The sequence below is a fragment of the Homarus americanus genome, unplaced genomic scaffold, assembly GCF_018991925.1.
Source record: "Homarus americanus isolate GMGI-L3 unplaced genomic scaffold, GMGI_Hamer_2.0 scaffold56009, whole genome shotgun sequence".
NCBI lineage: Eukaryota > Metazoa > Arthropoda > Malacostraca > Decapoda > Nephropidae > Homarus > Homarus americanus.
In genome coordinates, this window is record NW_024739542.1 from 3,704,021 (window position 1) to 3,992,378 (window position 288,358).

Genomic DNA, 288,358 nt, shown 5'->3' on the forward strand with positions numbered 1-288,358 from the left:
AGGAGAAGGTAACAGTCAGTCAGCACAACACCTCAACTTATGTTTTCCTGTTGGATATTATTCTGTTACCTTCTTCAGAATGCGATGATATTAGAAATGTGATGGAGGGTGTATTTATTTAGCAATGCATCAACCATAGTTCAAAATAGCGCAAAAACTACTGCACCCAAAGGCCCTACAGGTCTGGCGCTCTCAGGGGCCCTCCTAGGGGAAACGGCGCCAACAGGGGCCTTTGCAGGGGCGCCGACGCCTCATTGGACCTTCTTAGGGGTCGCGGCGCCTCCAGGGACCCTTCCACGAGCGGCGGCACCCCTAGCACCTTTCCACTGGTGTCGATGCAATCAGTGACCGATCCTTTGACGATGGGGCACCGAGGGACCCTCACAGGGGCAGCAGCCCCCCTAGATATCTTACGAGGAGCGACGACGTTCCCAGGAATCCACCCAGGGACGGCGGCGACCCCAGCAACCTCCAAGGGGCGCCGGCATCGCAAGGAGCCCTCTCTGGGGCCGGCGCTGCCCCAGGGACTCTGCCATGGGTGGTGGCGGTCTCAGGAACCCATTCAGGGGCTCCGGGGCCCCAAGGGGCAGTGGAGCCCCCAGGGACCTTCCCAGGGATAATGGTGCCCCCAGAGAGAACCCAGTGATAGAAACGTCCCCAGCGACCTTCCCAGGGACCCTTTCAAGTGCGGTGGGGCTCCCAGGGGATCTCCCATTGGTACTTATGGCCTCACGGCCCCTTACAGGGGCGGCGACGTCCCCAGGGACCCTCCCAAGGGCGGTTACGTCCTAGGGGCCCTCGTAAAGGCGACGACGCCCCCAGGGTCCTCTCAGGGGTGTCGTTCCCCCAGGGACTCTGCCAAGGGTCCCCAAAGGCCCAATGACATGCTTGTTTGCTGTCTCAAATATATTACATACTTCCAGCAGTCCCTTACTGAACTGTGATTGGTGAACTATTTTTTTAAGCCTCCAAATTACAGCCAATAGGAGAAGAGAACAGTCAGTCAGCACAACACCTCAACTTATGTTTTCCTGTTGGATATTATTCTCTGTTACCTTCTTCAGAATACGAGAATATTGGAAATGTGATGGAGGGTGTATTTATTTAGCGTTGCATCAACCATAGTTCAAAATAGCACAAATCTACTGCACCCAGGGGCCCTACAGGTCTGGCTCTCTCAGGGGACCTCCTAGGGGCAACAGCGCCAACAGGGGCCAATGCAGGGGCACCGACGCCTCACTGGACCTTCTCAGGGGTCGCGGCATCACCAGGGACCCTCCCAAGGGCGGTTACGTCCCAGGGGCCTTCATAACGGTGGCGGCGACCTCAGGGGTCCTCTCAGGGGTGTCGTTCCCCCAGGGACTCTGCCAAGGGTCCCCAAAGGCCCAATGACATGCTTGTTTGCTGTCTCAAATATATTACATACTTCCACCAGTTCCTTACTAAACTGTAATTGGTGGACTTTTCTTTTAACGCACCAAATTACAGCCAATAGGAGAAGAGAACAGTCAGTCAGCTCAACACCTCAACTTATGTTTTCCTGTTGAATATTATTTTCTGTTTCCTTCTTCAGAATGCAATGATATTGGAAAAGTGTTGGGGGGTGTATATATTTAACGTTGCATCTGGCAGCTTGTTTCGCTGTCTCATATATATTACATACTTACAGCAGTCCCTTACTGAACTGTGATTGGTGAACTATTTTTTTAAACCTCCAAATTACAGCCAATAGGAGAAGAGAACAGTCAGTCAGCTCAACACCTCAACTTATGTTTTCCTGTTGAATATTATTTTCTGTTTCCTTCTTCAGAATGCAATGATATTGGAAAAGTGTTGGGGCGTGTATGTATTTAACATTGCATCTGTCAGTTTGTTTCGCTGTCTCATATATATTACATACTTACAGCAGTCCCTTACTGAACTGTGATTGGTGAACTATTTTTTTAAACCTCCAAATTACAGCCAATAGGAGAAGAGAACAGTCAGTCAGCACAACACCTCAACTTATGTTTTCCTGTTGGATATTATTCTCTGTTACCTTCTTCAGATTGCGATGATATTGGAAATGTGATGGAGGATGTATTTATTTAGCGTTGCATCAACCATAGTTCAAAAATAGCGCAAAACTACCAGAACCCAGGGGCCCTACAGGTCTGCTCTCCCAGGAGCTTCCTAGGGGAACGGCGCTTGCCAGGGGCTAGCCACGAGGCTCTGACGCTCATTGGACCTTCTCAGCGTCATGCTCTCCGGGACCCTTCCAGGGCGCAACCCTAGCACCTTCCCAGGGTGTCACACTCAGTGACCAATCGCTGGATTCGTGGGGTGCCAAGGGATTCCTCACAGGCGGCACCGCCCCAGACATCTTACGAGAGGGCAACGACGGGTCCCATGGATTCACCCAGGGACGCAGCAATTCCGGGAGAGTCGCTGGTGCCCCATGAGCCCTCTCTGGGGTAGGAACAGCCCCTAGGACTCTCCTCCCATGGGTGGTGGCGTGGTCCCAAATACCCATTCAGGAGCTCTGGGGCCCCCAAGGGGCGGTGGAGCCCCTCACGGACCTTCCCAGGGATAATGACGCCCCCGCAGACACTCCCCAGTTATAGAAGCTTCCCAGGACCTTCCCAAGGACCCTTTCAAGTGATGTTGGGCTCCCAGGGGATCTCCCATTGGTACTTACGGCCACGGCCCTTCCCCTTAGGGCGCAGACGTCCCCAGGATCCTCCCAAGGGCGGCTACGCCCCAGGGGCCCTCGCAATATGGCGGCGCCCCCAGGACTTCGCCAAGTGGGTCCCTAAAGGCCCTATGACATGCGTGTTCGCTGTCTTAAATATATTTCATACTTCCACCAGTCCCTTACTGAACTGTGATTGGTGGACTTTTCTTCTTAACCACCAAATAACAAATCAAATAGGAGTGAAGAGAACAGTCAGGTCAGCACAACACCACAATTTATGTTTTCCTGTTGGATATTATTCTCAGTTACCTTCTTCAGAATACAATGATAATTGGAAAAGTGTTGGGGTACGTGATTAACGTTGCATCTACCAGCTTGTTTTACTGTTTCATATATTACATACTTCCAGCAGTCCCTTACTGAATTGTGATTGGTGGATTATTTTATACCACCAAATTACAGTTAATAGGAGTAGTTGCAACAGTCAGTCAGCACAACACCCTCAATCCTATGTTTTCCTGTTGATATTATTCTGTTACCTTCTTCCAGAATGCGAAGATATTAGAAATGTGATGGAGGGTGTATTTCGATGAAAATGCATCAACCTATAGTTCAAAATAGCAAAAACTACTGCACCCAGGCCCTACAGGTCTGGCGCTCTGTGGCCCTCTAGGGAAACGGCGCCAATAGGCCTTTGCAGGGCGCCGACGCCTCATTGGACCTTTCTCTAACGCGGGCTACCCAGGGACTTTTCCACGAGCGGCACCCCTAGCACCTTTCCACTGGTGTCGATGCAATCAGTGACCTATCCTTTTGACGATGGGGCAATCGGAGGGGACTTCACAGGGCAGCAGCCCCCTAGATATCTTCGAGGAGCGACGACGTTCCCAGGAATCCACCCAGGGACGGCGGCGACCCCAGCAACCTCCAAGGGCCAGCACGCTAAGGAGCCCCTCTCTGTAGCCGGCGCTGCCCCCAGGACTCTGCCATGGGTGGTGGCGGTCTCAGTAGTCCCATTCAGGCTCCGGGGCCCCAAGGGGCAGGAGCCCCCAGGACCTTCCCAGGATACAATGGTGCCCCAGAGAGAACCCAGTGATAGAAACGTCCCCAGCCACCCCAGGACCCTGCGCGTGTGGGCCCCAGGGATCTCCCATTGGTACTTATACCACGCCCCCAGGGGCGTGCGACGTCCCCAGGGACCCTCCCAAGGGCGAACATGTCCTAGGGGTTCGTAAAGGCGACGACGCCCCCCAGGGTCCTCTCTAGGTGCCGTTCCCCAGAGACTCTGCCAAGAGTCCCCAAAGCGCCCAATGACATGCTTGTTTGCTGTCTCAAATATATTACATACTTCCAGCAGTCCCTACTGAACTGTGATTGGTGAACTATTTTAAGCCTCCAAATTACAGCCAATAGAGAAGAGAACAGTCAGTCAGCACAACACCTAAACTTATGTTTTCCTGTTGATATTATTCTCTGTTACCTTCTTTCAGAATAATGGTGAATATTGGAAAATGTGATGGAGGGTGTATTTATTTAGCTGCCAGATCAACCACATAGTTCAAAATAGCACAAATCTACTGCACCCAGGGGCCCTACAGGTCTGGCTCCCAGGGACCTCCAGGGGCAACAGCCAACAGGGGCCAAATGCAGGGGCACCCCACGCCCTCACTGGACCTTCTCAGGGTCGCGGCATCACCAGGGACCCTCCCAGGCGGTTATCCCAGGGGCCTTTCATAACGGTGTGCGGCGACCAGGGTCCTCTCAGGGGTGTCGCCCCCAGGGACTCTGCCAAGGTCCCCAAAGGCCCAATGACATGCTTGTTTGCTGTCTCAAATATATTACATACTCCCACCAGTGTTCTTACTAAACTGTAATTGGTGGACTTTTCTTTAACGCACCAAATTGGCTGTACTAATAGGAGAAGGAATAGTCAGTCAGCTCAACACTTCAACTTATGTTTTCCCTGTTGAATAATATTATTTTCGTTTCCTTCAGAATGCAATGATATTGAAAAGTGTTGGGGTGTATATATTTAACGCTGCATCTTGGCAGCTTGTTTCATTGTTCCATATATATTACATACTTACAGCAGTCCCTTACTGAACTGTGATTGGTGAACTATTTTTTAAACCTCCCAAATTGCTTACAGGGAGAAGAGAACAGTCAGTCAGCCTAACGCCTCAACTTATGTTTTCCCTCTGTTGAATATATTTTCTGTTTCCTTCTTCAGAAATGCAATGATATTGAAAAGTGTTGGGGCGGTATGTATTTAACATTGCATCTGGCAGCTTGTTTCGCTGTCTCATATATATTACATACTTACAGCAGTCCCTTACTGAACTGTGATTGGTGAACTATTTTTTAAACCTCCAAATTACAGCCAATAGGAGAAGAGAACAGTCAGTCAGCACAACACCTCAACTTATGTTTTCCTGTTGATATTATTCTGTTACCTTTTTCAGATTATGGTATGATATTGGAAATGTGATGGAGGATGTATTTATTTAGCGCTGCATCAACCATATAGTCTAAAAATAGCGAAAAACTACTGCACCCAGGGGCCCTACAGGTCTGGCTCCTTCCCAGGAGCTCTCCTAGGGAACGCAGTCACAGGGCCAATGCAGGCTCTGACGCCCATTGACCTTCTCAGCGTCGCGTCTTCCGGGACTTTCCAGGGGGCGCAACCTAGCACCTTCCCAGGGGTGTCGGCGCATCAGTGACATATCGCTGGAGGTGGGGCGCCAAGGACCTCTGCTGGTGGGCGGCACTGCCCCAGACATCTTAATGAGGGGCGACGACGGTCCCATGGATTCACCCAGGATTTGGGCAGCACCTGGGAGAGTCGCTGGTGCCCTGCTGAGCCCCTCTGGGGTAGGAACAGCCCCCAGGGACCTCCCACGGGGTGGTGGCGGTCCCAAATACCCATTCAGGGAGCTCTGGGGCCCCAAGGGCGTGTGGAGCCCTAGGACTCCCAGGGATAACAATGACGCCCCCGCAGACACTCCCAGTTATAGAAGCTTCCCAGGACCCTCCCCAGGACCCTTCAAGTGATGTTGGGCCCCAGGGATCTCCCATTGGTACTTACGGCCTCACGGCCCTTCCAGGGGCGGCGACGTCCCCAGGGATCCTCCCAGGGCGTAGTTACGTCCCAGGGGCCCCGCAGTCAGCAGCGTGCTCCCCCAGGACTCTGCTGCCGCCAAGGGTCCCCAAAGGCCCTGGGTATGACATGCGGTTCGGGCTGTCTTAAATATATTTCATACTTCCACCAGTCCTTACTGAATTGTGATTGGTGGACTTTTCTCTAACCCACCAAATAACAACCAATAGGAGAAGAGAACAGTCAGTCAGCACAACACCACAATTTATGTTTTCCTGTTGATATTACTCTCAGTTACCTTCTTCAGAATACAATGATATTGGAAAAGTGTTGTGGGGTGTAATGATTTAACGCTAGATCTACCAGCTTGTTTTACTGTTTCATATATATTACATACTTCCAGCAGTCCCTTACTGTGATTGTACTATTTAAACTAACACATTACAGCCAATAGGAGAAGGTAACAGTCAGTCAGCACAACACCTCAACTTATGTTTTCCTGTTGGATATTATTCTGTTACCTTCTTCAGAATGCGATGATATTAGAAATGTGATGGAGGGTGTATTTATTTAGCAATGCATCAACCATAGTTCAAAATAGCGCAAAAACTACTGCACCCAAAGGCCCTACAGGTCTGGCGCTCTCAGGGGCCCTCCTAGGGGAAACGGCGCCAACAGGGGCCTTTGCAGGGGCGCCGACGCCTCATTGGACCTTCTTAGGGGTCGCGGCGCCTCCAGGGACCCTTCCACGAGCGGCGGCTCCCCTAGCACCTTTCCACTGGTGTCGATGCAATCAGTGACCGATCCTTTGACGATGGGGCACCGAGAGACCCTCACAGGGGCAGCAGCCCCCCTAGATATCTTTCGAGGAGCGACGATGTTCCCAGGAATCCACCCAGGGACGGCGGCGACCCCAGCAACCTCCAAGGGGCGCCGGCATCGCAAGGAGCCCTCTCTGGGGCCGGCGCTGCCCCAGGGACTCTGCCATGGGTGGTGGCGGTCTCAGGAACCCATTCAGGGGCTCCGGGGCCCCAAGGGGCAGTGGAGCCCCCAGGGACCTTCCCAGGGATAATGGTGCCCCCAGAGAGAACCCAGTGATAGAAACGTCCCCAGCGACCTTCCCAGGTACCCTTTCAAGTGCGGTGGGGCTCCCAGGGGATCTCCCATTGGTACTTATGGACTCACGGCCCCTTACAGGGGCGGCGACGTCCCCAGGGACCCTCCCAAGGGCGGTTACGTCCTAGGGGCCCTCGTAAAGGCGACGACGCCCCCAGGGACTTTGCCAAGGGTCCCCAAAGGCCCAATGACATGCTTGTTTGCTGTCTCAAATATATTACATACTTCCAGCAGTCCCTTACTGAACTGTGATTGGTGAACTATTTTTTTAAGCCTCCAAATTACAGCCAATAGGAGAAGAGAACAGTCAGTCAGCACAACACCTCAACTTATGTTTTCCTGTTGGATATTATTCTCTGTTACCTTCTTCAGAATACGAGAATATTGGAAATGTGATGGAGGGTGTATTTATTTAGCGTTGCATCAACCATAGTTCAAAATAGCACAAATCTACTGCACCCAGGGGCCCTACAGGTCTGGCTCTCTCAGGGGACCTCCTAGGGGCAACTGCGCCAACAGGGGCCAATGAAGGGGCACCGACGCCTCACTGGACCTTCTCAGGGGTCGCGGCATCACCAGGGACCCTCCCAAGGGCGGTTACGTCCCAGGGGCCTTCATAACGGTGGCGGCGACCTCAGGGGTCCTCTCAGGGGTGTCGTTCCCCCAGGGACTCTGCCAAGGGTCCCCAAAGGCCCAATGACATGCTTGTTTGCTGTCTCAAATATATTACATACTTCCACCAGTTCCTTACTAAACTGTAATTGGTGGACTTTTCTTTTAACGCACCAAATTACAGCCAATAGGAGAAGAGAACAGTCAGTCAGCTCAACACCTTAACTTATGTTTTCCTGTTGAATATTATTTTCTGTTTCCTTCTTCAGAATGCAATGATATTGGAAAAGTGTTGGGGGGTGTATGTATTTAACATTGCATCTGGCAGCTTGTTTCGCTGTCTCATATATATTACATACTTACAGCAGTCCCTTACTGAACTGTGATTGGTGAACTATTTTTTTAAACCTCCAAATTACAGCCAATAGGAGAAGAGAACAGTCAGTCAGCTCAACACCTCAACTTATGTTTTCCTGTTGAATATTATTTTCTGTTTCCTTCTTCAGAATGCAATGATATTGGAAAAGTGTTGGGGCGTGTATGTATTTAACATTGCATCTGGCAGCTTGTTTCGCTGTCTCATATATATTACATACTTACAGCAGTCCCTTACTGAACTGTGATTGGTGAACTATTTTTTTAAACCTCCAAATTACAGCCAATAGGAGAAGAGAACAGTCAGTCAGCACAACACCTCAACTTATGTTTTCCTGTTGGATATTATTCTCTGTTACCTTCTTCAGATTGCGATGATATTGGAAATGTGATGGAGGATGTATTTATTTAGCGTTGCATCAACCATAGTTCAAAATAGCGCAAAAACTACTGCACCCAGGGGCCCTACAGGTCTGGCTCTCCCAGGAGCTCTCCTAGGGGGAACGGCGCCTACAGGGGCCAATGCAGGGGCTCTGACGCCTCATTGGACCTTCTCAGCGGTCGCGGCGTCTCCGGGGACCCTTCCAGGGGGGGGCGGCAACCCTAGCACCTTCCCAGGGGTGTCGGCGCACTCAGTGACCAATCGTTGGACGGTGGGGCGCCAAGGGACCCTCACAGGGGCGGCACCGCCCCCAGACATCTTACGAGGGGCAACGACGGTCCCATGGATTCACCCAGGGACGGCAGCAATTCCGGGGAGAGTCGCTGGTGCCCCAAGGAGCCCTCTCTGGGGTAGGAACAGCCCCCAGGGACTCTCCCATGGGTGGTGGCGGTCCCAAATACCCATTCAGGAGCTCTGGGGCCCCAAGGGGCGGTGGAGCCCCTAGGGACCTTCCCAGGGATAATGACGCCCCCGCAGACACTCCCAGTTATAGAAGCTTCCCCAGGGACCTTCCCAGGGACCCTTTCAAGTGATGTTGGGCTCCCAGGGGATCTCCCATTGGTACTTACGGCCTCACGGCCCTTTCCAGGGGCGGCGACGTCCCCAGGGATCCTCCCAAGGGCGGTTACGTCCCAGGGGCCCTCGCAATGGCGGCGGCGCCCCCAGGACTCTGCCAAGGGTCCCCAAAGGCCCTATGACATGCGTGTTCGCTGTCTTAAATATATTTCATACTTCCACCAGTCCCTTACTGAATTGTGATTGGTGGACTTTTCTCTTAACCCACCAAATAACAACCAATAGGAGAAGAGAACAGTCAGTCAGCACAACACCACAATTTATGTTTTCCTGTTGGATATTATTCTCAGTTACCTTCTTCAGAATACAATGATATTGGAAAAGTGTTGGGGGGTGTACGTATTTAACGTTGCATCTACCAGCTTGTTTTACTGTTTCATATATATTACATACTTCCAGCAGTCCCTTACTGAACTGTGATTGGTGGATTATTTTTTTAAACCACCAAATTACAGCCAATAGGAGAAGGTAACAGTCAGTCAGCACAACACCTCAACTTATGTTTTCCTGTTGGATATTATTCTGTTACCTTCTTCAGATTGCGATGATATTAGAAATGTGATGGAGGGTGTATTTATTTAGCAATGCATCAACCATAGTTCAAAATAGCGCAAAAACTACTGCACCCAAAGGCCCTACAGGTCTGGCGCTCTCAGGGGCCCTCCTAGGGGAAACGGCGCCAACAGGGGCCTTTGCAGGGGCGCCGACGCCTCATTGGACCTTCTTAGGGGTCGCGGCGCCTCCAGGGACCCTTCCACGAGCGGCGGCACCCCTAGCACCTTTCCACTGGTGTCGATGCAATCAGTGACCGATCCTTTGACGATGGGGCACCGAGGGACCCTCACAGGGGCAGCAGCCCCCCTAGATATCTTTCGAGGAGCGACGACGTTCCCAGGAATCCACCCAGGGACGGCGGCGACCCCAGCAACCTCCAAGGGGCGCCGGCATCGCAAGGAGCCCTCTCTGGGGCCGGCGCTGCCCCAGGGACTCTGCCATGGGTGGTGGCGGTCTCAGGAACCCATTCAGGGGCTCCGGGGCCCCAAGGGGCAGTGGAGCCCCCAGGGACCTTCCCAGGGATAATGGTGCCCCCAGAGAGAACCCAGTGATAGAAACGTCCCCAGCGACCTTCCCAGGGACCCTTTCCAGTGCGGTGGGGCTCCCAGGGGATCTCCCATTGGTACTTATGGCCTCACGGCCCCTTACAGGGGCGGCGACGTCCCCAGGGACCCTCCCAAGGGTGGTTACGTCCTAGGGGCCCTCGTAAAGGCGACGACGCCCCCAGGGTCCTCTCAGGGGTGTCGTTCCCCCAGGGACTCTGACAAGGGTCCCCAAAGGCCCAATGACATGCTTGTTTGCTGTCTCAAATATATTACATACTTCCAGCAGTCCCTTACTGAACTGTGATTGGTGAACTATTTTTTTAAGCCTCCAAATTACAGCCAATAGGAGAAGAGAACAGTCAGTCAGCACAACACCTCAACTTATGTTTTCCTGTTGGATATTATTCTCTGTTACCTTCTTCAGAATACGAGAATATTGGAAATGTGATGGAGGGTGTATTTATTTAGCGTTGCATCAACCATAGTTCAAAATAGCACAAATCTACTGCACCCAGGGGCCCTACAGGTCTGGCTCTCTCAGGGGACCTCCTAGGGGCAACAGCGCCAACAGGGGCCAATGCAGGGGCACCGACGCCTCACTGGACCTTCTCAGGGGTCGCGGCATCACCAGGGACCCTCCCAAGGGCGGTTACGTCCCAGGGGCCTTCATAACGGTGGCGGCGACCTCAGGGGTCCTCTCAGGGGTGTCGTTCCCCCAGGGACTCTGCCAAGGGTCCCCAAAGGCCCAATGACATGCTTGTTTGCTGTCTCAAATATATTACATACTTCCACCAGTTCCTTACTAAACTGTAATTGGTGGACTTTTCTTTTAACGCACCAAATTACAGCCAATAGGAGAAGAGAACAGTCAGTCAGCTCAACACCTCAACTTATGTTTTCCTGTTGAATATTATTTTCTGTTTCCTTCTTCAGAATGCAATGATATTGGAAAAGTGTTGGGGGGTGTATATATTTAACGTTGCATCTGGCAGCTTGTTTCGCTGTCTCATATATATTACATACTTACAGCAGTCCCTTACTGAACTGTGATTGGTGAACTATTTTTTTAAACCTCCAAATTACAGCCAATAGGAGAAGAGAACAGTCAGTCAGCTCAACACCTCAACTTATGTTTTCCTGTTGAATATTATTTTCTGTTTCCTTCTTCAGAATGCAATGATATTGGAAAAGTGTTGGGGCGTGTATGTATTTAACATTGCATCTGGCAGCTTGTTTCGCTGTCTCATATATATTACATACTTACAGCAGTCCCTTACTGAACTGTGATTGGTGAACTATTTTTTTAAACCTCCAAATTACAGCCAATAGGAGAAGAGAACAGTCAGTCAGCACAACACCTCAACTTATGTTTTCCTGTTGGATATTATTCTCTGTTACCTTCTTCAGATTGCGATGATATTGGAAATGTGATAGAGGATGTATTTATTTAGCGTTGCATCAACCATAGTTCAAAATAGCACAAATCTACTGCACGCAGGGGCCCTACAGGTCTGACGCTCTCAGGGGCCCTCCTAGGGGCAACGGGGCCAACAGGGGCCAATGCAGGGGCACCGACGCCTCTTTGTACCTTCTCAGGTTCGCGGCGCCTCCAAGGACCCTTCCATGAGTGGCGGCACCACTAGCACCTTTCCAGGGGTGTCGATGCACTCAGTGACCGATCCTTGGACGGTGCGGCACCGAGGGACCCTCACAGAGGCGGCAGTATCCCCATATATCTTACGAGGGGCGTCGACGCTCCCAGGGATCCACCCAGGGACGGCGAAGACCCCAGCAACCCTCCAGGGGGCGCCGGCGTCGCAAGGAGCCCTCTCTGCGGGCGGCGCTGCCCCCAGGGACTTTCCCATCGGTGGTGGCGGTCCCAGGAACCCATTCAAGGGCTCCGGTGCCCCAAGGGGCGGTGGAACGCCCAAGGACCTTCCCAGGGATAACGGTGCCCCCAGGGGGAGACTCCCAGTGATAGAAACGTCCCCAGGGACCTTCCCAGGGACCCTTTCAAGTGCGGTGGGGCTCCCAGGGGATCTCCCATTGGTACTTACGGCCTCACGGCCCCTTCCAGGGTCGGCGACGTCCCCAGGGACCCTCCCAAGGAAGGTTATGTCCCAGGGGCCCTCGAAGCGGCGGTGACGAACCCCAGGGGTCCTCTCAGGGGTGTCGTTTCCCCAGGGACCCTGCCAAGGGTCCCTAACTGCCCTATGACATGCTTGTTCGCTGTCTCAAATATATTACATACTTCCAGCAGTCCTTTACGAAGCTGTGATTGGTGAACTATTTTTTTAAACCACCACATTACAGCCAATAGGAGATGAGAACAGTCAGTCAGCACAACACCTCTACTTATGTTTTCCTGTTGGATATTTTTCTCTGTTACCTTCTTCAGAATGCAATGATATTGGAAAAGTGTTGGGGGATGTATGTATTTAACGTTGCATCTACCAGCTTGTTTTTCTGTTTCATATATATTACATACTTCCACCAGTCCCTTACTGAACTGTGATTGGTGGATTATTTTTTTAAACCACCAAATTACAGCCAATAGGGGAAGGAAACAGTCAGTCAGCACAACACCTCAACTTATGTTTTCCTGTTGGGTATTATTCTCCATTACCTTCTTCAGAATGCGATGATGATACTGAAAATGTGATGGGGGGGGTATTTACTTAACGTTACATCTCCCAGAATTCTAAATAGTTAAAAAAACTACAGCACCCAGGGGACCTACAAGTCTGGCGCTCTTCCAGGAATGGTGGCATCCCCATGGACCCTCTTAGGGGTGGTGGCACCACCATGGTCCCTCCCAGGGGTGGTGGCACCCCCAGGGACCCCTCCCATTGGCGATGGGGCCTGCAGGGACCATCCCAGGGGTGGCCGGATCCCCAGAGTCCCTCCTAGGGGTAATAGCAGCCCCTGGGGCCCTCATAAGGTTGGTCTCATTCGCAGGATCTCACTTAGGAGCGATAGCGCCCCCTGGGACCCTCCCAGAAGCAGTGGCACCACCAGGGACACTCCCAGGCACAGACCCATCCCCTGGGACCTTCACTGAGACTCTTCCAGGTGCTGTGGTGCCCCTAGGGACCCTCGTAAGAGCGGTGGTGCCCCCAGGGATCTTTCAAGGGTGGTGGTGTCCCCATGGACTCTCCCAGGGACGGTGCCGCCTTCATGGACCCTCTCAGGTAAGGCGGCGCTCCCAGGGACCCTTCCAGGGTCACCGCCACCCAACAAGGACCCGACCTTGGGTCGCCAGGTGCCCTATGGGATGCTTGTTCATTGTCATATATATTACATACTTAGAGCAGTCCTTTACTGAACTGTGATTGGTGGACTATTCTTTTAACCCACCAAATTACAGCCAATAGGAGAAGAGAACAGTCAGTCAGCATAACGCCACAACTTATGTTTTCCTGTTTGGTATTATTCTCAGTTACCTTCTTCTGAATGCGATGATTCTGGAAATGTGATGGGGGTGTATTTATTTAACGTTGCACCTCCCTGACTTCAAAATAGCGCAAAAACTACTGTGCCCATGGGCCCCAGAGGTCTGCCGCTCCCAGAGTTCCTCCCAGGGTCTGCAGCGCCCCCAGGGATCCTCCCAGGGTATTGGAGCCCCCGGGGACCCTACCAGAGGCGGTGGTGCCCCCAGGGACACTCCCAAGGACAGCGGCGCCCCCAGGAACCTTCCCAGAGATGAAAATGCCCCCCAGCGACCCTCCCATGGGCTGCTGCACCCTCAGGGACCCTCCCAGAGGCGGTGGCGCTCTAAGGGACCCTCCTAAGTGCGGCGGCGTCTCCAGGGACCGTCCCATGGGCGCTGGCGTTTCTAGGGACTCTCCCACGAGCGGCCGGACCTCCAGGGACCCTTCCAGGGGTGGAGGCGCTCCCAGTGACGTTCCCAGGGATGGCGGTGCCCCCAGGGACCCTCCCAGGGGCGGCGACGGCGTCCCCAGAGACCTTCCCAGAGACTTTGACGCCCCAAGGGACTCTCCCAAGGGCGGCAGCGCCCCCAGGGAGCTCTCTCAGCGGCGGGGATGCCCCCCAGGGCCGTTCTCGGGGTGGTGGCCCTTCTAGAGGTGGTGGCATTCCCAGGGTCCCACTCAGAGGTAGAGGTAATAGCGCTCCCAAGGGCCCTCCCAGGGCTGGTGGCGCCCCCGGGACACTCCCAGGGACAGTGGCGTCCCATATAACTAATATTCTCCATCAATTCTTACAAACTTGAACTACAATGGCCTATCATATTATTTATTATAAATTAGATCAGATTTTGCCAACTAAATCATTAGAAGAGTTAGATCTAATATAACCTTATCAGATTAAAAAATTTATGGTTGTTTTGGATATTTTATCGTTTATCACCTCCTGAGAGACACGGTTAAGGCTAAAGTTACTCTGTAAAAACTAATGTGTCGCACTTAATTGAACCATCACCTGATTTTGAAATGCAAATGTAAATCTCAGCGGATACTAATTAATGTTGGATTTTTCTGCTGAAGACTTTACGATTTTCCATTTCTTTACAAAACGATTTTATTCGTTCCTTAGTTGTTATAGAAATATTCGTAAACAAGTCGTTTCTTAGGGTGTAGTATATTCATCATTAGTGACTCGTTTTATTTATTTATTTTTATTTTTTGCTTTAAAAGTTTGGTAAGTGGGACTTAGGTGTGTCTCACCATCGTATTACACAATTAAAAAAAAAAAAGCTAACGTCCCAAATTACGTATGACATTTCAATGCATGTAGACCACGATATCTATGACTAAAAATTTCCTTTAGATTTACTTTTTGTACATTATCCTGTGAACAGTGTTGTGAAGAATAAGTGACTTAAAGAAGTTTACAGTGAACAAGTGTGTTTCTGTGACCTGGTGGAAATTCACCTGCCTGTTGTTTGTCTGTACACTGATACCCATCGTCTGGAAATTACCAGAGACTGGCAGGACAGCCAGTGGTAATTCGAAGACACTTGTGGGATATCTACTGCTGCTGTACATACGACTCTGGCCGCTGGTAACCAGTGGTGGAGGCTAGGTAAGCGGTGAAAGTAGGGTCGTAACACTGGTGGGTGTCAGGAGTGGGATAGCCAGCAGTGAGATATTAGTCAAGATGGAAGGTGAAGGTGTCCAGACCAGAAGCAAGACCATGCAAAGGGAGATTTCCATGGCTGATCTGATGCAATTCTTACAAACACAACGAGAAGAGCAGAAACAGGAAAATGTGCAGCTGCAAGTAAAAATTCGGGAACTGCAGGAACACAGCAAAGAGCATAAACAGCTACTGCAAGAACAGAGAGAACAGAAGCAACAATTACAGCAACTGCAGGAAGAGATCGACAAGAAAATTCATGATAGGGGTGAGGCTCTGCAAGTGATGTGTAACAGATGGAATGATGCATTCCATGAGGTGCAAGTTGAAGTGGGTGAAAAATTGAAACAGCACAAAGAGTGAGTGGTGAGATCACAGAGGTACGAGAGGAGCTAACAGTGGTGAACAGTGAGCTACAGAAAGTCAGTAGCAGGATAGAAGCTCTGGAGAATTGTCTAACAGCAGGATATCAGCTAAGATCTAGTGACTCCTATAATTGTGATGGTGTGCGTAAACATCGTTTGTGCACACTCAGAATTGAATGAAGTGTTGAAAATTCTGGAAAATACGATGAACGTATGGAAAAGGGAAGTGCTGAGCTGAATTACAGAGCACCTGAGTTCAGACCCTGAGCTATGTCAAGTGAAGTGGTGAACTATCCAAGAGTGCCAGTGAAGAAGAAACCACAGGAATTCGATGGCAAGATCTCATGGGAAACATATCAAGTACAGTTTGAGTTACTAGCGAAACAAAGTGGGTGAGACAAAAAACAGTGGGCAGTGCAATTAGCCACGTTCTTAAGGGTGCAGCCATGGTGGTTCTCAGCCACTTAACAGGAGCAGAGCAAAGCAGTTACATGTCACTGGTAAAGGTATGGAACTAAGCACCAAAATGAGGTTTACTGAGCCAGATTCCGTACTCATAACCATAATCGAGGTTAAACACTGCAACAGCTTACTCAAGACCTGGAAAGTATGGCTCATAGGGGCATCACCTGATCTGTTAGCCGTGTTGTTGAGGGACCAGTTTGTGGATGCATTGGACAGAACGCAGCTCAAGAGTCAGGTGAAGCAGCCCCAACCGGTAACTCTCCAGGAAACTTTGGCTAGAGCTCTGGAGTTTGAATCTTATGTGAGGCCAAGTTTACCAAGCACGAAAGGGCCAAGTACAAGAGACGGAGAGATTTAAAGGAATCTGCTGGTATTGTGAGAAGATTGAGCACAAACAGGACGACTGTTACAAGTGGAAACGAGACCGAGAGAAGGGCAATACAGAGAAGAACATGGAGAAGAGATGTTGGACATGTGGAGAAGATGGACACTTCCAGACTAATTGCCCACAAAATTCCAAGAGAGGGAAAGAAGAGCAGCCCACTAAGATGAGGAAACCAGAGATGGCTGGTGCTGAAGGGTAATGACCAGCCTGTCTCACCAGAGCCCCACTGTTGACAAAATTCAAGCAAGCCACTGTAAGCAGTGTCCAGGTTGAAGGTGAGATCGATGGCATAAGATATCCATTGGTGATTGACACAGCCTTGGAGCGGACTTTTATGAGGCCAGACGTGGTTAGTCACTGAAAATTACTTGAGATGGCGCAGCAGCTGTGCAGGATAACTGACAAAGTGCAGTACTTAAGGGACCAGTGGATATCAGCATCAAGCTGGGAGGGGAAGAAGAAACCCACCAGATTTATGTAGCAGATATAGAAGACCCTTGCATCCTGTGCCTGGACTACCTCCTACCTCACAAGTGCAACTGGACCTTGGCTCCACGCACCTGAAAATAAAGGGAAAGTGGGTACCGCTGAGGACTGTGAAGCATGCAAGTGCTAAGATTACAGCTAGGAGGACAGTAGTTATTCCCCCAAGATTGGAGGTGCGGTTGCCACGCAAGGTTAGCAGTGCCTTACATACCCATCTGGGAGTGTTGGAGCCTGATTGTCAGCAGTGCTGCAGAAGAGAGGCAGTTCCCAAGAAGTGTAGTCGCACTACAGTGGAGGAGGATCCAGCCGTTGCTAGGGAAGGCTTTGAGAAGCTGCAGCTGGAAGATCAAGACCTGTGACCGGTGGTCGAGTGGATGAACTAGAGCTCAGTGCGGCCAGCATGGGAGACGATCTCTGGAGCAAGTTAGATTGACTAAAAACTAAAGGATGGTCTGCTGCACCACCAGTGGGTAACTACCAATGGCCTCAACAGGTACTGGCAGACAGTACTTCCCTGGAAGATAAGGTCAAAGATTCTGAGAGAGATGCACAACAATCCTACCAGTGGACATCTGGGAGTGAAGAATACCCTGAGCCACCTACAGCAAAGGTTTTACTGGGTTGGCATGAGTACAAATATGGAAGAATGGTGCCGTTCATGCGATGTCTGCTGCTCAAAAAAGGGGCCAAAGCTACACACGTGTGCCCCACTGCAGTTGTATCATGCAGGTGCAGCAATGAAGAGGGTCGCAGTGGATAGTGTGGGATCTCTGCCACTCACTGCAGATGGGAATAGGTACATCTGTGTGGCCATGGATTACTTCATTAAGTGGCCAGAAGCATATGCCATCCCAGATCAGGAAGCCACGATTGTTGTCAGGGTACTGGTTGACCATTCTTCTGTCGGTTGTTTGTTATGCCCCAAGATTTGCACTCTGATTAGGGCAGAAGCTTTGAGTCAGCTGTGTTCAGTGAGTGGTGTAAACTATTGGGCATAAGGAAGACTAGGACCACTCCACTTTGGCCACAGTCAGACGGCATGGTGGAAAAGTTTAATTGGACCTTGGGATAAAAACTAGCCAAGTACTGTGCTGAGGGGCAGACAGAATGGGACCAGAAGCTGCCTGCACCTGCTGATGGTATATCGGTCAGCTGCCCACGAGTCAATTGGCAAAACTGATGCTGGGTCATGAACTGTGGCTGCCAGTGGACCTGCTAACAAGAAGACCTCTTGATTAAGAACTTCCTGAAGAAACCACCAATTACATCAAAAGCCTCCAAGAAAGATTGACAGAGGTCTACCATCAAGTTCGAGGAGCTCGAGTTCTCGGGTGAAGTGATGGAGCTGAAAACATGATGTCAAAGCAAGCCAGGTCTGTTATAAGGACGGTGATAAGGTCTGGCTGTATAACCCTCTACGGAAGAAGGGTCAGTCACCAAAGTTGCAGAGTCCATGGGAAGGGCCATGTCCAGGTAGTGGAACGCTTTTTAGAGGTGACCTGCCGGATCAGGGAAAGAAAGTAGGATCAGCCGAAGGTAGTCCACGTCAATCGGCTGTGACAGTATCATGGGCCAGGGCAGTACACCTGGGAAGACTCTGAGGAGCAGTCACCTACCAATGACGAGGAGCACTGTTGCTTCTTCGTGGAATTGGACTTGACAGGAGAGGGGGTAACCAGTGGTGGAAGCTAGGTAAGCAGTGAAAGGAGGTTCGTAACATCAGGTTAGATATGGTTAGGTCAGGCTCTAATAGACTCTGTGCATTGCCATAACATTTTCTTACTAATATCATCCAAACGACTTCTGAAAATTTGGCGCAATTCCATAAAGTCCTTCTGGTGCTTACTGTCTCTGTAAGGGCCTGGGACTTAGGGATAGAAATCCCTTACCAGACTAATCAGGATCTTAATAAAGTAAAGTCAAGGACCATGGTTTTCTGAGGAATAACAAACAACCGTTTGAGATTGACATCTCTTTACTATAAAAAATATAACAAAAACTCTGACGCCACTCAACGAACATCAAGTAACAATTACGGGAGTCAAACAATTAATGCAGTCAACAGTTAATGGAGTCAAACAATTAATGGAAGGAAACAATTAATGGAAGCAAACAATTAATGGGAGCAAACAATTAATGGGAGTCAGCAATTAATAGAATCAAACAATTAATGGAATCAAACAATTAATGGGAGTCAACAACTGATAGAATCAAACAATAAAAGGGAGTCAGCAATTAAAGGAATCAAACAACAAAAGAATCAAACAATGAACAGATATTTCCTACAGCAGTGGCCCTGGGGAAGGTTCCAGAACACAGTGATCCACTCTCAGGGGGAAGCGTCCGTTCAACCTCACTCGAGCAACAGCGGCCGATGTCTTGATACAGCAGACGAAACACCGGGGGCACAGACGGTGGAGAGGAGCTGGCGGTCGTGGCAGCAGCGGTAGTGGTTGATGTCCAGAGAATTGACAGTTGATAGGTGAAGGTCTGGGAAAACAGCCCACGAGTCCAGGACCTATGATGAGATCACAGCCAGAATTTGACGAACAGCCGGGTAGCTAGATAGTGACTGTATGGCGGCTGGGGTGAATCTGCCCACGACACAGGTAGCAGCTGCCGTTCTCACCTCTGTCCAACCCCCCCAAGTGTTGGTCGCACCAGCAAACGAGCGAGAAAGCAGCGGTAACAAGCAGGAAGATCATTTCCGCCGTTACAGTCTCCTATAACATACCATATTGTGTACTTTTGAAAATGAGCCTTGGTTCATGAGTTTTACTCTCATCTCTGCTTGCTTTTGAAAATACGCTTTAAACTTGTGTCACGCTTACTAAATATATCTTCTTACCTTTTCTTGTCCTTTGAGAAGTAATGAAACCTCAGGTCTTTATTGTTGTTTTTATTTGTGCCGCACACAACACACCATGGAAAATTTCGAGTGATAGCTTTTGCAAGTCGTAAACTTATTGATGCTGAAACATGTTATTCGGTGACGCATTTGGAAACGTTAGCTGTTGTGTGGGCACTAAAGAAGTTTAAGGACATTACAGTATCTTTGGATATAAGATAACTGTATTTACGGATCATGCGGTAGTGACTGAGCTGTTCCATGGCAGAAACTTATCAGGCAGATTGGCACGCTGGTATCTGACAATTCAGGAATTTGACCCTGAGTTTAGGTATTTACCAGGAAGGGCAAATGTTGTCGCCAACGCTTTGTCAAGAAATATAGCACCAGTGATGCCTGCATCAACGTTCACTCTTTCACAACTGGAGGATGAGCAACGACGCGACCCATTATGGTCAGCAGTCATTTTTGCTCTAGAATCGGGAGAGGATGTTAAACTCCCCAAATTAATTCTTCCCTTAAGTCAGTTTGAATTACGACATAACATATTCCATCGGTCGAAAAAGACGCCAGAGGGTATTGTTTCTCAAATAGTCGTACCTGACACATTGTGTGAAACGATTATAACGTTGTTCCATGATGTTCCACAGGCGGGTCACCAGGGACGTGACAAATGCTTGGCAGAATTAAGAATGAAGTATTTCTGGAACACAATGAAGAAAGACATAGAATTACACATTGCTAAATGTTTGCATGTGCTCATGATAAAGGTTCTACAGGATCACCGGCACCGTTTCTACAATATCCTACACCAGATCGTCCGTTTGACACAGTCACTATTGACTTGTTACAACTTCCGAGGAGCCATCAGGGATCCTCGTACATCTTGTGTGTGTGGATCATTTTTCTAGATTCGTGATTTTGGTCCCACTAAAGGATAAAACAGCCGAGTCTGTGGCCTATTCCTCAGTGATGAATCTTATATGTCCATATACTCCGCCTAAAGTTCTTCTCTCTGACAATGGGACAGAGTTCAAGAATCAGCTAGTAGAGCAAATATGTATGCAATATGGAATAAAGCAAACTTTTGTGACAGATTATCATCCACAGGCTAATGGCCTTGTTGAGAGAACCAATCGCAAGATCCTGGAGATACTTCGCCTGATTGTGTGTGATTACACTTCTAGTGAGGGAAGGCCAAGGGTTTCTATCTCACGGAGTTTCATTCTTTGCCATAGAACAACGCGGTTAAATTAAAACTATAAAACAACAGAAATGAACTCAGGGTACAAAGACGTCTGATTGGTTGTCTCACTAACCATAGATGTGGAAATAATGTAGTGCAGGCGATCATATATTCATTTCGGTCAGTGTAACAGTAGTAATATGTGTTCATTTATGGAAATTTTATAAATACAGTAGTAACTTTCATTTTAAATTCCGTCTGATTGGTTGTCTCACTAACCATAGATGTGGAAATAATGTAGTGCAGGCGATCATATATTCATTTCGGTCAGTGTAACAGTAGTAATATGTGTTCATTTATGGAAATATTTCCATTCAAGTAATTCAACATTGTACAACAGTAAACCATTCTTACGGTAACATCTTTTTCATTGTTTTCGTCAATTCCCACTTTCCAGAATAAGTATATTACATTTCCGTGAATGTATATATCAAGCACAGTATGAATAGAATATCTAGAATTTTAACCGAAAACTATTAATAACATCTCAAGAACATCGGAAGCTTAGGTAAATTTGTATTTTATCCTATTTTACATTGGCACGCCGAGAATATATTCATTCAGGCGCAGTTTAGGTAAAATGTGATGTGCTGAAAAGTCGAAAAACAGAGCCCTGTTACAATTTTACTCCCATAAAAGTTTTTAATATATGATAATTATCACCAGACAAACAAATCTGCCATTAAACAGTACAAGTGTGTTCAGTATATGTAACCAGTTTACTCTGATGTTTTTTGTTTTGTCGTCATGCTCAACTACAACTATATATAAAAAAAAAAATAAAAAAAAAAATAAAAATTGTCCGTATCAGATGAATCTTGCCTCATTAACTCAACTCTGAGGTGCGCCGCGATAATCGACAATCGTCTTACTTTTCAGTCATTAATTTTTAACGAAGCCAATTCATAATTACATTTTCTAATAATGTGTCGATACCCCGAGTGTTGGGATATACAGTACGCTGTTACCTTATAATGAGTTTCCAAAATAATCATTTTTGTTTACATTTTCATTTCACTATTTAAGTGCTTTCGGTAGTCCTAAAGTAGTGATTGCTGATAATGGAAGGGAATTCACTGCCATACAGTTCAGGGAACACTGTCGGGTAACTAACAAGAAGATGTACTTTACCTTGCCCTACCATCCCAGAGGTAACAGTATCACTGAACCTTAAAGAACATTCTATCGACCATGTGCGAAGATAATCCTCGATGTTGGCCGAGATTCTTGGGCCCTACACACTATGCTTTGAACACTGCTGTGCATACCACGACCGGAGTACAACCTCATCAACAAATGCTGCCAAAAAATTTGCAAAATATGAAGAATAAATGATGCACAAAAGTTGCAAAAACACAATGAAATGTTGCAACAATTTTTGCCAAAATATTGCAATAGAATGTTACTTTTTTTTGCAAGAATATTGCAGAAAATATCTTAATTTATTACTAGATCCTGCTGCCAAGTCCCAGGTTGCTGATCTGACTTTCTGTTTCATTTACACACAATTGCAGGTTTCAATTTTTTTCTCTTACTATTGACAACACAACATACATATATCGTTTCTCAATTTTGATTATTTTCTTTTAATTTTTGTATTTCTTTATGGTTATTTATTATTATTATTATTTTTGTATCGCTATCATTATTTTTTTTTAATGTTATTTATCTGAATTATTATTATTATTATTATTATTATTATTACATTTTCAGCCCCCAGACCCCAATGCGGGTCAGTGACCTGTGCCCGGGTGGGCTAATCCCCGTGTAAAAAAAGAAAAAAAAAAGAAAAACCACTTCTACACCTAACTTTAACTTGGTATATGGTCAATGGACTCCAACCTGATCTTGGATACCTGTACAAGTCATGTGACCCAATTCCCATGTTCTGTCTTTCTCCCTTTATTTGTTTTGTTAGTTGGCTGAAGAGGGTCCTAGTATTTACACTGAAATATACCAACTCCAAGATTTCATCTTTTATTTCTCTAAATGTGGATTTCCCATCATTTACCAGTGTGACCATTACACTTTCATAATATCTACATAGTGTGAACTCACAATGTAAGTTACATTTATTTATCACTCTATTATTACTGTATGTACATTTTACACATATTTATGTTTACAGAGTACAGTAATTGGTTAATATCGACGACTGACCCGTGGATGAGTTGTTTTACTGTTTACTTTCTTACTTTATTTTCATCAGTGAGTTCTGATATGATAATCATTTCTTGTGCAAATGCTTTGCTTGATAGATAATTAGGCACTACTTTGTCTTTTCGGCGGTAACGTCTCAACCCAGGATGTAACAGCCAATCATAGTGACAGGCTTGATCAATGCCGATGCTCAGTGAATGCTTAAGAACTGTTCGGTATGGACGGCTGCTCTCACATCCACAAAAAAACGTAAAGTTATACCATATCATAGTAAGTTATTTCTATTTAATATACCGGAGGACGGAGCCCCCGGCTAGGAAGTTAGGAAAGTTTAGGGGGGTTTGTTTGGTAAGGTTGGCTAGTTCTTCAAACAACACTTCTGCTGCTTGTTTTCCATATCAACTAAGGTTGGGTTAAGTTTAATTTAGAAGAAACCACTTTTTAACACGTTTGCACAAACTATAACAATGTCCACTATCCAACACAGTGAAATTGCGGCATTTTTATAATCGCTTTCAATTAAAAATCGGCCGCAGGTCAGTCATTAATAATTACCCAGTAATTATAAATAGAATATTTTAAGTGCCATGGTAACTGAATATGTTTGCTGGTTGGAATAATGAGGAACAATCTTCAGAACGATCCAAATAAGGTGCAAAAACAACAGAAAACAAATGAGCTATACGTAAAACTAAAAAATTTGGAAATTGTCAAATAAAGTCAACATTTCCAAACATGGTTATTGTACGTAATTCGGATTTTTCGGTAATACGAGTGACCCAGATCCCCCTTTTCCCACATGCAAAAGTTACATCACTTTTGTTTTAGATAAAATGTGCCCCGGTTACTAAACCCAAGCTAGGTCGCAACCATAACCTGACCACCAGTTGGCTCATTGCTCAAGTTGTCCTACATTTTCCACTCATATCTGATCTGACATAACTGTAGGTCCACTCAGACTTCACTCCCATTCCCTCCATCATTCATCTTCCTCATCTAAAGGAGGGAAAGCTGAGGAGATTGCCAATTTCGAACTTTGAGGAGAAGAAGCAACTCTCAATCTTCTCCTTTTCCTACACAAAGAATGAAGCCATGTGAGATTGGAAATTACACCTCTGCCTTGGAGGATGTTGGATGAACATCTATTTTGTGCATGCATTAAACACTAGTCTTTCATTTATGTGTTTATACACAATTATACAGAACAAACATGAAAAAGTGTGGGGATCAGCATAGAATGTGTAGTAGTAGGACACCATTCTGTATACAAGTATCAGCAGCATGTGTCATCAAAAACATTGATATATTATTTATCTATGAACTACTAAAGCATTTTTATGTTTAATTTTGCATTTTAAATTACAACTGACATTACGTTAAGAGCTGTAATACTTTATATGGGACGTTAAATTTACAGTCATGGATGGTCCTGGTGGGTCCTAGATCTTAACCCTCATTTATCCATTACTATGGCTTTGTGATAACAAGATGACCTCTTTAAAAACACAATCGCACAAAAAATGAGGATTTACTGAACAGTAATGATACCGTAGTTTATTACATGTGAAGAGAATTAGATTTTAATAATTCTCATGTCTTACTACTGTAATACTGTATTCAAATACTGGATATTTAGTTTGTTCTCACCATCACAAAAAAAAAATTCTATGAGTTCATACATTGCTTTCAATTTTTCTCAAACAAGTTTGCAATGAACATTTAAGGAAAATGGAACAGTATATTTGTTACAGTAGATTACTGTACAACCATTTTCATTTTGTAGTTCACTCACAGCACTATGAAAGAAAATAGATGGTTATCATCTTGATCACTAAATAATTACTGTACACCTACAAATACAGAAGCATCTTCAAATCTTTTAAACAATCTGTCTGAAACCTTATATTTTGCACCCTCAAACACACACCTGCCAATATTATCATGCCTTACAAGTGTTGGATTGATCTTGGAAATCCCAACTTATGACCGAGTCTGAATAAAGGGACTCATAAATACTCGTAAGGCTAAGGAACTAAGGAAGGCATGACCTAACATTGGCTGGGGAAATAATTCAAAGCTTACCCTCCTTCCCATTAAACTCCAGCTCAGTGATAACCAAGATTGCAGGGTGGGGGAGGGGGGAGGGGGGAGGGGTGGAGTTAGCCTAGATTAAGGGAAAATGGTTTTCTCATGTACCCCTTATACAAACTAATGTGCAGTAGCCAGTTGCCAAGCAATCCCTTTTTCCATACAGCAGAAGAGGACTCTACTTACAGGCTTGACTAACTCCCCAATTACAATCACAAATTACCCAGCTAGATGGTTGCATATCCCACCACACACTCCAGACCACTTGATAATTCCATTTCAGGGCACAGAGAGGATAACCTCAAGCCTGAGACACAATGTATCAAAACTGATTAAATACAAGCAGCACTGTACTAGGAATGGTGGTTCATGAATATAATCTGCACCATGCTGAGATTAGTAGAAGATATCCTCATTGTCACACCTACTCCACCTGTTAAGGTTGTAAACACATGTAACACCTGCAAAATGTTGCAAAATGGAAGTTAAGATTCACTCTCATCTAAAAACAACATCTAGAACTGTGTATCCTCACCCAATAAAGCCCAAGGTGCACTAAATGTCCAGAAGTAATTTTTCTGAACAAAGAGAACAGTTTTTTTTCAGTGGTGGCCACAAGGGAAGTGAAGCTGTTTTGTTATCTTGGGTCTAGTTCAGCTGATGTTGAACAGATCATGCAAGTGCTGTGCCATATCAAATCAGTTTGTTCCTAGAACTGTTATTTCACTCTTACTGCTCCTTAAGGGCTAAAGCTGTTTCGAGAAGAGAAGGATAAGCCTTCAGATCATTGCCCCAGTTGCTATTAGGTCAGAACTTCCCTGGATCATAACTCACAGGGCTTCACCAAACATAAGCGTGAGTCCTTTTACACAGGTTTAGATTATGAAATTCCAAGGACTATTAAAGAATAAGAATAATACACATTTACAAAGATCATGACAGTTCAGAGATGTCATTAGCAGTGGAGTCATCTGTGTAATTCTCAGTCTTCATGTCATTTAACCCAAGATCTTCATTCTGTTCAAATGTGCGTTCATACTCCTCAACTGTCATTTCCGGGTCATCATCTGGGGCATAAATATTCTGGAGGTAGCTATTTCCTGCAGGGTCATCCATGATAAACGTAACCTGAAGACTTCCCCCGATTACCTGTGGGAATTAAAATTAATGAATAACCAAAATCATTACAACTACAGGTAACAAAAATATAGGCTTAATTTTCAACATGTGTACAGGATGCCCTCATGTATGCCAGGAATTATGTACATAGAAAAAGCCAGAACAAGTGAAACCAATATAAACAAAGAAAGTTTTCCATAACATAAGGGATGTGATGTTCCTAGCCATAGCATAAGTTCTCTTTTTGACATTTATTTTTTTAGTATTTATTATTTTATTAGTGGTCTAAGATATAACTCAAGTACTGCAAGTATTGTGGTCAAACTATGTGCAATTAATGTTTATATACTAAATGCAACAATAGAAATTGTAAAAATGCAGGACAAAACAGTAATAAGAACTGAGCGTTAAAGACATTGCTCTGGCATGACTCCTGGTTAGCAATGATGCCATGGTGGTCAGTTCTAGAAGCATATAATATCATTGCACTTCTTACAACATTTATAAATTTCCAGTACAATTATTTGCAAGTTTGTATTAAAATTATCACAAATATTTATAAATTATGAGCCAAACAAGTGAAAAAAACGACAAATTCTATCTCGAGTCTTTCCAACAGTAAGTAATTTCCTCAAAGAAATGCATCAACATCCTGTAATTAATGCAAGCTGAGTACAGTATAAATTATTAATGTTTTAAGATGTAAAACAACAACTGTTAACAAACTACAGAATGTTTATTTACTAATTACAAAATTTAAATTTGCAAAAATGTCATACAAAACAATTGTGCGAGATGGTTTCTCCAAGTCTAACCACGCGCGGAGCTTATTACGTGACATCGTTGGTGCGTAATGCATCCCGGGTGAGACCACCCCACTGTATTAAAAGATATTCTTGCCATCTATCCTGATTTTCTCATCCCCTAGCACACTATCTTTCAGTTAGCCACTTGAACTTCTCATATAATCATTATTTTTATGGTACTCCTATTCTTATTAAAAATTTTATTATTAACAATCCTCTTTTTCCTCTCTTTATTATTATTTATACTCTTATGATTTTGCTGCCAGTGTCTGTGTAAAAGCAATTAAGTAATCATAGGTATATGGGCTAGCTAGTGACTGGGGGTGTGGGGGACAGAAGGAATACAAGAATTAAATAAAATAATTAAAGAAAATAATAAAAAAAATTATAATTATAATTATCATCATTCTCTCTCCCCAAGCGATTACAATAAATCAGTGACTACAAGTGTATATGTGTAGAGGTTTTCAATTTATCAATATGGCCACTAGATATATTACAGATGACTAGACTGTACAACAGTTTCAAGCAACAAATAGGTACACTCAGAAACCATATTCTCTAGCCTAGCCCACCTGGGTGGGTGCTGGAGGTTAGTACAGTGTCCTTTCTGGACGGGGGTCCACTCTAACTATCATGAGGCAACACACGCACAAACACACACACTCATAGTACAGCTGTATAGATGATATGCATAAATATTGTATATTATGGCATTTTATACTCTGCATTATCTTCATTATATATGAACACGAAGAAATATTACCATAGGTTATACAAAAGTATGAATGGAAATAACACTTCCAAACCACCCAGTGAATCCACACAACATTTACAGTGTTTCCACCACACCTCATCTATATCTTTTATTTCCCATCATTCGCGTAACTATATGAAAAATCGTGTTTAATTTAACTACATATTTCAAAAACCTTAAATTTCATGTGGATCAGTCACTCCTCATTTGACACACTTATAGTGTAATACTTTGACCATCCCACCTGGGCACATGGAGGCCCACGGTAACTCTCACGGGGCAACATACACACAAACACACAAGTTGGACACGGTATTAACCTGTGGTCAAGAATTAAATCTCCGCCCCCGACGGTGCCTTGTAGGGGGTGGCGGGGGAGCTAGCTCTCTGGTGTAACCTCGTTGGGGCCACATTGACTTCGTTTCCTAACTCTCGGGAATTTGTCCAGGTATTTTACTATGTGGTTTTATGCCACTTCACATAAATATGCTTACAAAATCTATGCATTAATATGCATAACTCTTGGAAATCTGTCCAGACATTAAGTATATGTTATAAACTACAATAATCACATAGATATGTTTACAATGTTTATGCATAATAAATGTGTAAAATATTTTTGGGGTTTCAATTAACCAATAGTCATGCCTACAAAACATCTTGATGCTCTTAAGTGCATGTATGTGTTAAATAACGAGTAACTGATCCACATTATTTTGGTAAATAAAGAAATGAAAAGCAAGCACTTAGCCATATGGATATAGTTACACGGAAGAAGGGAAATAAGGATGAACCATGGTTTTGATGGAAACAATGTGCTCTGGGACGATGCTCACAATGACTAATGGGAGAAACCTCTTAATGAAACATCTTACCTCCTAAGGATGAAAAAAAAAAAAAAACACACACACACACACAGTGCAACTTTATGTGACGTGTTGTCTGACTTGGGGTGGCTTTGAGCGAACCATACATTTGATATTACAATGTATGTATCCTTCCTGTCCATGATTTACAACAATAACTGTAGGGCAAAAGTTACAATATTATACTAATAACACTGTCATGTATTGATACTATAACTAGTAACCAAGATACAGAGCACGATGAACATAACATGATAATGATAGTGAAGCCTGGAAGGGTTCATATCATAACTTGTGTGTTCGTGTTTATGTTGCCCCGTGAGAGTTACCGTGAGGCCTCCATGTGCCCAGGTGGGATGGTCAAAGTATTACACTATAAGTGTGTCAAATGAGGAGTGACTGATCCACATGTAATTTAAGGTTTTTGAAATATGTAGTTAAATTAAACATGATTTTTCATATAGTTACGCGAATGATGGGAAATAAGATATAGCTGGGGTGTGGTGGAAACACTGTAAGCGTTGTGTGGATTCACTGGGTGGTTTGGAAGTGTTTATTTTCATTCATACTTTCGTAATTACAACCTATGGTAATTTTTCTTCGTGTTCATAAATAATGAAGATAATGCAGAAAAATGCCATATGCAATATTTATACATAATATCTAAACAGCTGTACTATGACTGTGTGTTCGTGCGTGTGTTGCCTCGTGATAGTTAGAGTGGGCCCCCGTCCAGAAAGGACTCTGTACTAACCTTCAGCAACAACCCAGGTGGGCTAGAGAATATGGATTCCGAGTATACTTGTCTCTCCACATCCGGTTTCCTGGCTAAAGGTTAGACTTCAGGGAATTTAAATTTAAACCTGCCAATGGCTCAAGAATTGCCTTTCTTCCCGTTACACCCTATATATTTGCTGTATGCACAATAAAATCCACTTTTTTCTGTTTTTCATTCTTTGGAAATCGATGAAATCTCAAACTTTTATCAAGTAGTCTGTAATTTGATATGCATCCAAATACTGAGCATTTATCAGGCATTGTCCTAGACCTTCACACCATGACAGCCAGCTGGTAACTGAGGTCCCACCCCGGACCACCCCCCAGGCTGCCGGACAGATGACGTCATGTGCGGTGAAGGACGACTTTTTTACTTGAAGTGGGTAGTCTTGGTATAATTTGAACTTTGGTTTTCCCCTGATGCATTACATGTAGGAAAGATGAAGAAGGAAAGATGAAGAAGGCTAGGCACATCCACAAGTGTGAACCTTAGCCCACTACAAACAAACTCTGGGTACTATGTGTAAACTGTATCAGTTCTTTCAAAGTCTGCATAAATGTGGACAGTGTAAAAAATTAAAGCCTCTAACTTATAATATAGTATAACTGTCTAAATCTGCATAAGCTTACCATCTCCAAGTCTTCCAGAAGTTTGTAAATCAATCCCTTACGATCACCCTCAGTGGAGTCCCCCATAAGAAATGGATTAGTTTTCAAGTCCTCATGAATGTCATTTAAGAGTCCCTCCAGTGTGGTAAACCTGTAGAAGAAAAATGTCTCGCTGTATTTTTTCATACATTAATCTACTGGTATTTCTAAACTGTATAGAAATACCTGTGTCTGTCATGGTGGGTTAGATGCTTCTTCCAATGGCCTGTAGTCTCAAACTCTTGAGAGGAATCCAATATAAAAATTATCAAGCAACAAAAGAAAAAACTGAAGTGAAAGAAACAAACCATTTCATATAATGTAAAGCCTCTTAACTAAAGTTTGTGTACTGTACTAATATGAGACTAACAGTGGACCTTGGGACCATGAAGCCTAAGTATCAGAAGACAATAAACATATAGTAAACCCTTGATAACTTACAATTTACAGTATAGGGCTGTAACCATTCCAAGTTATACAATTTTCCAAAATATAAAGGCATTTTCCTTCCAGTCTTTCGTCCCAACCAAATTACCCAACTTTTTGGGCAAAAAACCTGCCATAATCAGAAAACTTGCACAAAAATGAACACTTACCAGGCACTGCAGGTAAGTGGTGCCATGTGGTAGGTGTTAGAGGTGATGGGGGACTCACTGCACTACAGTATACAGTAGTAGGCAGCTACCAAACAGGGAGGTACTACTGCCTGGGAAGATATTGGAAGCATAATGTGTTGTCTAATGGTAGACCCTGCTGCCATATGGCATCACGAAAAATGTGACCAAGTCCCAGGTTGCTGATCTGACTTTCTGCTTCATTTACACGCAATCGCAGGGTCTCAATTGATTCTCTTACCATTGACAACACAACACACATATATCGTTTCTCACTTTTGATCTTTTTTTCATTTTTGTATTTATAGTTCTTTATTATTAATATTATTATTATTACAGTTACTGTATTATTATCATCATTATTTTATTATTTAATTTGTGTTTGTTTTATCATAAATTTTATTTATTATGAATTATTATGACTATTATTTATTTTTATTATTATTATTATTATTATTATTATTATTATTATTATTATTATTACATTTTTGCCCCCCAGGCCCCGATGTGGGTCAGTGACCTGTGTCCGGGTGGGCTAATCCCCATTAAAAAAAAAAAAAAAAGAAGTTAAGTACAGTACAGGTTGACAACCCTTTATCCGAAATTCCGAAAACCGAAAAGTTCTAAAAACCTAAAGTTTTTTGTGGGGCATTGTATTTTTTCTTTGTTTTTTTTAAACAGGGATAAGCCCACCCGGGCATAAATCACTGACTCACATCGGAGCCTGGTGGGCGAAAATGTAAGAGTAATAATTATAATAATAATAATTATTCATAGTAAATAAAAATTTTAATTAAAATACTGTACACCGAAATCCGAAATGCCTCTGGCCCCAAGGATTTCGGATAAGGGATTGTCAACCTGTATATACAGTACAATTCTGTATTATTAGCGCTTACCAGCACCAACTTTACCAGCGAATGCCTGGGAGATGTTCACGGAACCAGTTTGAGACATTTTTATATACTGTTACATGCACATACTGTATAATCTTTCATACAGAAGGTGCCAAATAATTATTTAAGCTCAATAACATAAATGGAATAAACATTTCTTACAAGCACTAAAGTTATCACACTGAGCAGGGGAGAGGGAAGCAGAATAGGGGTAGAGCCTCCTACGCATCCTGCATGGATCGCAAGTGTTACTCCATTCCGAGATTGTGTCACCAATCTTGGAATATTGCAAATTATGTAAATAAAAAATTACATAAAATGTAATATTAAAATAATTTACAGTTGAATATTTTAATGCCATTCCGAGAAACAATCATGTATAGTATTGAATTACACGTTATCAAATTCCGAGATATCAAGGGTTTACTTATATAAATAAAACAATAAAAACAAGAAACCACTGCTCCAAGAACCCAAATTAAGCATAACAGTACATGATAAGGTTGTGAATATAACTAAATTACAGTACGTATTACAATATCTATAACACTGTTAGCTGATTCACAAAAAATTAAAGAAACAAGATTAATTACCAGTATATGAATAAAAACTTTACCACAAACTCACTTTCCTCCTATTAATCCCCCACCAACATGAAGGTCCAAGTCTGGGATCTTCAGTTCACACGTTTCACTCTTAAGTATGTCACGAGCCAGGTCACTGGGATCTGTAAGTCTCAGAGTGATCCGCTTCCCCATGTCTGAGACTCCAGTCCCACTCTTCACTTCATTGGTCCGGTGGCCACAGGCTTCACAATGCATTGCCATAATGATCACTTCCTGAAAATTGACATGTGATAATGACTCTTCACACAGATAAATTTAAACAGTTTTACTCTTAACACTGAAAAGTAAATCATTATCAACCCCTTGAGGTGAATAAAATTGCCTGTCATTAGCCAAATAAAATATCAAAAGTGGCATCTCCATAATGAAGGGATAAAAATTAAATCCCCCCCCCCCCCGATACAATGGCATGTAAAACGAACTTCAAAGCTTAAATTTTTCCAAAAACTAAACGTTGTCTTACACACCAAGTATAAAACGTACATCTTAAATCATGTTATTTTATTCAATACCCTGTACCTAAATGATACAAGACAGCAGGCAGGGTGAGAGCATCACCTAAAACCCACTATGTACCACTGGTGAAAAGTGAAAGTGGGCCCCATAGACATGACTGCCAGTTAGCGACAGTGTGGACACAGCACGCTGTATCCTAAGCCTTTGGTACACAAGGAGGCAGCATGACCAGTACTGCACTCGACCACCTTCACTTCCCCAAGTTGTAAGCTCAGGTACCCATTTACAGACGGGTGAACTGGGAATACCTGGGATCAAACCACCGACCCCTGGAACAGGAGGCAAACACTGTATCCACTCAACTGTCACACTCAAGTAAATCCATCCAAAAGTATTTCTTACTTAAACTCATGTTTGGTAAACTTAATTAATATAGAGACTATAATAAAATTACATAAAGGTTTGGTAGAGAACATAATGAGAATTAACACAAAATTATTAAGAGAAACTCTACACCACATGCCATTTCCAACAGCTCAGGTACAACCACCTGCACTTATACTGTACCTGCTACAGAAGCTGCCACATTCTCTGAGATGTGGCAATATGTGTTTGTATACACTGTAATATATCAATTGCTCATGAGATGCAACATATGTGTCTGTTACTACATAATTATACCCCTAAATGCATATGCTGTGTCATAAAGGAAAAGTAGTTTATATTGTTTTAGAAGCGAGTCAGAAGTTGACGCAGTTTAGCCTACGTGACATTTGTGTTTCCCACCAATCTTAGTGAATGACAGAGGGATGTTCAGTACACTTCTGTCACCTGTTGGGAAAACTAGCACGGTATATCTCTCTGCCACAACACATCTTATGTTGCCACCACCACCACATATGATGTTGCCATCATCACTCTCACTCCTAAACTGCATACAAGTTACACAAATACTAATTATATTGTAGCATTGCTTTCCTCACTTTTTCCATGTCACATGCATACATTGGGGTCGTAAAAACCATAATCTTAAGCTCATAAATTAACTGACACACTAACTTTTACCAATTAGTGCACCACCATTGCCAGAATTCTTGGCATGCAATATCTTAAACCTTAGATTTCGAAACCTCAGCTCTGAAAAGTAATCAGGCAGAATTTTGTATGTTTCTTCTGTGGTACTCTCTCTCTCTCTCTCTCTCTCTCTCTCTCTCTCTCTCTCTCTCTCTCTCTCAGATAGGCAAATAATATCCCCAGCATATAGTACGAGCACTATAGAGATTATAAGATTTTTAAAATAAATACTCAACCATAAATGTAGATACACTGTACAAATACGAATAGTAATTAACTAGTGATCTACTACAATCAAGCAGGAACACACTACATACCGTACAAATCCTTGACTATTTACCTTAAAGTATGGTATTTTTATAATTTTCATATTGGTCTCTGTTGGTCTTGAACATCTGTCACACAGTGTGGAAAATACGAGAACCTCATCTTGCACATTCTCAGGCACCCCTTCCTTGTTCTCGCTGGTTTTCTTCCCTATCGTTTTTTCAATGCTGTCTTCATCTTTTTTCTCAGTCTCTTCACTTAGAGAATTCAACTCATTCTCTAAATCCTCCTGTTCTGAAACTCCCAATTCAGCATTTTGTTCAGGGCTCCTCTTGTATACCTTCTTCTTCAGCTGTGGGTCAACCTGTGGTGCACAAAGGTTCTCCACAAAACTGTTTCCTGCTGGATCATCAACCTGCAAAGTAAGAAGATTAAAGGCACAGTCAAATTAAATATCAGAAGCAATACTGCACACGTGTCTCCTTCTAATAGTCCTGAAATTCGTATGACTTTATTTAAATCATGTACAGTATAGTCTTCATTAATGCGGTCAATTGAACCCGTGGAGGTACGCGTAAACGAAATAACAGAGCATATGGTATTAATTGAAATAGAGACTGGGCCGACCCCCAAACTACACTTTTTCCGGCACAATAGTACGTTACAGTATAGTAAAAATAACATCTTTCTTTTATGATGGTATGCACACACAATTAATATTTAAGAAAAATACAGTTGCCCGTTAATGTCCATTCAAATAATGGACTCAACTCCCCCTCTTCCCGTGCTCCTGAGAAATGTTTGGGTGAAAACACTAGGTTTCTAGGTTTAGTAATAAATAATACCTCAGACTATGTTTAGGATAATATAATTGACATTGCTGGATTCCTTGCAAGACTGCGAATAATTTGAATATAAACGTCATATATTTTGCACAAAAGATAAAATTTTTGCTCTCTTTAATAAAATTCTTAAATTAGATCTAAAATTTGTATGTCTAATGCAAATTTTAGCTTGTTTATATTCAAATTAATCACTATCTTATAAGAATTCCAGCAATATAAATTATATTCTGGCCGGGTAATTTCTATGAATTTTATGAGCTAAAAACAAATATCTTCGGTAAATAAACAAATTATACTTCACCCAGACACAATACGCTACGTACGTTGTAGTAAAAATAACATCTTAATTTTATGATGGTATGCACACACAATTAATATTTTAGAGAAATATCAATAATATTAGGTTTTTTAACACTTACTTAGTAGAAGATATGGCTGGGTACACAGGGATTGGGGTTGGTTCTGAGGCAGAGGGCAGATTATTGGCCCCCACCTGTATCACTTGTATCACCTGTATCACTATCCACCACAGAGGCTTGCAGGGCCTCTTTGTCAAACCCCTCAAAGTCCATATTCTCACTATCACTGACTTGGGCTGGTTGTGGTGGGTGAAGAACTCGGTAATGTTTTGTTGACTGGGTGACCTTGTGCGCACCCTGCCCGCACAACTTCCTGCGTAAATGATGGAATGAACAGCGTAAATAAAAATTGCCGGTCTGGCAAGGTGCCGCTTAAATGACCAAACGCGTAAACCAAATCTGCGTAAATCGAGACTATACTGTAACTGATTGCCAACAACTGTTTTCACCAAAGATGACGGTTATGTATTGTAAAGTGTTATACAGTATGTAAGTACCGCATTTTTCGGCTTGGATGACACTGCATCATGGAAGACGCACCCTGATTTTGGAAATGAAATTCCAGGATTTTTTTTTTCCGGGGATTAGCCCACCTAGGCACAGGTCACTGACCCACATCGGGGCCTGGGGGGTGAAAATGTAATAGTAATAGTAATAATAATTACAATAATAATAATAATAATGATAATACAGTAATAATAATAACTTCATAGAAAATAAAATTTTTAATAAAAATACACAAAAATAAAATAAGAATGATAAAAATAATAATAACAATAATACTGTAATAATAAAATAATAATAATAATAATAAAGAAATACAAGAATGAAAAAAAGATCAAAAGTGAGAAACACGACCTTGACCTATGAATTATTATTATTATTATTATTATAATTATTATTATATTTTAGCCCCCAGGCCCCAATGTGGGTCAGTGACCTGTGCCTGGGTGGGCTGATCCCTGTATATATATACAAAAAAAAAAAAAAAAAAACCTTAACCATTCCAAAAATCGAAATGCATCTGGTCCCAAGGATTTTGGATAAGGGATTGTCAACCTGTAATAACGAAAGTTCACAGCAAGATCAGTATAGGATAAGATAGCCAAACACAAACTAAGCGCTCCACTGAGTGAGTGTACCCACGCAGCGACCCAAGTCCGCCACGCTCTCGCCCGGGACAGAAACGTTTCGGTATAGAAAATGCGCGCGTCATTTGAAAATATTTTTGGTCACGACTGCCGTGGTCGTATGTCCCAACGGTCGTAAGGTCAGAGCAGGTCGTAAGTACCAATGGATATAAGTCCAAGCAGTCGTAAGTAGGGGAGCACCTGTATACAGGTTGTACCTCTCTAGTCCAGCAACCTCGGGACCTGACCGTTGCCGGACCATGGAAATTTCCGGACCATGGAAATTCAGCCTTTCCCTGGACAGATAGTGACTTGCGCTTACGTTAGCACCACTTTCACTGCTTTGTGGTATCTTTGAAGACATATTGAAGGGTTAAATGTCGTATACTAGCTTCTCAAATTTAGCGAGTTTGTAATTTAACATTTTTTATTTGGACACAAAAAAAACACTACTACATGATTTAAAATTTTGACAGCGGAAACTCAAATTTCGACGGGTTTGAGCGATCCGCCAATGTTTAGGCGTGCACAATCGTGTAAACAGCGTCATTTCTCTTATGTACAAAAGATTCATTATTGTTTATTACTGAATGTCTTTTTTATTTTATTAATGTTTATGTGTGCAAAATGAGCAATACAATTCATTAATAACACGTAGAATATTAAAACACACGAGGAAATGAGACAGCATTGTTTTTGTTGATTACAAAACCAGTGACTGAGTGGTTCTACATATAAAACAAGAAAATAAGACCCTGGTTGTGGTTGTGTTGTAGTAAAATTAATATGGTTGTTTTAAGTAATGTTATCTAATGTTAATAAATAGAACAATAAAAGTAGCAAACCACTAATGTTAAGGAAAAAAAGTGAGACTGCGCGTATGTAAGTGCGCACATGTGAAAAACATATCGTCATTACTCTACATAAGAATATGAAAGCAACACTTATTTACTGTTCATATATGTTTTAATTAATGTTTCTGATTTTTTTATTGAATTAATGTTTGTGTGTGCAAAATGAACAATACAATTCATTAATAATTCCTGGAATATTAAAACACAAGAAGACGAGACGGCTGCCGGCATTGTTTTCGTTAATGTTTACAAAACCAGTGACTGATTGGTTCTACATATAAAACAAGAAAATAAGACCCTGGTTGTAGCTGTAGTAAAATTAATGCAAAAATTAATATGGTAGTTTGAAGTAATGTTATTTAATGTTAATAAATGGAACAATATAAGTAACTAATCATTAATGTTTAAGAAAAAAGTGAGATCGCGTATGTAAGTGCGCACATGTGAAAACATATCGTCATTACTCTTCATAAGAATATGAAAGCAACACTTATTTACTGTTCATATATATTGAAGGGTTAAATGTTGTACTCTGTATAGACAAACGGAGAGAAAGAGAGAGAGAGAGCAGCCGAACTGCCAGATGTAAACAAACCTTAATTTCTCGTGGCTTTTTTGTTGTTGTTGTTTTTTTTACAGGGATTAGCCCACCCGGGCACAGGTCATTGACCCACATTGGAGCCTGAGGGGCGAAAATGTAATACTCCTGTAATAATAATAATAATTCAGATAAAAAAAAAAAAAAACTGCCTATCTACCTATTGGGCAAACTGAAATCGTTCCGGACCACAGAATGCCGGACTAGAGAGGTACAACCTGTATTATTGTCATAAAAAGTGCGTCTTTCAAGCCAAAAATACGGTAACCACAAAATTTGTCATATGAATAGAGTGTAAACTGTATACAGCAAGATAGGAAAGGAACTGGAAAGAGTTAGAGAAAGTAAGTGCAACACAGAACAAATCTTTACAATAAAAATCCACACAGTAAACTAAAAAAATACAAAAATCAAGATTTGTTCCAGAACATCAAAATTTGTGAGAGCCGTTCAGAATCTCATCAGTACTTTCTCCCAGATGAAGGGCTCAATTGACTATAAGAAAATAACACAAGGAGAAACGATTCCATCTACTTACAATCAAGGTGAAATTTTCATTGAGGGTCAACAGACCTAGTATTTTGTCAATGAAATCCTCTATCTGTTCAGCTACCTCTGGCTGCTCTAATCTTCTGGTTGCCTGGTCCTGGTTCAAGCCTTCTACTATACGTTTCAAAATCCCCTCAACAGTAGTCACCTCTGACAAAAACAAGAAAATTTACAAGTCACATCTCTCTTAGATCATACTAAAAGCTCCTCTCACCAGACTTAATACTTACTTAATATGTCTTGACATGGATATACTTTGCCTTGTCTCCTGTTGACACACAAGGGCATTTTGAAACTTTTAAAGATTGAATGTTTATATGAAAGGCTTACTGAATGGAAAGTAGAATCAAACAGCATGTATCCAGGGGGAGTTGCCATCTATTTTATCATTTACCACTTAGGCTTGAGCTCTTTGGCTACAATTCTTTCAAAATGTAAAAAAAAAAAAAAAAAAAAAAAAAAAAAAAAAAAAAAAAAAAAAAAAAAAAAATATACACAACTAACATGGTGAGCCCACTTTCAACCAATCTAAGAAAGATCATAAAATTCACAAAATCATAGAATGACATACTCATACCAGATGACGTGTACAATCAAAGACAAAAGTTGTGTCGCGGCTTTGTCCAAAGATTAAATATAACTCGTGAAACATTATGAGAGCCCCCTACCACAAGGCAGAGCGCACCAAAAGTTTAGCCCTTCGGCATATGTTTTCACCAAATTTCACAACACGACTTTTGTCTTTCACTGTACAGTACCAAGAAAAGACAGACAGTATACACCAAACTTGAACAGAGCAGACCATACACAGCTGGACTGTTGATGAAAAGGACAAATTGATACAGTACTACCTTCTAAGCATGAACAGTGATTGTTTTGCACTGACAGTCAGTGTGAGCCATGGTCAGATGGACAGGATTCATTGTATGGATGGATGGATTGTAGACACAAGAAAAGTAAACAAGTAAAGCATCAAATGTACAGACAAACCATCAACTGTGTAAAAGTGATGAAGTAAATGTGTAAAAGTAAAGCATTAAATGTATAGAAGTAAAACATCAATAATAAATAAAATAAAACATAAATGAAAAGCAACACACCTCCTTTCTCTACATTTCCTGGTATTTCTAGTTGCACTTCTGGCACAGAGACAGTGGCATGGTCTGATCTTACCACCTGACGGCTCAGATCATTTTGATTTTGGATGGAGACTTCAAAGCGCACACCTTGATCCTGCACCTGCCCTAACTGGAAACCAGTGTTCTTGCTGCCACAGTGATCACAATCAAAAGATGTAAGAATTACTTCCTTGTAGTGAGGAATACGAGTCATAAGCAAACGAGTTGTACCCTGAAAAGAAATCAATAAATATTTGAAACACAAGCAAAATAAAAATTTCCTCTTCATTTGTCCATACACAATTTCCAGCACATAAATGGAACATTGATCCTGAAATCTTTTTTTCTAAAAAAAGCCCATAGTCAGGCAGCTTCCAATAATCAAGCTTCCCAACTTGAGCAGTCATGTGTCCTCATAGAACACTCAATTGTTCAGCCCAGATGGTATTTCAATTTAGATGGATACAACAATCAGCCCAATCTTACCAATCAGCTCAACACTGAAGTGCCAAAAAAGTAAGATCAGTTACAACACTCTGGCAATACAATCCAAAACTGACACAGCATAAGAACCTAGGACTGAGTACAGTACCTGTAGTCACAACAATCTACTGTATATAAAGGTCTATTATCAAAAAGAAAACAATTATTGTAGCTGTCCACAAGGTCAGAACAAGAGCAGAAAGTCGGATTACAAAGGGTGAGCCCTTAGTAAATGATGTCAACAAATGAATGGTTCAGAGTAATAGGTACTCCTGAGTATGGTGATTTCAAATATGAGGTCCATGATTCGACTGAAGGGTAATTAGTGATTGTAATGATGCTTGGAAAATTTAATAAAATTTTTCAATGCTAATAAATCGCCAATTATGGGTTTCTTAAGCGCAATTTTGGTGTTACTGTGTTATTCATTAAGTACTTACCGGTAATTAGTTAAACCCCTTTAATTTTAATTCTGAGAGAAAAGTATATTTAGGTCGAAAAATTACTCAGGTGTAAGATTTACATTTTCGACAGTTTTGGCCCAAAATGAGATTTTGTTGAAAATCACATTATAGGTACTCCTGAGTACAGTGGTCCCTCGGTTAACGAGCACAATCAGTTCTAGAAGGTTGCTCGTTAACCGAAAAACTCATTAACCGAAACCATTGTTTCAATGGGTTTTGGGTAATTGGTTCCAGCTCACCAAAAATTGCCTAAATTCAACAAAAAAGGTAGAAAAGTACACTTACTTTGAGGTGTGTTTGTAGAAGGCTCCTGGATGATGATGATGATGGGAATTAGAATGAGGGTGAAGGAGAAGGGAGAAGAGAAGCCATTTCACCCATAAAATTTTAGTTCTCTTGGTGTAATTCAAGATTAATTTCTTTAAATCAACACTGCACTGCATTATATATTGTCAATATGTAAAAAAATTTCAAAATGACCAATAATTTGCTTGCAAACACAGAAAAAAAGCATTTAGTTGAAGAGTCTCTCAAACAAGATGCTACTTCCACTGAAAAGACAGAGACACTGGCACCTGTTTGGTGTGTTGCCAGGCGCGCATGAAACTAGTTTCCTTACCTTCAATTATGTTCAATAATTGTTAAAATGACTAAAAAATTTAATATTAAACTTTTAAAATTATTGAATAATATAAACTTCTTCATATTTACTAAAATAGTAAGGAATTTAAGCCCTAAAACCGATTACTGTATTGGCGGACTAATACTACAGCTGGTGGACCGCCAAATGCAAGCGAAAACATGTTGAGGTCAGCTCGTAAAAAACTCGTTAATCGAGGGATTGCTCGTTAACCGAAGTTAAGAATCTTATGGATGGTAACTTGTTAACCGAAATCTCATTAACCGAGGCGCTCGTTAAACGAGGGCTCACTGTATGGTGATTTAGAATATGAGGTCCACGATTCGACTGCGGGGTAATTAGTGGTTGTAATTACGCTTGGAAAATTTAATGACTTTTTTATATGCTAATTTATCTCCAATTATGGGTTTCGTAAGTGCAATTTTGGTGTTAATGTGTTATTCTGTAAGTACTTAATTAGTTAAACCCCTAAAATTGTAATTCTGAGAGAAAAGTATATTTTGGTCAAAAAATTACTAAGGTGTAAGACTTGCATTTTCGACAGTTTTGGCCCAAAATTAGATTTTGTTGAAAATCATTTTGCAGTAGGCTCTCGCCAATAACGACTTCCACAATACTGTTTTCGACAATAGCGGTAAGTTCCAATAGATACCCATTTTCGATAATAACGTCTGGATTCTCTTGAATAACGGAGATTTTGCGGGAAGCGTTCGTGCGCATCAATGATAGCGTTTGTTTGCCGCCATGTTGATGAAGTAGTTGTCCGCTCCGCCTCACTCACACACGCTACGTGGAATACAGCGCTGCGCCCACGTGTGAGATTTTCGCCTCTATAACCAGTGGTTGCTATGGTCGGTGATAACACTGGCTTCCGCATTTTTGCCTGTGGGGGTTAGGGGAGGTGGTGGAGGGAGTGATTTGCCGCCTGAACACCCGGGAACTTTTAAAATGAATGAGAAAAAAAGACCCCAAAGCTAAGAGACAAAGCCACAAGAAGCGTGCCTACTCGGTCAAGGATAAAGAACAGATTGTTGAGCTCATTGAAAGTGGTGCACGGAACATTGATATTGTGAGGAAATTGAACTGTCCTGAGTCTACAGTGTGAAATATTAAGAGGAACTTAGAGGAGACCAAGAAGGGTATTGCGCTGGCTAAGAAATATTTCAGTAGTGATGGAAATGCGAGGCGAGCTATGAATGATAAAAGTGATAGAAACAAGTTGTTAGTGATAACAGAGCATTTCTTGTGAAATGGTTAGCTTGTAGAATGAAAGACAGTGCAAGTCTTAGCGGCCCTCAGATACGGAACAATCCTCACACCAAGCACCTCAAAAACTCCCCCAAGCTAAGTGTTATATTACTCAAACTCTTTATTTTGATGATTGAATAACAATTCTTTTTATTTCAGCGATCAAAAAGTGTTAGGAGGGCTTCTAAGGGGAAAAATTGGGTGAAATTCTTGGGGCGACAGCACCAATAAACCCTTTTTACATGTATTTTAATGTCACACAAATAACGGCGTTTTACAGGCACCTATTAAACGTGATTGGCGAGAGCCTACTGTACTATATCTCAAATTATGCTCAAAGAAAATCTCTCAAACTTGCTCCCTTTTAACAGTACCTATTTACAAAGTGTATATCCTTCAGGACTTCAGTATGAAGTTACAGTGAAGGATATTTTAATTATGAAATTAATGACATTTGTGGCTGGTAAATTGGAGGTGTTACCAAATGAGAGTAGAGGTGTCTGTGTTTTGGTGGCACTGACTTTAATATACAGCTGGTCCTTGACTTACAACGGGATTAGGGACCAAAATTCAGGTCATAAGTCGAATTGGTTGTAAGTCGAAAATGCTTAAATAACACATAGAAAATCTAAAATGGGTGTCTCATTTTCTTCTCAGCACCACAAAACTCTCACTTTTAAGCTTGCCAGCCATTTTAAAGTGAACTCCAAACGAAAATTTTGTCAGTACACAGCGCAATCACTAATGTTGGGACTCGAAAATACGTAATTTGACAAAAATTTGGTACAACTGAGGCAGTCATATGTCCGGGTGGTCGTAGGTCGAGTATGTCGTAAGTCGAGGAGTAGCTGTATTGAACAGTACAGGCAACTCCCCCGATATAGAATCCGGTTTACGGATATTTGCCCTTAAGGAAATTTGAAAATACAGTACCGTATGACCGAAAAATTCATGATACAGACAAAAAATTCGCCCTTACGTATTTTTTTTTAATTAAAAAAAAAAAAAAAAAAATTCGCGATACTGTATATAAAAAGGAAATTCACCGTAATTATAAAATTTATTTTCTGTGGGGTTCTTGGTGGCAGCTACAAGATGGCTGGAGGGCACCTCACGTCCTCAGCAGCCACTACAACAATGGCGCCACTCAGTTTGAATTCTTAACCCCAGCTTGTATTCATTTATGTATCTGTGTTCAGGACTGTATTCACCCTTACGGAATTTTTAGTGAATTTATTAAGATTTTTTTAGTGATAAAATTGCAATACAGTACTGTAAAGAACAAAAAATTTCACTGAAATTATAAAAATTTATTTCATTTGGATTCTTGATGGTAGCTACATAACGTGGCAGGCAGCTCACCTGTCCAGCTGCCAATGGCAGCCACTCAGTTTGAATTCTTTCCCAGTTCATGTTCAGTTATGCATCTGTGGTACTGTGTACTGTACCTTAATTGAAGATGAGTGAAAAAAGACCATCAAGTTTAAGTGAAAGCAGTGGTGATAAAAGATTCCATAAAGGAATTATGTTGAACATTAAACATGATGTTTTAAGGAGGCAACTCCTAGTAACTCTGGTCACACCACCTCATCCAACACTCAATGTCATTTCTGGCGAGTTAAATTCAAGTGTGTGCATTTATTGCCATGTTACATCATGAATCAATCATTGTATGTATCTATTTTCATTCATATATGTGCTTGTGTTACATTTCTGGGCAGCAAAATATTTCCACAGGAACACATCTCAACTTATAAAATAGGAGTCAATGGGGAAAAAATGGTTTCGCGATACGGAAAGATTTTCTGGAATGGAACCCATCAGTAACCTGAGGGATGTCTGTATTAGGTTATTTGAATCATGCTTAGCTATGGACTGAGACTTGAATCACCCAAAGCTGCACAAATGTGACAGTTGGAAAGAAAGGAGGATATCCAGAAAAGCAATTATAATTACAAAAGTTTACACAACCTATGACTTCACTATACATACCATTTCTTCACAAGTCATACACAGGCTTTTGATAACGGTGACATGTGGATCATCACTTTCTGAAGCCAAGTCCACATATATCGGTTGTAAGTCCTCCCCCATGGTGAAGCAACACCTCACAACTACTGCTGATACTGGAGGTTCTGAAAACAGTACTGTATACTGGTACCAATATAAGACGGTATGCTAATATGGTCACAAAAGCACAATTGATACTGGGGTAAAAAGTGAAAGTGGGTCCCATAGGCATGACTGCCCGCTAGGGACGATATGAATACAGCACACTGTACTGTATACTAATCCTTCAGTACACAAGGAGGCAGCATGGATGGTACTGCATTCAACCACATTCACTTTCCTAAGTTGTAAACTTGGATACCCATTTACAGCTGGGTGTACTGGGAACACCCAGGAATCAAACTAACGTCCCCCAGAACAGGAGGCGAGCACTGTATCCACCCGACCGCCACGCACCTGGCTAAGACTAATGCCCAATACAGTATGAACTTAACTAAACAACTACAGGAGGCCCCCAACTTACGAACATCCAACTTATGAATGCCCACCAATAAGAATGGGGTTAAACTTTAAATTTACAGTATTTTATTTACATAATATCTGATTTTTTTACTTTCATTTACTGTATTTTGTCATTCTATATCTTATTTTCTCTTAAATTAAGTGATTTTTGATGTATATAAGGACTTAAGCCATGATATAGTGGATTTTAAACTATGGGCAAATTTCTTTATCCATTTCCCTCTGTCTATCCAGCAGTAATTGGGGATCTGAATGTTAATCGATTTGCGGATCGTATTCCGGGGTAATGGTTAGCCAGTGTAGATGGCGAGTTGCCCGGTCTTCTCGGACTATTCCTTGACACTGGGTCATGCAACTCATTAACTTAGGGTGTGATTGTTGTGTTGGTGACAGCTTCTGAACCTTTAACAAATTCACACCTAGGTGGACCTTTGGCCGGCCATCCTCGTTACATGAAGGGCAACCATTATTATTATTATTATAAGAAATATTACATAATGGAAGAAGCAAAGGTCAATTTATGACTGTAGCCAGGTTTCAAGTTCTCCATAAAAAAAATGCATTTTTCCTCTGGTTGTTGTTGTGATTTGAACGAATTTGACCTTCGTTTATGGTGCCAAGCGCCCTAACCTAACCGAAACCTGGCTACTATCCTAAATTGACAGAAGCAATAACACCTTGAAAAGGTTCTTGACAGTAAGAGAAACTTTTTTGTTTTAGATTTCAATTACATAATAAGGTCTGTACCATAACCAATTTGAACTTTCCTTTTCATTGTAAGTTAGTTGGGTAATAGCTGACCCCACCACATTATCGGTAAGTCACGTATCAACACTATAAATGGATAATACGTGCAGTATAATTCAGTAAAGTTGGTGTTGTCCAAGTTACAAGGAAACTGAACACACCAATCTAAATTTACACACAAAAAATAGTTATTCTTCACATATTTTAGTTATTTTCTATACACTTATCATTCTTCTTCAGTTTGTGTAGTTAAATTGACACTAACCTGAAGTAATCAGTTCACTGGAGAAAATCGACTAGTTCTTCCTTCTAAAGCTACAAAACGTTTACTGTTGCTTCAGCTATGGACTGTCAGCTGACCCGCTCGGGGAACGTCTGCCGATGGATCTGGAACACTAATGTCTCGAACCTTGGAGAATATTATTTTGATACCTTGTGCTCAAAATTTCTGTTAGATTCCTCTTATTTGTAGCATAAACAACAAGGAATGTCAAAAATAATTAAGAATCTTGAATAAATATGAGTAATGTACAAAGAGTATTATCACTTTTTTTTAATTATTCGCTACACCCAGCTGGTTCGAAACAACGGATCAACACTCAACATGCTCGGCAAATATGTCAATACGGGGAACTTTATTTACGGTTTATGTAACAGCAATATTTCTAATTAATTAAAGAAATAAATGCTTACATATTCCTTCATTTAAATTTCAAATAATTGCTTTTTGCACAATACTTGAAATACACCTTAGGGGTCTACATTTCTCATTATCATAACTCAATGGTGAGTATGTGTACAGAGGCCTTACGGGTGGTTTATTAACCATAATAGTCGCTTAACACACATTATGAAACACTGATGCTGTGGTATTTATTCAGTTTGCATTAAAATAAAAAAATGTAGAAATAAAAAATATTAAAGAATATGTCTGAAAATTATATTAGTCTTGATATAAAAATATTACACACGAATAATGTATTTAATTGCGAGCTATTTGAAATGATCTTTACTTGCATATATGATAATACGGTTGGGTTTCTACGCATGCTCAGAAAAACATTAAAAGTCATAAATCAACTAAATAAATCACGGATCTAAAATGGATGTTACATTGGACTTGCTTCCACTTATATGGGATATACTCAACAAATGACAAAAACAAACAGTAGCGTGAAGTTGATCCTTTCATAACCACAGGTAATATACTGTACATCATTACAAAACTAGACTCTGTATTACACCAAGACGCCTTTCCTGTGTACAATTCAAATTCAAAACATTTATTGACAATTACATCAAAAGGAGCTGGTTAGCATGCTAACTAGCCCGCCCAAAACTAGTCTTAACAAGAGCTCTTTAACATTCTACTCATCATAAATCAGATATGTATACAACAAATAGATATGCATAAAATCTACAATCTTATGTTAAACTTACAGAATTTTTTCATAATATTCTTAACCATATTTTTGTTTATTAAATAACAAACCATCTCTGTAATATCAGTAATACCATCACCCCTAAATTCTGATAAACAGTTACATTCCATAATGTAATGATATAATGTATGAGACTTTACATAGCCACACAGTTTACAAGGAATGCCATCAGTTCCTTCAATATATTGCCAATAATATTAGTACCGCTACAAGTAGGGCCGGGGCTGGTGTCTACATCTCCCGTCCTGATGCCCCTGAGCCTATCAAACTGTCTCTCAGAGTTTCTGACGGGGCATCCTCCACACAGGCTGAACTAATAGCCCTCCTTGCTGCCCTTCTCGCTGAGGAAGAAGCAGATGGTTTCTGCCCCTTGCTTGTCTGCTGCAATTCCAGGTCTGCTCTCGACGGGATCGCATTTGGATCAGGGGAAAATAAGGACCTCATCCTCCGAATACGAGGGTTAACATCCACACTTCAGGATGCAGGCCGTCCTGTGACATTCCTATGGATACCCAGTCATGTCGGTATCTTGGGGAATGAGGCAGCAGATGGCCTTGCCAAGACTGGCTGCAACAAGGCCACACCTGACTGCGTTGTTCCTCGAACACTTTTACAGATTAGGACCCAAATTCGCCGCAAACAGAGAGAAGCTCGGGAAGCAGCCATCCCCCTGGACTCCCCGCCCACTTGGTACGATGTCCTCCGTAAACTTCCTGACCTCTCGTACGTCTACGGGAAAGGGTCGCGAAAAGGGGACGTGATTGCTGCCCGTATCATCATTGGGTATGACTTTGCTTGGGAGATTGGTATCCCCGCATCCCCTGAGCAACGCTCTTGTGCATTAGGCAGAAGACCCGACAGCAGCACCCTTACCCACTACCTCCTAAGATGTCCCCACACACAACGCTTCCGTGACGCCTGCTGGACCACCACTCCACGACCCCCTGACGGAGACACGATGATCCTCCCCATACTGGCCAGATATTATGTAAAAAAACATTGATTATGTGTTAAAGGAATATCCTTCCTTCCTTAGGCTTTAGTAAGCCCCTTTATAATATTTATACTGTATATACTTGTCACACTTGCCAGATGCTTCTGGTGTCATTGTACAGGGGTACCTAGTGACAGCACTAGGACCCCGCTTCCTCTATCAAGGAAAAACAATTAAATAATATTTGTATCCAAAGAGTAGCATCACAAATGTATCATACTTAACCGAAGCCTTACCATAAGTAGAATTTGTAGAATTCAAAACTCGAACATAATGTTTCAAACTACTACTGCCGTTGTTCAAAATTTTCCGAATATTGTCTATTTCCCATTGCTGTCGGATTTCTACCATTCCAGATTTTATTCTTTTAATACCCAAAATACAACCATATTCTACAATTTCTTTGCCACACCCTTGCTTAGCCAAATCATCAGCAACCTCATTCATATAAATACCACAATGGGATGGAATCCACATAAAACTAACATCATATCCAAGTGATTTTATGTCCTGAATACACTTCTTACATTTTAAAACTAAATCACCATCAAGAGGCACTTTAGAATTTAGAGCAAATAGAGCGATTTGACTGTCAACAAACCCAAAAACTGTCTTTTTCCTCACAAAGGCATTCTTAAGTCCCACATATATAGCATAAAGTTCAGCAGTGGTGCTGGAACTTCTATCCCCAATTCTTTTGGATATTCTTTCTTCAACACTAATACCATATTCAAAAAATTCCCTAATAACAATGCCACATCCGGCCCGATTCCCATTAACAGAACCATCACAGTACATATGAATAACATTTTCCTTATGGTACTCAGATATTTTCTCAATGAATATTTGCCGTAACTCAAAAGGATTACTTTTTTTTAAACTCTAGCTTATCAATTCTCACAGAAACACTCTCCATGAACCAAGGTTTCAAATAAACTTTGTTTGGCAAAGGTACACACAAATCTACAATATTATATTCACATAACATCTGACAAAGTTTTTTAGTATAAGTATTCATCTTAAAATTACCAGCAATTGCATTAGTAAATTTATCAACAGCAGACTTCAGATACCCATCACCACGCCTAATAAGTCTTAGAGTAGAAATGACAGTCAACTCCCTAATTCTGTGTATTGTGCTCGGGACATTTAGCTCCATCCTCATAATCTCTATTCTTGTTGTCCTTGGACAACCAAGCACAATCCTCATTGCTTCATTCTGAATAAGTTCTAATGGCCTAAGATATTTTCCTGAGTAAGAAGCTAGAACTGGAGCTGAATAATCAATGATACTCCTAACTGTACTTAAGTGCATAGATTTTAAAACTGGTACACCAACACCATTTACTCTATTTGACAAAACTTTCAGAGGTTTTAGCCTCGCTCTACATATATTTTTGACATAAGTTATAATCAAGATATCAAATTTTGGTTAACAAATCCTTAAGCAGCACATTTAGGAGTACATATACTGAAATTTTGAACAAAATCCACTTTTTGGCCGAAATGACGAAAATTGTAAGTCTAAAGCCTTAAAGGATTTTTGGCCAAAAATACTTTTTCTCTCTGAACTAAAATTAAATGTGCCTAACTATTTAAGTACATCCAGAATAATACACAAGCACCAAGAAATGACCTCGAAAACCCATAAGTGGCGAGTAATTAGCATTGCAAAAGTAATTCAAATATTCTAAAAACCATTTGAACATTTTCTAAAAGCCATTTGAACTAGTTATAATCAAGATATCAAATTTTGGTTAACAGATCCTTAAGCAGCACATTCAGGAGTACCTATACTGAAATTTTGAACAAAATCCATTTTTTGGCCGAAAATGACAAAAATTGTAAGTCTATTGCCTTAAAGGATTTTTGGCCAAAAATACTTTTTCTCTCTGAACTAAAATTTAATGTGCCTAACTATTTAAGTACATCCAGAATAATACACAAGCACCAAGAAATGACCTCGAAAACCCATAAGTGGCGAGTAATTAGCATTGCAAAAGTAATTCAAATATTCTAAAAACCATTTGAACATTTTCTAAAAGCCATTTGAACTAGTTATAATCAAGATATCAAATTTTGGTTAACAGATCCTTAAGCAGCACATTCAGGAGTACCTATACTGAAATTTTGAACAAAATCCATTTTTTGGCCGAAAATGACAAAAATTGTAAGTCTATTGCCTTAAAGGATTTTTGGCCAAAAATACTTTTTCTCTCTGAACTAAAATTTAATGTGCCTAACTATTTAAGTACATCCAGAATAATACACAAGCACCAAGAAATGACCTCGAAAACCCATAAGTGGCGAGTAATTAGCATTGCAAAAGTAATTAAAATATTCTAAAAATCATTTGAACATTTTCTAAAAGCCATTTGAACAAGTTATAATCAAGATATCAAATTTTGGTTAACAGATCCTTAAGCAGCACATTCAGGAGTACCTATACTGAAATTTTGAACAAAATCCATTTTTTGGCCGAAAATGACAAAAATTGTAAGTCTATAGCCTTAAAGGATTTTTGGCCAAAAATACGTTTTCTCTCTGAACTAAAATTTAATGTGCCTAACTATTTAAGTACATCCAGAATAATACACAAGCACCAAGAAATGACCTCGAAAACCCATAAGTGGCGAGTAATTAGCATTGCAAAAGTAATTAAAATATTCTAAAAATCATTTGAACATTTTCTAAAAGCCATTTGAACAAGTTATAATCAAGATATCAAATTTTGGTTAACAGATCCTTAAGCAGCACATTCAGGAGTACCTATACTGAAATTTTGAACAAAATCCATTTTTTGGCCGAAATGACAAAAATTGTAAGTCTATAGCCTTAAAGGATTTTTGGCCAAAAATACGTTTTCTCTCTGAACTAAAATTTAATGTGCCTAACTATTTAAGTACATCCAGAATAATACACAAGCACCAAGAAATGACCTCGAAAACCCATAAGTGGCGAGTAATTAGCATTGCAAAAGTAATTAAAATATTCTAAAAATCATTTGAACATTTTCTAAAAGCCATTTGAACAAGTTATAATCAAGATATCAAATTTTGGTTAACAGATCCTTAAGCAGCACATTCAGGAGTACATATACTGAAATTTTGAACAAAATCCATTTTTTGGCCGAAAATGACAAAAATTGTAAGTCTATTGCCTTAAAGGATTTTTGGCCAAAAATACTTTTTCTCTCTGAGCTAAAATTTAATGTGCCTAACTATTTAAGTACATCCAGAATAATACACAAGCACCAAGTAATGACCTCAAAAACCCATAAGTGGCGAGTAATTAGCATTGCAAAAGTAATTAAAATATTCTAAAAATCATTTGAACATTTTCTAAAAGCCATTTGAACAAGTTATAATCAAGATATCAAATTTTGGTTAACAGATCCTTAAGCAACACATTAAGGAGTACCTATACTGAAATTTTGAACAAAATCCACTTTTTGGCCGAAAATGACAAAAATTGTAAGTCTATTGCCTTAAAGGATTTTTGGCCAAAAATACTTTTTCTCTCTGAACTAAAATTTAATGTGCCTAACTATTTAAGTACATCCAGAATAATACACAAGCACCAAGAAAAACCCTCGAAAACCCATAAGTGGCAAGTAATTAGCCTTGCAAAAGTAATCAAAATATTCGAAAAATCATTTGAACATTTTCTAAAAGCCATTTGAACAAGTTATAATCAAGATATCAAATTTTGGTTAACAGATCCTTTAGCAGCACATTCAGCAGTACCTATACTGAAATTTTGAACAAAATCCATTTTTTGGCCGAAAATGACAAAAATTGTAAGTCATTTTCTGCCAAAAAGTAGATTTTGCTCAAAATCTCAGTATAGGTACTCCTGAACATGCTGATTAAGTATCTCTTAACCAAAATTTGATATCTGGATTATTACTTGTTCAAATGGCTTTTAGAAAATGTTCAAATGATTTTTAGAAAATTTTAATTACTTTTGCAAGTCATTTGAATAAGTAATAATGCAGATATGAAATTTTGGTTAACAGATCCTTAATCAGCATGTTCAGGAGTACCTATACTGAGATTTTGAGCAAAATCTATTTTTTGGCCGAAAATGACAAAAATCGTAAGTCTTATTTATGCCTTACAGGATTTTTGGCCATACAAATTCACTATGTTGGCCTACTGTTATTGTATACCTTTTTCTATTGTTAACATAAAAAAAAATTTTCAAATGAAGCTTCACTTTAATTGCAGAGTGATCACTCAAAAGCGTATCCACAATATCCAAATTTGCATGAACATCTAACATATTAAAAATTATTGCATAATCAAGTCTAACCCCTTTAACATGTGTCGGCTCACCAGCTCCAAGGACCCTAGCATCTTCGATAGAGTCTAAGATATTTTTCAGAACCATTCCATTGCGATTTTGAGAACCTCTACTGCCAAGGTTGATGTGCCTAGCGTTCAAATCACCAATTAGTAAACAATCATCAGCAAAAATAATGTCCGGCAGATCATCAACTGTCAATGAATCAGCATGCACATTAATAATGAACAGTGTAGCATCTTGAAGCGTAATACGAACACACAAATACTCGGACCGTTTATTTTTAGAGCGGAATGAAATGATGCTGGAATATCATCTTTGATATAAGTCGTCAAACCTCTACAATTTACAGTCAAATCAGCTGGTTATTAAAAACTTTGATGACCTCTTAGTTGCAAAGATATTCCGTTTGTCCCAACCTCTTGCAAAGCTATGACATCAATACACCTTTTCACATATCCGTTGAGACATTGTTACATAACTATTTGACAAATTTCATAACCGAATGACAGAACACATATCGAATGACAATCTGAAATAACTGTTCGTTCATGTTAACGGAAATGATTGACATAAGTTATGAAGTTGTCAGACGTGAACAATAAACCGACAGTCTACATATAGTTTGAGAATGTAACAATTGGAGAATGACATACCACCAACAGTTATTTTAGATTGTCATTCGATATGTGTTCTGTCATTCGGTTATGGAATTTGTCAAATAGTTATGTAACAATGTCTCAACGGGTATGTGAAAAGGTGTACTACTAGAATGAACATATGCATGAAGATCGGTGAACCTTTTTTTCAAACTATTAACATTCCAGGAAATTAAGCTGACATTATGATACATTAGAATAAATTTTCCCCCTCATATTCTTCACCGAAATAAGAACATTCTTTTTGACGTCGTCCCTTGGATTTTCCATAAATTCCAAAACAGAGTCAAGAATGTTCGTTAGGTTAACAAGCATTTCCTTGTGTACTACATTCTCTTTAGAAACCGAACCAACTCTATTTCCTAACTGACTATGATTACTATTTTGCTCTAGATTGCTATCCACAATATTTGATTCCATCTCTACTAATGTTTCATTTTCTTTTGAACTATCTTTATTAACAAAAGCAACATCACTATATGGCACAAGATTCACCAAGCATTTCTTGATATCCAATACTGCTTGCTTGAGCTCATCAATCTCCTTACGGAGTTCTACTAGAATGTTAGGGGCTGTAAGGTTATTGTTCCCATTACCTATGTCCTTCTGTGCTGCTGCATTACTTATTTCCACACGCTTTTCCCACACATTTACAGCACTTGGTGTCCCTGCAACATCGCTCCTTACAGTGTCACCTTTATCCTCTTGATTGGTGGACTGTGAGCTCGTGATTGCAATTGCTGAATTTTCGGTTTTTTAGGACACACCCACGAGCTAGCATTGTGAGCCCCCCAACAATTACAGCATTTTGGTGTAATTTTCTCCTTTGCCTTAAGTTTATCTCCACACACCTTAGATTCATGCATTTTTCCACAGAATCTACACCGAAAATCATTATGGCATTTCCACGCCATGTGCCCCCACTTGCAACACTTATAGCATATTACTGGAGATTCGTTGTAGACAGCAACCCGTTTATATCCCAAACATCTCACAAAGACCTTCTCTGGCGCTGGACCTTTGATTAGCGCAATTAGTTGCGGCTTTGGTACTAGTTCTCCATTAATTTTAATTACACGTCTCTTGGCCCCAAAAAATCTATCGTCAGCCAACACATCCTCGGGGTCAAGGTAAACAGGATAATCAAAAAGAATGATCTTCGTACATTTGCCAATGGACTCCACAGGCTTTTCCATCACTACATTCTCAAAACCTTCTGTAGTTAGATCTCTAACTGCTTCCTCATTCTTCACAGTAATATAAGGAATATGTTTACCTTCTTTAAAGAGCACTTGATACCCTTGATGGCCCTTAGTGAGTCTAACTGACCACTTTACCTTATCATGAAAATCCATGCCATTATTCTTGGGGAAGTAAAGACGTGGCCACCTTGATGAGTTGCTGCCATATAAACCATCAATGGGGTTTACACTCGTTGTACTGATCATGGTTGAAGAATGGCTCACACCATCAATGGGGTTTACACTCGTTGTACTGATCATGGTTGAAGATGGCTCACACCATCAATTTTCTTTCGCTTATCCACCAAGTGGGAAATATTATCTTCACTGCTTGTACCATCTCTATTCCTCCTTTTATTCTTCTTTTTGCTATTAACAACTTTAAACGGCTCTTGTTCTTCACATTCACTGCTGCTGGACAGCTCCAAATCCGACAACAGTCCTCCAGCAGTACCCTAGGCTACATTGCTGTGTCTGCTGTATCCACCACTCGAATCAGTCATTTTAGTAAGCGACCTGCTCGTTGAAGCTCTTCCGTCAGCCATGACAGTACGTGTCCAGCCAGGGAAGTGTAGGAGAGCGACCAGCACGTCCGACCAGAACGGCCAGCGTTCAGGAAGTGCCTGTGTACAATTGTCTCACGTTCTGCTAATGCGAGACTTCCCTCCATAACTTCAAGAGGCTTTACACGTCACCCAGTTAATATATCAGAGTGTAAAGCACCATCGAAGTACCACTGGAGTACTGCTCTCATATCTGGGGTGGGTCTAATTCTGTCCAACTGTTAAATAGGGTGGAATCAAAGGCATTTTGCCTTATTAACTCTCCTCCTTTAGTTGATAACCATTCTTCTTTTTCTCTTTGCCGCAATGTTGCTTCATTCTCTCTTTTACAGGTACTTTAACGGGCAATGCTAGGTGGATTTGGCATCCTGTGTACCGCTGGCAAGGCCGTGGGCTCGTAACACATGTCTTGCCCGCGATGCCCACCGTTTTTCTGTGGCTGTCGGTCACACTACAGTAGAATAACCCGTTATAGTACATCCTTCTTTCCTCACACAGCCAAACTGTGGAATGCTCTGCCTTCTTCTGTGTTTCCATACTCATACAATGTCTCACTTAAAAAAGCTGGTTTTCCGGCATCTTCGTGGTGTAGATTAATATTATAACCTTTTCCTTTTATATTTTTAATTTCTTTCTATTCTCATTAGTCATTACCCCCCCCCCACCCAAGCCCCGCTGTAGGTCGCTGACTTGTGCCCAGGTGGGTTATTCCATGATAAACAAAAAAAAGATACACGGAATAGCTAACGCATTAGCTATTCTGTGCATCTAAAACACCTTACAGTAAATGGCTTAATTTAGCCTCTCAGCTTGTACAATGACAGCAACATTAGCGTGGGCATAGGGAATATGCAGTAAATAACTCGATATATGTTGTTGCACGTATATCGAGCAATGGTCCTCTCCACCCTGCTATATGGCAGCGAGACATGGGTCACATACAGGAGGCACCTCAAGGCACTTGGAAACTTTCACCAAAGTAGTCTACGTTTCATCCTCCAAGTTCGTTGGGAAGACAAGAGAACAAATGCCAGTATTTTCACTGACGCCAACTGTGGGAGCATCGACGCTATCATTATCCATGAACAACTACGTTGGACTGGCCATGTTACCAGCATGGACGACAGTAGACTGCCAAAACAGATACTTTACAGTCACCTAATGAATAGTAAACATAATGCTGGTGGGCAACTGAAAAGGTATAAGGATAGTCTTAAGACAAACCTGAAAAAGTGCCAAATTGACCCCCTCACCTGGGAGACGATTACTCTACACTGTTACGCTTGGAGGAGCACCACACAAGAAGGTCAATACTTTCGAGTTAGCCCGACTACATACCGAGGCAGACAAGTCCCAATACCGGAAAGACGCTGCCGCCGCCCCCTCCCGCACTAGATGTAGCCCTCAACGTGTGCAACATCTGTGAACGACCCTGCTGGTCCCGCATCGGCCTCTAGTCACCTCAGAGCTCACCAACGAAGGTGACATCCATAATATCTCATATCATTGTATCATTGTATCATCGTAATAGATTCCGAGTGACAGCAAAGTAGTAGTGGTAGTAGTGTGTGCCGCGAAAGAGAGACTAATATCCGATGGTGAAAACAATAAAGTTGGCATTATAATAATGGGTAAAATATATATTAACACTGGAAGACTTAACGAACGATTAACTAATGACAAATGAGAACAACAGCACCCAAAACAGGATTTCGAGGCTATAAACTTTTTTCACAACTTCAACTAAGAGTAACAAACTCCCACCGTCACATCCTTTTGGTTCACTCAGCACTCATTAAAAATTTGGTCATAAGTAATTTTTCGACAATTGGTACGTGGCGAAATTGATAAGGAAAAAAAATAAATGCATACATATATATATATATATATATATATATATATATATATATATATATATATATATATATATATATATATATATATATATATATATAAAGGGACACAAGCAAACAAACACACTGGAAAGGCGGTCGTGAGTATCGATCGGTAACTTGGCTGTGTCAGAGGGTGTGCGCGAGCGCCCAGTCTTCACTTGCCAGTCGCCGGCGGTACAAGGGCTCTTAACAAGGTCACTGACACTCTTCTCTCTATCGACATCTCATTGACGTTCTATATCCTAGGCCCTACAGGGACAGGTCAGTAGTTGAAAGTGAATGGTATATTGTAAGCGAGACTGACAGGACAAGATAGTCAAGTTGACTTGTGGTAAGGAATACTGTATTCACCCGTGATGTGGGTCAAAATATAACCACCCGGTCTTATCTGCCTGCCGAAGCCGGGCAGTTGATATCCGAGATTCTCAGTGGAGTTTTATTCTTACATCCCCGAGGTGGGGTCACGTACACGTACGTACACACAGAACCAGACACTACTGTATTACGGAGAGCATATATATATATATATATATATATATATATATATATATATATATATATATATATATATATATATATATATATATATATATATATAAACGACCATGATCATCAAAATACATATAAATTAATAGCTCCATGGTTAGGTTTGGTTAGTTTGGTTAGGTTAGGTGCAGTTTGGTTGGATGCTTCGATATAAGCTCTGCTAAGGGGTTCTGGGGCGGAGCCCTCCATCAACCGGTTAGGTAATACTGTATGTATATTCTGAACAATGGCCATTAGGTTAGCACAGAAACTGATTTTGAGATGAAATCAAGGTTTTTCCGGTGGGTTTTGGTGTGATTCATTCGAATTTTATAATTTTTCGCCAAAACTTGGCTCGAATTCTCAAATTTTGCTTCTTTTTTTTTACTTAAAAACGGAAAATCCGAGCTAACTTTGACTTAAGAAGCGATGGTCATTCCTTCCCCAAGTGTCATGGACACTGTGCAAGTGTGCTTAATACAAAATGTGCTAAAGTAGTTGCGGTACCAAAGTGACGTCTATGTCAGCAATGAGCGATAATAAATGTAAAAAAAAAAAGCCGTTTTTGCTCATGAACTTGAACTAAATTTTCAGTCATCCTAATGCCCAATTTCGTTGCACTCCTTCTAAATAGAATAAGACAGTGTTCCCTAAGACTTACGTGTAACGATTTTATCCACTACGTGTAGGTGTGCGTGTATGTATGAAGCTATACTGGCGCCAGCTTTCTCCGTCGATGAATTTTCGGTTTTGTGAGACGTACTGGGGCTTTTTTACAATACAATGTACGCAACACAATATTTATCCATCAATGTTAGTTACATAGTTGTGTAGGTATGCAAGTATGGATCATTCTATCGTTCATAGAATTTTCGAAAAAATTGGTATGGAATAAGATATTCATTGTACCCCATGGCCACGTTACTGCACCCCATGGTCACGTTACTGTACCCCATGGTCACGTTACTGTACTCATGGCCACGTTACTGTACAAAATGGTTGCGTCACTGTATCATGGCCGCCAGTATAAACTAACAAGAGACTCACATGATGAAGTGTTATAACCTTGTGTTGAACTTCACACCGAAACGGACAATAGCGAAGTCGAGAACAAGTCAAGAAAACGCTGCCACCGCTCCCACACACAGACACACACACACAACTTCCCGACAGTTCCAACTGGTCTCATATCGACCTCTCGACGATGACACACCATTAAAAATTCCCTAATATTATCGCTTGATGATTCACCATACAACATTATTATTATCGCAGTAGATCGTGGCGGTTGTCTACCGTGATGGAGGGGACATAACTATTCAACAACCATGAAAGGAAACTTACTAAACAATTGTTGAAAAAAGATTAATCAATCAATCGATATGTTTGAAAACAGCTATACTGTAATAGAGACAATAATGTGCATTTAGATATCATATGTCATTGTAATAGTAGGCCTACGGTACACATCTTTCTGAAATGTCAACATCATTCATATAGTATACATAAATTACGAATTGATTCTTTATCGTTGTCTGTGCAATAGGCAGTTATTAACAGTATTAAGGATCATGTTAAAATCATTAATATGATGTCACATTAAAATCTAAATTATACATACAGGCACCCTGATAAGACTAGTTTGTTGCTGAATCTAACCGGGAAGTTCTGGCGCGGTTTTCGCCCCACCCCCTTGCTCGACCAATCAGCGCCGGACTCTGACGGTTCCCGCCAGATTCAGCCAGTCAATGAAGAGCTTCCATCCCGCCCTTCAGCTTTAAGGTGACTTTGACAATCAGGCGTTCGAATCCCCCGTTGAGGGGTCCGACTAATTACCCAAATGTACCCAAATGTAGCCAAATATAGCCGGAATGAAGTCAAATAATGGTCCTAGATGAATAAATCGGACTGCTAATCACTTCTCGACTAGTATTTGGTGTCACAAAGTCACAAAAAATTGGTAAACTGGAAAATTTTGAAATTTGAACACTTCTTTGGAGAATTTTGAAGCCATATGCAGTTATATTGAGGAAATTAGAACATTGAGAAATTTTTAATTAACTGTATATTTATTGATAGTGTACAAATTCCCATGAATTTTAAAGAATGAAAATAAAAATAATCCAAATGAATAAACAAATAAATAAAATATTGTAATATGTGGAGGCCCCAAGATTGTGGAGGCCCCTGGGCAGCTGCTCACTTTGCCCACTCATGAATCCAGCCCTGATGGTTATATTATACAAGAAAACTCTGACCCTCGCTCTGTCCAGTACTCCTTTCTCTCCCACCACCTACATATCTCCGGGTTTCATATTCTCTACCTCCAACGTATACCTCACATACTGAAACACTGATCCACTTCCTCCTCTACGTCTGCAATTTAAGCAATCTTTTTTTTATCTCTCTCCTTCTCTCGGATGTTCGTCAATTTTCTTCTGTACAAATTTACTCATAATTATCTTCTTCACTCGCTTCCAAACTTATTCAATAACATTTGCTACATTTCCTGAACTACCCACCAGACGAGTGTTACCTGCAGACACCAGCAATTTTGCTACAGAGGGATTTGTATATTTGTTTAGATTGTTTTAAAATACCACTAAGGAAATTAGTGAATGAATGATAAGAGGTGGAGATTCTTCAGGTGATCCATGTATTGGGCTATGGTACACCCATGGCTAACCGGACTGGGTCAACTGCGCATCACTGGTTTCAGTTGGCAGAAAACTAAAGGTTTAGCTCCTTGTGCCTGACCTGTGGGACGAAACGAGCCGCCAACTTCCGACACAAGAAACAATGTTGTGATTCCAGAGCTTCCCTTGAGGCAGTCGTAGAATTCAACAAGTATCCCCGTGCCCGGGCGATGACTATTCACGTCGATCTCGGGCACCACTGTGGAAGGCTCCGGTAACCTGGACTCAGCACTGGACATTTCCGCGCGGGTGCTCTTACCTCCTCTTCGCCTCTTACAAGTCATACCCGGCATCATAGTGTACATCAGCCAAGTCCATCTCCCAACCCGGTCGTTCAGCTTTATAGGCCACCAATCAGTGATGGACATAGTGCACTCGCAAGATATCTGTAGTATTCATTAACAGGCTAATGAACTGCTGATAACGAAACGATATTGACCCAAACAGGATGAACATATTTACGCAATTTGAGGTTACAAACAATCTGAAAATAATAAATTCTAAGTTTATAAGATTTGACGTGGCTCGGAGGATAACGAGCAGAAACAATGTATTGCCTGCACCTGCACCCAACCGTGCTGATAAATGTTCATGACTAAATTATTTGTCAATTAATTCTTCAGTATACCCCATTTTAACAATGTAAATCAAACATAACACTTTACAACGTTATTATAGATAAGATAACATTGTTTTGTGTGAATTAATTTCTTAAGAACTGTATGTCATTTATAGTATTCTAAACGTTCATAAAAGTTTTTTTGTCAAACACTATTTCCTTTATCTCGCTATGTACCAACAATCAGTTCCAAAGTATTAACAAATTTGAGATATAATGTTTTATGGAACTGTCTCCCCACCACGAAAATTTAATTTGAATAAGGTTGTCTGTCTGTCTGACTGACCTTAAAGCTTTTTTTGCGAAATCGAAATCTCCAAATACAGTATATCGATCATTGCGGACTAACTGACTGTATATTTTATGGTAGTCTGCCTAGAAACAGAACTGAAACTACATTTTTCGGTAAACAGATGTCACAAGCCAACGCTTAAGTTCATCACCTGCTGGACGTGTTTCGTAAAAATGTCACATTCCAAGAGTTGCGTCATGCTTCCGTGATCAGCCCGCCCACTGCAAACAACACACCAAGGCACCAACGTGTTGCTCTGTGAGAGGATTTTCCACTGTTTACTATTGTTTGTATACCTCCACTGTCTATGTATTTTTACATGCCGAATCAGTGTAAACTTGATGATTTTACTAAATATCTACCTATCTATCTATCCATCTATTGCAGCTGGGAGAGTTTACGAGAATGTTCTTTAAAGCCACGTTCTCTCGGTACAGTAATTTATCATGCCAGAGTGAGTTAAACATTTTAATAATTCAAACGAGGGTAAATATACACACATCTCAGACTCAAAGATGATACCAGATATATTTACGCACACATCAATATACAACCAACCTTTTGTGTCATGAAATATATTTTAACACGACTTGGATGACTATCAACTCTCATGTGCGCATGCGACCTTGAACGTCGTGTTAGGTAAGGTGTTTCCGCTGATAGTGACGTGTGTGTGTGTGTGGTGATATGATAATGAAATACCAGTGAACTGTTGAATGGCGGTAAGCATGCAGGCTGTATTATTGGCGTGTAGTGGCGTTAACAGTTTTCTTTCTACAGCCATCGCCTTGTTGGGGTTTAAGTCTTTAGTGTTGATGGCGTGTGTGTGTGGGTAGTGTTCCTATGACACGTTTGTTTGAGGTTGTTTGTTGGTTTAATACATGAAGAAGGTTGGTGTTATGTTCATGTGTGTACATCACCGAAACCCTTGTGTATTACTCAAAATGAACTTGTTTTGATTGTGTAGGTAAATTGTTTAAACCTGAGCTTTCGTGCATGTCTTTGTGAATAAACACACATTCTCGTATACAAGTTTACATAAGTTTTTTATGGATACGGTACATTTGTGTATGCATATATTTATTGAGTTTATTTAAATATTTATATAAATGTGTATCTTGCTGGTTATTAATAACCGAGGAAGCAAGAACCAGTTAATTAATCTGAGAATTAATCATTAATGCACAATAAAAAAAGTTCTGATAAATGCTAAACAAATGGAACAATGTTGGCTAGCCGAGCACTGGCAACGAGAAACACACACGAACCGAACAATATCGACCGAATCCTCACTCCTCAGTATCCGTGACCTGTCTGCCCTTGAAAAGTCATGACATTACTTTCTCCCTGTCCTCATTGCTAGTGGAAATTAAAAGAAAATACGGGGTAGAAAATTTCTTCTTAGTGTAAGTTAGCCAAGTCGTGAGTCGTGTTGAACGTCAGTAATGTGATAACCACGGTGGCGCTAACACAACGTATACGCCGATGCGTTTTTTCAGTCCCGAAAAATCATATATTAAATGACCATGTGTAGTAAAGACGCATATCCTTGTGCTATTCCACGAAACATATTTGTTTCCACGAAACATATTTGTTCAACTGGAATGATGCAATTTTTCCTGGGCATTGTTTGCGCCTGCCCTTGACGTCACCTCAAACTCGAGTGGAAGCAGATAGCTGGAAGGTTTGCTACCCCTCACAACGCAGCGCCCTCAACCAGCGGACGCGACACTGGACAATCTCGTACATCCACGCTCACTCATAAAGGTTTTGGTTCATTTACTTGTTTATAATCCAAGAAATTCCAATAATTATCAAATTGTTATATTTAGTACTTTTATATAAATACTTTTTCATTTGCACGTGACTTTTTAGCTGAGTACCCATTGAAAATTTAGCATTCTAACCAACTCTCCAATTAAAAGGTGACCTATCACAATGCATGCAAATGTGATTAATATTGGCATAACTGTTAATTTAAATGTCGATGTAGAGGTTTGAAAATATCATACACTGACCATAGATAGTAAATCCCGTATATTTTAAAATATTAAGAGTCGGCAGGTTCTCTGCCGTTTCAAATTGATTGTTGAGGGCTTAGGGCAGTGTCTGCCTCCAATCCATGGTATGTTCTGGAATTATCGTCGTGGTCAACCAGGCGTCCGAAGTTTATTCATTATTGTATTTATTGTGCAGCTTGCAAAATCTGTTTTATAGAAGTCAACTGTTTGTTTTTGGAGTCGAGAGATGGCCGTAATGACAGGTGTTGACGGCCAGCAAATCCAAACGACAAAAACAGAGATATTTATCAGGACCTTCGGTATTCTAGTAACTCGTGGAGAATTAAAGCAAAACAAACAGAGGGATTTTCGAATTTTAACCGGATTTTTTTTTAAATATTTGTGCAAACAAAGACATTTAATCAATAATGACATGCGTGTCTTTATTTAAATTACCAGTGCTGGTATAAATTAATCAGTATCGTAACATTTCAAAAAAATATTTTTTATTTAAAACAATACATGAAAATCATAAAATGTACAGTACTATTTTGTATTAGTTCAGTGTAGTATACCATTTCATGAATGAAACGAAATCAAACTAGTATGTACAGTAAAGGTGGTAGAGTGGTGATGCGCGCACCTAGCATTGTGTCATGGGTTCTAGCTCAACACGTATGATGGGTGTTATCCAGTGTGACAGGTCGCCTCTGTGTACTCCAGTTCCCCCATGAATCTAATACCGGGCAATAAAGTTAAAAGCAAAGAACAGACCGCTGTTGTGAAATAATTAATTAAAAATTATCTCTGCAGGCGAGAAAGGAAGCCTGTAGCTGATATCAGTAATACAGAACCCCAAGAGAGGAATTGATGCTCAGTTTGGAAATATATCTAAATCGTTCTAATAGTCATGTAAATTATGACTAAGGATTTGTTCTTCTTTATTTAAGTATTATAATGTATTATAGGTTTTGAACCTGTGCCGTGAAAACCGGATTAGAATAGCGTGAGTTACCCCCACAACATTCAGCATTTTCTCCAATAGTACTACGGTGTATTACGTTTTCTCTTCCATGTCGAAAACGTTATGAAACTTGTGGCAAAAACCTTTATAAGTTGTGTATTACCAGCAAGTGAAGAGCGGAACTGACTATTCACCCTGTTCAGTAGAGAGGAAAATACCTAAAAGCATTATATATATAAAGAATTGGCCTTCATCATTAGCAGTTTCACAAAGATTCAGCTCCAGTGCACATTCAGTATACTTAATAACATTACTAGGTCGACTGGTAATGTTTCAGCAACAAGTAATGAAAGAACTCGGGTCTCAAGCGTCAGTTGTTTAATGTAAACAGAATGTAAATTACACTTGCTTCAGAATGACGTTACTCAAGATAAGTAAAATAGCAACAAAAATGTGTTCAAATGTGTTAACCTTTTAAGAAAGGACTGAACAACCACTGAGTTGAACAAAGAAGGAATGTATAGTGTATAAGGAGTGTATAAGAAGGGGTGTATAGTTTCCGGCATGTCGTTTACGAAACAAACAACAACGGGCCCAATACACTGCCCCGTTGTACCCCGCTTGTCACATGATGATTTAGGATAATTTTCCTGTCTTTATTTTCAAGTATGAGTGATATCCCTCGAATATGTTTTGGATCTCATGAAGATTAGAACTCCCTATCCGCTTATTTCACCTGATGACGTACCCTGACGCTAAATGAAGTCAAATAATGGTCCTACATGAATAAATCGGACTGCTAATCACTTCGCGACTAGTATTTGGTGTCACAAAGTCACAAAAAATTGGAAAACTCACTTTAATCTGAGTTGTGTTGTGTTAGGTTAGGTTAGGTTAGGTTAAGTACATGCACTTGATCTATTAATTCAGATTAAATTAAGTTTACCAATTTTTTGTGACTTCGTGACACCAAATACTAGTCGAGAAGTGATTGGTAACCCGATTTATTCATGTAGGACCATTATTTGACTTCATTGCGGCTACATTTGGGTACATTTGGGTAATTAGTCGGACCCCATATCATCTACAGTACTATGTCGGGTGAATGAAGGAGTAGACACTGTGTAATATTGACACGAAGTAGTTCCTTAAGCTGTGTATTCTTATATTACTCGGGTATTAAAGACAAACATAGAGACACCTTTAAAATCTTGTTTACTTTCCTGATTTGGTGTGACGAGGAAATATCAGAGGAGTTCTAGGATAAACTTTGTTACACTCTTATATAGTGACGTTGTTCTATTCAGGTTAGTCGACTGTCTGTTGTTGGTAATTTAGGTTATTCCTGTCATAGTCTTACTCAAGTTGACTCTACTGTCAGTAATTTATATTCCTGTCATGGGCATACTCAAGGACTCTCAGTAATTTACGTTCCCGCCATGGTCATACTTAATGGTGATCTGTGTGTGAAAGTGTTAACTAAATATTTACGATATGTGCTGTGCATCCATCCTGTCACATGGACGAGCTATATGAGAGAATGTTTACAGCTTCCCACACTCTTAATCTTACTCACTAATTTTGACGTAATTAAACAATGATAATATTTTTTTTGCTTTTATATCTGGAATTTCATGCTTTATTGTTATGATATGTGTTAATACGTGTGTGTTTTTGTGTAAGTAAGCATCATGGCTCCATTGTCAGATACACGGAGGTATCACACTTGTATTTGATGTGCATGTGGTACAGGTAAGTCCAGCCATAACGAAGATTCTCGCGCCCTGATGTTTCGGCTCCAGATGTTTTTACTCCAATTTTCAAACTGGGATGTTGATCTGGTGTTCAGATTTCTTTCCATAAACCTCTGTGCTTTCATCACTTTTTTTCCCATGGTGTGGATGTTTCCTCGCCTAATCTAACAGGATCTAACGCAACCCGCACTGTTTATGTGCACTGTAAGCCTTGACTGTCTATGTACACAAAAGAAAAGATGCTTTTTATCCACCTGGGTTCAGTGTTTGGAAATGAACACCATGTACAGCAGTTTCGGTTCGGTTGGTCATTCTAAGTGTGAGTTGCTGCCAATAATAACCAAGGACAAGTACTTATCCTTGATAATAACTCTGATAACTGCAGGTGCAACTCAACATCAGAAACACCAACCGAACCGAAAATGCTGTACATTGTTATTTCCAAACACCGGACCCAGGTGGGCATATACTGTAGATGTGTGTGTGTGTACACTGAATCAGTGTAAACTTAAATGACGATTTTGCTAAATAAATATATCTACAATAAATCTATATCTATTTGTCATTATATCTCTGTTTGTGTATCCATCCGTCTATTTTTGCATAATAAATTAGGCTACGTTAAGTTTCACGTTCATCTATGGTTCTACAATAATATAACATGCCATTTTTTTATGAATTAGCAATTAGTGGCATGTACAGTAGTCTTTAAATAAAGAGCATAAGCATCCTAGTCTTTTCCGTGTTTTCTAAAAATTCTTGTTTGGTTGCAGTGTGTGAAGGCGACTCCTAGACCAGCACAGCCATGAGTAACAGACGTGAAGAGGACGACGACATGTGAGTACAGTACTTAATAGTTCATGATCAAATACACCCAGAGGATAATAACTACAGTACTTTACCTGTATGTATACGTGTCAGCTGTGAAGGTATGTCGCACCAACAGCTTTAACTCGTCATGACAGAGAGCGAGAAATTGTTAAGTATCGTCAACATAGTTATACTGTTTAGTGGTTCTTAATTTTCTTTTCATTCTAGGAATGAGGATGACACAACCTAACCTAACCTAACCTAGTCTAGTCTAACCTAACCTAACTTAAACTAATGTAATATAACAACCTGACCTAATCAACTATTCTAATCTAACGTATTCTAACCTAACCCCTAACCTAATCTCCCAAGGTTGCATTAGGGCGTTTAATCATCTGGTAAAATAAACTGAGGTGCTAGATCCGAAATGTTTATAATGTGAATAGCAGAAATTTGGGAAATAAAAATGACAGAGGTGGGAATCCGTGTGTGTAAAGAGGTGGTATATAGTACATACTTTAATTCACAGGACGAACAACTAATATAGATTCTTAAATAGCTGTTAAATGTTTACCCCCCAATTTGTGTCTGTCCACCCAAATGTCACCCCCCCCCCACTCCCACATGTCGCCCCCCACCCTTCCCACTCACCTGGTAAATCAGGAAGAAGTAACTCACCTTGAGGAAGACTTGGCATGTCTGAGGTGAAGCCAAGTCATGGGTGCTCTCTCTCTCTCTCAGACAACAGTGGGTGTGTCTGGATGAATCAAGGTCACGTACCTGTGATATAGGGTCCGGGTTGCCAGGGCAGGGCCGGGGTCTATAAATAAGAACATAAGAACATTAGAATGGAGGAAACTGCAGCGGGCCTATTGGCCCATACTGGGCAGTCCCGTTTACACCCAACCCCTGTTGCTCATATAAGCATCCAACCTATGTTTGAAGCTATTCAGCGTATTCGAGTTAATGATGATATTTGGTAACTTGTTCCATTCATCCACTACTCTGTTTCCAAACCAGTGTTTACCTATTTCACGCCTAAATCTAAATTTGTCTAATTTAAAACCATTGTTACGAGTTCGCTCCTGGTTGGATAGTTTGAGTACCTTTGTAATGTCCTCTTTGTTTAGCCCTGCCTTCCACTTATACACCTCTATCAGGTCGCCCCTCGCTCTACGTCTCTCGAGGGAGTGCAAATTAAGATGCTTTAACCTGTCTCTATACTCCGAGAGGAGCGCCAGGTACGTCAGGTTACGTCTTGTAACTCTAGCTCAGCTTTTTAGGTTATCAAAAATCTTATCCAATCTAACCTAACCTGAACTATGACAAGAAAAAAGTCACCATGTACTTATTTATACACGTAGGAAGACCTCTGCCAGTATCACACACACACACATACACGGGGTAGACAGAACACCCGTTGGTACAAAACCTGAAAATGGCCGGAAAATGAGTCAGGTCCAACACTCCTGAAAGTTAAAAGAAGAAAAAAGATGAAAAAAAAACGATACCACGCGATCTCCATGAACTGGCTCCGTTAGTCTTGACGTAACATGTCTGCTGGCTCGAGCGTTGTTGTAGTTCCGTTAGTGAGGGGCGTAAGGTCGGAGCTGGAGGAGGAACTCTTCGATGGGGTAGGGGGAACTTGTGGATGGGTGGAGGTGGAGGGGGGACTTGTGGAGCGGGTGGGGGAACTTGAGGATGGGTGGAGCTGGAGGGGGAACTTGTGGAGCGGGTGGGGGAACTTGAGGATGGGTGGAGCGGGAGGCGGAACTTGTGGATACGGAAGCGAAAGGGGGTAACTCAAGTATGACAATGGTCTGTGTTTACATGGAGTCGCTAAGAGATAGATCATGGCCGCAAAGTTCAGGTTGGCGTCACATCTCCATCAAGGTTGTTTACATATATCAAGTTTCCATTGTTGGCCTAACTACAGTATTGGTTAATGATAAACTGGTCTTATTATTTCCGATCATACTTCCGTGTATAGTGGATAAAGAAGTGTGCGTATGTGTGTGTTTCTATGAATAAAGAAAACTGACTTAGAAATTTGATCAGTCGTGTTTGTTTCGTCACTTTAGTGGTATGGCTGTTAGATAATTATTTACCGATCTCAAAACCACACTCACAATTAACTCTCTTGGCATTGGTGAAACGTTGTATAATATATTACCTCATGGAACCCTCCTATCGCTGGCTGCTTTTATCAGTCAGCAAACCAATATCAATCCTGCTATTGCCACGTGTATGAGACACCTTATGTTACTATTACCAAACCATCCCTTGACAGTACCTCCACCAAGGCCTATATACTGACTAACTCGCTAGTATAGTCTATCACAGAAACACATGAACATTCCTACTCCTGCGGCTGTCAATACGTCTCCAGTTCTCTCCTCTTAATGACTTCCTCCACTTTATCTCTAAATCCCCTCCCCCCTTCTCCGTGATCTTCCAAACTGTGGCGCTTTACCTTGACGATATGTAAACAAACGTCCTTAATGACTTCCTCCACTTTATCTCTAAATCCCCTCCCCCCTTCTCCGTGATCTTCCAAACTGTGGCGCTTTACCTTGACGATATGTAAACAAACGTCCTGTGATCGATACCCGCACGCCAGTTATCCTTCCTACCGGAATCACTTCTTTATATGTTTCTTAATTCATATATATAGTAATCCCATTTAATATATTTTGCCATATTCATCCCAAATTCTACTCTTCTCTCCCTTCTCTCATGGTTCTTTGGTAGGTATGCCCCTCTAAACTTCTCTCTATTGTCTCGACAAACTTCATTCACAAACCAGCCGTCGACCCTCCAGTTGAGTGAGGCTGTCGACATTGAAGGTCTTAGCCTACTTTTCACTGGTGTCTGCATCCCAGCATGTAGGTCACCCAGTATGCTATACTTCCTTGTTGTGTACATTAACCTTAACGCAATACTGGTGTCAATCCCCTTTTCATGTTGCATGGCACTGCCCCTGCTGACCCAATTATTGGGTTGATCTTACAGTAGAGGTTTTCCTTTCGTGGTCGTTTCACTCTCCAATGTACCCACAAGCCAGTGGTGGGTACTGACGTCGCAATTACTCTCTCCCTAGTGGGTTGGTTGCCTTCCAGTGCTTTCAAGTCCCATCTGCCCGCTTTCGTTTCGTAATTACTAGGGTCTGTCCATGTGCCGGCGGGCTGTGTACCTCTGGAGCTACAAGCCTACCCCGAGATCCTCAACAGTTTAGCCTGGGTCCACATGAGCCCAGTTTACTATGGTGAGTCACTTGGAGGCATTACACAAGTCTTGCCATGGAGGGAAGTTTTGTTTCATCAGGAAGGCTTTATGCATTTGTAGATATTTTTAGTTCGCCCCCCAAAGGGTTTGTGAGATACTGTACTAGAATGACCATGTTTGTGTTTGGGGGGGAGAGGAGGGTAGATGGGTCAGATAATGTGTTGGTATTGATTTAGGGAAGATTGGTGACCACAATGTACTCCCATGTTTCCAGGGAGAATGGTTTCTGAGGCGTAGATATCTGGTGGGGTTGTATTCAGTATCCTGTTTGGTCGGAGTCTTTGGAGGGAGGAGATTGGTCAGTTGTTGTGTATGTGTTTATGTATGATTCTGTTCGAGTGGTCTCGTGGGAGAGTGTTGAGTGTGTGGGAGTAGTGTTCTGAGATGTCGATAGAAGTGTGTTAAGTCTGTGTGAGTAATGTTTTGAGGTGTGGGCCAGATATTACCGAGTGTGTATGGAAGGAAGAAATGGTGGGCTGTGGTGCGGGGTTTTTTTTCTTTCTTTCTTTTTGTGCCCTTAGGGTAGAAATTCCCGGGATGAGTGAGGTGTCGTGTTGAGATGATGAACTATGTCACTCTCTTGTCATGTTGGTCCAGCACGGAGAAGTTTGTGATGGCTGTCTGTACCTATTATGGTGAAAGAGGGTGGCAGTCAGTGGGTGTCTTGTTTTGGTTTTCGTTAATGTTGATTTTCTTGTTTACCGAGGAAGACGTGTGGCTTTTGGCTGCACAGTAGTTCATTAATGTATTGTGTTCGTTGTTGGGAATGAAACTATCTAGATTGATCATTTCTTCGTGTAAAGATCGAGGATTGTTTTTAATGTGTTCTGTTGCTGAACGTTTACAAATAATTTTTGTTATTCGCTTCATGGATCAGGTTGTCTATAGATGTTTTCTCCAGACTCCAGCAACCGAGAGTGAGATAATGGCCATCCAACCTGGCCCCTCCCCAACTCCTCTACAACACCGGCCTTATAGTCGAGACAAGGAGATCGGTATTTCACGCGATATCGTCACATTCTTTTGTATAATTGAATTCAGCTTTCACCGGCGTTATTATTTTATCTTAAAGACCAAGACGAAATAATATGTTAGAGTAGTTTAGGTTAGGTTAGGTTAGTATTGCCCGGTGTCCTGTCGCAGATTTGACCAGTCACCTCCAACAGAGTAATCGGTGTAGAAAAAATTTCCACCACCACTTGCATTCCCTAGAAAGACGAAGAGTGCGGGGAGATATGATAGAAGTATTTAAGTGGGTGAAAGGAATCAATAAAGGGGATATAGATAAAGTTCTTATAATATCCGAGCAGGATAGGACTCGGAGCAACGGATTCAAGTTGGATAAGTTTAGGTTTAGGAGGGAGATAGGAAGAAACTGGTTCACAAATAGGGTGGTGGACGAGTGGAACAAGCTTAGCAACTTTGTAGTAAGTGCGGCAACTCTGGAAAGTTTCAAAAGGAGGCTAGATAGATTCATGGATGATAGAGTGGTAGTAACTCTCGACAGGAGCTGCCATGCACAGGCCAACCGGCCTATTGCAGACTCCTTATTTTCTTATGTTCTTAAATAACTTTAACTTAACTTAACCTAACCGACCCCAACCCAACCCAACCCAAACCTAATCTACCCCAACCTACCTAACCTACCCCAACCTTCTTCACTGTAATTTTAATGGAGAGAATTTGTCCTAGGGTAAACAATAATGAAGGGTATTTCGTCAGTGGAATGTGGTTAGTGGAATTTTCCTTTGGGCGCTGAATTTATCTTGCGGTTCGGTCAGTGAATGTACTGTAAGTGTCCTTCCTGAGATACCACGGCGTGTGTTGATGTTATAATGTATTACTACACTACAACAACTAAGGTCTTGTTGTAATGATTGATTGTCAGACCAAAGCTTACAGCCCATAATTACATCACATATAACAGCGAGTACACTACAGACCTCGTGGTACCACCACATACAATATATTAGACCTAGTATTAACAAATAAAGAACATTTTATCAGAGATATCACAGTAGGTGAAGAACTAGGTAACAGTGATCACAGAGAAATCAGGTTCACCCTAAATTGGGAAACGAAAAACAATGACAATATGGTCAGAGTCCCAAACTTTCGGTTGGCGGATTATCAGGGGTTAAGAAGGTACCTAGGTGAGGCCACCTGGGAACAGTCACGTCAGTCCCCAGTAGGAAGGGGTGAGGTCATAGATGACACAACAATTTGTCATGACTATAATATATTCACTAGTATACTACATAAAGCACAAGAACAAAATATACCATACAGAAAAATTAGGTCAAATAAGAATGAGCCAAGGTGGATGACCAGAAAACTTAAACATGACATAGGAATAAAGAAAGGAATATATAAGAAATTAAAGGGAGGGGAGGAGCAGCTCAGAAACAGGTATAATGAACTATCTAGGAATGTTAAGAAAAATGTAAGGAAAGCAAAGAGAGACTATGAAATCAAAATAGCAAGAGAATCCAAGGCGAATCCCAAGGGATTTTTCCAGGTATATAGGACAAAGGTCAAGGACAAAGTTGGGCCTTTAAAGTCAGGGAGGGGAGAAGTGATAAATGGCAGTGAAGAAATAAGCAAAGCATTGAACAGCTACTTCTTATCAGTTTTCACAGAAGAAATTTGCGATGAAATTCCAGAGGTGGAACTGATATTTAAGGGAAAGGAAGAAGAGAAATTAAAGAATATCACTATCAGAAAAGAGGATGTTCTTAAGAATATAAATAAACTAAAGAAAACAAAATCCCCAGAGCCGGATGAAATTTTCCCTCGAGTCTTGAAAGAGTGTAAGGAACAGATTAGCGGACCCCTCGTAAACTTATTTACAAAATCATTAGACACCGGAGTTGTGCCAGACTTGTGGAAACAGGCAAATGTAGTACCCATATTCAAAAAGGGAGACAGAGCATCAGCGTCAAATTACTGGCCGATCAGTTTGACGTCAGTAGTGGGGAAATTTCTTGAATCAATTATAGCAGACAGCATCCGATCGCATCTAGAGAAAAGCAAATTAATCTACGACTCTCAACATAGGTTTACAAAAGGAAAATCTTGTCTAACAAATCTGCTGACGTTTTTTAGGAAAGTCTTCGAGGTAGTAGATAATGACGAAAATTACGATGTTATTTACTTAGACTTTAGCAAAGCATTTGACAGAGTACCGCATCAGAGGCTTCTGAGAAAAATTAAGGCTCATGGTATCGAGAGGAAAGTTTTAAATTGGATAAAATCATGGCTCACCGATAGAACGCAGAGGGTCAGCGTAGATGGTGTTAAATCTGAGTGGGGCCGTGTAACCAGTGGGGTTCCCCAGGGGTCAGTACTAGGCCCACTCTTGTTCATAATCTACAAAAGCGATCTAGATACTGGGATCAGCAGTGACATAAGCAAGTTTGCGGATGACACCAAAATAGGGCGGCAGATTAATTCAGGGCAGGATGCAAATGCATTACAGGAGGATCTAAATAAACTGCAGGGGTGGTCTGAAAAATGGCAAATGAAATTCAACACCAGCAAATGCAGCGTACTTAATATTGGAAAAACAAATACTGATAATGTATACAGCCTTAACAACATCAACCTAGAGAAGTCGACTTGTGAAAGAGACCTTGGGGTACTTGTAAGCCCGGACCTACGGCCTAGAAAACAGTGCGTTAATGTACGAAATAAGGCAAACAGAGTATTGGGTTTTATATCTAGAAGTGTAAGTAACAAGAGTGCAGAGGTCTTATTGCAACTATATCTTGCGCTAGCCAGGCCGCACCTCGATTATGCGGTTCAGTTCTGGTGCCCCTATTATAGAATGGATATAAATTCACTAGAGTCGGTGCAGCGAAGAATGACAAAAATGATTCCGGGACTTAGAAACCTTCCATATCAGGATAGGTTAAAGAAACTTAACTTGCATTCCCTAGAAAGACGAAGAGTGAGGGGGAGATATGATAGAAGTATTTAAGTGGGTGAAAGGAATCAATAAAGGGGATATAGATAAAGTTCTTATAATATCCGAGCAGGATAGGACTCGGAGCAACGGATTCAAGTTGGATAAGTATAGGTTTAGGAGGGAGATAGGAAGAAACTGGTTCACAAATAGGGTGGTGGACGAGTGGAACAAGCTTAGCAACTTTGTAGTAAGTGCTGGAACGCTGGAAAGTTTCAAAAGGAGGCTGGATAGATTCATGGATGATAGAGAGTGGTAGTAACTCTTGACAGGAGCTGCCATGCACAGGCCAACCGGCCTATTGCAGACTCCTTATTTTCTTATGTTCTTATGAAACAGTGTATATAATATATCCTTTACTTAATAGGGAAACAAAAATATCTGCGCTGGGTGTAAATATCCCAACTTTTTATTCAGTTTCTTAGAGGCAGGTACATAACCATGCTGGGCGTTGTATTTCACCTTGAAACATAACATATAATAATAAAAAGAGTTCCCCAGAACACTTGATAGTGCTGCTTCCTGCCGTGGGTTGTGTAACACGATCACTGCTTCTACTCTACATTTAGTTAGATGTTTAATTTTTATGAATGTAACTGACCTTTAAAGACACCCTGAGTTGGGGTCTGAAACGCCCACCTGTGTGGTATGTTACAGGTGTAGCGGTTTATTTACCCTACAGATGGCCTTAAGGTGGAGTCACACTGGCAGGTTACCCGTCCACTTTTTCCTGTTTATCAAGGACAACACGACGCCATATGGGAATGGTTGTACACAGCTGTGAGGGCTTCATTGGTAACATTTATTATCAATGTTATTTATAGTAATGGCACTAATTCCCAATAGCCAAAATCTCAGATGACAAAGATTACCCAAACAAACTATCCACAGAATAGAATCCAACAATACTCCACAAGACAAAATCACACTGGACCAAATTCCAACAAGTTCAGCCCAAGGATAACCATGACCACCAAACCCTGATCAAATATATCACCAATGTGAACTGTGAACTCTAAGTGAACTTTTTAATGCCTTTACTACTCTTCAACAGCTAAAGTATTTTAAACGCGTAACAAAGATGGGAATTACACAAGTTTATCAACAGTTATAAATTATGAGATGTTGTTTAATAATACGGGCGAACAATTAAGATTACACTTGTTGCATTTTTCTTCGTATTTATAACCAATGTTTGCATAACAAACACATTATATTTACTGTAGTTCATTGTTACACTTATAGCCATAGTACGGTAACAATCCACCTCACAATAATAAACAATTACGTTATGACTGAATCTGTTTCCGTTTATAAGTGTGTTAATCAAAGCTTGTAACGTTCAGTGAGGACACAGATATGAGTTACTGATTAGGAGATAAGGAAGTTTAATGTGTTTGGATCCCAAATTCTACTTTAATTTACATAAGCTTGATTTAGAGTTCCCAGATATAAACCTAAAAAAGAGTATTGTATATAATGTTAAAAATAAACTAACTGTAAATACAAATACACCAGGTTAATTTCTTTCACTCATATCTATATATTTCTTGTTAACTTGCGTTCGTGTGATGGATCTTCAGGCTTAATCCATTATAATATTGACGTCGTTTTTATATGAAGGGATTTTATCTGAGGGGATTTTTGTGGTGGGATTTTTGTACATTGGAATTTATTTTAGGATTTAATGTGGCGGCGATCGTTACTACGTAGTGTCAGGTGTACAGAGTGACAAGTAAATCAGACTGTAGAAATTTATTCAGAAATATCAACACTGGTACACAGGTTTAGGTAGAGGGTGATGATAAATTTAACAGTATACATTCAGACAAGAGAAGTCTTATTAAACCGACATATGTTTAGATATGTACTGAAAAGGCATTATTAAGTCTTGTTGAATACAGAATCATTTTATGATCACCTAGAATGCATGACCTATTGGAAGGTGAAATTACGTGAAGATTAGACACCCCAGTTTATTTCACCTGATAACCTATTTTAATCTAACCTAACAACCTAACTTAACCTTTCATAACTTAACCTAACCTATAACTTAATCCTACCTTACCTAACTTAACCTAACTTACCATAACATGATCTTGGAAGGCGTGAGACAAACTTTTTTTCTTTTTTATTGGGCACTCCCCTACATCCTTGTGTAAGGTGAAGCGCAGAAGCGTTTACAGCACCCAACAGGGAAGCATGCTAAGTTCATGCTTGCCTTTATGTCTCATGAGTTAAGGTCACTGGGTCTAGTGCTGGGCCCTGCGGGGCCTCCACACGCTAGGGGCCCTGGGCGGTCGCCCCTGTTCGCCCCCCCCTAAAGGACGGACCTGTGTATAGTACTACAAGACTGATAACATTCTCAGCTAGCGGTTGACCTTACAGTTACACCCTCCCTTCCTCTTCTTGCCGACATAAGCCATGTTTATGATGTGGTATATCTCGACTTTAGCAAAGCCTTCCACAGAGTCCCCACGAAAGACGAACACGAAAAGTTGAGGCTCATAGCATTAGAGAAGATATTCTAAATCGGTGGTTCTTAACCTTTTTTGAGTCACGGACCCCTTTGAGAATCTGGTGAAAGCTATGGACCCCCTCCCTAGAAAAATGCACACAAGCACACAAACACAACTTTGCATGCAATGAATATACTTTATTTTATTGAAAATTCATTGCCTCATACAGTGTATGACATACACAAAGTATGAATAAAGTAAACAATCTTAACAAAGAATTGTGTTACACGCTTTTTTATGCAAAAATTAATGGCCACTCCATACAAAAATGAAATACAATCATCTTGTGCAAATTAAACAAAACAAAACTTTAATTCTGCTCAAAAGTTCATTTCAATGAGAAGGTTGTTGTTGTTTGGCTTGAATAAGAAGATGAAACTGTGGAGTGGTCTTTGACAAGGTAACATGCATGTCATCTTTGACATCCAATCGATTTCGACTTTTCGTTTTGATAGAAGCAAGTGCTGAAAACCCTGACTCACAAAGGTATGTAGTAGCAAACGGAATCAGAGCACCCATAGCTCGCTTTACCAGACCAGGGTAGGCTTCTGTCAACGCACATCAGAATTCTCCAAGGCTCTTCGAGTTGAATTCATTTCGTAACATTTCCTTCGTCTTCAGGTCAATGAGGTCATCTTTGGCAAGGTCTTCATCACTGATACACTCTATGTCAGCAAGGAAAGGATTACGAATCCATGTTTCAACTTTAAGGTCACCTGGGCAGAAGTAACTTTTGAAAGAGTTCTGCAGAGTATCCAGATGTCTGAAGAATTCTGCCTACAGAGAAATTGACAGGGCCTTGTCACTCTCGATTCCATCCTGCAGAAGCACTTCCTCTAACATTGGAAAGTTTGCATAGTTGTCTGCCTCCAACCTCCTCTTCCACAGTGGCAGCTTGGCCAGAAAAGCTTGCAGTCTTTCAGCAGCATCCATAATGGGACTCCAGGGCCTTGAATCGCAAGATTCACCTCATTCATATGGCCAAAAATATCCACCAAGTAGGCCAAGCTATGAATGAACTCACTGTCAAACTGTTCTGAGAGTGGGCTTTCTTTTTCTCTCAAAAAAGGTGAAACTTCTGCTCGAAGTTCAATCAAGAGCTTCAAAATTTGTCCTCTGGAAAGCCAGCGAACTTCTGTGTGGTAGAGAAGAACTTCATATTCTGCTCCCATTTCTTGACAAAACCTCTTGAAAACGCGATGGTTCACAGCCCTGGCTCTGATGAAGTTGACGAATTTCACCCCAGTAGACAAGACTTCTTTCAGAATTGCTGGCAGAGTCTTTGACGCCAGTGCATGCCGATGTAGAAAACAATGGGTCACGATGACCTGAGGAGCTTCTGTCTTCACCAAAGCAGCAAAACCAGATGTGTTGCCAAGCATCGCAGGTGCTCCATCTGTGCACAGAGTACCAAGATTTTTCTTCCAGTCGAAGTTTTGCTTGGCAAAGAAACTATTCACCATTTCTAAGATGTCGATGGCCTTTGTAGTTTCCAAAAGGTGCTCACACAATAGGAATTCATTTTTAGGGCATCAGCATGCATATAACGGACGAAAACCAGGAGCTGGCTGCACTGAGAGACGTCAGTAGTTTCATCCAGTTGCATGCTGAACGGAAATGGCGTAGCTGCCAATTCTTCCATTACTTGCTTCAGAATATTAGAAGAAATGTCAACAATTCTAAAGTCGATGACGTCATTTGACAAAGGCACTGCTGCAATTTCCTTCCTTTGCTCCAAGCCACAAACCAGCTCGACCATTTCCAGGGCACATGGCTTTACCAAGATCTCTCCAATCATATGTGGCTTCTTTTGCTTGGATATGTGATAAGCAACCTAGTAGGATGCTTCAAGACAAGGCTTTTGTGTTGGGGCAAATCCAAGTTTTGGTAAAGTTCCAGCTTTCTCAAATCGAGCTCCTTCAGCTTTGTTGGCTTCATGCTTCCATTGGCAAGAACCTTGCCACACAGGAAACACTGCGGCTTTTGTGTCCCATCACGTTCAGCGATGAAAGTAAAACCAAAGGATAAGTAAGCCTCGTTGTACTTCCTTTTCTTTGACATTTCCAAATTGAGCTAGGCCTGCAAAACAAAAAAAATGTTATGTAATTTATATGGAAAGCAGTAACTAATGAACACAAATTAATAAGCACGACAGATCGACCGACAGAACGACAGATCGACAGATAGATAGGCAGACAGACAGACCAACTGACGGACAAACCTTCACAGACAGACAGAGAGACAGACAGATAACCCTATTTTCAGTTGCATTATTACGGATTTCTCAAGGTTCCCCTCAGAAAATATATGAATGATACTGACTGATGACTTCGTGTTTTCCTACCCTACTGACGCACCCAGACCCTAATTTTATCCATTCTCTCTCTATTTATGCATCCCTACTCTAACTACATGCACCCAGTCCTTAACTTTGACCAATAAATAATAACAGACTTCTTGTAAATAATGGATAAAAGAAATAAATACAGGGCACCAACCGTTCTTGGTTTTTCACAACACTCGCACGCGCCTTTCTCCATATGCACCCACATACGCACAAACACACATTCACACACTGTACACCCATCACTCTTCAGCCACACTGAAATTGTGGTCAGAAGGCGGTCGGAGGTCTCCAACCTCGGCTGGTACAGCTGTAGTAATAATAACTAAGGCCCTCTTTCGTTACCTTCACCACAAACATAATCATAGGTAATTGAATATATTTATGAAAAAATATGTATTTGAAGATACTATGGTCCTCAGTTAAGCCTTACCAGTATATGAGAAGATTCCCAAGCCGTGATTAACCGTGGAAAATGAGAAATAAACACTTAATATGGAGTGGCTCAAGATGGCAGAGGACGATGCTACCAATTTAAATAGTAAACATGGGCCACCTGAGACGCTTAGCGGTCAGCGCTATAAGCAGTGGCAGGGTACGTTTTCTTTAATTTCTTTCAATGGGAAACCATTCTAGAAGTCAAAACCTGACGACGATGATGATTGTATGTTACCTGACCGTGTACAGTAGCATCCCATGCCACCATACAGATTTACTGGTTTTCTTCAGTAACCAAAAATACATACATAACATCTGGTATATATTGACAAAAATAGAACAACTTATTATAAAAATATAGTGAATATAAATGTAAAATTTTTATCTGACTTTCACGGACCCCCTGAAGCCCATCCATGGATCCCTTGGGGTCCATGGACCCTAGGTTAAGAACCCCTGTTCTAAATGGATTAGGGCGTGCTTACAGGACAGGAAACAGCGAGTGAGCATTAACGGGGTAACGTCACTACTGGAGTACCCCAAGGCTCAGTACTTGGATCATTTTCATTTATTATATACATAAACGACATGCGTAGACAGCAACATAAGTAAATTTAAACTGATGGCGCTAAAATAGGGCGTGTAATTAAATCTGACATGGACTCCGCAATACTACGGGAAGATGTAAAAAAAAAATTGAATGGTAGTAGTAGTAGTAGTCCGCATCAACTGATCATTTTTTTTTTTTTACAAATTTCACCCCTAAAATACTCTCCTTAATTGCCAAGAGCTTCGTGTGTGAATTTTGGGGGCTAGTAAACAAACCTCTCTGACAAACATGGCGGCCAAAATATCGTCAAAATTGTATCTACTATGTCGTAATTCCATACATTCTCTCTTACCTTTATTAAGAGAGACAAATTATCGTAGGAATCATTAAGAAGTGGAATCAGGGAAAGTCGTAGTGAGTTGACCAAGAAGTGCGTCGTTCACAGATGTTGCACATGTGGAGGGCTACATCTAGTGCGGGAGGGGCGGCGGCAGCGTCATTCCGGCATTGGCGCTTGTCTGTCTTGGTTTGCAGTCGGGCTAATTCGAAAGTATTGATACCTTCTCGTGTGGTGCTCCTCCAAGCGTTACGGTGTGGAGTAATCGTCTCCCAAGTGAGGGGGTCGATTTGGCACTTTTTTCAGGTTTGTCTTAAGACTATCCTTATACCATTTCAGTTGCCCGCCAGCGTTACGTTTACTATTCGTTAGGTGACTGTAAAGTCGCTGCTTTGGCAATCTACTGTCGTCCATGCGGGTAACATGGCCAGTCCAATGTGGTTGTTCATGGATAAAGGTAGCCTCGATGCTCCTACATTTGGTGTCAGCAAGAATGCTGGCATTTGTTCTCTTGTCTTCCCAGCGAACTCGGAGGATGGAACGTAGACTACGTTGGTGAAAGTTTTTAAGTGCCTTGAGGTGCCTCCAGTATGCAGGGCCGGATTCAGGAGTGGGCAAAGTGGGCAGCTGCCCAGGGGCCTCCACAATTTGGGGGCCTCCACATGTTACAATATTTTATTTATTTGTTTATTCATTTGGATTATTTTTATTTTCATTCTTTAAAATTCATGTTTATCTATTCCATCACGTAAAACTATATTCAGCAAGAAGCGTGGTAGAAATTAGGCTAGCTACTCCTTGAAATTCATGAATACCTGGTTTTCCTATGAACCGACTTGAAACTACATGAATGACTCCAGTCATGTCTCACTTTTGTGTGTGTGTGTTGGGAATTTGTGCACTATCAATAAATATACAGTTAATTAAAAATTTCTCAATGTTCTAATTTCCTCAATATAACTGCATATGGCTTCAAAATTCTCCAAAGTAGTGTTCAAATTTCAAAATTTTCCCGGGGGGCTTACAGCGCTCCCCGAAACTCCCATATGTTTAGGCTCGCTTCACCCGCCACCCCACCCTCTTGGATAGTTATAATGAGGGGGACCTCCACAAAGAGGCTGCCCATGGGCCTCCACAGGTCTAAATCCGGCACTGCCTGTATGTGACCCATGTCTCGCTGCTATATACTGTAGTATGTAAAAATAAATTCCACTGAAACAAGCTAACAAACACATTTCATTCTGATAATTTGTGTTTATGTCTTGTCTAGTACAGACGCTGGTCAGCGTGGCGATGGCGCCACGCTGACCATGCAGCTTTGTGAGGAGGCTCTAAGTCTAAGCTATCTATATCAATTAAAGAATACGTGAACTATCTGGTGCCACAACAAATAAATGTATTAAATAACACACGTACCTTCACAAATATAAACACAATTATAATTTTTTTTAACGATTTGTATCGTAAAACTTCTGAGGGCAGGTTCCGCTAATTCAGGGCTACAAGGGTCTAGTTACATATATACTGTTGTTAATATTTTTATGGGCTTACAACTGAATGGCCTGGCTGTCTTTGTAGCCGTCCGGGCTGCGAAAAACTACCAGGCTATTCAATCGGTGACGGCTTATGGGTGCACGCCTGAATAGCCACTGCGTAGAAAGTAATGTGACCCAGTTTACCTACATACATTATTGGGATCATCTGTAGATTAGGCACCCTGATGCTAACCTAACCTAAGCCCACCTAATCTAACCTTACCTAACCTACTGTATAGCCCAACTTAACCCCCTAGGTTTTTTTTTACAGGATTAGCCCACCAGGGCACAGGTCAATGACCCACAGCGGGGACTGGGGGCGAAAATATAATAATAATTATAACAATAATAATAATAATTAATAAAAGTTTATAAAAATATAATATAATACAGTACTGTATAATAACAATAATAATAATAATAATATTAAAGGGCCATAAATAAATACAAACATTAAAAAAAGATCAAAAGTGAGAAACAATATATGTATGTAGTGTTGTCAAATAAAGAGAAACAATTGAGACCCTGCAACTGTGTGTAAATGAGGCAGAAAGTCAGCTCAGCAACCTGGGACTTGGTCACAATTTTTGTGATGCCATACACTGGGATGCCTAATCTAGTGTTGTTATCCCGAATATATTCTTCTCCAGCTTCTACGTCTTCTTATATGTACCGTACCTTTATATGGGTATAATTAATTATTAACATGAAGGCTTAAGGCCCCAGCTTATTTCACGTTAAGATTAACCACCCTATTGCTACCCAGAGGAGGTCAGGACAGGTTAGCTTAGGATATGTCAGGTTAATCTTCAGGTGAGCCAAGATTGGTAACTTGGCTGTTATTTTAATTTCGTAGTATTGTAGGCTACATCTATAAACTTGTTGTATTAGTGCAGGTGTTCAAGTGATGATAACGCCGCTGTGTAACTGATAAAGGTGGCCGAGGTATTCGAATTAAAGTTGACATATATATATATATATACCACGTCATAGCATTATTAAGGTTCTTGCAATTATTTTAGAGGGCAAAGGAAGGTTTACTTGTGCAGTTAGATCACGATTCATGTTTCTTTTCGCCATCGTCAACATGTGTTTGTCCGTGAACTGAGAGGCAGCAAAAACTCGCCTCTTCGTTTCACACTTCCTCCTCCTCCTCAGCGAGATGTGTGTGACCGTTGGGGGCAAGGGAGAGTCGGGTATCTCAACCTCTGACTTTAGCTGGAGGGTGTGACCTTTATCTGGCATGGTGGTCACTTGTGTGGGTTGTTGGTATACTCAGGAACAAACAGATACCAGTCAACTGTTTACTGTTGGTTCATTTAAACACAGTCAGCTGCCCCCCTTCCACTACACTACACAATAGCCGAATCCAGTTTTCTAAATGCTAATATTTGTTCTAACTTCAAAGTCAAGACCACAGTCAGAGATCAACATTGGACATAAACGCTCTGCAACTTAGAGAAGATGTTATCATGAAGCATCAACACTGTACAGCAAGTGTGCTTTTTTCGGATTTCCTGCCCCCCGTCCCTATTCTGTGACTCCTTTTGGCCTATCGGACCTCCAATAAACTAATCATTATAGACCACCTGCAGATTAGTACCCCTAGCTTATTTCATCTTTAGATTAATCTCGCTAACCTAACCTAACCTAACCTAACCCAGTCACAAGGAGCTTTCAAGTGTTTAATCATCAGGTGACAGTTGAGGGGCTAAACTTCAGGTGATTCATTATTATTTTGTTGTAGTTTTAAGTGAGAAAAAAAAGTTTGTTTGATGGCAGAATCAACACTTGGCAGTATTCAGGTGAGACAAGACAAACACTGGTAGGCTTTGAAGTTATTAGACATGAGCCTTGTGCAGTCATTGTTGTTCTGTCGACATCTCTTACACACGTTACACAATATTTATGCTTAACTGTATAATCCCAAGATCGTACGCTTTCTATGCTAACGGTCCCTTACATATTGAATCACTGAGTCAAATTTATCGCTTTCAAACCATCAGGTAACCTCAATTATCATTTATAGTTAAAATTGATAAAACAGCAGCGAACCCATCCGTTGCTATGTCGTTACATGGTGTGCTGGCATGATTCGTTCGTACTCTGCCGATACCATTGTAAACATAGTATTCATACGATAGCCGGGAAGTAAACATGGCTGCACCATAAGGGATCGTTCACGGAACAGGGAACGGAAAATAGAATGTTACGTAATAGATTAATTCAAACAGTGTGCAGGATCTCAAGTTGTCAACAACAACGTAAATGAGTAGCGTACCAGTAGTAGTGCCAACAGCTTTCGTAAAAACTCGACTGACTCACAAATATCCAGACCGAGGGGTGGGGGTACACCATACCTATCTGTCGTGTCTGTATTACAGACTCTGTGACACAGTATGTGACGTCAGGCCCACGCAACAAAAAACCTGGGTTGACTTGTAAGTGTTCCCTGGTGTTACTAGGTAAGTCAGCCCAGGGTGTAAGTCACAGGGTCATAACACAGACACACCTCTTGTCTACATCTTTGTTGAAAGAGAGTAAAGGACACCTTTTCTTAAGTTTTTCAGACATTTTCGTCGCAGATTTTACCCTTTCGGGAATTCTTGGCAAATTCTCCGCTGTTGTGAACGCTGATGCAGCCCGGACTAGACGAAGTGTGGTGTACCAAAGTGAGGCGTCACCTTTCAAGGTTACAGCTGAGTCTGGTGTAATCCTTAACACACAAAGGTTTACTTGTCTCCCATCCAGAGCGTTTTAACCAATGAAAATGTCTTTGTCATGTGTTTTAGGAATAATCTTCCGAATAAACTGTAAAACGGTTGGACTCTCATGCACGACAAGTGCATTTATGGGTAAACACTCAATGTGAAATTATGTAATTTAAGACATCCCTCGGTATATTAACATAACCAAACACCCTAAATTGGTTCAAGACAAGGTAGGTTAGTAGTGATGCTGTACACTTGTTTCCATTATGTTTATTTGCATAATAGAATTTTTTTTCGAAATCCGAAATAAGTTTAAATTATCGGTAAGTAGCAACTACATACTCTTAAAAGTCATTATACAACACAATATGGCTAACCAATCAGACAATGTATTACGTATCAAGGTCATAATTAAGGGTCAAAACAGCACCATGCTCATAAACTATACACAGTTATGTCCGCTACCTACTTTTTTAACTACCAAGGCTGTCATCATGGAGCATCGACGCACTGTACAGTATGACCAACAGATGACGTGTCGAGTGCCAGATTGATTTCAGTATGTCAAGATCACATTCTGGGGTCAAATTACAACTTACATAATATACAACTTCCTTTAATCGACAGTTGTGTAAGTTTTAAACCAAATGTGATGTCATACCGAACTGAACTATTACCAAAGTACATACTACCACTACTACCACCATCACCAATACCACTAACACCACCATTCTCACCACCACAAGACAGTGTTACGTAAGGTTGTGTAGATCTGGTTAGGTTCATGATAAATAATCTCAAAGTCGCGTTAAGTCAGAAGATGTTAGGCAAGACAAGTTGGGTCGCATTGGGTTAGGTTACGTAATGCCAAGTTAGTTTACGTAAAGTAAGATTAGGTCACGTTAGATAACCTTATTTATCTGTAAAAGAAACAAAACTGCCAAACTTTCCTACTAGCTACAATAGTAACAGTTTATGCCATTAAACATTTGTCATTAACAGAGACCCTGCTGAAGCATGCTGAGGTCTTGAACTTTATCGAGCATAATTTTGAATATTTGGAATACAGTACTTTGTTGAGAAATTCCCAACATTAATAAGTATTTTGGGTGACAAAAGGATCAATTGTATACTGTAATGAGTTTCCACTTTATCACTTACTCAGCTTACCATTGTTGAAATAATTGGTCATTTATGGACTCGAATCGACGATGTGAAGGCGTCTGTTACCTCAAGCAGTGTTTTGGGTAACAGAGTATTAGTATTGCTACACAGTAATCATGAAGACGAGCATATCTTTTCCACTGCAGAAAAAAGCTACAACTAGAGTTTTATCCAACAAAACCACCTTACCTTCAATTGTTGCATGAAAAACAAACTACTTCAACAAAGCCCCATCCTTCAAGTTTGATCTTAGCAAATCTTTACTTAAAAATGCAACGACCGCTGCTCCCATATACACACTGCTGGTCACTAAGTAGATGTGGGACAGTGACCTGTGCCCGGGTGGTCTAATCCCCGTATAAAATAAAAAATAAATACAAATAAATAATAATAATACTAATACACAGAGGACAGGAAATTAAAACTCAAGGTCAGAGCCCCAGCCTGTAATGTACACTACGTTAAAAGAAATTTAATGTTTCGCGAGAACATGGTGTATATATTATATGGTGTACATAATATAATACAAATTGTTTCCTCGTGTGTACAGGATTTATACCAGTAAAATTAAGTTTAAATAGACCTTAGAATTTGTTTAATTAATTGTCATTTTCCCTAAAAAAGCGCGGGTGGGAGGGGAGGGTGGGGTGGGGCATTACGTCAACTTTTGTGCTTCTGTAGTGCAAAATAGACCAGTATTTGGTTGTTAAAACGGTGAACGGAGATAAAGTTACAGGAAAAAAGTCACATGACTTGTACACATTGACAACACTATATATATATTTATATATATATATATATATATATATATATATATATATATATATATATATATATATATATATATATATATATATATATATATATATATATATATATATATATATATGATGGCATTGCACGTAGGTTAAGTTAGGTTTGGTTAATTTTTTTCCATGCCTTTTTTTCTGACTTTTCTTGTGACTTCTTTTCCTGGATTCGTTAAAACTTGGGACCTATGACGTAGCCTGGGCCAGACCTCGCGGAACTTCGTCACTATCTATACACGCTTACATCTGGCTCAGTATCTCAAAAATCCATTTATTATTTTTTTTCCGTAACTGGCGATAAGAGAATGCGTCAAGTTACGGTCAATTTGGAGTACATTTTCAACGCTATTCTGAGTACTTTCTTAGTGTTATAGCTTACGTGAACCAGTGTGCCAGTTACATTTATTTTAACATATCGGTTTAAGGAAAGATTTAATTTACTAAGATAATTCGAGTTCTTCCCCGCCAAGGGCTTTCATTGGGTAAGGTTAGGTTAGGTTAGGTGAGGTTCAGTTAGGTTGTATATTACATAATGCACAACTTTCAGGATATTTTAATGTTACATTAGTTACCTTATATACTGTGTACGTTGGTTACTGTATTTATTGTATTAGCCCTTATATACGTTACTTACCGTATACAGTACTACCGATTGTATTTTATACATAAGTTTATATCTAAATCATATAACTGGCAATTTGTGTCACTTTATTATAATAGTATTCTCAGTATTTCAGTAGTTTTAAAAACGTCAACTTTAATTCGTTGTTCCTTGGTTTCTGTCACGTTCGCTGCTCACATGAATTATCAACCAGGAAGTGTGTTTAAATATTATAATACCGTACAGGAAAACCAGGAGCGTAAAACGAGACCTCAGTCACGGCTACGTACAATGTTCCAGGTAATGATTCATATAAGATAAAAAACAAATAAGGATGTAAAAGGATCGAGGTATATATAAACGCTTTGTACGATTAGCTGAACTCACGCTGTCTTGCCCTCGCCGTTAAAACTGAAATAATTATATGGTGGTATAAAGTGCATCTCTCTTATAGTTATATCTGAGGGTTTGGTAGTCGATTATAGGCCTATATATAGGTTGCGGTGATCGTGTCAGAGTGGTGATGGGTAGGTCAGGTTAACTAATACAGTATATAGATAGACTGATATCTATGCACTAGAATCCTCCTTGTAGTTCAAAATGGTTCAGGTATCTATATACAAAGTGTGAGCGCACATACATATACAGTGTGCGTATACAGGTATATACAATTATACATATACAGTGTGGGTATATAGACCGTGGTAAATAGTGAGTTCATAGCCCGAGAAAGCTATTGAATGCTTATTTCCACGGGGAGGGTGTGGGGGAGTTTAACTGTGTAATAAAAGACTTCGTTCTGTCTCACTGATGCAGTTTTAGAGGTTAGGCTTTAACGACCATACTCCCACAAAGATAGAAAGATATATGTTCTTAACGTCTAAAGTAAAAACAAACCGAGTTAAGTGTCTGATCTAGCACCTCCACGCACCTTGACTTGAAATATATATATATTTTTTTGGGGGAGGGGACGCCTATCAACTTACACTCACACACGAACAAGGGGAGATGCCCCAATTATCAGGAAGGAAATGTGAGTGATTTATTATAGCTTGTTCCTTCATCTTTGGATCTTTTGGTAGTGTGGGTGAGGACGTGGTGGAGGGTAGTGCAGTGTGGGTGAGGGGGGCGGAGGGTAGTGTAGTGTGGGTGAGGGGGGGCGGAGGGTAGTGTAGTGTGGGTGAGGGGGCGGAGGGTAGTGTAGTGTGGGGTGAGGGGGCGGAGGGTAGTGTAGTGTGGGTGAGGGGGGGGAGGGTGTGAGGGTGGGAGGGGGTAGTGGGTGAGGGAGGGTAGTGTAGTGTGGGTGAGGGAGGGTAGTGTAGTGTGGGTGAGGGAGGGTAGTGTAGTGTGGGTGAGGGAGGGTAGTGGGTGAGGGGGTGGAGGGTAGTGTAGTGTGGGTGAGGGGCGGAGGGTAGTGTAGTGTGGGTGAGGGAGGGTAGTGTAGTGTGGATGAGGGAGGGTAGTGTAGTGTGGGTGAGGGAGGGTAGTGTAGTGTGGGTGGGGGGGGTGTAGTGTGGGTGAGGGAGGGTAGTGTAGTGTGGGTGAGGGGGGCGGAGGGTCGTGTAGTGTGAGTGGAGGGTGTGCGTACTGTACTGTGTTTTTATCATCGTAAGGTCAAAAGTCAAGTCCCAAAAAGACGCCAGCCAGCAGTTGTTGTTGTCCTCCTCCTTCGTAACTTTTGGGAGGCATAACTTTTTTATTTTTTACTGTGTACTCTATGAATGTCTTTCCTGACTTAGAAACAATAATTTTCCCAGACCACAAGATTCTCATGTCCAGTTCCTCCCCCACCCCCGATCACACACACTCACCATAACATTAGGTACGTTTTATCACCAGTCAGCCCCAGTATCAGACAACTCCCCACCTGACCCAACCAGTCGTCAAGAGAGTGTGTATATATACACAAATAACACCACCTCTGAGTGATAAGCTGTAGTAAGAGGGTGAGGGAAGGGGGAGAGGAAATGAGACATGGGGATGAGGAGGGTTAAGAGACAGGGCGAGGGAAAGGTGAGGGAGATGGGGACAGGGAACGGTAAATTGTTTAAAAATATAATGTAAATTTTATTCCTATTATTATCATTATTGCCGTTCACTCTGATGACTAACCATAGGTATTTTTGCAATATTGTATCTCAGTCCCGTGTGTTTATTGGGTGGTCAATGCCATGAACCAATGGATAAGCGTAACCTCCATGATAGCCCCGCCCCCTTGAGAGAGCACCCAATCACAACGTGAGGATGTTTGTGAGACGTGGGAACGGGAAGTGAGGGAATAAAAGCCGCGCTCCCCGTGCAAATGTTTTTAGTTCAGAAACTCACCGGCACACTGTAACTTATCTTGGATGTTATGTTAAACAGTATTGTCCTGGTGAGTTAAAACATTGCTCGTGAATAACATAACAACGCGCGTGGTTTACTTGGCTTTAAAAATTACAAGTTGTTTGACCAGAAACTATAATTCCGCCGAGAACTTCTGCGAAACAAGCATAGTCGATAAAAGCAGGCATGCCTTGTCACGAGGTTGAAATTCATGTTTTCCCTCCGCTTAAAGAAGAAACCCAAGACGATTTGTACAGTCTAACAAGGTAAGTCACTGAGGTTCCTAATACAGTTTCTGGTCTGTTCAGAAAAAAATCAACACAAATACATATTTTTTTGTTTTTGTTTTACACCCCTACAGGTAGGTGAAGAGATCTGACAGTGACGTGACACTCGGTTGATCTCTCCCAGGGTCATTTATTAAAGGAAATTACAGTATGTCATATAATCCTGGTGTATTTTTCCGTAAGTACAGATACAAATATACATACATCTGTGATCGATCCATGACAAGTGGATTTGATGGGTGGGAGGGAAACGGTGTTGAGCTAACTTTCTTTATTTCTCTAACGTTTCGGGCTACACAGAACTCCGAAGCGTTAGAGAAATATAGAAAGTTAGCTCAACACTGTGTTTCCCTCCCAGCAATCAAATCTACATTTACCTGGTCACTTAATTCCGACACAAAGTTGACCGCTAAATTGATTTGAAAGTTACGGAGACTTCACTATAAGTACTGCATATAGATACAATCTCTTCTCACAGTTTAGTGCAAAAAATAACTTGCAAATATTTGAGAATATGGATCCTGGTATAAAATGTATCGAGTGCAGCGGCAGACTGCGAGTACAAACGTTTTACGCAGCTAGGTGACCTTGGGATACTCCACGTTTGATTGAACGGCTGTCCCGAAATGAAATCACCGACCTTTATTTAGATCAGGAGGTGAGTAATGTAATCACTGAATCACAACACAGTGCTATTGACAGTCACGGGAAAAAAGACCCGTCAGTCCTCCGACCTGAGAATCATGAACCTGTGAATCCGAGGCACAGGTTCAGGGGTCGTGGTGATGTTGTGGGATACGTGATATTTGGTTCGCACTCAGGATGCGATGGAGAAAGGAAACTCACAATGTGCTCTCTGTATACATATTGTATTGGATGTACAGTGCAGCTTGGTGCTGGGAAGTGGCAGCGTGGTTACAAGCGTTGAGTAGAGAGAGCTGGTTGGTGAGGATGCTCAGAGGAGGACCAGCTTGTGGGTCGCCATGCTCGCCGGCTGGAGCGAGGGCCGCCAGGCAGGAGCGGAGGAGGTGTTACTTGATGACTGGCTGTAGCTAGAAGAAGAGGTAGGTCACCACGAGGTCAGGTCTTATATAGCAGAGATAGGTGTGGCTTAATAGTTGACCTCCGTCATGTAAGGCAGCGCTGGTTGACCTAGACCACGAGGCATAAACTGGGGAATTCGCGGGGTCGGCTACTCAGCGACAAACAGCGTTTGTAGGGGAGGAATCCACTACAACGTCACGGATTCGCGGTGATGTCACGGATTCGCAGGTTCAAGATTCTCAGGTCGGAGGACTGACAGGACTTTTTTCAGTGACTGTACCTCTTCATCGTATTGGCTCATTGAACGCACTTTCATACATTTCATACATATTTTCCATATTCATCGTGAGATGCTCGTACATATTTGATTTAAATAGTGAAAATATAAAGCTATATATTCTCACCAACACTACCGAACTACTGTATGCTTTTTCACAAGAGGATTGGTGAACTATAAATATAACCTGAGTATGGTGAAATTTCTCTTGTTTCTAAGAGTATTTTCCTCTTCTTTTTATATAGGCTATATATATATATATATATATATATATATATATATATATATATATATATATATATATATATATATATATATATATATATATATATATATATATGCAAGTAAATCACTGTAGGTGCGCGTGATCTAGGTATATGCTGATAGCCACCCACAAGGAAAGAAGAAAACACGAAGTTCCCAAGCGCTTTCGTGTAATTCACATGTTCAGGGGTGAGTACAGACTAAAGAGAAGTACTAAACAAGGTGTATATATACAGAGGAGGGTGAGACCAGGTCCACAATACCTGACCATTGTGGACCTGGTCTCACCCTCCTCTGTATATATACACCTTGTTTAGTACTTCTCTTTAGTCTGTACTCACCCCTGAACATGTGAATTACACGAAAGCGCTTAGGAACTTCGTGTTTTCCGGAGTGAGTGAAGATGGGACTTATACCCCAAATATTAACACCCAGAGGAGTGAGCCCCTGGGGGCCTCGGATACCCCCTCTCCTCATTTCAATCGTTTCATCCCATCGATGAGGTTGTAATAAAATAGTTCATCGCTTTTGGCCAATCACAAAGCTTGAAAAGACTTGAGCCGATTAAATCTCTGGGTACAATTATGTAACGTAATGTGGAGGACGCGCTGGTAAGATAACAATAAAATGATAAACGTAACGTATCACAGTATTGTTTATAGATAGTAAGACCTTTAACACTAGATAAATAACGTGCCCAGTACTTGCCAACGGTGTTTAACAGACGTGACCGACCGCCCCATGCGGCAACAGCTTAGCTGATCAGTTATCAGTGGCGAAGAGGGTGAAAGTAAAAGTACTGTACAGTATTTAAAAAGTTGCCAGTTAGTGATTTTTAGGTTGCCATGTCACTTTTGGAGGCACAAAGTGCCTTAGGGTATTAAAGTTCCTTACCCTCTACAGTTCTTGCTGTGTGTTATCAGCTGTGTTTATGACATTCATAAAATTATTTTATGACATTTAACGAACTGTACGCCTAAACTCTCGAAGCAGTTGATAAAATTTAAAGATAACCTCCCCCTAACCTGTTGGTATAGGGTAGTGGTATCCAAACATGCCTTTGCCCTTTGACCACACTTGGCAGTATTTTTCCCCTACCACTTATCAGCTTACCAGCCATTCGGGTAGTTGGTACGTTCTTTATTACATTATGAACTAATATTTTTCCAGTTAGTTTTTCTCCCGGATTCAAGATTTTTCCATATTTTTTGTGAATGGGCCACTTAACGGGAAAAAATAGTTGACATTACTGTATTTCTTTTTATTCGCTTATTTGTCTATTTATTAACATTTGATAGTGGCGGTACAGATTAGGCACAAATTTCAATAAGATAAAAAATTAAGCCGGAAAGTCCAACCTTCGTATACCACACTCGCACTAATTTTAACTTAAAACACCCACAAATATATTACATAATCATTTCTAAGAAAGGAAAATGCACTTTAGTTTAATTAGATCATTGGAAATTTTTCAAAATTTGGACTTTTTTTTTTTAATGGACATACTAAATGTAGAATTTTATACTAACAATACGCTAACAGTCAAGCAGTAAATAAGAAAAAAAAGACGAATTTCTGCTATCACGAGATTGTGGTTTTTATTGTTGGGAACCTTAGTAACAACATAATATTTAATTTATTGAAATAAATCGTGTGTTGAGGTCAACTAAACCTGATCTAACCTAACCAAAGGAGAACTAACCTAACCTAACCTAGTGCAATGCAACACAAAAATTGGCATAATTCGTTAACTGTTCATTTTCTTGACAAAAGAAATACATAGTTGAAATCAGCATAAAATTCTTGGAAATTTTTGGAAAAGACCGGTGTTATTTAATATGACAACAAAAACTATCCGACGCAGTCCAGAAACAGAATTCGACTTCAGTGTACTGTAGCGTACTGTATGTGGCCAGTTGTCAATTCTCTTTAGTTGTCTATTATCTCTGTATGGGCACACAAACGTACGTACATGTAGATATCTCCACTCAGGAATGAGGTAGGATAGAAACTCACAATGCGCTTTCTGTATATATATTATTGTACAGCGCAGTGCTTAGGAGTGACTAGGTAAGGAGAAACTTGCTCAGAGGTCCTGTAGGGCGAGGAGGTTTCTGAGGAAGCTGAGTGGTGAGGAGCTGTGAGAGATGTTGCTGGTCCAGTAGCCGAGTGTAGAATGGTCTCCCTGTCCAGGCATGGCCGTATTTATACAATTTACGAGGATCAGGATTTGGGATGCTGTAGAGCGAGAGCCAATCACAGAGGAGAATGCCAGACACACCGACACTATCACCTGTCTTGCGCCTTCCAACGAGTTCTCCTCCCTGCTCGACGAATTCAAGGAGCTTTTCTCACCCCGAGTCTCTCTACCCCCACCACCTACATCGGGAATTTTCCACCACATCGAAATCAAAGGACCACCAGTCTTTTCACGCCCAAGCCGCCTGCGCCCTGAGCTCCTGAACACAGCCAAAGTAGAATTCAACAAACTACTGCAAGACGGCATCATTCGCCCTTCAAGGAGTCCCTGGGCATTGCCTCTTCACATGGTTCCTAAACAAACACCCGGCGAGTGGAGGGTGTGTGGCGACTACAGAGCCCTGAATCTTGTCACCAAACCTGACAGGTACCCTATTCCGCATGTCCAGGACTTTCACCACAAACTTCATGGCAAGACTATCTTCTCGAAGATCGACTTGGAGCGTGCCTTCCACCAGATCCCAGTAGCACCTGCAGATACCCAGAAGACAGCCATCACCACTCCGTTTGGACTCTTCGAGTACACTTTCATGAGTTTTGGCTTACGCAATGCAGCACAGACTTTCCAGAGGTACATGGACCATATGCTTCACGACCTTGATTTTGAAACCGTCTACATTGACGACATCCTCGTCGCATCTTCGACGCCTGCCGAGCACCGCCACCACCTACAACTCCTTCTCCAATGCCTGCAGAACAACAACATGAAAGTTCATCCTGCTAAGTGCGTCTTTGGAACCTCGGCCATCGATTTCCTCGGTCACAGAGTCTCGCCCAGTGGCATACAACCCCTACCACAGAAGATAACTGCGATTAGAGAGTTCCCCAAACCTGAAACGGCGAAGAAACTCCGAGAATTCCTGGGTTTAGTCAACTACTACCACCGCTTCATTGACAAAGCTGCCACCGTCCTAGCCCCCCTACACGACCTTCTCAAGGGACGCCCAAAGAAGTCTCACAAGCCTCTCGTGTGGACTCAAGAGGCTGCTACGGCATTCACCACTATCAAAGAGCACATTACACGCCTCACCCTCCTGGCCCACCCCGCACCTAACGCCCGGACCACTCTCACAACAGACGCTTCTTCTACTGCAGTGGGCGCTGTCCTACAGCAGGAGATCAACGGAATTCTCATGCCCGTTGCTTTCTTCTCACAACGGCTTCAACCACCACAACTCAAGTACAGCGCCTTTAATCGAGAACTCCTGGCCATATACCTGGCTGTCAAACATTTCCAGCACTTCCTCGAGGCCCGTCAGTTCACCATCTTCACTGATCACAAGCCCCTCGTCCACGCTTTCGTTTCAGCTTCCCAGTCACATACACCTCGTGTCCTGCGCCACTTGGCTTACATCTCGGAGTTCTCCAGCAACGTCCAACACATTAAAGGCAGCCACAACGAGATCGCCGACGCCCTCTCTCGTTGTATATCCAACATTCTTCCCTCATCTCCACACATTGATTATGGGCAGCTAGCTGCGGCTCAAGAGAAAGACGAAGACCTGGCAGCATACAAGACATCCCCCTCAGGCCTCACACTCCAAGAACTCCCTGTTCCTGGCACAAAGATAAAATTGTGGTGCGACGTATCCTGTGGGTAGCCTAGACCGTTCGTGCCTCACGTCCACCGCCGCGCTGTTTTCGACCGCATCCATGGTCTCAGCCACCCGGGTGTGCGGGCTTCCCAGCGCCTCCTCACGCAACGTGTCGTCTGGCCCGGCATCAAGTCTGATACTAAGAAATGGGCTGCCCAGTGCCTGGCCTGCCAGTCCTCCAAAATACATCGTCACATACGGACCCCCTTACAAACCTTCCCTATTCCCAAAGGACGTTTTCAAGTAGTACACCTCGACATCGTGGGACCTCTTCCATCATCCTACATCTTCACCTGCATCGACCGTTTCACCAGGTGGACAGAAGCAATTCCCATGCCCAATGCTACAGCAGAGACTACTGTCCACGCCTTCATGTCCGGTTGGGTTTCCCGTTTTGGCCCCCCCGCAACCGTAATCACTAACCGAGGAGTCCAGTTTGAGTTACAACTCTGGCAGCACCTCCTACAGTTCCTCGGCACGTCTAGACAACGCACTACAGCATACCACCCTCAAGCCAACGGCATGGTAGAGCGTTTTCACCGGCAGCTGAAGGACGCACTCAAGGCACAGCACGACCCTTACAGCTGGACTGATGCGCTTCCCTTAGTGCTCCTCGGCATCCGTGTGTCACACAAGGAGGATATGGACTGTAGCCCAGCAGATCTTACACTAGGCGAGCCCCTTCGCCTACCCGGGGATTTCTCACTCCTTCCTGACCCCCACCAAACCACTCCTGCCGTTCGTCACGACTTACTCCAAAGGCTACGACAAGCAGTATCTGCATTCAGAGCTACTGCTCCACGCCAGCCTCCTCGGCGCCCTGAACACATCCCTCCTGCACTACTCACAGCCGAGTATGTTTTCGTCAAGCATGATGCTCACCGCAACCCATTACAACGCCCCTACGATGGACCCTTCCAGGTGGTTACCCGTTCAGCAAAGTTCCTGACGATTATCCGGAATGGCAGGCATCACACCTTCAGCATAGACCGAGTCAAACCGGCCACCTTACCCGTCGGGCCCCCAGCCCAGCAGCACCACCAACAAACTACGCCTGCACCAGTCTACCCGCAGTTACCACCGGCAGCAACACCACGCCCACGACATTTCTGGGCACCCTCTTTTCACCCTCAGGTACCCCCTGTTCCTGTCCTGAACCCTGCTGCTGTCATAGAACCTGCTCCTGCCATAGACCCTCCTCCTATCATAGAACCTGCTCCTATCATAGACCCTCCTCCTGTCACAGAACCTGCACCTATCATAGAACCTGCACCTATCATAGACCCTCCTCCTGTCATAGAACCTGCTCCTGTCATAGACCCCCCTCCTGTCATAGAACCTGCTCCTGCTATGGACCCTCCTCCTGACACAGCCCCTGCAGCAACAGGAGCACAACAACCATTGCTTGTACAACCTCCTCTTATCCCAAACCCTCTTTCTCCCCCTAATTCTCCCACAGGTGTTGTGTCACTAGACGGAGTTGTTACACGTAGCGGCCGAGTCGTACGTACACCTGCCCGGTATGTGTTATGTGTGGGACACAACCCGGACAACATCCAGCCTCCCGCCGCGCCGGGAGGGGATGGGGAGTATTGTAGTGGCTCCTCTCCCCGACAACTTCCAACTGATGACTGAGCTCCCGCACGCCTACCAGCCAATCAGCGTACAGCCAGCGACGCTGGTAGACCTACTCCACAGTGCGGACGCACACGTAGCAACGCCAGGATCAGAGTGCCGGGTACTTCTGGCATTCTCCTCTGTGATTGGCTCTCGCTCTACACGCATCCCAAATCCTGATCCTCGTAAATTGTATAAATACGGCCATGCCTGGCCAGGGAGACCATTCTACACTCGGCTACTGGACCAGCAACATCTCTCACAGCTCCTCACCACTCAGCTTCCTCAGAAACCTCCTCGCCCTACAGGACCTCTGAGTAAGTTTCTCCTTACCTAGTCACTCCTAAGCACTGCGCTGTACAATAATATATATACAGAAAGCGCATTGTGAGTTTCCTTTCTCCATCCCATCCTGAGTGTGAAACAAACAATCCTCATCCCCACAGTACAGTATACGGTATCAAACGTCCTTTCTCTCCCAAACATTATCTTTTTTATCCGTCCCCTTCACATTAACCTTAATACAGTTACCAGGAAGGACAGGTTAGACTAGAGCCTCTGAGTCTAGAGGTTACACTAAAATGACCACTGGACAACTCCCAACAGGTGACCTTTCCCAGGTAGGCAGATTAGCTGGAGAATACTGAGCTTAGCTAGTAGGTTAACCACAACTCGGGGAATGCTAGCTTGGTTTGTAAACGTGGGATCTTTTCTGGGACTGTTTTTGAATATACAGTACTTGATACCATGTTACTATTTCAAGCTGTCAAAAATTAGAAAAATGACAAATATCCTGTAAATGGTCTGAGCTTCATTTATGATCAATCTAGTTGTGGTCCATCAGTGCTGTTGTGAGTGGGTCAGATCATATCTCAGTGGTGATATGCTCAGTCAGGGGCAAAGTAAAAAGTGGCATTATTTTTTTGGAAGTACCCTGTACAGTAAGAGTTTTTTTTAATGTATTCTGTATACAGTATACAGCAGGGTTGCCATACGTCCATATTTTCCCGGACATGTCCGTCATTTAGGTCTTGAAATCTTCATCCGGAAGGAATTTTTAAAAAACTTCAAAAGTCCGGAATTTCAGCTTCCATCATTTTCTCCACGGAAAAACTATGAAACTGTAATGACGGGAGAGAGAGAGAGGGAAGGTGGAAACCGTAGAGATCTCGTTCAGTTTTTGTCAGCTGATAAGTCACTTGTACGCCTGTACGGTGTTGTCAACTTAGCTGTCAAATATTTGATTGATAAGGGGGTAGAAGTTGATGAAGTGTTTTGACCAAGTTAGTAACCTGAAGCAGTTTGTGGAAAATTACAAGTGATGAAGAATTTAGTAATCTGCCAACACATAAAAAGTGGACCAGATACTTTGAAAATCAAAGAACATTGAATGTCACTCAGAATTGCTAAGAATTGCACAATTCTTCTTTGCTATATCATCTCGCAATGCAAATGTAGAAAGAGTTTTTTCACTGATGCAAAGTCAATGGACAAAAGAAAGGAATAAACTGAGTGTTGAAACAATGAAAGGCATTCTGACTGTACAGTACAACTTCCGAGAAACACCTTGCAGTGACTTCTATACCTTGCTAAAGAGCAATCAGCCAATACTGAAAAAGATCCGATCTACAGAAAAGTATGCATGGGCACATCAAGTCACACACACAGTGGGGGAAGAAGACTGCAGCTAAGGGAATGAAGATGTTCAGCCTTAAGCAAAGATAATTTTTTTTTTTTTTAAGATTTCTCTACCATGTATGTTGTATATTAGCCTGTGTGTGCCGGGGGGGGGGGGTGGTGATGTCTTCGGGAGCGTCCTCTTTTTTTTAATGTTCAGATATGGCAACCCTAGTATACAGGTACTGTAATAGATTGTTGAATGAGGTAATCTGATAATGATGAGAACATAAATATGCCTGTACAAAATTTTAGTGTAATTTTTAGTTGACCTGAAGTGATTGCAGTGGATAAAATGGGTGCTATAATGAAATTAAATGGCAAGTCTTTGCTGAGTCAAATGTCCAGAACATTATTTTTTTCTCTCAGACTTATTCCATTCTTATGACAGCTTTATGTCAAAGATGAGATTGGCTTAGCTTCTTTACAATGTGTTTGATTTGTGTTTCAGGTTCCCAGACGATGCAGTGCGTCTACGAAATCCCCACATCCAAGAGATGGAACAAGATATACTGTACCACCTGGCACTAGGCTCTGGGTCCCACGACCTGGTAGAAATGTTCAGTGATGTGCGATTTGTCTGCATGGGAGGAACACCTAAGCGCATGGAGGGTTTTGCTAACTACATCATGGATGAGATTGGACACAAGCTACCAGCAGGAACCACCCTCTTGGATATTTCCTACCATTCATACCGATACTCCATGTATAAGGTGAATTTAATGTACAGTACAATATTATTCTATGGTTGTCCTTCGTGTTCAAGAACAGCAGGTCCTAAGGCCACATAGGCAGGAATTTGCTTAAGGTGTAGAAAATGTCACCAACACAAAAGTTGCACCCTGAATTATCGAGGTAAGTGATAGAGTATTGAGGTGTAACCCAACGGATAAAAAGGACACTTGCCATTTGCAGAGTAAATTGATTTCAATGAAGTTTTAAATTTAAATTTGATGAGGCTTCTTTTAGATTATTTCACTAATACTGATTCATTTGATCCATAGTACAGTACAGTACAGTACACATATTCCATCCACCCTTTCTAACACCCTTCTTCATTTCCAAACTTCTACAACAACATGCTCTCATCCTACATGTATCATTAGAAAATTTCCTTCCCATTGTACCATATACCTGTACAGTCATACATTTCCTTCCCATTCCCATTGTACCATATGAAGTAATACATTTCCTTTATACTGTATCTTAATTTCCATGTAGTGCAGTATATTCAGTGGCATATTCCCATTTCTCTTATCCAACAGTGTGTTCCCTTCCTACGCTAAATTTTACTTTACTTTATCCGTTTGCCACTGATTGGCTCATTAACCGCTTGGGTGATCAGTTACGTCTCTGTTATGCACTGTTGGCAAGTACTGGGCATGCACTGGTTCCAGTATGTATCTGTACCTGTACCAGTGTGGTATTGAATGGGTTTACACTCAGTGCCAACACAATGCTATCTGACAGATTATTCCAAGAGTTCACAGCTCTCACTCAAAAAAAGTTTGCCCCGGCAATTTTTTAACTTGTGACTTCTTCAACATTAAGCCTCTTGTGAGACAGCTCCAGATACAGACATTCGACTGAGTAATGTCCTCTAAATCACCCCTTGCCCGCCAATATGGTAAGCGAGGCAATTGCAAGTGTTCTAATCTCTCTGGGTAGCTGAGGTGCCATAGTCTCTAGCATATCTTGAGGACCAGACAAGGTGACAATACAGTATTCCAAAAAGGGAAGCACCTCACTTTTGAAGAGAGTCACAAGGGAAGGACCACCAAGGTATCTGAACGACCTTCTTATAAAGCCCACTAGCTTAGTTGCTTGATTCACCTTCTTCCTACAATGGCCCAAAAACTTCTGTTCATTGACAACATACATTACCGTACACACCACAATGCTCACTCTATATAGCATTCTGTATACGTACATTTTCATTAGAAATAGCATCATTTCGTTGGTGCTACATTGGTAACATATGTATTTTTCACCAATGTATCAAGGGTTCAAATCTTGTTTGGCCCAGACACACATGAAAAGGGTGCTATCCAGTGTGACCCTACCAAACATCACAGATTTCCTGGAGTCCATTCAGTACACATTCACACATTATTTTTCTCTTTTTGTGTTGGTCTTCTTTACATTACAAGATCCTTACATGGTGTGGCATAACCTTGTGAACTATTTCTAGGTTGGACCAGTGCTGTGCTTCTCACATGGGATGGGAATTCCCTCTGTGGGGATTCTTCTTCATGAAGTGATCAAACTTATGTACCACGCAAAGTGTAAGAACCCAATCTTCTTCCGACTTGGTACCTGTGGTGGTATTGGCATTGAGGGTGGCAACTTGGTGATTACAGAGAGTGCTGTGGATGGCATGATGCAGCCTTACCTGGAGTTGGTGAGTCACTTGGAAGTGGTTGTTTAAAAATAAGACTGTATAAGAATAAAGGAAGCTGCTGTTAGGATATTAACCCATGCAAGGCAGCTCCCATTTATATTTATCACTCATTCATCGATCATTTGTTCATCCACTTTTGGGACTTCGTAATGTAACTGTATTAATCAAATTATTATGTAACTTTTTACATCCATCTGCAACTCTTTTTTGTTTTTTCTGAACCAATGCTCACCAACAGTATTTTTCCTAAATACTGTACAGTACAAATTTCTCTAATTTATATACATTGTTTGGAATTCTGTCTTTACTCTTTTTTGCCAATATTTAGCTTACTAGCCAATAGGTTGGTCGCTGAATTCTCTGTTGCATACTTTTGGCTTTGAATAGTTTAAATACCTTAGGTACCCTATATTGCCTTTATTTAACCCCCATCTTTCATATTGATCAGAAGAATACATATTCAGTTTTCTTAATCTCTCTTCACATGGATGGTTCCTAATGCTTAGTGTTAACTTCATCATCCATTTTTGTATATTTTAAAGAGAATTTATATCTATGCTGAGGGGTGCAGTCAATAAGTGGATGAAACACTCCTATCCTGTCTTAAGGGTTGCCGGATCAATTCTAGGACACTCCCAAGTCCATTAATTAACACCGATACCTAACTTTACAGTTGGGAAAGTGGAGGCAGTTGAATGTTGTGCCAGCCACACTACTCTTTGCATACCAAAGGCATCAGCCACATGGGCCTGTCACAAAATAGACAGGTTAAAGTAGGATATTTGTGACCCAGCTGGGGGTTGATGACCTGTACCTGGTTGGGCTCTGCCTCATAAAAAAAATATGGTTATACAGTACTTTTGTGCTAATACTGGCTCACACTAGATATATCTTACATTGCCTACTCAGAGAAAATTCAAACTTGGGACCAAAGGACTGGTGGCCTAGTACAGTTTCCTCTCCATCTCTCATCAGTCCATCTTTCTTTTTTTTCTCTTAATGATAACTTTCATAGCTTTTGGCAAAATGTCATCATTAGTTTTAATGTAAATATAGCATTCTACAAAATAAAGGATAGATTTGATTTTTATATTAAAAATGATTACTGTAGGTGTTTTAAATAGGCCACTCAGTTTAACAAACGTGGGCATATAATGTATCAGTCAAAGAAGTGTTTTATTGTTTTCCTTTTATTCTAATACAGGTTGTGTATCCCTTATCCGAAATTCCCAAGTCAGAAATGCTCTGAAATCCGAAAGTCTATTTCATTATATTTATGGTAGATAATACACTGAATATGGCATATATCATAATTTTTACTAGAGTAAGTATGTGTGTGTGTAATGAATAAAGGTAAGACACAGGCTGCTTAGTGCCTCAGATTCAGGCGTCTTGGTGATGCCAAACAGACGGTATTGATTGCTTACGTCTTATCATATATTTTATACCCAAAATGATTCAATTATATTTCATAAAACTACCTGCAGAATATATGTATCCTTATACTGTAAATGAAATATAAATTAATTTTGTGCATAGACTTGTGCCCCATCCTTGCTGGGTGAGCTACCGCATTATACAGGATATAGGTACGGCTATTCCAAAATCCGAAAATATCCCAAATCCGAAACCCTTAAGGCCCCAAGCATTTCGGATAAAGGATACCCCGACCTGTACTATATTATATTTTAGTGCATCAAAAGATGACACTTTACAAAACAAGATACTGTAGTGACTACAGTATCTTATTTTATACATTATTTTTTGTGAAGAATTTCATCTTTATTTGCCAATTTTCAACTCACACAGCCTGTGCTGGGAAAGATGCAGCGTCGACCAGCTATCCTGGATAAGCAGTTAGCTAATGACCTAAAAAATCTGCATTGTGATACAGATCCTTTCTCTGTGACTGTTGGAAAGACAATGTGCACATATGACTTCTACGAAGGTCAGTTGCTTGTTCCTTCATAAGCTATGTTGTTGTACGTTCCTAGTTTACTGTATAGTCTTATGTAATAGACAAACAATTGTTGGTTATGAAGGGTATTGTATTTGACATGGTGCATTGGTATAACCTTATGTACCACATTTGAAGGATATTACACCAACAACTACAGAAATACTGTACAATACTGTATATTGCATCTATCTTCCTTGAGGTGTGAGCTCTTGATTTCATAGAATATATGTTAAAAGCCAAGAGTAAAGGCCTTAAATATGGGGAAGAATTAATGTACTGTACTATATCTCTTGATCAATTTTCAAATACTGTAGTATACTATACAATATAACCAGTGCTGTGTGTTCCTGAGAAGCAAGGTAAGAATTGCTTACCCAATAAAAATTCTAATCTTCAAAATTAGAACAGCTACAGTTTAGTTAACGTTGTACAAAAACAGGAGAGTCGAACAAGAGGACTGTGAGCAGTATATAATTAATATTTAAAGAATATACAGATATGAGGTTATGCGAACTATAAGCACCACTCCGGCCAAAAATCATTTTTCTTATCCCCTAGTCTTCCCATACCTATTGCCTCTCTATTCCAAAGTAATGTAGTTTGTAGGGTCGAAAATTCCATTTCTGTAAAGGGATTGTCAGCTGTAAGTTCGGGTTGCTGGCGTACTGTGTGCTGTCGCTCCTGCTGAGACGCTCCAGTAGTAGCATGCAGTGTATAATGTCTAGGGAACCACGTTGCTGAGTGATTCTGTGTGTGTGTAAATTATTTTGCATGCAATAGTCTTTATTTCCATCATGTAGATCAATTTTGTGCCAGAAAATACTGAGTTTTGATTAATTATGATGTACATGAGTATCATATATCAAAATATTCAAATTACATCAAAATCTAATTACCTCTAAATTGCTAAAGATATGAATCATTTTCATGATTACTGCTAATCATGACAAAATTATTGCAACATAATCCTGAGTATGTAAGCTTCAATTTATTACAAGAATGATTGTGCTATCACAATTAGTTCGAGAGATATAGTGAGTTCCATTTTCCAAAAGTTTAACCATGTTTTCCATAGGTCAAGGAAGATTAGATGGTGCTTTCTGTGACTACAAGGAAGAGGATAAGTTGGAATTCCTGCAGAAAATTCATGATGCTAATGTTGTTAATATGGAAATGGAATCTCTGTGCTTTGCTGCCTTGTGCCAACATGCAGGTATCAAGGCTGCTGTTATCTGTGTTACACTTCTCAATCGCCTCCATGGAGATCAGGTAATGTCTTGCAATTGTTATTTAAATTGAAGATCATGTACAAAAATTTTGTTATACTGTACTGTACAGTACAGTATACATTTTTGTTATATGTTAGTTGTCATACATTTAATACAAGTTACCTTGATGCAAAATTGATAATTGTTGAATAATGTACAATGATCTACATCAGTGCTACTCAAAGTGTGGTCCGCGGACCGGTGCCGGTCCGTGAGCCATCGTCTGCCGGTACGCGGAGAGTTTTCAGAAAAGAAAGAAACGATAGTCACGTTCCACACCACGTGACACTGCCGGGACATCTGACTCGGTCTTTTTTTTTTTACATTTTCATTGTAGTTTTTATATTTATTATGGCTATATTTTTCATTTACTCACTCATGTTAAAAGTCATTGCTATGCAACTAACGAATGCGATATAATGAACAGCAAAACAGCGAACTGAAATACGTATAACAACACCTTCATGATGATGTGGCGTTTGACTCTGTGGGAACCACACCTGGGGATATCAATAGGGCGCATCACCTTGTGTTGCCAGAATTGCCACGTTTCTCGGCCACCAGTTACGCCATATCCACCCAAAACATAAATCTTTTTATTTTAAGTATGGTAGTTATTTAATTTCGGATAAAATAAATGTATGCATCCCATTAAAAGAAATGGCCGATTTTTTACTATGCGTGCCAGCCGTGAAGGGTGTCACACAGCTGGCAACCCTGCTATTCCACACGTGTGGATCAGCAGTCTGTGATGTCAGGTCACAGGTCAGTGGTTAGTTACCATCAAGAAGTGGAACAGAGAGCATCATACGGGTATCTGCGTGTTTGTCATTTGGGACCCCATCCCAACCCACTTTTATATTCATTATATTTTTCCTGTATAAAATAATATTACTACGAATGTTCAAATAATATTTTCTCTGATCGTAAACAATTAATTGTATGGCACAAATATGGTACTGGTCCCTGGCACACTGGGAAGACTTGTTACGTCAATGATGATTGGCCTTAGAATGAATAAGACATCATGTCTTCATGTTTAGTACAGATAGTCTCAAAATGCCCCTGAAATAGGACATATCTCAAAAGATTTTCCTGGGGGGGGGGGGCCTATAGGCTCCGGGATTGGCTCGCTTTGCTCGCCGGTCCGTGGCACATTGAAAAAAAACCATGCCGGTCCGCCACATCAGATAGTTTGAGAAGCGCTGATCTACATGATATATATACAGAGCTGTAAAGTAACTAAATAAATTTACTTGGGTACTGTACTCAAGTAAAATTTTTGGGTATTTACTTTTTAAAAAGTACTAAAATATTTTAGTACTTTTACTTAAGTATGGTTTTCGAATACTTTTACTCAAATAGAATTGAAAAAAAAAATCATAACTCCTTACATGCAAACTAATAATATATTAATTAATTAATTAATTATTAACCACAGTAAAATAGTTGTGTGGGTGGAGCCATGAAGGGTATGGTGTGGGTGTGGGGAGACATCATGTGGTCACATACCTAGAGGTCTCGTGAGATGAGGTGATGTCAGGTCATGTGGCAGTGGCCAAGACAACGGACTTTCCCTTTGATCTTCTTGTGTCCATTATCACCTTGACCGCGCACCTCACTTGGCCTATCCTCTTATCCCCCTCTCCCCCATCGAATCCCCTCTCTTCTCCCCCACCACCTTTCCTTCAGGGGCTTGGTCTTCCCATTAGACATCAGTTGCTCTTTGCATATACTTGAACCTAAAATGAATTTCAAAGAGGCTGCGATTCTAAATTGTTTTATATAATTCCATCTTAGATATAAAGCCTGTATCTATACATATGTGGGAAACTGAGTGTATTTAAAATTCAACTTCAATAACTAAGTACCACTGCCCCCAACCCAGAGGGACAGTTCATGGTGAGTCTTACTATGGAGGCAACATTCATCCACAACTTTCTGCAACTGAAGGAACTTGGTAGCAACTTGGCATGCCCATGGGATGGAATGGGCTACTAGGGTCTTTCCTGACCTTATGTGACTTATCTCTCAAGCTTAACACCCCACTACCTGCATCTGCTGCTTGTGAGCATCTGTTTTGTCATGCTGGGCATATTATTTAATTGATTTATTACACCCCTGGGGGCGACAACCCTAGAGGAATTCCTCCTCCCACCCAGGAGGAGGTGAGCTCAATGTAAACAGTGTCATCTCTGACCACACCCCACAAAACACAAGGGATTCAGTAAATGAGGCAGCTGCAGAGAATGGAGGAGGCCGGAGTCATTACCAAGACCAGAGGCATTACCGAGTTCAATTTCCGGCTTGAAAGTCATGTACTGTACTGTAATACAGTACTAACATGTTCCTTGACAAGAGAGCGGAGTTTGAAACACTACTGAACATACATCAACCCAATAAAGTAGGTGTTGTACAAAAACAGGAGAGATCAAACTGGAGGAATGTGAGTTCAAAATACAGTAAATGAATATGACTCATTTATGAACCTTTCTCAAGAAGCTTGCAAGAGAGGTGTGGTTATCTGTGCTAGACAAGACCTTAGAGCCAGCCAGGTGAGGGTGTGGGAAGAGGATGTTTTTGAAGAATCAAAGTAGTGTAAAATTAAACTACAGGGAATAAACTTACAGTATTTATTGTCACATGTACCTACAGATCCCCAAACTATAGCATATTAAACCCAAGGAACTTAAGAACTTTAATTGACAATGTAACAGTGCTAAACCCTAGCCACCTCCTTGTCATGGGGGACTTTAACTATGCTGACATTGACTGGAGAAATGAATCCAAGCCAAACGACCTTAACAATCCTACCACTCTTTTTATAGAAACTCTGAGAGACAATTTTCTTTTCCAACGTGTTAAAGATCCGATTCACTCCAGGGGGGAGCAAACACCCAAACTGCTGGACCTCATCATAACTAACGAGGAGGCCAAGCTGGAACACCTAGCCCCAGTTGGCACCAGTCGCCACATAACATTGTCCCTTAGATTTAACTGTTACTTGGTTCATGACAAAAACAGGTCAATGTTCAAATATTACAAAGGAAATTACAACCTGATGAAGGAGGAGATACGGAGTAAGGTTACAGTGTAAATGATACCAGATATTTAATATTACAGGTTGACAATCCCTTATCCGAAATCCTTGGGACCAGATGCATTTCGGTTTTTGGAATTTTTCGGTTTTCAGAATGGTTAGTTTTTTTTTTGTTTTTTTTTACAGGGATCAGCCCACCCGGGCACAGGTCACTGACCCACATTGGGGCCTGGGGACTAAAATATAATAATAATAATAATAATAATAATAATAATAATAATAATAATAATAATAATAATAATAATAATAATAATAATTATAATAATATTAATAATAATTCATAGGTCTAGGTCGTGTTTCTCACTTTTGATCTTTTTTCATTCTTGTATTTCTTTATTATTATAATTATTATTATTATTATTATTATTTTAGTATTACAGTATTATTGTTATTATTATTATTGTTATCATTCTTATTTTATTTTTGTGTATTTTTTATTAAAAATTTTATTAACTATGAATAATTATTATTATTACTGTACAGTTAACCCTCACTTTACGCGGTTAATGTAACCCGGAGGGTCCCGCGTAAAGTGAGGAACGCGTAAAGTGAATAACATAACATATGGGATTAATTGAAATGGAGTCCGGGCCGATCCCCAAACTCCACTTTTTGACGACACACAACTATGTTGTAGTAAAAATTTTATCTTAACTTTATGATGGTATGAAAAAACAAGTAATATAGAAGAGGTTAGGTTAGGAAAGATAAAGGTTAACATAGGAAAAATAAAGGTAAGGTTAGAAAACTAAAAATTAGGTGTAACACTTACGGTAGTAGAAGAGATGGGTCGGCATACGGGGATGGAGGCTGGTTCCGAGGCAGAGGGCAGATTACTGGCCCTCAGGTGAATCACCATTACTAGGTGAATCACCATCACTGTCACTTACAGTTGTCAGGGCTTCCCTGACAAATCCCTCAAAGTCACCTTCACTGTCACTATCACTGGCTTGGGCTGGCTGTGGTGGGTTGCGGGCGAAGAAATCTGTTATGCTTTGCTGACGGCTGGCGTTGATGTTGTCGTGATACACCTTGATGTACGGCTCCATAGCCTGCACCAGCCGGGTATGGAAGACTTCATAGCGGTCATCGTCATTGTCGCGGGAAAGGAAGGACTTCATCTTCTCTGCACACTCCATGGCACCCTTAATATCACTATGACTTAAATTGTGTTCTTCGGAGACTGACGCACCTTCTTCCTCCTCTTCACTGACGTGTTCTTCTTCCAACATCTCGTCGGCAGTCACTTCAGGATCTCTGATCACCTCCAGGATGTCGTCGTTGGTGGTCTCGGAGAAGCCTGGAACTGTAACAGTCTGCGCAGCTTCTCTGGCAAGGTCCACTGCTACTGCAACATTCTGAACCTCACCAGTCACAGATTGACTCCTCCTCTCACCTGGTATTCCATGCAACACATGTCTCCATGCGTGACGAATTGTAGCAATAGACAGCTGATCCCATGACTCCACCAAGAAGTCCACAGCTTTCTTGATGTTAAATACTCTCCAGAATTGTTTGAAGAGTATTTTTTGCTGTTCCAACTGTTGATCCTCATCTTCTTCGCTCTTGCTATCGGTGGTGGTGTCACTCAGGTTACGCAACTCTTCCCTGGTGTTGGTGTAGTCGTTCAGGAGCTGGAATTTTTTTGTTGAGAATGCAGCTTTCACATTGCAAATCAACTCCTGGTCCATGGGCTGGATTAAAGACGTAGTGTTGGGAGGAAGGAAGACCACTTTTACGTTGGGGTGACGATCTAACAGTAGGGGCGAGTGTCCTGGTGCGTTGTCCAGCAGCAACAAAATATTAAATGGGACATTCTGTCGCTCACAGAATTTCTTTACATCGGGAACAAAACAGTCATCAAACCAGGAGAGGGACAGTGTAGAGAACATCCATGCCTTACGTGCGGTCAGCCAGTGGACATTTAGCTTGGTCATGTCCATGCTCTTGTAGGCGTGCGGCTTGCGGGCTGTGTGGATCACCAATAACTTGAGCTTACAGGTACCGGAGGCATTGGTGGTAAACAGGACGGTGATGCGTTCCTTCTGCATTTTCCGGCCCCGAATCCTGCTGGCATTCTTCACAACGAAGGACTTGGAAGGTAGCTTTTTCCAGAAAAGACCAGATTCGTCCATGTTAAACACCTGGTCGTCACTGTACTGTCCTTCCTCCATAATCTCACGTAAAAACGGAGGAAATTCCCGAGCCGCAGCACGATCAGCACTCGCTTCTTCACCACCAATGTTTATATTGGTGATCTTGTTCCGGATCTTAAACCTCTGTAACCACCCAGAGGAAGCATTAAAGGGTTTGGGCTCTGAAGTTCCCATCTTTCGTGCCACTGCCATGTACAGTTCACGTGCGTAGTCCTTAACAGAGCGCGTGTCGACCGCCATGTTCCGTCGCGCCTGACGCACCAAGTACCTCACAAGTAATTTTTCTGTCTTGAGAAGCACCTGGTTGTGAAAATACTTGATCATAGAAGCACCTGTAGACTTTGTGATCTTCATGTGCTCCTTTATCTTGGCTGAATCCTTCTTTATAGTCCGGATCGTAGATTCGTTCACGCCATGCTGGCGCGCCAAATCAACCTGCCTTGTTCCTTTCTCCAACTCTTGGATGATGCTATACTTCACCTCGTAGCTTAAGGAACGTCGTGTCTTCTTTGGTTTAGTGCCGCTGGGTCCAGGTAAGGAAAGGTTTCTCTCTGGGGGTGGTGGTCCGGCGGAAGCCATTTTACCGAACAATGGATGCGCGTTTACACGGAGTGGCCTTGAGGGATGAAACTGCCGCGGCTAGGTCAAGCGTCGTCTTTCCTCCCTCCCTCCCTCCCCCGGGTGGACACGTCATAATACTTTAAGCCAATTACAGCTAGCAGCAGAGGGGGGTAGGGATGCATGGCCAATCACAGGTCTGATACGTCATATGACGTCAGTGATAACCCAACAAAGACACACACTGCGCAACCTTACCGCGCCGCTTGCCCAAGCGGAGGGAGGAGGAGGGAGAGGCAGGCAGGCAGGCGGGCGGGTGGCGGGTGGGGCGAATCTAAAAATAGCGTCGCGCCGGACACTCTCCGCGTAATGGGGTTCACGTACGGCGTAATGTGAGCACGTGAGGTTCTGGCAAGGCACCGCGTTAACGTGGAAACGCGGAATGCGGGACCGCGTAAAGTGAGGGTTAACTGTATAATCACTATTATTATAATTATTACTACTATTACATTTTCGCCCCTCAGGCCCCGATGTGGGTCAGTGACCTGTGCCCGGGTGGGCTAAAAAAAAAAAAAAAAATGCACAAAAAACTTTCGGTTTTCAGAGCTTTTCGGTTTTTGGAATTTCGGATAAAGGGTTGTCAACCTGTATATTATAAAATTTATTTCATCACTAACTTGTGTGTTCTTATTTCTTAAATCTTATAATCACTTTAATTTTAGGTTTTATTCATGTCCATACTTTATACACAGGTGTCCACACCAAAGGAGACTCTCAACAAGTGGCAGGAATACCCTCAAATGTTAGTTGCTCGCTACATAAAGAAGCAAATTGGACTGCCTTTCGACATTCCCCAGCGAGAACACCCACAGGTAGTCAAAAATCCTAAACAAGCCCACATGGTTAGGCAGGAATCTGCTTGTTTTGAGTGAGAAACCTTATGTTTCAAGGAAGTGCAAAGGAAGCAAGGTTCTGCAGTACAGTACATATACTGTACTACTGTACTGTATTTGGTATTATTTTGTCTGTTTATTAGCAGACATTTTATTAATGTACGGCTAAAAGTTTCTGAATCCTATTTTATACACAGCAGCGCCCATATAATTTAAGTCAACAGCAATATATATATATATATATATATATATATATATATATATATATATATATATATATATATATATATATATATATATATATATATATATATATATATATATATATATATATATATATATATATATATATATATATATATATATATATATATATATATATATATATATATATATATATATATATATATATATATATATATATATATATATATATATATATATATATTGTATATATACTTGAATGGTAAAACTTAAAGTGAAGTCTGTCTTAACTTTCAGTTTCCAGCATAACATTTTACCATGGGCATATATACAACATACAATACGTACAGTAATTATGGTCAGTTTAGAGACACTGTACCTGTAGTTGTGTAGGAGGCACCATATATAGATTAATGAATGGTTGATTGAATGTAAACACGGAACAAGAGATACTGGTGTTGTATCCTGATTTAAAATGCAATTTAAACAGTAATTAGGAATGTTTTATATTAGACCATTAGCAAGCCTTTACTGCACAGTTTGCCTTTGCTTTTAATTTCTACTCTTTCATTTTGGCATATGGTGGAGTGATCATAATCATACTCAAATTTGACCTACCCAACACTACTCTACCGGTGATACTTGATCTGTCACAATTTGAAGACTTATTTTTATCCTGTTCCTTTCTTCACCTATTTTTCTGTCTTACACAATAACCATCCAATTGCTGACATAACCTTACAATTGTGAGGTCTGCAAATTGTTGAATTTTCCAGAAGTACAGTAACACTTATATTCCATAACTTAGATATTGAATAACTCTTCATAAATCTGTATTATAAGTACAGTTAAAGGTAGATTAGATGGAGTAAAATTATCATAAAATGAAGAAGTCTGAACAAAACGGTAGATGCTGTACAATATATATTACACAGGTATATATACAGTAGAGTACTGGACTGTACCTGCATTGCATTATCACTTAATTTTTGGCTCTCTCAGATATTATATATCCTTAATTATTAGCTACCTTTGGGATGGTAATATATCATATCATTTATTCATAATGCATGTACTGTATACCCTATACACTCTAACCCCTCTAATTCAGGCTTCGCTATAATTTGAACATTTTGGCAATGTTAACTTACAGGATCAGCACTCGGCAATTTTTCGGCATTGAGCCCCAAATTTTCAAATTCCACAGTACTTGTGAAATGTACTCACATGTCCAGTAATTGAAACCTGTACAGTATTCCCACACATAGCCCCTTTGTTTGAATGTCCTTACTTACTTACTTTTATCCTCTTCACCACTGATCAGCTCGTTAGCCACTTGGGCGATCTGTTACGTCTCTGTTACGCACTGTTGGCAAGTACTGGGCATGCACCGGCTCCTGAATGTATCTGAACCTGCTCCAGTGCTTATCCAGTTTGGTCTTGAAAGAGCTCACAATAGGTGCCATCACAACACTCTCTGGCAGGTTGTTCCAGGAGTTCACAATTCTCACTCCGAAAAAGTTACCCCTCACAGTTTTCTGGACTTGCAGCTTCTTTAACCATGAGCTGTGTCCCCTTGTGGGGCAAGCATCTGCCAGCTCCAGGTAAGTGCACTCAACTGAGTAGTGCCCTTTGAGATGCTTGTACACCTCAATTAGATCTCCCATTGCCTGTCTGTGGTATAAGCTAGGCAAGTTCAGGCTCTCCAATCTCTCAGGGTAGCTGAGGTGCCGTAGTGCAGGCATCAGTCTGGTGGCCCTCCTTTGGACAATTTCAATCAACTGACAGTCCCTGGCATATCTCGGGGATCAGATGGGGTGACAATATTCCAGGTGGGGAAGCGCTTCACCCTTAAAGATCGTTATGAGGGACGGACCATCTAGATATCTGAACGACCTTCTTATAAGACCTAATAATTTAGTCGCCTGATTTACCTTTTTCTCGCAATGGCCCGAGAACTTCAGTTCATTGTCAACGTATACACCAAGGTCCTTTTCACATTCCGTCTCATTTAATGCAGTCTCTTCGTCCCGTTGGGACATATGATACGCCTCCTTACCGTTGGTATGTCCCAGGTGCAGCCTCTTACACTTCGTGACATTGAATCTTAGCAGCCACTTCTTCGACCATTCTTGAAGCTCACAGAGATCCTTCTGCAGCTCTTCACAGTCCACTTGGTTCTTAATTTCCCAAAATAACTTGGCATCATCTCCAAGCATCTGTTTGGAGGAATGTACAGCTTCAGGCATGTCATTTATGAAGCAAACAAACAACAGCGGGCCCTATACACTACCATGTGGTACCTGCTTTTGACAGGTACAGGTGATGATTTCGTGCCATTAACCACCACACACTGCTTGCGGTCATATAGAAAGTCTTCTATCTACGCTTGGACATTCCCCGAATCTCTTACCCTTCCAGTTTAATTTTCAGCCTTTCATGGGGTACACTGTCGAAAACCTTGGCAAAATCTAGGTAAACATTGTCGATACTACCACCCTTTTCCAGAATTTGGGTCCAAATATCCATTACCTCAAGTAATTGTGTCAAGCAGGAGTGCCTTGGCATAAATCCGTGTTGGCAATCATTTACAAGGTTGTTTCATTGTAGATGTTCCATCATGGCATCTCTTATAATGATCTCAAGTACTTTACATATTATGCTTGTTAAGCTCACTGGTCTAAAGTTATTTGTGAAGTGACGATCGCCCTTCTTGAAGATAGGACTCACGTAAGCCATTTTCCAATCACTGGAGACCTTTTGTTCATCCAGGCATTTACTGAACAAGATCTTCAGGGGCTCAGCTAGCTCAGTGCACAACTCCCTTAGCACTCTGGGATGCACCATGTCTGGTCCTTGTAAAGGTGGTAGTCAACCAAGGTAAATAAATCTTTGTTTTGTACAGTAATGCAATGCCACTAATGTTTTCACAACTCCCCATGTATCATTTGTGTGGTATAATGCAGTGTTCCATCAGAGCTAACATAATTTAATCATGCATAAATGCAGATACATTATAAGTTAAAGTAATAAAGGCAATTTTGTGTAATGTCTGAATTATCCACATCAATTGACAAAATGTCCAAATTCATTGTCCAAATTAAGATGCTTTGAGTAATTCAACAAGGGTAAAACTGAAGTTGTCTAACTAGAGGGACTCAAGAGTATATTATAAAGTACTTTCTTTGAGATGATAAAACATCACAACACAGGCTGGTAATACAGTACAGTACTCTAATGCATTTGGGATTGTAGTAGTAATTTCTGTGGCAAATCATTGTAAAATGCAAAATTGTGCCTCATGAATAAGTTTGGTTTATATATATATACTGTATATATATGTGTGTGTGTGTGTGTATTGAGTATTTCAAACCAAATGGAATTTAAATGCAAGTTGGGCATATATCCAAGGTGAGATAATTAGAGGTGTCACTGTGGGCTCATACTCTAAGCCTATTGTGGTAATGAAGGGTTAATTCTAATGTCATGTGTTCATCAGGTAACTTTTATTTTATAAAATATATAATCACTGTACTGTATTTTACCACATAAAAGATGCACACATATATAAGATGCACTCATTATTTCAGCATGGAATATATAGTAAATATCTTTTAAGTGTATTTTTTTCCTGCAATCATAGTTTTCTTATAGTGTGGATAAAATCAAATTCAATTTTAGTACAGTACAGTACTCACTCATAGCAATTGAATACAAGTCTTTGCTGCACACCAGATAATGACGTTACATGCTGGTGAGACACTACAAATGCACGGTGATGGCTGTTGGTATTATTCACTGTTATCATCATAATTTTCAGTTTCTTTCAAAATATATGTGATTTTTCCTAATAAAAATAATACGATAAATGTTGCAGGTATGACATTATTAGATGGTAATGTTTGTGAGAGTTCAGAAATGGTTGCTGCATAGTTCTAAAGAGTTGGGTATTATACAGAGGCAAATTACCTTGAGTTATCATCATCGCTAGTTATAAATCCAACTTTTCTATTTACAGTAATTCATTATTTTAATTAATCAAAAGTAATAATAATGTGTTTAAGTAAATAACATTTTTAATTCTGGATTGGGCTAGGTAGAATTTAGCCTATTGGATAGTGCAACTGGGGGATTCATTAGCCTACAGGAGACCGCAACTTCACATACCCGGTATAGGACATTGGGTAATTGTTCATGCCATTTTTCATTAAAAAGTGCATATTATATGCCATAAATTGTACATGTGTAAATACTCGTATATAAGAAAGGAAGGCTTGTGATAACTTCAAGTGTTTTTACTAAACACACATTTGATAACATGCTTCATTGTAAGATAGGTAAAACTCCAAGTAAATACCCAAGAGAATATATTATAAAGCACCTCTGGACTTATGAAGAGAGATTTAATATGATAATGTTCATTAATCACAAAATTTGTCTTTGTAATATAAATCTATTCATTGTTGTATAATTTGATAAACTGTAACACGATACACCATTGAATAGTTTTGTAGTGTTACTGAAGCTTAAGGTTGTAGCTGACACACTACAGTTCAGACATACACCTCACCTTGGGCAAGAAATATCCTAATGTAGTGCATGACAGAATAATATCTTCACTTATTACTGTCTTTTACTTGATATTAACATCCAGTGTATTTTCCTCATTCCAGTCTGCAGTATCAGGCTTATTTCATTCAAACTACTGTATGTGAAAACCATTTAGTAAATGAAAATTTTATTAATGCAATTATCAAATCCAAAATTGTGTAAAATTCTTTAATTATGATTAGTACCACATTTTACTACATATATATATATATATATATATATATATATATATATATATATATATATATATATATATATATGCTGTAGGAGCAATAAGACTAGCTAGTCTGTACTCACCCCTGAAGATGTGAATTACACGAAAGCGCTTGGGAACTTCGTGTTTTCTTCTTTCCTTGTGGTTATCAGCATATACCTAGATCACGCGCACCTACAGTGATTTACTTGCATACAGTTGTACCCCACTTAACGCGGTCAATAGAACCCAGAGGGTCCCGTGTTAAGTGAAATCCTCGTTAAGTGAACAACAGAACATATGGGATTAATTCCAATAGAAACCGGCCCGACCCCCAAACTCCACTTTTTGAAGACACATAACTATGTTGTAGTAAAAATAACATCTTAATTTTATGATGGTACATGCACACAATTAATACTTAAGAGAAATAGAGAAATACAGTCGCCAAGTTAATGTCCATTCAAATAATGGACTCGACTCTCTCCCCCTCTTCTCACACTACACTGCTGGCTCTTCCCTCTCTGAGAAATTTTTTGGGAAAACCACTAAATTTTAATAAATAATACCTCAAACTAAAGTTAGGATAATACAATTGACATTGCTGGATTCCTTGTAAGACTAGGAATATTTTGAATATAAATGTCATATATTTTGCACAAAAGATAACATAGTTACTCAGAAAATTTTTTTATCTAAAATTTGTATGTCTAATGCAAAATATATGATGTTTATATTCAAAATGATCATCAAATTATAAGAATTCCAGCAATGTAAATTATATTCTGGCCGGGTAATTTGTATGAATTTTATGAGCTAAAACAAATATCTTCAGTTAATAAAAAAAATAATAATCTTCACGACACTATCTGTCAATCAAAGTACCCCACCTTGCCTTCCCCCTCTTCCAACCGCGCGGTCAGTCCCAACCCTCCCCCCCACCCCCCACCAATCATCCCTTCAAGAGAAGAGTGGGTGAAAAATTTAGATTTTAACATTTTGTATTAAATAATACCTCAGATTAAAGTTAGGATAATATAATTGACATTGCTGGATTCCTTGTAAGACCAGGAATATTTTGAATATAAACGTCATATATTTTGCACAAAAGATAACATACTTACTCAGATTAAACATTTTATCTAAAAATTTTATGTCTAATGCAAAATATATGATGTTTATATTCAAAATGATCATCAAATTATAAGAATTCCAGCAATGTAAATTATATTCTGACCGGGTAATTTGTATGAATTTTATGAGCTAAAACAAATATCTTCAGTTAATAAAAAAAAAAAAATATTCTTCACGGGGTAACAGATGGTCGGTCGGTCCCTCCCTCCCCCCCACCCCCCACCAACCGTCCCAAGGAGATGTGTGGGAAAACCAGAATACTTAACTTTTTTGTAATAAATAATACCTCAAACTAAAGTTAGGATAATATAATTGACATTGCTGGATTCCTTGTAAGACCAGGAATATTTTGAATATAAATGTCATATATTTTGCACAAAAGATAACATAGTTACCCAGAGAAAAAATGTTATCTAAAATTTGTATGTCTAATGCAAAATATATGATGTTTATATTCAAAATGATCACCAAATTATAAGAATTCCAGCAATGTAAATTATATTCTGGCCGGGTAATTTGTATGAATTTTATGAGCTAAAACAGGCAGTCAGGCAGGGTGGCGCAAATCTAAAAATAGCGTCTCCAGCCGGACACTCACCGTGTATATGTGGAAAAAATCCGTGTTAAGTGAAAGTTCAGCTCTGGCGAGGCACTGCGTATATGATAAAACGCGTTAAGTGAAACCGCGTTAGGCGGGGTAATACTGTATGTATATATATATATATATATATATATATATATATATATATATATATATATATATATATATATATATATATATATATATATATATATATATATATATATATATATATATATATATATATATATATATATATATATATATATATACCAGTTAACTAAAAGCATAGTAGCCTTTCTGTTGTGCTAATCATTATAAAAAGAATTAGGAAACAGAATAAACATACATTTTGACCCTTCCTTGAGTACTGTATATGTAAAAAAAAATGCAAGTACAGTAGTAATATTTATTTTCATCACTAAATATTTCACTTATAGTTCACTTGCTTATTGTATATCAGGACAAAAGTTTTCTTTACATAGATACAGTATTTTCTCCATTTAACAAACTAATTCAAGCCGCCCCTTTCCACCAAATCAAAATTTGTGTTACTTTTCTGTTATTTTCGCACGGTTTAGTGAACTAGTTCACTAAATTGAGCGTGATTCCGTTAAAATCCGTGGCAAATGCGCCGTTTGGCGCGTGGGGTTTGTTTACATCCGCTCAGTCTGTGTCCTGCCGCCACCGCGTGTTTGTTTACTGCTACCTCTTGGTCTGCATCTCGGTCAACTAACTTCTGTGCTTAGACATCATGCCGAAAGTCTCTAAGAAGTCTCAGAAAGGAAGTGGAGTGGGGGATAAAATCAAAAGAGTGCAGCTATCAATTGGAAAAGTGTTTAAAAATTATGGAAAAAATTCTAAAACAAACATCGAACCCCCTAGTTTAAGGTAAGTCATGAATAATGTTTCTAATGTTGCTATGTACATATCATGTGTCTGAGGTGTCTCCGTAGCTGTGAGTTTATTAACGGAATTAATCTCGATTTAGCGAACTAGTTCACTAAATCAAGTGAAAAATAACGGGAAAAATTCTTTCCGCTAAATCGAGTTCGTTATATCAGATTCCATTAAATCGAGAGTATATACTGTATATTTGTCCAATTATGAGGGCTATTCAGTAAGTAATGAACTGCATCCATAACTGAACACTTTCTGCTAAATCGAGTTCGTTATATCAGATTCCATTAAATCGAGAGTATACTGTATATTTGTCCAATTATGAGGGCTATTCAGTAAGTAATGAACAGCATCCATAACTGAACAGCCATTAAAGTTACAAGAATAACCTTATATGGAAAAGTTAGTGTCTTAGCTTGCATTAGTAAGGTACTTGATTGTTTCATTCAATCATAAAACTGCAGTGGAGCAGTTATAAACATCGCATTGCATACTAATCACGAAATTGCAGATCAAACTGTTGGATGTTATCAATTGTGTCCACAACACATTAAAACCACAAATTCACCATATGGTCCAACAAGCATAATAAGGTCAAATTCTTATCTTGATTAAAGGTGGTACAAGAAATTTCCATGCATGAAATGAGATCTCAAGCTGGCATAATTATCTATGAAGATCACCATTTTGTACTCAGGGGGACAAGCTATTATTGGAAATCATTCTTTTCATGTGCTGAAGTACCAAATGCCTACAATTTTCCAGTACTGGGTGTCCCCATATAGTGTCCATACCACTTTTGTTTGCTGAGAATCTTTCAATGAATCAGACAATGATAGGTGGCCCGTATACAGTAATGCATTTTTCAATCTTTATACATACAAGTTATTTAAGTTCTGTTGCAGTGTCATTTTATTACATATTGGAGAGAGAGATAAAAAAATAATTTAGGATCTTACCTCCCCACTTTATTATAGTAACAGTGAAATATGATTCAATTTACAATAAAGTTTTCAGGAACACAACCCTACCACAAATCAAGGGATACCTATGTTGTACAGTATACTGTAGTAGTACTATAAATCTTTGGCTTAAGACATGAAGTTTTGTTCTGTTACTTGCAGTACTTAAGAATTATGCAGTCATGCAGAAGACTGTTTCAACTGTTGGATAGTTTAAAAAATAAACTGCTTAAAAAAAATCCATTATGTGTATAAAGTATACATAAATGTTGCCATAAGCAAGTGCTGGAATGAGAAATATAAATATATAAAGATACAGTTCCTTGTTCCTCTTAAAGCTGTATACTGTACAGTATTAGAATTTACTATCTTGTAATACAGTATGTACAGTATAAAGACAGTTAAAATATTATATAATTAAAAATTATCTACATTTGTATGAGGTTCTCGGTCTCAGAAAGATTCCAGTGCATATAATTAAATTGTTCTGAAGAAAATAAATATTGTTTTACTATAAACATCTACAGTACTGTATACATAAACAAGTAAGATAAACTACTATATTATTTTTGTCAAAAAACTGTTACTGTAATTGGATTTAGTGTAGCAAGTGATCAACAAACCTGAGTGGACTGTACAGTATTACCTGCATGGTTAAAATATCCATAAAATTATTAACTTAAGCGAAATATATTCTTTTTCATTAATGTCATATTCTTAAAATGACAACAGTTTTATGCCATGAAATGTTGCACACCAATATAAGCATTTTCAAAATTCTAGTACAGTACTGTACTGTAATTACATGATGTAAACTTCAGTACAGTGCTGTACATGGACTGTATTAATCTTAATCTCCATTGGCATAGGTTGAATATCCAAAAGTTATACTGTATTGCTTTTGTTTTATTACAGTATTTATCAGGGAAAAATTGCAAAACAATTAAGGGTTCAGAATAAAAACTTCTTAGCTTGTCAAACAAGGGTTAAGAAAACGTGTCCAAACAAGCAAACCGTAAAACAGCATTGGTACAAATATACTCTACCAGAGATCATCACATGGAGGTTTAAGTGTACGGGTTTGACATGCTTGTCTTGCATCTCACTATGCATGAAGTTTAGTGCTTTAAAAACTTTATCTGCCACGCTTATAAATTCACAAAATGTAAAGTTTTATGCATTTATCACATTTGGAGATTCATTGATGGTAAACAAAATCAATTTCAAATTACACAGCTTTGTCCTTGCTGTCAGTAGTCACATTTGCTTTTTAGTAAAAATTTATGTTACAATAGTCTGCTGTGACTGATTGTGTACAGGTGTGTAATCCAGTTTACAAATCCTATTGTGACAGTGTGACTGGAGTTTTTTCTGTGGTAATCCCTGATTTACAGTGTACAGTGTTTCTTTAATAAAAAGCACTACAGTACCTGTATTTCCATTTTGTACAGAAAATTTTTCATAGTGTTAATGTAATGAATACATGTAGTTATATTTGGGGGAACTCTTCTTCATTTTACAGCACCACTATTTCTTTAACGACAACTTTGAGGCCTAACATTCATCTGCTGTAGTAAAAAAGAAAGCCAATTCATTGGCAATGATTATTTTCTTAATTCAATGACACTAAAAACTATTTACATAGACCCTGTACAGAAGTTTCCCATAACTTCACACTGAATAGGTATATTGGTTTGAGAAAAACATTACTGCTGACCAATTTGGAAACTGTAGTAAACATGAACGCGGCTTTATTTAATGGAATAACAAATTTACTTTGTTCCTCAAATGATTCAATATCCAAAGTTATGTTCGACTTGAGAATACTGTAAAATATGGGAACCTCATTTATACTATAAAGACTGTGCATCTCATACCTTTAAATGTCTGTGTGCCATAGGAAAATAAACATGTATGATCATCAAGCTTTTCTTCCAGCCTTATTACAGTGTGTTTATTTCCTACTTCTTGATAATGAAGTGCTTACTTTCTCTTAAAACATTATTTGTTATTTTTTCTTTTATTTAATATTTCTTTCTTTCCTTTTTCTAGGTATAAGCAGGATGTGACCAGCGAGCAAAAATTTGGTTCCGTACAATACAGAGTTCCACTGAGCTAAGAATGGTGCCGTTTGCAGGGTTCTTGATTTATTATGAGAGCAAATGAACTATTTCTCATGCAGTGTTATAAGACGATAGAATTTCAAACTCTGAACACAGATGATGTTTATTAAACAATGATAGCCCTGTAAGTACTGCCAGCAACCCATGTAAAGGTATTATCTAAAAATATTGCCAAAAATCCAGTCTTATGGTTTTGTTGTGTTAATTATTAATCCTGCCTGTTGATACAGTAACTGATATTATAATATTATTGTTAAATGTTGAGTGCTGGTAATACTAACAGGATGCTCAACTTATAAATACATTTTGTATGTCTACAACAGGTGGAAAGTGGAAAATTATAATAAAAAAAAAAAACTTCTTTACTGGCAGCAAACTTCAAGTAACTTTGTTGATTAAAATTTGGAATAAGTCAACCCACAAGACTTTTAGCCAGAACAACAGGTTTTATGTCTAAACCAATCTCTGTTTGTGAACCAGATACACATAGTATAAAAATAACTTAATATCACTGCCTCGATGAAGAGACATTTCCAATAGCATTCCTAGATTGTGCTACTAGTACAGTACAACTATCTAAACTTAGCAGTACTGCCGATAAATAAAGGTCATTACAGTGAGTCAGTATAATGTTGCACATCAAGCTTCCCCTTCCATGATTTTTGTTTAGTTACTTTAACATTAATATAGTTTTATGGCCCTTCCATAGTTCACTCCTATTCAGGATGATGGCTTTGAGATTATGTGTAAGTATTTAAGTCTTATTTATGTATTCATGTGGCAGGAAGAGGGCTTAATCATGTCTAACAATTTACTACTCAGTCAAAAATAATGAAATAATTTTTATCCACCAATGATCAGTTTTGTGAGAAAAAAATCTGGATAATTTGCTGAACTGCAACCAGTTACTTGTGATTTTTTTTCAATTGGGTGATTTAAGGGTCATACTCTTAAAATAACTTTATTATCAGAAAATTCGATGCAAAACAGTATATTTTCAGTAGTCAGTCAATATTTGCACATTCATTTGATATTACAAATGGTAAAATAAAGTCTGAATTTCATCACTGCAATTATTTAAGAATGAACACTTGCTAAAAACAAAATAAGCTTCACATTAATGTTGATTATCAAACTCAAGAATTTAGTACTAGTTCCTTAAACGTGAATTACCAGGACTTCGGGATATATTTGTGAGGTGCAGAAGCCAAATAGAAAAAGCATTTGCCTCCCAATACAATACAGTAGTCACAAGTTCAATTCCCTCAACTAGCCACTGAGTATGGCACCCTCATTCACAAATTTTACAGGTAGGGCAGTGAGAGACAGTAGAGGTCAGTGCTGGCCACAATGTTTCCTTGTGTATCAAAGGCTCAGTCTTCAGTTCGCTGTACAGTATCTATTGTCCTTAACAGGGCATCTGGCTTATAGAACCCACTTTCACTTCTCAGAGAAACAATTCTTAGTAGATAATCTCTTGTCCCAATTTATGAGTTAGATCGTGATTAGTCAATGTAAGTATCATTAATGGTAACCTTTGTTATTTGGGACCTAGGTATGTAAGCTATGGGTTTTAACTGTGAGAAATATACATGGGTGGAAGAAATAAAAATAAAGCTGCATGAATAAATAATTATTAAGATGGTATGTTGATGAAGATGAACAATTTGAGATTATAAAACATTTGACAATACTTGAGAGAAATATTAGAAAGAGTTGAAGGGTAAAGTGGTCTCACATGAGACAACTGTACCTGTAATGTGCAAGAATCTTGTATGGTGGAAGTACACTACCTTCAGTGTGAGAGTGAAGACAGTGCCTCATCAAAGTGTCCATTGTGAATGAGGATGAAGCAGTGTAGTGATGTACAAGAACTGCACTTTTCATCCTTTCAGAAGAAACTTAGGTTTCATGTATACTGTATATAAATAATATTTGAGCCTTGATACTATTTGATCCACTTCACAGAAATGACATGAAATTAAGAATAACAAAGATACTGTAAATGGTTAGTTAAAGAGTAGAAACAAACTCTAGATTATTTTTTTTTAATTTACTAGACCAGTAAATTACTGTATTTATTATTTAAAGTTATCTTGAAAAAATTAAATGCTGTACATTCAGGTACTGTACTGACTTCATGAAGTGAAACCTACAGTTCCAGTCAGCATTTGGTAATCTGATTGTACATACTGGTAACTAAACCTATGATATCTATGTACAATTGGATTTTATTCTTGTGATTAACTGCATATCAAATACTGTACTACATTACATGTAGTCTTTGAGTACAGGAGTGCTTTGATTTGCGAAAATTCAATGATCCCAAAAAATTAATAAAAAATAGTTCCGGTGCCGAGTTGCTGACACAGGCATCTGAGAGCATCCAGTGCTGAACACGTGTAGTAAGCAGTGTACTGTAGTGCAGGGTAGTGTGTGGCATTGTTTCTGTGCTTATATATATACAGGTACAGTAAACACACAGATAATGTGTCATATTTAGGTGTTACTGTTTATGTATTGATCTAAAAGTATGGCTAACCAACCACTAAATAAGAGGCAGAATTTTATAACTGATTAGTGCTTCAATTTTCTTGATATGAAGGAAAAAATTTATGAATCTAGGCCTCACATACATACTAACAAGAACATGAATATAATAAACTTGATACTGTACTTCATTATTAATGTTATTATGGTTAATACATAATGCTTAGAAGTATTTTTTCTTAGGAACACATCTCCATTTATATAATGGTAGTCGATGCAAAAAATGTCTAATATTTACAAAAAAATTATTTACAACAGGTTTCCATGAATGTATAATAAATCCTTTTCATATATCGAAGCACTCCTGTACTGTATAAGCTCAATGTAAAGGCTAGTGAAGCTTTTTCTAAATTTGAAACAGTCAGGGACAGCATAAGCAAATTGATTTGTTATGTTTCTGATAAAACTTTCCCGTCCTTTCTCAAGTGGACCATGGATCATCTCGCTTCATTAATGTCACCCCATTCATCAGCAGAATATGAAGTTTACTTGGTGAAAAGAGATTGTAATCTTCACTGTCATGCTTTTTATTTGTCTACTTTTCATTAATCTAATATATCAAAATATAATTTATATTTTTTTAACAGATTGGGGTTGAACCACATCTGTGGTAGAGGCACCATCTTCTTTAATATTAGTTTTACATTATCCTACTGAGGGATTAATGTTTATTGCAGTATTATTTTTTTATGTAATAACCTATCATTCATTAAGATTTTATTATTTCGAGTAATGTGTCAAAAATGGACCAACTCTATTTGATATCCATTCATGTACAGTACTGTCATATAGCAAATAAAAAAGTTTGTAGGACAGCCCATTTTTCTTGATGACTTTGCATTTTTTTTATATAATCCCTTATAGAAGGAATGTTTTTCTACTCAACAGAGATGATTAAAAAATTTATAAAACATGTTTAGAACATAACTGCCTCAAAATGCTTTGGCCAAATTGAAACAAATATTAAAGAACTACAATAATAGAATTTAGCAGAAAATACTCGCTGAAAACTGCGACTGGAAACAAAAGTTTCTTGCAGCACTAAGTAAAATACTGTACTACTGTAAATTGCAGTCATAAAAAAAAATTGATGGTAAATGGTATCATTTGTCAAAAATAGCATGTGGAACACTTGTAAATGGATTTCACTAACTTTCAAGTCTCCAAAAAGTTAACACTTTTCCTTGTGTAATAAAACAGAAACAGGTTTGAACAATTTAAAACAACTTTGACACAGGACTGTACTTTCCAGTGGACTAAATTCAAAGCACTCAACTTTTACTTTTATCCTCTTCGACACTGATCGGCTCATTAATCGCTTGGGCAGTCGGTCATGTCTCTGTTATGCACTTTGGCAAGTACTGGGCATGCACTGGCTCCTGAATGTATCTGAACCTGCTCCAGTGTTGGTCAAGTCTAGTCTTCAAAGAGCTCACACTCAGTGCATTACAACACTCTCTGGCAGATTGTTCCAAGAATTCATAATTCTCACTCCAAAAAAGTGAACAATCATTGTGATGCATCAGTAGTGCAATGATTTTTATTGTAAAACTGAAACATCCATAACAATCTCTGTAGCCTTAAGCAGTGTGTCCTAAAGTTATTTAACCCCTTGGGCACTAGGGGTCTGTGCTGAATAAAATCATCTGGCATTAGCCAAATAGTGATAGGGTTAAAATCATCAATATAAATTATAGTTTCAACAATTTGTAATCAAATACAACACAGCATCATGAAATAAATGAAGTGTCTTCTTAAGATTGAACAGTATTGTACAATTGGGCAGAGCTAACTAATTAATTTGATAGAAATTGATGAATAAAAAAAACATTAAAGCCAAAGTTTGAGCCTTACAACAGAACTCAATGAGTAGAACAACATTCCTTTTATCAGGTTTGATGAAAAAATGCAAAATTATGAGTTAAAATGGACTGCTATACTGATCACAGGGTATCTACCTAAAAACTGTACTACCAAAGAATTTGCATATTATACAGGGTACTTGCAATTAGACAGGTGAGGTTAGACAGCAACATATGAAATATGTAAATACAGTGACCCCTCGGTTAACGAACTCAATCCATTCCAGAAGGTCGTTCGTTAACCGAAAAGTTCGTTAACCGAAACCATTGTTTCAATGGGTTTTTGGGTAATTGGTTCCAGCTCACCGAAAATTTCCTAAATTCAACAAAAATGGTAGAAAAGTTCACTTACTTTGAGGTGTGTATGTAGAAGGCTCCTGGATGATGATGATGATGATGGGAATTACAATGGGGGTGGAGGAGAAGGAAGAAGAGAAGGCATTGGGGTGGAAGAGAAGTCACCCCATGGCACCATTTCACCCATAAAATTTTAGTTCTCTTGGTGTATTTCAAGATTATTTTCTTTAAATCAACACTGTACTGCATTATATATTGTCAATATGTAAAATATATTTCAAAATGACCAATAATTTGCTTGGAAACACAGAAAAAAAGCGTTTAGTTGAAGAGAGTCTCAAGCAAGATGTTACCTCCAGTGAAAACAGAGACACTAACGCCTGTTTGCTGTGTTAAGAGGCTGGATGCTGCGCTTTAAACTAGTCACTTTACCTTCAATTATGTTCAATAATTGTTAAAATGACTAAAAAATTGAATATTAAACTTTTAAAATTATTGAATAGTATAAACTTCTTGATATTTACTAAAATAGTTAGGAATTTAAGCCCTAGAACCGATTAATGTATTGGTGGACTGATACTAAAGCTGGTTGCCCGGCCAGTGCAAGCGAAAACATGTTGAGGTCGGTTCGTAAGAAATTCGTTAACCGAATTTTTGTTCGTTAACCGAATTGAAGATCCTTATGGAAGGCAGTTCGTTAACCGAAATTTCGTTAACCGAGGCGTTCGTTAAACGAGGGGTCACTGTATTGTACGTACCGTACTGTACTTATATATACAGTATCAGCAGCAAAGCGTGAGATTTTTTCTAGAGAATGTACAGTATCTCCAATTATAGGTACATAATGGGAGTCAATGTATTACACTATGGTAAACTAATATAATTGCAGGAACAGTGCTAGTTTTTTTTTTCGATGTTGGCTCAGTGTTTCATAAAATTCCCTTTATTTCAAATTTCATCGGACTTCTCGTAAATACTGGTACAGTACATTATAAAATTAATACTGTACAGTACTGTAGTACATGTTTTCTTTATTTTGTTTATTATTGGCTTATAAGCTTTGTGTACACCAAATATTTTCACCAGGCAAATGTCTTAGTATTTTGTGACATTTAAAAAAAAATCATAAGAAAGTATCTCAACATTTATAATGGGAGTCTATAGGAAAATGTACATCGATTTATGAAAAATCAATTTATAAGAGGTTTTGAGGAATACAACCCTCTCATAAATTGGGGTTTGCCTGTATGGATTTATTATAGAATTTTAGTGTAAAAGTTTTCAACCAGTACAGTACAGTACAGTATATATACCCAAACACCATAGAAAGATAGATAAAAGTGTAAGAGACAAAGAATGAAATGAAAATATAAACAAATTGTAGGAGAATAGCTGTCTGGTTATAAATAAGGTACTGTAGCAGTTTGTGAAAAAGGTATGGTAATTAGAAATAAAAAAGAGAGGTGTATAAAGGAACAAAAATACTATATAAAACTGGCAGCTGTAAAGAAAGGAAAGCATGGAGAAAAATCTTCCAGTGGATGAATGAGAGGAGGAGGAGATGGGAATACGTATATAGAAGATAGTAATAATGTCAGGAATATGGTATTAGATTCTAGGGAAGGAAAGATTGTGAAACTGATTTTTTTAGAAAAAAGAAACTGAGGGGAGGCGAAAGTAGCAACAGTAGCAGAATAAAAAAAAATACCATACAGTATACTCAGGGAAGAATATTATCAGAAATATGAGAGCATATTCTCGTGGAAAGAACATTTAGAAGAGAAGAATCAATAATACCTAATGATGGAAAAGAGGCAGATATTCCATGCCCTGAGCCTATGATATGCATATACATAAGTCATTCGAGATATGTTTAGGTTATAAAATATTATATGAACAATCAAGAACCCCTAAGGTGGGATAACTAGAGTCCCACTAAACCAATCACTTAAATATCTATCTTGACTATCCTGGTATATTCTCTTAATATCCTGTAGGCAAGATCCTGCTTCTGAATAAAATTACCAGTATTGTAAGACAGGCTGAATGACCATACCAGGAAGTAAGGTCACATTGCTGGGTGGTGTTGACTTCACATACTGTACCAACCTGTCAACCAACCACAGAGTGGGTCATGAAGCACTTGTAAACATTTTGTAATGACGATAAAAACAAATAGGCCATTATCTTAACACCTAAGACTGGGATAAGTGCCCAAAGGGAATTATGGAGAAACAAGCGGATGCCCAAAAATTAAGTCTGCTGACATCTGTACAGTTCACTTCTTATTGTAGTTGAACAATAATGATTGTGAAGTTAACTGGTGCAAGTATGACAGTGAAATTAAATGATGTCAGCCTTTAGTGCTATCTGCTGAAAAATAATTGTACACTGCCCTGGCCCCCTCCCATTCCATCTTCAGGTGCCCCCAAGAAAGGAAGGTGGGGTGGTCATTGGTTGCTTTAGTTGTTTGTTTTGGTCATTCTTCAACAGCACCTTTATCCAAGTAATATTTCACGTATTCTGAATTTTCAAAAGCTAGATTTGTTGACTATGCATGAAACATTCAAGTCAGGCATAAAGTTAAAATTAAAGAACACAGTGTCCACTTCAAATTTGTCACTAAATCATCACTGACAGTCTGTGTAACATCATCTTCATGTGTAACTCTCCAACTGGTATAAACTCACAACTGCATGACACATTGTTGTCACTTTAATGCATGACCAGTCTATCATATGTAACTTACAATCTAGTTTTCCATAGTGACAATAGAAGTACCTATATACTGACCTCATACAGAGCAGGATATAGTACTTCAAGCTTAATATACTGCATTACCTTAACTACACAAGGAATAATGCAATTAGTGATAGTGTTAGGAAGCTGTGATATGAAAATCCTGTTAAAATTATTTCAACCATAAAAATTTTATTTTAAATAAAATTTGTTGAAAAATATGCATCTCTGTCATCCTTTTTATGTATACTGAGAAGTGATGTGTGAGATGGTCATATCTTCATCACAATTGCTTTCTCAGAAATTGCTTGATTGGAAAGAAACTATAATGGCTAACATCCAATAAATATTTCTTGTCATTAATTAGGAAACTAGACTGAAGTTTCAACAGTATATGCTCAAGAATCATATTTCTCCACAACGAACCAGTCCGGCAACCTCGGGACATGACCGGTGCCGGACCATGGAAATTTCCGGACCATGGAAATTCACCCTTTTCCTGGATAGATAGTGACTTGGCTTGGAAGCACTAGCACCACTTTCTCTGCTTCATGGTCTCTTTGAAGACATATTGAAGGGATAAATGTCGTACAGTAGCTTCTCAAATTTCACGAGTTTTTAATTCAACGTTTTCTATTTGAACACACAAAAAAAACAACACATTTAAAAATTTTGACGGCGGAAACTCAAATTTCGACGGGTTTGAACGGCCCACCAACGTTCAGACGACGTGCACAATCGTGTAAGAAGCGTCATTTCTCTTATGTACAAAAGATTCATTATTGTTTATTACTGAAAGTCTTTTTGATAGAATTAATGTTTGTGTGTGCAAAATGAGCAATACAATTCATTAATAATACGTAGAATATTAAAACACGAGGATATGAGACAGCATTGTTTTCGTTGATTACAAAACCAGTGACTGACTGGTTCTACATATAAAACTGAAGAAAATAAGACCTTGGTTGTAGCTGTAGTAAAATTAATATGGGTTGTTTTAAGTAATGTTATTTAATGTTAATAAATGTTACAATAGAAGTAGCTAACGATAATGGTAAAGAAAAAAGAGAGATCGCGTATGTAAGTGCGCACATGCGAAAACATATCGTCTTTACTTTACATAAGAATACGAAAGCAACACTTATTTACTGTTCATATATATTTTAATTTATGTTTCTGAATTTGTTATTATTGAATTAATGTTTGTGTGTGCAAAATTAACAATACAATTTATTAATAATACGTGGAATATTAAAACACACGAGGAGACGAGACGGCTGCCGGCATTGTTTATGTTAAAGCTTACAAAACCAGTGACATTGGTTCTACATATAAAACTGAAGAAAATAAGACCATGATTGTAGCTGTAGTAAAATTAATGTAAAAAAATTAATATGGTTGTTTGAAGTACCTGTAACGTTATTTAATGTTAATAAATGGAACAATATAAGTAGCTAACCATTAATGGTAAAAAAAGTGAGACCGCATATGTAAGTGCGCACATGTGAAAACATATCGTCATTATTCTACATAGGAATATGAAAGCAACACTTATTTACTGCTCATATATATTGAAGGGTTAATTGTTGTACTCTGTATAGACAAGCAGAGAGAGAGAGAGAGAGCAGCCGAACTGCCGGATGTAAACAAACCTTAATTTCCCTCGGCTTTGTTGTTTTTTTTTTTTACGGGGATTAGCTCACCCGGGCATAGGTCACTGACCCACATTGGGGCTTGAGGGGCAAAAATTTAATACTCCTGTAATAATAATAATAACTCAGATAAAAAAAAAAAGAAGCTGCCTATCTACTTATTGGACAAACTAAAATCGTTCCGGACCACGGGAGTTTCCGGACCACAGAATGCCGGACTAGAGAGGTACAACCTGTACCAAAATATACAACAACAGTACAGTACAATACAGTTCATTGAATTACTGGTTGTCTGAACAGCAGGAGCATCACAACACCAGATTTGGAATTCCTCTGGTAATTAAATTATGGTCAAAATAAAACTGGAATAACAACAGTGAAGCAAAGAACTATGTTGGCTCAGCAGTGAGCACAAACAGTGTCCTTTATGAGGAATGAATAGTTACAATATGGTGTCTTGGGATTTGTTAGATCAGTTTAGTGGTGCATGGTCATGAAGTAGAATTTAACAACAAATATCATGAATTTTGTTGAACTTTATTTAGTAATAAATTTCTTTGCTACAGTAATACAGAAAGAGTGTAAATTATGAAAATAAGTTTACAGTAGGTAGAATTTCAGATTCAGATTTGCCCCCACACAGGTGCATGGGCTAGTTAACTGGACACCCCCTCACATCCTGTGCAAGGCAAAGTACCAAATCATTACAGTGGCCAACAGGGAATCACACTTTTATGTTTATTTTCACCTTGTTTTCATACAATTACAGTTCATTCTTTCTACATTATTCTTGTAAATGATATTTTATTTCCAGAAATTGGCCATTACATCATCTCTCGAACCCTAAAAAATATCCCTCATCCCCGGAATTTTTCAGAATTTTCTGGGTAACGGAAAAATTTTCTCAGAAGTTCCAGAAATTGCCCATTACATCATCTCTCGAACCTGGAAAAATATCCCTTATCCCCGGAATTTTCCGGGTACCGGAAAAATGTTCTCAGAATTTCAGGAAAATGCGTCTGATTTGTATCTCTCAGACCCGGAAAAAAACTTCTCTATCACTGGAATTTTTGTGAAAATGTGCCCCTTGGAAAATCATTCCCAAAGCTAGAATTTTTCTGGAAAATTCCAGCTTTGGGAATGATTTTCAAAGAAAATTTCAATTCCAGCTATTGGAGAGTTCCGGGGTTGAGGGATTCCGGCTAACGGAGATATTACTAACAAATATTATAACTTCTCTTTGAAGATTCAAAGCAGCACCTGTACACCCACTAAACACATTTCACTAGCAAGTATTTTATCCTGTTTTCCTGTCTACCTCATCAAGGAGGCACTCTCAGCCACACAAGTTGCTTGTTTGATAAAAAAAAACACATTATACTTAAATGTCAGTTTTTTTACCCGATTACAATGTATGACAATAAAAAGAAATAAGAGAGCAAATGGCACAGCTAGTCACATCTGCATTATTCCTAATGAATCACCAGGCCTATACTGTAGAAGCCACTGTCATCTTAACCATAACTTTTCATTTTCAATATTTTATCATAATGCCCGATATATTTACCCTAATTCCCTGATTCACACATGGACCATAATGGTTGGTACAGGTTAGACCCCGCTAATCTGGGACCCGATAGTCCGGCAGCTTCGAAGGCTCGGTACTGTGTTTGAATCTGGCCGTCATTAGTTTCCCAACCTATAATATACAATTTTCTCTTTGCTTTTTCTGCTAATCTACTTATTTCTGTGTAACAGTACAGTAAACGTGTACCATAGCACTAACACTTTGTCATAAAGAGGTCCAGTTGTATTGGTACCAGTAATAGTACATTTTATGCATTATTTTGTCTTTTTTTTTTAACCTCAGCTTCGATGGTTCGGAATTTTCGCTAATCTGGAACTAGTCTGGTCACAAGCTTCGCGGATTAATGAGCTTCCCGGATTAATGAGGTCCAACCTGTACTATACAGTAAACCCTCGAAGATCCGGACCCGGGAAATCTGGATTTCGGAAGATCCGGACAAAAAATTTGGGGGTTCTGGGCTAAGAAGCCTCCTAGTAATTTCCCTAAGAAACATTCCCAAACCAGAGCAAAGAACATTTTAGGCCCGTGGGCACTGCTTGACCCGTCAGTTGCTTGGACACAGGTGCCCGAGGAGGTGGGTATCATAAACAGAGTTGACAATTGTTGTTTGTGGGAATATTATTTCATTCACTCTAGTAATGATACAATTGTTTCTTATGTTATCATAGGTAAATGCATGGTTTATATACGTATGGTAATTTGTTTATCATTACATTAGTACTGTATTTTTGGTGTTTTCTTATATAATTTATTATTCGCCAGAAAATCCGGACAATCGGCTATTCCGGAAAGGCAGTCCCCCCTTTTAGTCCGGATCTTCGAGGGTTCACTGTATAAAGATTATATATGGACCTAGTAATAACCATTACTGTATTATTAAAAAAGGGAAAAAAAGACTACTATATATCCAATATCTTTATTTGCAAAACGTCCTGTAAGTACAACAGCTGTCGCAATATTGTACTTCATCCCTAAGTCAAAATATCATTCAATTATATACAACAAACAAGATGTACAGCAACATACAAATGCCAAATCTACATTACTGTAGTAGCTAACTTAGGTTCAGACTCTGCTTTTCCTAACTGAACGTGTACCTACTGATTATGACGACATCCAAATTACATCTACAAATTTATCAATAAACTCTGCCCTCCTGATCTTCAATCAAATAAAGCACACCAATTAATCTTAAGTACAAATCAAGAAGAAGCAAAATAGTTTCAAGTACAGTATACATGGCAAAATCTGCTATGCTTTGATGTACTAATCATAACCAGTGCTTTGTAATTTTAAATTTGCTTCATATGAGTGTAGAGTAGTCTTGTGGTGTAAATGCAATGCACTACCAGGTCACTTCACCCCCTGACCAGAATCATTTTAGACATGTCATATAAGAGGACTGTGCAAACCTTGCCAACACATTTGTATGCTATATTTGTCCGAGTCTACTTAATAAAGAATACAAGAGTTTCTTATAATTTTCTTGAATCGTGAGTGTTTTTGATAATGAGGTAAAACTGACTATTGAAATGTTTACTCACTACTGTCTACCTAAATATTAGATATATTTAAAATCCTTTCTTAAAGAGAAATTCTTTAACAGCACCCACAAATTGTCCTTTAATGTGTATCACCTGATGAGGTTCATGAACACGGAGGATGATGTACTTTGAAGGGAAAAGCCGAGTCAAGTGTTCTTGTAGTTCTTCACCCAGTGCAAAAATATCACCTTCAACATGTTTCACTCTTGTCACAAATCTAAAAGGGAATCCAACTGTCGTCTTAAAGGAACATTCTTAGTACTGTACTCTACACAATCGCCCATTTCTTTAAGCATTTGGGGTAGCAAATCTGAAGATGAATCCAAAACTTCGGATTATTTTTAAGTAACCTAACAAATGGACTCATCAAAGATGCAGTTCGAGTTTGACGAATCCATTTGTCGGATTACTGAAAAATAACCTAGTGTTCAGGATTCCTCTTCGGACTTACTGTCTTGAATGTTTAAGAAATGGGCAAATACCTTATTTTCTAAAATAGAATTACACCTGTAACCAGAATTTTTATCATACAGTACTGAATTCTGACAATCAGCGTAAAAATAATCATATTGTTTACACAAACGGACACCTAGGAAGCAACCATGTGCATGACTGACTTAAGAGTACCGCATCCAATGATTTTTGGAGACAAACATGCTGCCTGGGATAATATTAGATTATGTGAAGCAACAGGGGGAAACAAGATAAAAATCTGGGGCCTTGTTGTGGAAGGGAAATGTCCCAGAAGACACCTATTACAGCAAGAACAATAAATGAATACAAGTAACAGCAAATAGAGAGAACCTGTGAGTATATGCCTGTCAATCTATGTTATGGCAGGAAAAGGCATGAGACGGGAAATATATTTTTTTTAATGCAGTTGTCTGCACACCTGCATAAAACTCAAATAATAATCACTATATTAAGATTGCAAATACTGTACAGTCCCATAATTTCAATATTCAGCCACTTCTTTTCAAACACTCAAGCTAGTAAATAAACAACCTCAATAATGATACAGTACTCATTATGTCTTTCATTTTTTTAACTCTTCTCAGATTGGGTTGGGTTTCATTAGTCCCATTTATTACTGTAGTCTAGTCATAATTTCCCGTATAAATCAATCAAGTATATAATAATTAGCCATGCTCATATTGTAAAAGGGATCTAACCCACTGTATCTGAATAGTCTTTGTGACACAACTACAGTATTTGGTGAGAGTAGTAATCTCACTATTAGCTGGAATCTTCGATCCTCAAAACTCTCCAGTTGCCGGATAAAATTGTTTCAGCATTCCAAGAAATTCCAGGAAAAATCTCTCCATTCCAAGAGATTACATCCGTGCATTTCCAGAAAATTCCGAGAAAATCCCTCTGTTCCAGGCATTCTAACGAATTTCCGAGAGATTGCATAAAGTTTCTGACGTGAGGAGTCTGAGGACACATGCCAGGCGCATGGGTGGGTAGGCTCAGAGTGCTCATAAGCTTCAATTGGCCAATATTGTCCCCATTACGGAAACTCAGGTTGCAGAATTTTTTCATATATATCGGACGCAGGCGGATTTTCCGAGCCATTTTTTAGACAAAGAAAAGCGTCTTACATGCCGTAAAATATGGTATCAAATACTGTACTGTATACACTCGGCAGATGACATTGCTCTTATCACAGAGTGAAGATGCATTACAAAAACTCATTAACAGATTAAAGGAAAAGGTGAAAAATATGGTTTGAAAGTTAATGCTGTAAAGAATAAGGTAATGGTTGTTTCCAAATTTGAAAAAAAATCCTAAAATAATGATGGTAGGCAACAATGAACTTAAACAAGTGGAAAAATTTTTGTATTTGGGAAGTACTGTAACATTAACTGTGATGATAGATGTATGAAAGAAATCAAAATAAGACTAAGGCAGGCAAAAACAGCAATTAATAAGTTAAAAGACCAAATGAAAATGGACATTAACTTCAATTTGAGAAAAAGGCTACTGAAAGGCCTGACGTATGGGTCAGAAGTGTGGACACTGTCAGTAGAAACCAGAAAGAGGTTGGAGGCCTTTGAAATGTGGTGTTATAGGCAAAAGCTAAGAATAAGCTACACTGACAGGAAAACAAATGAGAAATACTGATATTAGCACAAAAAAAAATACTTGAAATGTACAGAAAAAACGAAATACTGTACTTCGTTCATATATTAGGGATGATGGGAAAGTCGCAGAAATATTAATGGCCAAAGTTGAGGGTGGGAGAGCCAGGGAAAGGCAGAAACTGGGATGCATGTATAAAATTAAAAACTGGGTCCCCAGAGACAAAAACTGCACGAAAATGTTTAAAGTGGAGGATTATGGTGGCTAACCCTCGGGTATGAGGACAGTACTATACTCTGATTGAATGTGGCTTAGAAAAGAAAAAAATAATATAAAACAATAAAATAAGAAAGCTGAAGAAGATGGATGCATACTGTATACTGCAGGGGTTCTCAACCAGGGGGGAATTTCCCCCCTCAGGGGGATACTGGGGATACTGATATACAGTACTGTATATGATTACGTATTCATAATGCTGATGCCAACGAGTTTTTTTCATACTTAATGGCACATTCATTATAAAGAATTTTCAGAATTAAATCTGAAGCTACAAGAAAGCATTGCATAATATGTCACTTCTAAACAAAATGGAAATATATATTGAGAGTGCATTACTAGGATGAAAGCTATAGAACTTACTGTACTACTGTATACAGTAACTACAATTCATTACCACAGAGCTCCAGTAAGACCCCCAACAGCAGAATAGGCAGAAGAGGTGTCCAACATGGGAACCCAACGATTACACCGGAGGATGAAGGCAATGCAAGATGAACAAGCTACTGAGGCAAAACCCAACAAACTTGGTTATTGAAACTCTCCCTCTCCCCAGTTGTTGCAGCTACCTGCACCACTGGATCAGGAAAAGGGAGAGCCAAGATATGTGGTTGCAGTCTGCACTGCTGCCTCACCACATAAATGAACTCACGCGCAGACATCATCCAGCTCAACATACCTCTCATCATCATTAAAACCCTGTACCCCCCCAAAAGTCCTATGGTGACAAACAAGTGGCAATGAAGACATGCAGAGATGACTGCCGGGAGTCTCTACTCACAACTCTGCACATGGGCAGCATAGATAAAGACGGTCATTTATGCACTGGGATCTGGGAAGCAGTGCAATCCAGTCTTGTCTGTGCGACTGAGCAGCCCTTTCCAGGAGCCACTCTGCTCATCCCATATGGGGAGGGGGCTAGAAAAGGTGCCCTAAACATAGCCTGCCTAAAAAACAACCTGACGGGCCAACTGCACCCAGTAAGGCCATCCTAATGCAATCAAAAACATAATCACAAATCAAAGCAAAAACAAATTATATAACCTCTTATGGTCGCTGCATGGAATGTCAGGTCCCTTCTGGATACTGGCACAAATGAGCATCCTGAAAGAAGAACCTACCTTGTGGCAAAAGAGCTGTCTAGGTACAACATCGACATCACAGCCATTAGTGAGTCCAGACTCACAGAACAGGGGTCCGGCTATACCTTCTTCTAGAAGGGTTGGCCTGCTACAGAGAAAAACCACATTTATGGAGTTAACTTTGCCATTTGCCAATTCATCCTACAAAGGGTAACTGAAATACCTGTTTGGATCAATGAGTGCCTCATGAAGCTCCAAGTCCCACTGAATAACTTATGTCATGCCTTTTTCATCAGTGCAAACACTCCAACACTGGATGCAGAGGATGACATCAAGGCAGCCTTTTACACTGACCTTGACAGAGTGCTAACCTCTATCCCCAGAGAAGATAAGGTAGTGCTCCTTGGTGACTTTAAAGCCAGAAATGGCAGAGATACCCTCGCTTATGGCAGGGGACCATACGAAGAAACAGAGTAGGTAAGTGTAATCCCAATGGCCTTCTCTTCCTCAGCAAGTGTATTGAACATAGCCTCACTATCACAAACAACTTGTTTAGGCAGGCAGACAAGTTCAATAGTTCTTGGCAACACCCACGATCCAAACGTTGGCATGTCATTGACCTCATTATTGTCAGAGAAGAGATCTCAAAGATGTCCTCATCACTCGAGCCATACATAGCGCAGACCACTGTGACACAGATCATTAGCTTGTAAAAGCCAAACTCTCCCTTCACATCGCCCCAAAAAGGAGAAGGCAACAATCTTCCAGAAGAGGTTTTAACACCAAGTAACTGGGGGATCAAGTGGTAGAAAATGGTTTCAGAAAGCAGCTCGACGGTGGGATTACAAACAACCCCCAATACAGTGAGTTCTGCTATAACGCGTGCTTTGACAACGCAAATTGGCTCTAACGCGATTTATGAATAGAGGAACGATATTTGTATAACGCGAACGCTTGTTTGCTGTAATGCGATTTTTGCTTACTATTTCTCCAATTTTGTGGTAGTAACTGTGAATATGGTAAAGAAGAATATCTCTAAGAAGCGTTCTGGTGATCGCATTCCCAGTGATGATCGTAAAAGAAAGGCTATAACCCTTGAAGAGAAGCTCGATGTTATCTACCTCAAAATCACCCTTCTCCCCCCCATCAAGTTATATTCATATTTTTTCAAGGTAAAATGTTACATTTACTGTATGATTTCATTATTAGATATGAATGTAACAATTATTTAGACTGTGCTATCCTTTGTGTTAGGCTAACTACTAAATTTTTTTCCATTTCGAGTAGTAATCTGCACCTAACCCTATTTTCTCCATAAGCCCTGTTATTTATATTACGCGAATTTCTATAACACGATGTTTCACAAGAACACAACTATCGCGTTATAGCAGAACTGACTGACTACTTGGAAACAAAATATGTCTCCAGAGACTTAACAATCAGGAGCATGAATGGTGCATGCTACTTCATCCAAAATACTTATGCTAGCATAGGCAAGATACATATAGAATCTAAGTCCATTCAGTCCTCCAGTAACATGGTTGTTGCGTTCCTGTAAAACATCGCATTATAGAAAAATGGCTTTGTAGTAACCATTGATTAATGGGAATTAAGGGGTTAGGGGTACAGTAGTAGGTTTAAGAACACCATCATGACTGACATGGGACCAACATAGGATTCACTTTCATTTTATTGTTTGTTTTTTGTTAGTTTTTTATAATAACTGTGTTTTAGTTTAATACTATCATTCATTAATATAATAAAAACATGAGAAGGTGGAAAATGTTTGTTACTGTGTGCTACATGAAATAATGAGTAGTGGAGTGTGGCTCACTTAACAGCTTTTAACAGTAAAATCTTTTTAAATTAAAAAATAACCATAAGAAATGTAAATAAACTTCGAAGAATGTTTTAACACTCGCCACAAAAAGAGAAGGTGGTCATTTGAGAGTGGTGGAAGAGAAAGAGATGGAATCAGTCTGACAATGAAGGTGAGGGTTCAGACCACTTTATCACATCAAATTTGTTTTCAAGAGTACCCCCTGTAATAGCTTTTCTTCATTTTACTGCACTTCCACTACCAACACTACCATGCATTGTAATTAAAAGCACTGAAGTTGTTGATATACAGTTACTATACTAAGATAAAACACTGTCCACTATAACAGACGTCTAATGCGTATGGAAGATAAACAAAAACTGCGGGGTCCTGCCTTGTATGATGCTCTGCCGAGGCGACCACATAACCGTTTATTACTACTTGAGTGACAGACCTGTAGTTCCATATACTCAATCACGTTATATCCAAATCACATCCACATTATAGAAAACGTGTTCCTTAATACATTCATCGCATCATAAGCAAATCACACTATGAAAACACACATTATAGAAGAAATTATCATCTTAAAAAATTTACTACAAATCCATTTTTAGCCTATCAGTGGTGAGTTTGTTTTAAAAAATATGCCAACCTTCCAAGTACAACCAACCAAAACAGGTCAAAAAATTACTTTACAGTATTCTAGATATTTATAATAGGAATCAACAAAATTGCTTCATAATTGTGATATTACCATTTATTTACTATTTAGTATCAACAATATTATCGAGCAACCATATACGTGCAGTTAGTCACCAATGAACGAAAGGGTTACGGTCTACTAAAATGCCTTCATATACAAATTATTCATAATATACCATACACTATAGCTATGGGCAAATCATCACTCAAAGGGACTACAGTACTCGTATACTATCCTACTTACCTATTTTCTAAACAAAGGTATTATCCTACTTTTCCACTTATCTGCAAGCTATATAATGAACAAAGATGTTACATTGTACAGTACTGTACTATCAAATAAAGGTATTACTGTATATATATATAGTTTATATATATATATATATATATATATATATATATATATATATATATATATATATATATATATATATATATATATATATATATATATATATATATATATATATATATAATCAACACCTCAACCCGCCAGGATTCGAACCCATAAAGCCCATGATCAGACTGCTAACGCTGTGTATATATATGCATATATATCATATATATATATATATATATATATATATATATATATATATATATATATATATATATATATATATATATATATATATATATATATATATATATATATATATATATATATATATATATATATATATATATATATATATATATATTTAACATCCTACTTACCTATTCAGAATGGGTTCATGTTCAACATAGACAGGCATCATGTGACTGGCTGCACGGGGAACAAAGTAAGGGTAATCTCCTGGCTGGGCCGATGGTGCTACCCATCCTGATGGAGTTACTTCACCTGCAACACAAATTGCCAAGAATTAACAAGATTCAAAAAATATCTTTTAGAAATTATTCACACACATCTTTCAATTAATTAATTTCCCTTTGCTTTCACTATTTGTCAAATGCTGTATTCTTTACATTTTACTTCTTGATACAGTAGATTTTCTCCGACCCTAAGGGTATACTGTAATTAACCCTTAAACCCCAGGAGATGTTCCTAAACGTTCTTAATTTTTTTAGGCCTATTTTGAATACCAGATTCAAAACTTGCCAGAACATTTACAATCGGTATAACTGTAGAATATTTTTTATACAGCACAGTACATTACAGTCACAAACAAAAGTTCACTCCCCGTGGTGAAAGTGAGTCATGAGAACGAGTCTCCGAACTGACTTACCCTAACTGTTTTATCTCATTTGAGCCTGGTGCTGCTTCATTTTGGGAGGGAGGAAACTTTTAAACCAGATTGTACATACAAATGAAAATCACGGATATCATTTCATTTGACTTTTGCTTACATCCACTGTGAGCACAGCCAACATAGATTCTCAAGCCTTCCAAATTGTTTGGATAAGAGACTGAAACTTTCCTTATATTAAAGTGAGGGAATGCAGTGTGTTGTGGGATTTCAGACATCCATTGTTTCTCAAGAAAAGCTTAAAACAGCACAAAGCTTTTATATGACCCTCCATATTTGTTATTGTTTTGTTCCGAGCAAAGGTGATATGCGAAGTGCCACAAATGAGTGTGTGATAGGAAAAGTTGTTTTTCTGACTAAGAAAGGGAAAATGAGTACAAGTACTGAGAAAGGCAAAAATTTTGCCCAGTGTGATATCCCCTGAAGTCTACCTGAAGTGTAAAAGATGGAAAAACCAAGGATTTACCTGGGTTGCTTGATGGCTTTGGTATAGTTGTATAAGGTAAAAGTCGCTCAACGTATGGCCACTCTGCTGTGGATACCTCGACCTGCAAAATTCCAAAATATACAGTATAACAGTAAAGGCTGTTTCATTTAATCATTTTTTTCCCTCAACAACCTTTCAAGATATACAGTACAGTACTGTAATGTATACACTTTGACTTGTAAAAGGTCACATACATACAGTACATGGTACTCCAATGGTTGAGAAAAAACTAATTTATGTTTTATGACCCAAACACCACAAAATGACCTTAGAAAACAAGAAATACTAGTAAAAAATGGCAACTCGCCCCGTTTAAAGGTAATTCACGGCATTTAAATCCTGGGCTGATGCAGTACAGGGAGTCCCCAGGTTACGAACGGGTTCTGTTCTTAAGGACATTCTTAAGTCAGATTTGTATATAAGTCGGATCACATGCTATGTGCATACTGTACTGTCAGAACAATATTTAAAATACCACTATATCATAGCGTAAGTCCTTATATACATCTAAAACCACTTGCGGTAATTTAAGACAAAAGAAAAAAGAATGACAAAGTACAGTACCTGTATATGAAAGTAAAAAGATAAGTCATCAGGTAAATAAAATACTGTAAATTTCATGTATAACCCTGTTCACATCAGGGGCCGTTCCTAAGTCGGGGACCCCCTGTATTGCCAAGTGTACTCACTCCCAGTGCTGTCACAATACTTCAGATCGGTCTTGCAGCCACGTACTGGATATACATAATTAATTTTTTCACACAAAAAAATAATATTTATGAGGCAGCATGCAAATTAAATTTAAAAAAATTATAAAATAAACATATGGACGTTTTTCATTACAATCGGCAACGCTGCACGACGGAGATATATCAAGGGTAGATGGGAGTTTTTGTGGGGTGGCCAGTTCCTGACCCCTTGAATTTTTTATATTCTTAAAGGATTAATTGCTTCGATAACCATTGATTAACTAACCAACAACTTTTCACGGTCCCTTTATGTGTCGGTTATTGGGGTACCGTAAGCCTGTACAGGTAATTGTCAATTATAACACCCATTCCACTTTTAGTGCTTTTAATTACCCTAAGTATGTTTTTTTTAATCACAAATCGATATTTAAGAGTAATATTTCTTGTGCAAATGCTTAGTTTTTAATATATTTACCATCAAACATTATATGTATCTGCCATTGTCGTTACGTGTTGTTGTCTGCTGTTTGTTTACAATCAACCTGTTCGGTCTAAGCTTACTCTCAGTACCACAAAAAATTTTAAAATACACCATGACCCTTCAAGAATGTTGCTTTCATTGGAACCAGATATCAAAATAACTACAGTACTTTCTGTTTAATATGGCAGGGGATCCGGGGGTTAGGTCGATTTTCAAGGGAAAAAAGGCTCATTTGTGATGGAAATGAAGGTAAGATTCGTTTGAAACAACGCAAAATTGCACTAGCAAACCCTATGGTAATTTATGAGAACAGCGCTACAACCAGAAGTTTTTTATATTTTGTTCATATTTTTCACATATGTTTCTATCATTATAAGTCTTTTATTACAGTACGGTAAGTCTTTTAAAAGAGGCAACATACAGTATTTATATTTTAATAAGTTTTTTTCTCTATCTCCAATCATAAATCACCTGTAGTGGACAGGGCATGAAGGATGAGGAAAAATTGCAGGGTGAAACATGATGAAAAACTGATCATATAACAATAACATGATGTTTCTGTGTGTTTTGTACGTGAAAAAAACAAGATTATTTACCATAAATACACCTTCGAAAAATCTGCCGAGTCAGCACATGTTGTCTGCTTATTCTGTTTACAACCGGGTCATCCCACTAGTCCAAGCAAACTCTCGCGTCCACAAAAAATTTTAAATTACAACATGACGCTTCAACAAAGTTGCTTTCATTGGTGCAGTACTAGATATCAGAATACCTGTAAGTACTTTGTATTTAATATGGCAAGGAGTCTAGGGGCCTAGGAAGTTAGGTAAAGTTAGGCAGAGTTCTTTAGTTGGTTAGGTCACGGGTTAATAATAAGAAGGTGCCAACACCTACTTATATATTGAGTCACATTTAGGGAGAAAGAGAAAAAATATAAAATATATTCCATAACATTTTCGTTGGAAATTCATATTCTTCAAGTACTGTATTTTAACCAACAAAATTACCCACAATATTAGTGGTTCAAAGTGGACAGGGCTTTAAAATAGAGGGAAAATGTGGGGGTAAAACACTTAAAAAGGACACCAAACAAACCTTCAGAAACCTTATGTAATGTTTCCTAACTTTTAAAATGTTAAGAATCACTTTATAGTTTATCGACTCCTCCTCATCTGAGCACCGTAAACAACAACATCACTTACTAAAAACCGTAAACAACACCATCATTTACTAAAAGCCATAAACATAAACAAGGTAAACTTTTTATAGTTTTAGGATTCTTAAAGGTTAAGAAATATTAGGTCAGGTTTTCAAAAGCTTGCTTAGTACTTTTTTTTTTGTACTTTACCCCACATTTTCCCTTTACTTCAAAGCCCTGCCCACTTTAAGCAAGTAATATTGTTGGTGATGTTATCGAATAAAATACTAAAAAAATATACATTTCCAACAAAAATGTTGTAGAATAAATCATTTTTTTGGTTTTTCTCTCTTTCTTCCTATATAAAACTCAATACATAAAAGTAGGTGATGGCAACTTTTAAATACTGTATAGTATTTACCAGGTCAAGTTCTATTAGGTCTAGTAAATGTTGCCTCTTTTAAAATACGGTACATACTTATAATACAGGCACTATAATGATATGAACAACTGTGCTGTGCTGCTCTCAGAAATTACCAAACCTATTTTTTGTTAAGTAAAGTAGTAGTTTCAGTGATGTAACTAAAAGGAATTTTTACCCAGAAATTTTCCCTAGAAAGGCTCCTTTTAACTTAATGAAGTTATAAACTACTGTATTTCCCAAATATTTACAGTAAATTTTCACTTGTTGCCACTATACGAAATCAAAGTTAAAATTATGTTTTTCCAATGGTTTTTTATGTGTACTTTTCCAGGTATGAGAAATTTTTCTCTGAATTTTCCGGAAAAAAGACCCTCAGAAAATGTTTCCCAAAGCTGTAATTTCCGGAAAATTCCAGTTTTGGGAACGATTTTCTGAGAAAATTTCAATTCCGGCTATCGGAGAGTTCCGGGTGTGAGGGATTCCGGCTAACAGAGATATTACTGGACAATGAAGCAATATTAACATTGACATTATTCTGGTGGATGTCTGTCTCATAAGTAAGGAAATTGCTGTAACAGAAGGAAAAATCAACGTATTCACAGACTGCTTTACTCATCTTCTGTTACATGCCAAGAAACATTAATATTTTACTTAAAAAAATTTTTATGATGGATTTGCTTCATAAATGGGAAAAAGATTATGATTGTAAACTGAAAATATCATCAGGTGGAACTGATGGTAAACTGTTTACCTGTCCATGATAATACCTGTACAATATTAACATTACTTTTGGGCTAGGTAGGATATAAATTTTGGTGGGTTGGCCCACAGAAAAATACCTAAATCATAATGCAGCCCATGACTGAGGTAAGGTTGCCCATGCATGGTCTAAACTACCGATTCCAAAACTTAAATTCATAATATTGGTTAATATATAGGACTAACCCGCCGAGCTGCATAGAGCCGATGCGGCCATATCACCTCACATACAGAAATGCCTCAAATTTCACCATATCATAGTAAATTCTTTCTGTTTAATATACTGAGGAAGTTTGGTAAGGTTAGGTAGGTTTGTTTGGTTTGGTTGATTAGGTCTGTTCTTCATAACCACAAATGTTAAGTAGTGTTTATTTTAAAAAATCCGTTTTTAACATATTTCCACAAACTACAAGTGTCCACTAAAATATAACGGTCCGACTAATTACCCAAATGTAGCCGCAATTAAGTTAAATAATGGTCCTACATGAATAAATCATACTGCCAATCACTTCTCGACTAGTATTTGGTGTCACAAAGTAAAAAAAAATTGGAAAACTTACTTTAATCTGAGTTAATAGATCGCGTGCATGTACCGTGGGAGCGAGTAATTACCCAAATGTACCCAAATGTAGTCGCAATGAAGTCAAATGATGGTTCTACAAGCGTAAATCGGGCTGTGAATCACTTCTCGATTATTATTTGGTGTCATAAAGTCACAAAAAATTGGTAAACTTAATTTAATCTGGGTTAGGTTAGGTTAGGTTAGGTACATGCACTCGATCTATAAACTCAGATTAAATTAAGTTTACCAATTTTTTGCGACTTCGTGACACCAAATATCAGTCGAGAAGTGATTGGCAGTCCGATTCATTCTTGTAGCACCATTATTTGACTTCATTGCGGCTACATTTGGGTACATTTGGGTAATTACTCGCTCCCTCGGTACATGCACGCGATCTATTAACTCAGACTAAATTACGTTTTCCAATTTTTTTTTACTTTGTGACACCAAATACTAGTCGAGAAGTGATTGGCAGTCCGATTTATTCTTGTAGGACCATTATTTGACTTAATTGCGGTTACATTTGGGTACATTTGGGTAATTAGTCGGACCCAAATATAACAATGAAAATCCAGCGTTTTTATAATTGTTTTCAATCAATTTCGCCCGAGGGTTAGTCCTATATATTTACCATAATATTTGCTGAATAACCGAAACGATAATAATACCCTTAAAATTGTCAAAATTACCAATTCCCGGGATTTGTGTAGTGGCAATAAGTGAAATAATACCATATTTTACCTGTTCATATGACTCTGAAATTGTGTGTTGAAGTCTGGGTAGCTTAGAGTAACTGGGAGTGGCAGTGGTAGTGTGGAGGTCCCGAGAGGTATATTTCCACATCCCTCTGCCAACTGCTGTTACACCTTTTTCCATCACTGCCACTCTAACACACGCTTTATTCAGCTGCCGGAGACCTCCCACACTTAACCTCATAGCCATTTTCTTGTGTTTCTTCAATATGTTCCGTTTACATGAATATTTCTTCCCTGTAGTTTACTATATGATTTTACTTCTTGTTTGCTGTTGTCTCACGAGTATTTTCAATAAGAATTGTTTTGACTCCACCTTCCTGACCGTCGTCTTGTTTACACTGCACGGCACAAGTTTAAAGTCCCCCACCTCCCTGTATAAAGGTTACGTTTTCTTTTGGTGCCTTTTACCTTTCATTACAGGCACAAACAATTTAATATACTGTATTGGGAGTGACCTGTGGTTCTAACGAGCCGATAAGTGGTGAAGAGGATAAAAGTAAGTAAGTAAAAGTAATAGATATGTTTCCCATTTATTTCCAGTTTTCTTTCTCCCATGTATATTATCTCTTTAACTCAAATATCCTTCGGTTTATTTACTCTTTTTTATGAAAAAAAATATAAAAATTGGCCTTTTTACCAATTTTAAAGGGCACCGAGGCCAGAATACCTGGGCCATAAACCAAAGCTAGCCACCATCTGAGTAACTTTAAGGGCAATGCAAAATCAAAGGAAAAACAGAAACAGGAATCATACATTAGTACGAGCACACTATGATAGACATGAAATTTAATTAGATATTTGAATTAATACACTTTTTACCCAGTAAAAGTAGTGCTTGTACTTATGATAAGATACGGCACAATTCAAATGTGTATTTGAATACACAAGACCACAAATGAAATGTACCAATCAAAAGGCAGGGATAGGGCCAGTTATTGATTAGCAGGGTTTCCTCGCCCTGCACTAAACATCATCCTAAAGGAAAGGTCACTTGAAGGTGGGTCATATTTTTAAAGAACTTTGACCCTTCAGGAGGCTCGGAGAATAATGATGATTGTGGCCACTGTGAATTTTCTATATACTCTTTCTCCTACTATATACGTAAACTACAGTATATCTCTCGCTTTTTCTTTTTGCATGCGTTTGCTGCAAAGCAACATGCAGAAACGGATCCAGGAATATCTAAAGGGGGTGTGTCCAAGAAGTTTGGGTGGGGAACGTGGCGAGCAAAGCAAGCCCATCCAGCGGGAAGGTGTGGAGGGGTGCTGGTAACTCTCATCCCCCCCCCACCCCCGATTTCTTTTAACTGACCAATATAAGAACATAAGAACATAAGAATGGAGGAAACTGCAGCGGGCCTATTGGCCCATACTGGGCAGTCCCGTTTACACCCAACCCCTATTGCTCATATAAGCATCCAACCTATGTTTGAAGCTATTCAGCGTATTCGAATTAATGATGATATTTGGTAACTTGTTCTATTCATCCACTACTCTGTTTCCAAACCAGAGTTTACCTACTTCACGCCTAAATCTAAATTTGTCTAATTTAAAACCATTGTTACGAGTTCGCTCCTGGTTGGATAGTTTGAGTACCTTTGTAATGTCCCCTTTGTTTAGCCCTGACTTCCACTTATACACCTCTATCAGGTCACCCCTCGCTCTACGTCTCTCAAGGGAGTGCAAATTAAGATGCTTTAACCTGTCTCTATAGTCAAGGTTCCTAATGCCCGGGATTAGTCTTGTCATTCTCCTCTGAATTCTTTCCAAGAATTTTATATCCATTCTGTATTACGGTGACCAGAACTGAACTGCCTAATCCAGGTGTGGTCTCACAAGCGCAAGATACAGTTTTAGGATGACCTCGCTAGTCTTGTAACTAACACTCCTTTGTATGAACCCAAGTACTTTATTAGCCTTGTTACGAGCAAAAACACATTGTTTACTTGGCTTAAGGTTCCTACTTATGATTACTCCTAAATCTCTCTCGCAGTCGGATTTCTCAATGGCATCGTTGTTCATCTGGTATCTGGTTTCCCTGTTTCCATCTCCTATACTGAGTACTTTACGTTTGTCCACGTTGAATTTCATCTGCCATTTTTCAGACCATTCGAAAAAAATATTTCGATCTTCCTGTAGTTTTGCCGAGTCCTCGTCAGATTTAATTACACGTCCTATTTTAGTGTCATCAGCAAATTTACTTATGTTGCTGTCTATGCCGATATCTATGTCGTTTATGTATATAATAAATAATAATGGTCCAAGTACTGAGCCTTGGGGAACTCCACTAGTGACGTTGCTCCAATGGGACTTAGTGCCGTTAATGCTCACTCGCTGTTTCCTGTCCTGTAACCATGCCCTAATCCATTTAAGGATGTTATCTTTGATGCCATGTGCTTCTACCTTTCTAATTAGTCTTTCATCTGTCGAAGGTTTTGCTAAAGTCGAGATATACCACATCATAATTGTGCCCCTCGTCCACCGACTCGAAAACTGATGAAAGAATGTTAATAGATTAGTTAGACAAGAACGTCCGCTTGTGAAGCCATGCTGGGAATCATTGATCAGTCAGTGCTTCTCCAGGTGATTTCGAATAGAGTTTGAAATGATTGCTTCCAGTAATTTGCCTACTATTGATGTTAGACTGATTGGGCGGTAGTTAGAGGATAGTGATCTATCCCCCTTCTTGAAAATCGGTATTACATTCGCTATCCTCCAGGATTCTGGTACTACACCTGTTTTTAAGGACATGTTAAACAACTTTGCTAAGGGCATACTAAGCTCTTCCTTACATTCCTTTAATAGTCTGGCGAATATCTCATCGGGACCAGGTGACTTATCAGGCTTTAGTTTGTCTATTTGCTTACTAACATCGTTACTAGTCACTACTATCTCGCTTAATTTGTTTTCTTCACTATCTCTGAATGGAGTCGGTGCCTCGGGTATCATGTTTAAATTTTCGGTGGCGAAAACTGTTGAAAAATATTTATTCAAATTATTGCTGATTTCTCCATCGTTATCAGTGAGCTCGCCGGTATCTGACCGTATTGGTCCAATCTTTTCTCGTGTTTTAGTTTGATACATTTGGTAGAATCCTTTGGGGTTTGTCTTTGCCTCCCTTGCTATCCTTACCTCATTATTCCTCTTGGCTTTCCTTATCTCAGTTTTAACCCTACTCGCCAATATCTTATCATGGTCCTTTTGAAGCCATGTGCACTTGATATTAGGAGATATTCTGAGGTCAATAGTAATTACTTTTACTATTCAAAAACACACAAGTACACAATACTGCATTAAAGAAGTATAAGAATTCTCTGATGAAAATCAGACCCCAGGACCCACCTGGATCAGCCCCTGACATGCAGTCACATGTTTACTATTGCCGAACAGTATTATCGATATATCCATTGTTAGTTTCACCATATAATAGCGACAGTGCTCAAGAACGCAACGTGATGCAATATTGCACCACTTTCCTCTTGTTACCGTCTTCTATTGATCTTGGCACGAGTCAGCCTCCTTACTTCACGAACTGTATAATAATATTGACGCTACACTGTAAGTTAATCTCCTTAAATTGTTATTTATCATAATTCTAATGAATGACTAACAAGGAAATTTTTAGAAAATAGAAGACTCGTAAGGATAATCAATAGAACATCGGTGATTACAGTTGCAAAACTCCAAAGGATAATTATATGAGACTCAAAAGGATAATTATAGATGGCAAAAGACTCGCAAAGATAATTTTAGAATATACTAGTCACAAGGATAATCTTAGTAGACCCACAAGGATAATTTTTAGATGGCAGACGACTTGCAAAGATTATTATGTAAAATATAAGATTTGGGGGTAATTAGGCCTACAGATGGTAAGACTCACAAGGACAAATTAGATACATGAAGTAATTAATAATTAGACTTACGACGACAATTATGAACGGTAGAAGACAAAAATATAGAAAATATAAAATTCACAAGGATAATTACAAAAGATACAAAATAATACTGATAAAAGACTCAATGATAATTAGAAATAGTATAAGATTCATAATGATCATCATTTACCATTAATTCACCTAATGACTATTAATTGAACTTGAAGTGGCTGAGACGGGAGGAGGCCAGTGGCCTGTGTAGGATCCGTCCATTGTTTTTGATAGTCTTATCAAAGGATATTTTGAAGCCCAGTACTAATTTCATTTCCACTGTTTGTGTTGGTACATTATTCCATAAATCTACCACCTTCTGAGTGAAAAAGTACTTACTTATATTTGTCCTGCACGGCACCCTAGCTAGTTTGAAGTTGTCTTCTTGTGTTGATGGAGCGTGACATCTCGAAAAATTTATCTGGGTTTACGTTTTCCATCTCTTCCAAGAATTTTAATGTCTCTATGAGATCCACCTATCGTATGTTGTTTGAAGAGTTGTCAGTCATAAGGCCCTTACTTGAGTCACTTGAATAATCCAGACGATTTAGTTCAGGAATAACCCGAGTCGCTCTGTGTTGTATCATTTCTAGGGATTGTTATGTCTGACTGCTTGGCTGCTTTGTTTGCTGGCCGTCGACAGTTTGAGTTATTACAGCCAGTTATGTCTGGTGGATTGGTCTCCATGCCTATTATACAGGTGTCCAGATGGGGACAACTGATGGACTTGAAATGTTAAAGGAGCAATTTCTTATCCTTGCATTTTTGGGTAAGACTTACAGTATATTTCCTAAGGTTTGGTAGGAATTTTTCGTTGCTGCTCTCAATTGCTGGTAATCCTTGCGCCCAAATGGCTAGTAAGCTGACCAGTGGCGAAAAAAAAAGAAAAAAAGAAAACTAAGTTACCGTTTCAAGGAATGCAGGTTCTCTCCACTCGGGTGGTGTTAGCGCCCCTCAAAATTTTCTCAACAGTTTACATACTGTGTTGATGGTAGTAGACTCGCAAGAATATTTATCAAAAAAAATACTTGCAAGGATAACTAAGCATAATTAAAAGCCCTTATTTAAGACATTTTATTTTAAAATTTAATTCAGACAAATAAATACTTGCAAGCACATGATTGTGATCAATAATTATCTACATTCCCCGGAAAATATCCTTTCCACGCATGAAAAAATGCCTAGTACCTCCTATAGAGAACACCTGAGAAAATGGGACGGAAAATAAGATATATAATCTATTCATGAATATATTGGAATCAAGACAACCAAAATACCACGAAATGTGCATTCATAAGCGCTCAGATTTATGCTGCATATGAAAATATACATATCCTTTTTCAAGTCATACATTCATTACCTTTATTAATGTATTTATTTATTTTTTATCTGTGCATGAACGAAGGACATGATAATATTATAAATAATCTCACTGCACAGGGTACATAATTTAGGGATACAGAAATTTGAGGGATATTGATACCTGTACAGTCTGTACCAGGTTAATTAATTTAACAAAATGTTCACGTAAGAACCGTGTGTCACTATCACTTTTATGTGATTTTTTCTGGTTAAATTAACCGCTGCAGTTTAAAAATCAATGATAAAATAATTGTTTATATCTTTATTAGTTCCACGTCAAAAACGTTCACAGGCACACAATCACGTGCAAGGGAACATGCTGCCACGGTAGATAACACTGCAGTGACATCACAGCTGGTTGGCACTCCACGTCATGCACTTTGTCCCTCACTCTGGTCCAAACCCTGACTTCACCTTCCTGCGCTCTCTTCTCGTGTTCAACATCTTTCTTCGCCTCCACTTTCGTTTTTTGTGCTCATCTTATATTGCCTTAATTTCTTCTCATTTTCCTCTTCTTTCTTACCTTCATCTTTATGTATTACAATTTAATATTTTTTATCTGTGTCCTGTATTCTTTATTACTCTATTTTTATTTTAGCGGTTCTTTCTCTCAGCTTCGTTTTATTTTTACTTATTTTTGTTCTGTTATCGCCGTTATCTTCTCACCCGTCTTAGTCTCCCTCTTGTTTTCTTCATTTTTTCTTTATCTAATTCATCTATTTTCCCAATTGTATTATCTATTTCCACCTTTCCCATTTTCTCGGGAGGAAAGTTGGAGATGTGAGAAGGTGATTTTACGACTGCGGAGAGTAATACGAAATTTATACCGTATCCTACCAAAGCCCCAACCTAAGCTAACCATTTACCTGACTAACTTATGCGACTTTGGCCATACTAACACGAATAAGCCTCACTAATAACTTTACCTAAGTTTGTGTCTTTTTTTTTTTATTGGGCACCCCCCGACATCCTTGTGCAAGGTAAAGCGCAGAAGCGTTTACAGCGCCCAACAGGAAAGCATGCTAAGTTCATGCTTGCCTTTATGTCTCATGAGTTAAGGGCGTAGAAGCCTGAAGAGTCAAGGGCGTAGAAGCCTGAAGAGTCAGTGGTTTATGTCATCAAGTTATTGGAAGCTCCAACAACTCTCTGAATACGAATTCGCAACTTTCGACTTACAACAGGTACCTACTTTACTGCTAGATGAACAGGGACTAATGGGGGCTGGGAAGTAAGTCCAAACGACTTCCACCGGCCCGGGAATCGAACCTGTGTCCTAATGTCATTTAACTTCATCATTCAACACAATATGATCCAGGTGCGGCTTTGGCTGACTGTACCCACATTTGGTTTCTCCCCCCCCCCCTACTACGCCGCTAAACCCACAACTGAACATACAATTCAGCGAGAGAACATATGGGTACTACTGACAAATTTGACTCGTTTTGACTTTTCGGGTGTGAACAGGAAGGAGTCAATTTGACTCGAGTCAAATGACTCTAATGACTCGACTTAACTCGCTTAGTATAAACACAGCTTTGTCCTACCTAAACTAACATATCCTAATATATTCTGACCTATGAAGGAAAAAGAAAACTAAGTGAAGGTTAAGGGAAATTACTTGGAGAGGAAAATGAGAATCTCCGTGAGGAGGAAAATTACTCTAATGGAGTAGGAGCTGGTGAGGAAAGTGACCATCATACGTAATTACTTTTAATGGTTATTATTATTATCATTAATATTACTAATATTAGTCTGGTTATTATTAGTATCACTGTTATCATTTATATTATTATTAAAACTATAATATAGAATTAGTTACAGATTATTTTTTAGTTCAATTTTCAATATAATGACAGACCGACACGATGACAGGTGGGATAGTCACTAAACAACTATCATAAAACCGACTTAATAGAATGAAACCTTCAGAGAATATTTCCTACTTGTCTCCACCTTATTACAGTAATGCAATCAATACCCTAAGGAGGAAAGCACTGCATGATAACTTTCCCAATATCAGGAATAATGATGTATACAGCATGTTAATGACATGGACTAAACAAACAGTTGAAGAAAAGTATCCGCTGTTTAAATGGTCTTTTATTTGGAAAATATGACGTAAATATATGGTTCCTTACCAGAAAGGCTTCACAATAACAGTAGGTATTCATGAAACTCTACCAACAAATCAGAGACTGAAAATGTTAAACATAAAACAAGATGGTAATTATAGATGTGGTGAGGTAGAATATAAATTACTTATATTTTACTTTCGATTCCATAACAAAGAGATAATTAAATGGTTTAAAAATATCCTCAATACATTTTTCAACGTTAATAGCAAATTATTTCTGCATTATTTTGTTTAATATTAACTGTAGTAATAATATGGATAAGAATACAATGATCATGCTGTCAGATTATATTTACTGTATGTTGAGGAAACTATAGCCTTTATTGAAAGCAGGATATATTATAATAAATGGAAGATCAAGTGTATTTTAAAAGAAAAATCATCCAAATATTTCAGACAAATATATTAATATGTAATATTTATGTATGTATGTAAATTGTAAAATTTAAAAAATTGAACTTTTGTGAAATGAGTGAATTTTTATCAAGTTCCTTTCAGAGAACATCAATCTTAATAAACGGGAAATGCTGAGTTATATAATTTCTGGAAATAAAACTCTACAATCGATCTCTCGGTACATCAGCTGACTTGGATTAGAGTTGCTGGATGGTAATTTTAAATGTATTTAATGTTATTAACCGTTGATCAACTAGGGTGTTGTATACCCCATATGTAAAGCGTTCAATTGTGTATTGGAGAAGTTCATGTATTTATAAAAGTTTAGGAATGAGAATTCATAACAAAAATACAAAAATACAAAAGGACAGCATTTATCTCTTTACAACTATTACCACACCTAGTTCATCTTCATTTTTCATAGATCACATTTCTCCATTTTAACTAATATATCATAATTTCTCTTTCATTATAGAAGCAGCTAATATTACTTTTTCATTTACATTAATTGGCAACCGAGTCTGAACCCACCTACATATTTCTAAAAATAATCGTTCCCTCCAGTGATGGATACTTGTATGTCGTTATTTACTGAAATTGATGAACATCTTGGTGGGAAACGTATGAATGTATCTGTTATATGCGTAAAGTAACCAAAAATATGAAAGACATTCTCAATTCAATTTTACGAGACGACATACTGTCTACGGGCAAACTCTAAACAAAGAAAGTGTTTTCCTAGTTCCACGATGACCTCCATTCTACGTGAAATACATTACCATAAGGTGCATCAAAAATTGTGGCTCCTGTTTCAAATTACATATCGACAGTATTGATAAAGATGGTGCAATAGTGTGTCAAGAGTTTCTCTCGTGTGTAGGCTACGGGTCTGTCAAGTAGATGTGGCACCGGCGCTCTGTCATGAACCAGTCACGGGAGAAATGTGGCACCACCGCGTCGCCTCCCACTTGCGCACACGTCTTGTGGAATTTTGTTTTGCGCAACGATGATATTTAGAATTATTAGTCCATTCTTTTCCATTTACATATTTTTCATTCAATAAAATGATACCCACAGACAAAGTTTCTAATAAAACTATGATATAATTCTGTGCACATATTTATCCTATGGGATGTCAAGAGAGGATTGCGAAAGAAATACAATATTGATTTCAAAACGTTTAGCTCGCAGCCGCCTTCAAGTCACACATCCCTGGCGCACATTGAACTCCAGGGCTACCAACCACTGCAAGTATCCCACCCGGCATTCACAAGTATTTACGTATGTTTTTAATGGAGTGGGGTTTCACAACACCGTCAAATTTATATTCAAACTAACTTCATCTGCATTACACGACGAAATTAATCAGCCAAGAGGAAAATAAACTTAAATTGATGACAGCCTATCTAATCAATCCCAGACACATCTGCTTTCAGGCTTTCTCAGGCAAAAGGCCCATAACACGAGGAAGGTTCCCCCGTACAACCATACCAGCCCCATGTCAGCATTATAGTATGCAACAACCAATTCTGCCCCCAAAAGAATGAATAGAACCAACTTGAATGACGTTGGTGCTGTAACTGTGAGAGGCCAGTCCCGGGAACACTCCCCACCACTGGTATTACTCCCTGCTTAGTAATTAAAAAACATCTATGAATTAAAAAGAAAGGCTATTACATTGACAAAAGAAATTCGTATGGTTAAGAAAAGTCAATAGGAGTAAAGGGAAGAGGTTATACCTAATCATTGTCCCAGTAAAATTCTACACTGCAGGATACTTTGATTGCATTTGAATTTTCTTTAGGGTGAGAAAAAATATTACACTCAAAGTGTTCCCAAGTGTGGGAAGCCACGTCCCACGCACTGCTTTCTCTCCAGACCTACTTTTCTGGCGCACCGACCCACTATATACGGACGTGGATATACCCCCTTACATAAGAAGCACCACTGTTTACACACACTACGGTATTGATCGTCTCACTCTTGCAGCTTCCTTCACACACTTATCAGTATATTGATGTTTTGAAGGTAGTATTGCCCTTTATATACAGTGACGTAACTGTACGTGGATTCAGGACATCGATTGGCGTGGGTCTAAGTAGGTTCACACGCTCCTGAACACACACAGCTGCGAACACACACACACACACACACAGGTAGTGTCTTGTGTGAAATTTTACTCTTAACGGTAACTGACTCCATGTACTGCAGACGGTGTCATGTACATTGTGACCTATGTACTCAACACTTAGTAGTAAATCTACAGTATATTTTAAAATATTTTTATTAAACTTATATTCACCAATATTCACAAACGCATACACACGCAAACAAACACAATGCAGAAACTCAAACGAACACCCCTAAATTGCATGCATGCACAAATATACTTACATGCGCACACATTCAGTACGCAAACAGCCAAATACATACTTCAAATACAAGACTACGTGCACAATCATCTGCGTACCATCTGCATACAAAAGATAATTAGACATTGATATGTACACTTACTCGCGTGAACATTCCCATTCAATTTATGTGCTTTACACAATTTCAAATCTCATAATTATAATTTATAATAACTGCAGCTGCCGAGTCTTTAACCGATGTGTAGCTTATTTTAGCGTTTCCAAAACTAAATAAGGCATACAACATGACTAATTCATGGAAACTATCAGTTGATAGTAATTCGATATAATCTTAGTATTTATCACTCAAATTGATCACATTATTAGGGAAGTTCAGTAGCGGATCTGAGCAAAGCATAAATAATTAATCTTAATTAGGGGAAAATAACACGTTAAGATGATAATTTGTTTAAAGTGTTATACAAAAACTCCTTCAATAAGATGACCAATTTATAGTCATTGATATATTACTGACCTTGAAAGTAAATTACACCTAGAAAGGTAATTTGTTGTTTTATTATACTGCACATTATATCATTAGAATGGTCAGTTGATATAAAGTATATTAGAAGTGATAGCAATATTTTTATGTTTGTGTTAGTTGCGTTCAACTGCAGTGAAAGTGGGTTTCGTAGGCATGACGATCCGTTAGGGGAAATGCGGATATTGTATAACACTGTAAACCAAACTAAACCTTTTCGGTTTTCATGAAAGCAACTGGATGTACCAGGGAACCCCTAGACAAGAACCAGGAAATCTAAAGTCTGGAATCGAACGTTGTATCCACTCTTCCACCCTAACCTCAATTAATCACAGTATATAGCCTCCCGGACGTAAGAGTTCACACTTAGTACTTATACAACATTTACTGGTAGATTATTCCAGGGCTTCATGACTCACTCCAAAGAAGTTAGTTCAGACAATTACCTCAGTTGATTAGCTTCTTTAGCCTGGGGCTGTGATCTCCGGTACTCAATAGAGTTCATTAGTTAAAGCTGGGGGTGGAAGTTTTTCAGATAGAGCGGCCTGGGGTGCAGATTCTTCAGGTGATCCGAAGGCTTCGTTTCATCACTGTCTACGAGTCAATTATGGCCAGGGTAATCAGATTAGGACTTTATAAACTTCTTAAGGGCAAGACGATCAAACTTCCTTCGAAAATGCCGATATTCTAATTATTGTCAATATTTTAAAATCTTAACAGAAGCTAGTTACACATTTAAAAATACCTGTGCTGAATTAATGCCTCATAAGCCAATAACTCCCACCTGTAATAAGGTTCTTACTAATTGAGTTGACCTTTGCTCTTACGGTTTTAATTTAAGAAAATATTTATTTGCAATTGGATTGGAGAGGAAAAAAATTAAGTTGGACAATGCTGTACACAGGTTCAAATAAATAATCCCGAGTTGGTAATACTGCGTTCTCAATTATCTCTATCACACAACTACCTTTTGACCTGTAAGACTTGGTAATGTTATTTCACCAGTTGATTTTTTTTTACTTTGAGTTGACATCAGTTTCCTGTGTTAGACATATTTTATCACTTTTATTAAAACACTGTTGATATGGGGATTCCTGTGTTCGTGGTTTTGTTTTGTTTTTCATCATACGCGTTTACCTCATATTCCTTAATTTCATTTAATATGTTGGTGTGCTACATTGAGGACTGATTTTTTAAATTAATTTTCTTATGAACTGTTTCTGTTTAGAGGTAAAAACCCAAGGACAGCTGCATACAATAAGGTAGGAGTAAAGGTTGCAACGGCGCATGTAATCAACTAAGATTACGCAGTCACACTTATTTACTCGATAATCTGATATGGTAATTGATGCCTGGTAAATACGTTTGTATTTAAATGTAATTATTGTTGTTATCACCTGTAAAATTGCCTGATACAATAAACACAAAATTTCTGCGATTTGGGGAATTTTGAAGTGTGGTAAACTGACAATCCCCCATTGGGGCCGTTTTTCATGACTGTACAGTACATCACACATTTTGCAAACAACTATAGTGTGCTGGCTCATGCTCAAGCTCACTAGATTATAGTCAGTCAGCCAATTACAGTGTAAATTAGTGTAAATGACCTAATATCACAGGTCTTGAGGGAGGGGACAAGATGGAGTCATAACATATTTGTATTTTACCTATTCATATGAATATTATCTCAAATGATGTTGGGATTTTATATACTGCGAAAACAAACTGTTAAATCTCTTGCCAAGGAAGAAACGTTACATACTAGAGGCAAGTCTTGAGTATTTTCCCCATTTAGGTATCATAGATAATTTTCCATTCATTTCGAAGCTAATATTAATATTTCTGAAAAAGGATTATATTAATAAAATATAAATATGCCGGGACCAAGCAGAAATAGAGAAGAATAGTGAGAAAATTATATAAATGGACAGACAAGGAGAGAAAGGGAAAGAGAAGCGAAAGGAGGGAGAAAAAGTGGGTGTTAAGGTATGTTGACTATAGCTGTCACGAGCGAAACATTGAACCCATGGTGGAGGTTAGGACTGCATCAACCGCCTCCTCTTACCCCTGATACCGTGAATGCTGATAATTGCATTTTCACAATAATGCTGCAGACCATGTAATATTGAGTTAGCTGCTAAATTATAAGCTATAACTAATAGAATGTCTTTTGAAGCAAGATAAGACAATGGCAAAAATACGATAAATCCTTCTGAGGGGCAAATTCTTTGGTAAATAATGTAGGTCCGTTCAAAGAATGGAAGGCAGTAGTACATCCTGCAGTTTCTGTCACGCTCGCACTTGTGTTTTCCTAGCTATACCCGATTCTATTTTTATCGGTGTCCCCCATGTACTATATCCAGAATAGGTGGCACATGGGTTTTCCACGTAAAATTGTACCATAAATATCTTCACTACAAAGAAGTAGACTAAAAGAAGACTAAATGATCTCAAGGATCTTACATGTGAACATATCTTTACTGGGTGATGCTTGCTTTCACATCCTGCTTCCGGTTGACTTGTAGGCGTAAAGTAAGAATGAGATGTCGTGTACAGACAGTACAGTACATCTAGCTTATCTGATATATGATACGAAAACCTATATATGAATTGTATATTGTATATCGATAATATCTTGTTGTAGAGCTCACAGTAGGCTTTTTATGGAAATATACTCATCTGTATACTATATAAATGCTATATCAGCATGCCTAACAAATGTTTCACAATGCAGATGTATGTTGTTAGGCTTTCTGGTGTTAACATATAGTAAATCAGAATAAACCTAATGAAATTCAATAATCAGTAACTTAGGTATAGGAGACTACAAGTAAATATACAGGACCAGATATAGCTTATGACGTCAAACTTCCTGCCATACCGGTAAATTGTGTTAAACATGCTCCTAGGAGGCGATGCTAACACTCTCCGACTACCGAGCTGCACATAACCGAGATCATACAACAATACATAGGTTAACTAGGTTGCTAATTTTAATAAACAAATCGCGTACTGATAAATAAACGTCGATTGTTTTTATATCTTTTCAACTGTTACATAAATTTTTTTTGACGTTGTGTAAACTAGCAATACTAATATACGGTGGTGTTGGAAGGAAATATTTTAAATTTGTGCCGAGTTGTTTAGAAAAACTAACTTCCACAAAAGCGAGGATGGAAAGAAAGCCGTAAAGGGAAGATGATTTCGTCAAGGACCTTCAGACCCAAGAACTTTAAACTCCAGCTACATCTTTTAATGTTATTATATTCTATCATGGGAGATGGAAGCTTAAGTGTAGTAGCCTTATACTTTTCAACGTCAGGCATTTAAAGAGCACTAATATGCATCTTGAGCATCTTAGTAAGGAGTATCTCGGAGCCCGGGACGTTTTACCTTAGAATGCTGTTACCAGGATATCTTCCTAACAAAATGAAACCAATACTGTATATCTGGAGCCGCAACGTGTGATAGCCGATAGACCACATATGAAGCTAAATAGAACACTGTTAGTAACAAAAAAAGCAAAAGTCAAACTGTAAATAATCCCGGCGGTTGAAGCACTTAAAATATACCAACAACCAACAACTGTCAAATGACATACAAGGCAAGGAGTGCAGCAGTACATACCAACGTGACCATGAATAAAAAGATGCAACAATACAGTCCATTTAGAATAGTGTCTAATTATTATATTATTAACTGTCAACATGCTATTATATTTGCATAATTCATACACACTAAGTTGTGCATACATAGTAATTAACAAACATTACACAAGGCACCCTTAAAACACAAATAACACAATAGGAACCATAAACCAAAAACGATAATAAATAATATGGAATACTCACAGGTATCAGATGACCAACTGGATCAGAGGAAGGGAGCCAAGTGACCACTGACCAGCCATACGATTACACCCCGCACTATGACTTGGTTCGAACTACCCATGAGCTACACCTGCTTCAAATACAGAAAACAAACCCAACACTATTCCAACAATCACTGGAATGGAATACAAACCCCTAACAAGGTGTTTGTCTATATGTGTAATGGAGGTGTTTGTCTATTTGAGTAGCGAGTGTGTTTATCAAGCTGTGTACTGTGGGTGTCCAAATAAGCTTGGGAATATATATATCTCAACTGCCGAACATAAAATCCCAAGGAAATATACTGTCACCATAAAGGCAGTGAAAAACGTCCGGATTAGTCATATAAGACGTTCGTATCCAAAACAAAGTGAATATAATTATTAACTATGCATGCAAAAGCTTGTGAAGTTTCCCCTATGAGGAAATTTAACTACCGTCTGAATGGTTTTCATACGTATACAAGTGCAGGGAAAAAAATATCTTTTAAATATGCAGTTGTTCATAATGGACGAGCGCTGCGGAAAATATTTGAGCGTGCAGCGAGCATAATTCACATGATCTGTGCATATATTTTTAAATGCGCAGTTTATGTTGCCGGTGAGGAAAACTTTATATTACCGAGGGAAACAATTAGGAGTTGCGCAGTGCAGATGCTTTTTTTTATTGTCCATATGTGTAGCATGTACCTTATATTGTCTGTAGGGGCTATTTTTGCTCGGTATTCAGCTTGTATACAACATAAAAGTTATCACCGTATTCAACGGAGCGCAATGCAGGTTTGTCTAAGCGCAGCGAGAGGATTGTTCACGTGCGCAGTGGCGGCATGGTTCTGGAATTCTCAATACTGTACTCACTTTAGTGCCTGATAACTGCCAGCAAGAACGGCAGTGTGGACTTATGTGGTGTCAGCGCTGACTCTTTATAAGCAGTCTATGTTTATGATCGCTTACACCACTGTTTATATCACCTCCTGTGATCATTCCGCAGAACAAATGTTGTGTTTTATGGCGATTAATTGGATTACCCCTTTTCTTCCTCCCTCACCCCCCCCACCTCTCTCTCTCTCTCTCACTATTTCTCTCTCTAAATTTTTTACGAAAAACTTTCATGATCTACACCCCCCCCTTCTTGCCCTTACTCTTTCATTCCCCACCTTTACTAACACCACACTCCCCCCCACCTCCACTATTACCACTACCACCACCACCCTTACCAACATAACCCACGGCACCAAAGCACCATGCCCCAACCACTGTACCACTAACCTTATTATCACCCTACCATCACCACCATACCACCCCCACAATCATCAGGGTGGAGCTAGCTAGACTCGGCAGTAATCAACACAAACAAAAAACACTACAAGAGGAAGGAAGTGTTGCATCACCCTTGTTACGTAGAGAAAGACAGGCCACAAGCATTTTGGGCGGCGGGCCTCACTGCTGTCATATCAGAGTTCCAAAGTCGACCGTTGTAATGAATAATTTAACGAATACGCCGTTTTTTATATAAATCGACAAATAACTAGATAAATAAATATATCTAATAGAAAATATATTATGTTTTGTAAAGCACATTAGATAGATTGATTGATAGGCAGATATATATTCAGTAAAATCACCATACAAGTTTGCAGTTGGGTCATCGTGTATATAGACAATGCAGGTATGCAGTTAAGCTTGTATGAATCCAGGTAAAAATCAAGAAAAAAGTCACAGAACCTAACCTAACCTATTTTATTATGGAATTTAAATAAAATGCGATTTTTTCCTATGACTTTTTTCCAAGGCATTTTTTTTCTGATTTCTCCCGTGATTTTATTTCCGTTCACCTTATTTCCAGGAGGATCCTTTAAATAATATGAGGTTTAATGTATATATTATTTCTCACATGCTCTGTAAGTTAGTACAGAGAAGATAAAGTGAATTTCTCGTAATTAGCATTGGTGCCTAGTGCATGGGCTAACCTAGACTACGCTCTTAAAAAGGTGAAGTTGTAGAAGCGCAATACTGTAAATACTTATGTAATGTTTTCAATCTACTGTTAATATCACATGTTTAATTGGCACAGAATGATCAGCCAGAATAATTAACAATTTAGATGATACATAACTTGACTAGCCTTGACCTAACCTAACCTTTGCTTACTTTCTTAACCAAACCTAACCTAACCTAACCTGACCTAACCTAAAGATTAGACACCCCAGCTTGTTTCAATGGATAATCAAACACTAACGCTGCTTAGTGGTTATTTTAGGTAACATTAAATTAGTTTAGATTAAGTTAGGTTAGGTAAGAGGTTAGGTTACGATTTTGGGTTAAGTTAGGTTAGATTAGGTTGTTGCGTTAAGTTAGATTTGATCAGGTTGGGTTAGGTTAAGTTAGATTAGGTTAGGTTAGATTAGTGTGAGGATGTCTAATCGCCAGGTGAAATATGCTGGGGTGTCTAATCTTCAGGTGATTCACGACAGATCCGGGATGTGTGCTATTCAGGGACGCTTGCAGGTGTCGAAACAAGAGTGTTGGAACAATGTTAACCCTCTTACTGACACACACACACAAATACAGAAACACATATGTATATACATACACACAGAAACATACTGTATATACATACATACATTACACATGCACGCATACAATACACATACAAAATACTCACATATACACAATAATGAAGTCCCTCGTGTAACGAGGATGGCTGGCCCCAGGGCCACCTAGGCGTGAATTTGTTTAAGCTGTAGAAGCTGTATCTAACACAACAACCACGCCCCAAGTTAACGAGTTACATGACCCAGTGTCAAGGAACAGTCCGAGAAAACCGGACAGCTCGCCAACTGCACTGGCGATTAACAAATCGATTAACATTCAGGTCCCCAATTACTGCTGGGGAAACACAGGCAAATGGCCTCGGGATCGAACACAGGACTACTCGCTTGCAATGCGAGCTTGCTGACCATTACACCACAGGTTGCATACTCATACACATACGCACGCACACACACACACACAATACACACACATGTGTGACTGAGGGCAAGAGGGAAACAGGTGTGAGTGAGGGCAAGAGGGACTCAGGTGTGAGGGCAAGAGGGACACAGGTGTGACTGAGGGCAAGAGGGGAACAACATAGATGTGACTGAGGGCAAGAGGGAACAACACAGATGTGACTGAGGGTAAGAGGGGAACAACACAGGTGTGACTGAGGGTAAGAGGGGAACACAACACAGGTGTGACAGGTGTGGTCGGGGTCATTAGGCCAAGATTGATTTTCTATGCTTGGGCGTGTGAACCGTAGCGCAGGTGCAGTGTAAATAGTGAAGGGCTCGCCACTCTTGTTCTTCCCAGGGTGAACAACGACGTGGTTGTGTACAATGTTATTTCCAGGATACACGAAACCCATAATAAAAAAATAAAAAAATATTTACGACAAATCAATAAACAAGTCAGAAATATATCATATAATTTATTTACCGTTATGTATTTTTTATTTATTTTTGGGGTCATTTCACAGTTTATTATTTTTTTCCCTTTCTTTTTTGTTCAGAGATATTAGTTTTTTCTCACACTTGCAAAATACCCCCATGGTACGAGATGACCCGAACTAAGATCAACACAGGTTCTTCCACCAAACACTGTCAGTCGTTCTCTCAAACTGCAGTGACGGGCGTGTTAAAAGCTTTGGTGAATATTGAATAAGTTGGTGGTGCAAATTACATCGATGTTTGTTAGGTTTGAGCTACTAGGATAAGCTTGATTTGATTTGGTACGGTAGTGTTGAAGCTGAGAGAGAGAGAGAGAGAGCATGTTAATCTAAGCCCTTCTCCCACCACCCTGGTGTGTGTGTGTGTGTGTGTATTTGTGGTGTGCGGTGGTGTGTGTGTATTTGTGGTGTGTGTGTGTGTGTGTGTGTGTGTGTGTGTGTGTGTGTGTGTGTGTGTGTGTTGTGGTGTGCGGTGGTGTGTGTGTATTTGTGGTGTGTGTGTGTGTGTGTGTGTGTGTGTGTGTGTGTGTGTTGTGGTGTGTGTGTGTGTTGTGGTGTGTGTGTGTGTGTGTGTGTTGTGGTGGTGTGTGTGTGAGTATTTGTGGTGTGTGTATGTGTATTTGTGGTGTGTGCTTGTGTGTGTGTGTGTGTGTGTGGGTGTTCAGCAACAACATTAACAGGTCTTCTGACCTTGCTCGGGGAAAGGTCACAGCGGCTTAGCTCCCGAGGATAAACTGCGCAGGAGGTAGAAGCGGTACCGTTCTTGCCTCGCAAGCGAGATGTCACGGGTTCGATTCCCGGGCCGGTGGAAGTTGTTTGGACATACTTCCTAGCCCCCATTAGTCCCTGTTCACCTAGCAGTAAAGTAGGTACCTGTTGTAAATCGAAAGTTGCGAATTCGTATTCAGGGAGTTGTTGGAGCTTCCAATAACTTGATGACATACACCATTGACTCTTCAGGCTTCTACGCCCTTAACTCATGAGACATAAAGGCAAGCATGAACTTAGCATGCTTCCCTGTTGGGCGCTGTAAACGCTTCTGCGCTTCACCTTGCACAGGATGTAAGGGGGTGCCCAATAAAAATTAGCCCCCTCGTGGGCAATCTAAAAAAACAAAAAATCTGTCAGTAATGGCTAGTGCGACTTGTGAACAGGGCTGTGCCCTTCTGAGGGCCGAGTTGGAGAGGGCCAAGGAAGATATCTTGAAATTAAAAGAAGAGATAGCGAGGATGAAGGAAGAAGCGAGACAAGGAAAGCTTGTGAATGACGAAGACTCAGGCGAATGGAAGGGTGTGAGTAGAGAGACAACCAAACTGGTGGTGAAAAAACACACCAAGGATACGACAACAACAGCTAAGTGTACAAACTCTTTCAGTCCCTTGATAGATGAATTGGACGTTAGTATAGTCAGGGACAAGGCTGACAAGGAAGGTAAGAAAATCTTGATTGTTGGCGACTCCCAAGTACGGTACATGGACAGAGCTTTTTGAGGTAAAGATAAAAAATAGATGAAGGTGTGTTTGCCAGGAGCCGGGGTGGGGGATATAGTTGACAGGATGTACAATATCTTGTCTGGTAATGGGAACAAACCCATTATCTGCCTCAGTGCAGGAGGCAATGATATTGACTGGTGTAGGAGTGAGGAGCTATAGAACGTGTTAGGTCTAAGGGAGGGATCCCTATCATATGTGGTGTCCTGCCTAGAAGGAGAGTTGGCAATGAATGGTTGTCAAGGGCAGTTGGTGTCAACGGCCGTCTTGACAGATATTGCAAGTCAATATCAGTCCCATTCATTGACAACTGGGACAACTTCTACGGCAGAAAGGACCTTTATGCTAGGGATGGGGTGCATCTGTCTAGGGATGGAGTGGCTACCCTGGCTGGGACTCTCGAAAGGGCAGTCCAAAAGATGTCGAAGTCTTTAAACTGCTAGGGGAACATGTGAGCACGGGGGTGGAGGAGACTGCAGTGGAAGCGGGTAAACAAAGTGAAAGGTTACAAGGAAATAGTGTTAGGAATGATGACGAAACTAAAGTAGACAGCGAGTTAAAACCTAAACTCGGCAAAGGGAGGACTCAAAACACGACTAACTTAAATGTCTACTACGCGAACAGTAAAAGTATGAGAAACAAAATGGATAATATTAGAGCCTTGGTATGTACCGAAAAAATCGATAAAATAGCATTCACTGAAACATGGATCAACCTAGACTCACATGAGTTACCTGTCGAATACCAAATTGCAGGTTACAGATTATTCCATACCGATAGGCAGATTAGGAAAGGAGGCGGAGTAGCAATCTATGTCAGGGATAATCTGAAGTGTGAAATAAGTAAGGAAATAAAAACTGAGCGGAGTAAAGAAACAATTTGGATAGAATTAATCGAAGGTAGGGAAAAATTAATCACAGGAGTAATATATAGACCTCCCAATCTTGATAGAGTTAATGAGCAACATATCTGGGATGAAATGCGCAGGGCTTCCATACACAACAAAGTCTGTATAGTAGGCGACTTTAACCTTGGCCAAATAGATTGGATTGACATTACGGGTAACTCAGAATCAGAGGATTTTCTTGAAACGATCCAGGCCTGTTTCCTAAGTCAACATATAACCGAACCCACCCAGGGTAATTGTAAACGCCTTAGTTAAGGACGTTCAGGTTACGGGCAAGTCGAAGGGAATGATTGAAACCCGTCTTTTGACGCATTCAATATTTATTGATGTGGTCAAAACCTGCAGAGGAGAAGGCATTCATAATATTACAAGGTGATCCATCTGATACATAATTAGTTAGTCTCACACAATTTTATCTTAATTACAATTTATTAAACATAGTGACATAACACAAAGTTCATAACTCTATTAATCTTAGCTTCGCTTCACTCTGCATTGTCTTATTATTCCAGGTTAGGCAGAAACGAGTAGGCGTAATTATTCAACAATATTTCAGTACCGAGGGGTATGTCATCACTTAGGCTGTACTTACAAGTGCGGGTCAATGCAGATCAGCATGGTGTTCCAAGAGAAAACAATATTTTGCTTAAATCGTCCCAGCACAAATTCTCGGACAGAAGGCTGGTCTTCACAGCATCACTAGAGAGGGCGATCTGTCTCATGGAGGGGCGGGCAGCCACCGCCACCAGTCAAAGACAGTCCACTCAGCAAAACCAGGACTTGTCTGTAAACACTTCTACATTTGGCGAGGTCACAGGTCGAAAGATTTAATGGCATCACACGCCAGCACTGTAGCTGAAGCCAGCGGCGATAACAGTAATAATATACTCGATTTAGTTCTGTCGAACAAAGAACACCTCATAAGTAATGTCGAGGTAGGGAACGAACTTGCAAACAGCGATCACAAAGAAATTAGATTCCAGTTAGATTTTCATGGCAGATGTAAGGAAAATTCCACAAAAGTCCCAGATTTCAGAAGGGCAAACTTTGATAGTTTGAAGAGGCAGTTGAGAGAAGGGGTATCAGGCTTGGAGGTGAACTACTCGGACCTGACCGTTGAAACTGACCTGATAACGAGATCTGAGGTTGCCGAGTTCCACGACAATTTAAATAATGAGTTACTTAATGCACAAAGGCAGAACATACCATACAAAAAACTCAGATCAAACAACAATGACCCTAAATGGATAAATAATTATTTAAAGAACATTATTGGTCAAAGAAAGGCTATAGGTAGGAGGATAAATCGTGGCGAAATTTACCTCCGGGATCATTATAAGGTATTGGCCGGTAGGGTTAAGACCGAGATAAGGAAAGCAAAGAGGAATAATGAGCTGAGGTTAGCAAGGGAGGCGAAGAGAAACCCCAAGGGATTCTATCAAATGTATCAAACTAAAACACGAGAAAAGATTGGACCAATACGGCCAGATACCGGCGAGCTCACTAACAACGACGGAGAAATGAGCAATAATTTGAATAAATATATTTCAACAGTTTTTACCACCGAAAATTTAAACATGATACCCGAGGCACCGACTCTATTCAGAGATAGTGAAGAAAACAAATTAAGTGAGATAGTAGTGACCAGTAACGATGTTAGTAAGCAAATAGACAAACTAAAGCCTAATAAGTCACCTGGTCCCGATGAGATATTTGCCAGAGTATTAAAGGAATGTAAGGAAGAACTTAGTATGCCCTTAGCAAAGTTGTTTAACACGTCCTTAAAAACAGGTGTATACCAGAATTCAGGAGGATAGCAAATGTAATACGGATTTTCAAGAAGGGGGATGGATCACTATCCTCTAACTACCGTCCAATCAGTCTAACATCAATTGTAGGCAAATTACTGGAAGCAATCATTTCAAACTCTATTCGAAACCACCTAGAGAAGCACAAACTGATCAATGATTCCCAGCATGGCTTCACAAGTGGGCGTTCATGTCTAACTCATCTATTAACATTCTTTTCGTCAGTTTTCGAGTAGGTGGACGAGGGGCACAATTATGATGTGGTATATCTCGACTTTAGCAAAGCCTTCGACAGATTCCCCCATGAAAGACTAATAAGAAAGGTAGAAGCACATGGCATTAAAGGTAATATTCTGAAATGGATGAGGGCGTGGTTACAGGACAGGAAACAGCGAGTGAGCATTAACGGCACTAAATCCAATTGGAGCAACGTCACTAGTGGAGTTTCCCAAGGCTCAGTACTTGGACCATTATTATTTATTTTATACATAAACGACATAGATATCGGCATAGACAGAAACATAAGTAAATTTGCTGATGACACTAAAATAGGACGTGTAATTAAATCTGACGAGGACTCTGCAAAACTACAGGAAGATCTAAACAAATTTTTCAAATGGTCTGAAAAATGGCAGATGAAATTCAATGTGGACAAATGTAAAGTACTCAGTATAGGAGATGGAAACAGGGAAACCAGTTACCAGATGAACAACGATGCCATTGAGAAATCCGACTGCGAGAGAGATTTAGGAGTAATGATAAGTAGGAATCTTAAGCCAAGTAAACAATGTGTATTTGCTCGTAACAAGGCTAATAAAGTACTTGGGTTCATACAAAGGAGTGTTAGTTACAAGACTAACGAGGTCATCTTGAGATTATATCTTGCGCTTGTGAGACCTCACCTGGATTACGCAGTTCAGTTCTGGTCACCGTATAACAGAATGGATATAGAATCCTTGGAAAGAATTCAGAGGAGAATGACAAGGCTAATCCCGGGCATTTGGAACCTTGAGTATAGAGACAGGTTAAAGCATCTTAATTTGCACTCCAGCGAGAGACGTAGAGCGAGAGGCGACATGATATTGGAGTATAAATGGAAGTCAGGGCTAAACAAAGGGGACATTAAAAAGGTACTCAAACTATCCAACCAGGAGAGAACCAGTAACAATGGTTTTAAATTAGACTAATTTAGATTTAGGCGCGAAATAGGTAAACACTGGTTTGGAAAAAGAGTAGTGGATGAATGGAACAAGTTACCAAACATCATCATTAACTCGAATACGCTGGATAGCTTCAAACATAGGTTGGATGCTTATATGAGCAATAGGGGTTGGGTGTAAATGGGACTGCCCAGTATGGGCCAATAGGCCCGCTGCAGTTTCCTCCATTCTAATGTTCTTATGTTCTTAAGAGACTAGTGGGAGATAGTTACTTATCTTTTGTCCTGGTGATGATTCTCTCTCTCTTAATAAATATCATTCTTATTTTTCTTAATAATGGAAGTAGGGAGAAAAGGTTGGAGGAGAGACAGAGAGGGGGGGATAAGGGCATGGAAAAGAGGATAAGGAAGAGTGGGAGAGGAGGGGAAGAGGGCATGAGATTTGAACAACCAGATATGAAAGTCAAAACAGTCGTTAAGGCCTATTGCGTGAGAGAGAACAAGTGTATAGAGGAGGCATAGAACAGCTCTGAAATTCAAATGATGTAAAATATATAATGGATATTATGTACTTAAATTAACCAAACTAAACTGACACGACTGAAACTAATCAGACACATACACATCCTCGACTTAAGTTCAGTGTGTCTGTGAACGCCGCCAGGAAGTTGTCATCACTATGGGGTTTCATTTACAGACATCATCACTTTTATGTCTAATCGGTTTCTGTCCTCTGCACTGTCTCTCACTTTTCCAGCAGGATGGTGACCAGTAGTTTCTCCCCCAGGCATTCTATTATATCATCACACTCTTTTAGTTCACGCGTACTGTACCCTGTTACTCGGCCTTATCATCGATCTCCCCTACAGTCCTTCCTCTCGTCCCACTGTCAAAACAATACAGTAAAACCGTGTGACAAGTCTTCTAGACAGTGAACAATTCCGTCACCCAAAAAAGGTTCGTGCTATTCTAGTGTAACAAATCTGATTCAAATTCAGATTTGCACTCACACAGGTGCAGGAACTAGTGTATTGGGCAGTATGGGTATCCCTTTACAGCCTGTGCAAGGTGAACCCCCAAAGCATCACAGCGCCCAACAGGGAAGCGCTTGAGCGTTCATAAACACAACACTCCAGACCGTAAGAGGTCACGCCTTCTGCATGTTCCCCTTCCACGTACAGTCTATTCTGTGCCATCGTGTCAGTCTTTATCATGCTCTAATTGCATTCGTTTTCATAATATTCTTCTCCCCCTGAGACTCTAATAACGGTCGTCCACCCACACATCTCTCACACCTTTGTTACTTAACATTTCCCTCAATTAGCTGTTTTGGGTTTCTGGCTCCAAGAGCTTTTGTTTGTTCTTGTCTTCCCTTTTTTTGCGACCATTTAGGTACACTCTAATCTCACACCACAGAGATAGCACTCATGGGTTTGAGTACATGGAACAAATTACCTGACAATATATATCTTCTTTTTTTTTTTAAGGAACATTTGTTACCCAAATAACTCGCGAACTGTAATGGACATCAGCGTATAAGGTAGTCGTGCAAAATGCATACTTTAATACCCCAAGATGTTTGTTACCGCTCACGGGAAACCGCGTGGACAGTGTTAATAACTTGTTAGAAAATAGTTTTAGTTACGAGGTAGTGAAGATATAAGAGAGGGGAGTGAAGCGAGCTATGAGGGTGTTTACCGCTGAGCTACCCTGGTATTTGCTGAATACCCACTTGCATATGGCGAGGGGCCACTACGCAGGGGATGCACTGAGAGTCTGAGACTACCCGATCATACTACCTCTACAGACATACTGTGAACATCTTAAACCTCTGCTGGCATTAGTCTCGTAACACTTAAGTGTGATTGTGATGTATTAAATAATTCACATATATGAGAATTACTTATATTTAATAATGTGTAATTATAAGATAAGTCAACGCACCATTATAGATGCTATAATTTGAGGAATAGATAGATGTGGTTCTCTTACTGTGTCCTGCGATGATTACTGTGTCTACAATAATGATGTTAAGAGCCTTTTATATCATGTGTTAAGGAATTGATTCATTGATATGCAATTTGTATTGACAGGTTATGGCCGAATTAGATTAGGTTAGTTCAAGTCCATCGTAACGAGTCTCACTATCCTGCAAGCCCATCGTCGTTTTAATTGTCACCTCTCTGAATTCCAGATGGTGGGGACTCCCGAACTGCTCGGACGGACAGACTGAGGAACGTGAATAATTCCTCCAGCCACAACACTTCTGCTCTCTACTGACACGAAATTAATATTTTCACGAGGTCAAAGTCACCAAGACGTCAACCTTCCCGAGCCACGGAACAACCAGAGTTCGTCCTTGGCACAACATGGAGTCTTGTTCCATCTGCTGACGTTTTTTAGGAAAGTCTTCGAGGTAGTAGATAATAACGAAAATTACGATGTTATTTACTAAGACTTTAGCAAAGCATTTGACAGAGTACCGCATCAGAGGCTTCTGAGAAAAGTTAAGGCTCATGGTATCGAGGGGAAAGTTTTAAATTGGATAAAATCATGGCTCACCGATAGAACGCAGAGGGTCAGCGTAAATGGTGTTAAATCTGAGTGGGGCTGTATAATCAGTGGGGTTCCCCAGGGGTAAGTACTAGGCCCACTCTTGTTCATAATCTACATAAACGATCTAGATACTGGGATCAGCAGTGACATAAGCAAGTTTGCGGATGACACCAAAATAGGGAGGCAGATTAACTCACGGCAGGATGCAAATGCACTACAGGAGGATCTAAATAAACTGCAGGGGTGGTCTGAAAAATGGCAAATGAAATTCAACACCAGCACGTGCAGCGTACTTAATATTGGAAGAACAAATACTGTCAATGTATACAGTCTTAACAACATCAACCTTGAGAAGTAGACTTGTGAAAGAGACCTAGGGGTACTTGTAAGCCCGGACCTACGGCCTAGAAAACAGTGCGCTAATGTTCGAAATAAGGCAAACAGAGTATTGGGTTTTATATCTAGAAGTGTAAGTAATAAGAGTGCAGAGGTCTTATTGCAACTATATCTTGCGCTAGTCAGGCCGCACCTCGATTATGCGGTTCAGTTCTGGTGCCCTTATTATAGAATGGATATCAATTCACTAGAGTCGGTGCAGCGAAGAATGACGAAAATGATTCCGGGACTTAGAAACCTTCCATATCAGGATAGGTTAAAGAAACTAAACTTGCATTCCCTAGAAAGACGAAGAGTGTGGGGAGATATGGTAGAAGTATTTAAGTGGGTGAAAGGAATCAATAAATGGGATATAGAAAACGTTCTTATAATATCCGAGCAGGATAGGAATCGGAGCAACGGATTTAAGTTGGATAAGTTTAGGTTTAGGAGGGAGATAGGAAGGAACTGGTTCACAAATAGGGTGGTGGACGAGTGGAACAAGCTTAGCAACTTTGTAGTAAGTGCTGGAACGCTGGAAAGTTTCAAAAGGAAGCTGGATAGATTCATGGATGATAGAGAGTGGTAGTAACTCTTGACAGGAGCTGCCATGCACAGGCCAACCGGCCTATTGCAGACTCCTTATTTTCTTATGTTCTTATGTTCTTATGAGTTTATGTTTTTCATCACCAGCTGCTCTCATCTCTGCAGGCAGGTATACAGGCAGTTCATGACAAATCTATGCACGAGGGCTGGAGTAAGCAATCCGGAAGGCAGGATGCTCGCATATTAACCCCTCAATTCCATCCTATTCACCAAAGTTTGCAGTGCATGTTCAGTTCTTCCTTGCAATTCTCGGCTCCTGCTTTTCTCTTTTCATCATTTTTAAAACAGCTCGTAAGCTTAACAATAATTCACTTTCGGTTAATTCTCTACCATGAGTACTAACATCACCGACGAGTCTGCCGTCAACTTTCAAGCCAAAATACTCAATAGTATATATCAGGTGCCTAAAAGAGAGCTCAGGTTCTCAACTGGCTCAGCCATGTTTATATTGATATTATTATCCACTCTGTATCTGTGTTTTTCTGGCTAAATAAACTGTTTCAATTAAAAAAAAAAAAGTTCCCCTTGGAGCTCAACGTCTACCTCCTACATTGTTCACAAAAATAAATTCACACCCAACACATAATCTGACAGCTTGGAAAACAGCATCATTTACAATATGTTCCACCATGATTTTACCGCGCTCTATACTATAACAAATACGTAATAGTTGCCCTCCGTGTTCGAGTATGACCGGCCCTAAAACCACCTAGATGTGAATTTGGTTAAAGGTGTAGCTGTCGCCAAAGCAACAATCACACCCTGAGTTAACAAGGAATAGTCCAAGAAGACCGGTCCTCCTTACACCTATACATTATAGTTTACATTTAAAGACTGGAGAGGTGTGGAAAGACCAAATGATATGCCAGAGAAGGAAATTAGACTAAGAGGTTTGAGGAGGGCTTTTAACGTTGGAGTAAGAGGGTTACTTTCTTGAAAGTATAGGGGACTGAGCAAGGGTCAATATGCCAACGTTTTAGTCCTGGCTTGTTCAGGGTGGGTAAAGAAAGCCACAGGACAAAACTGTAAGATAAACCTTCCGGAGCTGAAGCCTTCATGGGTGAGTATGGGTGACACGAGCAGGGCGGTGGGTCCTTACCATCTGGTGGCGGGGGTTACCTAGCAACCCGCGCCACCCAGCCGCCACCGGCGGCCCCACCCACCCAGGCCACGCTGCCAAACCTTGGTGCTCCTTCACACACTTCCTCACACCCTCCTATGCCCGCAAAATAATCTTCTGTTTACATACTGTCACACCCTCGTGTTATTTGTAATGATATTATACTGTATAAGTTTAAGTTTATTCGACAAAATTTGTTGATCCAATGTTTGTAAAACCATTTTGATTTCCATACTGTTTACAACAAGTCCACTGCTTAGAACTAAAGTGACCGAGAAGCTCATTCGAGAATAAAAAGTATCTACGGCATATAAAAGAAGGCACCGAAGTACGGCATGTGACCAAAAGTGGATGTGTTAGCAGTGTGATGGAGTCTGGTGTAGGTGGCCAGTTCGTACTCCATGATTGTGCCCGGTACAGTGAACTAGAAGGCTAGCTGGACAGCCTTATCTTGTTGTATACCCCTTAGGGCAAACTTTCTCTGCCCCACTCACAGCCAAATTATTTTTGTTTTATTTCAATAATTTCGCGTAATTAATTATCACGTGGATTTTTGTATTCCTTACATTTTACCGAATACAGACTCCCGGAGACAGCGGCTAAGGGGCAACACGTGGAAAATTTCCACATGGTGTCCAGCCAAGAATCGCTTCTACATTCGACATTATCTGAATATGCAATACATTCACCATTATCTTTGAGTATGCTTATTATCTTCTCACCATTTTTCATGGAATCAATATAGAGGGGAATTATAGGTACAGTAGGTTATGCGGGGAAAAAACAAGGTTACAAGCCCCACCTAAGGGTTGACATATGCCTCACTTAACAAGATCAATACTTAGGGCAAATTAACTCGGCCAGATATGACAAGATAATAAGGGGAGAAAACACGCCCAGTAGTCCGTGTTGTTATGATACATATGTGTAAGACGATATTTGTTTTTTTTTTCTTTCCCTTGCGTTTTGCTGTTGAAATCAAAGTTATTTTGATCAACAGTAAAATTTGAACGTGAGGTTTGCGTGAATTATCTTAATACAAGTATATTGTATACTTCGCTGAACATGGGTAATGTCATATAACTTAAGAGCTCACGATATATGATGCAACATCTTGTGTCCGCATTGCCGACTCCTATGTACCCGCCCCTCTGTTGTTGGTTTTTCCTTGAATGGTGTGTGTGTGTGTGACTCATCTATTTATGTGTATATTTTTTCAACATACATGAATATTCTCTTATTTGTGACTGAACAGTCTTTCTCACTCACTATTTTATGAATTATTACAGTCACTTGGGTGTTTCGTTATCCTTGCGTTTTTTTTTATTTATTAAACTCGTGTCTTACTGTTGTTCTGTGTCGGTTTGTTTTCATTTTTATGTGTTGTAATGATTTCTAGTTATCTCATATATTTTGTTTATCTCTTTCTGTCCCCCCTTTCTCCATTCTTTCCTCCTATTATACCTACTTCTCCATCTCTTGCCCTACCCCTCCTCCTTCCTCTCTCCCTCACTCTCTTTCCGCCTCCCTCCACCACCTACACTCTCCCAGGGTATTGATCGTGGCGGCGGTGGTGGTGGTGAGTCAGTCATGTCTCCGTTGATCTTAAGACCTCCACCACCACACCCTCCTCCTTCACCACCACACCCTCCTCCTCGTTATCATCGTAAAATAATATCAATTATAAAATTATTTTTAATAATAAATGAAGTGATAAGGAAATGTGCGATGAATTAACGATATAATGGTGATGAAAAATTGAAAATGATGATACTAATACTAATATTATTATTATCATCATCATTACTATTATAAAAAAGAAAATAAACTCATTGTTTCACAATAACAGTAAAATTATGCTAATAATAAATGCACCAATAATGATAGCATTATAATAATTATCATAACTAACATCAACAACAGTATTCTCGTAATCTTACATTTTCTCTCTTTTTCCTTATTTTTTTATCTCCCTTTTATTTATCTTTTCTGTCTACTTTCCTTCTCCTCTCTAGTGTGTCCAAGTGTTAGCAAGCTTTGTTAACTAACACTTTCTACACTTGGCCTTCCCACTTCCCTTCCTCCCTCCTGGGTCTTCTTCCTGTTGGTGAGTCGTACTGTTGACCATTTTCGGGTCACATGCGTACGATGACTTAACCACCTTCAGTACGAAGACTTAACCACCCTCGAGTACTATGATTTAACCACCTTGAATACGATGACTTAACCCCTTGCTTGCGGCGACTTAATTCTACAGTGGCGCCTTACATAATATAATAGGTCATGGTATTGAAGGGGTTATACAGCAACGGCACCGGAAAAAATGGGACAGGAAAATATAGCACAATTTTCATACTAGGAAAAAAGGGCACAACAAATTTCACTTCGAGCTCACGAACCACAAACGAGCTCGTTAGCTCGAGCTAATGAACAAAGGCCCTCTCGAACCACAAACGAGCTAATGAGCGACGGCGTGCATAGGATAGGTTAGGTTAGGTTAGGTTAGGTTAGGTTATAAAATTTTAGCGAAAACATGTCAATAAAAATTAATGTGCCATTTTTCCTAGTCTGATGATAATGCCTTTTTTCCGGTGCCATATTTTCCTATTGCCATTTTTCCTGTATTCGAGTAAACATGCACATATACTGTACATGCACTTGCAGGTGTACACACAGATCACAGACACACGTACACATCATGTATTTTGACACACAATCACATGTATACAGATACAAATATACAATACCTGTAGTATGTGCACACATCTTACACACGCACGCGCGCTGGTGTCTATCATGTGGTCACAAACATGTGTCTACCTCGTGGCCACAAACACTTGTTCTCTACCTCATGGCTACAAATTGAGGCACTGCAACACATGACTACTAATATATGTACTCAATTGCATAGCCACAAACAAATTCACTCTACCACGTGGCCACAAAACACGTGGTCACAAACAAGGGTAAACAAAGTGAAAGATTAAAGGGAAATAGTGTTAGGAATGATGACAAAACTAAATTAGACAGGGAGTTTAAAACTAAACGCGGTAAGGGGAGGACTCAGAACACGACTAACTTAAATGTCTACTACGCGAACAGTAGAAGTATGAGAAACAAAATGGATGATATTAGGGCCTTGGTATGTACCGAAAAAATCGATATAATAGCATTCACCGAAACATGGATCAACCTAGACTCACGTGAGTTACCGGTCGAATACCAAATTGCGGGTTACAAACTGTTCCATACCGATAGGCAGACCAGGAAAGGAGGAGGAGTAGCAATCTATGTTAGGGATAATCTGAAATGTGAAATAAATAAGGAAATAAAAACTGAGCGGAATACAGAAACAATTTGGATAGAATTAATCGACGGTAGGGAAAAATTAATCACAGGAGTAATATATAGACCTCCCAATCTTAATAGAGTCAATGAGCGACTTATCTGGGATGAAATGCGCAGGGCTTCCATACACAACAAAGTCTGTATAGTAGGCGACTTTAACCTTGGCCAAATAGATTGAACTGACCTTACAGGTAACTCAGAATCAGAGGATTTTCTCGAGACGATCCAGGACTGTTTTCTAAGTCAACATATAACCGAACCCACCCAGGGTAATAATATACTCAATTTAGTTCTGTCAAACAGGGAAAACCACATTAGCAATGTCGAGGTAGGGAACGAACTTGCAAACAGCTATCACAAAGAAATTAGATTCCAGTTAGATTTTCAGGGCAGACGTAAGGAAAATTCCACTGAAGTACCAGATTTCAGAAGGGCAAACTTTGACAGTTTAAAGAGGCAGCTGAGAGAGGGGGTGTCGCGATTGGCCGTGAACCTGACAGATGACACCTCTATCAGGTTGCCCCTCACTCTACGTCTCTCGAGGGAGTGCAAATTAAGATGCTTTAACCTGTCTCTATACTCAAGGATCCTAATGCCCGGGATTAGTCTTGTCATTCTCCTCTAAATTCTTTCCAAGGATTCTATATCCATTCTGTAATACGGTGACCAGAACTGAACTGTGTAATCCAGGTGTGGTCTCACAAGCCCAAGATACAGTTTTAGGATGACCTCACTAGTCTTGTAACTAACACTCCTTTGTATGAACCCAAGTACTTTATTAGCCTTGTTACGAGCAAAAACACATTGTTTACTTGGCTTAAGGTTCCTACTTATCATTACTCCTAAATCTCTCTAGCAGTCGGATTTCTCTATGGCATCGTTGTTCATCTGGTATCTGGTTTCCCTCTTTACATCTCCTATACTGAGTACTTTACATTTGTCCACGTTGAATTTCATCTGCCATTTTTCAGACCATTCGAAAAATTTGTTTAGATCTTCCTGTAGTTTTGCGGAGTCCTCGTCAAATTTAATAACACGTCCTATTTTAGTGTCATCAGCAAATTTACTTATGTTGCTGTCTATCCCGATATCTATATCGTTTATGTATATAATAAATAATAATGGTCCAAGTACTGAGCCTTGGGGAACTCCACTAGTGACGTTGCTCCAATGGGACTTAGTGCCGTTAATGCTCACTCACTGTCTCCTGTCCTGTAACCACGCCCTAATCCATTTAAGGATATTACCTTTGATGCCATGTGCTTCTACCTTTCTAATTAGTCTTTAGTGGGGGACTCTGTCGAAGGCTTTGCTAAAGTCGAGATATACCACATCATAATTGTGCCCCTCGTCCACCGACTCGAAAACTGATGAAAAGAATGTTAATAGATAAGTTAGACGTGAACGCCCGCTTGTGAAGCCATGTTGGGAATCATTGATCAACTTGTGCTTCTCCAAGTGGTTTCGAATAGAGTTTGAAATGATTGATTCTAGTAATTTGCCTACTATTGATGTTAGGCTCATTGGGCGGTAGTTAGAGGATAGTGATCTATCCCCCTTCTTGAAAATCGGTATTACATTCGCTATCCTCCAGGATTCTGGTACTACACCTGTTTTTAAGGACATGTTAAACAATTTTGCTAAGGGCATACTAAGCTCTTCCTTACATTCCTTTAATAGTCTGGCAAATATCTCATCGGGACCAGGTGACTTATTAGGCTTTAGTTTGTCTATTTGCTTACTAACATCGTTACAAGTCACTACTATCTCGCTTAATTTGTTTTCTTCACTATCTCTGAATAGAGTCGGTGCCTCGGGTATCATGTTTAAATTTTCGGTGGTAAAAACTGTTGAAAAATATTTATTCAAATTATTGCTCATTTCTCCGTCGTTGTCACTGAGCTCGCCGGTATCTGACAGTATTGGTCCAATCTTTTCTCGTGTTTTAGTTTGATACCTTTGGTAGAATCCTTTGGGGTTTGTCTTCACCTCCCTTGCTATCCTTACCTCATTATTCCTCTTGGCTTTCCTTATCTCGGTTTTAACCCTACTCGCCAATACCTTATAATAATCCTGGAGGTAAATTTCGCCACGATTTATCCTTCTACCTATAGCCTTCCTTTGGCCAATGATGTTCTTTAAATAATTATTTATCCATTTAGGGTCATTGTTGTCTGATCTGAGTTTTTGGTTTGGTATGTTCTGCCTTTGTGCATTAAGTAACTCATTATTTAAATTGTCGTGGAACTCGGCAATCTCAGATCTCGTTATCAGGTCGGTGTCATCTGTCAGGTTCACACCCATGCGCGACACCCTTTCTCTCAGCTGCCTCTTTAAACTGTCAAAGTTTGCCCTTCTGGAATCTGGTACTTTAGTGGAATTTTCCTTACGTCTGCCCTGAAAATCTAACTGGAATCTAATTTCTTTGTGATAGCTGTTTGCAAGTTCGTTCCCTACCTCGACATTGCTAATGAGGTTTTCCCTGTTTGACAGAACTAAATCGAGTATATTATTACCCCGGGTGGGTTCGGTTATATGTTGTCTTAGAAAACAGTCCTGAATCGTCTCGAGAAAATCCTCTGATTCTGAGTTACCTGTAAGGTCAGTCCAATCTATTTGGCCAAGGTTAAAGTCGCCTACTCTACAGACTTTGTTGTGTGTGGGAGCCCTGCGCATTTCATCCCAGATAAGTCGCTCATTGACTCTATCAAGATTGGGAGGTCTATATACTACTCCTGTGATTAATTTTTCCCTACCGTCGATTAATTCTATCCAAATTGTTTCTGTATTCCGCTCAGTTTTTATTTCCTTATTTATTTCACATTTCAGATTATCCCTAACATAGATTGCTACTCCGCCTCCTTTCCTGGTCTGCCTATCGGTATGGAACAGTTTGTAACCCGCAATTTGGTATTCGACCGGTAACTCACGTGAGTCTAGGTTGATCCATGTTTCGGTGAATGCTATTATATCGATTTTTTCGGTACATACCAAGGCCCTAATATCATCCATTTTGTTTCTCATACTTCTACTGTTCGCGTAGTAGACATTTAAGTTAGTCGTGTTCTGAGTCCTCCCTTTACCGCGTTTAGTTTTAAACTCCCTGTTTAATTTAGTTTTGTCATCATTCCTAACACTATTTCCCTGTAATCTTTTACTTTGTTTACCCGCTCCCACTGCAGTTTCCCCCACCCCCGTGCCCCCTCTAGAGACCCAGCCAGGGTTGCCACCTCATCCCGAGACAGGTGCACCCCATCCCTAGCATAAAGGTCCCTTCTGCCGTAGAAGTTGTCCCAGTTGTCAATGAATGGGACAGATATTGACTTGTGTTGCCTCATAGTTAATATCTGCGACTGTTGTCGGCTTTGGGGCCAAAGACCTCGTTCCCCTTAAGCAAAGTAATGCAGACCAAGAAGAGAGAAGGACAATCAACATCACAACCAGGCTGCAACGTAGATTCTGGGCTGCTGCTTCTGTTCAGATAACACCTAGGCCACTACTACTAATAATAATGGTTATTAATACTTCATAATAATGATCGTCAATATTACTACTAACAATAATATACAGCTGCTCCTTCTACCACTAAATTACAACGGTTACTAACAACACTACACCTTGTACTACAGCCCCCCCCCACTCTCATTCTCTATATTACCTCACTCTCACACACTCTCACTCTCACACACTACCTCACTCTCACACACTCCCTCACTCTCACACACTACCTCACTCTCACACACTACCTCACTTTCACTCTCACACACTACCTCACTCTCACACACTCCCTCACTCTCACACGCTCACTCTCACCTCACACACTCACACTACCTCCACATCACACACTACCTCACTTTCACTCCTCCTCTTCACACCACCTCACCTCACTCTCACACACTACCTCACCTCTCTCACACTTTCCCCACCTCACCACACACCTCACTCTCACACACTCTCACACACTCCCTCACTCTCACACACTCCCTCACTCTCACACACTACCTCACTCTCACACACTCTCACTTTCACACACTCTCACTCTCACACACTCCCTCACTCTCACACACTACCTCACTCTCACACACTCCCTCACTCTCACACACTACCTCACTCTCACACACACTACCTCACTCTCACACACTCCCTCACTCTCACACACTCCCTCACTCTCACACACTCCCTCACTCTCACGCACTCCCTCGCTCTCCCACATTCCCTCACTGAAAACTATAAATAGGAAAGAGCACTACTACTTACAACTCAGGTCAGGTCCCACGGCTTAAAGGTCACGCCTTGGGTCAGGTCTGACAGAGGTGAGGTCAAGGTGTTTGCTCACTCGCCTCTACTCAACTATGGTAGGGTCAAGAAGGTACTGCTAGTTTGACTGTGGCAATACTGTACTGTACCTCAGAACCTCAGATAGGTTAGGTTAGGCTACTCCAAAATAGGTTAGATTAGGATAGTTTAGGTCAGGGCTACATCGAGTGCGGGAAGGGCGGTGGCAGCGTCTTTACCGCGTTGGCGGTTGTCTGCCTCGGTTTCCAATCGGGCTAACTCGAAAGTATTGACACCTTCTCGTGTGGTGCTCCTCCAAGCGTTACGATGTGGAGTAATCGACTCCCAGGTGAGGGGGTCCATTTTGCACTTTTTCAGGTTTGTCTTAATACTGTCCTTATATCTTTTCAGTTGCCCGCCGGCGTTACGTTTACCATTCGTTAGATGACTGTAAAGTAGCTGCTTTGGTAGTCTACTGTCGTCCATGCGAGTAACATGGCCAGTCCAACGTACTTGTTCATGTATGATGGTAGCCTCGATGCTCCTACAGTTGGTGTCAGCAAGGATGCTGGCATTTGTTCTCTTGTCTTCCCAGCGAACTCGGAGGATGGAACACACACACACACACACACACACACACACACACACACACACACACACACACACACACACACACATCAATGATGCCCTAAGAGAAACCCCTGCTCGCTGGAAATATGTCGACGACTCCACCATTGGGATCAGCGTCAACAATTCTGCTCCCAACTATACCGCCCTTCAGGATTTATTGAACAGTCTCCAAAACTGGGCCACCAACAACCATACCAAGACCATGGTTATGCACATCAACCTCTCCTCCGACATTGTCCCACCTCCTTCCATTACTCTAGGTCCGAACACACTCCAGGTTGTAGATTCCACGAAGCTCCTCGGCGTCACCATAGACAACAAACTAAATTGGAAACCACACGTCAGTGAAGTTATCAAATCCTCCAGTTTCCGTCTCCACCTCCTCCGCCGACTCAAGTCCCTCGGAGTTCCTGCACACGAGCTCCTCAGTGTTTACACAACATTCATACTTCCCAAGCTCACCTATGCCTCCCCCACCTGGTCTTCCTCCCTAAATGCCACACAACGTAAACACCTAGAAAAAGTGCAAAAGAGGGCATGCAAGATTATTCTCTCCCCTTCCTACTCCACATATCAAGAAGCGCTCAACACACTGACCCTTTCGACTCTCACTGACCATCACCACGACCTCATCTGCAAATTTGGTAAGAAGCTTCTACACCATCCCCGACACCGGCTCCTACTAACACCTGAGATCCCTTGTCCGAGAATTGCTGTTCGACACCACAACCGCATCCAGCCCATACGTGCACGAACTGATCGCTATAAGAACAGCCCAGTCCCAACCATTGTAAAACTTATCAATAACTTGTAATAAATCAGTGTATTCACTCCCAGTAAACACTGCTCCTTGCACTGTCACTATGTTGAAATGAACTGTAGTTTGAGCTTTTCCACATCTAGTTATTATATGTCTTATTTGTGTCACTTATGTTACTTGTACATTATTTGTAATTCGTAACCCATTCCCCAAATATGTAACTGTATATTTTCAGCCTTCTGGCTGCCAAGCTCTTTCAATAAACCGTTAATTATTATTTATTATTATTATTATTACACACACACATACACGCACAAAACTAGTGATAGCCTCTTGGCATTCCTCAAAGCTAACAGAGAATTTCGTGAACTCAAAGGTCAGGTGAGAAACACCTATTGGGAACAATTCTTACAGGGGATTAATAGAACAACCACTCTAGCAGAAGTGTGGAACAATATTAGAGCCATTACCAAGTCACCCACCCCTGATGAAAGGTGAGTCATCTTCCCCTGGTGAGGATGGCATAACCTATAACACCCTGAGATTGTTGAATGAGATCCCTAACCATCCACTGCTTGACCTGTATCAAATGAGCCTCACACAGGGTATTCTGCCTAAGACATGGACTCATGGAAACATAGTACCAATCCCTAAAGCTAATTCTCCAAACTTCAGGCCAATTTCACTCACATCCTGTATGTGTAAAGTCCTTGAAAGAGTTGTTCTAAACTGTCTCATGTTTCAAGTCAAAGACAAACTCGCCCCTAATCTGTACGGGTTCATGCCCGGGCGTAGCACACAGACATGCTTTGCAGAATATCTTTCACTCAGAAGATAAGACACAAACAGCCTTCATAGACCTTAAATCAGCTTTTGATGTAGCTAATAGAGACATTATACTTGAGCAACTAGCTAATTTTGGCATCCAAGGTAACCTCCTGACATGGATAAAGGGTTATCTGTCCAACAGGTATGCCAGTGTTCTGTTTAGTGGAGTTAAAAGTACCAGAATGAGATCACTTGAGCTTGGCACGCCTCAGGGAGGAGTGTTAAGTCCTATGCTCTTTAATATACTGATGCACACGCTTATTTCTGACATTCCAGGTCAGTCAAACGAAGCCGTAATATGCTATGCTGATGATATCTGCATTATGACACAAACCAAACTCAGGCTCCAAGCCTTGCTGGATGTATTTGCTCGGAGAACTGTTGAATGTGGTCTCATAATATCTGTTGACAACACGAGGGTCTTCAATCCTCGTCCTGCTCACCCTCTGCCTCTTGACTTTAACATTAACAGCGTGCCCTTGGAACTATGTAGCTCCTATAAATATCTTGGAATTTGTGTGAATGATGCAAACTTTGTCAGCAACCTTCGTGCCAAACTAATGCAGCGCATTAAACCCCTCAGAACCCTTGTTGGCAAGGGCTATGGAATTAACATCACCTATGCTCGTACTTTCTATCTTCACTTCATTCGTTCTGTACTTGACTATCATAATAATAATAATAATAATAATAATAATAATAATAATAATAATTAACGGTTTATTGAAAGAGCTCTCTATCTTGTGACTATTCCGCCGAAGCAACTCAACAGCCTTGAGGTAGTGCAAAATGAAGCCATGCACATCATTCTAGGTTGCCCAAAATCAACCAGAATTGTAAACATGAGGAAAGAGCTCGGACTGCCCTCCCTATCTGAGAGGATAGCTCTACTTAATACCATGTTTTGTGTCAAAGTTTTGAAGAACAATGGTTCCCAAATTACAGCTCAAACTGAGTTGATGTTCTATCTAAATAATCCCGAACATCACGCTAACCTTCCACAAAAGACTCTCTTTGGGGCGTGGCTTCATAAAAGTGTTGCAGATCTCTTGAAACTGAATGTCCCAATCACCCCAGACGAACCTATTAATGCCATTCCTCCTTGGCTGGATATATCAGTTCCTATTAATTACACTCCTGTTGGTAGTAAGCAAATGTTAAACACCGATGTGGTGAGATGTGTCACACTAGAAACTATTAACAGACACACAGAGAGTATTAAATCAAGTGAATGTTATGCTTTTACCTGTGTTTGTCTAAACACAGGTAGAACACGTTGTGCAATTGTAATATATAAAGAAAAAGAGATGATAGTGTCAAACAAGCAAAGGCTGAACAACTGGGCCAGCACAACACAAACTGAACTAACTGGAATCTACTTAGCCACAGACCACCTCAAAGAAAATGGAGGTGAGGTGATATTCTGTGACTCTCATTGAAATCAATGAACAGCCCGTCAGGCTTTATGTCTAAAGTTGTATGTGAAATTAAAAGGAATGTGATAACTGCCAATGAGAACAACTTTCGTATCGAATTTGTGTGGATTCCGTCCCATGTTGAAATCAGGTATCATGACCGTGCTGATAGACTGGCCAATGAGGCATGTAAGAAAGAAAATGTTGACCGTGACCTTGGCCTGTCCAATGCTGTAATTAAAAACATTCAAGTCAGAATCATGAACTCTGATCTAAAAGAAGTGAGAAATGCAGAGAGACCTGGCAGTTGTAGCATTAGTAAATATGACAAATTTTGTGACAAGATGTACCGGTATGGCCAGCATAAGGACAGAACCAGACAATGTGAAGTAGTCGTGGCCCGAATTAGGCTAGGATACAGACACATCTGGCAAGTTAGTAACGCTGTACCCATACCGGAACACTCGGCATGTAAACTTTGTGATAAACCTCTAAAGCATACACTTGAACACTGCATTATTGAATGTGACACTGTCAAAGACTTCAGGCCACCTGACTTATTGTATCTTGAGCTATGTAATTACTACATTGAATCAGGGGTGCTTGAGGACATTCTTGCTGTTTATCCCAAATTTGCTAGCTCACACTGATTAGTCTTCAATTAGAATATGACTCCAATGTATGTGATCCACTGACCTATATATACTGCTGATGAATATGATGTATTTCCTTCTTTGTGTATGAACCTCTGTCCTGCATGGCAGTGAACAGTGGCATTACCCACATGAATCTGACCTATATATAGTGTTAACATAAGAACATAAGAATGGAGGAAACTGCAGCGGGCCTATTGGCCCATACTGGGCAGTCCCGTTTACACCCAACCCCTATTGCTCAAAAAGCATCCAACCTATGTTTGAAGCTATTCAGCGTATTCGAGTTAATGATGATATTTGGTAACGTGTTCCATTCATCCACTACTCTGTTTCCAAACCAGTGTTTACCTATTTCCCGCCTAAATCTAAATTTGTCTAATTTAAAACCATTGTTACGAGTTTGCTCCTGGTTGGATAGTTTGAGTACCTTTGTAATGTCCCCTATGTTTAGCCCTGCCTTCCACTTATACACCTCTATCAGGTCGCCCCTCGCTCTACGTCTCTCGAGGGAGTGCAAATTAAGATGCTTTAACCTGTCTCTATGCTCAAGGATCCTAATGCCCGGGATTAGTCTTGTCATTCTCCTCTGAATTCTTTCCAAGGAATCTATATCCATTCTGTAATACGGTGACCAGAACTGAACTGGGTAATCCAGGTGTGGTCTCACAAGAGCAAGATACAGTTTTAGGATGACCTCGCTAGTCTTGTAACTAACACTCCTTTGTATGAACCCAAGTACTTTATTAGCCTTGTTACAAGCAAAAACACATTGTTTACTCGGCTTAAGGTTCCTACTTATCATTACTCCTAAATCTCTCTCGCAGTCGGATTTCTCTATGGCATCATTGTTCATCTGGTATCTGGTTTCCCTGTTTACATCACCTATACTGAGTACTTTACATTTGTCCACGTTGAATTTCATCTGCCATTTTTCAGACCATTCGAAAAATTTGTTTAGATCTTCCTGTAGTTTTGCTGAGTCCTCGTCGGATTTAATAACACGTCCTATTTTAGTATCATCAGCAAATTTACTTATGTTGCTGTCTATGCCGATATCTATGTCGTTTATGTATATAATAAATAATAATGGCCCAAGTACTGAGCCTTGGGGAACCCCACTTGTAACGTTGCTCCAATGGGACTTAGTGCCGTTAATGCTCACTGGCTGTTTCCTGTCCTGTAACCACGCCCTAATCCATTTAAGGATATTAGCTTTGATGCCATGAGCTTCTACCTTTCTAATTAGTCTTTCGTGGGGGACTCTGTCGAAGGCTTTGCTGAAGTCGAGATATACCACATCATAATTGTGCCCCTCGTCCACCGATTCGAAAACTGATGAAAAGAATGTTAATAGATTAGTTAGACAAGAACGTCCGCTTGTGAAGCCATGCTGGGAATCATTGATCAATCGGTGCTTCTCCAGGTGATTTCGAATACAGTTTGAGTGTCAATGAATATTGTAGTGGACTTCTCCCCTACAACTGCCTACAACTGCGTAGCAGCTCACCACCTGCTATCGCATTCCAATGTGCCGCCTTCCCTAGCAACCAACCAGATGTTACCGTATCTTAGCAACGAAACTATTCACCGGCTACTTCTCGGGTTTTCCCACCATGACTCATAGCGGCTGCTGCTGGGTATATAAGCTCTGTCTCTCCATTGAGATTCAGTCTGACCAATCTTCTTGAACAAGCAACACCTCCTCCTCTGCCGCTGCCTGGCGACCCTCGCCTCTCCTCAGCCTGCCTGGCGGTCCTCGCTCCCGCCAGCGAGCATGTCCTTCTCTGAGCTTCCTCACCAACCAACTCTCATTCTGCCCATTTTCCTGAACAAGCAACATCTCCTCCAGCAAGCTCCACGCTGTTAACATTTCATTCAACCAGGAGGCCAGCAACAGGCAACATCTTCTCTAACGAAGCTCCTCCACATCTACCTCCTTCAACGAGCTACTCACCGCACGTCTCTACCAAGTAGCCCCTCACCACACAGCACCTCCAGCACCAGACTGTCTATCATATAACTTATATTATATAAGAAAACCACATTAGAGTTTCCTTCCATCCTGAGTGCTAGACAACATTAATATATCGATACCCCTACAATATGATGCATTCTTTGTGTACGAACCTCTGTCCTGTATGGCAGTGAAGAGTGACATTACACACATGAATCTGACCTATGTATGTGTGTATATATATATATATATATATATATATATATATATATATATATATATATATCTTGATAAAACACGAAAAGGGAAACAACGGTGCTCGTTGTTTCATGATTTATCTTATCCATTTCATTGGATCTACTATATATATATATATATATATATATATATATATATATATATATATATATATATATATATATATATATATATATATACTGTCAATGAATATGATGCATCTCTTTGTGTACGAACCTCTGTCCTGCATGGCAGTGAACAGTGACATTACCCACATGAATCTGACCTCTATACATATATACCTGTTAATGAATATGATGTATTTCTTTGTGTATGAACCTCTGTCCTGCGTGGCAGTGAGAAGTGATACCACCCTCAGTATCAAGACCTGACTGAATTACTCAGAATAGGCAAACTGTACTCCACGCTTTGCCAATAAATTTGTTAAACTAAACTAAAACACACACAGTTTGGTACAAAGGAAACCACCAAGGCTACAGTCGTATGTAGGAAAACAGTCATTAACGATATAGGCAGGTGGAGTTAAACAGAGTCAGTGAGACACATGTGGAGTAAGAGTGACGAGGAACACGTGGGGGAGGAGGGGTGCTTGTTTTCCTAGAGAGCTGAGACGCCCCGTGGTCCACCCACCCGAAACCCTGGCTCTCCTCTATCCGTCCCTCCCTTCCTCCACCCCGTCGCCATCACCTGGGTTCCCTCCCTCTGTTCTTCTTCCCCCTCACCGTTACCCAGGCTTTCCTCCTCCCGCAAGAACCCGACACTGCCCCTCCTGCTCCTCCCCTCCCACGGCCAAACCCTCTCCCCCACCACCACCACTCTCACGGTCAAGGCCGTGGATAACCACAGGGGAAACGGATCACCAGATTAAAGAGCCAATATTATATTTCTTCAGAAGAGTATCAAACATAAGAGACGTGTCGTTACCAACTAAAAAAAATAGGCTAATACCCATGCACACAAGTTTATGTTCCATGTGACACCGATTTATTAATTCAATATCCTTTTGTATGCTAAGCTATCTTTTTTTTTATTGAAAACCACTAACACAAGCACTACCACTAAATTCCAGTGTGTCTCTATGAGAGGAAGTTATTTTAATAAAGCATTATCATACAAAGCACAATCAAAAAAATAAACAACAAAATTTAGAATCCTTGTTGATTCGCCCAGACAAGAGTGCCTTGTGGGAGGACCAGAGGACTGCAATTCTAGAAACGTCAGGTTTTGGCGCCAGGTTGTTGCCCGCACATGTACACAAACCAATACTTGGTTAGATTTACGACCCATTTCCACTTCATTAAATATATTAAATTTACTAATTTATTCGTTAATAAAAACTATAGCTGTTGTGGTAATAATGATATTTATTAATCTAGTATATCTATAAAAAAAATTATCAGCAAAAGGAAAATGTTACAAATCTAATTCGTGTGGTCTCTGCAGTTGTCTAGAAGTTGAGCTATTCTTTAGCCAGCCTGACAGATGCCGTGATGTCTGCTCTGGGTGATGGAACTTTGTAAAGGCTAGGTAAACTTCCACAGTGACACGTATTACATTTATTGTTGTTCCAAATTTAGTATTCCGGAACATGTTCTTCATTAGTTACTCGTGAAATTTTGGTGGGTTAAATCACCCAGGGACGAGACACGCTGTCACCACGACGGCTGTCAGCTGTGGGGTAAAACATCCGCCTCCTGGTAATGTTGGCGAGACGAGGGAAACTTCCAGACGGGATTGTCTTAGATTCGTTGTTGTACAAAATTTGGTGTTATGGTTATTAAGACGAAAATGGCATTCAAGTGGGGAACATAATTATGTTCTGCTGCATCATCAACGTCGTTGTCATTATCATCATTACGCCATCATAGTAATTAACATCCTTTTCTCAACTAGAGGAGGATGTTAGTAAAAAACCTGACGATTGCTCAATTATTACTCTGCCAAACCGTTACGTTAACTTATTTTCTGGGTACTTAAACACAGTCATTACCAGGTGCTAGTGCTGCCTTATACCGTACTGTACTATGGTCAGTTTTATTTTGTTGTAATTGTAATTACGTTTACTTGTTTTGTTATTATCACTTTAACCCTGTTACGTCTTGGTATTAAAATATGACAAGTAAACTTCCTTAATGATCATGATAAAGTGAAGTAATTAACACTGAAACGAAATATAATTTTAAAGTTTATAAAGAATGATAATTATTTAAAAAAAAATTCCTTACAGGTTCCACAACTTGAGGTGGCCAATGGGCTGTGTATGATATCCCGTTGTTAGACTGTTCCGTAGGTCTACTATCCTCGATGAGAAGATGATTATATTGTACTTCCTTTTTATGCTCGTTCTGCATGACAGCTTGGCGAGCATGAATTTATAACCCCTTGAGTTTGTAACGCCTGACATCCTGAACAAGTGGTCTGGGTTTACGTCTTCCATGATCCTCAGCTTACCTGAATAATCGAGACGATATAATTTCGGAATAATTTTAGTCATCTTGCGTTTTACTTTTTCCTACTTATATCTTTTTGAAGGTGTGCACGATTTTTAAAATTAATTGAGCAATGTATTTTCATGAAGAGATACAGGTAGCAGTGTTATTTGAAACTGAAGCATAATTTGCCCTGGTATGAATTAATCACAAAATTAAAAGTGTTGCACACACACACATACACATGCAGGAAATGCTTTGTAAATTTGAAGCTTAGTTTTCCTGTAATATTTGTTTTTGTGTAGCTGTAGCCGAGATCACCCAGTGGGCAGTGGGGCAGGAAATATTTCAATGCACCTTAGACCTTGTTTTGCTTGGATATAGGAATCTTTTAGAGATGAGATTTTTTCATAAAAGTTAAGCCTGGTTCACTTCTCACCGACACAGACGAGGATTAACTATTTTTTCTGGATGTAGAAAATTTCAGCCCTGGACGATGTAGCAGCCCTATGAACGTGTAGTAACATCACTTAATGAAAGAAGAAAAGCGGAATATATGCACGGTCTCCACACGAGGATCACCCTTATTTTGTACACTTTTCCATTAATATCACACTTCTCTTTGACAGAGCGCGGCGGTCTAGTTGAAGCGTTCACCCAGCTGTAAATGGGTACCTAAGTATATAACTTAGAGCTGGCGGACGCTCGCCCCACAAGGGGTCACAGCTCAAGATTGAAGAAGCCGCAAGTCCAGAAAACTGTGAGGGTAAACTTTTTCGGAGTGAGAGTTGTGAACTCTTGGAACGATCTACCAGAAAGTGTTGTGACGGCACCGAGTGTGAGCTCTTTCAAGACAAGACTTGACTAACACTGGAGCAGATTCAGGTACATTCAGGAGCCGGTGCATGCCCAGTACTTGCCAACCGTGCGTAACAGAGACGTGACCGATCGCCCTATCGGCTAACGAGTCGATCATTTGGTGAAGAGGATAAAAGAAAAGGAAAAGTAACAGACGTGACCGATCGCCCAAGCGGCTAACGAGCCGATCAGTGGTGAAGAGGATAAAAGAAAAGATAAAAGATAACTTGGAAAAGTGAAGGTGAACCAGTCATTTTGCCTTCTTGTGTATCGAAGGCTTTAATATACAGTGTGCTGTATCCACATTGTCCCTAACGGACAATCATGGTATGGGACCCACTTTTACTATTTGACAACATATATTCTAAGTTTTTAAAACAATATTAAAAATTTTGAAACAATTGAGATTATTCGCTGACCTTCAACGAGGCAACGAAATTTGATATCATCTAAGACTCCGTGTTAGTACAAATTCCCCCCTGTGCATACATATCATCGTTTGCACTGGTGCGATTAAACTGGATTTACCAGACAAAAATCGTCTACTAACACTTGTTGGCATCTCACACTATGATACAGAACTAATTAAAAACAAAAAATGGATGGAAAATACGTTTACAAAACACTCGATACGGTATTACTTATACTGTACCCATACAGTTGTCACTATAAACAAGATAAGGTACCACCACGTTGTTTGAGAGTACCCAAGTCCAGTACATTAAAAGCAGGAGGTAACAATTTTAACCTCAACCAAAGTAACTGTGCTCGCCGGACCTCACCTAACCATGCCAGCTATAATTGAAAGCTTATACTAATTTAACCTTAACACTATTATTTATGAGAAATACAAAACGACAGATGTCATTATTTTAAAAGTATACAGTATATACCTTTCTCTCCATATATTTTTTTTTACAATTATTTGAAGAGCAAACGATTAATAACTTTATTATTACTACGGTAGGATGGTGGGTGGTCAGGTTCAGTAGTACATAAGAACATAAGAATGGTGGAAACTGCAGCGGGCCTATTGGCCCATACTGGGCAGTCCCGTTTACACCCAACCCCTATTGCTCATAATTATAAGCATCCAACCTATGTTTGAAACTACCCAGCGAGTTAATGATCCACTACTCTGTTTCCAAACCAGTGTTTACCTATTTCGCGCCTAAATCTAAATTTGTCTAATTTAAAACCATTGTTACGAGTTCGCTCCTGGTTGGATAGTTTGAGCACCTTTGTAATGTCCCCTTTGTTTAGCCCTGACTTCCATTTATACACCTCTATCAGGTCGCCCCTCGCTCTACGTCTCTCGAGGGAGTGCAAATTAAGATGCTTTAACCTGTCTCTATACTCAAGGTTCCTAACGCCCGGGATTAGTCTTGTCATTCTCCTCAGAATTTTTTCATAAGAACATAAGAAAATAAGGAGTCTGCAATAGGCCGGTTGGCCTGTGCATGGCAGCTCCTGTCGAGAGTTACTACCACTCTCTATCATCCATGAATCTATCTAGCCTCCTTTTGAAACTTTCCAGAGTTCCAGCACTTACTACAAAGTTGCTAAGCTTGTTCCACTCGTCCACCACCCTATCTGTGAACCAGTTTCTTCCTATCTCCCTCCTAAACCTAAACTTATACAACTTAAATCCGTTGCTCCGAGTCCTATCCTGCTCGGATATTATACGAACTTTATCTATATTCCCTTTATTGATTCCTTTCACCCACTTAAATACTTCTATCATATCTCCCCGCACTCTTCGTCTTTCTAGGGAATGCAAGTTAAGTTTCTTTAACCTATCCTGATATGGAAGGTTTCTAAGTCCCGGAATCATTTTCGTCATTCTTCGCTGCACCGACTCTAGTGAATTGATATCCATTCTATAATAAGGGCACCAAGGATTCTATATCCATTCTGTAATACGGTGACCAGAACTGAACTGCGTAATCCAGGTGTGGTCTCACAAATGCAAGATACAGTTTTAGGATGACCTCGCTAGTCTTGTAACTAACACTCCTTTGTATGAACCCAAGTACTTTATTAGCCTTGTTACCAGCAAAAACACATTGTTTACTTGGCTTAAGGTTCCTACTTATCATTACTCTTAAATCTCTCTCGCAGTCGGATTTCTCAATGGCATCGTTGTTCATCTGGTAACTGGTTTCCCTGTTTATATCTCCTATACTGAGTACTTTACATTTGCCCACGTTGAATTTCATCTGCCATTTTTCAGACCATTCGAAAAATTTGTTTAGATCTTCCTGTAGTTTTGCGGAGTCCTCGTCAGATTTAATAACACGTCCTATTTTAGTGTCATCAGCAAATTTACTTATGTTGCTGTCTATGCCGATATCTATGTCGTTTATGTATATAATATATAATAAATAATAATGATCCAAGTACTGAGCCTTGGGGAACTCCACTAGTGACGGTGCTCCACTGGGATTTAGTGAAGTTAATGCTCACTTGCTGTTTCCTGTCCTGTAACCACGCCCTAATCCATTTAAGGATATTACCTTTGATGCCATGTGGGTGGTCAGGTTCAATACAGTAGTAAGATGGTGGGGGGTCAGGTTCAGTAGTAGGATGGTGAGGGTGTGGAGGTACTAGCGGGAATTATTGAACATAAGAACATAAGAAAATAAGGAGAGTGCAATAGGCCGGTTGGCCTGTGCATGGCAGCTCCTGTCGAGTTACTACCTTTCTATCATCCATGAACCTATCTAGCCTCCTTTTGAAACTTTCCAGCGTTCCAGCACTTACTACAAAGTTGCTAAGCTTGGAAAGGTTGGAGCAGTGGAGTGTGTTGAAGTAGTGAAAGGGGTGGAGGAGGTTTATCATGTACAGTCTAGTACAAAAAAAACATTCACCCCTATCTTCTACATTCTTATCCTTCCTTTACACTGCCCTTTCCATTTGCTTTCCTCCCTTTACCTACCTATCGTGAAAGGGAGATGGGGTGAAGACAGTGGGCGGTGGAAGGTGTTGGATGTGGTGACTCACAGGGTGTGGGCGAGTGGATGTGTGACGTCACGTGCTGGGGTTGCCTCCAGCATGGTTTACATTGTAATAGCAACAGCCTGGCATGGTACAACCTGCCAAGAGGGACAACACTGCCTGGTGGGCCATTTACCACCCTATCCTTCACCCCAGTCTACTATGTCATTGCACTCTCAGTGCTTGAATTAGCTTACCCTTCGACGTAACCAAAATCAATACTATGATCAAACATATGGTATACGTTTTTTAATGGAAACTAATTCAAAATTAAAACCTGTTTATATAATTTGATATATATATATATTTGCAAAATGGAGTATATTGGTATGTATAGAGAACACGTGAGCACGAGCACCCACGTGGTCTGCCTCACACCACGTGTTGCGCGCGTCTCGGCAGGGTTGGTAACCTTGTCAGAATCCGTAGTAGTCAGTTTCATCTGCACCACTTGGCATTATATACTGTTAGTGCTTACTACTCCCACTTATTACGACAATATTTATGTATAATAAATATTAACCCTATGTTCACGTTAAATTTTGAAAAGTGCTTAAAGTAAGATGTGGCTTGACAGAAGTTCAAGGTCAATCTGCCGGTAACCGTATGTTAACCCTAGTCGATTTGTTTTGAAAGTTTGAAACGCGAAGAAAACTTTTCCTGGGCTTAGTTTTATAATAACCTTGCATGTTATAACTTAAAATCTACTTGTACGGCTCAAGAAATGGTCTATATTTGTCAAGAAATAAAAATTCTAGCAAATGCTACTCACATCCTCGTACCCAGCATGGCTGTTCCAATAATGTACGGGAAGACCTGCATAAAGTATTTCTGTTTTTCAGTATGGCGTGGATTTTACAATTTTCTGATTGAAAATGAAGTTTGGGGAACGGAAGGTATTTTGGGGATTTATTGTTAAAGCGGAAGTAAATGTGTGACGTCATGAGGGCGGCTGCGCGGTGGCGAACACAACCTGCCCCTCCACGTCACTCAGATACACTCACACTTTCGTAGTTTTCTGAGAAAATCACGAGCTACTTTTGTATTCCTATGATATATTACTTATTTTCGATGTAAAATATATTTTTAAGAAAGATATATTGTATTAACATGACATAACGTTATCTTATGGTCCAAGTCCAGTTGATGCCGCAGGTTGTTTATTTGTTTTCTCACCGAGAGTTTATATTCCAGCTGTTGTTAAATAATCTACTTAATGAAATCCTAAAATAAAGTTTTTCACCAGAAAGTTATAATTGATAACATAATTTTGTTTCGTGTAGTATTTCCGGAAAATCTGGTATGTTTGAATTATACAGTACAGGCATAGGTGTCTACACGGGTAAGAATCACGTGCCCTTCGTCCAGGAATTTCCTGATTTTTCTTTTTCACTAGCAAATGCATCTGTGCATTAGCCTTCGGAACAGGGGTGTGTAGAGTAGAGTGGCCTTACCCCTAAGGAATATATCTTTAATGTACCAAGGGCTTAGCTAGGGGGTAGGGTGCTTGTTGCGAGATATTTCCCTCAAAAATTATAGAAAGGGAAGGAATAAAATTTTTTTTTAATTATAACGGTGTCTCATATTAAGTTTAATCATATATATATATATATATATATATATATATATATATATATATATATATATATATATATATATATATATATATATATATATATATATATATATATATATATATATATATATATATATATATATATATATATATATATATATATATATATATATATATATATATATATATATATTCCCTTACCCACCACCCCTCACTCCCCACCTCCCCCTTCATTTCGCTTTTAGTAGCATTTATACTCGGGAAATATTTATCCACAAAGATTATGAAATTTCAAAGAGATTTTAGAATAAGAAATCTTGAGGGAGAGGGGTACCATTGGCGGATTCAGGGGTGCCGGCGAACTCTCATATTATCGAACCCCCTTTGTAAGTTTCTTTGTCTAAGTGAGTAGATACTAGAGGAGATTGTCCTGAAATGGTCAGCTCTGGTAATTACATTACACCACAATTGTTATACATAACACATTTCTGCTACAATACCCAACTATTTTGGGGGACAAATACAGTATGTGCTTCATCATGATCCCACACCAGACGAAGAAAAAGATATTCGGAATACACCAGCGATTTTACTAATGAATCGGAATTATTTTTACTGTTTATGGTTGACTCCAAGAGTGATAGCAAAGCCATAACTTGTGTGTTTCTGTAATGTGTACATTTCTTGCAGGAGTTACATAAGAACATAAGAAAATAAGGAGTCTGCAATAGGCCGGTTGGCCTGTGCATGGCAGCTCCTGTCGAGAGCTACTACCAGAAACCTGTTACAACGGTGCCGACTCACGCAATGCTCTTTCAATCCTACTTAGGTTTCCTAAGTTCTTTTATAAGAGTATATGCCTCCATTAAAGTATTTCTGGGTTCTCCCTTGTATATCGATACAAGTAATTATCAGATATCTTCGTGTCAGTTGGAGAGAAGCTGTAGACAGAAAGATGGGTCGGACAGACTAGGTACAGTAGCTGATTGGAATCCTACCTCCTAAATTGAGGAGGCAGACTCCCTTAAAGTATGTTTGTCATTACACTAAGAAAAATATTAAAATCAAATGCTTCAGATGGCTAGAAATGTTGGTAATGTAAGACTTGCAGTATCAGTCTAAAGAAATTATAAATATTTACAGTACAGTTTATGGTAGTAGGTTACTCATATCGGTTTTTCTTCATAATTTCTTGTTTTTTTGTTCATCGTTGTAGACTAGCTAAATACTTTAAACTCATCCCTGGTACAGATCTCCAGAAACTTATTGCTTATATACTCATTGCAGTACTTAGCAAACCTGAATTAAACTGTATCAAAGGATATTGAATCTTCCTAACAGGTAAAGGGAGTACGCTTTAACCCAGTTTCAGTGTACGCTGAAAGTCTCCCTGGGTAAAAGCTCTTTGGTCCCACCGGTATCACTAACCAGGGGTTCCCAACTAATACGTAACCATTTTACGGAAATGGCTACATTCACCACTCCATAAGCACGGCTTTTTTAACTGTCGATCAGCTACTCTGAATTAATCAAAGGATATGTGTATACTACGAAAAGCAGGCGAAATAATTCTGCAAGTTTGACAGACAGCAAATAAAATGTGGGAAGGATGATACCTGAAGAAAATGAACATAGATCCACGGACACGTTGAACAGGTGCCAACTAGCAAATTATTGTAGTTTTCGCACGTGTTCATATTTTTACGTCATTAAAAGATCGCTCTCACGCTATTTAAATATTTGATATGAGTAATCCTATTGTGAGAACATTGATGTATCTTAATTGAAGTAAACTAATTGATTTTGATGTTTGTAAATGGACGTAAAATGTTATTGCATAAAATCCCGCAAAAAATAGTTTGTATATTTCCTTCATCTTGACTTATGATGCCGGTGGATATCTGTCTTCAAGGACTGTTGTGATATATAAAGTCCAAAAGTTAAGCGAGTACTTTTGTTTTACTTCGTGTCATTAACATATATCCGTCTTTTGTCTATTCACACGTGGAAAATACAGTATGACAAAACCCTGCCACCTGATGTAACTTACGTTTCGGGCTTGACGAAACTAAAGGCTCCAGAGTGGAAACATCCAAGATCTAATAATTTTCAGTCACTATTGTAATCGTAACTGACCCCAATGAAAGTTGATTTATAAGAGCACTAATATGTGATTATATTGGGCACAGGCATCGACATAGTATGCGAGCTCAGGTTGAGTTAATAAGTTATATATAAATATGTGTGTGTAATGTAGGTAAGTGATCAGTTAATTCAGACTGCAGTGGTCCTTACTCAAAACCTGGTACATGTATTCCAAAACACTCCTCGAGCCTCTGTTTACTGTTGGTGTTGCTGGAAATTGACTGACCTTGATACTTATTGTGGCCGCACGATGGCAGCACCCCAGATGAAGAAGATACAAGCAATCATCCATATGTTTCCTCTACAGGGGTCCTGTTTCATTTTGATTAAAGGGCATACTGCCCACGACCAAGCATCTGTAAATTTTACGCAAATTAGAAAAGATCGGACGGGTAGCATATGTATAGTTTGGTTATTTATAATTATCATAAGTCATAGGACATAATCTATAAATTTGTGCATGGTGTGTGTGTGTGTGTGTAACTTTTCTCACAGATGTTTAGACAGTAGTAAGATTTACACATTAAATTTAGGGTATTTGTGTTACCAGTAGCCTTATTGGGATATACTGTACCTATTATTGTTAGTGTTACGGTAGTATGCAGTATAATTTATTAAGCTTAATTAGTATATGCAATGTATCCATTAGTAAATAACAAAGTCAGGACCCCTATCAAGTGAAGTCTCCAAAGCATAAATACAGGGGGTTTAATAAAACATAATTTTTTCGTAGACAATTAATTGGTCTTATGTTAGTCGATCAAAACTTCAGCTCTAGTTAACATATTGGCATACTGGTTTGTATAGGACACCTGTCTGCCAACAAAAGATATTAATATGATCGATTTCTTGCAACTTTAAGATTTTAAATGGTAGTTCAATAATAATAGAAATGGCTAGGGTTCGTCTACAAATTGACCGAGATCCTGATCGTGCTGGTAGGATGTCACATGAGTGAAATTATAAATGAAACTGTATATTTGCGAATGACCACTCATCTAACATCTTTGTTTATGTCCTTGATTATCCTTTTTTTAATGAATTGGCACCATTAAGTGATATATATATATCACATTCCTCTATAAAGTGCTTCATAGTTGATTAATAAACAGTTCTTCTGTATATGATGAATACATAACTATCAATAGATTGATAAGTATCTAATTTATGGGCGAGTTCACTTTTCAGTGACATTAGAACTGAATATATACAAATGATTAAGAGAACATGCAGTAAGATTCATAACGGTCAAACACAGTTATGTCAGACGCAGTTTTGTAGATGCTAGAATTATTGATGTATCTTGGACCTACGTATGCTAATACATCATAACCACAATTACTAAACCTACTACTGATGAAACAAATTATATTAACGCTAATTCTTCTTCTGATATGGTCACTGATACTGTAATTTCGAGATGTATAGTCGTACAGTTGTTTATTGCAAGTCACGTACATTTAGAGAACCTTTGATAGCCCAAGAAACTTTCAAGTGTCAACTGCAATAAACTTTGCAAACCTGCCTTAAGCATTGAACAAGCTGACATAAACACTTCAAATTAAATAGTTAAGCCTATTTGCCTTGCCTGTCACTACATTACAAAATTACGGTAGACTCATTAGCTACAGTTGGTACATTGGTTATATTGGATTTAAGATATAACCTGAAATAGAACATTATTTGAATATTAAGTATCAATTTGATGTGAGTATAAATACAGTACAGTATATGATATCCAGAGTTGGAGTGATAATCCTCTCCATTTATCCAAGTACTTTACAGTACAGCTCTGAACCTCCGCATACCTAAAATCATTTATGAAAGAATTATTGTATCATACATTTGATGCCACAAAATTAATTTTCATGCAAACACAGTGATAATGGTACTGTACTGTACCTACATGTCTTTGATAATTTAAAATAAGCTTTCTATGTTGATTTTAATGTAACTATCAAGCCCCATTCTTTATGCATAATGTATGGAAGTAAAATGTTATTGCATTCATACATTTTCTTATAAAATTGACTAAAAACATTATTTTGCTACATGCAAAGCTCATTCAAATAATAAGCGACTGTTTTGATAAATCGTTTTTCAGCTCTATCGACTATCTTGGTCAAATTGCCCTTCTGTGTACCATTGTTGTATACCTGCACTGTCTAGGCACATAAGAATAAACGGATAAAAGTGAAGTAAAAAAAAGGAAACTGTATACTCCCACGGCCTACGTGCACCGTATACCTACATTGTCTATATTCATGCTGAACTTTATGATTGTATTGTTTACATACATGCCTATCCATATGTGAAGCTGTATTATTATTATTATTATTATTAGTTTTTAAAACTATTTAAATGCGTAAACTTTACTACTTGCTTACATCCCATTATGAACGGTAAAATAAATTTAAAGATCTTTTTCTCAAATTACAAGCATTAATTTTTATATAATTATACCACTGACAATTATTCGCTGAAAGTGTACTAATATATATTTTTGGGCTCTTGCAGAAAATAGTTGAATCGGTTGTTTCTCTTTGTATTCTCAATTTAATATTCATTTATATTGTTTTCACGAGAAAACAAAATATTCTAAAATGTTGTAATGTGTGTTAAGAATATTTTTTTTAAATATTAATTGGCACAACTAGAGAAAAATTAATATGAAACAAGGAATTACGGTTTACACAATGTTGTTCCAACAGTTGTTTACATGTCAGTTGAAGATAAAATTCCCGCCAGAAGCAGAGGAGGCAGGCTGCGCGCGTCGTCTCCAACCATAGCCAATTGGGAGCTCTGCTGGGAGATGACGTTGAGATCATGTAGCCAATAAACGCGTTCTAAACATCTGACGTCACATTCATCCCACCAATGAAAAAGGCTGGAGCGGCTATATAGTAGTTACATCTCCTACATTCACTCCTTTCCGTCGTGGCCAGTCGACGCAGGCCTGTTGCCAAGGTAAGAATCCGTGAAAGTGACGTTTTTTGTGAGAAATACTATGGAAATTTACCGTGAATATTGCGTGTGCAGTGCCCTAAAGTATCCACAAAGTGTTTGAGAAGTGAAAATGGAAATATTTAATTTGGAGAGTTAGGAAATTCTCTAAAATCTGGACTTGGCGAGCTGCCGGCTGTCAAGTCCACCGCATGGCCGCCCTGCACATGTTGCTTCGGCGTGTGGAAATTATTCCTGTTGTAACTCCTCATGCAGTCTGTAATGCTTAATTGCCTAAAAATTAAAGAGTCCCGAGAATGTATAAAATCGTAAAAGCACTTCCTTAATATTGAGGTGGTATGTCGGGTGTGGGTGCGGTCTGGCAGGAGTATGGCGAACACGAGGCGACGCCGCCGCCATTGTCACTCGACCATACCGTGAATCATGTTTTGCAGTAATCCCCTGAACCCTGTGCATATTTTCCATTATGATGAGTATTCTGTGTCCCGGCATGAAAGATATATTGTTTGCGGGAATTTTATTCTTTAGCTTGACCTGGATTAGACAAGTGAAGCTTTTTTTTTTAACTTGAAAATTTTATAGTGTGCGTGCTATTATAGTTGCTTTTATGTTTATAAAACACTGCCTTTTCATGTAATAAGATAAGGGTGTACCGTTAAAAAATCTTGTGTAGATGCATGTATCGGTGTCGGCTAAACTAAATGTTAACAATGAAATGTGGGCAAGAGCGTGTTCTATTAGAAGTTTCTGTCTTGAGGTGTTGGTTGTAAGGGAGGTAGAGTACGTGAACGTTGGTAAGCCTGTCTGGCCGGGATGCAGAGTTGTCACGTGCCATTGAGGCATTTGCCTAAAATGTTCAGTATGGTGTGATTTAAAGAAGTTTGCTCAGGGTTTTTAAATGTTTTAAATATTAAGTAATTAAATCTTGGTTATTGATTGTGGGTTACTTGTTTTTGAATATGGGTTACTTGTTTTTGAATGTGGGTTACTTTTAATTTATCGAATATCGGTTATTTAAATTATGAAAAACTAAATTAAGTTCCCGAACAAGGAAACCTGTGTAACTCGGAAAAAAATTGGCAAAAACCCCACGTTACTAGCTGAACACAAAGCTAGGGGGCAGGTGGCCGCCGCCATTTTGTTAGACCGTGATCACGACTAGCCTTCCACCCCACCTGCCGGGGCCCGAAATTCATATATGGGTAGATAAGATAAGGTTAACACTTGTGCTGTAGTTCATTAGATTAAGATAATTGGAAGCGGTATCTCAAATTTTAAAATTAAAGATTCCTTAAAAATGCTTTGGTCAGCTTTATAACTGAAGCACAATAGTCAAGATTTTTGTTACTTTGCCCTAACTTACAATATAGTTAAAGATCTTTTTCTTTTCAGAACAAAGCTCCCGGTGTAAACCAGAAACATGGGCAAGGAGAAGGTCCACATTTCCATCGTGGTGGTGGGTCACGTAGACTCTGGTAAATCCACCACCACTGGCCACCTGATTTACAAATGCGGTGGTATTGACAAGCGTACCATTGAGAAGTTCGAGAAAGAGTCCACTGAGATGGGCAAAGGCTCCTTCAAGTATGCTTGGGTGCTGGATAAGCTGAAGGCCGAACGTGAGCGTGGTATCACCATCGACATTGCACTCTGGAAGTTCGAGACAAAGAGGTTCTATGTTACTATCATCGACGCCCCTGGTCATCGTGATTTCATCAAGAACATGATCACGGGAACATCCCAGGCAGATTGTGCTGTCCTGATAGTAGCTGCCGGAACTGGAGAGTTCGAAGCTGGTATCTCAAAGCACGGACAGACCCGTGAACACGTGCTGCTGTGCTTCACCCTAGGTGTCAAGCAACTCATTGTTGCTGTCAACAAGATGGACAGCACAGAGCCAAAGTTCTCTGAGGCTCGTTTTGAGGAAATCAAAAAGGAACTGAATGCCTACGTAAAGAAGGTTGGTTACAATCCTGCAATTGTACCTATCCTCCCCATTTCTGGCTTTAATGGTGATAACATGTTGGAGCAATCTGATAACATGACATGGTGGAAGGCGAAGAAAATTGAACGCAAGAATGGATCTTATGAATATACCACCTTGTATGAGGCTCTGGACAACATTGATCCCCCTGCCCGACCCACAGACAAGCCCCTTCGTCTTCCCCTGCAGGTTAGTGTTGTGTGGTGTTTGGGCATTCTTGTATAGGTTGTATTAAAGAATTTTCGGTGTGAATTTTGAAAGTGGACAACCATGGATTCTAACGGTGGAAAATACATTACTCCACGAAAAAGCACCAAAATTAACCTAATGCATAATGTAACCTAACCTAGAGGTTTGCTGGTTGTCCACTTGTAAAAGAAGTGCCGAATTTCCTGGCAAGGGTTAGGGGTTTCCTATAAATCCCTTCCCAATAGTCAACTAGGCTGTACTTGCCAAGCATGCTGAAGTTTACCATTCTATTGCAGTATCTGCACTAACCCTGGGTGGGCAATATGCTAGTGGGACCTATGTTTAGAGCTTTGAAAGTTTTTTTTGTGGGGGGGGGGCTCACTTGATGTAAATGTTAAATTTGGGTGGATGGGGATTTTGGGCTTGAAGTTCCTAGCCTATGGTGGTTTTGTTAATTATGTAGGTTGTGCATGTTCAGTTGATAAATGTCTTCAGTCTTAAATCATTTTCTTTCTTACAGTGGGGGAGGGGGGGGGGTTCAACTCAGAATCTACCTAGATGAATAAGACGTAACCCAAAAAAGAGTAAATTGTTACTCGAGTAAAACTCTAATAAAGGTGAATTGGCAAATGACCTCTAAATAAGTTTCCACTAGAAGATTTTGGTGTTTAGAAGAGTAAGAATAATTGCCATCCACTTAATCTTTAATGGCAAATGAAATTCAACACCAGCAAGTGCTGTGTACTTAATATTGGTGGAAAAAATACTGTATGTATACAGCCTTAACATCAACCTAGATAGGTCGACTTGTGAAAGAGACTTGGGGGTACTTGTAAGCCTGGACCTACGGCCTAGGAAACTGCGTTAATGTTCGAAATAAGGCAAACGGAGTGTTGGGTTTTATATCTAGAAGTTTAAGTAATAAGAGTGCAGAGGTCTTATTGCAACTTTATCTTGTGTTAGTCAGGCTGCACCGCGATTGTGGTTCAGTTCTGGTGCCCATATTATAGAATGAATATCAATTAAATGAGTAGGTGCAGCAAAGAATGATGAGAATGATTCCAGGACTTGGAAACCTTCCATATCAAGATAGGTTAAAGAAACTGAACTTGCATTCCTTAGAAAGACAGTGTGGGGATATATGATAGATGTATTTAAGTGGGTGAAAGGTATCAATAAAGGCGATATAAAGTTCTTACAATATTCAAGCAGGATAGGACTCGTGGCAATGGATTTAAGTTAGATAAGTTTAGGTTTAGGAGGGATATACAAAGGAATGGTTCACAAATTGGGTGGTGGGCGAGTGGAACAAGCTTAGCAACTTTGTAGAAAGTGCTGGAGAGTTTTAAAAGTAGGCCAGATGGATTCATGGATGATAGTGGTAGTAACTCGACAGGAGCTGCCATGCACAGGCCAACCGGCCTATTGCAGACTCCTTATGTTCTTATTTGATTTGCAGTACATGTACTTCCAGTTTTACAAACACATTGATCCTTCATTATAGCTTGTATTAAACCATTTAAATACTCCATAGTTTTGGTAATTATTCATAAGTACCAATACATTTAGGCCTGGATAACTGGGTTTGTTGATTAGTGGTGATACTAAAAGTTTTGGTGCATAATTGTGACCTACCTTGTTCTTTTCCCCCACCAAAATTGGTCAGGGCTTTGAAGCAGAAGAAAAATGTAGGATTAAAAGCCTAACCTAACTGAAAAAGCCATGTCTACTGGTTTGGGGTTTGTGGAATTTGGATTACATATGGATTTAGTGGGAAATTGGTTCAAATTTAATTAGCAGAAAGTTTGTAAATGGTAGAAAAGGAAACTACCACAATCTTGCAACTACTAGTGTACAGTACATTTGAGCAGTTATCTACTCTGCTGTTTCTCAGACATGAAAGATTGACAGAATGAAACAATGGATTAGTTAATGTGATCATTCTGGAGAGGTAACAGGATATGTGGGTGACTATACTTGCTTACTAGAGATTTTGTTAATTTTAAGTTCCTTGCTACTGTAATTGGCAGATAGCTAGTGATGCACCTAGATAATTTACTATGCCCTTCAAAGAGTTGACTACTTGCCAGCTTATGGTAGAGTAATCTTTGGCTTGCTAGCAGATGATTAATTGGATAATCTTTTCAGGATGTCTACAAGATTGGTGGCATTGGAACAGTGCCTGTGGGTCGTGTTGAGACTGGCATCCTTAAGCCTGGCATGGTTGTCAACTTTGCCCCCACTGGTCCCACCACTGAGGTAAAGTCTGTAGAGATGCACCACGAAGCCCTGGTTGAAGCTGTACCTGGAGACAATGTTGGCTTCAACGTAAAGAACGTGTCTGTAAAAGATCTGAAGCGTGGTTTTGTTGCTTCTGACTCGAAGAATGATCCTGCCAAGGAGGCTTCAGACTTCACTGCACAGGTGATTGTCTTGAACCATCCTGGTCAGATCAATGCTGGGTACACCCCTGTGCTTGACTGCCATACTGCTCACATTGCTTGCAAATTCTACGAGCTACTGGAAAAGATCGATAGGCGTACTGGTAAGGTTTTGGAAAATGGTCCCAAGACCATCAAGTCGGGAGATTCCTGCACCGTCAAGATGGTGCCCAGCAAGCCTATGTGTGTGGAGACCTTCCAGAAGTACGCTCCCCTTGGGCGCTTTGCTGTACGTGACATGAAGCAGACTGTTGCTGTGGGTGTGATCAAGGAGGTGACCAAGAAGGAAGGTGGTGGCAAGACCACAAAGGCAGCAGAGAAGGCACTCAAGAAGAAGTAACCTACATCTTGGAGACCATCATAGGTTTACTGTGTTATCTAGTCTTAAGATGTATGGTTTTTATAAAAATAAACTTGAGTAAGGAGTGCAGGAACCATTATTTCATTCTTGTTTTCACTTTTTTTAAGGGAAAATAAATTATTCTAAAGTCCTAAAATTTTTCATAAGTATCCTGGTTAGCCAAGTTAGTTTGTGACTATAATAATTATGGTCTAAGAAGTTAAGAATGCTACTGTGCCTACAAAGCTGGATGTATATTGTACTAAAGGTGCTGAAACCAGTTTAAAAGTATATGTATGCTTGGTGCAGTAATTAGATAAAACTTTACTGTAATATTTCATTTTAGTGCAAATGGTACACAACTCGTGTATTGTACTGCAGACAATTAATTACCTAGAAATCCGACTGCAGTGCTAGTCTGCTTACTGAAACCTCTTCATGCCATGGTTGTGTTGCAGTCGTAATGTGAACTTGGTGTAGTTGAACCTGCAAAAATCAATGTCTTCAAACTTTATGAAATAACAGCATGCAAAAATTAAACTTGATTTGCACAGTATTACTTGTCAACATTACCGTATGTATATTTATTGCTTGTTTAGAATAAGTTGGTTGAATGAACTTGACTTTGTCATGTTACAGCAGTGCATAATTAGAAATTCACGCAGTTGTATAAATTGGAATCTTGTTGAAAGTATTTTCCTTGCTGTAGTCAAAATTAACATTGATAATTTGGGCTCTTCTGCAATCAATACAAGGTTGATAATTTCCATAAACAGTAATTTGGTGTTACCAGGGTCTCATTCAAGGAAATTGGATTACATTACCAGGAATTTGCCGACTACAGATATTGATAATTATTGCAGTGCTAAAGATGTGCATTTAGTTTGTTAGCAAAACTCCTATTGCTTAGGAAAGAAACTAATGCCTGTCCATTTTTGCCTATAATTAGGCTTGCCATAAGTCCCGGATTAGCCTGGACACAACTGATCTTGAGCTCTTGTCCCAGGGCCCCAGTCGGTTATTGTCTGGAGAGTAGATAGAAGGGGGTTTAGGACCCCTCCCTCTGTCTACGTTCTATTCTTTCTCACGCGTCTAGTTCCTGTTACAAATCACGTTAATTAAACCCTTGAAATGTAAACTCGCACAAGGGTTACTAGAGAATTAAACTGGCCAGAAATTGAGAATACAGCAACTCCACGTTAATAAATCTGGAAAGGGTATAATAGTCTTTGAAGAAGTAATATTTGCAAAGTTCCTAAATTACTGACCTGAAGAATGTGATAATGCAGGTACTAACAGTGAAGCAAAATGGGTTCAGATGTTTGAACACAAGTGAAAAATACATTTCTGTTCCTAATCTCATGCATGTCAGTGAATTTGTCTCGTTTGCCTGGAACGTAGCCCCTGTAGAAAGAGTTCTCAATTATGAACACTATTTGGTCCCAAGACTATCCTCATGGCAGAGAGTACTGTTAAAGCCTTGCTTTCCTGCAAAGATATTATTGATTTAACTTGCTCAGTTTTATGACAGATGCTAAAGTACTATCAAGAGACGGATGGTCAAAGACAATGGGGAAAAAAGTAAATTGTGTATTGTGGTCATAGCATACCTGTATTTATGATATACAACATTTTATTGCAATTTTTCTTTGATGTTTGAAACAAATGGTATTTAGGTGATATTTTTCATTATGTTCCTTTACATTTTTTCCATGTACTAAGTCAGTAGAAGGAATATTATTTTAACTTGCTCAGTTTTATGTGAGAAACATGTAAAGAAAGTACTATTTAGTGACAAGTATGGCTGGTCAAACAAAACAATATATTGTAGAAACAATGGTAAAGAAAACTACTTGCCTTACTGACAAGCATGGGTGGTCAAACAAAAAACTATATTGCAAGAAGAATGCAATTTGTATTTTCTTTGAATTATATTTGCAACCTATTAGAAAACCTTTAAATTATGTATGAAACAGGAATTTGGGTTGAGCTGACAATTTCCATTATAATGTTCCCCTTTTTTTTTCATGTAAAAAGTCCAAGTAAAAGGCAAATATAATTATGTAGTATAATACCATGGACTCTTTAAGTTAATCCTTGTCCTGGTTTTGGCATAAATAATTATGGTAAGCCTACCTAGATGCATTCATCAGTGTTTATTACCCTTCTTGCTTTGTCACTTTCACTACATAGCGATGCTCCAGGTATGTGGAGAACACTTGGGTTTAGAGATACAGGGAGGAGAGGTTGCAAGAAACTAACAGAAGGATCTGTTTTAGAGACAGATTTTGCACCCAGGGAACTGCTCTCGGGTTTAATTAAATGTGGAGACTTGATCCATGCATTGATACCATCCACCAATATGCCAGAAGTACCTTGTCAAATTTACTATTATTTAGCAGTAACAATGTTTCATAAACTTTAAAATATTGTTCAAGGGCTATTATGGACAGAACTCACTGACGTATAGACCTGAAAGGTTAATAAAAATAGAAGATATAGGACCATAGAGCTTTGGGTCTAAAACAAATCGTCAAATATCAGTTCGCTAAAATTATTAAATATAATACGGTACAGTACAAGGAAAATGTTACTATAACTGACAGGAAAAATGGATCGTGAAAAAATCAGTACAGGCATTGGCATATATTACTGTACACGCAAATATTATCAAGCTAGATAATTGTTTGAGTAAGATCCCCTGTCTTAATAGTTTGAACACCTCAGTCCTTCAGTATTTTTTTAGAATAACAGTTGAACAATAACTTATGGGATCACTTGAAGATTAGCCCACTCGGCTAACCTAATACAATCCTCCAGGTAGCTTTAGGGTAGTGGAATAAGCAGGGGGCTCATCTTCAGGTGTTCCAACCTTTGTACTGTATTCTAAACCTCTCCACAGTCTTGCTTCTTATCCCAATGTACTTTATTCTATACTGTACAGTACAGTACTTCTATTTAAGACACCATCGTGCCTTCACACTGGCTGATGGTTTAGCATATCAAAAAATGCCCCAAAACCTCATTCACTGTGCATCTTCAAAATAATTTCTTGTGAAAATATATGAACTAAACACCCTCTTTTAGCTTCCTTCATCTCTTGTGCAGTATTTTCTGCCTGTCCTAAGGTTTGCTGGTCCACTCTATTGTAAATACAGGTATTTACCCTTACTTAACAATTAGGTTAAGTTAAAGTCCCTGAGAGCCCAGGCAAATGAAGCTGAGACTAGGAAAACACAATAAGATGCAGTTTGTGAATATTTGTACAGAGGCTCTGATTATGCTACCCCCTCTCAGGATACGAGGAGTCTGGGACAAAAGCAAGGGGACAAGCCTCGCCCCCCTCATGATCACACTAGAGAGTGAGGAGAAATGGAAGGTTATCCGGCATGCATAAAACTTAGCAAAGAGCGAGATGTTTCAGAATGTATTCATTCGCCCAGATTACACGGCACTGCAGAGGGAACAGCACAAAAAGCTCCTGCAAGACTTGAAGCAGAGGAGGGAGGAACGGGGACGGCTATACACGGGTTATATCCAGGGGGAGGGTAGTGGAAGCAAGTGTGCCGACACAGAGGCGCACCCGCTCTACCCCCCCCACCTGGGAGGAGGCACCAGCTCTGCCTACCAGACAGGAGGAGGCGAGCGCCGTGTAAACAATGACATTTCTAACCACACCCTGCAAAATATAGTGTACTGTACTTAGCAAATGCTGCAGCTTCTGAGAATGGAGGGGGCCAGAGTTACTACTAAGAGCAGAGGCATTACCGACAAATTCTGGCTAGAATGTCATGTACACTAATACTGAAACGTTCCTTGATGAGAGAGGAGTTTGAAACACTACTGAAGGTACACCAACCCGATATTGTAGGAGTTGTAGAACCGTTGTACAAGAACAGGAGAATCGACCCAGAGGAATGCGAGTTCAGTACTGCTGGATATGACTCATTTACGAACTTTTCTCAAGAAACTTGCAAGAGGGGTGTGGTTATCTATGCTAGGCAAGACCTTAAAGCCAGCCAGGCGAAGGTACAGGAAGAGGATGTTTTTGAAGAGTGGAAGTGTTGTAAAATTAAATTAAAGGGAGTGGACTTACTTATTGTCGGGTGTATCTACAGATCCCCAAACTGTAGCATACCAAATCAAAGGAACATAGAGCCTTAATAGACAATGCAATGCTCAACCCTAGCCACCTCCTTATCATGGGGGACTTTAACTATGGCGACATCGATTGGAGAAACGAGTTTACCCCAAATGACTTGAGGACCATAAGAGTCTCAACCCCAGCATGGTGCATCCCAGAGTGCTTAGAGAGTTGTGCAACAAGCTTGCCAAGACCCTGAAGATCCTGTTCTGTAAATGCCTGGATGAGCAAAAGGTCCCCAGTGATTGGAAAATGGCTTATGCGAGTCCTATCTTCAAGAAGGGCGATCGTCACTCAACGAACAACTATAGACCGGTGAGCCTGACCAGCATAGTATGTAAAGTACTTGAGAGCATTATTCAGAGATGCCGCAATGGAACATTTACTACGAAACAACCTTGTAAAGGATTGCCAACACGGTTTTATGCCGGGGCGCTCCTACTTAACACAATTGCTCAAGGAATTGGATATTTGGATCCATATTCTGGAACGGTGGTAATATCGACAATATATACCTAGATTTTGCCAAGGGTTTTGACAGCGTACCCCCATGAGGCTGAAAATTAAACTGGAAGGGTACGGGTTTCAGGGAAATGTCCTAGTGTGGATAGAAGACTTTCTACATGACCACAAGCAGTGTGTGGTGATTAATGGCACGAAATCATCATGTGTACCCGTCACAAGTGGGGTACCACAGGGCATTGTATTGGGGCTGCTGCTGTTTGTTTGTTTCATAAATGACATGCTTGATGCTGTATACTCCTCCATACAAATGTTTGCCGATGACGTCAAGTTATTTCGGGAAATCAAGAACCAAGCAGACTGAAGAGCTGCAGAAGGATATCTGCGAGCTCCAAGAATGGTCGAAGAAATGGCTGCGGAGATTCAATGTCACGAAGTGTAAGAGGATGCACCTGGGGTGTACCAACGGTAAGGAGGCGTATCATATGTCCCAATGGGATGAAGAAACTGCACTATTTGAGACTGAATGTGAGAAGGACTTAGGTGTGTATGCTGACAATGAGCTGAAGTTCTCAGGCTACTGCGAGAAGGTAAATCAGGCAAATATATTATGTCTTATAAGAAGGTCGTTCAGATATCTAGACGGCCCGTCCCTCGTAACGATCTTCAAAGGTGAAGTGCTTCCCCATCTGGAGTACTGTCACCTGGTCTGGTCCCCAAGATATGCTAAAGACTGTCAGTTGATTGAAAATGTCCAGAGGGCCACCAGACTGGTGCCTGCACTATGGTACCTCAGCTACCCTGAGAGATTGGAGCGCCTAAACTTGCCTAGCTTATACTACAGACGGGCAAGGGGGGACCTAATTGAGGTGTATAAGCATCTCAAAGGGCACTACTCAGTCGAGTGTCCTTACCTGGAGCAGGTGGACGCTCGCCCCACAAGGGGTCACAGTTCAAGGTTGAAGAAGCCGCAAGCTCAAAAAACTGTGAGGGCAAACTTTTTCGGAGTAAGAGTTGTGAACTCTTGTAACAATCTGCCAGAAAGTGTTGTGATGGCACCAACTGTGAGCTCTTTCAAGACCAGACTTGCCCAACACTGGAGCAGGTTCAGGTACATTCAGAAGCTGGTGCATGCCCAGTACTTGCCAACAATGCGTAACAGAGACGTGACCGATCGCCCAAGTGGCTAACGAGCCGATCAGTAGTGATGAGGATAAAAGTAAAAGTACGTAAGTAAGAAAACAGTTGAATGCAATGCCAGCAATATTGCATCTTTGAGTATTGAAGTCTTGGTATACCTTATTGTCTATTTCTACACGGCTTCCAATGGGCCATCAAGCCAATGCATCCTACCCTTTGTTTTTTAATTCATTGACATTTTTCATTAATGCTGTACAGGCCTTTTCCTTGTGACACTTGTTTCATTCTCACCGTTCAACAGCCAGTGAGTTATTCCACTTTCTTAGTATGACTTTGGTCCATCCATTGACAGGTTTATCCACCATCAGCAAGTGTACACAATAGCATAGTGGAACTTATTGCTGAGTTAGTTAGGAATTGAACACTTGATCAATCACTTGTGAACACTCCTGAATAAGCTACAGAGTAACTGTAACTTCAGATAATTACTTCTTTTTTCTTTGAGTACGTTCAGACCAACTCAGACCACCAGGTTTTGCTTCATCAAGTATTTAATACTTCCCTATAGGCTTATACTGTACAGTATATATTGTTTCCAGTGATATCTGCCTTACTTAATCCTGAAACTTGCAATCTCAAAGATGGTACAGTAAAACAGTAAGTCTTGCATATAATGTAATGTATCATGTGAAAAATTACAGGTTTCTAATGAATAGAGTTTTGGTACTCTAACAATGATTGTTGAATTCTGCTGAGCTGTATATAATCTCCTTTAAAGTCATCATGAAATAAAATGGCATATTCATGACATACATTAAGTCACTTATAGATTTGTGACAGCAGTATAAGGCTTGAAAATTTTAAAAAGAACTATGGAAGCTGACATATCAATTGCTACTGTCCATAGCTGACATGGCTGTGGTGTTGACACTTATACTTGTGGCAGCATCTGCAAGAGCAGTATGAATATCTTTTGCATACACCACCTGATTTCTCACTGTTCCAAGATAATGAGCATATTTCTGCACATCAACAGGTGGTGTGGATATTGAATTTGGTGTATACATCTGGGAAGCCTTTCCTTGCAGTTGACTGTCAATTGCTGTTCTCTGTGGATGGAGAAAGATAATAGAATATGTGAGAAATCAATTAACCCTTGAAATACAACTTCCTCTTACATCCAGACTCCATGCTTCACACTCGCATTAAAATACATTTATCAATTCCCCTGTACATCGCCTAATTTGCTTTATGCTTCTCTCTCTCTGCATTTCTCTATGCACCTGTCAGTTTCTTCCCTCAGCTATTCTGTGGTTAAATTTATCGCTTCTCCACCTATTTTATCTCCAGTATTCACTAAAAATTTATATTTTTCTTCCAAGCACTGTAGCACATCACAGTAAAGTAATGTCAGTTTACAAACAACTTGCCTCCTCTCTCTACCACTATTATCACATTTTTGGCTATTCCATCCATGGCATTATTAAAATAATCATGGTGACATTACACATTCATGACAGTCCTACTTTCATTGGAAAACAGTATCCTCTTCAGGACAGTAACCCATTTGATTCTATTAAATGCTTTGGCCAGCATTCAATTTCCCATTTATCACATACATTTCCTGTACCTCCCATGTAGTTTTTAATCAACTGAAATAAGATTTTTTGAGATTCATAAATTTCATAAACAATTGTGCATGCTATACTATTCCTTTGGTACCCTTCCTATGTCATTAATACCTGTACACCATCCATTCTTCCACAATTTCACCTTCCATCCTTAACATTTGAAAGGTGATTACACCCATTCCTGGTGTCTTACCATTCTTGAGCTTACTTACAGCCAGTCTCTTCCTCTCTTATCATTTTGGCACCATTCAACCTACCACATATCTCATGTTACATTTATCAATTGTTCAAAAGTAAAATTCTCTCAATCTTCCTTTTACTTCATTTTTTTTTTATAATTTATTTCCTCTTACATTTTTTTTTGCTATTTCCACTTGTTCTCTTAGCTTTCTCACCATATTTAATTCCCTCCTAAACAGCTTCTTTTTGTCTACTGTAAAACCCCAATAATTCGTACACCCCAAATTCGAAATCACCCATAATTCGTAATGGTTTGCTGTTACGAAATATATACTGTCCTGTATTACATACAGTGAACCCTCAAATATTCAGACCTGGTAAATCCGGATTTCAGAAGATTCGGACAAAATTTGGGGGTTCTGGGGCCTAAAAAGCCTCCCTAAGAAGCATTCCCAAAACAGAGCAAAGATCTTAGACCAATGTTACTAAGATGTCAACGTGCAGGACACAGGTGCCCGAGGAAGCCGGAAACGTACACAGAGTTGTCAATTATTGTTAGTGGGAATATAATTTCATTAACTCTAGTAATGATACAATGTTTCTTATTAGGTTACTGTATGTAAATGCATGGTTTATATAACTTGTATATCACTGTGCCCATCACCATTTCCAAATTAGACTACAAGATATGTATTTCTCCGATACGTATTTCGATCGTACATCTGGCAATGGGAGCGAGTAATGGGGGTGGAGTGACTCTAGTTAGCATGTCGTCTGCTGTTGTAACTCTCCTCACTCCCTGACATATTTCAATGAATTTGCTGTTGTTATTAGTGTTTACTGATTTAATAGTGATTAATCATGGCATTGTAGCCAGGTTAGACTCATCACTGTAACCACCGGGATACTGGGCCAAGCTGTGAGGTGTTATAGTTGTTTTTCAACTCGTATTTTCGGGTAGATATACGTAACTTTCTTCATTTATTTTTACTCGGTTACATGCACACACCATCCTACGCACATATTGTGAAAAAAAGTAAAAGAAATAATTGTCCTGAGGGCAAACACATAAAGGGAATACTGTATACATTTCTTTGCACACGAGTTAGCTGGCTCAGTGAGGGAGCGGAGGACGGTAGGAAAGTGTAGGCACTGTAGGGGGTGGAAGCTTTGCTAGGGAATCTGCATTCCAGCTGGTCTTCGTTACTATGGTGAAGCAGGGAGTGTTTGCAAATGGTGACCGTGTTAAACTTTCATTCGGCTTTTATTTACTGATTTGGCAATGCAGTGGTTTTTGTTGTAACTTACTTATTGGTATTATTTTTATTTATTCCTCACATTTACTGGTACTGTATAGTATAATATTATTTCAAGAAAACTATGGCTACAGGAGGAAAATACACACAAAAGTTTTTCCTAAATACTCCCTGCTAAAATGGGGGATGTGTCTTATATGCCGTAAAATACGGTAGTGTACTTTTGGTGTTTTTATATACAATAATTATTTATAATTTTTATACATTTAGTACATTCGCCGGAAGATACAGACAATCGGCTTTTTCAAACAGGTGGTTCCCCCATTTAGTCTGGATCTTTGAGGGTTCACAGTATGCCCCTCCCCCCCTCCCGGTCAACAAATGATATTCACGGATTTGGCAATTCATGACCGTTTTGAGAACCAAACCCTTGTGAATTTTAAGGTGCGTGCTGTACTGTATATATTAAAATTTTCGTAGTACACCCTCGCAAATCTGGACAAATAGGAAGGAGAGGGTATCCGGATGAACCGGAGGATGAAGGTGCGTTAATTATAATCATAACATTGTACATCAGCTTGCATTCCCCAACAGTCATTTTAGGGGTTGAAGAATCTGGGCTATATTTAATTGCAAATGACTGCAGGGAACCTTAGCTTTTCGTATATCAGACACCATTTGCTTAGCGATGCCATATTCACTACAGACCAACCACTCACTAACGTTTATAACAACTCCAGCTTCTGAGCTACTCAGTAAGCACGTACGTTTCCTTTTGGGTGCCATCACTACACTTCACAACAGTCACAAGGCACAAGAAATCAGGCACAAAATACACCAGGAACAGCAAAAGGGAGTGATCGAGAGGTAGCAAAAAGGTGTACACACACCGAGACTGTGGAAGGACGCACATTGTGAGTAGTGGTGGGAGATGTAGACAGAGTCCATTTTAGCAGTGGGGAAGTAAACGTGGCATACGGACAGAGAAAAAGACCAGATATGAATTTGCCACATCCAGACATTGTCCGAACCAACCACCACTAGTTACTGCCTGCCATCCCACCCATCATTCAACTTGAGTATTAGCACAAATTTTCATTTAAAATCTATTTTCTTACTACTGTATTATTAGGTTTTCTTCTATTATTGTATTATTTTATTGTAGTAAATAAAACATATACAAATATATACTCCGTATACTCAAGTATTGATTGTTAAAAGAAAATTAAAGAAATATAACTACTATTATAGAAACCAAACAAACAAAATTAACAATACTTATACTAATACGGTACACAGAAAAATACTCACAAGATTCAACTCCATCTGATCACAGAGTGTGTAAAACTTTTCAATACTTTCTTCATATTTAGCATGCTGCATTTCACCAGCATTCCTGTCAAAAGTCAAACAATATCAGACTAATCAAACTGAATAATATAACTGGGAAGATTATATGTATGACATTTTGCTGATATGTAAACAATGGAATTCTGGGTACTGATGGATTTAACAATTCCAGTGATGCCACTACCCCAGTGAGCACTGGTGTCATCTCTGTTAACTCATTAACTAGCTACAGTATTAATCAATCTCAGAGTATTCACAAATTATTTCCAGTGTTTTTAATAAATATGATAACTTTACTAAAAAGGTCATTCAACAATACAGTGTACCAACAATAATTACGGCAGTTTTGGAAGGGTGATGAAATAACAGACACAGCTGATGGCAGTAATTGTGTGAGCACTGAAAGCTATGTGGGGATGATGATGACACAGAATATCAGCATAATACAGTACTTTCTTTCATAACTTAACACAAGTGCACAAGAACTCCATAGAAGTACAGTACCCATTCGAAATTTACAGTACCGGTATACTACTGAAAAAAAAATCCCGTAACCTTAACCCCTTTCAAGTGGAAAGTTTGTATTAACAATAATTTTACCCTATGAGTTTTCAATAAAAAAGATTGTACGATGCATTGCTCTATATACCAAGAACTTTAAGTAAGAAGAAAATTTTGAGCAGATACCTAAACAAAGGAAGGAATCAATCAAGGACGGGTAAAATACTTGTACATATCTACAGTACGAGAGATTGAGTCTGAAATCCAGTTTATAACTACAATAAACCAGAATAGAACAACTCAGGAATAAGCCTGCCACAGTTTAGGAACCCTGGACAGCATAACTCATGACAGCTGGGGTAACTAACCAAAGATTTGCCATCTCCCCTTCAGGTTATTGCCACAGCCATCATGAGTTTCAATGCTTAAGCCTATGGCAGGCAATCTAAAGAATCCCATTAGGTCATAAACTAACACTACTAACGTTGTTAAAATTCAAAAATGTGTTTAAGTGAGTCTGAATGATGGTCAAATACCTGTTTCCTAAATCAACTTGGTGATTGCCTGTAAGGTTGGTGGCAAAACATCCGAGGGATTCCTGTGAACAAGAAAGAATGAATTGAGTTTTAACATTCCTCTACTGCCACCAGATTTTCCAATACATTTCTTCAAACAATGAGAATAAATGAATGACACTAAATAGTCTATATTTAATCATGGTTCTGTTACAGGTGTAAAGAGAATTTTTGCAGGGTATGCAAGAATTTCTGGGGTACAAATCTGAATTCCTATTTTTCCTATAAAATATTAACTTTGGTATAGAATATGGCCCATAAAACTAAACCTATTCTATTAACCCATTGTGTATGAGGTCCACTCTGTGTTGAATAGAATTGTCAGGCTTTAACAAATAAAATATTAAAAGTGGCATCCCAGTAGAGAAGGGGTTAAAGACAAATGTACAGTATTGAGTAAAAGAGGAAGACCAAGGTGCTGTAGAGGATTCACTAGAAATGAGAGGGAGGGACATCTAAGAAGCAGGTGTAGTGGTGTGTATGGATGACAGGACCACCATTAGTGTCGAGTGATTTTTGATGATGGACTTGCTGGTGATGGGAGGTTGTCTGAAGTGGAACACGTCTGTTTCAGCAGTAAGACTGAATTAATGTTATTGAATAAAGATAAAGTATATTAGTTCCACTTGATTCTGTCCAACCTGCAATAAACTACATAGGGTAAAGGCTTGCTAAAATAATTAAAAAGTTATAAAAAAACTTTCTCATATAACTGTAGATTGTGTAAACAGAAACTTTCTCAAGACAGTACTAAACATTTGTGTTACTAAGTTGTAAAAATCCTTTTTATGGTGAAGGCAAGTGGGGATGATGACAGAATATCAGCATAATACTTTACAGTGACCCCTCCGTTAACGAACTCAATCCGTTCCAGAAGGTCGTTCGTTAACCGAAAAGTTCGTTAACCGAAACCATTGTTTCAATGGGTTTTTGGGTAATTGGTTCCAGCTCACCGAAAATTTCCTAAATTCAACAAAAATGGTAGAAAAGTTCACTTACTTTGAGGTGTGTATGTAGAAGGCTCCTGGATGATGATGATGATGATGATGGGATTTAGAATAGGGGTGGAGGAGAAGGAAGAAGAGAAGGCATTGGGGTGGAAGAGAAGTCACCCCATGGCGCCATTTCACCCATAAAATTTTAGCTCTGGTGTAATTCAAGATTATTTTCTTTAAATCAACACTGCACTGCATTATATATTGTCAATATGTAAAATATATTTCAAAATTACCAATAATTTGCTTGGAAACACAGAAAAAAAGCGTTTAGTTGAAGAGAGTCTCAAGCAAGACGTTACCTCCAGTGAAAACAGAGAGAGACTAACTCCTGTTTGCTGTGTTAAGAGGCTGGATGCCGCGCATTAAACTAGTCACTTTACCTTCAATTATGTTCAATAATTGTTAAAATTACTAAAAAATTGAATATTCAACTTTTAAAATTATTGAATAGTATAAACTTCTTGATATTTACTAAAATAGTAAGGAATTTAAGCCCTAGAACCGATTAATGTATTGGCGGACTGATACTAAAGCTGGTTGCCCGGTCAGTGCAAGCGAAAACATGTTGAGGTCGGTTCGTAAGAACTTCGTTAACCGAATTGAAGATCCTTATGGAAGGCAGTTCGTTAATCGAAATTACGTTAACCGAGGTGTTCGTTAAACGAGGGGTCACTGTATTTCATAACTTAACACTAGTGCACAAGAACTGTACACATCCAGTGAGACATCACAACTCCCACCCCTGTCACGCTCTTCCAATTACTTTGTACCACTCCCTCATACCTCCTTTAGTTTTCACTGAAGTTCTGCTTCCATCATAAAAACTTAACGGGTTTTACTTAACTTTCGCATATCTCATCCGAGGTCAATATTTCTCATAGGCCTTCTTATTTATATAATTATATACTGGGTATTGTTTCTAAGGCTATGAATGTAGTACAGAATATACCATACCACACTTTCTACTTCTTCTCTAAGGTATAAAAAATGGGAGGGGGGGGAATAAAGGGTGACTAAGGTTTTATCATATTTTTTTGGGGGGAAGGCTCTTGGACTACAGTACAGTATAACACTCCTTCATAATTTGTACAATAAAAAAAATGATGGCACATAGCAAACACAACAGAAACTTCATAAGCCACAGAAAACTATACTGCAGAGTACAGCTGCTCCTCGACTTATGAAGGGGTTAGGGACCCAAATCCAGGTCGTAAGTCGAAAATGCTTAAATAATACATAGAAAATCTAAAATGGGTTTCTCTTTTTCTTCTCAGCACCATAAAACTCTCACTTTTAAGCTTGCCAGCCATTTTAATTACAAAAAATTTTTTTGTCAGAACACAGCGCAATCACTAACGTCAGGACTCCAAAATAAGTACAGTCGGCCCTTCACATACGCGGGCTTAGCATACACGGATTCGCAAATACGTGGATTGCCCAGCCGGAGGAATATTCTGTACATTGAAGTAATTGAAGTACATTCAAATCGCGCGCGGCACCGCCCCCCACCCCGCGCTCCCTCACTCAGTCAGTCTCGCTGTAACCACGCTTGTGATGACATCAGCATTGTAGGTCGACCCTGATTTTTTTTACCAAAAAATCGTTAATTTATGATATTCTTTGTTTATAGGTCGACCCAAGTTTTTGAGGGTATTAGAACAACAAAACCTTCAGTAAAAACACTTTACGTCCAATAAACTGAGGCTCGCCGTGCCTGAAACACAGAGTGCCGAAGGCAAATTGTTTACCATTCATTATTACGACACTTTACACTGAAACGCGGGTAGTTTCAACAAAAATATTGTATATTTCCATTCAAGTATTTATTCAAGTCAATTAGGAGGGAATATTATTGTAATACAACAGTTTTTAACTGAAAACCAGTACTGTACACTAATGTACAACAATTTTTATCTCTTGAGCAAAATATATGACGTTTATATTCAAATTATTGGCTGTCTTGCAAGGATTCCAGCAATGCAAATTATAATCTCCTAACTTTAGTCTGAGATATTATATAAGATAAAAACTGTAAGCCTAAATAAACCCCTGGCTGAGCAGATGAGGGAGGGAGGGATGGAGCCAGCCAGCCAGCGAGGGGTGATATGTTTGACAGTTTGAGCCGAAGGTCTCTGTGTGTTTATTTAACAGTCCTACTACGCTTCTCCCATTTTAAAATGCCAGTGAAATGGCCTGGGAGAATATAATTAACATTGCTGGGATTCTTGTAAGACACTGATTAATTTGAATAGCAACATGCTCTAATTTGCACTAGACATAACAATTTTAGTACCGTAATGAAATTAGTACATGTACACTCCAGCTTTGCATTAAGGTCATTTATTTCTTTTAGTACGGTTTGTGCATGTAAATGGATGAAAATAAATGAAGAAATTTATGTAAATCTACCCAAAAATACAGTTAAAAACTATACTGTATTATAAAATGTACTACACAGTATTGTACACTAATGTACAGTCATTAGCCTACATAAGGTTTAGCATTCATGGATTCACAAATCTGGGATTGTCCAGCCGGAGGAATATTCTGTACATTGAAGTAATTGAAGTACATTCAAATCGCGCGCGGCACCGAACACGGGACACCGCCCGCTCCCGCAACCTCACACACACACGCAGAGCTCTCCCTCACTCAGTCAGTCTCGCTGTAACCATGCTTGTGTTGACATCAGCATTGTAGTTGCAAAAATATTACATTTCCGTGAATGTATTATATCAAGCACAGTATGAATAGAATATCACTAATATAACAGTATTTTAACCGAAAACTACTAAAAAAACAAGTAACATATCTTGAACATCGGAAGGCTAGGTAAAGTCTTTTGTTTTCATGTAGTTTATCCTAATTTACATTGAAATGCATTACGTTTCAGCAAAACTACTACAGCAAACTACTACCAGGATCCTCGTTAACAAGCGCCTCGTTAACGAGATTTCGGGTTAACCATTCACCTCCATAAGATTTTAACTTCGTTAATCTAGCACCGATTAACGAGATTTTACGAGTCGACCAACATAAAGCTGTTGCATTTATGTCCAATCAGCTGTAGTATTAGTCCGCCAATACAGTAATCGGTTTTAGGGCGAATTCTTACTATTTTAGTAAATATCAAGAAGTTTATACTATTTAATAATTCTAAAAGTTTAATATTAACTTTTTAGTCATTTTAACAATTATTGAACATAATTGAAGGTAAAGAAACTAGTTTCTGGCGTGCCATCCAGCCTGTTAACACACCAGACAGGCGTTAGTCTCTCTCTGTTTTCAGTGGAGGTAACATCTTGCTTGAGACTCTCTTCAACTAAATGCTTTTTTTTCTGTGTTTCCAAGCAAATTATTGGTCATTTTGAAATTTATTTTACATATTGACAATATATAATGCAGTGCAGTGTTGATTTAAAAAAATAATCTTGAATTAACCAAGAGAACTAAAATTTTATGGGTGAAATGGTGCCATGGGGTGACTTCTCTTCCACCCCAATGCCTTCTCTTCTCCCTTCTCCTCCACCCCCATTCTAATTCCATCATCATCATCATCCAGGAGCCTTCTCATACACACCTCAAAGTAAGTGTACTTTTCTACCTTTTTTGTTGAATTTAGGCAATTTTCGGTGAGCTGGAACCAATTACCCAAAAACCCATTGAAACAATGGTTTCGGTTAACGAGCAACCTGCTGGAACGAATTGTGCTCGTTAACCGAGGGACCACTGTATTTATTTCTGAGAATATGGAAATGTAATATTTTTGCTGAAATGACATACGTATTACAGTGGAAAGTGACGAAAGCAATGTCTTTCACATTCTTTCATTCAAAAGATGTTACCGTAATCGCTTTTCAAATGGTTTTCAGTTAAAAAACTGTTGTATTACAATAATATTCTATCCTAATTCACTTGTGATGCAACAGTTTTTTAACTGAAAACCATTCGAAGAGCGATTACGGCAACATCTTTTGAACAAAAGAAAGCGAAAGTCATTGTTTTCGTCACGATTTTATCCCATTTTCCACTGTAATACGTACGTCATTTCAGCAAAAATATTACATTTCCGTGAATGTAGTATATCAAGCACAGTATGAATAGAATATCATTGTAACATAACAGTATTTTAACCAAAAACTATTAAAAAAACGAGTAACATCTCTTGAACATCGGAAGGTTAGGTAAAGTCTTTTGTTTTCGTCATATATTTTATCCTATTTTACAATGAAATACATGAAGTTTCAGCAAAACTACTATTTATTTCTGAGAATATATTCATTCAGGCGTAGTTTAGGTAAAATATACATGTGATGTAACATTTTTTAACTGAAAACGATTTGAAAAACACGTACCCTCTAGCCCTGTTCAAGGAGAAGACTGGGAGGAGCTGTTTGGTGCTGAAGACAATGACAAGGAAAATGATTTTGATGGATTTTAATGAAAATATTCAGAAATATGGTATCGTAGTATTTATTCAAGTAAATTTGGATAGAATATTATTGTAATACAACAGTAGTGAAGATGTGGAGGAGGCGGAGGGATAGAGCCGGGAGGAGTGGTGACGCTGGAGGCGGGAGCAGGGACGAGTGGAGATGCCAGCCAGTACATTACGGGTGTACAGTATTAATTGTTTTTATAGCTCTTTTTGCATTTTAATATTAAATACTGTACATTACATTTCAACAAAACTACTATTTATTTCTGAGAATATGGAAATGTAATATTTTTGCTGAAATGATGTACGTATTACAGTGGAAAGTGGGATAAAATTGTGACGAAAGCAATGACTTTCGCTTTCTTTCGTTCAAAAGATGTTACCATAATCGCTTTTCGAATGGTTTTCAGCTGTGGGATTATGAGGCTAATGATACGATAGAATATTATTGTAATACAGCACAACAGTTATTTAACTGAAAACCATTCGAAATGCGATTACGGTAACATCTTTTGAACGAAAGAAAGCGAAAGTCATTGTTTTCGTCATGATTTTATCCCACTTTCCACTGTAATATGTACGTCATTTCAGCCAAAATATTACATTTCCATATTTATTTCTGAGAATATATTCATTCAGTCACAGTTAAGGTAAAATATACTTGTGATGTAATATTTTAATGAGAATACGGTATCGTAGTTTTCTTTTGTTTCAAATTTAATTAACAAAGATTGATGTTTCAAATGTAATGAACAAAAATTTATGTACAGTATCTATAAATAAACTTTAAAAAATGAATACTTTATGTTTTACATCGTCCTGTGCATACCATACCATGCATTTGGCTACTTTGGGTTGCTATGATGACGCAAGAGATCTGCCCTGGCAACTGTACCGACACTCACAGCTGGTGGTGCGTTGGTGCTTCGTTTCCATTGTTTACTGGTAGTTACTGGTAAGTATTTTTCAACCTAACGAAATTATTACCCGTTTAGAGGTTGACCCCCAATTTTTTGCCAAATAATTTGGTCTTAAAAACTCGAACTACACACAGGTATATATGGTAAAGAAGGACATGGGGGGCCAGGGTTTTTTTGGTGGGGGGCAGCAAAAGTACACAGATTTTTAACATTCACGGGTATCTCTGTTACCTAACCCCCGTGTATGTTAAGGGCCGACTGTAATTTAAAAAATTTTTGGTACGACTGAGGCGGTCGTAAGTCGAGGAGTAGCTGTACTGTACAACAATAACATTTATCAGAATTAGGTCTCCTTACCATGAGTGACTCCTTCATCTGGCCAAAATGGTTCTTAACACGACTGATACTGTCTAGCTTGTACTCTTGCTGTTGACTAGACTGATGTTGTTGTTGTTGTTGTTGTTGCTGCTGCTGCTGCTGCTGCTGCTGTTGTTGTTGTTGTTGTTGTTGCTGCTGCTGCTGCTGCTGCTGCTGCTGTTGTTGTTGTTGCTGCTGCTCTTGTGATTGCTGACTTTGTTGAAGATTTTGTTGTGACCCTGTTGATGATGTGTAAATTAATAAACTGTGTCATTTTCCATGTTTATACCTGCATGTACACAATTTTGTGTACTGAACTGGTTAACCTAAACTAAAGCACAAAAAAGCAAAAAAACAATGCCAAACGATTTTGTCTGGTATTAAGAGAACATAAACTGGGCTGACCCCAACACAAAATAGGTCATTATTTCCCCGAGTTTGCTTTATGTTTGGTACAAAATAAAGAAATAATGAAAAGACTTAATTCGAAAGTGAATTTCATCTTTGACTTCGACCTTTTATGATATATACAGTATTTAAATTTTCTAACATCCTTTCTGAAGTGCTAATGCCTTGAAATCATTTGTATTTTGATAGTCCAGATATTTAACATTATTTTAGAGAATAACAGGTCTGCTTACCAATTGTGAATACATTTAGTTGGAATAAATGGACAGCTACATGAACATTTTCTATAAACCAATCAGCAATTTGTAACTATAGACGAGGGGCGTAGCTTACCGGCCAGGTGAGCGTGGAACTAGTATAGACAGGAGGACACAACAGCTAAGACAGGGGGACACAAGTAGGTAGTGGGAAATGTTCTCAAGGTAAGAAAGCTTTTATTTTCTACGTAGTGGATATTCTGTCGTGACTGGCTAAGTTCCTACTAACGCTATTTTACTTTGAGAGCGCTCTGATTGGCTAAGTACTTTCTGTCTAATATGGCAAGGGTCTGCTCTCTGGCTAGGAAGTTAGCTAAGGCTAGGTAGGCTTCTTTGGTTGGCTAGGTTAGGTTCTAGTTAATGTTGCCTCTTTTACAATGATAACAGCATGTGGAAAAAATGAACTCCTTCTGGTGGTAGTGGTGTTCTCAGCTATTACCATATTTTTAACCTTTATACAAGTTAGGTAATTTTAGATAAAAGGTTTTCAAAGGCTTGTTTGGGGTTCTTTTTAGTAGTGTTATGCCAAGGCATAATCTGGTACTATAATGTTTGTAAACTGGGTGTTTTGATTTTTTCTGTCCCAAGCAACAGTTATTTTGGCAAGTTTAGGGAGATTTTCTTGTATAACTTGATGTATTACTTAAGTAAGAATTTTCTAGAATGTATTGCTTTATTTTTTTTTTAAGATTTACTTCCTATTGTAAGCCTTGATCAGAGTAGAACGTACTAGAACTTCCCAGACCTGCCTGGGTTGTTTTAGGATCGTCTGACGAGACATATACTGTATAAACACCCGCGAACAGGCTAAGAGTCGGTCGACCGTATCTGCTCAAAGTGTGAAGTAAAAGCCTAGTAAGACAACTGAAGATAATTGTTGTGCACGTATTGTGGAATTGTTGTGATCAATATAAAGTGAAAAAACAAAGGAATTGTACACTGGTAGTGTGCTGACTATATATTCGAAGTGCGAAGTCCAGCTGTGAAGACATTACCCTGTGAACAGTGTTGTGAAGAATTAGTGACTATTAAACAAGTCTACAGTGCACAAGTGTGTTTCTGTGACCTCGTTGAAATCTACCTGCCTGTTGTCTGTACACTGATACCGATCGTTGGGAAATTACCGGAGACTGGCGGGACAGCCAGTGGTAATTCGAAGACACGTGTGATATATCTACTGCTTCTGTATACTTGTATATGACCTGGCCGCTGGTAACCAGTGGTGGAAGCTGGGTAAGCGGTGAAAGGAGGGTCATAACAGTATTTTACCCCACATTTTCCCTCTACTGCCCATTTTGAACAACCAATATTATTGGTAATTGGGGAGGTCTTATCGGTTAAAATACACTAAAAATATAAATTTGCGCCGGAAAGGCGAAATAATTTTTCTTTTGCATTCTCCCTATATAAATAGAAATATGAAATTCCATTTTCGATCTAAAATGAATCTTTAGTCTATTTTTGTAAGTAGTTTCCATGCACAACAGAAATATGGTTAGGTATGTTTATAGCTACACAATGATTGACTCATGGCGAAATAAATACCTAATGCTGCCAGTCACGCTCAAATATAGTTCTCGCGTTGTTTGCTGGTAATGGACAATTAGCTAATCAGAGAACACTCATGGCAAAATTGCGTCAGTAGGAACTTAGCCAGTCATGGCGAAATATTAACTACCATTTTCTACAGAATTTTTTTTTAAATTTTAGGGTAAAGGTGTAGAAGAGGGTGACCACCAGAAGGAATTGTCCAAATTGGTTGAATTTTTTTTTCTACACACTAATATGATATTAAACACAAAAATGGAAACAATGCACAGATCCAAATAGAACCTGACCTAACATACCCCACCTATGGGTTTGTTAGGTCAGGTTCTATAAGGTTCTATGCATTATCAGGTTAATTTATGTGTTAAACAACTTACCCTAATATTGGGGTTGATATATATCAGCAATGGCAAGGAGGAATACGTGGAAGCGTTCACCATCATTTAGGAAACGTCTCTTGAAAAGGGATTCAGCGAGGTAAACAACAATGGCGCCGGGAGGAGAATTGTGAAGCGAGATAGAGTAAATAAAAAGATTGTCAGGTTCTATTAGGTTCTATGCATTGTCGTTTCCATTTCTGTGTTTAATATAATGTTATTAGCATTATATAAAAAAAATACAAAATAATGCATAGAACCTAATAAATCTTAACCAAACATACCCAACCTATAGGTATGTTAGGTCAGGTTCTATGCATTGTCGTTTCCATTTTTGTGTTTAATATCATATTAGTTTGTAAAAAAAACATTCAACCAATTCCTTCTGGTGGTCACCCTCTTCTACACCTTTACCAATTTTAGTTTCGGTCATCCCTGTATTGACATATCCAAACTATGTGATTTCGAACAGTTATGAAGGTCCAAATCGTTCAACACACATTAAAACCCACTGGAAAAATATAGTTTGAATATCTAACCTAACCTAACCAAATTCCTAAGATTCCCCGGATGACCGAAACTAAAATATCAAAAAAAATTCCGCAGTTGGAGCTAAGGGCGGACCACTCTCATCAAGCATTACCCATCATTGTCCTTAACCATTAACCTTAAACTACACTAAATTCATGTCAATACTTGTCAATAACTGTTGTAACATGCATTTACTGTAGAATATATCAGACATAAAATGAATAAACTTAACATAACTCAGGTTAGATAGTTTAGGTTGGTTCATTTTAACACCAATAAATCATTTAACGTAGTTGGTAAATCTGAAAGTTTCTTGGATGTAACAGAAACTTGACAAGAGTTACAAATGACAGACCAACCCGGAGAATGGTAAACTGACCCAAGTGGTGAAATTATAAACAACTTAAGTCCTCATCTACCCATTGTGGCTATTCCTCCATGCTGGCTTTGCATCATAGCTTGTTGCTGTTGGACCTGTGACATCTGAGCGTTCATCATCTGGGGATTCATCTTTCTTATTCAAATTGAGCAGAATATATATATGCAGTTTACGTGAGTCTCCCTTTGAACCAGTGAACAGCTTCCCTTCCTTCTTCCTCTGACAACCCCTAGCGGTGTGGCCACTTCTCGGGGGTTAACTCCTCACAAACTTTACCTCAGTTCTCACACAACACACTGGGATGCTTATGAATACTAGAACATAATTGGTTTTCTGTTTATTATGTCGTAATGTATAAGAAAAATAATACAAGTTTCAAACTACATAGCTATATAACATTCTCTTATGAACGAAAAATAGGATTTCAAGTAAAAAACAAACACTGAAATGCGTTTCTTTTGCTTAAAATAAGTTCATGAAATAAAATAATTAAAATTATCTTACATTTCAAACGAAAGTATTCACTGGATGAAATAAATGTTTTTTTCAACAAAAACTTGTTAACAAGACGGAAATCACATTCAAAATAAAAGTTAATTACAAAGTGTGATTCTTTCACTTTATTATCAGCTAGAATTTTTAGCCTCATAATTTACATCACATAAAAGGTAGCAGGGTTCATAAGTCTTTTGTGTACATGTATCCTTTAGGATTCTATGGCAACTAACACATCCTCTGGCTCACCTTCATCTTCATTTGTTGGAGGATCTTTTTATCCCAAAACTTTTCAACATTTCATCTGTAGGAATGAAGGAAACGCATGTCTCGGACTCCAGCCTTAGCTCATATCGAATTTGTAAAATTACTTCAACTGACCTCACATTAAAGCGATTTCTTAGTTTGGAATTCACAGCATTCATTTGGGAAAATATTAATTCCACTGACGCATTTGAAAATGGGAGTGAGAGCAAAGCTAAAGCTAAGGAAGATATATTAGGAAAGGACTTTTGTCTAACCGAGTTTGTCTTTTTTTTTTATCCTCTTCACTACTGATTGGCTCGTTAGCCCAGAATGACACTGTAGTGGATTCCTCCCCTACAAACGCTTGTCGCTGAGTAGCCGACCCCGCGAATTCCCCAGTGTATGTCTCGTGGTCTAGGTCAACCAGCGCCGCCTTACATGACGGAGGTCAACTATTAAACCACGCCTACCTCCGCTATATAAGACCTGACCTCGTGGTGACCTACCCCTCTTTCTACCTACAGCCGCAGCAAGCAACACTTCATCCTCCACTCCTGCCTGGCGGTCCTCGCTCCCGCCGGCGAGCATGGCGACCCACAAGCTGTCCTCCTCTGAGCATCCTCACCAACCAGCTCTCTCCACTCAACGCTTGTAACCACGCTGCCACTTCCCAGCACCAAGCTGCACTGTACATCCAATACAATATGTATACAGGGAGCACATTGTGAGTTTCGTTTCTCCATCCCATCCTGAGTGTGAATCAAATAACCCGTACCCCACAAATGGTGACCCCCGGAGATTCGCACTCACACAGGATGGAGGAGAAACCGATCACGCTCCCAGTCTTCAAGCAACATGGAAGACTGGCTTATCCACACAGAGGCAGCTCTCATCGGCTCTACAGCTACTGTCTCTACACCACAGGTTAGACATCCTAGAGCAGCACTGCTTCTCTAGGAGGGAGATAGGAAGGAACTGGTTTACAAATAGGGTGGTGGACGAGTGGAACAAGCTGAGCAACTTTGTAGTAAGTGCTGGAAAGTTTCAAAAGGAGGCTGGATATATTCATGGATGATAGAGAGTGGTAGTAAATCTCGACAGGAGCTGCCATGCACAGGCCAACCGGCCTATTGCAGACTCCTTATTTTCTTATGTTCTAAGCAGACACCAGCTTCTCTTCCTGCCCCAAGCACCACATCCTACCGACCCCAACACACCCGTCCTGCCTCAGACGCCGCCTCCACCCAGCAGTACCCCCTGCCGCTCCTCCTGATGTGGCCCCTGCTCCTGATGCGGACCCACACACCCCTCTTTTCTCCCTCAGGTACCCCCTGCTACTGTCCTGCACCCTGCTGCTGTCGTGGACCCAGCTGCTGTCACGGAATCTCCTCCGCTCCTGCTGACGCAGCCCCTGCTCCTGACCCAGGCCCACACACCCCAACAGGCGCATCTGACGACTCTGTACCTGCCGTGAGGGAAGCACAACATTCATCGCCTCCACACACCCTTTTTCTCCTTCTCTACTCCCACAGATGTTGTGTATCTAGACAGTTGTCTCCTCTAGCGGCCAGCTCATCCACGCCCTCGCCGTTATGTCTCACATGTGGCATGCACCGCCCGTTCTGCCTCACATGTGCCATGCAACCCTGCAGACAACAAGTCTCCTACACCGCCTGGAGGGAAGGGGGAGTATTGTAGTGGATTCCTCCCCTACAAACACTTGTCGCTGAGTAGCCGACCCCGCGAATTCCCCAGTGTATGCCTCGTGGTCTAGGTCAACCAGCGTCGCCTTACATGACGGAGGTCAACTATTAAGCCACGCCTACCTCCGCTATATAAGACCTGACCTTGTGGTGACCTACCCCTCTTTCTACCTACAGCCGCAGCAAGCAACACTTCATCCTCCACTCCTGCCTGACGGTCCTCGCTCCCGCCGGCGAGCATGGCGACCCACAAGCTGGTCCTCCTCTGAGCACCCTCACCAACCAGCTCTCTCTACATCACGCTTGTAACTACGCTGCCACTTCCCAGCACCAAGCTGCACTGTACATCCAATACAATATGTATACAGAGAGCACATTGTGAGTTTCCTTTCTCCATCCCATCCCGAGTGTGAACCAAATAACCCGTACCCCACAACACTGTATTGTACTGCTAAAACATGACTTTGGCCACTCTTCAAACCCCAATGTATTCCACTCATTCTCGAGTTCATCCATATCTGTAAATGTGAATTGATATTTGGAAGCTATACCTATAGATGCAATTTGCTCTTTGCATTGAGAAGTTGCAATGGTTAGGTGCAACTGTCACCATGTGCAATGTTTCAATATTAACAGGAAGACACAACTGGACGTCTTTGAGCAATTCTACAACAAACTTCATACATCGCTCTTTGACATGTGTTATCTGCGCTTCATTCAGAAGGCAATTCACAGGTGTAGTACTGAAATCATAGCCAAAATGAATAGCACAAAGTGGAATCAGATGATCCATAAACTTCAAGTTAAGGATGTTCTCTAGTGAACACTTGGACAGGGATTGAGGCTTTACAACCATTCGCATAAGATTGCGATACATGCGAAGTAGTCCTTGTGTCGAAATGAAAAATTCTTACCATTGCCTGAAAATTCACATAAAAATATATACTACAGATATCAGGGGAGCAAGCATCTGTATGATAAGAAAGCAAGAGGAAAGTTTGGACGTTGGTCAACGTGTACCAGTGTGAAACCTTCATGGAAAGGGAAGGAGTAAAATCTAGGACAATTGGTATGATGATATGTATGTGATATCCCATGTGTTGAATGAGGAGGGAAGTGTGTATAGGGTTGTTCCTGAGGAAGGAGATGGGGCTTCAAAGGTAATACACCGCATGCAGTTGCGGGCAGCCCCAAGGGTAGCTGATGGCTCAGATGTGACAGATAGGTATGATGGTGATGATGAGGACGATGTCGGTTGCCCGGTGGGGGACCCACACCCTCAGTGCCGGATTAACCATGAGGCACTGGCCTCAGGCCCCCCCGACTCTTAGGGGCCCCCAAATCCAAACATTCTCGAAGTTGAAGCGTATAAAACATGAACTTCGTTCAACGATGTCCTAGCAGTCTCAATTTTCTGTCTCTTATGAACATTAAATGTGTTATTTTGCAGAAGCTTAATATTGATGAAATCATTGATAAATTTGGGTATATTTTGTTCTTGTTATTTATATATACCTTGAGGGTAGGGGGCTCCAAGTTGATCTGTGCCTCAAACCCCTATTAAGCTTAATCTGGCCCTGCACACCCTGACAATGGTGAAAAGCCTAGGAACAAGGTAGAGACACATAGTTCTAATGAGGACCTGGACCCTGTAGCAGATGGTATTAGTAGCAGTAGTGGGGAAGTCTCAGGGTGGATTTGCAGTTCATAGAAGTAAGAGAGCTATGGCAGGCAAACACTCCAATATGTTTAGGTTACCTAAATTGACAATGCAAAATATTTTGGTGCTATAGATTTAAGTTTCACATTGTTAGTTCCTATTTGTCAGTGCAATTTGTAAAGTTCCTCCTACCAACTGCTCAGTGCCTCAGAATGTTAGGTCAATTATTTTCTTTATTCCCCATGTGAGGTTTAAGTGGGGGCAGACATAGTATGAGGAACTCCAGAGACAACTATTTGGCGATTTAGTGTATTTTTTAATATGGATATGTATTTTTGTGTGTCCCGAGTAGGAAAAAAGTATATTTTGTGGATTCGAAATGGGGTTTGCTACCAGCAAAGGCAACTGGGCCCGGGGAAAAGACGCCACAGCAACAGGAGTGCACCAAGTATTTTTAGCTCTATTAGGGTGAATTTGATAGGTTGAGCATAATGAGTGTTATATGAAGAATGTGATGAACACGTGGAGGTAACTTGTAAGCCAGAACAAGGTTAATAAAGCATTGTTCTACAGACATTCACCCCTGAATGAGTCGGCGCCAAGCGTCCACCCCCTTGTTATGCTGGTGGGTTGGGTTTGTTATGTACTGTTTAGTTCCTACTAATGTGTTGTGCCAATATGTGATTATGACAACAGTTGATGCTTGTTTTGTATGTAGAATGTATAATGACTAGTTATGTCTGACCTAGGTCCCAGCCTTTCCTTCCTCAGGTGATTTCTAGAGTAAAATAAAGGAGAGAAATTTACATATATGTGTCCTATCCCTGCTATGGGAGCCCACTGATACTGATTTACCTTCCAGATTTATTCTGGAACCAATACATTCCCAGTGCTTGCCAACAGTGCATACTATGGTTTGGGAAAATATTGGAAGCATAATGTGTTGTTTATGTAGATCCTGCTGCTATATGGCATCACGAACTTTTTTACTGTCCCAGGTTGCTTATTTGATTGACTTTCTGCCTCGTTTACACACAATTGCAGGGTCTCAATTGTTTCTCTTACTTTGACAACATAACACATATATGTACTGTACCTGTTTATCATTTCTCACTCTTGAGCTGGGTTTCTCCCATTTCTTGATTTAACTATAGTTCCTGCCCCCACCCCTCCCTCCCCAATGTGAGTCAGTGACCTGTGCCCAGGTGGGCTAATCCCTGAAAAAAAATAGTGCGTAACAGATGTGAATGACTGCACAAGTGGTTAACAGGCCAATCAGTAGCAAAGAGGATAAAATAAGGTACAGTATTCATCAATTTGACATAGTAGTCAACCTGTAAGTTATGGCTTGCAGTATCAGCATATACTGTACCTAAGTTAGTTTTCCCAATTATTAACTGATTTTACCATACATAGCTTGTTTGTAGTTTATATTATTTTATTATATAATTAATTAAAGTGAATATCTAGCAGTTGTTCAGTGGTTTTGGAAATGCTATTACAGTACTGTAGTCCTATTGGACCATTCCTGTTCTCACAAAATTGCCTCATAGGTTACTGGATTAACCATACCAGGCTCTCTACTCAAATCAAAGACCAGCAAGTGATAGCTCTCAATTATATTTCAAGACTAACAGTATTTGTTTTTGATGAGACCCCAACCATTGATAGCCTGCTATCAGCCTTGATGATTGTAAAAGAACACCTGGAAAAGCAAACGGAACTGAGGGGCACCACAGGCCCAGTTCCTCAACCTGGTGGATGAACTTCATCACCTTATACTCTGTATGCTAAAGCTAGGTGAAGTCTCACAGGACATAAAAGATATATAGTACTGGCAGAGACCATCAATCTGCATAAAAATAATGGAAACTAAGGGCACTGCATGTTGCCCTCACGAATCTAATTAAACCAATTTGACCTAGTTAACTTAACTATTAAGAAGGACAACACAACAACCACACCCTAAGTTTACAAGTTGCATGACCCAGTGTCAAGAAACAGTCCGAGAAAACCAGACAACTCGCCAACTGCACTGGCTAACCATAACCCCAGAACATGATCCGCAAATCGATTAACATCCAGGTTCCCAATTACTGCTGGGTAGAGAGGCAAATGGCTTAAAGAAACTTGCCCATAGTTTCACCCTGCCTGGGGTTCAAACCAGGGTTTGCTCGCTTGCGAGGCAAGCATGCTGGCCATTACACCACAGGTTGCCACCTACACACACACTTACATTGTTGACACCTATACCTGCACTAACAACATTAACACCTACACACACACTTACACCATTGACACCCTTAAAAAATATTGTCACTACAAATACAATAAAACCTGTTCACCAACACTATAGAAGCCTGTCACTACTCAAACTATCAACACCTAAATGCCAACTATTATTATCACCAACCACTAACATTCAAACAACTACCACCACCACTCACACCAACAACCCCCCCACACACAAAACTGCTGTACTACCACTCTCACCAGCAATTTCCAAATAACAACTAATACCAGCACTCACTCCAACAACACTCATAAATACACTTACATAATCACTTTGTACACCGAGGAAAATTGATCTCCATTAATCTAATAATTTCACCCGTGAAAATAGAGGTTCTTTGTGCTGTTCTTCTGTTTTGAGTGTTTCCATCCTCAGGCACTTACAGTAGTATGTACAGTATTCAAAACTTTACTTGTTATACTATACATAGAAAGATGTAAAATCTTTGGAATATAAAACACATACCGGGGTAATTCATAAAAAAATTCAAAGAAATATTCATTATAGTACTAAAAATTCTAATACATTCTAGATAAATAATTCCCTTCAATTTAGTAAAAAAATGGTACAGTATTTCTATAAAATTTAACTTATTATATTAATAAAGAAATAAAACACTTTTGAACAATAATGACTCGTTGATACTGTACAAAATATATAAGGTGGATACAGTACAGTAGTCAAAACTGTAATTTGGTATATACTGTACCTACTATAGATTGCAACAATATACTTTAATAACCATTTAATTATTTTGGGGTAAAAAAAAACAAAAATCTAGAAACTTATAAGTGATTTTCTTTAATAGGGCAAATATTTTATGACACATGTCGTGTCCAGTATTTACAAAGAAGATATCAACTTGAATAAGAAAAATATAATAATAATTTAATAGTTCTTTTCTTACTTTTGCTGTTTACCGGTACAGTACTCCATTATACAAAACTAAATTCAAAGTGGGAATAACATACCATACATGCTGTTATGCCAAATAATTATAACTATGTCATAATATCTTCAACAGTGTAAAATGATGGTAGTTGTATCTCAATATCTTACACATTAATCAAATTAATTAACAGTAGTTCTATACACCTCAACCCGACACTTCACCACATGGCTCGCTGCACCCCAGACAACTTGTTGTAATCTGCTTCATGACGCCATACTATACGTGACAATCTCCATCTGTAAGAGAGAATTAATGATCAATAAAGGAGTATTCTTTGTGCAGCAATTCTGATGTAGTAATACCGTAAATATAAAGCCTAGAGGCCATGAATACTGCACACACTTCAATTTTGGGAACCAGTGATAAAAAATGAAACAGGAGTTAAGTGTATGTGGCTTAAATATTAATCCTCTTATCTCATTTTGTAAACAATTAAGGATAAGATAACTTGCATCCTGAATCAAGAAGATTATGGATTGATCCCCTTTGCTTCCAAACTTTTGTGATTGGGACTTTTATTCCTGAAATGCAGTAATAATTAAACAAATAGCAAACCCTCTAACACAATTGTAATCCTTTAACTCTGTAAGATCCAGCCATGTACTGTACAGTGTTGAATAAACTTTTCTTGTTCCAGTTTTAAAGTTGTTGAGTTATCATATACTACCAGGAGCGATACTTTACCCTTTTTGTCACAACTGTCACCAAAGTAAGAATAAAACACTATCTCATGATAATGATCTAAATGATCATACTCTTGGGGAAATATAATGGGACTCTCAAACTACTGATGAAGATTTTATTTTTATAAATGTATTGTGTTTTACTTCTTTTAATTTCATGAATGAATTATTCACTTGGTCAAAATTATGATTTTGAAAAAAAAAAAAAAAAAGTGGGGATAGGTTGCCACTTGGGGACAGATTAAAAACAGGTGGGGTACTGTAGCAACACAGTAACAAGCAGCCCTCTCCAATTATGTACAGTATTTAATCTTGTTATGGGTAGTCTCAGGGCATGGAGAAGGGGGGGGGGGGTGTTCTTGGAGGCTCGGAACGCCCCTTTCACCAGAAAATTCAACTTTTTCTTTAATGCAGTATTGTACTCAGGTCTTTTTGTATTATTCCTCGTTATCACTCATTTAGGATATTATTCCTCATTATCCCTCGTTTAGCATTAATTTCACTTACCGGTATTGTTGGGTTTTTCGGGCAGCCTTGCTAAGGCTACAAGATTACTGTACATACATGACACTTAAAGTAATTCGCTACACCTCTTGTGTACCCACCTTCTACATTCACTGCACATTACTGAGTTGCTGTTGACACCTTTCTTAGAGACAGCACATGACCATTTTTCATTTTCCACCACATATCCCTCACCCATGCCACAAATCAATTCCTCCGTTTTTGCCGCATTCACTTCCAGACCCTCCAATTGTTAAATTTCTCCACTGCCCCTACAATACTCTCAACTATCAGCGCCAAGTCATTAGCAATAAAAGTGGAAAATACAATTTAGTAAACTCATTCAAAATTATGTTGTAGCTACACAACAAGTTTGGTTACTACCATATATACTCGAGTATAAACCGATCTCATATACAGCTCGACCCCTGATTTTTTTGTAAAAAATCCCGAGTTTTTCATGATATGTATCTCTGGAATAATTTGACCCTAGCTTTTGAGAAATACAAGGTATAATGCTAGACATAATTTGTAGCATGACACCATGCTACAGTATACGGTATTTGTTTAGACTGCTGTACAGTTCAGTACTTGTGTAAACTAACTGAAAACACACAAAGACATGTATGCAGTTTCACACAGATGCCCTTCATTTTCAAGTCTCCTTCTTAACAGAGAGGAAGGGGACAAAATAACTGACAGCTACATGGAACATTGCAGGTTTTATTATGATAAATTAAGCTTCATTGTGAACCTAACATAAGAACCATCTAAGGAGGTAGAAGAACTTCCTTTACTTTTCCTAAAATAAAACTTCCACATGTTCTATATTCACAACAAATAAAACAAGTTAACTGCACAGAACTACAGTATCAAGAAGAGCTCACCTGGTAACAAGCCCACGGGGTCTGGAGGTCAGCATACACCGTTTATGTAGCTGAGAGATACTAGAATTACGAGGCAGCGCAGCTATCTCTTTGTCGGCTATTTCCTGTTGAGGTGAAATTTATCAATCTTTGTCCTAGGAAATGATAGAATAAGGAAAGGAAAACATGGACATTTGAGGTCGTGGAAAATGCTAATCAAATACACTATGGTACAGTACTGAAGTACAGTACTGCATGTGTTCTTTGACCAAATAACTTTAAAGATACTACAGTAAATACGACCCTAATTTTTATGAAAATTAATATTTCCTGAGAAACATCCACATGATAAAAAAATAAATAAAAGAAAGAACCTAAGATAATAGAGACAGTGATAGGAAGATTTGAGATTAAACTCCCATTTTATGACTGAGGGAATGAAACATTTAACCTGTGCCATTTCTCTATGATTGCAATAGAAAGGTACTGTCTGTATGGCCAGTCTTTTAAAACCTACAGTAGATGCTCAGCAGTCTTATCCAAGGAGTGAGGTCAGAAGTCTCTAATTTCCATGATTCACGAGATCAACTCAACTGTGTGGGATTCTGTGCTCCACCATCTTCAGCTCTGTGCTGATTTAGTACTTCTCTCTGGACCAGGGAGAAATCTGTTATTTTTGTGTTCCGTCCCTTATAAATTAAGAAATTTTGAGCCCCAGTCCTCCATTTATAGTTATAGGACCTTATGAGTGACTTCTGAGACCAAAGCCAGAGGTTATGTGAACAGCAAATGTCTTGAATGCATCTTAAACTAGACAGCAGACTCCTTAATAATAATGAAAAAATAAATAAGGAACCAGTTTTGTGCACTTCCCAGAACCACACAATCAACATCAAGAAGCTCTTCAGTTAGATATATTAATACAAAAACTTCAGTGGATGACCTTATTCCCGAGTGAAATTGATAGATACTTCCTCTCAAGAATGTTTATGATGTGACAAAGTTATTTTGGGTCTGTGTGTTAGCTTGTGCCATAACCCCCTCTTCCTCATTACCCTGATTATTTCTAACTCATCAAATCTGAATTTCATAATCCAGGTCAGAACCCCTTCCCCCATACACATAAATCCCCCAAAATTTAAGACTGCTGACTGGTAGGATTCTTGAGACTATACAATATTTTTTAATGTGTTTCCAGATTTCCTCATTTATCAACACCGCCATTTCTATTTTTGCTCAAAGAGTAAAGTAACCGTCAACTGAAAATCTACTTTATGAAATAATTTACAGCGAGTCCTCAACCTAACGTACTATACTGGGGCTTGTAGTCCATTATATTGAAGTTCATTAGATGAAAAACTTCCATACAGTACAGTACAATATAACATAATATGAGGGAGAGTACAATCCATTATATCGAGGTGAGTTATATATGATCTCCATATAATGAACTATACCCGTTATAGTGATGTCTGTTAAATGGAGGTTTTACTGTATTTTACGAAAGATCTAAACATTCTAAATATGCAACTTTAAGAATACAGTAGTATATAAATTAACATTATTTAATTTAATTTTACACATATTAAATGAGAGTAAAAGAGGAAAAATTGGACAATTAGGCAACTGAGTGAGTGACTGTGTGCATGGTGCTGTGAGTCAAGAGTTGGAGCATGATGCAATATGTCGGAACCCCTGAAAAAATTTTCTCATGCCGGGAATGGAGAGAGTTTTCCTGGAATTCTCAGAATTCCTTCTGGCTATCAGAGATTTGGGCTACTGAGGAGATTATTGTACTTCATAAAGTAGACAAGCATCAAATAAATGCTTGAGCACATATTCAGTGAAACCTGTGAATGTCAACTCCTTCCATTTTTTCTTTTTATAAAACCCTTTAAAGAGGACTATGTTTAGCAATAACATGGCCAGAGTGCAGGACTCTATGTACTGTATGCAGTATATTAAACTTAAGAAATAGGGACAGCTTTGATAAATCCTTACAGTACTGTACAGTCTACTGTACGTATTCTAAATCATTCTAGAATACTGTTAGTAATATCAAACCTTAATTGCAGGTGGAATGATCTTGTTCTTCCTGAGAGCATTAACGTTGATCCTTTCAAAGGCAAAGTCCTTCACAGCTTTCCGATTCTTAACCTCCTTAATCATTTTCCAATTTGGATATTTGCAAGCCACACTGGTTGTATGTAAGCTGCATGTTGGTAACTGAAAAACATGAGGAATTTATAATAAAACCAAAGAAAATATTAAGTAAGGTACCAAACTGTAGATTAAAATACATTTTACTGTAAGTACTTTAAGTTAGATGGATTTGGAAATGTTTTTAGCTTGCAAAACCCATAGCCAGTACAGGCTAGAGAGTGGGATGCTCACTTTCTTGGAAAACACCTGGTTAATCAGCCTGAGTATTTTATCAACCCTGAGGGTATATCAACCCTCCCCAGCCCATCAGCCCAAAATAGGGGTATACAGTGCCACAGTTGTCCTCCAGAAACAGGAGGCCTAATTAAAGCTGTCTGACTAATCAGTGTATTTTGTATCAAACCTATGATTCCTGGATCTATTTTTGGTGTAATCCACCACTCAGGATTCAAATCCTACCTGATTAAGCCACAAAACCTAGGGAGAAGGAAGGGAATCCATGCTGCCTGGCTACTGGCTCAACCAGAAAAAGGGACTGCAAGTTCAATCCAACATTTCTGGTTGACACCTTCCACCATGCAACTTCTTGTAATCTGAAGGCAACTAGTAAAGAGGGTGGTGGATGAAGTACTGTACATGTACTATAAAAAGCTCTACAATCAGTTCAACAAACTGAAAACTCAATTGAAAATTGTATCTTACAGTATTTTTATACTCTGAATAACCTTGAAGAATAATTCTGAATAAAAGCAAGTGACAATTTATGGAAGACCATTAAACCAAATTAAGGTGACTCCATACATTTTGAACTAAAGAAAAGTCATCCATCTTATAAACCCCCTATAGGGAAAACAGTATCTCTTGATTCCTAACCAAGTAACCAGGAAGTCTCTTTGTCAACTGCAAGAGGCTAACCATCATCATCAACTTTTTAATGCAAGGGGAACCATTTTTCAAGCTTGCATTGGTTAGCAGTGATTACCTGATAACAGCTCTCCCTGCTGCATGGCTTCTTGCAGCCTCTCTTGTCAGGTTCTTAACTCTAATGTCATTTCTCACAACCTCTCCCAATGTCATTCTTGTCTCACCTGCCTTTTGACTCCTGCACCTCTTAACTCAATTGGTCAGTCCCAACCCCCTTCCCTTGTTTTCTCCTGAATTAATGGAATCGAGAGACCAAACCCCCCTTTCCATTTTCCCCAATCTGGCTACGGTAGTTCTTTTGAAAGGAGTTCTACCAGCCAAAATATGAAGTAATGAATATTTCAAAGTTATAGAAATCATAGCCTTTTAAATAGCCAATATTATGGTAATGGTAGCTATGTCATAATAAGCAATTTTCAAAATTCGGCTATTTTATTTACAACTATTTAGTATTTCTTAAAAATTTATAAAAACTTAAGAGCCACAGTTACAAAATAGGATACACAACATATAGTATTGGTTCATCTGTACCTGTTGTATTATAAGTTGGACTGGCAAAAATGTACAGTTACAGGAAGCACCTTACCCAATGAGTGTACAGTGCTTGGGCTTGTAATCATGTTCTAATCTTCCAAAGGTAGATTATACATGACGAGAATGATAAATGATGCAAAATAAACAGGGATTAAAGATGCAAATGTGTACTGATGCAAGAAGAAAGTGTTCAAAATACTACATACACTATTTCCTTTGACTGGGGCTAGAACAGTCCCAAAGCACCTAACTTAACCTAACCATATTGGCCCATCTCCACTTACCTTTACCTCAATAAAAAAATTTCCATCTTGCCATATACCGTATAATGATATAGAAGTGGCTATTGAGCCGGGTCAGACAATAAAATGGCCTACAGCTGTATATATCAGTGGTGTTTATTATTTTGATCGACGATATACCATACCTAACCTAAATAGCCTACAGATGTACACAGCGGGATTGTTTAGTGCTTTTATCAACACTATACTGAACCTAACCTTGAGTCAGGCCAGGAAATGACCTGACTTCCCTCAAGGACAAGTAAAATAGGTTAGGTTAGGTCAGGATAGGTTAGGTTGGGTAGGTTAGGTTGGATATGTAAATCCAGGGATACCCAACCGAAACTAAAATTTTACCTACCATATCAAGCACATCACTACCATTATTTTGCCACAGTTTCCTGTATACTGGGTTCAAGACACTTGTACTAACCTAGCCAACCAAAAGCAACATTAATTCATAAGTCTGGTAAAGGTTAGTAATCCTAGTAAGATATTGACGTTCAGATGAATACTATGTTACAATGAAGAATATTATATGTTGGGTCTCTGTGTGTGGGCAAGGAGCTAATCACCTAGATAGCACTTGGGTAAGTAACATAGGAAAATGCATATGTGTAAGTAAGATTCCAACAAATTAATCTGTTTATTGGATACCATCATTTGAGATTTATAGACTACTGTCAACTGTCATATACGGGTCCGACTAATTACCCAAATGTAGCCGCAATGAAGTCAAATAATGGTCCTACATGAATAAATCGGACTGCTAATCACTTCTCGATTATTATTTGGTGTCATAAAGTCACAAAAAATTGGTAAACTTAATTTAATCTGAGTTAATAGATCGAGTGCATGTACCTAACCTAACCTAACCTAACACAACACAACTCAGATTAAATTAAGTTTACCAATTTTTTGTGACTTTATGACACCAAATAATAATCGAGAAGTGATTAGCAGTCCGATTTATTCATGTAGGACCATTATTTGACTTCATTGCGGCTACATTTTGCTACATTTGGGTAATTAATCGGACCGGTCATGTCATTATACATTTAAAGTAACTTTCATGATTTGTTGATAAGTGAGACAACATGATTTACACCATAATAATTACATCTTCTACTAATTAACCAATATTCCGTAATACTCTAGCTTACAGATTAGAAACATAGAACTTAATGACATTATCTTTACCTCCAAATAAACCTTTAACAGTTTACTTGATGGCGAGTGTCTACCCAAATCTATTTTCGACAGTGGTGGCCTCGTGTCACTCAGTCTTATAATGCCATATGTGGTAATTTCACCCTATATAATAAAAGCCATAACGTACTTTAAACATATTAACTCCATCTGAATTATTACCTGTAGTAAACAACCTGAAGTGTGAGGTATTTTGTTGATCAGTTTGATGGTAAACAAACTGGACAAGGAAGCGGCCATGTTGGATGTCGCCTGCTGCGGCTGTTCCTCGCTCGCCGGACTAAAAATATACTATTATTTCTTTTAATAGACCCACATGGCATATCAGTATATATTAATAACTATATGTACAATTATAAAATAAATTTCTGTATTATAGTATTTGTTTTTTTTTCTTAAACATTACTTTTAGAATGGTAAATTGCCTTTGGAAGCCTCATTAAATGGGGAGGAGGAGGGGGGGTAATAGCCGGACCCTCTAATGCGTGAAGGCAATATCCCAGAGCTCGGACCTGTCATCTGCCTCTCTCTGCCAAGCCGGCGACCAGGTACGACTGCTTTAGTCCACCGCACCAACTTGTTAAACAAAAGTGGATCATCCGCTTACTGTGTCTGTGAAGTGTGGTATTTGTACTTTAGAAATGTGCAAGTTCCGTTAAATGTCATTCTGCTCTTATGAAATTATGTAGACTTGCAACATGGTCGATGGCAAGCCGGAAGTCAAACAGATCAATCCAAGGCGATAATTCGTAAAATCAACTAAAGATCTATTGGGATAATTATGATTATTATAACGAAACGGATATACCTATTCCTAAGAAAATAAATAATCCTGTTCTCGCTTCATATTGCCGGCTTTCCCGCCAAGGTGACCTGGCGATGTGAGTGAAGCATTGGGCTACGTCGCCACTGTACCTATATCTTTCAATATTGTTATGTTGATAAATCGTAGAAGAATAAAATTGTAAATCTTTTGAAATAAGTAGTAATGTATATGTAAATGGCTCTAAAGTGCCTTGAATCGAAGAAAAATCGAGGGAGTGAAATTTCTGAGTTGCGTAGCCAAATACGACAATCATTCAACGACAAAATTAGAAATGGTAACACCACAATAAAAAAATTATTTTTTAATCAAAACATATATGCAACTTGTGAGGTGAAATGAAAGCTCAAACGTCAGAAAATAATGGGTCCGTGACACTGGGCAAGGTTTAACCGAACAACCGCTAGTCATCCTGAAGAAGGTAGGACTAGATTTAAGCTTTGTTGGCAGCTGGGGTAGATATGACGGCAAACTGGTGGCTAGAGCAATGACTCTGGCCAGGCCCTGTGTGAGAGCCTGTGCTCCTGGTGATATTTTTAGCGATGAAAAGTCAGAGTTAGGTGCCAAGGAAGCAGCAGTTTCCTCGCCACTCTCTTGTTACACATGCTCCTTCTGAGTCCCACTTGAACATTTTTTCTTTTATTTTCTCCTTCCCGTCATCGATTTCCCAAGGACTTTCTACACACCCATTATTCTCTTTTCTTTTTCTCCATTAATTCCCAGTCACTCGTTTCATTCTTTAAATACTTCCCTTTAATTACGCATTTTTTGTTTTTCGTTGCTTTGTTGACCACTGATATGTCCATATAATTTATATTCTTGACAAACATCTATGCAAACGTTATGTTCAAAAGTAATCTCGTATTATATAGTTAAATCCCCCATTTCTAGTTTATTTTTTAAGTATGTTTTTGTAATTATCAAGCGAGCGTATTATTTAATCTTCCTCTGACTCCAACCTCCCCTATTGCTTCTAACGCTTCCTAGCATCTCTATTTCTCTTTACCTATCGCCGGTTCTTTAATGTTTTCTGTTCTCTTGCATTTTGTTATCCTATTATGTTGGGTGGCAATGCTTAATTGGAAAACTGAGTCTTTTTTTGTGTTTTTCACAAAATCTTATTCTGCTGAACCAACCCCCCCAAAAAATGTGCTTCGTATTGTGTTTTTGTTTCCAAATTTCGTGTCAGTGAAGTGTTGCCAGTAGGCTGTTATTCTCTTCCTAATATACATATATATATATATATATATATATATATATATATATATATATATATATATATATATATATATATATATATATATATATATATATATGTGTGTGTGTGTGTGTGTGTGTGTGTGTGTGTGTGTGTGTGGATTTCAATAACTTTTCTGTCCTGAAAGGAATGCCTAGGTTTGTGTGTTGAGACTTTGGTAAAGGTGGATAGTTCTCGAGTGTGCTCAAAGCTTCTGATATCGACGAGTACCGGTTTACGTGTTAGTTCGCAATGCCCAAAACCTATGCACTATCTCTCAACACGTACTGTTTAGTTTCTAGTCATACAGGTATATGTAATTTGAGGTTTAGTGGAATTTCAGTATGGTGCATAAATATAGAGGACTTTCATATATATGTCATTAAATATTCTAAGTATTTCAAGTCCGGATTCTTAACGAGTCTTACGGCAAGTTTATTTTTCCGTCACTGGGATTGAGGGATGTAAAAATTGTCGTCTCTCTTTTGACGACAGTACATTACGGGTGGCGATAATGACGTTCAGGTACTACGATTGAACTTTAACTTTAAGCTGGATATGTTCTTTTACACCCGGTGGCGAGGTACGAAATTAACGTACGACTCATTTCAGAATGGTGTAGTGTATGTAGCAATCGGGGTGGGCCGGGCGGTAGATGATCGACCCAGGAGGCAACAAGTGACAGGCAGAGAGCGCGGGCAACGCAATTTTTGGTCTGTACATTATTAGTGTGCGTGATGATGCTTACGTAATCCCAGGAGAGGTGTCACAACCTGAATTGAATAAATAAAACCCAATAGTTGTCAAAGTTCTGTGTTCATATGCTTTGTTTTTTATTGTATTATCTGCCAAACATTTTGAGCTATCACTTACAGATTCTCACTTTAGGATGCACTTGGTCATCATCCTCTTAGAGACTTTTGTTTTGGATTATTGTGATCTGTCCAAGGCCAAGGTCAAGGCCACCGGCACGGTTTCACGCCTTCAAGCGGAGGGTCACAGGGTACACCCGGGTCCAGATGTTTCGGGAATCACCGCGTCGATTTTTCCCTGTGTGACCCATTCTCACTGCACAAGTCAAGGCCATAAGATCAGAGGTCCTCCATGTGTCACTAAGCTACCATCATCAACAATTTTAGGTTGAGTTCATTCATCGCGTACAAACTTTTTGATAATTTACGATGAATTTCGTTAAGTTCTGCTATTTTGAACCTGGAAAAGCTAACCTTGTAACATTAAACGCCTCAAGTACTAACACGCGCCAGCGATAAAGACCACACTGTTCGGTCTCGCATCGTTTTCAGCATCCTTACATTCTCTCCTTGCCAGGATTTTCGTATAAACCATAAAGCACACTCTTAGAATGATCACATCTCAGAACTTGTTAAAATACCTCTAAATAGCGTGAATATTTTTTTTATATTGTCATTAACTTTCTGTTTGACAGAAACCATTTCCACCCTCCCTTGTCATACTGCCTCTCACGTTTAGAGGTACTGTACTGTACTCTACATCCTAATCCCACATAGCACTTCCTTAGCGCTAAATCCAGTTCACGATCTCATGCTTTACTACTTATCCAAACTCTCTTCCTTCCCTAAAGTCTAGCATCAAGTTTTACCCCCTTTAATATCTTAACATAACTTTAATGGTCAATATTATGATGAAAATCAAATCAACATCTTTCATCTGTTCCAAAGCAGACGCCCCATTCCTTATTCCACCTGGCGGGGAGGCAGATCCAGATCGTCCTACACAATAACAAAGGTATTCTGAACCATCTGATGACTTACATGTATGTTCAGCCCACTAAAAATGTACGTCCGCTCTTTATTATGAACTATGAACCCATAATCGACCTGTCATAAAGTTACAGGTCTCGTGCAGTTGTAGGTCTGGAGGCAGGACTGAAAATCTCTGAATTGAACTCATTTTGTCACCTCAGCATGACGCCCCTCCCCCAACCCTTATCTCGCTGGAGGGCCTCGTGTACCATTCTCACCTCATGAAATGCATTATTTGTCAGGAAATTTTAATGACTGAATACAGGAGTTGAATTCCAGTTCATGAACAATATAATTATTTGTTGTCACTGACGTGTAAAAATATGTAGGTTATAACGAGAAAATATACATTTCGGGTCTTTGGTATACTGTATACTGACTACAGTATAAATTATCCTGTACGTCCACACGCACGCTGCCCGCGTCGATCTTCGATTGCAAGGTTGCGATTTCGAGACACGGCAAGGTTGGTGTCGACTTGGCTGCTCACGGCTGACTCCACCCAAGTATTAAAGGGGAGTTGCTGGTCCGGGAATGTGGATCGCAGACCTCAGTTACAGTGGTCTGGAGTATTAAGGGTACAGGTGGCTATCTCGTCCCTGTGGGCAGCGTTACCTTGACGCCCAAGACACCCATCTTCACGGAAATTCTTTGTTCTTCGTTACTGTCAAAGATCAAGGTAACTCACACGAGGAATGAAAACATTTATTGATTTATTTAATCATTTATGTCTATTTATTATGATTATCATCACTGATCAAGCGTTACTGGGATACAGATAACAGCCACTAAACAAGAAATGCCCTGTGTCTCGCGGTTTATAACGACTGAGCTATTATTGACATGACGGTAACATTTTACTAATACAGTATTTTAAAATAGACTCGTCTCCCAGGATTTCAAGTAGTTGAAAAGCACGGTGCACCCAACAGTAAATACTTAATTTTTCTGTACCCTAAATTCAGTCCCTTTTATACCATCAATCGTGTTACTCACATACCTTGTGTCTCAACTTACATTGCTGTGTTGCTGTGCGATGAACACGCAGTACAAGCTGCTCACATACGACACTCTTTACTGAAGCTCTACAATATAGTTTACACTTAGGCGAAGTATGTAAATCTTTTTTGTTTTTCTTTGTGGGGAATAGCCCACCCGGGTACAGATCATCGACCCTCAACGGGGCCTGGGGGGATAAGAGTAAACTAATACAAATTAGAGGAGAAAGATTATGTTAATCTACACCACGATGCCGGAAAATCAGCTTTTTGAAGTGAGACAGATTGTAAGAGGATGGAAACTCAGAAGAAGGCAAAGCATTCCACAGTTTGGCTGTGTGAGGAAAGAATCCTGGAGGATAGCGAATGTGATACCGATTTTCAAGAAGGGAGATGGATCACTATCCTCAAACTACAGTCCAATTAGTTTAACATCAATTGTAGGCAAATTACTGGAAGCAATAATTTTAAACTCTATTCGAAATCACCTCGAGAAGCACAAGTTGATCAATGATTCTCAGCAGCCAGCATGGCTTCACAAGTGGACTTTCATGTCTGACAAATCTATTATCTTTCGTTTCTACTGTTTTTGAATCAGTGGATGACGGACACGATTATGATGTGATTTACTTCGACTTTAGCAAAGCCTTCGACAGAGTCCCCCATGAAAGACCAATACGTAAAGCGGAGGCACATGGAATTGGAGATGTTCTAAACTGGATTAGGGCGTGGTTACTGGACAGGAAACAGAGAGCCAGCATAAGTGGCACTAAATCCGATTGGGGCAACATCACTAGTGGAGTACCCCAAGACTCGGTACTTGGATCATTACTATTTATTATATACATAAACGACAGATATAGGCGTAGACAGCAACTTAAGTAAACTTGCTGACGACACTAAAACAGGGCGTGTAATCAAATCTGACGAGGACTCCACAAAATTCGTCACGATCTCCAAGAGTGGCTTGAGGTGACTTCCATGTCTGGAGTACTGTCACCCCATCTGGTCCCCGAGGTATGCTAGAGACTACCAATTGATTGACAATTTTCAAAGGTGGGCCACCAGACTGGTGCCTGCTCTACGGAATCTCAGCTTCCCAGAGAGATTAGAACGCCTGCAACTGCCTAGCTTATAGTATACTACAGACGGGCAAGGGGCGACCTAATCGAAGTGTATAAACATCTCGGGGGGGCACTACTCAGTCAAATGTACATACCTGGAGCTGGGCACGCCCGTCCCACAAGGGGTCACAGCTCAAGGTTGAAGAAGCCACAAGCCCAGTAAACAGTGAGGGCAATTTTTTCGGAGTGAGAATTGTGAACTCTTGGAGCAATCTGCCAGAGAGTGTTGTGAGGGCACCAAGTGTGAGCTCATTCAAGGCCAGACTTGACCAACACTGGAGCAGGTTTCGATATATTCAGGAGCGAGTTCATGCCCAGTACTTGCGAACAGTCCGTAACAGAGACGTGACCGACTGCCCAAGTGGTTAACAAGCCGATCAATGGCGACAATGGCGAAGAGGATATCGAAACGAAACGAATACAAGAAGATCTAAACAAATTTTTCGCATGATCTGAAAAGGGCAGATGTAATTTACTGTGGACAGATGCAAAGTACTTAGCCTTGGAGATGTAAATAGAGAAACCAGATATCAGATGAACAACGTTGATATAGAGGAATCCAACTGTGAGAAAGGAATTTTAAACCTAGACAACAATGCGTGTTTGCTTGAAACAAGGCTAACAAAGTACTTGGGTTCATACAAAGAATGTGAGTTACAAGACTAACGAGGTTATCCTAAAACTATATCTTACGCGTGTGAAACCTCACTTCAGTTCAGTTTTGGTCACCGTACTACAAAACGGATATCGAATCGCTAGAAAGCGTACAGAGGAAGATGACAAAACTTATCTTGGACATTAGGAACCTTGAGTACAGAGACAGATTAAAGCATCTGAATTTGCACTTCTTTGAGAGACGTAGAGTGAGGGGCGATATGAATGAGGTGTATAAATGGAAGTCAGGGTTTAAAAAGGTGATAATAACAAAGGTACTGAAATTATCCAACCAGGAGCGAACTCTTAGCAATGGTTTTATATTAGACATATTTAGATTTAAGCGCGAGATAGGTAAACACTGGTTTGGAAATAGAGTAGTGGATGAGTGGAAGTTACCAAACATGATCATTAACTCGAACACGCTGGACAGCTTTAAATATTGGCTAGACGGCTATATGAGCAATAGGGGTTGGGTGTAAACGGGACTGCCCAGTATGGGCCAATAGGCCCGCTGTAGTTTCCTTCATTCTTATGTTCTTAAATAAAAGTCACTCAGAGGCAACAAGAAAATTCGTGTAACACTAGTCTGAGGTCGACTTGAAGTGTACACTGCAATCACGATAGATAATTACCAGTGATTGTGGTGAACGCTCCTATGATGGTATGACCTTGAGTGTACATACACAACTACCTACTCACCTGGGTCTAATGTTTGGAAATTAACACAATGTACAGCAGTTTCATTTGGTTGTTATTTTTTTCTGATCGTGAGTTGCACCTGAAAATAAATGTAGGTGTAACTCACGATCAGATATACAAACCGAGTCGAAACTGCTGTATATTGTTCATTTCGAAACACATCGGATCCGGGTGGGCAGATAGGTTTTTCTGTGTGTGTATACACGCACACGGAACAGGTATCAATTGAATGGTGAACACCAGTAAATTGTAAGACCAAGGCTGAGTTTCAAAGACATCATGAAGTGTGACTACCGTGTTCTTATAAATCATCCATTTTATATTGGGTTTCATTTAAGAGCTCTAATCTGATTCCTCAGGCGACAATTAGGGTGGCTTAAGAAAATTATCATTACATGGCGGATAAAAGCTGGAAGTTTGGCATGAAGAGTCCTTGGGAGATGCCTATGTATTTTAGCCTAGGAGCCACTTACAATTTTACCCACAATTCCCTTGGCTTACGAAAATCCAATATGGCCGCCAATTAACTGGACCTTTCTTGTACATTTACTAATATTTATTATATGAGGCAAAGTTTCAATGTATAGTTGCATTTTTTAGTATTATTTAGTATATTTAGTATGCATGTTTAAGTATATTTGCTTACTCCTGTTTTTTTGCGCTGGATCATGTGAATTACCCCAGATGGGTGTCTATTCATATCAAAGACATGAAGTCATTGCCTCGTTCCATCAAGGACCAGTTCCTCACTATGTCCCACTGGGTCATTCCCAAGACCATGAACAAGTTAACCGTCATTACTCTAGACCAAGCCCACGAACAAAAAAACAAATTTGTCAAGTCTTCAGGTGGATATAATGGGCTCATGGATAACCTTTATTCTTTCAAACGCTGGGTGGTTTCGGGGCCAGAGCCCTCTAGACTGATTAAGCAGTTTGAGGGTGACTACTTACCTGATGATGATCCCGGGAGCCCCCAAAACTTTAAACATCATGTACAGGGATTGTCCAGTCAGATGACATTTAAAATGAAGGTGAACAGCCTCTCCAACACCATGAGGAAAATGGGAAATCCTTTCCTAACAGCCTTTTGAGCTGATAACTCAACCTAAAAATGAGGCTAAGCCACCCTATTATAACAATTTGTCCATTTTCCAAATATATCATTTTAATAGTTTCACACACACACACACATATATATATATATATATATATATATATATATATATATATATATATATATATATATATATATATATATATATATATATATATAAAAACAAAGCGAAATGATTCCATATACCTAGATCATGCTACAGTGCATTTGTATATATATATATATATATATATATATATATATATATATATATATATATATATATATATATATATATATATATATATATATATATATATATATATATATATATATATATATATAATTATTTGTTGAATTGTCTTTTTTTTTATTCGATTCTAATATTTATTTTTCTTTCAGTTCGTAAGCTTTGGTGAACCAAGCCCCAGCCATGGGTAAGGAGAAGGTCCACATAAACATCGTGGTGGTGGGTCACGTAGACTCTGGTAAATCCACCACCACTGGCCACCTGATTTACAAATGCGGTGGTATTGACAAGCGTACCATTGAGAAGTTCGAGAAAGAGTCCACTGAGATGGGCAAAGGCTCCTTCAAGTATGCTTGGGTGCTGGATAAGCTGAAGGCCGAACGTGAGCGTGGTATCACCATCGACATTGCACTCTGGAAGTTCGAGACAAAGAGGTTCTATGTTACTATCATCGACGCCCCTGGTCATCGTGATTTCATCAAGAATATGATCACGGGAACATCCCAGGCAGATTGTGCTGTCCTGATAGTTGCTGCCGGAACTGGAGAGTTCGAAGCTGGTATCTCAAAGCACGGACAGACCCGTGAACACGTGCTGCTGTGCTTCACCCTAGGTGTCAAGCAACTCATTGTTGCTGTCAACAAGATGGACAGCACAGAGCCAAAGTTCTCTGAGTCTCGTTTTGAGGAAATCAAAAAGGAAGTAGGAAATTATGTGAAGAAGGTTGGCTACAACCCTGCAATTGTTCCCATTCTTCCTATTTCTGGCTTTAATGGTGACAACATGTTGGAGACATCAGATAATATGCCCTGGTGGAAGTCAAAGAAGATAGAGCGCAAGAACGGCTCCTACGAGTACACCACATTGTTCGACGCTCTTGACAACATTGATCCCCCATCCCGGCCCATGGAGAAGCCCCTGCGTCTTCCCCTCCAGGTATGAACATAGTCTCTGTTGTCTCCCTCAGACAAATACAGTATTAAAATAGTATTAGTTATTCCCAACAAACAAGTTAATGTCACCTTTTCCTTACAAGCTATATCATTCACTAAATCACCTCATCACTCTTCAGAGCAGCAACTTCAATCTAACACTGTACCTATCATTCTGTAAGTTACTTCTTTTTTAGGCTTGTTTTAAAGTAAAATATTTCCAGGTCATTTAGATAATAAAATTTGGATAATTTCCAGTTTTCAGTCAAGCTGTCATCTCTTTTTCTCTTTTATCCTCTTCACCACTGATCGGCTCATTAGCTGCTGAGGCAGTCTGTCACTTCTCTGTTACGCACTGTTGGCAAGTACTGGGCATACACTGGCTCCTGAATGTACCTGAACCTGCTCCAGTGTTGGTCAAGTCTGGTCTAGAGAAAGAGCTCACACTCGGTGGGTTACAACACTGGCAGGTTGTTCCAAGAGTTCACAATTCTCACTCCAAAAAAGTTTCCCCTCACAGTTTTTGCACGGTCTGAAAAATGGCAGATGAAATTTAATGTGGACAAATTTAAAGTACTTAGTCTAGGAGATGTAAACAGAGAAACCAGATATCAGATGAACAACGTTGTTATAGAGAAATCTGACCGTGAGAAAGATTTAGGAGTACAGTAATGATAAGTAGGAATCTTAAACCAAGACAACAATGCATATTTGCTGGAAACATGGCTAACTTGGGTTCATACAAAGCGTGTTAGTAATAAGACTAGCGAGGTTATCGTAAAACTATATCTTGCGCTTGTGAGACCTCACTTTGATTAAGCGGTTCAGTTTTGGTCACCGTACTACAGAATGGATATAGAATCCCTAGAAAGCATTTAGAAGCACTGGTTCCCAAACTGCCCAGCAAAATTTAGGGGGCCATGAGCTGAGGCTATGTACACATAAAAATCCCAAGCCCCACCACACTAGAACAGCCAGTCAGCAGCTGAGCCAGCCAGAGATATGGATTGGGAGAGGGGGGCCATGGATAAGGATCATATATGAAAAGTGGGTAATGATCAGAAAAAGTTTGGGAACCACTGAATTTTAGAGAATGATGGCAAGACTAATCCAAGGCATTAGGAACCTTGAGTATAGAGACATTAATTTACACTCAAGAGAGAAGTAAAGTAAGAGATTATATGTCGAGATGTATAAATGGAAGCCAGGGTTAAACAAAGGTGATATAACAAAGGTACTCAAACTATCCAACCAGGAGCGAACTCGTAGCAATGGTTCTAAATAAGACAAATTTAGATTTAGGCGCGAAATAGAGTAATGGACGAGTGGAACAAGTTACCGAACTTTATAATTAACTGAAACATGCTGGATAGCTTCAAATATAGATTTGACGGATATAAGAGCGATAGGGGTTTGGTGTAAACAGGGCTGCTTACTATGGGCCAATAGACCCACTGCAGTTTTCTCCATTCATACTTTCTTATGTTCTTACACCCAGAAAACTGTAAGGGCAGACTTTTTTGAAGTGAGAATTGTGAACTCTTGGAACAAGCTGCCTGAGAGTGTTGTGACGGCACTGAATGTGAGCTGCTTTCAAGACCAGACTTGACCAACACTGGACCAGGTTCAGCTACATTCAGGAGTCAGTGCATGCCTAGTACTTGCTAACAGTGCGTAACACATGTGACCGACCGCCCAAGTGGCTAATGAGCCGATCGTTGGCAAAGAGGATAAAAGTAAAGCAAAAGTAAAAAGTAATGACAAGAATTGAGATAGTTAAAGAGTCCCATATAGTTGGTAGAGTTGGAAGAACAGCAAAGGAAACAAAGAAAAAAAAATAGTCATAGTTGGTAGAGATATTTTAGCCAGATGAAATCATAAAGAGAAGATTCAAGATCTGTGAGTCGAGCAATAGGTGTATTTGGTCGCATATGTAAAAATAGTCTATTTAGACCATGTGGGGTACTATATCACGGAGGTGAAATATCCCGACACTGGCCAACTTCGTCAGGATTAGTTCACCTAATGCATTACTTATTTCATCAAATGCAACCATTGATATAGTGTTTGTGCAATTTGAGACAAAATGCTTTGGTACTGGATATGTGTATGCTTAATTATCAGTGGTATGATTCTTTTATTTTTATATCTGGTTCAATTTTAAAATTTTCATTGTCATGGCTGGTCTTAAAGAATAACAGAGCCATTGACTTGCTAAACTTATGCAGTGTATTATGAAGGCAAAAGTATTTCAACTGCTTCTTAGTTTGATATACATTCTGAATCATCCAGTATTTTAAACACAGTGCAGTAATAACTAAACTTCACTTTATCCACAGGATGTCTACAAAATTGGTGGCATTGGAACGGTACCTGTGGGTCGTGTTGAGACTGGTATACTTAAGCCCGGCATGGTAATTACCTTCGCCCCCACTGGCCCCACCACTGAGGTGAAGTCTGTAGAGATGCACCACGAAGCCCTGATTGAAGCTGTACCCGGCGACAACGTTGGCTTCAACGTAAAGAACGTGTCCGTTAAAGACCTGAAGCGTGGTTTTGTGGCATCCGACTCAAAGAATGATCCTGCCAAGGAAGCTTCCGATTTCACTGCCCAGGTGATCGTCTTGAACCATCCTGGTCAGATCAATGCTGGATACACCCCTGTGCTTGACTGCCATACTGCTCACATCGCTTGCAAATTTTACGAGCTACTGGAAAAGATTGATAGGCGTACTGGTAAGGTCCTAGAAAGCTCCCCCAAAAGCATAAAGTCAGGAGATTCTTGCGTTGTGAAGATGATACCAAGCAAACCCATGTGTGTGGAAACCTTCCAACAATATGCTCCTCTTGGACGTTTTGCGGTACGTGACATGAAGCAGACGGTGGCTGTGGGTGTAATTAGGGAGGTGACCAAGAAGGAAGGTGGTGGCAAGACCACAAAGGCAGCTGAGAAGGCACTCAAGAAGAAGTAACTATCTGTGGACGGCCATCTGGGCCTGGTGAGTGCAGCGGGCACCATGAGCTCTCTGCTTGGTTCACGCAATACTCGTATATGCCACAGGAAAGTTGTCAGGAGGAAAGATGCCCAGCAAAATAGGGTGATTATTATAATTTCTTGCTGTGCCATGTGGCATATATGAACAAACATCACTGATAACAAACACCAACATCGATTAAATTTCCGGCACTTCTTGTTTTTACTTCTCCTTAGTTCATGACAAGAAAACCTATTATTTTTTTTGTTTCTATGTAAACTAAAACTCAGCACTCTATTTATTACATGATATTGATTCCTGCCTACAACAAGGGGCTTCTCTAACTTACCCATTAAGAAAGGTACACGGCCAGGACATAATTCATGATGGGCTATGATGTTCTTCACCAATAAGATTCTACTCATGTTCAAAACTTATACAGGTATATTTTTTTCATCACAAATATTATAACATTGTGCCAAAAACATTTACTCTGATGTCATCAACTTAAAGGCTATCAATTTAACTGTAAAATGTATTAAATGATAGCCCATCTCCTGTTCTAAATACTGTAAACAAAACCTTATGTTAAAATTAATATTTGTCACTATGTTTTCATGAATAATTGTCATGTTTTATCAAAACATTGGCAGCGATATTTTAACTCACGTGGATGTTTATCAGGTATATAATTAGTAGTGATAGCTTTTCTATCTATATTAATAGCTCAGTGACTTCCAAAATTCATTAACATACTACAGTATAATTATGATGTATTTCTAGTAGCTTTGATGCATAATACTCTCACAAGCCTCGTTGTAGATAAGAGTTCTTTAAATTCAAGATACGTAGTCCTTTTGAAAAGGCCAATGTATTCTACTACTGCACTCACAGAGCTTGCACTGAAAACTACAAATGACCTAAATGTAACTGTCATTTGATAGCTTTGTTTATATATGCATTTTAGTCAGGTATCTCATCAAAAGTTGAAGACTTGTAGGCAAAGTCTGGTTGCTATTACATGTAAATCATGATGAGTATTTATAGAGTAAGCTCATGTAAGTGTTTAGGGTGCATCTCCTTCAACCCAACAACTAACTGTTAGTGCCCCTCAATAATCCCATGTAACAACTATTTAAGGTGCTTCTTAATATCTCACTCCAGCTGCCCTAAATTGCTATATGTGGCAATACCCATTCTTTATACTTGGTACATAATATCAGTGTTCAGTAATATCAACTGCATATGGTGATCTGTAATAACAAAAGTATAGTAAAAAAACAGAATGAGCCCAAGCAATTACACTAAGTTGTAAAGGAATGTATGTGAAATGTCAAGTGAGTAATGATCAAAAGTAAATTGGTTAAAATAAAGGACCAAAGGAATTATACAAACTTGCGGTAGCCTTTTCTTGCTTGACAGTTCACAAAACATGGAAATCTGACAATTCCTGTGGCTCATCAAAGCTGGATGACACAAAGCATTACACTCAGGTAAACCTCTATGAAAAGAGTAAATGAAAGCCAATACTTGTACCTGCACTGTCACAAATAATTAACCTTTAGATAATATGAGGCTAATCTTAATGCTTTGTACTGATCTAGAATGATGATGGAATTAAAATACAGTACAGTAAACTTAACATCATTAACGATTAATGAATAAAGAAGAAAATACTGAAATGCTGCTTGTTTTTAACCATCATTATCTTTAATAGCATGACAATTAATGAACTAACCATATGTCTCTTTTGTTACTTCCTCTTACACACTTCAATAATGTTATTAATCATCATTATCCTTAACAGCATAACAATTAATTATCTAACCATCTGTCTCTACTGTTACTTCCTTCAATAATTTTCTTAACACAATATCCAGTTAACAACTAAGATCAGTATTACCTGCACACTCCCTGCTTATGTAGTATGTATAGAATAACACACCCATGATTCAATTGACATTAGAGTAGACACCAAATACACTGTTTACACAATTAAATTCATACAGTATTTCCCTCCCTTTAGGGCATCTGATAATACCTTTGAAAATTACTGTACAGTATTTGTAATCTCAAGATCCCATTCTCCATCGTTATACTAAGTGTTCTCCTGTATTTTCATATGCTTGGCTTTCTCTAATACCTTACTTATAAAACTTGTTTAGCAACTTTTGCAAACACCACACTGCCTTTTAGAAGCATTCACAAATTGCACATTGTCAGTCTTCCTTTGATTGCACACATTACACTTCCTTACCCCAGGATAGGCAGAACTGCACACTTAATTAATTTTGTCAATTTCACAACCTTGCCTTCATCATTTTTAACTCTACAAGGTTCCAATAACCTGCCTACTTTTAATTTTTAGAAAATCTCAGAACACATTCCTAATACTGCCACTAGGAACACTTGCACCCTTTCCAACTCATTATCCAACCACACTGCACAGTGATGTCCCTCTCCAACACCAGTGACTTGTTTTTGAGATGTTTCAATATATAAATAAAGTACCTTTACACCCTTCTCTTAAGTTTTCTCACAACTCCTGTGCAGCATTTCTCATTTGTAATCTTTCGGACTACACCCTTTTATAGCCTCACGCTTCTACTCTTATCCACATTACCTGCTATAATATTCCATGTAACTCCATCTAGGGGACTAGATGTGTGTGTGAAAAATAGTTTTGTTCTCATATTTTTTCCTACTTACTTTATATATATATATATATATATATATATATATATATATATATATATATATATATATATATATATATATATATATATATATATATATATATATATATATATATATATATATATATATATATATATATATATATATATACAGTGATCCGTTGACCTAACTTCTCGGTTAACGAAATTTCGTTAACTTAACTGCTCTCCATAAGTTAATCTTCAATTCGTTAATCCAACAAAAAATTCGTTAATCTATTCTACGAACCTATCTTCAAATATGTTTTTCGCTTGCACTGCCGGGCAACCAGCTTTAGTATCAGTCCGCCAATACATTAATCGGTTCTAGGGCTTAAATTCCTTACTATTTTAGTAAATATCAAAAGTTTATACTATTCAATAATTTTAAAAGTTTAATATTCAATTTTTTAGTCATTTTAACAATTATTGAACATAATTGAAGGTAAAGTGACTAGTTTAATGCGCGGCATCCAGCCTCTTAACACAGCAAACAGGCGTTAGTCTCTCTCTGTTTTCACTGGAGGTAACATCTTGCTTGAGACTCTCTTCAACTAAACGCTTTTTTTCTATGTTTCCAAGCAAATTATTGGTCATTTTGAAATATATTTTACACATTGACAATATATAATGCAGTGCAGTGTTGATTTAAAGAAAATAATCTTGAAATACACCAAAAGAACTAAAATTTTATGGGTGAAATGGTGCCATGGGGTGACTTCTCTTCCACCCCAGTGCCTTCTCTTCTTCCTTCTCCTCCACCCCCATTCTAATTCCCATCATCATCATCATCATCATCCAGGAGCCTTCTACATACACACCTCAAAGTAAGTGAACTTTTCTACCATTTTTGTTGAATTTAGGAAATTTTCGGTGAGCTGGAACCAATTACCCAAAAACCCATTGAAACAATGGTTTCGGTTAACGAACGACCTGCTGGAACGGATTGAGTTCGTTAACCGAGGGACCACTATATATATATATATATATATATATATATATATATATATATATATATATATATATATATATATATATATATATATATATATATATATATATATTATATATATATATATATATATATAATGATAAAGCTACTCTTCACACACGCAAAAAAAGTTCCCAGCATTATCTCAGATATTTTCTCACATCTACCAAGGTAACATATACCGTAGTTATAAAAGGGGAATTTTATAACTTTCCAACAGTGACTTTGGAATTTTGATACTTATTTTGGAGAGAGTGGAGTGTTACAGGGCAAATATTTCATGTTTGGTGTTGCCACTTTATATTTATTTCTGCAGCCTTCGTGGCAAAATCTCTTATTGCTTAATTTCCTAATTCCTTTTCTCAAAATACTGTATTTCATTCAGCGTCTCATTTGTTTATTTCCTCTTATTTATGGTAGTTATATTCTCAGATTTACTTAGTTACATACTTTATCTTTAGAATATAACATCCACAACAAACCTCTCAATTGGTAGCTTGGTATGCACGAGCGGTTAGGCATGTGAGTCATCAAGTGTATTTTCAGGGATGGCCATTGTTAGAAGGAATGAATGGTGATACACTACCTACAGTAGTAGGCAGCTATCAAACAGGGAGGTACAACTGCCTAGGAAGATGTTGGAAGCATTTGTGTTGTCTAATGGCAGACCCTGCTGCCATATGGCATCACAAAAACTGCAACCAAGTTCTAGGTTGTTGATCTGACTTCCTGCTTCATTTGCATGCAATTGCTGGGTCTCAACTGTTTCACTTGCTTTGACAACAACATACATAAATATCATTTCTCGCTCGATCTTTTTTTCTTTTCTGTATTTATGCTTATTTTAATATTTTTTAATAATTCTTATTATTATATTTTCGCCCCCAGGTCCCGATGTTGGCCAGTGACCTGAGTTTATACTACAGAATGACAAGGGGCACTTTAATAAGAATATAAGCATTACTCAGTCCAGTGTAAATATCTGGAATTAAGACGATCTGCCCCCTGAGCTCACACACTCAAGTTAAATAAGCTATCAATATTAAAAACTGCCAAGAACAAATTTCTTTGGAGGAGTTGTGAACTTTTGGAATAACCTGTCAAGTTAATGTTGCGAGCTCATTTAAGATTAAACTTAACCAACACACATGCTAAGGTACAGTCGGGGTCAACAGTTAGCTCCCTCCCAAAATGAAGCAGTATCGACCCCAAGTGAGATAAAACAGCACACCCGCACCAGATAACAGTCAGGGTAAATAAAGTTCGGAGACTCATTCCTGTGATTCAGTTTCACTTTGGAGAGCGAACTTTTGTCAGCGACTGTACAGTCCGCTCACTAGTGCGTTTACTAGTGAACAAATCATATCTATAGATACAGTATTTGTATTCCATAATGTGTTTACTATTGAGTTTCCTTCTGTCAAATGTAAACTAACACAGCCTACCACACTGCACAAAACCTGCCGAGCTCCTGCAAATGCACTAGTGAAGGGGACTGTACACTCAACAAAAACATCTCGAACTCCCTGGTACTATGGATGTGAGAAGAAGAATGGGCTTGCCATCTGGGAATGGTTTCAGATTCTTCGCTCATTTTTCAGATTGCTCAGTACTTATAGCATTTGAGAAGTTTTTGACAAAAGTACAATCTATAGCCTGTAAGCTGACAAGTGGAACATTTTTTTTTAGTTTTCAAGGCATTCCACCATCTGCAACATTCACTTTCTTGTCTTCATATTTTCCAATATATTCCTTTATTTGTACACTATTTTATTCAATTCTCAACCCTGTTCAAATACTTCTTTTGCTACCATTTAGAATAAGGTATTTTTAAATATACTGTATTCACCTACCATAGTTTTTGTATTTTTGTTACTAATCTTTCAGTTGTAAAAATAATTCTAAATTACAAGACTAATGGTTTCATCAAATTAACAAAAACTTCAGTAAAACCTAACGTTTCTAGATTATGGTATGACTGATGAGAATGAAAGTGAAAGTATCACCAGTTATGACAAGGGTGGCTAATAAGTGCAGCATTACACTGTACAGGGTATATAGTACTGTACTTGAAATATGATCCAGACAAATTCCACAAGTGCACTTCACTTCATTATTTGAAGACAAAGAATAATTAAGAAGGAAATTAGATTATAAAGTATTCTGTTAATTCACAGAGGTCCTTGGAGAAAGTTGTAATGAAAAACTAACCCAAAATTAATGAAGCTGCCAAAAAAAAAAAAAAAAAACAATTGAAGTACTCCCTGTACTGTACAAGTAAAGTGTGAGAATATTAAAATTAATTAAAGAATTGATAGAAAAGTGCATTGCTACTGCTCTTCTAAACACAAGACCTTTATAATATTGATTTGTCCTCTTATGTACTGTAAACCATTTTAAACTAATTGTAGCAGTTTACTTACAGATAGCTCTTGATGTTGAAACAAAGCAGGAAGAGGCAAAGATCTGAGTAATCTGAAGACAATATGGGTTTCAGTGAGTATAATAATGAATTCTCAAAATAACTTCCCTCTAGAAATGCAGAGAAATTTTATTTAGAGTATTTGAGAAATTCTACATATTATAAATCATTATGCAGCCATATCTGCAGCTTGTGATGATCATAATGGTTTTGCCAGATTTCTTGTGATTACATTTTTATAATACTTAGCTTGTCTTCACTAATTATTGTATTGCAAGCTCTAACACTGATTAGATTGTGTGCAATTAACCTAAGAAATTGATGTGACCCATAACATTATCATAGTTCAATGAGCTCCTTCCTTACCTAACAGGTACATTGTGCTCACTTAATGTTCAACTTTTTAACATAACTCCTCTTAGAAATCTTTTACTTTCCTTTCTCATTCATTATTCCTAATCCTTGATCATCTTCAACAGACTATATATGGTTCTCTGTACTATAGCTTCATAATCTAACCAACTCTAGATGTAGCACCCTTTATAAGATGTACTCATGTTCCATAAATACCATTCAGCTTGTTTCTGAACCTCTTAATACATATGGTTATTGCAGTCCACTATACACCACAGTTCATTTTAATAAATAAAAAACACATTAAATTCCAGTTTTATTTTTTTATTACAAAAATTGGTTGCCTACTGAATGGAGTTTTTAAAAAAATTTTAGAAGGCAAAATATGCATACTTTTCTTCTGAACTACATAAAAAGCCTAGCAATGGACCAATTAATATACCGTACTCACTGAAGCCCTTGTCATCAGATTACTCAGTCCTGTGCCTCTTCCTTCTTCATGCCAACAGCAGTTGTCTGCGAAAAACCATCACAATTAGTTTTAAAGTTGAAAATGATTTACATCACACAAGTAAGGACAAGCTCAGTATTATAAAAATGTAATCACAAGAAATCAGGTGAAACACGGTTATGATCATCACTGAAACTGCAGACATGGCAGCATAATGCTGAAGAAATTGTGAAGAATTTCTCCAATACTCTAAATAAATATTTCTCTCATTTCTAGAGGGGAGTAATCATTTTAAGAATTCATTTAAAACCAATGTAATGTAAAATTAAATTTAATTACCAAATATAGATCAATCGTCTGCAGCAGCACCCAGGCCAATGTTGCCAACAACTAATTGAGGTCCAGGTCAGAGGATGCCTGGCCAGTAAGGCTCAGCATTCACATTGGCAGTCTTCAGTATGGTGTAAACCTTTTCAACCTGAAAAAAAGTAGCTAGTATCAACCAAAATAAATACTATTCTTCAAAGTACCAAAGCACCTGAATCATTAGTACAACAATACAAGCTTGATGTCCAAAATAAAAAACTGCATTAGATAACCTTATCAAAACTACTACCTTGAGTCAGGTTTGTTTGGTTACCTCACATCCTCCAGTACTGTACTGAGCCTGGAACAAGAACTGGCAAAAAATCTACTAGTTCCTGCTGGGTTTTACAATGTAAGTGATAATGAGGCCTCCATCAGTGCCAAATAAAACCCCAGCTGACAAGAGACAACTGAGAACAGGTAGAGACGTCTGCCCTGTTCTAGATATGTTTTATTAAACTGGTACACTGTCATACAATACAATGCCAGTTCCCCTTCAGCCACAGGTCAGGTTGGATATATATATGCAGCCTGCTGCTTGCTCCAGTTCAATGGCTTCAGATACTTCAAGTTAACTTGTTAACATTTTGTTATATTCAATATTTGGTGATATCATCATTGTACAGTATGTATATATAGAAGATTGCACAGGTGACTGTCTGAATAGTAAACACATTTGATTAAGTTAAATCGCTTATCTGGTGTTTTCGAATAATATATTAACTCCCAGAGTACAGTACTCGGGGATTCTGTACACTAACGTTCATATTGTAATGAAAGGATTAGTTATGATATTTCTAATCTCAAATGCACAAGGGGTTTCTTTTCTTTAAGCTGCAAAACAGTCACATGACAGCTAGAGCAAAACATCAAGCTGAAAATCACAATGAATGGATTCAGGGTAGAAATAACTCGGATTCATTATGTGGTTGCTGTTAGGCTAAATTAGTTGTATCGAACATGTTAAACTACTAAATTAAATAAGTATACACAATAAATGTATATGTTGTTTTACGTGCAAGAAATAAATTAGTAATAAATAATATCCTATCGTTGCACATTCCTTGCAGGGTTTACTATAATTTAGGAAACAGTTCCGGAACCGAACCAGACCCCGGAGCCGATTAGTTGCAGTTCTGCATCTCTGACAACTGTACATACATGACAGTTTGGAGTGGACACACATTTTGCATTCTTTGGGAATTGACATGTTTTTGTCTCCCCATCAATCAATTGAATTTACCATCTAAACATTGTATGGTACTGTGTTAAAACCTTTTTACCTGTGAAGATGGTCATACTCTCATATGGAACACCAGAACTAGGAATCTGTTTGAAGTCCTGATGTTCTCACCTTTTCCTGCTTTAGTGTGCTGTAACTTCAAGTGCAAGTCCCAACAGACATTGGCTGTAAAATACATAAGATTACTGGATATCTCAATATTGGAACCCAAGTCCCTCTCACTAACTTCGTGGGCTGGCAGATGCATCTGTAAAGATGCAATTTGGGACTGGATCACTTGACCCAATGTTCACTAAAATGGAAAACTGTACCTGTGAAAGACTGCAAGGGGGTGAGTATTCCGACCTGGGCCAATCTTACCAGAGGGTTAAGAAGCAAGCACAAGTGCTGTATACCTAATTATGGGAGACCCCATTTTAACTTAAATATTTTGAATGAAACTCCCCCATACAAATACATGGCTGGTGAACGAGCATTTGGCTCATATATCAGCTTTCAAAATACAATACACAATTGGATGCAAAATTTCTATGAACTAAACCTTCAAACGGCTCAACCAAATCTTTTAGTTTGTTGGTTTACCCAATTTCCAAAACTAGCTTTCGATATACATGTAAACGTCTTTCATTCAAAATGCATTTGGCCTGATTACAGGTATCAAATCTTAAAAAAGAATTACTTATACCAAATGTTTCCACCCCCTCCCAGAACTACCATACAATTTAAATGAAGGATGAAGAGAAAGGTACTTTAATTCCACTTTTATTTAGGAATTCCAAAAAAATAATTTGTCTAGCCGAACAGACCTGAAAAGAGAGAGATTTGCACATTAGCTTCGATCACATTTAAAATTATTTTGAAGTGAAAATAATATCAAAGGACTTTAAAACTGAACTTCAATGACAGTTGTGAAATAACTAACCTCAATATCAAAATAATTTCATGTAAACACAAAACTAGCATTGTCACTTTAAAAAGTCAAGTTTCTCTACTTACTGAAGCCCATGTCATCATCAGATTCCTCGGACTCCGGCGCTTCTTCCTTCTTGGCCTCGGCAGCAGGTGCTGTCAACAAACCAGAGTTAGATCAAAATTGAATATATTCTACATCACAGAAATAAGACAAGCATCAGTACCATAAAAATGTAATCACTGTAAATCAGGTGAAACACGGTATTAATCATCATTACAAACTGCACTCTGAAATCATTATTAGGATTATGGCAAAGAATGAGCATGTACACCTGCCAAGAAAAATACGCTGACCCTTGGACCCTGGGCTACGATGGTATTTGAACACACAATTCCTCTCGTTAAAGTTGGTAAGCACGAACGAGTCGATGTTTCAAGACACCTCGAAACAGTACGAACTCTACCTTTGAAATCTAGCAAACTTTGCTCTTATCTACCAAATAAAAGGCCGATTATAGTGAAACAGCTATAAAGCGAGGTAACGGTTCGGCATTTCACTGTTGTCAGTTTTCCCGAGCCTGAGGTTTTTTTTATCTTATTCACGAAAACAGCCACATCAACACCTGTCACGTCGTCAAAGAGTGGTGTGGCCAACACCCGGAAAAAACACAACTGCCACATCCACCACAATCCCGGACCTTAACCCCACCGAAAATGTATGGTCTGCCATGACAACGGATGCCGATGAACCACCCCAGGAGGCGCAAAAGTGTCACGAGTACACTACAGGCGTGGGAAGAGTTGCCAAGTCCAGCCGGTTAAGTCCTCACTTAAGTTAGTGGACTCCATGCCCAGGAGACTTAACAACTTAATAGAGACTGGGGATGCTTATATCAATTATTAATGTAGGGTTTCTTAAATGCTTTACTTCCAAGATACAAATATTGTGAATTTACAAACTTATAATGAGAATATAAGAACACAAGAAAATAAGGAGTCTGCAATAGGCCGGTTGGCCTGTGCATGGCAGCTCCTGTCGAGAGTTACTACCACTCACTATCATCCATGAATCTATCTAGCCTCCTTTTGAAACTTTCCAGAGTTCCCGCACTTACTACAAAGTTGCTAAGCTTGTTCCACTCGTCCACCACCCTATTTGTGAGCCAGTTTATTCCTATCTCCCTCCTAAACCTAAACTTATCCAACTTGAATCCGTTGCTCCGAGTCCTATCCTGCTCGGATAATATAAGAACTTTATCTATATCCCCTTTATTGATTCCTTTCACCCACTTAAATACTTCTATCATATCTCCCCGCACTCTTCGTCTTTCTAGGGAATGCAAGTTAAGTTTCTTTAACCTATCCTGATATGGAAGGTTTCTAAGTCCCGGAATCATTTTTGTCATTCTTCGCTGCACCGACTCTAGCGAATTTATATCCATTCTATAATAGGGGCACCAGAACAACATTAGCCAAAGGAAGGCTATAGGTAGAAGGATAAATCGTGGCGAAATTCACCTCCGGGACTATTATAGGGTATTGGCGAGTAGGGTAAAACCGAGATAAGGAAAGCAGAGGAATAATGAGGTAAGGATAGCAAGGGAGGCGAAGACAAACCCCAAAGGATTCTACCAAATGTATCAAACTAAAACACGAGAAAAGATTGGACCAATACGGTCAGACTCCAGCGAGCTCACTGATAACGACGGAGAAATGAGCAATAATTTGAATAAATATTTTTCAACAGTTTTCACCACCAAAAATTTAAACATGATACCCGAGGCACCGACTCTATTCAGAGATAGTGAAGAAAACAAATTAAGTGAGATAGTAGTGACTAGTAACGATGTTAGTAAGCAAATAGACAAACTAAAGCCTAATAAGTCACCTGGTCCCGATGAGATATATGCCAGAGTATTAAAAGAATGTAAGGAAGAGCTTAGTATGCCCTTTGCAAAGTTGTTTAACATGTCCTTAAAAACAGGTGTAGTACCAGAATCCTGGAGGATAGAGCAAATGTAATACCGATTTTCAAGAAGGGGGATAGATCACTATCCTCTAACTACCGCCCAATCAGTCTAACATCAATAGTAGGCAAATTACTGGAAGCAATCATTTCAAACTCTATTCGAAATCACCTGGAGAAGCACCGATTGATCAATGATTCCCAGCATGGCTTCACAAGCGGACGTTCTTGCCTAACTAATCTATTAACATTCTTTTCATCAGTTTTCGAATCGGTGGACGAGGGGCACAATTATGATGTGGTATATCTCGACTTTAGCAAAGCCTTCGTCAGAGTCCCCCACGAAAGACTAATTAGAAAGGTAGAAGCTTATGGCATCAAAGGTGACATCCTTAAATGGATTAGGGCGTGGTTACAGGACAGGAAACAGCGAGTGAACATTAACGACACTAAGTCCCATTGGAGCAACGTCACAAGTGGAGTTCCCCAAGGCTCAGTACTTGGACCATTATTATTTATTATATACATAAACGACATAGATAGCAACATAAGTAAATTTGCTGATGACACTAAAATAGGACGTGTTATCAAATCTGACAAGGACTCGGCAAAACTACAGGAAGATCTAAACAAATTTTTCGAATGGTCTGAAAAATGGCAGATGAAATTCAACGTCGACAAATGTAAAGTACTCAGTATAGGAGATGTAAACAGGGAAACCAGATACCAGATGAACAACAATGCCATAGAGAAATCCGACTGCAAGAGAGATTTAGGAGTAATGATAAGTAGGAACCTTAAGCCAAGTAAACAAAGTGTTTTTGCTCGTAACAATGCTAATAAAGTACTTGGGTTCATACAAAGGAGTGTTAGTTACAAGACTAGCGAGGTCATCCCAAAACTGAATCTTGCTCTTGTGAGACCACACCTGGATTACGCAGTTCAGTTCTGGTCACCGTATTACAGAATGGATATAGAATCCTTGGAAGAATTCAGAGGAGAATGACAAGACTAATCCCGGGCAATAGGAACCTTGAGTATAGAGACAGGTTAAAGCATCTTAATTTGCACTCCCTTGAGAGACGTAGAGCGATGGGCGACCTGATAGAGGTGTATAAGTGGAAGGCAGGGCTAAACAAAGGGGACATTACAAAGGTACTCAAACTATCCAACCAGGAGCGAACTCGTAACAATGGTTTTAAATTAGACAAATTTAGATTTAGGCGTTAAATAGGTAAACACTGGTTTGGAAACAGAGTAGTGGATGAATGGAACAAGTTACCAAATATCATCATTAACTCGAATACTCTGAATTGCTTCAAACATAGGTTGGATGCTCATATGAGCAATAGGGGTTGGGTGTAAACGGGACTGCCCAGTATGGGCCAATAGGCCTGCTGCAGTTACCTCCATTCTTATGAACCGCATAATCAAGGTGCAGCCTGACTAGCGCAAGATATAGTTGCAATAAGACATCTGCACTCATGTTACTTACACTTTAAGATACAAAACCCAATACTCTGTTTGCCTTATTTCGAACATTAACGCACTGTTTTCTAGGCCGTAGGTCCGGGCTTACAAGTACCCCTAGGTCTCTTTCACAAGTCGACTTCTCTAGGTTGATGTTGTTAAGGCTGTATACATTATAAGTATTTGTTCTTCCAATATTAAGTACGATGCACTTGCTGGTGTTGAATTTCATTTGCCATTTTTCAGACCACCCCTGCAGTTTTAGATCCTCCTGTAATGCATTTGCATCCTGCCCTGAATTAATTTGCCGCCCTATTTTGGTGTCATCCGCAAACTTGCTTATGTCTGATAACTGATAACCCAATTACTGCCATATTAGGAAAGTAAGACTACCAATGTTAAACACCCCCTTTCATATTTTGTGCAGTTTGTCATATTGTCATTGTTTGACGCTGTGAGGGTCCACGTTACTTTCTTGACGGGTATACCTCAACAATAAATAAATAAATAAATAAATAAATAAATATATATATATATTGACATTTATTGACATGCAAAAAAAATCTGTTAGTTACCTGCGGCTGCAGCAGGAGCAGAAGCAGCAGCAGCAGCTGGAACGCCAGCACCAACACCTGAGCCGACGTTGCCGACAATTGACTTGAGATCCAGACCTGAAGATGCCTTGGCAAACATGCCTGGCCAGTAAGGCTCAACACTCACGTTCGCAGCCTTTAGGATGGTGTTGATCTTCTCGGCCTAAAAACCAGAAGTTCACATCAGCACAACAATTTTAAATAGTATTAAAATTATCTAAGCAACAGAATCAATAGTAATTTAATTTAGGAAAACAGTAAAATCTCATATATAAGGATTAAATATAAAACTCCATTAGCATTTAGCAAAAAAATAGTGAATTACCCACATTATTAAGCACACCACCATGGAGGCTGCACCCCCAACTCAGCAATGTATATCAAGGTGGGCAGCAAAAGCAGTTTCCTCAACAGTGCTCCCAAACTTTACACTATGAATTAAATTACTATATATGCTAGCCCATAAGATGCACTCTCCCACAAAAGAATGCATCTTATGAGCCTATACTGTATTATCAAATATTGTTGAGTAAGAGAAGGTCAGTTTCAACATTTACATATACCTAGGGTCACATGCAGTCCTCTAATGAATCCAATAATAATCTAATTTTTTTACTACAGCATAAATAAAGAATACTGAAGAAAAGTAAGGAATACTATCACAAACGTAAAGTATCGCCTACACGGTAAGCAAAAATGTAGAAGCGAACTCACAGTCCTGTACTTCCTTTCCCAGCATCATAAACTATACCACCTGCCCTTCTGTTATTTAACAATTGCACTACATGCAACTTCTAAATACCGGCGGGTGGATGACCAACACGATTTTACATAAGAATGGAGGATATTGCAGCAGGCCTATTGGGTCATACTGGGCAATCCCATTTACACCCAACTCCTATTGCTCATATATCCATCCAGCATATTCGAGTTAATGATGATATTTGTTAACTTGCTCCATTCATCCACTACTCTATTTCCAAACCAATGTTTACGTATTTCGCACCTAAATCTAAATGTCTAATTTAAAACCATTGTTACGAGTTCGCTCCTGTTTGGATAAGAACATAAGAAAATAAGGAGTCTGCAATAGGCCGGTTGGCCTGTGCATGGCAGCTCCTGTGAGTTACTACCGCTAGAGTACCAATGTAATGTCACATTTGTTCAGCCCCGACTTCCATTTATACACCTCTATCATATCGCCCCTCACTCTACGTCTCTCGTGGTAGTGCAAATTAAGATGCTTTAACCTGTCTCTGCACTCAAGGTTCCTAATGCCCAGTTAGGTTAGGTTCGGATTTGAGTGTAACACCTAATTACACACAAAAAAATACATTCTCATAACTATTACGAGCAACAGCCATTAAACGAATACTTACCCCAAAAATTAATGAAACATTCTTTCATAACACATCAGAGACCATTTCGTTACTGTCAACAGTTAAAATTTACCCAATTGTTACTTCGTCATATATTCAAGCGCAATTCACCATCACTAACTTTTCATTATAAGACAAATAAGAATAATACTGAAGCAACACTAAACTTTCCGGAGAAATAATGAGGTGAGGAGCAGCCAGCCTCCTCATGTAAACAATGTGGCGACCTTATATATTTCCTTATATTATCTTACCGTGATAGGTACTTCATCATCCATAAGGATGAGAGCGGCATATACACATGCCAGTTCATCGTTGGATGCCATCTTGTTGCTTTAAATACACGGATGTCCCTGCAACTCGGCGATAAAGTACCACCTTTAACCCTGCGTGGGGAGAAGCAGGTTGTTCTTCCAAGGAGAGGGAGTGACGGAGAGAGCCACTGTTGACATGTGGCGGCGGGGCGCACCACCCGGGACACGTGAGCCTCGCCTGGCGTCACCCGCCACACTCTACCTCATATTACACAAGGTTTTGCAATACGACTAATATCCACATACCAGAAAATGTATTTTAGAAAAATAATATACCTAATATAACTTTAAATATATGTTGCATATGAGAGTTGGAATACCTAATATGAATTGTTACTGAGTTACTGGTTTTGGAGTAGATTGCAAAAAATAAAATTATTTAAATAATATAATCATCAAACAATTTCAAATTGATACATCATGTACATCGACTGTACAATCATACAGACAGTGAAACAGGAGGTCGTTTCATCCAAGAATATCAATAGACAGCCGTGTTTAATCCTGCTTTACACCAAGGATTCGAGATAATAGAAAAGGATAGCCCACTCTTTGGGCGAACTAGTTCACCGTCCAAAGTAATACCAAGCGGCGGGGGAGTAAACTAAATAATTACTTAGAGGTGATTCGTACATCTACTTCTGTCAATGTTGATTGTTCATTAGCTTGTATGAGAGTTTTCTTTATCTTATACATTTAGTACTGGTAACGTTCCACGGTTCAGAAATGTTAGTTAACATCAGAGTATAATTAAAGTATATAAGATGTGCAGGATACTGTTGTATTCTCAAAAATATAAGCTTGAACTTTGAATTTTGGGTCATTATTCGTTTTATGACCACCTCTGACATTTTGGACGAAATTTAATGTATTTCCTGTACATTTCGATGTATTTTGAAGGGATTTCATACTAATTTCTGGGGCTAATTCATGAAAATCTTGCCAACCCAAATTGTATGGTAAAACACTCTAAAAACGAACCAATCCAAACCTAACGAAACCTGACCTAACCTAACTTTACCTAACCCAACCGAACCTAATAACAATAATATATGGTATATTTTTCAAAAATCACTTCTCAAATAAAAAAAAATGTTTTTGTAATCAGCAGTAAATTCTGCATTCAAAAACATTATACACACACACACACACACACATATATATATATATATATATATATATATATATATATATATATATATATATATATATATATATATATATATATATATATATATATATATATATGTGTGTGTGTGTGTGTGTGTGTGCAAGTAAATCACTGTAAGTGCGCGTGATCCAGGTATATGCTGATAACCACAAGGAAAGAAGAAAACACGAAGCATTGCATTGACTGGGATAATACCTCCTCAATATTACCTTGTAATTCAATTGACAGTAGGAACATTATAGAATCTAGTCTCATTAAACATACCGAAGCAGTCAACATGAATTTGAGTAATGGTATGTACAAACTGGACAATCTTGTAATTAAGAAGATTGTGTTGGGGTGAGCTGTGGATGCCATGGAGAGAGATGGTAGGTGTTGTAAGAAGTGCCAGGCCCAGAAATCATTGTTGTGTGTGTTAGAAGTCCACCCGGTGTATAGTGAGTCATAACTGTGGCCACTGCAAATTCCTTCAGGATCTCTGGTTGTCTCAAACTCGTTGTACTCCGGATGTTGAAGATGCGTTGGTGCTACTTTGAGGTGCTGTCACTTCTATAATGAAGGACGGTATTAAGGATGCAGATATGGACCTTGGATGATTGTGTATTGAAGTACCTAATCTACCTGGCAGGAGTATAAAGGTGAGAAGGGTACCTGCTGTGTTAATTTGGTGACAAGAGTAACCTGTCTACTGTAGGTCAATATTTGTCTTTTACCCATTCTTCTCCTAGTATTTCTGGCTACCCTAAATATTGTTATGCCGAGGCATAATTTCGTATTATAATCTTGTAAACTAGGTGTTTTGATTGTTTTCTGTCCCACGCAGCAGTTATTTTTGGTAAATTTAATGAAATTTTCGTGCATATATTGATTTTTTTTAAATAAACAAATTCAGTACACTTCACACATTTATTGAGGTAAAATATGTTGCATGTAAATACAACACAGTAATACTACCGATGCTACTATTTAACCACATCAAACACGCCTTAACAGCATTGGGAAGATAATTTTCAAATTTCCAGCTGCCTAGCGTACGGGAATTGTCGGGTGGAACTCGGTACGTTTTTAGAATTAAAACAAGTGATCGTGGGCACTTCGTGCCCGGTGGCGAGTCCGGTGGTACAGTTTACCAAAGTGCGAAAGTTCGAACGCTCGTGTTTGGCTAGAGGGCAACCGTCGGAAGGCTGGCAGCGTACAGAGATATCGTTTTCCAGCGTAAATAAAATGGTTAATTAATGCCTTCCTAAAGAAACCTTCGACATGGGACCAGGTTTGTTCCACTCTTCGATTTTTTAGAGATTTTTCCACCAAGTTTGATGAAAAACGATTGTGCCGTTTCGGCTGCCCAGAACAGACACACACACAGACACAAGGCTATTCCTATAGTATATGAGATAATCATGGTTGTGGTTGTTATGATCATGGTCGTAGTTGTTATAATCATAGTCGTGGTTGTTATAATCATAGTCGTGGTTGTTATAATCATAGTCGTGGATGTTATAATCATGGTCGTGGTTGTTATAATCATAGTCGTGGTTGTTATAATCATGGTCGTGGTTGTTATAATCATGGTCGTGGTTGTTATAATCATGGTCGTGGTTGTTATAATCATGGGCGTGGTTGTTATAATCATGGTCGTGGTCATTATAATCATGGTCGTGGGTGTTATAATCATGGTCGTGGGTGTTATAATCATGGGCGTGGTTGTTATAATCATGGTCTTGGTTCTTATAATCATGGGCGTGGTTGTTATAATCATGGTCTTGGTTCTTATAATCATGGTCGTGGTTGTTATAATCATAGTCGTGGTCGTGATACTTACATTATCTAATATACTATAAGAAAGAATAGAATAAACGTTAGAATAATTAATTAAAGAAATATTCGCCATAAGGAGAGGTTAAAATCATAAAAAAAATATATATATTCTGAATCACCGATGATCATTCCGAGATAAATTATATTATGAAGAGAAGTAACCTTGATTCTGGTTAGATTAGTCACCATCTGCTTAAGTCATCACCTGTGTTAAGTCATCATAGTCATCATCTACGTGAGTCAGTTTTAGGCCCATCTCACATGACTGACCGACCATCCATGTTTTTTCCGCGCTAGGTGTTAGTTTTCAATGCGTCTTATTAGTTATGTTGATGGATGTAAGACCTCCTACCCTCACTGACGCAGCTATGGTCAATTTGGTGTTATTCTTGTTTATAAATGCCTTCTAATCTGTCTCAAGTCTATCCGTTCTGTCTATTGCCATCCCAACTGTCTGTTCGTCTGCGTGGTGTTTGACTGTAAGCCCGTCTGTACTCTTTGTGTCGTCAAATCTATCTGTCTTATCCGTTGTTGGCGTGTGTCTGCCTGTTTGTGTAATGTGAACCAGTCAGTCAGCTGTCTGTCTGTCATGTTAGCTGCCATATTGTCTATTTGTGCATGTATGAATATGTTTATTTTTGTCAACCTCCTGTCTGTTTCACTGTCTATATTCACCCTGTGTCTATTGTAGTCATCTTCTCCATGCATTCCTGTTATTATTTCTTTTCCATGTACAGTCAGCCACAGGAATAAGTATACACTGTAGCTGTAAGGTCGTCTGGTAACGTTGAAACTGTGCATCCAGACGCATGATGAAACTCAGCTCCCCCCCCACCTGTTATCTCTAACTATTTTAATTTTTCCCTTCTTTATTCTTTTATTTACTCATCAACCGTCCTTTACTAATCCAAACAACATTAAAAAAAAGTAGGCTAAGAAAAAAAGTGGGGGGAGGAGGAGGGAGCCGTAGATAACTGCAATCGTGGGCTGACAGTATACAGCGAATGAGGGTGCGTCAAGTCCGTAGACTTGCATCGTTTTCCACCGTAAATATAATTGTTAACTAATGCCTTCCTAAAGAAACCATCGACATCGGACCAGGTTTGTTCCACTTTACGATTTTTTTGCGATTTTTCCACCAAGTTTGATGAAAAACGATTGTGCCGTTTCGGCTGCACAGACAGACAAACAGACAGACATACAGACAGACAGACAGACAGACGGATAGCGCTATAGTATATTAGATGACTATATGTACTGTACAGTTATCTCAAGATTTGACATTGAGTTTGTGAGTTTGACCACCTTAATCCCGTGCGCTGTTGTCACCCACCACTGCCGCCACACCGAAGGCGTGTGATGTACACGACATAATAACACACTAATAGAATGACCACAGCGGGGCGTCTCAGAATATTATGGCCAGCGAAGACGTGTGTGTTTGGGGGTGAGGAAAATCTTAGCCCTTGGTGACCATCAGCAGTACGGCCATCACCACTACTAACTTCCTCGCTGCCTCATACAACCACAAGAATTGTCAAAGTTTAAATCAAGGATTCTTTTATCACCTAAATAAGTCAAAGCTTATTGTCAGCCCGGCAAGAAAGGCTGTCCTTTTCTATGATTGTTTCATTTTATTTTTATTTAATTCTTTCTACTGATAGAATATATTGTTGTTAATGATGTTTAAAGCTACATTTATCGTGCAATCAACTCCTCTTATCAAATCGTCATCTGTTTCGTTAAAGTGTTAAAGTGTTTTGTTCCCTGTGGTTACTTGAAATTTTATTCATCCATAAGATATGAAACCTGTTTTGTATTATCAAATAAGCCAAATATAATTTGCATATATTGCTCTTTGGCTGCTTGTCTGTCTGTCTCTTTCTACAGCCCTCCGTCTCTCTCTTCTCTCTCGTTTTATGCGCCTATTAATATTTCGTCTCTGAATATAATTATGTCCCTATTGACTCCAGATTTCTCCCCCTTTATCGAACACACACACACACAATATATATATATATATATATATATATATATATATATATATATATATATATATATATATATATATATATATATATATATATATATATATATCATGTAGATCCACAATGAAAACGTGGATAAGATAAACCTTGATAAAATCACACAGGGAAAGGGGAAACAATGGAGCACCTTGAATAAAGACGAAAGCTAAGGTGTTCCATTGTTTCCCTTTTCCATGTGTGATTAAAATAATAAATAAATAAATAAATAAATAAATAAATAAATAAATATATATATATATATATATATATATATATATATATATATATATATATATATATATATATATATATATATATATATATATAAGTAAAACATGCGTAGTTGTAATGCAAGAGCTCTGGTTCCGTAATTACAAGGACAAGTTGTTGATTCAAATAACATGATGTGCAATTCTGTGACGGTTATGGGCGCTAGTTCATGTCATAAATCAAAATTATCCATAAAAAGTTAGTGTTTATCGACTATCAACTCTAATTTACGATCCATATATAGGCAAGCGTCAGCAACCATTATCAGAATGAGCGCCATAAATCACCCTGGTGAAGTCGATGGTAACTCCCTGATGTGTGGTGGACAGCCTGACACAGTAGGCATTTAGCACTCCGTCCCGATGTTGGGCGAGTCAGTACGACCACAAGTTCCAACATTTGTAGAGGGGGGGAGGGGCATGTTTCTAGGAGCTCCTCGCTGGCCTGATTAGTAATTATACAGTTCAAATGCAACACATAAACAAGTAAAAGAAGGCTGTGTTGATAGGAAGGATCTTAGGGAAAGAATAAAATATCATGGATCCATTTAGATTCACCAGTTTTATGACTAATATTTTCTATATTTTTTTTAGAGGTAATAGTCTGGATCACCTTGCAAAAGCCTCAGGGCTATCATCAGGTTAACTACAATTTATTGTTCTATCTTTGACACTGGGTATACCTAGTTCCTTCCTCATATTAAGTACTTTAGTGTTCATGGGACAGCCTAAAATAATTCTAAGGGATAATTTTGCATTTTTTCGAGCTTGTCCACGCCTTTCACAGAGGTCACCAGCTTGGTCACATGGTTGAATGAGGTCAGCTGCTGGGCCAGGCTGTTCAGCGAGGCCACTAAATTGATTACTGTACTTGGTTCAGTGATGCACCTGACTGGGAGTGATAGTCGAGACATTTCACTCTCTTCACTCGTCCTCGACTTAAAATTTGTGCAAATAACAAGAATCTCATTCTAAATAATGCAATTTTTGGGGACTTAAAGTCTTCATTCTGAAAACATTGTTCTTATATCGCTTCATGTCGCAACAAGATTTCTTTACCATAATTTGTAAAGTCTTTATGTGGGAATAAGACTACAGTACTTCTTTCTAGAATGTTTAGTCTTTAGTCTTTATTCTTCTCTTTTCGATGTCGTTTCTTCGACCTAGAAGTCCACTTAACTTTCCACCCACACATGGAATTCACAAACCAATTTCTGCTGTGGTGGTGCAGAATGTGGGTGTTGCATCATCTGTATTCAGCAACAAGTCTTGGGTCTTCTTCAACTCTTTTCAGTCTATTGATGACGCTTTTCAGAGCCTGATGCTCGCCTCCTCCAATACAGCATCGATATTTGACTAAGAGACCTCAACCAGAACCCTCAAAGTACTGTATCTTACATTAATTTTACTCCCTAAGTGAGGTGAGAGGACGGAGTTTCAGTACAGTTCATACAATATTTTGGCAGCCATCTTTGTATCGTACTTAAAGTGAGCCAATTTGAAGTATTTACCTTACGATCTTTGAGAATCAGCCACCTGGTCTGCCGACTTCCATTTGCCACGTAATAAAACTCCCTCAGCCCTGATACTTCACAGCGTCGCACGTATTACCAAGGACACGTTATTCGTCTCCATTATGCTTTTCATTTATATAGAATAGTGAAGCGGCTTCTTTGTGTATATATAGATAGATAAACTTCATAAAATTTAATAATTTAAAAATACACGATACATTGGTCCAAGTACTAATTTGGAATAAAGGCGAAAATAATGATACTGGAAGTTGATATCACTTGAGAGTCGCCATGTACATAGCTTACTGTACAGGTTTAACTTCAGGGATTAAAAGTTAGTGTGATAATGTTTTAATGGTACCTCTTGACACACACACACACACCTCATAAAAAATTACAATAAAAAATAATGAAAACTACTCTTCAGGGGTATAAACCATTTAGCATAACAGATTATTACCAAAATAAAATGGTTATTGCCAGGTGAAAAACATTCCATCAGAGAGAACTGGGATATAAGAATTTATGCTCCAGGACTAACAATAATAATAAACCAGATCATAAAACAAAATATATACTTATCCATCTATTTTTAGTGAGCGTTCCATATTGGCCTATAAACTATATCAGTTACTTTGGTCGCAATATGCCTTGAAATATCATCTACTTCAATGATTTTTATATACTGTATATTATTCACTTTTGTATGAACCTAGAAAATAAGTTAGTACGGTGACTCCTTCAGTATGATGCCAGTGACCCGCTCATTATGACGAACTATATAGTATTACCACGCTAAGATGGCCCTAAGCCCTGCCCCTCGTCTGTAGGTGATTGGTTCCCCTGAGCGTTTTAACCCCCCCCCCGGACTGTGTGTATATATATAAGCGTGTATTTATATCGACCGTTTATAATAAATATTTTAAATTTTCTAACATCCTCTCTGAAGTGCTAATGCCTTGAAATCATTTGCATTTTCATAGTCCATATATTTAACATTATTTTAGATAATAACAGGTCTGCTTATCAACTGCGAACACATTTAGTTTGAATTTTCTATGAACCAATCAGCTATTAGTGTAGAAGAGGGGCCAGGTTAGTGTGGAAAGTGTGTGTGTGTGTGTGTGTGTGTGTGTGTGTGTGTGTGTGTGTGTGTGTGTGTGTTTGTTAACGTGCGTCGATGCTTTGTATGATTGAATATCTACAGTATATGAACATTAAGACTTACGAGAAATTCAAGACACACTAATCTCTTGTAGTCAAATGCGTCACTTTGGACATTAAAAGATAATGAATAGTTCTCTGACTTTATGCCGAAGAGACAAATATTGACCTTACAGTATTTCACAGGTCACAGGCCCCTCGAAAGGTAATTCACTCTCGCACAGCTATATTCTTCCCTGATGTTCTCGAGTAAAGCTTAAATTACATTGATAGTTTTTGGGGAATAGTTCAAGATTTAATTCACGATCAAGTAAGAGGTAACAGTCTCTGCTGACTCCGAGTAGGAACTTATCAAAACAAATCATGGAGACCAAAATCAGCTTATCCTAAACTAACCTAAATTAACCTAAACTAACCTAACCTATTCACCCCAAGCGTAAAGTTAATCTCACTAACGGAAGCTAAACAATTTTACTCAACCAAACCTGGCCTAACGTACCTAAACTAACCTAACCTACCTTAACCTAACCTACCGTTGACTTAACTAAAACCAATTTAATTCTGACATAATCCATCTGGTGAAGGTGGATTATGTCAGACATGTAATTTTAGAATAACTATTTGGGTACGATTTTGGCTCCGGTTCGGGGATTAAGTTTTGTCCCGTTAAGAGTACTGGAGAGTGTTTGAAGGTTCCAGCGTGACTCTGAGGGACACGAGGCAGTCTCTAATGTGTTCCACTTGAGCTGCAGAAAAAGTGACAAAAATGTGTAAAGTTTGAATTAACCTCCTGTGTGTGGGATTCACTTTATAAAAGGTGAAAAAAAATCATAATTCAAAAGGAAAAAAATAAGGCCACTTGTTGGAGAGATGATATTGGACAACGTCTTGAGAAGATCTAAGGCGACAAAAATATCACTAAAAGGAGACCAAGTTGACAGAAGAACAAGTATAACCTGGTTTTTAGGTATTCTAATTTTACTTCAGCTCTTCAAGGACAAAAATATATCTCTCCGTTGCAATGGAAGAAATGATTTCAGAGATTACTAAAAAAAAAAAAAAATGTTTCTAAAAATTTGAAAGATAGACACAAAAGTCTTGACGAGAAAATTTTCTATACGAGTAAGAATTACGAGCAAAGGAAAGCAACTCCCCCAACAGGACAAATCCCTGGCGGAGAGAAGCCGAGGGCCCGGGCAAGTAGCTTAGTAACAGACACGAAACAAAAACTCTTCCAGGCTCTCAACACTTGAACATATAAGTTTGAAGAAAATCAATTTTCAATGAACCGAGAAGTTTCTTGAAAGAAAATGATACAAAAAAAAAAAACACTAGGAGGACAGCTATCGTGTCGACTGGCCAGACGTCGTGTGGAGTGAAGTTAGGAACAACTTTTTGGCAAAGAATCGAGCTATAATACATAAATGCACCAACAGATGGCAATACAGACACCTGCAATTGACAGCAAGTTTGTGTACTCAGCCCAGGATGACAAGACCTACACTATCACTAACTGCCTCAAAAGTGGGTGTGACTCACGAACATAACGTCCTCTGAAGCCAGCAAAACAACTCTAGGTAAGCTTAAACACAATAATAATAGCATCAACTTATATCTACTTTACCGAAAAACGTTCACTTAACATTACAGGAATATAAGGTACATAATCTTTTGGAAAAGATTCACTACCATAAGTTTGCTTCCACATTAATGCTAAGTAAATTGACTTAGTTAAAGGAGCATTTCGGTATATATTTTGATTCTGTTTATAGTTTTCATATCTGTGTTTACGTCAACCAGGCAGCTAGATCCATCCTGCCTCTTCATTTACTCACAAGAATAAAAAATATAACGTATATTATCCAGCTGAAACATATTAAGAATTAAAAAGAGTTACATCATACTTTACACAAGAGTTCAAGAGTAAAATAATCCAGGTTCAGTTGACCCATTAGTGCAGAGCCGAAACACGGGGCTATCGGATTTCTCGGGGGAAAATCTCTCTAGTAAATCCTGTTTTCTGGTGGAATTTTAAAAGCCGATTTAATTGCAAATGCAGAGTCGTGACGTGGCGTGGAAATGGGGATATTTCTGCCCTCTGATTTTTCGCCCAGTTAAGTGGAATGAACGCCGGGGAGGTGAGATAAGATGGTAACTAAATGTGCTTACCTGGGTGGGATGGTGGAAGGTGTGTGTGTGTGTGTGTGTGTGTGTTTGTACGTGTCAGTGTGTGTGTGTATGTGTCTATCTGTCTTCCTTTCTTTGTAAATCTGCTTGCCTCTCTCTCCCTCTCTCTCATTTATAAAGATTCACATAAACTCACGTCAGCCCAAAATATAATACACACTACCCAGCGACATATCAACCAACCTGCCTTTTCAATAAGAGACCCCGAGTGTTCCCAAGGTACCCGCCCTCAGCTAGGTTCCTGTACCCTAGAGTCGCTGCTCTCACTCCGTCAGGTATTGTGTCCACGTCTTAATCAGAGTAATTGTGTGATATTTCTGGGCTTTTTCCTACTTCCTTAACTCATAGTGATTAAGTGAAGAGTCTGGGTGGAATTAGTCATCAGGCTGAGTAATGTATTCTTGGGTAATGTGAAAAGCTAAAGGTAGAAGGAAAAAAAGGTATATCGATCGGTTATTCATTTGTTTATTTTCATTCATCGCAGCTTAGGCGAAGAGACTGAAAAGTGTACGGTATATATGTGGGTGAATGTATTGCACTTTTTTTCTGTTTTTATACACAAGTTTCATCATCACGAACATATATATGGAAGGATTAGGGGACACCGAGGAAAATTTAAGATTATTAGAACGAAGAATTAACATTACAATTCACTCAGTCAGGGAAACTAAGGAAAGATATACAGGCAACGATAATATATTTCCTTCCCCCCCAAAAGGTGAAAACAATTAAACAAACAAAACAAAGAGAGAGAGTAGACATTGAGTTCTTACTTTTCATTTACCAGGATAACATAACAAGGTTTAGCTCCCCACTTAAAAAGGACTGATATGTCACATACTTGATTATATTCTGAGTATAATTAATGTGTTGATAAAGAAGCAAATATTGCTATTCTTACATAAGTTAATTACTGTAACGTGTTCCCGGTGTGTGTAGAGGTGACGTGGCAGCAAGCACGGCAGTCCTCCAGGAGGATCCTTAGCCTCCTTGGTAAAAAAATTCCTCACCTGGATTCATTGGGTTTTCTTTCAATCCACTGAACAATTGAACAAAATAAAGGCCGCCTCACACCGAGAGCTACGTTACGCCCGTCTTTGAAATGCTGCAATGGTTTTTAATTTAGGTAACTCACGCCGGCGGTGGCGTACGTACCATTGCTGCTGGTGTGAGTTACCTAATTTACAAACCATTACAGCAATTTTAAGACACGTAGTACATGTACTGCAGATAGCGTAGCTTGCGTAGCTCTTGGTGCTGCCGAGACTGTACCAGATTAGCAATTTACTACCACGAGTTGAAGGTGTCATGTTACGTGTAAGTTAGGTTCATTAAGGATAAGTTACTGTATTAGATGGATTTTTATATACAGAATAATAATGGTTAGTGGAAAATGATTTGCATATTATTTTTCTCATGATGTTTGCTCAACATACAAATCAACTTCATGTTACCACAATATTGCTCCTGAGCTTCACGAAGTTAAATCTGGATGGTGTTTCACGTGTGAGAGAGCTGGGCTGGGTCTGGGCCGCCTCGTGTATTACGGAGGAATAATGGTGATGGTCCTCCAGCACGCAGCACGATCCACTTCACGGCAACTTACGGTGTTCTACGTGACTGACGACCCAAGCCACCGTACCTACTCACACACACACACACACTCCACCTCACTGTGTCAGAGAACTAGAAAAGTAAATGTATAGCACCAACACCACCCCCCAGTTTCATTTCACATTCCTCAACTTACCTATGATAATCTAGTACACTTTAACTTGTTGGTAAGACCACTTGACTGTACACTTTGATTTGTAGGTAAGATCACTCGACTGTACACTTTAACTTGTATGTAAGACCACTCGACTGTACACTTTAACTTGTAAGACCACTCGACTGTACACTTTAACTTGTAGGTAAGACCACTCGACTGTACACTTCAACTTGTAGGTAAGACTTACACTTTTCTTGGGGAGGAAGTTAAGAGAATTGTGTAATCAAAGAGTCCTATATAACCAGGAACCCAGAGAGAAACTTTAGGTGTCAAACATTTCAAAAAGAATCCTAGCATGTGTTTATTCTCAGTCCTTCAGGTGCTGCTGCCGGAGGACTTGGTGTTGTAGCTCACGGGTCTTCAACATCAAGATACCAACCGGTTTTATTCCACCTAAGATCATAATTTCTGAGAACCATTAACCTGTCAGTATTTCTTATTCAGATTCTTCAAGTTGTTGTACCAAGGAAAGCAATGATGACTGTTCAGAAACACAAGTCATCGGCATTAAGGCATTCAGTCACCCGTTCAGCACCACTTTCATGTATCCAGGTCAAGTACTAGAGAGAACTCCTTTCAAATAGGTAAAGACTTCCCACGGCAAAGGGGACAACGCCACAGTGCATGGATTTGACGGACACGCTGATCCGATATCTTCTTGCGATATCTATCTGTCAGAAGAATATCATCATTAAGACCAACCCACCAAGACTTCCCTGTTCCCAGTAGACAAGACGAAGAAAGTGGCGAGGGAGGTGGGGAGGGAGGCTGTATCTCAACACTGCGGGGTATCAATAAAACAATGATCTGAGGCGCTCCTTATATCAGTCTGAGGGTCCTCGTGAGGTTACGTGGAAGAGGTGTGGAGGAAGAGTGTGTGAGGGGGAGGGGGGTGAGGGAGAGGAGTGTGGAAGGAGGTGTGGAGGAAGAGTGTGTGAGGGGGAGGGACTGAGGGAGAGGAGTGTGGAGTGGTAGGTCGGGTGTGGGAGGTAGGACAGAGGTGGGAAGGAAGGTATGACAGGTGGGACAGAAGGGGGAATGGAAGTTGAGTCGGGTGGGAGGGGAATGTGTGACGATAGGAAAGACGAGGAGGTATGAGAGAGGGAGGAGGAGAGAATAGTTGAAGAAGAGATTACCAAAAAGAGAATAATAAAGACAGATTTTTGAGACAGATGAAAGAGGAGAAGATGTGAGGGAAGAGAAAGAGAGAGATTCAGAAGGAAAGGAAGATAAGAGAGAGAGAGAGAGGCAGAGGATTATTTCAAGAAGTGGTGGAAAGTGGAGATGGAGAGAGAAAATTGGTGGAATTGAAGGTGAAAGACAGACGAGTGAAAGGGGAGAATTTAGTGATAAGAACAAGAACGAAGAGAAGAGGGAGAGGATAATAATGGTAGTGGGGGGAGGGAAGGGTAGTGGTGGTGGAGGGAGATAGTGGTGGTGGTGGTGTTGGAGGGAGAGGGTGGTGGTGGTAGTGTTGGAGGAAGAGGGTAGTGGTGGTGGTGGTGTTGGAGTAGAGGGTAGTGATAGTGTTGGAGGACAGCGGTAGTGGTAGAGAGGAACACAGAAGGTGTCGAGTGGACAGTGGGTCAAGTACTTCGCTGCACAATCTGGCAGGACTCGAAGCTGACCCTTACATTTTTCTTGACGGTTCTTTGTCATCGGCAGCCAATGGCAGTGTGATGCTGTGGGTGAGTGGTCCCGAGGAGGAGAAGGAGAAGAAATAATAAAAGAGGAGAAAAGGAGAATGGGAGGATAAGAAGGCAGTTTTTTTAGTTTAACAAATTTATTGACAAAGCTTGTAGTACAGTTTGCCTATTCTGAGTAATTCAGTCAGGTCTTGACACTGAGGGTGGTATCACTTCTCACTGCCACGCAGGACAGAGGTTCGCACACAAAGAGATGCATCATATTCATTGACAGAGGTGGTTACGAGTAAATGTGTTGGTTGTGTCCTAATTCCTTCCCTTAAGTTAGACGGTGTTTGTCTTTGTGAATTATTTGATCAGGATGAGGTCAGTTAATATACCAATTATAACAGTGATGATGATGATGATGATAATACAAATTACTACTAATGATAATGATAATATAAATAGCAATAAAAAATTATAATACGATAGCGAGAATGACTCAGCCTCCTACACAGTGTCTTTGTGGTCAAGAGGTGTGAGGACCTTAGCAATGTCGAGGTAGGGAACGAACTTGCAAACAGCGATAATAAAGAAATTAGATTCCAGTTAGATTTTCATGGTAGACGTAAGGAAAATTCCACTAAGGTACCAGATTTCAGAAGGGCAAACTTTGACAGTTTAAAGAGGCAGCTGAGAGAGGGGGTGTCGCGCTTGGCCGTGAACCTGACAGATGACACAGACCTGATAACGAGATCTGAGATTGCCGAGTTCCACGACAATTTAAATAATGAGTTACTTAATGCACAAAGGCAGAACACACCATACAAAAAACTCAGATCAGACAACAATGACCCTAAATGGACAAATAATTATTTAAAGAACATCATTGGCCAAAGGAAGGCTATAGGTAGAAGGATAAATTGTGGCGAAATTTACCTCCGGGATTATTATAGGGTATTGGCGAGTAGGGTTAAAACCGAGATAAAGAAAGCCAAGAGGAATAATGAGGTAAGGATAGCAAGGGAGGCAAAGACAAACCCCAAAGGATTCTACCAAATGTATCAAACTAAAACACGAGAAAAGATTGGACCAATACGGTCAGATTCCGGCGAGCTCACGGATAACGACAGAGAAATGAGCAATAATTTGAATAAATATTTTTCAACAGTTTTCACCACCGAAAATTTAAACATGATACCCGGGGCACCGACTCTATTCAGAGATAGTGAAGAAAACAAATTAAGCGAGATAGTAGTGACTAATAACGATGTTAGTAAGCAAATAGACAAACTAAAGCCTAATAAGTCATCTGGTCCCGATGAGATATTTGCCAGAGTATTAAAGGAATGTAAGGAAGAGCTTAGTATGCCCTTAGCAAAGTTGTTTAACATGTCCTTAAAAACAGGTGTAGTACCAGAATCCTGGAGGATAGCGAATGTAATACCGATTTTCAAGAAGGGGGATAGATCACTATCCTCTAACTACTGCCCAATCAGTCTAACATCAATAGTAGGCAAATTACTGGAAGCAATCATTTCAAACTCTATTCGAAATCACCTGGAGAAGCACCGATTGATCAATGATTCCCAGCATGGCTTCACAAGCGGACGTTCATGTCTAACCACGTGAGGCCCTCATAACACCATCTGTGAGGGAATTACTACACCACGTGAGGCCCCTCATAACATCATCTGTGAGGAATTACTACACCACGTGAGGCCCTCATAACACCATCTGTGAGGAATTACTACACCACGTGAGGCCCCTCATAACACCATCTGTGAGGGAACTACTACACCACGTGAGGTCCCTCCTAACACCATCTGGGAGGGAGTTACTACACTACGTTTTTGCTGTTCAACACCTACATTAATCTGTATGTTCACTGTATGTTCCTTTACCTTTCTCTAATGAAGGCTTTTGTTAAACCACCAATGTATGTAATAAGTCATTTATGCCCAATGTATATTTTCAGCCTTCGGCTGCAGAACTTTTTCAATAAACCGTTAATTATTATTATTATTATTTATATTATTAACTCATCTATTAACATTCTTTTCATCAGTTTTCTTTTTGTGGACGAGGGGCACAATTATGATGTGGTATATCTCGACTTTAGCAAAGCCTTCGACAGATTCCCCCACGAAAGACTAATTAGAAAGGTAGAAGCACATGGCATCAAAGCTAATATCCTTAAATGGATTAGGGGGTGGTTACAGGACAGGAAACAGCCAGTGAGCATTAATGGCACGAAGTCCCATTGGAGCAACTTCACAAGTGGAGTTCCCCAAGGCTCAGTACTTGGACCATTATTATTTATTATATACATAAACGACATAGATATCGGCATAGACAGCAACATTAGCAAATTTGCTGATGACACTAAAATAGGACGTGTTATTAAATCTGACGAGGACTCCGCAAAACTACAGGAAGATCTAAAAAAATTTTTCGAATGGTCTGAAAAATGACAGATGAAATTCAACGTGGACAAATGTAAAGTACTCAGTATAGGAGATGTAAACAGGGAAACCAGATACCAGATGAACAACGATGCCATAGAGAAATCCGACTGCGAGAGAGATTTAGGAGTAATGATAAGTAGGAACCTTAAGCCAAGTAAACAATGTGTTTTTGCTCGTAACAAGGCTAATAAAGTACTTGGGTTTATACAAAGGAGTGATAGTTACAAGACTAGCGAGGTCATCCTAAAACTGTATCTTGCTCTTGTGAGACCACACCTGGATTACGCAGTTCAGTTCTGGTCAGCGTATTACAGAATGGATATTGAATCCTTGGAAAGAATTCAGAGGAGAATGACAAGCCTAATCCCATGCCATTAGGAACCTTGAGTATAGAGACAGGTTAAAGCATCTTAATTTGCACTCCCTCGAGAGACGTAGAGCGAGGGGCGACCTGATAGAGGTGTATAAGTGGAAGGCAGGGCTAAACAAAGGGGACGTTACAAAGGTACTCAAACTATCCAACCAGGAGCGAACTCGTAACAATTTAAATTAGACAAATTTAGATTTAGGGGTGAAATAGGTAAACACTGGTTTGGAAACAGAGTAGTGGATGAATGGAACAAGTTACCAAATATCATCATTAGCTCGAATACGTTGAATAGCTTCAAACATAGGTTGGATGCTCATATGAGCAATAGGGGTTGGGTGTAAATGGGACTGCCCAGTATGGGCCAACAGGCCCGCTGCAGTTTCCTCCATTCTTATGTTCTTATGTTCTTATGTTCTTACACTCGCCTACGGGTGCTCCTGCTGGTGTAGTGGAGTGTGTTGGGTCGTCAAAGAATAAGTCTGACATTCTTGGTTAAGTTGGGTCCATACTCAAGGGCGGGTTTGCGTACAACATTTAGGGTCGTGTTCCTTGATACGAGAGAGAGAGAGAGAGAGAGAGAGAGAGAGAGAGAGAGAGAGAGAGGAAGAAAAGGGATTGAAGACAGACAGATAAATATACAGGTAAACGAGAAAGGGATAGAGTTAGAATTTCAGTGAAGAAATATCAACATAAATTCAAGCATGCGTTAAAAACTGTACACATCTCAAACACAAGCTGAAGTTACCCCACGAAGCTTTAGTATACAGTCCAACTAGTTAGTGCGGGGGGCATCGTAACTTGAATCCAGGCACAGATACTTACTGATGCACTGTACAGCCGGCAGCAGAACGAATGTTAGCCTGGCCATCGTGTAGAATAGATGGGTGACATGTGTGCGTGTGTGGTGAGTGGTGATGGCAATGGCTCTGCTTTTGAGTGTCCGGCCCCAGTAGAAGGCTCTGTTCTCTTCCCTCACTTACTAATCCATTACAATACCATTTGAGATATAACCCATGAGCCCTAACTATACCAGATCAAATAATGAATCCAGTAAGTGTGGAGCGGGGGTGATAGGTCAGCAGGAAGGCAGGGGTCAATGGTCAGGTGCAATCAGGTCTTCAAGCCTCCCAGCATCATAATATTATGAGTTTGGAAGGACTTTTTTTTTCCCCGTTCACACGATGTTCACTATTAGTACATATATGTTATAACCTACTAGTACAGAAAGTCTCCAGTACTGGCAGTCACCCTAACATTCTTACACTCTCATTAACACAATTATAACCCACGATTATTTTTTTTCCTTTTATGTTTAAGAATAATCGAAAACCTTTAAAATTTATCATCTATCATGTCGTTTATCTCACAATATATTTCTTTTTATTTCCCTTTGTCCGTCATTGAATTCCATGTTGGCCATATTTTTCTTTCTCCCTTTCTGACGGCTGGATCGAGACGAGACCACCTCCCTAGGTGACTCACCTCCTCCCCCTGTACTGAAGAAATCATCACCAAGGTTTTCTCTGGTTCCCCTCTCATAGGTTATTAAATTCCACTACTAAAGCCCACCACCGTCAACTCCTGGACACTTGCCAGTACATACTGTCAGACTACACACACACACACACGTATGCTTGAAGGAGTTAATAAATAATAAGTATAATCATAAGTAGAATAAATATACAAATAATGAATAAATCACAGTATAATTATCTTCTTATCATAAAATTTTTTTGAACTCATTTCGATATACCCGTTTCTCTGACTCGGATACACCAGTCACAATTGTCTTAAGTGTACTGACATAACATAAAATGGGATACAGTACGTAAGGAAAACATATAAATAATAATCTCTTGTTATTTATTGTAGTATTTCAGGCAGTAGGTAAGTATTTAAAAAGGGACAACTACACAATAAAGATTATCAAGACATTTACATTACCAACAATAATAAAATTAATAAAAAAAAAAAAATTCAAGTTCAGACACGAAAAACAAAACTACAGGACCATAATATTAACTCCTCGACATATTGCTGCATGTTCCATCTGAAGTGATTTTTACACCGTGGTAACTATATTAATATTTTATCATTCTGTTCATTTTGGAGGGGGATTTATTACGTTTATTTCTGTACGTGTGTGTGTTTGTGTGTGTTGGGGGGGAGGGGTGAAGAATGGTGGGGAGGTGTTGGAGACTCAGGGTGTAGCCGCCATCAACATCTCCAACATGCACGCCAACATCATCACTGTCACCACCAACACCACCACCAGGTAATGCGGTTCTTCACTGTGGGTGTTGCTGCCGCTGTCTGTGTGAGGACAAAACTGTTATCAGTCGAGTAATAGTGAATAGTGATAGGTTAGGTTAGGT

At 39.3% G+C, this 288,358-nt stretch overlaps 11 protein-coding genes across 18 annotated transcripts in view; 4 read left to right on the forward strand and 7 right to left on the reverse strand.

Annotated features, from left to right (window-relative positions):
- LOC121874812 (skin secretory protein xP2-like) overlaps positions 1 to 2,512 on the reverse strand; it is a 3,318-nt gene extending 806 nt beyond the window's left edge. The window contains exons 1-2 of the mRNA XM_042379099.1: positions 2,228 to 2,512; positions 415 to 678 (exon numbers count right to left, since the gene is read on the reverse strand). Coding sequence (XP_042235033.1) covers positions 415 to 678; positions 2,228 to 2,512 — 549 coding nt within the window. The remainder of the gene's footprint in view (positions 1 to 414; positions 679 to 2,227) is intronic.
- Positions 2,513 to 3,465: 953 nt separating this feature from the next.
- LOC121874814 (collagen alpha-2(I) chain-like) lies at positions 3,466 to 6,843 on the forward strand. Its single transcript, XM_042379100.1, has 5 exons — positions 3,466 to 3,901; positions 5,137 to 5,142; positions 5,325 to 5,545; positions 5,673 to 5,893; positions 6,405 to 6,843. Exons 1-5 carry the CDS (start codon positions 3,466 to 3,468, stop codon positions 6,841 to 6,843), a joined length of 1,323 nt encoding a protein of 440 aa, XP_042235034.1.
- Positions 6,844 to 22,848: 16,005 nt separating this feature from the next.
- LOC121874873 (zinc finger protein ZPR1-like) lies at positions 22,849 to 67,178 on the reverse strand. Of its 3 annotated transcripts, none has more exons than XM_042379187.1 (8): positions 67,145 to 67,178; positions 44,319 to 44,461; positions 39,474 to 39,723; positions 38,363 to 38,523; positions 34,112 to 34,453; positions 32,243 to 32,454; positions 30,088 to 30,217; positions 22,849 to 26,281 (listed from the first exon to the last, which is right to left on the reverse strand). In XM_042379187.1, the coding sequence occupies exons 2-8, from the start codon at positions 44,418 to 44,420 to the stop codon at positions 26,066 to 26,068; spliced, it is 1,413 nt and encodes a 470-aa protein (XP_042235121.1). In that variant the 5' UTR covers positions 44,421 to 44,461; positions 67,145 to 67,178; the 3' UTR covers positions 22,849 to 26,065. The 3 variants fall into 3 exon arrangements, with proteins under 3 accessions (XP_042235121.1, XP_042235120.1, XP_042235122.1); XM_042379186.1 differs by lacking the exon at positions 67,145 to 67,178 and adding an exon at positions 45,871 to 46,479; XM_042379188.1 differs by lacking the exons at positions 44,319 to 44,461; positions 67,145 to 67,178 and adding an exon at positions 45,871 to 46,482.
- On the forward strand, positions 56,818 to 124,372 carry LOC121874874 (uridine phosphorylase 1-like). Of its 4 annotated transcripts, none has more exons than XM_042379190.1 (7): positions 56,818 to 56,965; positions 66,328 to 66,391; positions 98,418 to 98,679; positions 100,158 to 100,367; positions 102,177 to 102,315; positions 103,403 to 103,596; positions 110,162 to 111,774. In XM_042379190.1, the coding sequence occupies exons 2-7, from the start codon at positions 66,360 to 66,362 to the stop codon at positions 110,339 to 110,341; spliced, it is 1,017 nt and encodes a 338-aa protein (XP_042235124.1). In that variant the 5' UTR covers positions 56,818 to 56,965; positions 66,328 to 66,359; the 3' UTR covers positions 110,342 to 111,774. The 4 variants fall into 4 exon arrangements, with proteins under 4 accessions (XP_042235124.1, XP_042235125.1, XP_042235126.1 ...); XM_042379191.1 differs by lacking the exon at positions 56,818 to 56,965 and adding an exon at positions 62,447 to 62,603; XM_042379192.1 differs by lacking the exons at positions 56,818 to 56,965; positions 66,328 to 66,391 and adding exons at positions 88,917 to 89,212; positions 120,939 to 124,372 and having other exon boundaries at positions 110,162 to 110,281.
- Positions 124,373 to 132,601: 8,229 nt separating this feature from the next.
- Positions 132,602 to 146,106, reverse strand: LOC121874875 (39S ribosomal protein L49, mitochondrial-like). The gene is made up of 4 exons (XM_042379193.1): positions 145,734 to 146,106; positions 140,919 to 141,000; positions 139,923 to 140,046; positions 132,602 to 133,458 (listed from the first exon to the last, which is right to left on the reverse strand). The coding sequence occupies exons 1-4, from the start codon at positions 145,932 to 145,934 to the stop codon at positions 133,269 to 133,271; spliced, it is 597 nt and encodes a 198-aa protein (XP_042235127.1). The 5' UTR covers positions 145,935 to 146,106; the 3' UTR covers positions 132,602 to 133,268.
- A 54,692-nt stretch (positions 146,107 to 200,798) lies between these two features.
- Positions 200,799 to 205,968, forward strand: LOC121874876 (elongation factor 1-alpha-like). Its single transcript, XM_042379195.1, has 3 exons — positions 200,799 to 200,931; positions 202,321 to 203,101; positions 205,250 to 205,968. Exons 2-3 carry the CDS (start codon positions 202,349 to 202,351, stop codon positions 205,880 to 205,882), a joined length of 1,386 nt encoding a protein of 461 aa, XP_042235129.1. The 5' UTR covers positions 200,799 to 200,931; positions 202,321 to 202,348; the 3' UTR covers positions 205,883 to 205,968.
- Positions 205,969 to 212,290: 6,322 nt separating this feature from the next.
- On the reverse strand, positions 212,291 to 227,688 carry LOC121874877 (mediator of RNA polymerase II transcription subunit 29-like). The gene is made up of 5 exons (XM_042379196.1): positions 227,375 to 227,688; positions 223,835 to 224,073; positions 217,083 to 217,144; positions 216,007 to 216,091; positions 212,291 to 212,737 (listed from the first exon to the last, which is right to left on the reverse strand). The coding sequence occupies exons 1-5, from the start codon at positions 227,463 to 227,465 to the stop codon at positions 212,516 to 212,518; spliced, it is 699 nt and encodes a 232-aa protein (XP_042235130.1). The 5' UTR covers positions 227,466 to 227,688; the 3' UTR covers positions 212,291 to 212,515.
- Positions 227,689 to 234,507: 6,819 nt separating this feature from the next.
- LOC121874879 (28S ribosomal protein S14, mitochondrial-like) lies at positions 234,508 to 242,141 on the reverse strand. Its single transcript, XM_042379199.1, has 4 exons — positions 242,010 to 242,141; positions 238,801 to 238,962; positions 236,758 to 236,861; positions 234,508 to 234,919 (listed from the first exon to the last, which is right to left on the reverse strand). Exons 1-4 carry the CDS (start codon positions 242,085 to 242,087, stop codon positions 234,841 to 234,843), a joined length of 423 nt encoding a protein of 140 aa, XP_042235133.1. The 5' UTR covers positions 242,088 to 242,141; the 3' UTR covers positions 234,508 to 234,840.
- A 166-nt stretch (positions 242,142 to 242,307) lies between these two features.
- Positions 242,308 to 254,635, forward strand: LOC121874878 (elongation factor 1-alpha-like). Of its 2 annotated transcripts, none has more exons than XM_042379197.1 (3): positions 242,308 to 242,395; positions 250,667 to 251,450; positions 253,786 to 254,635. In XM_042379197.1, the coding sequence occupies exons 2-3, from the start codon at positions 250,698 to 250,700 to the stop codon at positions 254,416 to 254,418; spliced, it is 1,386 nt and encodes a 461-aa protein (XP_042235131.1). In that variant the 5' UTR covers positions 242,308 to 242,395; positions 250,667 to 250,697; the 3' UTR covers positions 254,419 to 254,635. The 2 variants fall into 2 exon arrangements, with proteins under 2 accessions (XP_042235131.1, XP_042235132.1); XM_042379198.1 differs by lacking the exon at positions 242,308 to 242,395 and adding an exon at positions 244,597 to 244,620.
- A 9,076-nt stretch (positions 254,636 to 263,711) lies between these two features.
- Positions 263,712 to 269,741, reverse strand: LOC121874880 (60S acidic ribosomal protein P1-like). The gene is made up of 4 exons (XM_042379200.1): positions 269,537 to 269,741; positions 267,886 to 268,066; positions 263,959 to 264,027; positions 263,712 to 263,768 (listed from the first exon to the last, which is right to left on the reverse strand). Exons 1-4 carry the CDS (start codon positions 269,606 to 269,608, stop codon positions 263,755 to 263,757), a joined length of 336 nt encoding a protein of 111 aa, XP_042235134.1. The 5' UTR covers positions 269,609 to 269,741; the 3' UTR covers positions 263,712 to 263,754.
- An 18,029-nt stretch (positions 269,742 to 287,770) lies between these two features.
- LOC121874881 (cell adhesion molecule 3-like) overlaps positions 287,771 to 288,358 on the reverse strand; it is a 5,979-nt gene continuing 5,391 nt past the window's right edge. For both annotated transcript variants that reach the window (XM_042379202.1, XM_042379201.1), the window contains exon 7: positions 287,771 to 288,296. In XM_042379202.1, coding sequence (XP_042235136.1) covers positions 288,184 to 288,296 — 113 coding nt within the window. In that variant the 3' untranslated portion in view covers positions 287,771 to 288,183. The remainder of the gene's footprint in view (positions 288,297 to 288,358) is intronic.

Excerpts from the sequence above, each read along its gene's own strand:
- LOC121874814 (XM_042379100.1), top strand. The coding sequence starts at position 3,466 with ATGCAATCAGTGACCTATCCTTTTGACGATGGGGCAATCGGAGGGGAC. Across the intron at positions 5,546-5,672 it reads CCCTGCTGAGCCCCTCTGGG|ACACTCCCAGTTATAGAAGC; the intron begins GTAGGAACAGCC and ends ACGCCCCCGCAG. Across the intron at positions 5,894-6,404 it reads AGGGTCCCCAAAGGCCCTGG|GTCTGGCGCTCTCAGGGGCC; the intron begins GTATGACATGCG and ends AAGGCCCTACAG.
- LOC121874873 (XM_042379187.1), bottom strand. The coding sequence starts at position 44,420 with ATGGGGGAGGACTTACAACCGATATATGTGGACTTGGCTTCAGAAAGT. Across the intron at positions 39,724-44,318 it reads GTATGACTTGTGAAGAAATG|GGTACAACTCGTTTGCTTAT; the intron begins GTATGTATAGTG and ends ATTTCTTTTCAG. Across the intron at positions 30,218-32,242 it reads GGGGGATTAATAGGAGGAAA|GTTTACCACACTGGAGGGAC; the intron begins GTGAGTTTGTGG and ends TTTCTTCTACAG.
- LOC121874874 (XM_042379189.1), top strand. The coding sequence starts at position 89,133 with ATGCCTTGTCACGAGGTTGAAATTCATGTTTTCCCTCCGCTTAAAGAA. Across the intron at positions 100,368-102,176 it reads TGCAGCCTTACCTGGAGTTG|CCTGTGCTGGGAAAGATGCA; the intron begins GTGAGTCACTTG and ends CAACTCACACAG. Across the intron at positions 103,597-110,161 it reads ATCGCCTCCATGGAGATCAG|GTGTCCACACCAAAGGAGAC; the intron begins GTAATGTCTTGC and ends CTTTATACACAG.
- LOC121874875 (XM_042379193.1), bottom strand. The coding sequence starts at position 145,934 with ATGGCTATGAGGTTAAGTGTGGGAGGTCTCCGGCAGCTGAATAAAGCG. Across the intron at positions 140,047-140,918 it reads AAAGCCATCAAGCAACCCAG|GTGAAGTAACTCCATCAGGA; the intron begins GTAAATCCTTGG and ends TTTGTGTTGCAG. Across the intron at positions 133,459-139,922 it reads CATGAACCCATTCTGAATAG|ATTTGTGACAAGAGTGAAAC; the intron begins GTAAGTAGGATG and ends ATTCCCTTTTAG.
- LOC121874876 (XM_042379195.1), top strand. The coding sequence starts at position 202,349 with ATGGGCAAGGAGAAGGTCCACATTTCCATCGTGGTGGTGGGTCACGTA. Across the intron at positions 203,102-205,249 it reads CCCTTCGTCTTCCCCTGCAG|GATGTCTACAAGATTGGTGG; the intron begins GTTAGTGTTGTG and ends TAATCTTTTCAG.
- LOC121874877 (XM_042379196.1), bottom strand. The coding sequence starts at position 227,465 with ATGAATCCCCAGATGATGAACGCTCAGATGTCACAGGTCCAACAGCAA. Across the intron at positions 224,074-227,374 it reads TGGAGGAATAGCCACAATGG|GGTCACAACAAAATCTTCAA; the intron begins GTAGATGAGGAC and ends CATCATCAACAG. Across the intron at positions 217,145-223,834 it reads AGATGAAGGAGTCACTCATG|GAATCCCTCGGATGTTTTGC; the intron begins GTAAGGAGACCT and ends TCTTGTTCACAG.
- LOC121874879 (XM_042379199.1), bottom strand. The coding sequence starts at position 242,087 with ATGGCCGCTTCCTTGTCCAGTTTGTTTACCATCAAACTGATCAACAAA. Across the intron at positions 236,862-238,800 it reads TCATTCCACCTGCAATTAAG|GAAATAGCCGACAAAGAGAT; the intron begins GTTTGATATTAC and ends TCACCTCAACAG. Across the intron at positions 234,920-236,757 it reads CCCCGTGGGCTTGTTACCAG|ATGGAGATTGTCACGTATAG; the intron begins GTGAGCTCTTCT and ends TCTCTCTTACAG.
- LOC121874878 (XM_042379197.1), top strand. The coding sequence starts at position 250,698 with ATGGGTAAGGAGAAGGTCCACATAAACATCGTGGTGGTGGGTCACGTA. Across the intron at positions 251,451-253,785 it reads CCCTGCGTCTTCCCCTCCAG|GATGTCTACAAAATTGGTGG; the intron begins GTATGAACATAG and ends CTTTATCCACAG.
- LOC121874880 (XM_042379200.1), bottom strand. The coding sequence starts at position 269,608 with ATGGCATCCAACGATGAACTGGCATGTGTATATGCCGCTCTCATCCTT. Across the intron at positions 268,067-269,536 it reads ATGATGAAGTACCTATCACG|GCCGAGAAGATCAACACCAT; the intron begins GTAAGATAATAT and ends TCTGGTTTTTAG. Across the intron at positions 264,028-267,885 it reads TGCTCCTGCTGCAGCCGCAG|CACCTGCTGCCGAGGCCAAG; the intron begins GTAACTAACAGA and ends GTTTGTTGACAG.